The sequence below is a fragment of the Miniopterus natalensis genome, chromosome 8 (genome assembly GCF_054644295.1).
Source record: "Miniopterus natalensis isolate mMinNat1 chromosome 8, mMinNat1.hap1, whole genome shotgun sequence".
Taxonomy (NCBI): domain Eukaryota; kingdom Metazoa; phylum Chordata; class Mammalia; order Chiroptera; family Miniopteridae; genus Miniopterus; species Miniopterus natalensis.
The window spans coordinates 41,774,966-42,044,497 of NC_142088.1; the positions used below are offsets into that span (position 1 = coordinate 41,774,966).

At 38.4% G+C, this 269,532-nt stretch overlaps 2 protein-coding genes, 3 non-coding genes and 2 pseudogenes across 5 annotated transcripts; 4 read left to right on the forward strand and 3 right to left on the reverse strand.

Annotated features, from left to right (window-relative positions):
* Positions 1 to 18,608: 18,608 nt before the first annotated feature.
* LOC148092608 (U6 spliceosomal RNA) lies at positions 18,609 to 18,715 on the forward strand. Its single transcript, XR_015714956.1, has one exon. It is a non-coding gene; the product is annotated as a U6 spliceosomal RNA (small nuclear RNA).
* Positions 18,716 to 22,995: 4,280 nt separating this feature from the next.
* LOC148092609 (small nucleolar RNA SNORA57) lies at positions 22,996 to 23,143 on the forward strand. Its single transcript, XR_015714932.1, has one exon. It is a non-coding gene; the product is annotated as a small nucleolar RNA SNORA57 (small nucleolar RNA).
* Positions 23,144 to 25,755: 2,612 nt separating this feature from the next.
* Positions 25,756 to 26,377, forward strand: LOC107546551 (ubiquitin-conjugating enzyme E2 E1 pseudogene; annotated as a pseudogene).
* Positions 26,378 to 71,599: 45,222 nt separating this feature from the next.
* On the forward strand, positions 71,600 to 190,018 carry TLK1 (tousled like kinase 1). The gene is made up of 21 exons (XM_016203243.2): positions 71,600 to 71,894; positions 107,498 to 107,616; positions 122,590 to 122,661; positions 140,345 to 140,420; positions 143,143 to 143,189; positions 144,872 to 144,967; positions 146,479 to 146,568; positions 147,584 to 147,676; positions 149,751 to 149,861; positions 149,976 to 150,112; positions 153,790 to 153,978; positions 162,111 to 162,177; positions 174,222 to 174,319; positions 175,720 to 175,801; positions 179,848 to 179,939; positions 180,022 to 180,111; positions 180,267 to 180,436; positions 180,679 to 180,814; positions 182,712 to 182,823; positions 183,728 to 183,835; positions 188,214 to 190,018. Exons 1-21 carry the CDS (start codon positions 71,756 to 71,758, stop codon positions 188,388 to 188,390), a joined length of 2,301 nt encoding a protein of 766 aa, XP_016058729.1. The 5' UTR covers positions 71,600 to 71,755; the 3' UTR covers positions 188,391 to 190,018.
* On the reverse strand, positions 137,489 to 137,597 carry LOC148092610 (U6 spliceosomal RNA). Its single transcript, XR_015714963.1, has one exon. It is a non-coding gene; the product is annotated as a U6 spliceosomal RNA (small nuclear RNA).
* Positions 151,263 to 151,741, reverse strand: LOC107544681 (large ribosomal subunit protein eL24 pseudogene; annotated as a pseudogene).
* Positions 190,019 to 208,963: 18,945 nt separating the features above from the next.
* On the reverse strand, positions 208,964 to 236,660 carry GORASP2 (golgi reassembly stacking protein 2). Its single transcript, XM_016203140.2, has 10 exons — positions 236,475 to 236,660; positions 223,796 to 223,876; positions 222,516 to 222,719; positions 222,013 to 222,099; positions 220,726 to 220,856; positions 217,667 to 217,799; positions 216,005 to 216,128; positions 213,279 to 213,365; positions 211,878 to 211,988; positions 208,964 to 210,325 (listed from the first exon to the last, which is right to left on the reverse strand). The coding sequence occupies exons 1-10, from the start codon at positions 236,535 to 236,537 to the stop codon at positions 209,985 to 209,987; spliced, it is 1,362 nt and encodes a 453-aa protein (XP_016058626.1). The 5' UTR covers positions 236,538 to 236,660; the 3' UTR covers positions 208,964 to 209,984.
* Positions 236,661 to 269,532: the final 32,872 nt, after the last annotated feature.

A 269,532-nucleotide genomic window follows, 5' to 3' on the forward strand; every position in this document is an offset into this window, starting at 1 on the left:
TAGTCTTTGTCTCTAGAAATTTGATTTTTCCCCCACATGTCTCTGCTTAACTTTTTGAACATCTGGAATATAATAACAACTGTTTTAGTGCCCTCATCACTAGTTCCTATATCTATGTCAGTTTTGTATCAGTTTCAGTTGGTTGATTTTTCTTTTCATTCTAGGTTGTATTTTCCTGCTTCTTTATATGCCTGATAAGTTTTTACTGGATGCAAATATTGTGCATTTTAGTCGATTGGGTGCTAGATATTTCTGCATTCTTATAAATATTTTTTATCTTTGTTCTGGGATGCAGCTAAATTACTTGGAAACAGATTGAACATTTTGTATCTTGCTTTGAAGATTTGTTAGGTGAGACCAATTTCCCACTAAGATCTTACTTAGTACTCTCCTAAATGCCATGTGAATTTTGAGGTTTACCAGTCTCGCTGGTGGGAACAGTCAATATTCTGGTCTCGTGTTACCCCGGGCACTGTCCTTTCAGATCTTAAGATTACTTTTTCTCCAGCCTGGGACAGTTTCCTTGCTCATGTGGGCTGATGAATACTCTGCTCAGTGCTCAAGTGGGACTTTCTGCAGGTTTCCCGCGTTCTCTCTGTGTGGAGCTCTAACCTCCCTGGAACTCTAGCCTTCTTGATGGCTCTGGATTCTCAGCTTGCTCTCCTCAACACAGACAGTCTGCCATACTCCTCCCAGGTTCACCCCCCTGCACTCTCGCCTAGAAACTCTCACAAGGTAATACGCTAGGTTAGCCATGGGCTCATCTTGTATTTTTCAATGCCTGATGTACAGGTTTTTTTGAAACCCATTGTTTTCTATATTCTGTGTGGGTTTTTGTGGGTTTGGGGGTTTTAGTTTGGTTTTTTTGGGGGGGAAGGGGTAAGATTTGGTTGTTTTGGCAGGAAAGCAAATTTGTCTCTTGTTACCCCATCTTGGCTAAAAGTAGAAGTTCCCTCTCACATGGAATTTTAAAGAGAATAAAGGGATTGTGAAACCCTTTGACTTTTTTCTCTCTAGTAGTCCCCAAATTTCCCCATTGTTGTGCTCAAAGGAATCAAAGTAAATTCTGGCCTGGAGAGAAAAGGCAAATCCTGAATCCAAATTGGGAAAGACTGATAGCAGCTCACCTTCGGTGCAGAGAATGTAGCAAGGGAAAGAGGGAGAAACTGAGCATGTCATGCCACTGTAGGAAGGTTCCTAATCACTGAGCCCCATTTTTTTCCCATTTCCCTTTTTGTCAAAATCAATACCTGGATCCCGCAAGGCACGTCAAATAGTGGAATGCCACCCGGGATGCTTCCCATAGAGAAAAGTAGTTTATTCAAGAGGTAACAATTCTCAGGGGAAATGATAGAGGAGAAACAATGCAGGAGTGAATAATTTTAACACTATGCCTGGCTATTAGATAGTACATTAGATATTTAGGGAATTCCCCACATTACGGGTTTTACATCCCCATGACTGCAGAAGCCAGACGCCTGTCTCAGACTCCCTTATAGCTGTAGGTAACACGGACGTGTGACCCACCAATCATATCTACCTATACCAGACTTCGAATCAAAAACTTGTGTGCAAGCAGCAAGTAATAGCTGAGTCCATCCTGACCATATGCAAAGTGCAACATTTTACAGAGGCAGCCAGGCCAATGCTCCTAGCAGCCCATCCAGTGCCTGGTGTCGGGAATATTAGTAACTCGTTGGGGTGGAAGAAGAGTCTCCCTGAACCAGTTGACAATGCGATTCGGTGAATTTCCTGGCCATGTTGCCTCCAACACAATGTGTTGCATGGTCGTCTAGCCCTCTTGGAAACTCTGTGTGTGTTCTAATATCCTTTAATACAGGGATTAGCAAACCTTTTCTGTAAAGGCATAGTTAATTACTGTGGACTGAACTGTGTTCCTTCAAAGTTCATATGCTGAAGCCCTAACCCCAGGGTGATGCTATTTGGAGATGGGGCTTTGGGAGATAATTAGGTTTAGATGAGGTCATGAGGGTGGAGACTAAACTAAGGCCCTTGTAAGAAGAGATACAAGAGAGCTCCCTATTCCTCTTTTTCTGCCATGTGAGGTCACAGCAAGAAGGCCGCTGTCTGCAACCCAAGGAGAGAGCGCTTAGCAGAAACTGGCGATGCTGGCAACCTTGATCTAGGACTCTTAGTCTCCAGAAGTGTAAAAAAACAAATTTCTGTTGCTTAAGCCACTCAGTCAATGGAATTTTGTTATGCCAGCCCAAGCTGACTAAGACATTAGTAAATATTTTAGGCTGTGTGGGCTATATAGTCTTTGTCACAGCTATTCAGTTCTGCCACTGTACCATGAAAGCAGCTAAACAAGTGAGCGTTTTATTTATGGACACTGAAATTTGAATTTCATATAATTCTCATGGGTCAGGAAATATCATGTCATTCTTTTTTATCTTTTTTGTCCAACTATCTTAAAATGTAACAATTATTCTTAGCTTGCATGCCATGCAAAACTAAGTGGCAGGTCACATTTGCTGACCTCTGCAAAAGCATTCCTCTGTGCTCAGACGACCTACTGTTGGTTTCTGATTTGCAACTAAAAATCCTGACTAATACATTTAGTCTATGCCTGCTTCAAGAGACACTGGTTCTTAAGCTTCTAAGATAGACAAACATCCATTCTGCTTTTCTTCAACTGCCAGAAAGGAATTTTCTACATAAACCTCCATGGGTCACCTGCTGCAATTTTTAGCAACTCCTTGCACTGTGTATTATATCCCCGGAGTCTCCTCATGAGGAAGGATTTTAAATAGTGTTTTTTTTATTTTCTTCTCCTATAGATTACCCTGCTCTGGAGAGCTCTTGCTCACCTGAGTGAGCTATTTGTTTTGTCACCTGAACCACATGACTGTGGATAGACACAGCTCAGCAGCCATAGCCGTAGCTCAGCCTTCCTCTAGCTGACAGGAAAGATATGTGAAATGAGACACACAGAGATGGCCGTAAAATAAAGTAGGCCACAAGATGAAAGCAGGTCATTCCCTGGACTCATTTGTGAGGTAGATTTAGGAAACTATCACACCATTCTGGAAGCTCGAACTGACCAGCCTCATTGACATTTACAGCCTGTCCCTTTTTCCCAGGTACTTCCCTACAAGACCCAGACTCTGTCTGCATTTTCAGATAGAGTACATTGCCTAATAAAAATATGACGCTTAGTGACATAAATGGATTACAACTAGATTTAGCCAAACCAAAGCTGTATGAAAATGTACTGGACAATATGATTGACACAAGAGGCAACTCCTCTTGTCCTTTACTGACGGTATCACCTGGCTTATATTCTGCCATGAGAGGAGTCTCATCAGTCCGAGGTGATTTGGTTTGTCAGGGGAACAGTGAGAAAGCAGAGGCTTAGGAAAGAGGGCCTCTCTCTGCCTTCTCCTCGGTCACAAGTCTGGAATGTATAGAATCCCTGCCTGCACTAGGGACTCCGTCTACCTTTGAATATTAGACCTTCAGCTTTACTTTTGAAGTTATAATAATTAAGTCATAAGAAGAAAAAGCAATTCCGTGTTTTGGAAGAAGGTCTAAGAGTGAGAGAAAAAGTGGACTTTCCAAACACGGATGGTGGTAAGTCGTGTTGGTGGTGTGTACCCTTGAGGTGAGGGAAGAGAATGGCTCTTTCCCTCTGTGGTCTTCCTCCCCAAGCCCATACCCCCTGTCTGCTCATGAGAAAACATCAGGTAAAGCTCATTTGAGGAACAGCCTACAAAATACCTGACCAGTACTTCCCAAAAGGTCATCAGAAACAAGGAAAGGCTGAGGAACTATCAGAGCCAAGAAAAGCCTAAGGAGACATGACAATTCAATATAATGTGGTGTCCTGGATGGGACCCTCAAACAGAAAGGACATTGGGGGTAAACTGAGGAAATATGAATAAGTTATGGACTTTGGTTTTTAAGACTATACCAATATTAGTTCATTAATTGTAACAAATGTACTAATGTAAGATGTTAGATAGGGGAAACTGGTATGGGTGTATGGGAACTCTCTATACTACACAATAATTCTGCAAATCTAAAACTGTTTTGAAGTAAAAAGCTTATTAAAAAGAAAAAACTAGGCCTTTCGCTAGACTTATTCCCCAGCCTCCCCCACCACACCCCCGTCACCCCCAGACAGACAGCCATCGCCGTCTGCACCGAGCCCAATCTGCACTTCATTGTCTGAGGCTGGGTAATAGAGGATGCAAATGATCCGCCAAACATTTTTTAACTGGATCTAGACAAAAACCGGAATTAAAGCCGTGCGCACAAAAGAATAACTTCCCAAAGCATTTTGTTATTTGTCAGTGTGAACAGACTATAATCTGTGATACACTCCAAGATGGAATCTGACCTTTATTTTTAACACAACAGATGAACTCTCAGTGGTTGCCTGCAATAACCACAATCACTGCCTATAGACGGCACCTCTTCCAAATTAAGGATCGTTCCTTGAAGTTCTCATTAAACGCACATTACTGTTTGGGGGCTGATACCCTGGGAGCTATGATTGTTCATGTTACTCTTTACAGAGTAGAGTTCTTATATGAAGCAGAAGCATTATGCGGCAACCGAAATGGATTCTGCAGAGTAGGTTTGCTAGTCAGTACAAACGTCTCCTTCGGGAATCGTACTAGAGAAAGTCGCTCTGATCACTGCTCCATGGCTGAGTTTTTAGCAGTAATCACTCCCCTTAAGATAACCTTACAGAGGTCATTCTTAAACTCAGAGAACTGATGATTGATTGTCTTGTCGATGCCTTCACAGTCAGTCACCCTCTAAGCCGGCCATAGAAAAGGGAGGAATCTCTTCATTTGCTTTTTTTAGCTGTAAAACAAGTGAGGCTCTTGAAAGCCCCTTTCTGCCACCTTCAGGTCCTGTTTGCAGGGTCTGGGGCTGCCTTGACAGAAGCAGCTGCCTCACATCATTTTAATGCTGGTCTTGACCTTTCTGCTCTTTATATGATTTGACTTATGATTCTGCACCTTTGTCTCTGCTTTGCTTTCATGATATAGATTTATTAAAAAAAGAAAAAGACCTAGGACTGGATTCCAGCATTCTCAACTTTGCCATTACGTCGCTTTGTTACTTGGGCAGAGTGCTTTGGCTCTCTGTGCCTCAGTTTCCTAAGCTATAAAATTGGATTTATATTATGGACCCCAATTATTTCAGTGGTACTATGAGGGTCAATGATCATAACAGATGTCACCATTTTTTTAAGTTTAAAATGCTAGACAAAATTATGTTTAAATACTAAAAAGAACTACTTAAAATTTCAAAGTGCCTGTCAAGCCCCCTAAAATAGCAATTTACTTGTGGCCAAGGTGTCAGAGCTACAATTTGGTCACAAGTTTCACACAGCAGAAACTAATTCTGGCTAATTAAAGGGAGGAAAAAAGTATATACCTATATCTATATGTTAAAGGGAGCATGAGAGAATTACTAGGCTTGAAAATGGGTAAGAATGCCCGGCCGGGTGTGGCTCAGCGGTTGAGCGTCGACCTAGGATCCAGGTGATCAGGGTTCGATTCCCGGTCAGGGCACATGCCCGGGTTGCGGGCTCGATCAATGACTCTCTCATCATTGATGTTTCTATCTCTCTCCCCCTCCTTTCTTCTCTCTGAAATCAATAAAGATATGTGTAAAAAAAAAAAAAGAAAAGAAAATGGGTAAGAATAAGGAGAGCTGGAAGCACCTAGGACCATGACCAAAACCATGTCATCACCAACACTGATAGTGCTGCTGACGCCACCTACCCCATCCCTGCCCCTGCAACAACAAAAAAAGTGTTCTCTGTAATATACAGTTGACCATTAAACGATGTGGGGTATAGGGTCACCTTCCCACCCCATGCAGTCAAAGATCCATGCATAACTTTTCATTCCCCAAACACTTAAATAGCCTACTTTTGGCCAGAAGCCTTACCAGTAACATATACAGTCGATTAGCACATACTTTATATATTATATACATTATATACTGTATTCTTACAATAAAGTAAGCTAGAGAAAAGAAAGTATTATTAAGAACATCATAAGCAAGAGAAAATACATCTACAGTGTTTATTGAAAAAATTCATATATAAGTGAATCCATACATTTCCAACCTGTATTGTTCAAGAGTCAACTGTAGATTTCTTTGAGTCACTGATTCAATGGCTAAAACAGGTATTTCTCATTGGCTTTGCCCACATTGTGACCCAACTTTCCATTAAGGAACCTGGGAAAGAAGACTCTAACATTTTCAGCTTTGAAAGTGAGAAGTAGACACTACCTCCCACTAAGGCTTATAAAGTAGCATTCATTTCTCAAAAATGGGAGAGAGGCTCAGGAGCTGAGTAGCACCTCAATATGTTCTTGGAAAGCTCATGGTAATTTCAGATTTATCTAAGGGAAGTTAAGTTAGGAATACATTTTGTTTGGGTTGAGTAGTATAAATTTATGTGGTCAGTAGTCATTTCTGTGAATAGTTAAGTTATTGCTGGCCATTCCATCCTTCAATGGGCCAGTTTACCTGATGCTGTGCTGATAGTGCAGGACCACTGATGATACACCGGTTAAGATGAGCATGGTCAATTAAAAAAATATTTAAGATTAGTCACTGTACAATATAACTTGAAATGCCCTGAAATGTTGCAGACACATATGACATAAGATAATATGCCTAGAAATTTATATGGCTTATCAATGAGTTGGGAAACTGAAAGAAGCAGTTTTTTGAAATTATCAATAATATAAAACATTTTGCTCAACCATGCTAGAGAAAAAAGGATCTTTCTAATCAGTACAGAAAATGATCTTAGAAATTGTCAGAAGAAAGAGATAATAAAAGAGTATGAGTCAAAAAAATAGAAAAAAAAATATACAGGGTGGGGCAAAAGTGGATTTACAGTTATTTGTATGGAAAATAATACAATAATAATAAATAATAGTATAAGAATAAATTCTGTTTCACATACTCACAACTGTAAACCTACTTTTGCCCCACCTGTGTTATGAAGATATATCAGGCAGTTAATAAATAAAAATATTTCATTTTTATAGATTTTGTGGTACTTATTAGCTTTTTATATTTGTAATATGTTGTAATTTCTTCATACCTAATTTTGTATTTTTTTAAAGAATCTTGCCCTCCCCAAATTGTGTAAGCTTCAGGCCCATATAACCTAAAGTTGCAACCTTTGGAATACAGATGCATTGAAGCCCATCTCAACCTTCCAAGTGCTTACAGTCTAGTAGGTCAGACAGACTTGGAAACAAGCTGTTCCACGTAGTGTTAACAAATGCAACAATATGGAATCAACTGACCAATTAGGGGAAAATGGATCTTAATCAGTTCTATATCAAAGTAATATAGACTGGGTGGTTTATAAACAACAGAAATTTATTTCTCGCAGTTCTGGAGGCTGAAGTATGAGATCAGGGTGCTAGCATGGTTGGGTTTTGATGGGGACCCTCTTCAGAGTTGCAGACTGTTGACTTCTTGTAGTATCCTCACATGTTAAAAACAGAAAGCTCTGGTCCCTTCATTCTCTTTAAGGCACTAATCCCATTCATGAAGGCTGCACCCTCATGACCTAATTACCTCCCAAAGGCCCTGCCTCCTAATAGCATCACATTACAGGTTCTGATTTCAACATATGAATTTTGGGGGAGACAAAAACATTTAGTCCATGTGGTAATTTTTTTCTAACACCAAATGTGTAGTTTCTTTCCAACAACAAGTATATTGTCCCAAAACCAATTCTCCATACCAGCTGAGTGTCTTACAATTCCATTCAACTTTGATACTAACTACCCAGAGTTTGTACAAACCCCATAGCTTAAGAACTCAGTCCAGCAAGAGTATCCCCACTTCAGGTGCCATTTGCAAGTCCCAGGTCCCCAGGCTACCTGCACTTCTGCCTTACTTGGTTATAATATTGAGCAAACTCAAAAAGTGTTTGGAGGCTTTGCAAAAAATAAATGATAAAGGTCTTAAGTTTTGCAAATAGGAAACACAGTTAGGCAATACCCAGAGTGTTTTTAAACAGAAAGAAAAACTGAGGGTTCTTATAGTAAAAAGCGAATTCTTGAGAAGAATAATCAGTCCTGCTTTCTTAACCTCTGGATTGGTCCGAGATGGTAATTCCCTAGATGACCAGTGGTCTGCGCATTGGATGTCAGGTGGTTTCAATAATGGATGTCGGGTGGCTGGATAGATGAATATTCTTTTCTTAGTCCTTCAAAAGTAACCAAAGGGTTTATCCGGAGGTTTGATGTATATCCAAGCATTGACACAGGACTGGAAAGTTAAGAAGTTTAAGTTCCCAGGCTAGTTAAAACAAGAATAGAATTGTTTCCTCATGTATCAACATACTTGATTTTAGTAATTTAGCAGCTTGACTATAGTGACTTCATTTTATTTCTTCAATCTATTCCTCAATTACAAATTCAGGGGTTCCCATGACCTTCCTCAGGTGTGATGATTTGCTAGCACAATTCACAGAACTTAGAAAAGTGCTTTACTTATGATGACCAGTTTATTGTTGTTGAAAAAATTTGTAGGCCCAAGATGGCCCCACTCCTCTCTAGGGTGCCACGTCAGCAAACCAAAACTTAGATAACTTACTTGCTCCTGTAGGTGCTCCACTTGACCTGAAATGCATTATATTCAGTCAGCCAATCCCCAAATGCCAAGCTAACTCTAAACGCTACACTTCCTTCCTTAATCTTTATTCATTTTCTATTTTTCTCTTCCGGGTTCCTGTTCTTTATCCTGTAATAGCTTCCTGCCTCCCCTCCCCCATTTTGTAGTTCTCTGGACCCACGGAGACAGACTGCCCACTTCACAAAGTGTTAAATGAAGTTTGTTTGCATCACCTACATGGTCTTCTTTAATCATCTTCTTTAGTCCCAAACAAGTCACCCCACGATGTGCCTCTGTGGTATGCAGGTTGTTTTGAGCTAAAGGCAACTTTAGCCACAGGCTTGAGAGAAACTCTGCCCTGCCCCACAAATTTGAATTAGAAGCCTTGCCCATAAGAGATTATTGAAGATAATTTCTGCTAATTTGTCAACATAAGAAACATCCAAACCTGTAGAGAATTTCTATGAGTTTATTCAAGCCAAAGTGATTACGATTGGCTGGACAGCAAAATCTCAACAGATTGAGAAAATGCTCCAGAGGATGGAAGTTTTACTGTTTTTTTTTATACATTCAAATCAAAGGAGGAGACATGGGGTGGGGTTACATAAAATCCATTAGTGATAGATTAGGGAGGTGGGGGAAAGCAAAATGGGATCTCTGGGATTGGATAAAAAGTAAACCAGATAGATACATACTTTTTTTGCATTGGTGGGTATAGGACAGTTAACATTTACAGCACATAGAGATGGTATTTGGACAAGAAAACACCTGGGGTTCTGTGGTCTCCTGGTGGGAAATTGTGCCCTGAGGGGTCTGGAAAAAAGAGAATTCCTCTGATATTCCAAACGTATGTTGTCATAGATGCAAAAGGACAATAGCCAGGCTCAGTTAAGGTAAAGATTGACCGTTGTCAAGGAAGATACCAGCCTAGGACGTGACTACCCGCCATGACTCACTTTCAGTTAGGAAGTTTTATGTTGAGACCATTGTATGTGGTTATTTTAGGTGAGTTTGTAAGGCCCACCACACAGGCCTCCCCAAGCTATGTGGCCCCTTTTCTGTCCACAGTCTTATCTATAGGGCAGTGCAAACTTCTACTTACTAAGAGTCTCTCCTCTCATCATCCTGAAATGACCTTGAGAGGCCCACAAGCCTCCTTACCTCATCCCTAGCTCATGAGTCTTATACACCCATATTTCCTATCTCTGAAGCTCATGCATGTGGGGCCTATGACTCTCTCATGTATGTGGGGTTCCCATACATATGTATGTATTATATTTGGTTATTTTCTCTTGCTAATCTGTCTCATGTCTATTTGATTATTAGACCAACTAGAAAGAACCCTGAGGGTAGAGGAATGTTTGTCCCTCCTCCACAATCATGTTTAGCATTATAGAGGATGCAACTCAGGAACAACCAAATATAAGATACATAGGAAAAGATTTTGGAGGTGGAGGTGAGGGTTGGTGTAGAGCTTCCATGCCCTTGTCAAAGTTAATTTGAACCAAAATGACAATATTTTCCAGGAAGCAAAATCTCAACGAATTGAGATTATACTCCGGAAAATGGCAGTTTTGTACCCTGCTTTATACATTACAATCAAAGGAGAAGATGTTAAGTGGGTTGCATAAAATCCATCGGTGATAGATTAGGGAGGTGGGAGAAAACAAAGTGGGAGGGGGAGGAACCTCTGGGATTTGATAAAAAGTAAAATGACAGGTTTCTTTTACATAGGTAGGTTCAGGATAGCTAACAGTCAACAATTAACATGATAACAATAACAATGAGGGGGTTTGCGGTCTCTGCTGTGATGATGCCTGTGCTTTGAGGGATCTGGAAAAAGGAAAATTACTTTGTTACTGCAAAGGCATGTTTATCAGGTATGTTATCCTAGATGCAAAAAGACAACAGACTTATTTATGTGAAGATTGACCTTTGCTAGGGAAAATTACTGCCTTAGGACATTACTAACTGCCATGAACTGACATTAAAGTTTTCATTTCAGACCATCCTAAGTGGTTGCTTTAGGTATCTAAGTTTGTAAGGCCACCATGCAGGCCTCCCCTGAGCTTTTCAGGTTTATTGTGTGGCCCTTTTCATCCTCACCACCTTCCCAGCACACCAATGTCACCAACCCAGAAGCTTCCTGGATTTCATTGTTTAAGAATTTTTATTGAATTTTCATTACATGAATAATTAAATCATTGGCCACTGGTGATGGAATTCATTCTCCAGTCCCCCTTACTACCTTGGGGGAGGGTGCTAAAAGTCCCAACCTTCTAAACACTTGAAACTATCTAGGGGTCCCATTCTGAGTCACTCCATTAGCATAAATTCTAATCGGTTTGAAAGTGGCTCCTTAGGAATAACTACAGACACTCCTATCACTCAGGAAATCCATAAGGTTTTTAGGAGCTCTGTGCCAGGAATGGAGGGGGGACGACAAATATATATTTTTATTATATCACAATCCAATACCATTAATTGGAAGTTAGACAATGAAACAAACTTTTCTGAGCCATGTGCCCAAAACTCTCCCCAAAATATCCCCCAGAGTTACTTTCCCAAATTTCCTTTAGAAATTATTTTCAGTTCCTTGGCCCAAGATGTAAAGACCCTTCAATTTTTTGCTTTCTACAGTAAATAGTATAAGGAACAAATTATGAAGAATATTAAAAAGACTTTTTATAGTGTGTTTATATGTCATTATCAAGAAAATGGAAGTTGTGTGTGATGAATTGCTATTTGGATTATACATATTTTTAAAAACTATACACTATTCAGCATTAAATATATAATTTATTGACTGTGGAGTGTGAAGTTGCTATTCCATATTTGTAAAACAGAACAGTCTCTGGATGATTGTTAAGGTTCCTTCCAGTTTGTCACTTCTTTCGTTTTAATGAATTCCTAGTATTCATCAAATCATTGGCTTCAGGCCCTCAGTGGATGCTTCATCTCCTTTCTATGGCTTCTGTTATCAGAGAAATTGGGGTGTCCTCTTCCACACTGGGTGCTGAGGGCGGGGTCCTTACGATATCTCGAGAACAAGAATTTTCTGAGACTCGCACAGGAGGATGAGTGATTTTTACTTGTGTGGAATTACATCCCTGGGTTCCAGAGTCCCAACCCCGTCATGGAAGTGTGGCTGGGGTTCCAGTAGAGCCAGAAGCAAAGCCGGCGCCAGAGCTTCCGTCCCACGTTGCAGCCGGTCCGCTCAGCATCGGGGGGCTGTGGTCCGTCAGCCCACTGAGTGTGGGGCCCACATGGCCCTGGGCCGGGCGGGCGAATGCAGGACACGGCCCCTGAGCAATGACAGTCCCGAGAGCGCAAGAGGAACCAAGAGCACGAGAGCACAAGAGAGCAAACTTCTTTGTTTAGGGGATTAAATATTCCAAAACTTGGAGCCCTCGCCGTGGCCACTCCCATTCCGGCCAATGACCTGTTCCCAGGTGTGACTGACAGACAAGTACCTTCCCCGGGCACCCAGCTTACTGCACACGCACCCAGCTTACTGCACACGCACCCAGCTTACTGCACACGCACCCACCCTCCACTCCTCCAGCCCCTCCCCCGGGATCTGTGGGGAATAAACCCGCGGCTCCCTGGGGAGTGTAAAGCTTTAGCTTCCTGGTAAAGCTGCCCAAGTGACATGCCTGTCACATTTGGCCTTCCCGTTGCTCCTTTCCTGGCATTAATAACTAGTTTAATTACAATGGTATCACTTCCAAGGGAAATCAGTTTCAACTGATATCAGTGTTACTAATGGCACCAAGTTTGAAAATATACACCAAATGAGGGGTAGAGACTACCTATACCTATCATTTTATCTTGCTATAACTTCTTTTTAAATGGTTCTGCCCTGGTAAGAAGTGTTTAAAGTGTTTTGATTAAACAGAAAGTTTCCTTGAAGGCATAGGTGGGCCAGAGCCAATTGTAAAACGGCAGGGTTTAGCAATGAAGCCACTTAAGTTAATTGAGAAGCGATGAAGGTGGAAGTTAACTGAGTGAATTGGTAACTTGGTTGCTAGAGTAAATTTTTTCTGGTTGAAAGAAAACAAAGTAATGAGTCACAGACTTTGGATAGATAGTGGATAGACTTTGGATAGGAAAAAAGAAGCGGAGAATGAAGGGGTTTGGAACACTCCACCCCAAAATGTGTGGCACTGTGGCATGCGGATTATTTTGAGCTGAAGGCCATCAAGGCCCGGCAGACTCAGGAAAAGCCCTTTACTACCCCCTTAACTGCCTAAAAGAAAGTACAAGTTTCCCCAGCTGTAGGGGAAATCTACATTTATAAAGGAAATTCCCATTCTTGGATTAGGAAGAGAGTTACCACTGGAGATGACTTTTTTTAACCTGAGAGACATATCTGCATAACAAGGTGTCCTTTATTTACCGTGCATTTCCCCCTCTCACCTTCCCATAACTTACTTTCCCACCACCACCACCTCCTAGAAACCCCAACCCCTTATCGCTTTCCTTAGCTCAGGACGGTATAAATCTCGATAGTCTGGCTGCCTTTTGAGTTTCATTATCTTTATGTGGCTCCCATGTAGGTGTGGATGTAATTAAAATTAGGTCTCCCCCCTCCTGTTAATCTATTTTATATCAATTTCATTCTTAGACCAGCCACAGAACCTAGAAGGGTAGAAGAGACAATTTTTCCTTACCTAGAAGAACATGATTTTTTTTTTTCTGAACAGGAAGAAGGAAAAGCAAGGAAAGGAGATATTAGAGAAAGACTGATGCCATTAAATACATGGAAGTCATACTATTCAAAATTCTGAATGAACATACCCAAAAGGAGAAGCCCTATAATATCTACTATGACTTTTAAAGAGTGGTTTATTCATAGCATGCCATAGGTCTGACAGCTTTAAAACTTCTGAGAGTAGAAGAGAGAGAAAAAATCAAGATATTGTTAAGGACTGGCTGTTAACTACCTCTAAAGCTTGTGTGACTTTATATATAGATTTTGTTTACACATTTGTTTTTTTTGTTGTTGTTTTGTGTGTGTGTTTTTAAAAATATATATATCTTTATTAATTTCAGAGAGAGGAAGGGAGAGGGGGAGAGAGAGATAGAAATATCAATGATGAGTCATTGATCGGCTGCCTCCTGGATGCCCCCGACTGGGGACCGAGCCCGCAACCCAGGCATGTGTCCCGACCTGGAATCGAACCGTGATCTCCTAGATCCTAAGTTGATGCTCAACTGCTGAACAATGCCCAGTCGGACTGTTTACACATTTGTAATCAATGTTGCAGCTTAGTAAAATGGTTAAGAACATAGTCTTTAAAGACAGATAAGACTGGATTCTAACTAAGACTGGCGAGTTAAATTCTCTGAACCTCAGTTTCTTCCTTTGCAAAAGCAGAATAATAATTGGCAGTGGCTTGCTAAGATTCAATAATGGAAAGCCTTGACAATGTCTGGTGAGTCATGATACCCAAAGAAGAATAGGTTTATGCCTGAGCCTTTGAACAAGTAACCATTATCAAGCAGCTCTCTATAACATTGTCTGAGTATAGCTGTCCCTTTGTCCCTCAAGTGCCATGGAATCATAGAAAGCCTAGGGGTCACCTCATCCATTCTCTCCATCAATGGAGACATCAACTCTACAATATCCATTACCTGCCCCTGAACATGTCTTCTTTGGAGAAATCACTACTTAGCATAGTCCCTAGCTTATTTTAGAATGGTTCTATTAGGAAATTTTACCTTATATTCAGCCAAAATCTTCCTTTCACTTCTACTCTTGGGTCTTTGTTCTACCACCTGGAACTCAGTCTCTTCCTTATTTCAAGTCTGTGAATGGGCCCTGTCCCCACTGCCACAGGCCTTCCTTTTCCCAGGCTCTTTCCCCCAGTCCCTTTTCTGCATTTTGGGGTCCATGAATAGAAGGAAAAGCCTCATGGGGCGGGTCCTTCTACGCACAGCAATTTGAAGAGAGGATCTTTTGCAAATTTTTGTTCAGGGTCAGGATAGACACAATGACTGTTCACATTATCAATCATTCGCTACATAATAAAATCAGAACAGAGCTGTTCTCTCCTCTGAGAAAATGTCGGCGGAAGACGATGGAGACTCCTCTTGCCGCAGGCCCGGCCTTCACTATAGAAATCAAAGAATGTTGGGCCTTCAGCTAAGTGGAGCCTGATCAGGAGCATGGGAAAATAGAGCAGAAATCGGCCACTCGGTTCCCTCTCTTTCTCTCTCCCCTCTCTCCCCTACTCTCTCTCTCTTTTTTTTTTACATCTGCAGAAGAGGTCTTTCGGAAAAGAAAAGTACATGAGGGTTTGTGGGTTTCCAAATAATTTAACCTTGTCTCCCTTTATAGCCCTCTGGTGGTCGTACTTTCCAGGGTCTGATTTTAATAATAATAGCTACCATTTATCAACCACTTACTATGAAAAATGGAATTGTTCCAAGCAATTGAGCATATTAACTCACTCAATTCTCAAAGCAACCTTGGGGAAGAGACTATTATTATCATGAGTTTATAGATGAAATAAATAGGGAAGGGAATGGTTAAGTATCCTGCACAAACACACATAGCTAACAAGGAGGCAACTGAAGCTTCAAACTGAGGCAGTCCAACTCCAAAACCTGCGCTCTGTCTGTTACACAGAATTCTCTTCCTTGTAAAATAGAATGTATTTTTTCCAGGCTCTAGCCTAACAGAGTTACCAAATGGCTGTTACCAATGACAAGCTGTACAACTTTTCATGGCAAGGGAAAGGATAGCCAACATGAGCTTCACTATGGCAAAATCTTCTATCCGAGTTCAGTTCGTTTATACAACAACCATAAAGTGAGCTGAATAATCCTGGGTCAAGTTTTTTAATTGCTATAAAGAAATTGCTTGGGGAGCAGTTATCTTGAAACACTACTAAGGTTGCATGTTTCTTCAAGGTCAAGTAAGGCAATCTTTTTCTTTTCCTTCCTTTCTTCCTTTCTTCCTTTCTTCCTTTCTTCCTTTCTTCCTTTCTTCCTTCCTTCCTTCCTTCCTTCCTTCCTTCCTTCCTTCCTTCCTTCCTTCCTTCCTTCCTTCCTTCCTTCCTTTCTTTTTCTCTTTCTTTCTTTCTTTCTTTCTTTCTTTCTTTCTTTCTTTCTTTCTTTCTTTCTTTCTTTCTTTCTTCCTTTCTTCCTTTCTTCCTTTCTTCCTTTCTTCCTTTCTTCCTTTCTTCCTTTCTCCCTTTCTTCCCTTTCTTCCCTTTCTTCCCTTTCTTTTCCTTTCTTTTCCTTTCTTTCCTTTCTTTTCCTTCCTTCCTTCCTTCCTCCTTCCCTCCCTCCCTCCCTCCCTCCTTCCCTCCCTCCCTCCCTCCCTCCCTCCCTCCCTTCTTTCTTTCTTTCTTTCTTTCTTTCTTTCTTTCTTTCTTTCTTTCTTTCTTTCTTTCTTTCTTTCTTTCTTTCTTCTTTCTTTCTTCTTCTTCTTTTTTGACTAATGAATCCCTGTAACTTTTGCATAGAAGGTTATTTCTTTTTTTCATCCATGCCCCACCTCCCTTCCCTTTAACAACCATCATTTTTTTATCTATGGGCCTGTCTCTGTTTGGTTTATTCATTTTTTTAAGATTTGACATATAAGTGAAAACATACAGTATTTGTCCTGTGAAGTCTGATTTATTTCACTTAGCATAATGCATTATGGGTCCATCCATGTTGTCACAAATGGCAAGATTTTATTTTATTTTTTTATAGCTGAGTAATATGCCATTGAATGTACATTCCACAGTTTCTTTATCCATTCATCTTTAGATGTGATGGACACCTAGGTTGCTTCTGTATCTTGGCTATTGTAAGTAATGATATAATTAATGGTGCAATAAACATAGGGTGCATATATATTTTCAAATTAGTTTTTTTGTTTTCTTTGGATAAATATCCAGAAGTGAAATTGCTGGGTCATATGACAGCTCTGTTTTTAATTTCTTGGGGAATCTCCATACTGTTTTCCATACTGGCGGAACCAATTTACAATCTCACCTACAGTGTATAAGTGCTCCCTTTTCTCCACATCCTCATCAGCGCTTGTTATTTGCTGATTTTTTGATGATGCCATTCTGACAGGTATGAAATAATACCTCATTGTGGTTTTGATTTGTACTTCCCTGACTAGAGATGTTGAGCAGCTTTTCATGCCTATTGGCCATCTGTATATCCTCTTTGGAGAAATGTCTGTTCCTGTCCTCTGCCAATTTTTTAATTGGATTTTTGTTTTGTTTTGTTTTGATGTTAAGTTGTATGAGTTCCTTATATTTTTTTGGATATGAAACCCTTATCAGATGTGTCATTTGTGAATATCTTCTTCCATTCAATATGTTGTCTTTTTGGTTTGTTGATGATTTCCTTCACTGTACAAACCTTTTTAGTTTGATGTAATCCCATTTGTTTATTTTTGTTGTTGCTGCCCTTGCCCAAGGAGACATACCCAAAAAGGCATTACTAAGAGTGATGTCAAAGAGTTTACTGCTTTTGTTTTCTTCCAGGAGTTTTATGGTTTCAGGTCTTACATTTAAGTCTTTAATCCATTTTGAATTTATTTTTATATATAGTATAAGAAAGTGATACAATTTCTTTTTCTTTCTTTCTTTCTTTTTTTTTTTTTTTTTTTGCATGTATCTGTCCAGTTTTCCCAGCACCATTTATTGAAGAGACTGTCTTTACTCCATTGCATATCTTTACCAACTTTGTCATAAATTAACTAACCATATAAGCAAGGATTTCTTTCTGGGCTCTCTATTCTATCCCATTTATCTATATATCTCTTTTATTCCAGTACCATACTGTTTTCATTATTGTAGGTTGGTAGTATAGCTTGAAATCCAGGCACATGATACCTCCCACTTTCTTCTTTCTCAAGATTGCTGTGGCTATTTAAAATTAGTTGTTCTAGTTCTGGGAATGACATTGGTATTTTAATAGGAATGGCACTGAATCTGTATATTGCTTTAGGTAGTGAGGACATTTAAACAATATTAACCTTCCCAATTCATGATCATGGTATAGCCTTCCATTTATTTGTATTCTCTTCAATTTCTTTCTTAAATGTCTTATAGTTTTCAGAGTATGTCTTTGGCCTCATTGGTTAAATTTATTCCTAGATATTTTATGCTTTTTGATGCATCTGTAAATGGGATTATTTTCTTAATTTCTCTTTCTGATACTTTATTATTGGTATCTAAAAGTGCAACCACTTTCTGAATATTAATTTTGTAACCTGCTACTTTACTGAATTCATTTATTAGTTCTAATAGCTTTTTTATGACATCGTTAGGGTTATCTATATATAATATCATGTCATCTGCAAATAATGAGAGTTTTACTTCTTCCTGTCCCATTTAGATGCCTTTTATTTATTTTTCTTGTCTAATTGCTGTGACTAGGACTTCCAATACTATGCTGAATAGAAGTGGTGAGAATGGGCATCCTTGTCTTTTTCCTGGTCTTAGAGGAAAAGCTTTTAGCTTTTCACTATTGAGTATGATATTAGCTATGGGTCTGTCATATACAGCCTTTATTATGTTGAACTATGTCCTTTCTATACCTACTTTGTTGAAAATTTTTATCATAAAAGGATGTTGAATTTTCTCAAATGGTTTTTTGCATCTATTGAAATAATAATATGATTTTTATTTCTCATTTTGTTAATGTCATATGTCACACTGGTTGATCTACAGAGGTTGAACTACCCTTGCATCCCTGGGATAAACCCCACTTGGTTATGTTACATAATCTTTTTAATGCATTGCTAAATTCAGTTTGTTAATATTTTGTTGAGAATTTTTGCACCTATATTCATCAAGCATATCATCAAGTAAGCCATGTTTATTCTTGGACCCCTGACTCAACACATTATGAGGTATCCAGATATTCCAGTATCTCAACTTATTGTCAGTTATCAACTTATTGCCTCTCAGCTCCAAATTCACTGTTCATTGTCTGTACTGCAAAAATGAATGTGGTTGCTCATTTTGGCAGCACATATACTAAAATTGGAACAATACAGAGAAGATAAGCATGGACCCTGTGCAAGGATGACACACAAATTTGTGAAGCATTCCATATTTTAAAAAAAGAAGATGGGCCCTTTAAGTGTTTTTCCTTTGTCAATTGACAAAATGTTAAGCCTTTTTAGTAGGGTTTGCTGGAGAGACGTTGAAGGAAGAAGTTGTTTCCCTTCCTGGTTCCTTTGTGTCTTGCAGCAGGCTCCTGTAGTACAGGTAGCTTCTCTGGCCACCAGAAAGTCATGAGTTTTCTCCAAAACTGTGCTACTACAGCACATGGTGGTCAGCAGTACTCAGTAGCCAGCAGCTCCCCTTGCCACCCCACTTAGGTGGATTTGTAGTGGAATGCTTCCAGGAAGACACCTCCCCCCTGTTTCTTAAGCAAGGCAAATTTCCAGTAAGTTCCCCTAACATAGCACCAGAGACTTCTCTGCCATTCAGTGACTCACATCTCATACCCACTTCAACAAGGTCAGGTTCAGCCTACAGGGACTTGGGGACTCTTCTGTGATTACCTTATCTCAGCATAAGGGTAGTGGCTGTTCCTTACAGCTGTTAGTCCTACGTTACTTAGAGTTCTCTTTATTTCTTACTACACTTTCCCTCATTACTCCAATCCTCTGTTATAGTTAATAATTTTTTTAAAAAATATATCTTTATTGATTTCAGAGAGAAGAAAGGAGAGGGGAAAGAGAGATAGAAACATCAATGATAAGAGAGTCACTGATCGGCTGCCTCCTGCACGCCCCCAACTGGGGATCAAGCCCACAACCTGGGCACATGCCCTGATCAGGAATCAAACCCCAATCGCCTGGATCCCAGGTCGATGCTCAACCGCTGAGCCACACTCAGCCGGGCGTTAATAATTCTTTATATTAAACTTCCTCTGTTCAGATTACTGTATAGTTTCTGCCTCCTGATTGGACCCTAACTGATATGGTGCCTCCATTGTATAATTTGAATGTTAATCCTCCTCAACTACATAGTTTAGACTCTCTTTAGTCAGGACTCTTATTGTGGCAATTAAGAGAAATCTAATTCAAATTAGCTTAAACAACAACAACAAAATTATTGGTTCAAAATATCAAGCCTCAAAGAGGGCAGAAATGAGGGGTTTAGGGAATCGAACCCTACCAAGTTTCTGTCTCTGTCCTTTCTTTCTCTCCCTCCACCCCATATCTTGCTTGTGTTTTTTTCTGCACACGGCCTCATTGTTTCAGGCCAGCTATAAGTATGCATCAAGAATCATGGCTACATTTGTGTACAGGCTTTATATGCCTATGTTTGAATCCCATCCTAATACTCAAATTATTTTTTCATGTCCAATTAGAAAAATCTTGAGAAAGTCTCTTGAATTAGCTTGGGCCATGGGCCCATCTTGAACAATCACTATGGCCACAGAGGTAGAATATGTTTGGCCCCTCCTGAGTCATGTGCTCAACTCTGTGGCCAGGAGAATGGGTATTGTGATTAGCAGTGCCCAAAAGAATCACTTGTTTGGAATGGTGAAAAGTTTTATTTTCAAAGAAAAAGGGATGCTGTTCTAAGCAGATAAAACTATAGTGTTTTAAGATACAGGCTCAAGCCCTGGCCAGGTGGCTCAGTTGGTTGGAGCCTCAACCTGTGCACCAAAAGGTTGTGTGTTTGATTCCTGGTCAGGCACATACCTAGGTTGCAGGCCCACTCCCTCGTCAAGGTGCATATGTGAGAACCAATCTCCCTCTCTCTTTCCCCCTCTTTTACTAAGAATCAATTTAAAAAGCATATTCTCAAGTAAGGATTTTAAAAAAAAGATATAGGCTCAAACTTCATGAACTAATAAAGTATTTCTGGTCCCAAATGGAGGCTAAATAACAATAGTCCTTATTCAACTAATTGACCGAGGTAATAATTGTTAGCAGATTTCCCAAGTCCAACAGGACTTAAGTGTGGCACATATTGTTGGTTTCCTTTCAACAGACACAGTCCCTCTCATATTGCTTACCAATGAAACCCTGATTTTGTTCACCTTATCATGGCCATGTGCCCAGCCCCAGCCCCAAAGAGTAAGTCTCTGTTAGCAAAATCCATTGTGGAAATTCCATTTTTCTTGCCATTGATTGTTTAGAAATGGATATCTAAGGAAATTCTGGCAAATGAGACTTGAAAGAAACTTTTCTGGGGTGAGTGGTAGCTTCGAGAAGTTTTCCTCCAATTGGGAGGAAAAAACTGTACTTTTTTGAAGTCTCAACATTGCTGCCTGAGGGGAAGATGCCTGGAGATGGAACAGCCATATTGAAACCATGATGAGACAAGTGAGGGGACAAAAACCAAAGCTTTAGGGATAGGAACAAGAAAACATGGGAAGAGCCAGAGTCTTTGATGACACTGCTGAACTCTTAAGTTAACCAATCTGGAAATCACTCTATTTCAGAATTCCTATGAGGAAAAAGAAATTCCTTCCTGTTTAAGCCACTTTCAGTTGGATTTTCTGTTATATACAGACAGCCAAGAGCATTAGAATTAAAACCCACAACCTTGCTTCTCATCAGCTTTCCATCAGGAAATAGCATATTCCCTTGGAAAATCAGGTCTTTTTATCTTGTGAAGAAATAAGTGGGAATATTAGGGGTAATAAAATCAACTAGAGTATCACTAACCTGAGAATTACCCAATATCATTGGGTTAACTATGACACACAATCTGATGTCCACACAGATTTTGATCCAATCCATGGAAGGCAGATATGTCTCACTTTATAAGTGAATACAGCTCAGATAAAAAAAAAAAAAAAAAAATCCACTTTGTCACAGCAATGTCATTTGCCAGAGAGATAGACATAGGCGTTTGAAATCCATTATAGCCTTCACAGCTCATGTGGGCATCTCTAATTTGGAAGCCATCTGCTGAGCTCTTCCAAAACTGTGCTCGACAGGTAATTCTTTCTGTGAGGAGTGCATTCAGCTGATGCACAGCTGTTTGGTTTCTCTCAACAGGAATGAAGGGAGATACATTACCCGGCATTGATATCTTCCCTTTACAGCTTTTTCTGTACTACACAACTTAGCCCTTACATATATCTATTCTGATTCTTTAACTTTTATCTTTTGAAATATCTCTTCTTGTTATAAAGATTACAATTTCCTAAGAGGCAACACAGTAGGGAGAGTTTGTTCTCTGGTCTCAGAGCCTTAGCTTAAAGCCTTGGTTCTCCCACTTACTGTCATCATAACTTTGGGCAAGTTATTGAACTTCTGAGCCTCAGTTCCATCTCTATAAAAGTAAACAATTGCATGTCCTTTCACAATGGCATCGTTCACTCTTATAAAACATTTTTTATCTATAAGTTGTCACATTTTAGTTACACTGATCTTAAGTCACTGAGTTTAGCTGGAAGAGAATATTACTCTTTGGTTCTCAATGCTAGGTTCTCAGCAGAAAGCAGTTAACTCTTCATTCCTTCTTCACAATCTCACAGAAGAGTAAAGAGGATTCTGGACCCTTCCAGTTCATCAATGTTGACAATAGAGTGACAGAGAACCTCTTCCCACTATAAACACATGGAAATGATGGATAAAATATTACTAAATCACATTTTTAATAGAAGAAACGAATAAAGAAAAAAGTAAGATAAATAAAACAATCAATTCTGGAAAGGAAGCCAAAACTCAAAGTCAGAGTAATAAGATCAAGTTGCCAATAGCTCAGGGTAAGACCAAACCAGGATATTGGCCCTGGGGTATGGGTGCCGAGTGGTACCCGTTTGTTCTTAGAATTGAAGTCCAATAGCTTATCAGGGTCAACTGAAGTGGCCCTACCCTCTGGCAGAACAGAGCACTGCAGTTTCCAAAAGGGATGGCACCAAAAGGGAAGGGTGAGTTCAACGTGGAGACCAGGAGACTAAACACAAAATTCTGACAGCTGGATTCTCTGTGAAACCCACATCTCCTGCCATTGTGTTGAATAAGTGAACGAAAGTCAAGAAAGCTCTGATCTCAGAGGCTGAGCATGAGACTCTGGGCTAATGGAGACAGATAAGTATCCATCAGCCTGCACAAAACCAGCATTGAGGTGTGATGCTGTGTGGCAGGGATCACACTAATACTGCAAGTGAAGTTAATCAGATTTCCAGCTCTTTCTTTTGCAGTTTGACAGGATGGATTCTTTTGCACCAAGAAAGCCCCCAAGAGTCTTGGACAATTCTGTGGAAAGACTTCACAGGGAGATCCTGGAAAAGAACATGTGAGAACTTCAGTAAATAAGTGGAAAAAATGAAAGATATAAGACCATATGGTTCTTTAAGCTGGAAAAGTGTGCCTTACAGATAACATATATGCCTTGTCAGCTTAAGAATCTACTATTGAACCCTCCTCTTCTTGGGAGGGGTCTGGTGTGAGGTCTGGTCTCAGTAATGTACGAAGGCAGATGGAAAGGGCTCCTGCCCCCTCAGCATCATGTCTTCAGTGCTGACAGTTTCCAGTCCACTGGTTCTATCGTCAAGCGCCGGGACACAGGGAAAATAAATAAATAAATAAATGAATAAATAAATAAATAAATAAATATCTGCCACGGAGTGAAACTTCCTTCCATGTTTCATACTTAAATTCCCAAGTGGATCTAATGCCCAGATCAGGTGTCCATTTCTGGTCTATGCAGCTAGGACCCCAGGAGGAGGGAGACCAAACAGTTGGGGTGAGTAAGCAGGCATTGACAGAAAGGTCAATGTTGACACAATTTGACGTAAGAAAAAAGACAGGCAATGTTGCTTAGAAGAGCACGGATTTTGAGCCAGAAAGACAGGAGTTTAACGGCTGGAGCAATCACCTATGACCTGAATCACCTCAGGAAAATTAATGTATCTGAGCCTCAACTCCCCCATTGGTAAATTGGGCATAATAATACCAACCAAATAAATAAGTTGTGAATATTAAATAAGATAAAGCTATAAAATGCCTTGTACAGTCCTTGGCACACAGCCTATTCTCAAGAAAAGGTCAATGATATTTTTAACTCTATTAACAAGAGTTAGGTGTTCTTCCAAGGTGCCTCATAGCCTAGACGTTCTCTGAGGTTTGTAAATGCTTTGCAGTTCTTTGGGAAAATGTACTAGTATACTGGGAAGAAATTTTATTTGTGTTGCATTTCTGGCTCAATGACTAAGTCATAGAGATAAGACCAGGGAGGACTGTAATATTTTTCTGGCTGTTTGTCCTATCAGAATGAGTGCATTAGTCAGAACTCTTATGGTTGCAAATAAAAGAAATCCAACAGCTAAAAAAAAAAAAAGGAAATTTGCTGATTCATGTAAATGAAAAAGCCTACTATATGGTGGCTTATTTGGACTAGGTACACAAAAGGTGAGGTCAGGAATCTCTTGGTTTTGCTTTCTTCTGGATTGTCAGCCAGGTTCTCCTAAAATGGTAGCAAAGATTCCAAAAGCGACTCCAGGCTTACATTCCATCCATTGGCAGGAGACTATCTCTTTCTTAATAGTTCTAGTGCAAAACTGGAGGAAAACTCTCATTGGCCCAAGTTGGGCCACATGCCCATCTCTGAACCAGTCATGAGGGCAGGAGAGTCAGTATTCTGCTTGCCCAGGTTTGGGCCATGTCCTCATCACTAGAGCTTGGGGATGGATGTGGGTACAGCCACATGGCACATTATCCTGAAGCACATGGATAATGGCAGGGAGGCTCAAAATGTTATTGGGACATTTTTACTAAAAGAAAAAGGTTGGGGATAGGATACTGGAAAGAAAAACAGATAAAAAGTTGTGAGAGGGAAGTTAAAATAAAATGACTACCCTTTTTTTTTGCTGCTCCAAAATAATTATATATCTACCTCATGGTGGCCACTGAAATATATTTGGCAATCTTATTTGAAAGAAATTATGTAAATCTGACTGATAATGTATTCTTGGGTGACAAAAATGAGGTCAACCACGCGAAGATTAATTTATCAGAAGCTGCAAATAAATTACTTTCCATAAGAGCAGTTTCACTCTTATCTGGATGAGTTTTGTGTGCCTGACCACTACCCTGACCAGCTCATCCTATAACAAAGGAAACTGCCATCTGTCACTTTGCTTGTATGAAATATTTCTGGAGGTGGCTTGCCAACTTCAGCCAGAATTACAGAACTAATGAGTTTTTAGCTACCATATGCACAGAGTATAATAATAGCAGGTTCTAGGCAAATGTTGTCTACTTGCTTCTGGGGGTGCTTTCCCTCCATGATAGGAGCAGATGCCCGAGGCTCTGTTAAGAATTCTGTTTTCTCCATAAATCTGTACAGTGACATGGAGTCCTCAGATTCTAGTGAAGTGATTTTTATATGGAAAACATGACCCTTGTTAATCCGTTTCTCTTGAGTTTTCAACCTCTGTTATATAGAAACTGGCCCTTATTATGTCAGACATGAGTACCAGGTGCCTTTTAGGAAATTTGGCCAGGTTGAAATTTCTGATAGGTCTTTTGCTCTTTTGATGCCTTACTGATTTATGAGAAAACAAACAAGATTTTAATTTCCTAATACTTCTTGCTATTTTATATTAAAGTGACTATTTGTACATAGGCCAGTGGTTTGTGCCTAATTACTCTAACAGTCAGAATAGGTTAGATTATGTAGTTATAACAAATGACCCCAAATTTCAATGGCCTATAACAAAAGCTTATTTCTCATTCTTACTACATGTTCCCCCGTTTTCTATATATTACCACGCAATTTGTTTCTCTGAAGTTCTAGCATGTGGGATTCCACCATTGGAAATTTATAAATATTCACCGGAGACTATAGAGGGTGAATGGGTATCTTAAAAGTTTACAAGTTAGGATGCTTTTTAAAAAAAAAAAAACTAGTACTGGAAAACCTAGCCCTGTCCACTGACAGTGCCTAGAAGCAACTAAAGCCCAGTAGCAACAAACACACCAGGTGCCCAGATTTTGGTTTCTAAATTCCATTCCTCAATGATGAAAGAAGTCAGGACTCCTTGGAGAAATGGCTGATTCTAGATTTGGGTCAGAGAAAGATCTTTTCAGAAAATAAGGAAGCATTTAGAACATGTGTATCCACTGAGCAATTGAGGGACATTTGGATTGTTTCCACTCTCTGGCTATTGTAAATAAGAATGTACGAGAGTAGCTGCCACAGCGTCACGGAGGAGCCAGACACAAGGAGGGGGGCTGTTTGCAGGTTGGGGAGTTTCCTGTCGAATGAGGATTCGAGGACCAGCACCAGCTCTTCCTCATCTTTTTCCTCCAGCCAGCAAACTGAGAAAGAAAGAAACACCCCCCAAGAAGAAGGAGAGTAAAGTCAGCAAGAGGATTCAGAAGGCACTGGCCGATACCGCTTTCGACCCTGCACCTAACTGCAGCGCTGGTCCCAAAGGCAGCAACGTCTGTGGGTGGAGATCAGCCATTCCAGGCCGCCAGGGTCGTGTCTGAGGGTGGCGTAGTCTTCCACGATACTACTTTTACACCGCAATACCCCGGCAAGCCTCCAAAGGTTACATTTCAGACAAGAATCTATCAGTGCAATATTAATAGTCAAGGCGCTACTTGCTTGCACATATTGAAAGATAACTGGAGTCCAGCACTACCATTTCTAAAGCCTGTCTTTCTACCGGCTCACTTCCTACAGACTGGAATTCTGCTGACCCTTTGGCTGGAAGTATTGCCGCTCAGTAAAGGACCAACAGAACAGAACATGACAGAATGGCCAGACAGCAGGCCAAGAGAGCCGCTACATAAATTGGGTGTTCACAATTCTTACATTATTTATCACAGAGAGTGCTACCTTGAAGAGATATTTTGAAGGGGTGGGGGAGGGTGGGAGTTAGTAAAGAGGAGGGTACTTCTATAACATATATTATCCAGTCTTATTTCCTAAGATTTGTTGTAACTTAAGGTATCTTGCTACAGTGGGCAGAATTGGTAATAGCAACATTTAAGATTGTCATTAGTTCCGCAATATGAGCTGAAATGTAGTACAGAGAATAGACATTTGAATTCAGTTGCTTGTAGTCTATAAATTTAAAACAGCTTAATTTTGTGCAGGTTACACACATGGCCTTTTATGTGAAGTCCTTCCAAGACTACATACTTTTTTGTTTGAAAAAATTGAAACCTGTTTTCTCTTCTTAGAAGGGAACATTGATCCTTAACAGTTTTTAGAGACTGTCATCTCATATATATTAAGTGGACACATGGCTATAAGATACCATATAGGAAATTAGTAGTTACATATTTTGTTTTATATGCCAATATACGTTGTTGTGAAAAGATTACAGGTTTGAATCAGGATTCATGAAAACCTGTAGTAAAATACCTTAAGCTGTTAACAGTAAGGCTTGGAATAGGAGTTACTCAGTGCATTGGTTACATGCTGTGGGCTACTTAAGTCTGCATTTGTTACTGTGCTAATAAACAATATTAAAACAAACAAAAAAGAATGTATGAATATCCATGTACAAGTTTCTTTGTGGCTATTTGTTTTCAGTTCTCTTGGGAATATAACTAAGAGTGGAAAGTCTGGGTCATAGTAACTAACTTTTTAAGGAACTGCCAGGTTGTTTTCCAAACCAGCTGCATCATTTTCCATTTCCAGTAGCAATGTACAAAGGTTCCAATTTCTCTACATCCTCTCCAACACTTGTTATTTTTCTCTCTTTTTTTCTTTTAGCCATCCTAGTGTTATCTCATTATGGCTTTGATTGGCATTTCCCTAATGATTAGTGATGCTAAGTTAAGCATCTTTAATGTGCTTTCCGGCCTTTTGTATGTCTTCTTTGGAGAAATGTCTGTTCAGATCCTTTGCCCATTTTTACGTTGGACTAGTATTCTTTTCATTGTTGAGTTGTAAGAGTTTTTTTGGTATATTCTGCATACAAGACCCTTATTAGGTATATGGTTTGCAAATATTTTTTCCCAATCTGTGGGTTGTTGCTCACTTCCTTAATGGTGTCCTTTGAAGCATGAATGTTTTGAATTTTGAGGAAGTCTAATTTACCTTTTAATTTTTTCTTTTGTCACTTGTGCTTTTGGTGTCATGTTCAGCTCTTGCACTTAGGCCTTTGATTCATTTTGAGCTGACTTTTGTACACAGTGTGAATCAGGAATTCAACTTCATTCTTTTGCATGTGCATACTCAGTTAACCCAGAACCACCTGTTGAAAAGACCAAACTTTGCTGAAAATCAATTGACTGTAAATGTTTATTTCTGGAATCTCAATTCTATTCCCTTGATATATACATCTATATTTACGCCAGTACCACACTGTCTTTACTGTAGCTTTGTACTAAGTTTTGAAATTGAGAAATGTGAATCTTCAGATTTTGTTCTTCTTTCAAGGTTGTTTTGGCTATTCTGGATCCCTTGCATTTCCATATAAACTTTAGGATTGTCTTATCACATTTGGAAAAAAAAAAAGTGGAATTTTAATAGGGCTTGTATTACATTCATAAATCTATTTGGGGAAGGCTTCAAATTCATGAACATGGGATATCTTTCCATTTACTTAGTAGTTCACTATGGTTGAAGAATAAGATTTAACAATTAGTCAGGAACTGCAAAGTTTTGCTTAATTACACTTGATATCACAAAGATTTATTTCTAATTTGTGATACATGTCCAGCAAGTTGACTGGAGGTAAGGCTCCAACATAGTCATTCAAGGACCAAGGCTACATCATTTAGAATATGTGGCTTCTAGGTCATGGAAAGAAGAGTAGAGAGACATGAAGGACCATGCGCAAGCTTTTAAAAGCTTTCACCAGAAGTGATGCATGTATCTTTTGCTAACAACAATTGGCCAGACTAGCCACCTGACCCTGACTGACTACAGACCTGGGAAAGTCAGGGAGCACATGGATATTTAGTGAGTGCTAAATGTCTGTTATGAACTGACTCATCTCCCCTCCAAATTCATATGTTGAGGCTATAAGTCCCCAATGTGATTGTATTTAGAGATACTGCCTTTAAGGAGATAATTAAGGCAGTAAAAACGGCGGGGCCCTAAACAGATTGGGCTGATGTCCTTATAAGAAGAAGAGGAGATACCAGATCTCCCTCCCTCTCTCTCTCTCTCTCTCTCTCTCTCTCTCTGTGTGTGTGTGTGTGTGTGTGTGTGTGTGTGTGTGTGTGTTTACAGAGGAAAGTCCATGTGAAGACACGGTGAGAAGGTTACAAGCCAGGAAAAGAGGCCTCACCAGACACTAACCATGTTGAGACCTTGATCTTGGACTTCCAGCCTCCGAAACTATTAGAAAATAATTTCTATTGTTTAAGCTGCTCTGTCTAAGGCATCTTGTTATAGCAGCCTGAGCTGACTAATGTCTCAGCTATGTAGAAGGAGAAAAGAATAGAAAAATAGATTGGGCCATATTGCAGAATGTTTTACATTAATCTATACTTAATTGTTAAGTAATAGAAATCTTTGGATGTTTTTAACAGCTTATACAGCAATACATAGTCTTTCCTCTAAGGGGTTTGTAAGGTTTAGGAGACGAGTGGATTGTCATAACACACACATAACTAGGTACTTTAATGTTTGATTTACACAGATTATAGAAGTCATAAGCAGAACACCCAGAGGCATTTTTTCTTTTTCAGCCAGTTCTGCCTTCAAATCTGGCTCTTTTTTCATTCTCTTATTCCTTTATGTCCTTCTAGGGTAGTTTCCTAGAGGAAAAGTGGGACACTATTACTAGAGGAAAGGACGATGACTACTGGGCAAGCAATAACAACAGACATTAATTATATTCCTTAGTATGAAAAGATGCAAGGTAACTATAGCAAAACTACACCTATTTCCTCTCTGCTCCCAGGAATGTAGAAAGCTGTGTGCCATTCAAATCCATTTCCTATTCCCAGAGATGAACATCGCATAAGCCCCAGATAGTCTCTGTAAAATTGTAAAATATATATATAAAATTTTACTTAAATGCATGGGTAGAAAGAGAGGGTTTTTTTTTTTAAGTGTAGTGTTTTTTGGGGGGGTTTGATTTCTCCTCCCATAACCCCTATGTTACAAATTGCCCCACAATTGAATGACTTAAAACAATAATAAACATTTATTATCTTTCATAATTTTTGTGGGCCAGGAGAAGCTTGGCTGGGTACCTGGGCAGTTCTGAGAATGCAGTCGTTATTCAAGACTTCTCTGGGGCTCAAGGATCTGCTTCCAGGGTGGCACACTTACCTGGTTGGCAAGTTGGTGCTGGTTGTTGGTGGGAGACCTGTTTGTCTGCATGCGGGCCTCTCCACGGGGCTGCGTGAATGTCCTCACATGATGGCGGGTTTCCCTCAGAGCAATCTGTCCAAGAGAACAGAGCAGAAGCTACAATGCCCTTTATGACTTAGCCTGGAAATCACGCACTCTAACTTCTGCCACATGACGTTGGTTACACAGACAGCCCTCAATCAGTGTAGGAAAAGGTGTGATTATCAGAGGCAAGGCTCACTGGGGCCCGTCTGGAAGGCTGGCTGCCATGCTGTCCCTCTCCACGGTGACGATGTAGCATATATGTGTGTAGGCTGAATTATGGATCCCTCAAAATAGCAGGTCCTAATTCTTGGGACCTATAAGTATCATCTTATATAGAAAAGGGGTCTTTACAGATGTGACTAAATTAAGGAGATTGAAATGGGAAGATTATCCTGTATTATCCAGGGTTGCCCTAAGTGCAATCACATCGTCCTTATAAGAGAGAAGCGGAGGGAGGGCTGATACTCACAGAAGGGAAGAAGGCCATGTGACCACAGGGACAGAGATTGGAGTGTGAGCCACAAACCGAGGAATGCCAGAATCTGGAATAGGTGAGGAACAGATTCTCCCTAGAGACTCCAGGGAGTGCAGCCCTGCCAGCGCCTTGATTTTAGCTCAGGGAAGCCAATGTCAGACTTCTGCCCTTCAGAACCAGACCAGAATAACTTTATTTGGGGTATCTTTTTTCTCTGTTTGTTTTTTAAAAAAATAATTAGAGGCTATTAATTTTACCTTTTATATGTCCTAGCGATTAGGAGGAAGGCCTTTAGAGTCAAGTTGTTCTGCATTTGAATCCCAGCTCTTTCATCTACCGTCATCGTGCTCTTGGGCAAGGCACAGTGTCTCATTTTCCTCCAAAGTAAGGCTAATGATAACACCTACCTCAAGAGTTTAGCTTTAAAAAAATTGTGGTAAGATACACATAACATAAAATTTACCACCTTAAGCATTTTTGTGTGCATTTAGTGTTAAGTACATTTACATTGCTGTGCAATCAATCTCCAGAATGCTTCATCTTGCTGAACTGAAATTCTGTATATACCGATTCACTAACAACCTCCCATTCCCCTTTCTTCAGCTCCTGGAAACCACCATTCTACTTTCTATCTCTATGAATTTAACTGCTCTCTGTTGTTTGTGGCAATTTGTTATAGTAACCATAGGAAACTGACAGTATCCTTCAGTATCCATCTTCATACAATCTTGAAGTTACATAAATGTACATAACATAAACAGTTTTATACACACATAGATACACAGGATTTTGCCACCGTTTTATAAAAATGAGAGCATATTGCATTTAATTTTCTTTGCTCTTTTCACCCAACATGTTTAATAAATTTATTTTCAGATAATCATTTCATTCTTTGAATTTGGGCAAACCTTTTTCTAAAGTACTATTATAAGCTTCATTAGATACTAATGTCTCAAACATGTTCAGAGTGCTTTTTCTACAGTTTGACATAGGGCCCCTCAGTGATCCAAGCCCTCACGATCAGGTTTGGAGTTTGTATTTCTCCATCCTGACAACTGTTTTTCATACCTTCCTCCATTCATTAGCACCTCCACCAGACAGGGACAAGAAAATGAAAAAGAGGTGAAGCATTACTCAAAAATAGATCAATGGAATAGGAGGGCCCAGAAACCAGTTCTTAACACAGTCATTTACTTGTGTTAGGGATGCTGAAAGAAAGCCTGGTGGCTAATATTTATCAAGTCATCTGTAGATTTACAACAGGGAATGTTACCCTCTACACTTGATTTTTAAGACTTTTTGTCCCATTTTTAGATAATCCTGGCAAAGAGTAGTCCTTAATAAATACTGGAAGAATTTATTCAATCAACAAACATTTTTTTTAAGCACCTACAATGTGCTGGGAGTCAGGTAGGCTCTGATTGAATGAACAACTCAGATTTTTGCTTCTTGCCCTACCAAGTAGGGCTGCTATTCTATAGCACTGCCATTGAACGTTAGGAGGGAGAGAAAATGAGGAATAAATGTATCAGTTCCATGCTGGTTTCCTAGGGCTGCCATACCAAAGTGCCACAAACAGGGTGGCTTAAAATAACAGAAGTTTATGGTCTCATAGTTCCGATGGCTAGGAGTCTGAAACCTAGGTGTTGGCAAGGCCCCCTTCCCTCTGAGCCCTGGAAGGGAACCCTTCCTTGCCGTTTCCTAGCTTCGGATGCTCTGCGGACAATCTTTGACATTCCTTGGCTTGCAGATGCATATCTATACACGGCCTTATCTCTGTGTCTGTCTCCACGTGGCCGTCTTCTCATAAGGACACCAGTCATACTGGATCAAGGGCCCACCCGACCCCAGTATGACCTCACCTTAACTAAGTACATCTGCAACAACCCTGTTTCTTAAAAAGGTCACATTCTGGAGCACTGGGGATTATCTTTTGGGGCGGGGGGACACTCAATCCATAACAGGGTTCTGATTGTCAAGTGGTTTAATAAGACGTCTGAATTATGTATTTAATTAATCTAGAAGGCTGTTATCCATTAAAAAAAGAAAGAAAGAAAAAGTAGCATAGAACGCACTCTGGAACCAGAGATGGTCTGAATCCTATCTTTCTTTACTTCTTAATAATTAGTGCGACCCTGGGCAAGTTAATTCTTTGTGCCTCAGTCTGTCCGTCTATAAAATGGAGCTCATCATAGCATTTCCGGGGCTGTTGTAAGAATGAAATGCATTAATACAGGAAAGTCCTCATCACAATGCCTGACACACGGAGAACTCCGATGTGTGAACAGCTCCTTCTATTGAACAGCGAGCAGCGGGTTCCAGGTCCCCCGCGCGCGGCCCGGCTCCGCTGCGGGCGGCCTGGGGCGCGGACGCGGGATCTGCGGCACCGCGGAGCCGAGACGGGCGCGCCCCGACCGCGCGTGGACGGCGGGGCCGCGGGGAGACGTGGGCCTCGGGGCACACACGCCGCGGTCCCCGCACCTGCCGGCTCCGTCTCGGGCCTCGGCTCCCCCTCCCCCTTCCCCTCCCCCCTTCCCCTCCCCCCCTTCCCCCCCCCCTCCAGCAGAACCGGCCGGGGGCGCCGAGCGCAGCACCCGCAGAGCGAGACCGCCGGGCCCGTCCCCTCCCGGCCGTCGGGGTTCGCCGGGCGAAGGGAGGGTAGCCGTGGTCTCCGGTCCTCGCTTACCCTCATCGTTCACACCGATCGTTTCTGGGTCAGGAAGAGATAAAGAGCTGGTGTTCTTTGTTTAAAAAAATTAAATAAAAGAAATAAATAGTAGATTAAAAGTGAGTAGCCATGAGCGGATGATTCCTGTGAATCAGTTCCCGTTCGCGAGGCGGGTGGTGGGGGTGCTGTGAAAGAGCGGGGGGCGGCGGGGGGGCGGGATACGGGGCTCCCGGTGCGAGCGCCCCAGTGAGAGGCTCGTGCAGGGGACGCGGGGCCGAGGGGGGCGCTGCCCGGGGCCTCCCCGCTGCTGCCCTGACGATGCCTCTCCTGGCACCTGGGACCCTAAAGCCAACAGACTTCCAGAGCCCCAGAGGACGATTTCTTCTGTCTTTCGGACAAACAGCCTCCGAAAACAATCGGTTGACATGTTTTCACGGAAAACACATCACTATTAGGAAAGTCTATGTTATGTAATCTCAATTTTGGGGGGGGTTCTTTTTGAATTTCACCTTAAAATGACCGGTAAGCTCTATCAGAGAAAAGCCAGTACACCAGCGTGGTGCCTGTCTTGGACAATTTTAAAAGCAAATTTCAGCATTTGCTGGGCCTGGAAGGCTCTCCCTCCAGCCTCGGCGGAGCCCGAATGTGATTTCCTTAGAGAGATCTCCAAGGCAAAGAGAAGATTCTCATCCGTGTGTCAAGACGTGGAGGAGCGCACCGCCTTCTGTACTCACGCAGGAAATGAAAACACCCTACGCCATCCTTGGTTCCTGATACTGAGTGTTAGCATCATTGTCTTGCCTCACTCAAACACAGAATTTTTTAGCTGAATGGCCCTTGAAGGGTTGCTAATTCAGTAGCTAAACCAAAGTGCAGAAAGTAATTTACTACAAATAATAGAAGTGCAGTTTGTGAATGATTGATTGATTGGTTGGTTGATTACGAAATTCTAGTGGATTCAAAGTTCTTATCCTACAAGGGTTGTCAAAGTGTGGCTCCAGGACCACCACCAGCAGCAGCAACATCATTTGAGAACTTACCAGAAATGCAAATGTTCAAGTCCTACCCCAGGGTGGGGCCTGGTAACCTGTGATTAATAACCACTGGCAGTTCTTCTGATGCCCACCCCAGGTTGAGAACCACTAAATAGCATTAATGTAACCTACCTGGCATTCAGGTGTGCTTGATCGGGGAGGGTGGAAAGGGTGAAGCGGTGTGCAACTAGCGCCCAGGGAACAGGGAGCAGAGAGCTGTGCGTGTGTACATGTCATTCTCCGTGTTCCATGTTTAAAAAAAAAATAAATCATGACACTTGTTCCAAGAAGACTTAATTCACTGAGTCTATTAGAATGGGATTTTAAATAGGGGAGAGAGGTCCAGGCGTACAAGGACCAGAGGAGATTTATAGCCAAAGAGCAGGGTGGGGATCAGTGTAAGGCAAGTTACCAAGATAAAACATCAAGGCTAAAGAGATTCTTGCTAGACTGACTCAACCGCATTCTTGCAGAAGGCAAACCAGGGTGATAAGATATTGAGGGCAGGGAATGAGGAATTTGATCAGATATCATGGGTTGGCGATTTTCTGCTAAACCAACCTAGCAGGGTTATTGCTAAAACTGAACTAATGGCTTAAGGACAGAGCCCAAGGTTAGGGCGTTTCCGGTTTTAGAGGAACAGGATTAGAGGTATGTCAAGGAGAAAGTCTTTGTCACCTTTTAGGATAAGAGGTGAAGGAGTGATCTCTCTTAACACCATTTTACGGAGCAGGAACCTGAGGTATGGAGGGGTTATACGACTTACCCACCTGCCATGGACACTAAAAGGCAGCATGGACGCTAGGTCCCAGCTTGCCCAGAGATCATCAGCTCAGCATGTTCTAACACTAGACACCAGAGTCCAGAAGAGGAGGATGGCTGCTAGAGGTGGGATCCAAGCTTCTTCTCAAGAGAGATATGGCCTAGTGTAGAACTCTGTAGTCTTGTAGAGCACAGACTTGGAATTCACCTGTTAGCAAAACCTTTTAAAGATTAAAATTTTTTAAAAAGCAAAATTAAAAAAAAAAAAAAAGTGGTAAGGACAAGTTTAGAAAGTAACATCTACTAGGGCCATAATTTCATAAAAGAAATGACATTTTTTACACCAAAAAGAAAAATCTTAAGTTAAAGGACCGATTTTTACTGGGTATTTTCTTATTTCCCCACAGAGTAGTAAAACTTTGCGAACAAATGCTCATATGAGGTTTATATGAACAAAGCCTCATAAGAGGCTCAAATGCTCTGCTTTAGACCTCTGACCGACTAACAGGGGTCCTGATTGCCTCCCTCACCCTGCAATGGGCCATCACCGAGTAGGCATTTGATGAATTCTTTTTGATGAAAAAAAATGATGAGAATAGAATGGATTTATAATATTTATTACAGTTAGAAAACGACATGCTAGAGGTACTGAGGACCTAAATTGCTTTTCCAAGGTCACATAACCAGTTATGAAAGGAGCTGGTGCTGGAATTTAAATCTTCTATCTCCTTGCACAGAATCCTTCCCCCTTAGGCCAAACTGACGTTGATAAAGGAAGTCTAATAAGATGTCTCCTATTTGCTTGGGGGGAATTTATTAACCAGGCAAGAAAGATGATGAAATCAAACGTCAGGTACTTATTATTAGATATAAAGATAGTATCAACCCAAGAGATCTCAGGAAATTCAAGAATGTTAGGTTCAAGTGGCAAAAAGACAGCGTAAGGAGGAATGGAGTTTGGGAGGAGGGAAGCAGGAATGTTTCTCTGTGATAAGCCATAACTGCTGGAGCGGCCGGGCTGCACTTATGCAGATGCTAATCAATTTCTTGAGTTCCAAACTGGCAAGGCTTGTTAGACTGGCTTTAACCCGGGAGAACAGATAGAAGGAGCAGCCACTTAATTCAGATATCCCCTGATCTATGTATTTATGATGTAGAATGCTGGACTGAGAGGGGCCAGTGGAAAAGAGCATTACAAAACTAAACTTTGGTGTGTCCATCAGTGAAGTACCTTTGTATATTATATTTCTGGTGTATTAAAATATGGGGTAACCATACTATGGCATCTTAGATGAGTTTAATTATACAAGAAAAGGAAGAGGAAGTTAGTTTACTATGACAAATGGTTTGAAATTACTTGTGGTAAAAATCGAAAGGCTTCCTACAACCAAAATCTATTATAGAAAGTGAGCCAGGTAAGTAATAAAAGTATAGTTGTTGAAAATTTTTGTTGCATGAAAGTACAGCACTATGTCTCTGTTGCGAACACTGACAACTGAGTAGGATTCAAGTTCTCTGAACTGTTGAGCATCTGTCTTCAGAGCACTTTTTGGTTTCTAAAAGGCAACATGGGCAGGAAGTAGAGAAATGAGGCATAAGTAAAAGTTTTCATGTGCCCAAAGGAGGCCACCGCAAAGATCAGATGAGATTAAGTAGCCATGTCTTTAGAAGTGCCTTCTGGGCCGGCTGCTCAGCACTGGTCTCCCTGGTACACCCAGCTGTGTATCCCTGCTGGGTAAAGTCACTCAGCTTCTGGGATGTATTCAGATTCAAATGCAGCTTTCTTGTTTGTGCTGGTGACAGTCAAGTAAGCCTATTTCCTCTTAGTTCCTAGCTTCCTTCTTCACGTTTCTTGGCATTCTTAATAAATTAGCTTTGCCCTAATTTAATGAGCCAACAAGTTCTCCCTTGTAAAGCATCCTACTTTATAGTCATTAGATGGTTCAGATATAAGGATGTTGCAATACAATGCGAAAACAGTCAGAGTTCAAAGTGTTCCTGAACTTTAAGACTAGGTGCTTGTTTCTGTGTTCATTTGTTTTCGTTTGTTTTGCACAGAGAAATTGTTTTCATTTACTGTGGTGCTCAGCTCCTCAGATGTGCTTCTTATGGAGATTTTTCTGATCGTTTCTGGAATTGAAATACTTGCCCGTCCCACATACTTGCCTAGGTGTGGTCTCTGGGAGAACTGGTGTTCAAGCTGGGAAAAGAGCAGCAAAGGTGAGGCCTGAGAGGTGGCAAGAGAAGGACTGTGGGGAGTAGCCCGGCCAGGGTGCAATACTGGCCATGAGGGTGTGGGTGGCCTTATAACCTTATTCCTCCTTCAGGGGGCGCTGTAAATACACACTGTAGTCACCGCCCTCCAGCTCGGCTTCATTCATCTAAGAATAATCAGTCACTGGTCATGGCAGTGTAATGACACTCAAATTCAGAACAACAATACAACTTTTAACATAGGGAAAGTATAAAGAAATGCAGATCAGGTTATGGTAATCTTTTCATTTTTACTTACCTAATTAGCTAGTAGGTATGAAACAGGCATTCTCATACATCACTGGCGGGTAAGCTACTAAAATCTTTCAGAATGTAGGTCTGTAGGTGTTAGTTTGTTAGGGTTGTCATAACAAAGTACCACAGACCGGGTGGCTTAGAAAACAGACATTTATTTCTCACAATTCTGGAGGCCTCTCTCCATGGCTTGTCGGTGACCATCCTCTTTCTATCTTCACGTGGTCTTCCCTCTGTACAAATCTGTTCAAATTTTCTCATCTTATATGGACACCAGTCATAGAGGATTAGAGCTCGCTCTAATGGCCTTGTTTTAACTTAATTACATTTTTAAAGACCCTCTCTCCAAATACAGTAATATTTTGTGGCATGGGGGATTAGGGCTAAAAAAATATAGTTAAAAACGAAGACTTTATTGAGCTATTTTACTTTTAGGAAGCTATGCTAAAGAAGTAAATACAATTCCTCAAATTATAGGATCATACATTACTTTCTTATATAATGCTTTTCTTATTCATTATATATTTTGAACACTTATCTATGTATTTAAACACCTACAACACCAATTTTATTTACTATCTAGTATTCTGTCATGCAGACACATCATAATTTAAGAATGCTCCTATTTTAAATTTAATTTTTGAATAAGAAATATATTCATACAGTTCAAAAATCAAAAGTTTATAAAGGTAAACACAGAAGTCTTGCTTCCATCCTCCCCCTTTCCTTTTATTAGTATGCTTTTAGTGCTTCCTTATGCAAATACAAGCAAATGCAAATATACATTCTTATTTCCCCTGCTTTCTTAAACAAAAGGGGACACACTATTTACACTACTCTGTATCTTACTTTTTTTTCTTAGTGTGTTTCTGGAGCTCCTCCATTATCAACCACAAGAGTGCCCTCATTCCTCCCAGTCACAAAATATACCATTGTGTGGATGAAGCATAGTTTATTTAACCAATGTCCTCTATATAAGGTTGTTTCTCATCTTTTTCTACTACAAACAGAGGGGCAAAGAATAAACTTATACATAAGTCATTTCCTATGAGTACAGGTGCATTGCTAAGATAAACTCCTAGGATTGGGATTGCTGAGTCAAAATGCATTTGTAATTTTGATAGACGCTGCCAAGCTGGCCTGCGTAGGGGCTGAGCTGTTTTGTAGTCCACCCAGCAATGGACGGTGACTCACTCCTTACAGCTTCCCCCGTAGGATGAGTTGCAAAGTTTTAGATGTTTATCAATATCAAGTGCCTCATTTTTGAACATTTAAGTTGTTCCTGCTTTTGCTACGCTTAGCAACACTAAGATTAATATCCTCATAGCTACACCTTCGCTCATGTTTTAATTATTTTCTTAAAATGAATTTCTCAAAGTTGATTATGCTATTCTAGCAGTACTTGCATTTCTAGGGCTTTTGACCTGTTCTCTCTATTTGGGGCTTCTAGGCACGGAGAGGAGGACTCTCCACTCCAGTCTTGTAATTAATGCTCTAAGCTTGTATGGCTAATTCACAAAACTGAGAAAAGCAGTTTTCCTTAAGCATTTAAACATTCATTCTAAACTTATTAATTAAAATCCTTTCGGTGATTTAAAATTCAATTACAAATTTAATATAACGTGAAGGATTATTTAGAATATTTAATGTCAAATAGCACAATAGGAACTTACATTTACTATTTTAAAATAGGAACTTTATGAGTTCAATTCATTGAAAAAATTATCTAGAGCGACGACACACAAACAGAGGGGCAAAGAATAAACTTATACATAAGTCATTTTCTACAGGTACAAGTTTGAGCCCAACACACGAGAACCTCACCTACATGCAGCTGATCCAGAAGGTACTGTTGGCCTGAAACCGCCCTCTTAATTCTTTCTCTCTCTTGAAAGTGAATGGGCTTTTTTAAATGGTATTATGTCAACTCACAAAAATATCTTACTCCATTCTTCAACATTTTAAAATTTTCTTTAAAATGAGATTTCATTTACTTGTTTTGTGCATCTGGTAGTATTGTTTCTTTTCCATTCTCCTTCCAATTGCCTGTTTTCCTTTTGCACTAAAATAAGGCCATGCGCCTTCTGAATGTTCATACTGACTTATCCTGGTGCTCTCCCTGGTGAGTTTTCAATTTGTTTTTATTTCACGGAAAATTGGCAGGTGACCATCCCTGATAAACTCTGCTGCACTTAGAACAAAGAACCCTTTTTCTTGGCCCCTCAGCCTATCATACTGAAGTACATACATAGCTTTGTGTGTTCCGATTTGTATTACCTTTCAAAAAAATTATCTGTATACTTTTTCTTATACCTTCCTGTGGTTGCAATAATATTAATTTGTGTACTTTCCCAGGATTACACTTTTTGGTAATTTTATGAGAGCCAAAAGTTAAAATAAGAAAAGAAAAAGAAAGAAGACTGCCTCAGACCAGGTTAGAGAGCCTGGGCTGTCAATTTAGTTGACCTGTAGTGCCATCTTTCCAAGGGATCCAAAACTAAATCTTCGGTCATCAGAATACTTCTTTCTCTACCAGGCCCCCTTTTTAAAAATAGACTTTTTTAAGAGCAGTTTTAGGTTCATGGCAAAATTGAGAAGAAAGTACAGAGAATTCCCATCTACCCTCTGTCCCCCGCATTTGCATAGCTTCCCCCGCTACCAACATCCCCTCCACCAGAGTGGCACATTTGTTACAACTGATGAATCTACATTGACACATCTCTGTCACCCAAACCCTTAGCTTACATCAGGGTTCACTCTTGCTGTTGTACATTCTGTGGGTGTGGACAAATTTCAAATGACATGTATCCACCATTTTAGTGTCATACAGAGCAGTTTCACTGCCCTAAAAATCCTGTGTTCTATCCATTTCTCCCTCCCACCTAACAGCTGGCAACCACTGCTCTTTTTAGTCTCCACAGTTTCTTTTCCAGAATGTCATGAGTTGGAATCATACAATATGTAGCCTTTCAGACTGACTTTTTTCACATAGTAACATGCATTTAAGGCTCCTCCATGTCTTTTAATGGCTTGAGGGCTCATTTCTTTTTAGCACCGAATAATTTTCTATTGTCTGGGTGTACCACAGTTTACTTATTCAGTCACCTACTGAAGGACTTCTTGGTTGCTTCCAAGTTTTGGAAATTATAAATAAAGCTGGTTTAACATCTGTGTGCTGATTTTTGTGTGGACATATATTTTTAATTTATCTGGACAACTACCAAGGAGCATAATTGCTGGATCATATGGTAAGAGTATGTTTAATTTTGTAAGGAACTGCCAAACTGTGTTTAAAGTGGCTGTGCATTTTGTATTTTCATCAGCAATAAATGACAGTCCTTGTTGCTCTGCATCTCTGTCAGTACTTGGAGTTGTCAGTGTTCCGGATTTGACCATTTTAATGGATGTGCGGTGATATTAGGGATTTCTTACTTGATTGTTGTATATGTGGCCCAGTTGTCCTCTCAAATGCTCCAGAGTGAGGCCAGGCAGGGTTAGTGTAAATAATGTGGCGCTTACCAAATAGTGGCTCTCTAGTAGTGATTTCAAAGAATGTTCAATAATGATTGATGGCGAAATATTGTGTGTGTATATCAGTAAACAATGAGATGGCAATTAAATCATAATTAATTAACAAGCGTTGATAAAGTGAATTTAAAATTAACCACAAGCCCTGGCTGGTGTGGCTCAGTTGGTTGAGCGTCATCCCATGCATCGAAGAGTCACAGGTTCGATTCCCAGTCAGGACACATACCCAGGCTGTGGATTGGATCCCTGGTTGGGGTGTGTACAGGAGGCAACTGATCGATGTTTCTTGCTCACATCAATGTTTCTCTCTCTCTCCCCCTTCCTCTCTCTCTAAAACTAAAAAAAATAAAATAAAATAAAAATACATATTTAAAATTAACCACAAACTTACACTGTGAATGTAAAGGCCTTTGTGATGGAATTAGGGTGAGGAAGACAGATAGTGTGAATGGGGCTGAGTGACCCTGGCATGATTTTGTGGGCTAGCCTAGAAAACTTATATAAAAGACACACATGCATGTTCCTAATATAATACTACTTCTAAGAGAAATTCTTCCAAATAGCAAATAGCTTAGTTATAGATGACCTTTTGGAAAACAATCTTTTCATTATTTTGAAAAATGAATTTTGAGTACATGGCCCTTTCATTAAAAACCTACTGGATGGGTTGCTGGTTCTCTCCCCACCCCTGGTCAGGGTGGGTATGTGTGTCTCTCACATCAATGTTTCTCTCTCTTCCCCCTCTCTCCCTCCCACTCTCTCTCTGAAAAGCAATGGAAAAAATATCCTCTGATGAGGATTTAAAACAAAACAACAAAAAGCTACTGGACTTGAATTTTAAAAATAATTTATATTACATATTACCAAAAAAAGTTGATTCTGGTTATGTCAGAGCCATGTTTTGTTCATTTTAATCTGTTAATTAAAGTACTTAAATGCAGAAACATACTATAAATTTAAAGTTGATCAATAGGTAAATAAACAGGAGAGACCTTAAGTTATAATCAGTAAAGAACTGAAAGAAGCAAACATTTTCTTTTGCAGATTGAAAGATAAGTTGATTAGAGTAAGATTTTTCTGGTCATGCAGGGTTTTGAAGGCCATTTGCAATCATTCCTCATTTTCACTCTTTAGTCAGTCAGCCCTGTTTTCTAGTGCATCTTGGGACACTGGTCTAACTTCCCATTCTCAACACTGCCAACCCACCAACCAGCTCTACCCAGCCCAGCTGCTCTCGCAGCCTGCTGTTTGAATAGTTACAAGGACCCATTTATACATCCTATCCAAACTCACTCCAGTCCTCTACTTTGGCATATTCATTCTAGAATTTTTCCATTGTAGTTTTAAAAGTGCTATTTTTTATACTGAAAATTATTCCACTCATCCATAAGATGCAAATATTTTACATAATTTTTGCAGTTGAGATATTGGAGCTATATTGATCCATTGCTATTTCTTAAATGGTGCCTCTGAGCAGAAAATTTCATGTTTTAATTAATTGAGCTGACACATTTATAGCACATTAATTGAGCTTATGCATTTATATCACACATTAAATATACACATCAAATACATTTATAATGTATTTTCAGTTGGCCAGTCCATGTCCTTTATTTTTCCCTTTTTTCTCTGTGCTTATTTTCCCTGGAAACTATAGAACATAGGTGAATGCTTTTCTTTCTTTTTTTAAAAAAAATATGTTTTTATTTATTTTTTTAGGGAAAGAGGAAAGGAGAGGGAGAAAGAAACATTGATGTGAGAGAGAAACATCAGTCGGCTGCCTCCCACATGCACCCTCCCACCTGGGATTGAGCCCCCAACCTGGGCTTGTGCCCTGACCGGGAATCAAACTGGTGACCTTTGGTGGATAAGATGACGCTCAACCAATTGAGCCACATCGGCCAGGGCATGAATACTTTTCTTAAGTAAATGCTTGGATTTAAGCTGTAGTTAAGAGGAGAAAGACCATCTCCTCTACTTACAAGTCTTACATAAACATTTATTGAACATCTGCTCTGGGTCAGGCAGCATGCTAGTACTGAGGATACAAAAATGAGCACATCATGTCTAGTCTATCCGCAAGGAGCTTTGGTACAGTGCTTCTCAGATCTTCGTGTTCGTGGGAGTCATGTAGGGTATTAACTGAAATGGGGATTCTGGAGTTTTCAGCTACCCCAATTTAAAAAGTTTGGGGTGGGGCCCAGGAATCTGCACTTGAGCAAGTCCTCCCAGTGGTTCTGATGCTGGTAGTCCATTGATAACTTTCAAAACACTACATTAAATTCTATTCAGTGTTTTATATTTGTGCCTGTTGTTCTGTACTATTATTATGAAGTGGGTTTTTTGGGGGGGTTTTTGTTTTTTTATTTAAAATATTATAAATGTCCCTTTGTCTCCCCAATGACCCATTCCACCCAATCATAAAGTTTTTAAAAAGTGCTATTTAAAGAAAAATGTTATTGCCCGGCCAGCATGATTGAGCATCGACCTATAATCCAGGAGATTGCAGCTCAATTCTGGTCAGGGCACATGCCCGGGTTGCGGGCTCGATCTCCAGCTGGGGACATGCAGGAGGCAGCCGATCAATGACTCTCTCGTCATTGTTGTTTCTATCTCTCTCTCTCTCTCTCTCCCTTCCTCTCTCTGAAATCAATAAAGGGATATATTTTTAAAAATAAATAAATAAAATAAAGACATTTTTAAAAAGGAAAGAAAAGAGAAAAGAAAAAAATGTTATTTAACCAGTCCCCTTTTCTACAATTTTTTTTTCTCACTCTACCGTTTTAAAATAAACACAGTGGTACCTCGATTTTCGAATGTCATCCATTCTGGAAACCCGTTCGAGTTCTGAAATGTTGGAAAACCGAGGGATCAGCAGCCGACAGCTGGGCCTCAGGACCCTGCGCTCGGCGGAAGCCGGGTGACAGGTTCGACTTCCGAGGCGAGTCTGAAAACTGAGGCGTTTCCTTCCCAGTTTATGGCGTTCGTAACCCAAAATGTTCATCAACAGAGACGTTCGAAAACCGAGGTACCACTGTAATCTTCGCTATTCACAAATTGCTAGTTAAGTATAAGAAGAGTTAGAGCATGAGTACTTTGTTAAAAAGCTAGAAATTTATCATATACCTTCCTTAATTTTTTTCTACCATTAAACCATAAATTCAAACACCTTATAACACTGTTACAACAATGTTACCACTTTGTAAAAGTTCAGATTTTAAAGTTTACTGCTCTGAGTCCATTTTTTCTTCATAGATACTTTTCCTGCAAGTAGAGTTTCCTGCTTCCAAGAGAAAAGGAACATTTAGTTTTTCTAGTCCAACTAAAGGCCCAAATTATGATTTACTTGAGATGCAGAGTTTAGTCATATGCCCACTTCTTTGAAAAAGACTATGAAAATAGGTTTTAACAAAGCAAAACATTAAATAACCTCACCAAGTAAGTTTTTAGAGCCCTAATCATACAGGTAACATTTGGTATTTTTCTCACTGATACTTATGTTTGATCCGGCAGCGTCCCCCACCCAGTCCCAGTCTCCAACTTTCCTTTCTGACTCACAGTGAAGTCCCTCTTAGGGCCAGGCTGAGAATGGCCTCCTGACCCCTTCCTCCATTGCTTACCTTTCTTATGCATTTCAACTGCAAGCTTGCTGAGCCTTTTTAAAGAGATGCCCTAGCTCACCCTACAGAGAGGAAATCCATTCCCCATTTTCTCTACAGCCTCTGTCAACGCAGCGGAGGGGAGGGACACACACAGTCATCACACTCATGCTCGCGTGTGCATGCACACACACACACACACACACACAGAGTGACAGGTACTTGGCTGCCATATATGATATATGATCATATCTACCCATTTATCTATGGCATATGTATATCAATATTTTGAGAGCATTTTAAAAATTCCCTGTGGATTTGCTGTTTTCTAAAAAGCAGGAGACAAAAAGGAAAAAAAGAAAATAAAGAGCAGAGACAATTATCTACATTACAGTTAAATAAAATGAAACAGCCCCATCACATCTCTCTTAAAGCAGCTATGATGCCTGTGAGCTCACTGAGATCTCGGCAGAAAATCTTACAATCGCAATCATTTTTAGGTGTTTATCCAACCAGAAAGAGATCTAAGAAGACAGTATCTTACAAAATGAGCAGTGTTCATCATCCAGGGACAATATACATAATTTCAGGAGCAAAGATGAGGATATTTGTAATTATTGTCCCCTGGAAAATAGTATATATTTAACTATAGATCATGCCCAGGTACTGTTTTCTTCTTAGTGTCTGACATCTTGGGAAAAGGGCATTTGGGGTTGTGAAGAATATTTCATGTCTTTAACGCTGAGAGCTAGAAGAATTTTACTGGTGCAGTCTCTACTGACAGCAAATACATGAAAATGCATCTCAGGGAAATTTTGCTGCTGACTCCTACTTGCCAGATGCAGACAGTCTGCATTTTGAACGGATTGAGGAAAGAGATGTGTTAGGAAAGGCGCCGAGAATGAGCAGGCTAATGATTCATGTAGTGGTTGCCAAGCACCTTGAGTTTCAATACCCCGTTTTATTTTCTAACATTTAAAGGAAGGTGTTTTTTCTCTTAATGGAAAGTAAGCACGATGGCTTTTACTTCTAATTTTATTTCACTTTATTCTATAATAAACAACATGGAACTTAAAGTTACATAATAAATTGTCAATTTTGCTCCATATGTGGGGAAAAAAATCACAGGACTTCTTCAGAATCCTTTACACACCCCTCTTCTCCAGTCAACTTACTTCTGCAAGTATGATTGGAGCCCAGTGCCCCAATGAAGACTGCAGCACAGGCCTGTTGTGTATAGTTGTGCAGGTTGGCTGTACAAACTGCACAACCATACATGGTGTTCCTAATGGCAGAGGCTTACTTTCCAGGGCCTCCTGAGCGTTGTGTTTGCAGGTTAACATGAACAGAGACTAAAGAAATACATTTAGAGAGCTCCAACATAACCTCCATGCACTGGCATGTAAGTCATTTGCTTTTAGCACAAGAGGGAAAAATGATCCAGATATGCCAAGACCAGGGCAGTTGCTTTAGTAGAGCAATAAATAAACAATAAACCTAAACAAAAAATTAAATGTCACCATGGAGGTATTTCATGCCATTTAAGACGCAAGGGTTTTGGAAAGGTTTATAAAGTCCTGGTGGTTGTGGTTCCACTCTTCCTAAAGTGGGCCTTTCATTCACCCCTAGCATTGATATGTCTAAGCATGGCTACTGATCTCATGCACTTGATTTATCTTAGCATATGGTTGAGCTCACAGATTTTTTTTTTGAACCAAATGTGTGGTTACCAATACTATACAAGTTTATACCTGAGCAGAATGTTTTAAAGAGCACATTTAAACAAGATTTCTTATAGCAATCTAAACCGGATTTATTGTTAACCACAGAAAATTAGCAGGCTTTACACCTTAATCATTTCACAGATTCTGTAACTAAAAACTACACAGTGCATGTGCTAAAGTATTATTGATCTATTAGGCAACTGATTCCAAATCAGAATAATATCATTGAAACATAATCAAGTAACAAATAATCTTCCATTATAATCCTCTCTTTAATAAAAAGGCTCAAAATCCACCTTATGCATGGCTAGAATAAATCATCAAGATGTTGGAATTTGAAGAGTGTACAGGTGGTCCCCTAACATTGTCTTAAACTATCTTTGACCTTTTGGCCATGACCTTAAATTCCAGTGTTACAGATTGGTTGCTTTTGTTTCCAAGAGCTCTTTAAAATCCAAATGCCCTTGAAGGTTTGCACTTGTTTATAATAATAATAATAATAATAATAATAATAATAATAAATGTTTGTACATCTGTTTAAAACAAATATTCTCAAGATGTATTGTGGGGGAAAATGATTCTATGGTCAAATTAGAGTGGGAAATGCACGATCAAAGTCAACAAACTGGTGCATTTCTCGAAGCTTTGAAGATGCTAGTGTGCATTGGGAATCTCTGGAGGAGATTCCAGCGGGCAGCATTCCCCCAATGTATTATACCAAAGGAGCAGAGATTTGTGAGACTGATGTTTCACAGGACACCCTTAGGGAAGGGTGCTGGCCATGCTGGGTAAACCTCTTCCCATGTCCAGGTAAAAAGACTGCTAATGTGGGTCAATGACAAGATGGAGTTGTTAAAGATTCAGCCGATCAGTGACTCTCATCATTGATATTTCACGGGGTTTTCTTCAGTGGGAAAACTAAGAGAGTTTGAAGCTCAATCTGTTTTTCTTCTTCCTGTGGCCCTCTCCTGGCTGGTGTGGGATGGCTATTACCCTCTTCTAGGATGGCTGAATGACTTCAGGGTGTGACTCACTGGAAAAGACACTTCAAATGGGCATCTCTGGTCCACTCTAATTCTGGCTTGAAAGGAGAGCAGCACTCTCCTTACACTTTCTTCTCCTAATAGATATAGAGGTAAATCTGGAAGGCCTTAGAGATTGCTTCTTGTTAGGAAACTCACTGGGTTTCCAAAGCCTAAGGGCAGATCCAGGGGGTGTGGGTGGGGCTTGAAAGTCGCCCAATTTGGAAGTAGGGGGAAACTTGTTAATAGAACTTGCTAAGAGGAACAAAAGTGACTATTGAAAATGAGAAAAAGAATAACAAAAGATTAGATTTTAAAAATGGACATGTGCCACAAACATCACAAAAAACAACTTAAGTTTGAGCACCTGTCTGACACACCTCTATATTTTGAAAATATTTTTTGCTGCAATCTTGTCTGCTTCTTTCTACGAAGGTTTCAGATTTTGAAATAACATTTCCTCTAACAAGTTTGAATTTTTCTATTGACAGTTTAGAAAAGTACTTCCAGCATGTTAACTTACTGGAAATGTCATGTAAATTTTTAAGATTATTGTCAAATTTGAGGACATTTTTACCTATTTTATTTCATATGCGAGATTTCAGAGTATTTCAAGTTTCTTTGTCTGTAACTAACATAAAGTAACTATTCTGAGTTGAAGACACACATTGAACAATTGGTCACCAATGTTGCTATTATAGCTTATGAACGAATGAAGTTTATTTTGACCCTGTGCCTTCACATCATGGTGCCAGATGAGTTATGACAGTTGGCAGCAGGAATATTTTGATGGCTTACAATAATTCCACTGCGAACCTCTGTAATGTATTCCACTAAATCTGAACTGAATGTATCCTCAAAACTCAGCTTCCACTTAGCTTGAGCTCCCAAAACTCATGGCCACACCAACAATGTTCACCTTGTGTCATGAAGGTGGGAAAGTCAGAATGGAAAAGAACAGTGGCATTATTAATTGCAATTAAAATCTTTAAAAAAATAAAATATATATATATATATCTTTATTGATTTCAGAGAGAGGAAGGGAGAGGGAGAGAGATAGAAACATCAATGATGAGAGAGTCATTGATCGGCTGCCTCCTGCACGCCCCCGATTGGGGATCGAGCCGCAACCCCGGGCATGTGCCCTGACCAGGAATTGAACCTCGATCTCCTGGATCCTAGGTCGATGCTCAACCATTGAGCCACGCCCGGCTGGACAACAATTAAAATATCTTAAGTGTGCAAGTTTTACAAAAATATATGACCTTGTGAACATATTTCCAGGACCTCTCCCAGGGCCTTGGAGGGGGTCCATATAAGTCAGGGAAGCTGAAGTTTAAGCTTGTTTAGCAACAGGATAAATTTGCCTCAAGGCTCACACCCATTTATATGCAGCTCTTCCAAGTTGGTTGTTTAATACTGCATCAACATGGAACAGTCTACTATGCATATATCCTACAGAAACCCAAAGGGTGGTAAAGTGCTGGAATAAAGAGTATCTTTCACAGCTCACCTTGCAGCTTAGGGTAGCCATGTGAGACAAGTTCTAGTCAATGAGACCTGAGAGAAAAGTCAATGAATGAAGGCTTCTGATAAAGCTCTTACCAAGTTTTCGCTGGCACATGCCTTTTGCCCTTTATTTGCCATTTTCTTCCTGCTTGGAACTCATGTGCAATGCTGGAGGTAGAGCAGCCATATTGTGACACAAATGAGAACATGAGGTTCAGAAAGATAGAAGGATCCTGGCTTGATGTCACTACCTTCAGATTTCTTGGTATATGAAAAAAAGAAAGGTTATTTTTTTGTTTTTTGCTGCTGAATGCAATCACAAATTGAAACATTTCCCATGATAGTAATTTTGAATTAAGGACCCAGGAGACAGAATTTCTTTTGCAACCCCCTGTGGGACTTTGCAATAAAGAATGCAAGTTGTTTTCACGAGTCTTTCCCATATTTCTCACTGACATTTTAAAATCAGGAAATATGTCATATCTTAAAATCATACTATCAATGTTTGAGTTGATTTTTCAGTTTTATTTAAATTCCCTCAGTAATGTGGTTGCATGGAAATTTCATTTAGAATGTGGTCTTGATTTAAGATGAGTTTCCCAATTGACTTATTGTCTTTTGAAAAATGGAGATAATTACTGGTTCCTATTAAACACAAGTGATGTAAATGAGTTTGTTTTAAGTTCTTTGTGTGTCATTAGTATGTCATTACTCCTATAAGATACTTTGCTTGGGCCTTAATTGCATGTTAGGATTCTGTAAAATAAGATTTTAAGTGTGTCTAGGTTTATTGCTTAAGTTAATGAACTTTGGACTTTTCAGGGTAATACTTCAGAATTGATCTTATTTTTCCTGAGAGCCTATCCTATATTCTTCACCTAGACCAGACATAAGGGATAAATGAGTTTCTCTTGACCTTTGCACCATGCTTAAGTGCTCCTAATAATTCAGTGATATGTTTTTATATTTCATGTTATGCATATGTTTTCCTGCTCCTTACTCTTCCATCACTTTGCAGTTCAGTCCAGAGTCCAGGCAATATGTCATACAATCTCCCCTTGACATGAAGTTTCTTTTTGTTGTAGAATATATCACTGTATTCTTTTATTGGTAAATGATTAGATCTCTACTTATAGTAAGTTACGTATTATTCATTTATTCAACAAATATTTAATGAGTGCCTGTGTAGAACAGATATAGTTATATACACTGGGGATGCAGTACAAATAAAGCTGACAAGGTTCTTGCTCTTAGAAAATTGACATTCTAGCGGACGCAGATAACACACAATGTTGTTTTAAAACTAGAAATGGACCTAGGGAATGGTGGAGAGCTAGTTTCCTAAAAATCATGATTAGAGGAATCCAAAATTCAGCAGCTCAAAAATTATCTCCTATTTGAATGAAATGGTCTTGTGCTCTCTTCTTAAAATTCTCTCTTGCTCTTCAACTCATGGCACTGGCACGAACGGTAAATGCTCATTAATAGCTTAGAGTCATGAGTACGTTTAGGAAGGACTTGTGCAAATATTCTAGACTTTTAATGACTTTGAATTACAGAATGTTAAAACTGGAAGGGAAATTAGAGATAAGGTAGAAACCATATTATCCGGGAACCACCTGGATTATCAGTTTGAACAATTAAGAACTTGGACCCTGAAAGAAGTGTACATATTCCGGGCCAGAATGTCTATTTCCTAGGGGGTGCCAAATTGGAGAGGTTCCTGGGAGTAGATCCAAAATATGAAGGAGACTCCTGGAGATTGGTGGATGGATGGAAGAAAGAGTTGAAGGGAAACCTTTTTGTTGTTGTTGTTATTTTTATTAGGATTAGCCTTACCTGGAACAACCAAAAAAAGAGAAAGAAAAATCTTAATTCAATGACTTTATTCTCTTATTATTCATGTTTCATCAATTATATCAAAATAAATATAGACATAACTATGAAACATGGTTACAAAGAAATGGCCTGATCATTGAAGCCCACTTAATCTGCCAACTATGACTAGGTGTTCCTGCCCCCATTCCTGCCCCCATTCCTTTGCAGTTTCAGTTAGAGTGACTTTTAGTGCTGAGATTCTCCTAGCCAACTGAAAATTAAAGATAAATAAAGTCAGCCTCTTAATGGCGTCATTATGGGCATTTGGGGCAAGATCATTCTTCGCTGTATAGAACTTACCTGCTCATTGTAGGATATTTAGCATCTCTACCTCCTAACCACTAAATGACAGGGGCACCTCCCCATTCATCATATGACAACCAAAAATTTCCTAAACACCCCTTCAAGGGAGGGGGGCCCATGTTATCCCCCTGTTGAAAACCACTGATAATGAAAAGAGATACTTACATATCTCCATATGACATAATATGTTTGGGTTCATTGCTGTGGGAACACAGAGGAAGGGCACCTAAGCAAGCCTAGTGGTTCTCACAGATATTTAAGTAAGGATTATGCCTATCAAAATAATCAAACAATATCATTCCTACTCAAAATATTTTAGAAATTCTCTCTGGATTACTTTTAGAGCCTGAGTCATGTTCTTTTGAAAACTTTCTTCCTTTGGAAACATCCCAAAGTTGCTTGTAGCCAAGCCCTGTGAATACGATGAGTGAACAAGCTGGGCAATATTATTTTTAGTTAAAAGCAGTTTCACAGAACACAAAGTGATGAGCTGACACTTAGTAGTTACCGAATTATGAAAAGCACTTCGCCCAGGCTTTAGTAAGAGGTGCCACTGATTTTATTGTTTTTTGTATTTTTTTTTATTATTACAAGGTTGTTAGCACTCTGTTAAGTATTGTGAATACAGAAATGAAAGACTATTCCTGCCTTTAAGGAGTTCACGCTCTAGTGAGAGAGGGAGGCAAGTAAACCAACAATTGCAATGAAAACGTCTCAGTGCATGCAGGAAGAGGTGCATCTGTGCTGCTGTGGGAGTGGGAAGGAAGGGCACTAGCTCAGGCTAAAGGTGAGGAATGTGTGGTGTTTGCCAAGGTAAGCTGATACTGCAAAGGACTTTTGAATGTACAGTGCTAATTGGCTTGGAGAAAGAATGGAAGGCATCCTAGACAGACAAGCAACATATCCAAAGGTGCAAAAGAGCCTGGCCGGCGTGGCTCATGGGTTGAGCATCGACCTATGAACCAGGAGGTCACGGTTCTATTCCCGGTTGGTGCACAAGCCCAGGTTTCGGGCTTGATCCCCAATAGGGGGTGTGCAGGAGGCAACCAATCAATGACTCTCATCATTGATGCTTCTTTCTCTTTCCCTCTCCCTTCTTCTCTCTGAAATCAATAAAAACATATTTTAAAAATTAAAAAAAATAATACAAAAGATTGGAAGTGTGGTGCTCTCCATGAGCTTCAAGGTCTACGGTGTCTGGGGCAGACAGTAGCAGGAGGAGCAGGAGATGATACCAGTGAGATAAGCAGTGTCATCTGTCAAACTACTTTCAGGTACCATACCAAGGAATCTGGACTTTGTATTGAAGATGAAGGATGGCCATGAAGGACTTATGGCATAAATCTGAGTATACTTGCATTTTATTTTATTTTTTATTTTCATGTTTTAAAAAATATATCTTTATTGATTTCAGAGAGAGAGAGGGAGAGGGAGAGAGATAGAAACATCAATGATGAGAGAGTCATTGATCGGCTGCCTCTTGCATGCCCCCAACTGGGGATCAAGCCCGCAACCTGAGCATGTGCCCCAACTGGGAAACGAAACTTGATCTCCTGGATCCGAGGTGGATGCTCAATCACTGAGCAACACCTGGCCAGGCTATACTTGAATTTTAAATCATTCTAGCAGTAGAGTAGAAAATGAACTGAGGGAGTATGCTCTGGAGACAGAGTGCTTAAGATGCTAGGCAAGAGGAGATAAATAATGAAGTCGTAAATAAAGAGGCAGGAGTGGGGATTCAAAGGATAAGAAGAATGCAAGACATTTAAAAAAATTATAAAGTAACAGTAATTAAAACAAAATAGTTATAGATCAGGAAAAGAATTCCATGCTGATCAACACATGGATCAGAATAGAGAGTTCAGAAACTAGTATGTGCATGGGAATTACATCTACAGTAAAGATGGCACTTTAATTTAGTAGGAACAGGATGGAGTATTTATTTATTTATTTTTTATATATCTTTATTGATTTCAGAGAGAGGAAAGGAGAGGGAGAGAGAGAGAGAAACATCAATGATGCGAGAGTCATTGATCAAGCCTGCAGCCCAGGCATGTGCCCTGACCGGGAATTGAACCCCAATCGCCTGGATCCCAGGTCGATGATCAACTGCTGAGCCACACCCGGCCGGGCAGGATGGAGTATTTATTAAAAGTGCTTATTATGGGGGTATATTAGTTTTCTAATGGACAAATTACCCAAAGCCTGGTGACTTAATACAAATTTGTTATCTTACAATCCTGCAGTCAGAAGTCTGATGTGGATCTCAGTGAGCTAAAATCAAGGTGTCAGCAGGACTGCATTTCTTCCTGGAGCCTGGAGGCAAGAATCTATTTCCTTACCTTTTCCAGTTTTAGAAGCCACCCTCATACCTTGTTTCTTGGCCCCCTCTTCCATCCCTGAAGCCAGCAACATTGCATTTCTCTAACCATTCTTTTATAGTCACATTTCCCTCTGACCACAGCCAGGAACAGTTCTCCACTTTTAAGGACTCATGTGATTACACTGAGCCCACTCAGATAATCCAGGATAATCTCCTCATTTCAAATTCATAATCTTATATGTGCAAAGTCTCTTTTGCCATGTAAGGTAATATATATGTAATATATGTAGGTCCTGGGGGTTTAGGGTAGAACACCTCTGCCGGGCCGTTATTAAAATTATCACAGATGAAAAATGTTGGTTTAGATTCTTACCTCACACCATAAACAATAAATCAACTACTTATGGATTTAAGATCTGTGGATGAAAGAGGGGTTCTGTGGACAGTAACGTCATGGGGTGATTTGATCATAAATTCCTGATTGCGCAGATGGGTAGGCATGCCGCAGGCCTATAACTTCTTTAGGGAAAGGTTTTCCAGCCAGCCCCGCCCATTGTTCTGCCCATCTTGGTTAACCTGCCTTTGAAATGCCAGAAGTAATCCTCTTTGTCAGACCCCTCGGAGGCCTCCGAACCACCCTTAAAGAGCACCTAATCTTGTTAACCCTCCTGCAGCCCAATCCAGTCACCACTTTGCTTTCTCCCACCCTCCGGTAATCTTCCTTATACTCCCTCCTCAATTCCAAATGCATAAAAGAAACTGCAAATGGTCATTCTCTGGGGCGTTTGAGATCTTGCTTCCTGGCAATTGTCATCAGTTTGGCTCAAATAAACTCATAAACATCCTCTATAGTTTGGATGTTTCTTACATCAACAGATGGTATCTGCCAGGTTCTTGACTAAAAAATTACTCTCCCATTCTCTTGTCATGGATTAGTATCTGAAGGAAGTGCTCTGAAGACTATGTACATCCTGTTCCTCATTCCATTTTGACCCTTTAGGACTCAGCATCCATCCCTGCCTCTTTCCTGAATTATTACTTCGCTCATTGCCAAAGCGATTTTCTAATTCCATCATTTCTTCTACCTTTATCAGAACAGAGAGTGAAATTTCCCCGTAGCTTTACCCCTTGAGATATCTATTACTAAGATTAATTTTTGATAGTCTGATGATTTTTTTTCTCTCCAGGTGTTCGTGTATAAGAGAAGCCAGTGGCTGGATTGATCAGAGCGAGTTTAGTTACTGATCTTTCAATTAAGGGAATTAATTGTCTTGGCGACAGTGGGATTGGAGGGATGAATGGTGGAGTCTGGCTGAATAAATTAAGAAGTAAAGCCAGAGGCAGCTGACAGATTCCAAGGAGATGGAGAGGGTGAGGCTTTAGAACCTTGAGGATGTTAACACTGTGGAGGGGCAGCTCCGGAGATGCACAAAGACACGAGAGCACTTGGGGTTAGGTGTTGGCTCAGTTCTTCACCTCGGATTTCTCAGACGCGCACTAATGTATCAGAGTCTTTATATGTACACCTCGTTTCTTACACCAACAGATGTAAGCACATGGAATGGTTCATTCTAATTGAAGATGGGAATCAAAATCAACCTTGCCTTCAGCTGTGAGTCTGACAACTTTGGGGTCTTGGTGATGTGAGAGTTGTACACCACCAACTTTGATGTTTTATTTCCAGTTTATAAAAGAGACACCATGTTTGGTTTGAGCTACTATTTTCTTTAATGAGACATTAATTCTTCCAGCTTCTGTTGAAAGATCAGAACAAATGCAGACCTTTATTGTCTTTGTTCATTATCCAAATAGAAACTTTCTTGTGCTCAAGGTATCCCACAGCATGAATCTGTTCCTTTATCTAAATATAACTCCTCAATCATCATTTTCAGTTATCTCTGAATTTGTCAACATTTTCGTTAGGCTTATAGTTTTCTGTCTCATGAGGGGCATCTTCTCTCACTTTGGAACTTTATGTTAAAGTAAAAAATACTTCCTCTTACCATTGTTTTTATGCTCACGTACTCCTAACATGTCAAGTGACTCGTTTGCAGAATTTACATGACTGGAAATTTGGTTTCAAATCTTTGTCTAAATAACAGTCATACATTTTAAGCCAATGTAGAAAAACCCTGTGTGACACTGAAGCAACAAGTTAAAACATGTTGCAATCTTCTCAGCACAGACAGTTCCTCCTCTGTTTCCAGGAATCCTGGGAGAAAAGCCTTCCTCTCCCTAGTCTGCAGCACCACTGTGTTGCTAACTTGTGATTTCAAGTATCCGTACCCTAGAAGAAAGATACTAACATGCATAAGACAACTAATAAGACGCTGAGGCTTTCTTTCTCATTAGCTAAGCGCCTGGATTTCTATGACGAACGCTGCCCATGGCCGCTGGGGCTGGAGAGGAGCATGTGTCCTGCCTTCTCAGGTGACTGTGCTCTAACGGCTCCTTTGAAAACCCCTCACTGGTGAATAATGAAATTGATGTACAGAGCAAATACAATCTGCTTGATTGCTGAACCAAAAAATACTTCCTCTTCTCCTCTTCTCCCTCCTTTTTTTCATAAAAGGATGAAAGAAACGAGCTGCTTAAATATTAGACTCACGGCAACAAAGAGCCTGGCCATGTTTCAAAGCCTCTGAAAGACGTCTAGAGGACAAGCTGAGGGCAGTGGGGGGACCCACGCCTTCTCTAATGTTTTCTTCCTCTCAGCCAGGATTCCAACTCACATCTGTCTGATTCTTTTAACTATTGGATTATAAAAAAGCAGGCCTTTGAAATGAGAATGAGAAAGAAAAAGATGTGAACATGTATATTCATTTGGTTGGGGGAATAAAAGGTGCCCTATAATTTAGAGTAAGAAACAGGGATGACTCATTATGACTACCAGGGCCATTAAAGAAATGAGTAAGTCGGTCACACCGTTACAACTGTGCTTGCCGTCACAGTAGCGGTGCCCATTTCCCTACGCAGTTGGCGATGGCTATTCCATATCTTCTTACATGGACCATAAGACCCATTCTGGCGTAACAATAAATATTAGAATAGTCTTCAAATCCATCATTAGATGCGGCTGTAAAAAGCTGTAACTGGAGCAGGTGCAAGCTGCCTCAGAACCTTGGAAAGAGTCATTCAAAATTACAGCACTGGAAATGCACTGAATTATCCAATACAATAAAAAGTATGTATAAAATTTAATAGTCATTGGCATAAAAGGCCATAATACTTGAAATTTAAGACTGTTTTGATAGTGTTGAGTTAAATTGATACCCCTCCAACCAGGAGAGTGGTACAAAACCTGAACTCGCACTTCCATTTCTTCAGTTTAATAAGCCTATAAAATATTTAACAAAAAGGATTAAAGCAACATACATTACAGCAGCTTTGTTTGACTCTGTTTGGACAAGTAAAATCTTAAGCTTCCCTGCAGTTTTCCTTGTAAAGCTGACTGATTCTCAATCCACTTCAGCTACTGCTTTGCTGACATGTGTCTGGGTTGCTTTGACGGTCAGTCTTGGAGTAACCTTTCCACTGCTGTTCTGTGGCTTCTGTTACCACTGTTGTCACAGGTATGTCCGAACTAAGCCTGTTTCTTTCACATTGACCGTCGAAGAAGAGGAGCGACGGTCAGGAAGTAGGAAAGGGTGAGAAGCTGAGGAGCACACTCCCCTTCTGCTCTGGCCTGTAACCTAAAGCTCCATGGCATTCCATCCAGAAATCAGAAAGCATAGTGTGTGGAGACAGAAATATCGTGACCCCTCGGCATCTGCCAGGAATTGGCTCCGGGACCCCCGCAGACACCAAAATCCACAGATGTGCAAGTCCCTTATATAAAATGGTGCAGTGTTAGCATATAGCCTACACGCATCGGCATACTTTAAATCATCTGTACATTACTTATAGTACCTAATACAATGTGAATGTTATGTCAACAGCTGTTACCCTGTATTTAGGGAATAATGGAATAATGACAGGGAAAAAGTCTGTACATGTTCAACACAGACACAGCCATCATAGGGTTAACTACACAGCACATGTCAGCAACAACGTGGCCTTTTTCTTTCTATTTTTTTTTTTTATATTGTCCATCCGAGTTTGGTTGAATCTGCAGATGCAGAACCCACATAATACGAAGGACTGGCTGTAAATAAAAGGCATCATGCAGAGCAGTTGAAGGACTTTGGCCTCAAGCAGACCTGGATTCCAATTCTGGTTTCTTTCCTTAAGATCTACATGGCTTTGGACAAGCTGTCTGATCCTTCTACGCCTCAGCTTTCTCGTTTGTGAAATAAGGGTAACAGTAGTGCCTAGCTCATAGAGTTCACTGTTAGGATCAAGTTAGATAATGCATGTGAACACTGAAAGTGATGCCTGGCACATATATGGTAAACACTACAGAATGCTTGCTGATAAAACATCCGTGCTATTAGTATAAAAATGTTTTTGTTGGAAACATTCACTATACCCTTGGTAGGAGATGCTCCCATATCCTTTCGGGGGCCTTATTCGGCAATGACTGAGCCTAAAAATTGCTGTATTTGCATCGCTTTGTTAGTTGAGAAGAGGCAGGTTCTAGATAAATCTTTGTCCAATATCTTTGATACCTGTTTTTCTTTGATGACCAGTCATGTTTCAAATTTTGTTTCTTATTCCAGTGACTCCCTCTCTACCTTCATGACATGTAGGGCTCTGTATGCCAGGGACCCCATAGCAGGATGTGAGGTATGGCTCAGGGCTTTCTGCACCCATCACACCAATGAAATCTCCTGTTTCTATAGTGTACCTCCTCTACATACGTGGTACCCAGGATATGATTTCTTATTTATTTTTTGGCTCAGCTTTAATAACATTTATTCTAATTACTTACATGTTTGTCCAATGCCTCCGGCCCATTATATTATTTACAGAGTGCTTACTACCATATTTTATACAGTCTAAAATACATTGATTATTGGTGGGGGTTAGGGGGTAGGGAAATTGGATGAAGAATGTCAAAAGGTACATACTTCGAGTTATGAAGTAAATAAGTACTGGGGATTAATGTACAACATGATGACTATAGTTCACGCTGCTGTATGATATATATGAAAGTTGCTAAGAGAGTAGATCATAAAAGTTCTCGTCATAAGGAAAACACTTTTTTTCTTCCTTTCTTTTTCTTTTTTTTTTTTTTTTGGTAACTATATGAGGTGATAGATGTTACCTCAGCTTATTGTGGTACTCTGCATGGAGATGTGGCCCATGACACTGGTCCCACACTGGAATCATTTAGGGTGCTTTAAAACCTATGAAACCCTGGCTCCACACCCAGAGGCTCTGATTTGCACCAATCCACTGGCCTGGATTTGGTACTTCATTTTTAAAGCTTCTCAGGTGATTCTAATGTGTATCCAGTCTTGCGAACCAGGGTGAAATGGGACTGGGCAGCTGGTTGTAGGAAGACAAGAGAAGGGAATCAAGAACTGAACCTTGGGGGGCTCCAATATTTAGGGGATCAGAAGAGGAGCCAGAGGGTCCAGCAATAGGACTCATCAGTAAAAGCCATAAAGGTAGGAGGGGAAACCAGGATAGTGTCCCAGAGGTCAAATAAAGACAGGGGCTCAAGGAAGAGGGAGCAATCAGCTGAGTCAAGACTGTTAGAAGAGCCATTAAGATGAGCACTGAGCATGAACTGTTAATCAGGTGTGATGAAGCGCGTTACACACAGAACAGGAGATGACGAACGCTCTTTCTGTCTTCCTCATTGTACGTGTACATATTAAGCAAAATTGGGAGTCATAAGACATTTGATAAATAAAAAAATAATTCAAAATATAAAGGTAATATTACTGAAAATTGTATTCTTTTTTAAAAATTAAAAAAAAAAGTCTTTATTGATTTCAGAGAGAGGAAGGGTGAGGGAGACAGAGATGGAAACATTAATGATGAGAGAGTCATTGATCGGCTGCCTCCTGCACAGCCCCACATTGGGGATCGAGCCCACACCCTGGGCCTCTGCCCTGATCAGAAATCTGAGATTGATGCTCAACCGCTGAGCCACGCCGGCCAGGCTGTGTTGTAAATCCCTCCCTTTATTTGTTTCTTTGTTTTGTTAAGATAATGAATCTAAATGCATAAATAAGTAGCCACAGAAAGTTTGGACAATTGAGAAAAGCAAAAAAAAAATTACCCATATTCTCCTGAGCTAACACAACCACCATTATCGTAGTCATTCATTCACTTTCATTTAGTGGATTCCTATTTTGTAGCAGACTTTGTGCTAGGGATATAGAAATAAATACAACAAAAATCTCTGCCCTCTAGTAATCCAGGGTCTAATTGGGGAGATGAACACTTAACAAACATTAAAACAAGTGATAAGTGATGTAATAAAGTTATATGCAGCATACTGTGGGATCAGAGAAGATAGAGAACTTAATATTGCATGTTAAGTGATAATTATGAAGAACACCTTAGCTAACTAGAAAATTACTCATGTTTTTAATGTCAGTGATAAAAACAAGACAGAAAATTGGGTGTTCCTCATGATCATCATGATGTAAAAACACGATCCCCGAAGGTTTCTCAATCAAGGAAAGGCTTGAGCTGAGCCTCGGAGGATGGGCCAGGGGAAAGAAGGCAGTTCTGAGCTGGAAGAAGGCAGGGGTAGTGAAACAGAATGTATAACCTGTTTGGCCACTGTGATAACTTTGGTGTGGCTTCAGTGTGGGATTCCCATGAGGGAGTAACCAGGCATAAAACCGGAAAGACGGGAGGGCGATAAGATAAAGAAGATGGAAAGAGAATCACATAGGCTGTGCTAGAGAATTTGAAAATGCTCCAGTCACCTATGAGTAGCCACAGGTGCCTACTAAAGCGGAAGGGGCTGAAACCGAACGCAGGAAGACTAGTTAGTAAGCTTTTTCAATATTCTAGGCAGGAAATGATAAAGGCAAGGACGGAAGGAAGGAAGGAAGGAAGGAAGGAAGGAAGGAAGGAAGGAAGGAAGGAAGGAAGGAAGGAAGGAAGGAAGGAAGGAAGGAAGGAAGGAAGGAAGGAAGGAAGGAAGGAAGGAAGGAATTAAGGAAGGGTAGCTGGATGGAGATGAATTCAAAAAGCTCTTTAGGAGACAGTGTGGATTTAGGGAATGGTGGGTGGTGAGGGTTGGAGAATGAGGAATGGGGGAAAGTAAGAGTGACTCTCAGATCCCTGGTTTGGATAACTGAATTCCTATTCCTGTTCTTACCCCTGGCCACCTTTCTACCCAATAAAAGAAGAAATTGAGGGACTCATGGAACATCCAAGTTTGAATATCCTGGAGCTCAGGAGAGATGTGTAGACTGGAGATACAGATTTCAGAGTCATCATTACATGTGAGATTCTTGGAGTCACGCAAATGGAAGAGTCTGGGCAGAACATTACCAGCATCTCAGAAGCCTCCCTCATATACCCCCAAGGGTAACCACTTTCCTGATTTTTAACACCATAGATACCATAGAATGGTTTTTTTTATGAACTTTACATAAAAGGAATTACATACTACATTATCTTTTGTGTCTATCTTCTTTTGTTCAACGTTACGTTTGCATAATTCATCCATGTTACTATGTGTAGTTGTGATTCATTAATTCTCATTTCTGTGTAGTATTCCATTGTGTGAATGTTCCACAGTGCATTTATTCTGGTGGGCATTTGGGTAGGTCCTGGTCTGGGATATTGTGAACAGTGCTGCTTTATGGGCATTATGGTACATGTCCTTTGATAAGTATAAGTATACATTTCTGTTGGGAATATACCTAAAAATGGAATTGATGGATCGTAAGATATGTGTATGTTCAGCTTTGGTAGTTGCTGCCCTCAGTTTTTCAAAAGTATCCCTTATACAGGTGGGAGTGAAACCCTAGTCACTTACCCATGCACTGGAGTTCCAGATGCTCCACGTGATTACTGACATGTTGTCTTTTTCATTTTAGCCTTTCTGATCAGTGGTATCTCGTTTGGCTTCAGCTTACATCTTGTTAACTAAAGATGTTTAACATCTTTTCACATGTTTTTTTGGTCATTTGGATATTTTCCTTTGTGAAGTAACTTCACTTTTTTGTCCACTTTTCTACTGTAGTGTCATTTCATTATTGAGTTGTAGGAGGTTTTTATTGTTGTTGTTTTACATATTCTGAATAGAAATCTCTTATCAGCTATACATATTGCAAAAACCACTCTGTTTGCTTTCACAATCTTAAATCAAGTCTTTTGGGGATCAGAAATTTTTAATCTTAATACAGTTCAATCTGTCAAATGTGTTCCTTATAGTCAGTGTCTTATTTAAGAAAACTTTATCTACCTGTACATCATGAAGATATTTCTTGTTTCCTTTTAAGAGCTTTATTTTTTATATTTAAGATTTCTTGCTTTACTCTACTTTACGTTTATAATGCTATCTTAATTTATTGCAAGCTTGCTTATTACATTTTGGCCTATTTTTTTCTTTCTAGCCTTTTTGCGTTATTTTATTTAGATGTATTTCTAATAAGCAGCAAAGTACTGGATTTTAATTTTTAACACAATCTGAGAGACATTTTCTATGAATAGGAAATCTAAATTTAATAACTAAACTTACCATGCTTAGTCTCACTACTGCCATATTCTTGTCTCTTTGTTTTCATGGGTGCATGCTATTTCTTTTCAGTTTTGTCATTTGCTCTGCAGACTTGGTTTTGTTTGCTTTTATTTTCTACTGTGGTTTTTGAAGGTGGACATTCCTCTAACTCTACTAGTGAGTTTCTGAGAGTGTTCCACAAAGAGTCTTAAAATCTACATTTGTTTAATTTTACCAACAAAAAGCCAAACAAGCCCTGGCTGGGTAGCTCAGTTGGTTGGGGCATCGTCCTGTACACTAAAAGGTTGTGGGTTCAATTACCAGTCAGGGCACATGCCTAGGTTGTGGGTTCAATCCCCAGTCAGGAGGCAACCAATCCATGTTTCTCACATCCATGTTTCTCTTTCTCTCTCCTTCCCTCTCTCTCTAAAATCAATAAAAACATATCATGGGCGGGAATTAAAAAAAAAAGTCAAACAATAACCTATGTAAAATCTATGAAAAAGGAGCCACCAAACATTCTTTCTCTTCCTATCTCCTGTAATTCCTTCCTTTTATTGGTCTTCATTAATCTAATCTGAGATTTAAAAACCCAAACATTTGAAAAACTAGATTTTTCTTTCTCATAAAGTAATTACTATTCTTGTAGAACATTTGAATAATACCACAAATTATAAAGGCCAGAAAGAAAAATCTGACATATTACCACACTGTTAATATTTTAGTATATTTCATTTTAATCTTTTTACTATACACATTTTATATAATTCAGATTATACTGTATATATAATTTTTATATGCTGCTTGATTCACTGAAATGCTCTTATGAGCAAACCAGTTGTTTTTGGTTACAATAAAATCTTCACAATCACTTAATGACCTTATATTCTATAAAGCAGATGAGCCATAAAATGTTACCATATCCTTATTATTTTACAGTCAGGTTATTTTTGTTTTTTTATCATAAATAATGTTGAATAGAATTATCTTTGTGTAAAGGAACCCCCCCTTTTTTTTTTCTAATTTAGGATTACTTCCTTAGGATAGATTCCCAGGATGAAATTAGTGGGTCAAAAGGAACACAGTTTTTTAAAGGATTCTTGATCCATATTGCTAAATTGCTTTTAAAAAGAAATCACATCATTATAAATAAAATCTCAAAATAACTTTATTGTTATGATAGTTCTATTAGCGTTTTAGACTTAGTATCATTTCATCTCTCATTATTAGTGTTTATTTTAACTTGTATCTATAGCTAAAGTCTGTTTTAGACATCTCCACCAGCTCTTTCCAACTCTTGTCCTCCAAATCACAAGTTTTGGGGCTTTTTTGATTCAGTGATTTATGATTTTATGATTCATCAAACTGTATCAAATCCATGGGAGAGTGTTTCTGAGATAATTTTTTTGCTGGTTATCAATAACATTAATATGTTCTTTGACTTAATTAGAAAGTTTCTTTTCTGCATGGTGAGTAGTAGGTGACTGAGTTTTACTGAGAAAAACTATTTTTTGTTGCTAGTGTCCTTGTCTTCTTCCAACCCATAGAGCAAGAAGAAGAAGCCTGTGGTAAATTAAAAGATGCTGTTTTAGCCTGGCTGGTATGGCTCAGTGGTTGAGTGTCATCCCATGCACCAAGAGGTTGCAGGTTCAATTCCTGGTCAGGCACATGCCAAGGGTTTTGGGCTTGATACCCAGTAGGGGGCGTACAGGAGGCAACCAATCAATGTTCTCTCTCATTGATGTTTCTCTGTCTCTCTCCATCTCCCTTCCTTTCTCTGAAATCAATAAAGATAAATATATATTTTAAACTTAAAAAAAATGTTGTTTTAGGAGCGTTAGAAAGTGAGTTGAGGCTTCCAAAAAAAGGGAAAAAGGGGGGGGAAAGTAAAGATTGATTTAGACTACATGAAACTGAAGATATAAAAAAAATAGGAGTCTTAAGTTGATACATGGAATAGATCCAGACTCCAATGAATAAGTTTTGAATCTTGAAAAGGTAATAATAATTTAGATGACTTTTTTCCTTTTCTTTCTTTTTTCAAAAATTTATTTTAGAGATAGAGGAAGGGAGAAGGTGAGAGAGAGAGAAACATTAGTTCTTTGCTCCCCACACACGCCCCAACCGGGGATCAAACCCAAAACCTGGGTATGTGTCCTGACCAGGAATAGATCCTGCGAGACTTCTGTGCACAGGACAGTGCTCCAATGAATGAACCACATCAGCCAGGGCTGGATCACTTTTTGATGCATTTCAAGGCCCAGCTAAAATTACTCCTCATTTAGGAAGCCTCAAATGTGATCTCTCTTGCTTTTATATTCTCCCATTTATCTACTTCACTTCTAGCATGGATCATTTTCTGCTTTGGACGGCAGTCACTTTCCTTACTGCTCTTTGCTCACCCCCTCTAAGCTCCACGCCTGACTCACCTCTGCACTCCCACAGCTCCTAGTAAATTGCTGTACCCCAGGTAGGTGCTCACCAAGGATTTCCTGAAACAAACATTTATCAGTTCATAACTGTTTCCAAACTGATGGATCTATTGATTACAAACCACCCTTAAACAACTTTCTCCTCTAAGTTCCCCAGATGAACAACAGTTAAGTAGGTAACTATTTACTTGACTTTCTCATAGTGGCAGTTTTAGAAATTTCATTGTAAGTCTTAAGACATTGCTTTCTTCCCTTAAGAAATCACCATTGATTTCCCCTTATATTAACAGCATTTTCCTTAAAAAAGAAAAATACTCTTTCTCATTTTCTTATAAAATAACAAATTTATTTCCCCTTAAGTGTGTGTATATAAATACTTAGAATCACAAAGGGCAGTTTCTTTTTTCTAAAAAATTTTTTTTAACTTTTTATTGTTAAGTGTACAGTTTGATGAATTTTCACAAACTAAACACACACTTCTAACCAGCATCTGCATTAAGAAACACATTATTATTTGCATCTCAGAAACTCCCCTCTGGCTTTATAGTGGCATTTTGATTTCTCTTTGGGAAGAAAGGAGAAGAAATGCTCATCAATATCTGACATTTTTGTATTGTTTTAAACTTTCTAAATATGTATGAGGTTATATATGTCTCTACTTATTTTTACCATGTATCTACTTAAGACATTTTAGCACTTATGTTATATTTGCTGGGAAGGCATTAAGTAATTTTGTAAGTCTTTAAGCTATGCAGTTGGAAAGATATTGTCAAAAACCAAGGATGTTTGATATTAATTTTTGTGAAAAGGAACTTCAATTTCTTTGTCTACCAAAAAAAAAAATCCTATTACAAAAACAAAGTCCAGCCTAAGGTTTTGGGAATCTTTGTTCTTCCCTGTAATGTGACTGAATTTATATTTTTGGTTTGATTTCATCAGTAAAATTTAGGATGAGTGAAGTAGAACACTAGATTACAATTGTTTTTTGTGTTTTCTTAGTCACTTTTCTAAGTAGATTGCTTTGTTAAGAGATACATTGTTGATTTTTAAGTCTACTATATGAGCACTATTTCCTTGCTGTACTTTGTTTTTGTAAACATTTCGTAATATGCATGTCTTTGGAGGACAGCTTCTAGTGGACTTTGGGGGAGGTAATATTGTTCTAAAGTTAATTATAATTTTTTTAACCTCAGGCAAAATGAATCAGTTTTGAGAATCTAGTAATTCCAGTTTTTGTTATATATAGACCAAGTCTTCCCCCATCCCCAAATGAGTTGATAAACCTGAAGGAAACCATTTCCATTGAAAGAGAGCAGTCGAAGTGTCATCTAGCCTAATATACACAAAACTCTGGAACTATCTCTGCAGGGATTTGGAAACCTAAATCTTTAAGCAGTGGTTTGTGAATTGGGCAGGGCAGGTAGAGCGAACTAAGTGAGATGAGAATTCTTCACAATCCAATACAATGAAGTCAGTTGTCTAAGCATTTATCAAAAAAACTGTTGAGGTACCCTAGCCCCTGTAGCTCAGTTGGCTGAGCATTGTCCTATGCACCTATAGATCACAGGTTTGATTCCCGGTCAGGCCACATGCCTGAGTTTTGGACTCAATCCCCAGTAGGGGGCATGCAGGAGGCAGCTGACTGATGGTTCTCTCTCATCAATGTTTCTCTCTCTCCCTCTCACTTCCTTTCTCTCTTTCTCTCTCACCAATAAAAATATATTTAAAAAACAACTATTGAGGTGACATGTTATATTGGCAGGGTAGGCATCTCGAGAGCCCCTATCTCTGTGAATACATTTGGGCAAAGAAGGAAATCAAACCTGGGGGTGAATCCAGGCAGAGGCACCAGGGTGGGCATCTTAGTTGACTCTGATAAAAAGGCCCAGAACTCCTCATTTCCTAAATATTTGTAATGTAATATTACGTACATATAAGAATAGATTTAATATACTCATATAGTTTAAAGAAAAATAATAAGACAAACATACTCGACCCCACTTAACAAGTAGCGAGCATGTTTGTTGATGCTTTGGAAGCCCCTGTGGGTTCTCCATGATCACATCCCCCCTTTCCCTGATGGAAGTAACTAACCACTCTGATTTCCGCTTCTCATTCCCTCGCCTTTTTTCTTTCCAGCTTTGCCACATACATATTCCCAATATATTATTTAGTTTTGAATGTTTCTGAATGTGTATAAATGGAACCAAACTGATTTCACCCTTTTTTAACTTGTTCTTTTAAATTAGCATTATGCTTGTGAGCATTTTAATCGTTGCGTAGCATCCTATCGTGTGAATATACCTAACTGTATCCATTCTCTTGTGGATGGACATTTGGGGGTTTCGTTTGGGGCTGCTACAAACAGGGGCGCTATGGCTTTTCTTGTTCTTACCTCCTGGCGCACATGAGAATTCCTCCAGGATACAGTCTTTGGAAGGAATTGCCAGGTTATAATATCTTCAACTTTACTAGGTAATACCTCATTAATTATTTTTTGCTTAGTTCAAAAGGGCTGGGGTTGCCAGATTTAGCAAATAAAATCATAGGATGCTCAGTCAAATTTGAATTTCACATAACAACAGATAATTTTTTTAGTACAAGTATAATCCATACAAAATTTATATTTCATCTGACAACTCTAACAAGGTCGATAAACTTTGCCAAATCACAAACACTAGGCAGTGAAGGGTAAGCGTGGGGGTGGGGTGGAGTATTTGGCCCTTTCTTCCTCTGCTAGAGTGGCCCACCCAGTTGTTTGCCAGCAGGTTAGCTCAGGGGGCTCCAGTGCTTGCTAACTAGCTGCATGGTTAATTGACTGGCTCATAACACTTGGGTTCGGCACTGACTGTATCCAGGGAGGTGCTAGATGTTGGGAATACAACTGAAAACATGACGGACAACGTCCTTGCCCTCCTTAGGTTTTAGCCAAGGCGGAGAAATGGAGGACAGTAAGGCAATGATCTGTGTACCACGGGAACAATGGTGTGCTGGTGAGGAGGCCTGGATTTGTAGCTTTTGCTGACTCTGGAGTCATAAATACTTTTACTATGGCCAATTTCAAGCTACCAATGTGACATCATTGAACTGAGTTGGGCTAGATGTACACAGTCTGCTCTCTGGGCAGTAGGAACTGGCTCTGGCATTCCACTGTATAGAGAGTCCTTAGAAGGGCCACTTCATCCAGTCTCTGCCCTCGTTTCTGATTGGTCTGGGGAGAAGGGGCCTAGACATTATTTCCTTAAATGTAGAAGGAATAAAATGTTAAATGGTTTAAAATATATTTATTATATTTATAATATTGGATGCTTTGTAAATATTTTTCCTATGGTATATAAATAGAAGTCTAATAAACATAGCTGTAAATTATGATGATTTGTCTACAGATCACAGTTCATAGCTCCCCTTCTGTATATGACCTTCTAGCTGGAGACCCTTGAAGACCTCTCCTGCATTACTCCCTTACCTGTATCCCAGCTCATTAATCCTCACCATTCATTCATTCCACAAATACTGACAGAGTGAGCCCTTGGTCTGTTCCACACACTGTCCTGGGGGCTTGAGTTCCTGTCATCATAGAGCACTCAATTCACAGAAAGAACATTTTCCTGTCTCTTCCAAATTCTTCCTAGGCAGATTTACTGCACTCTCCTTCCACTTGCACAGTTCACATCTGTGTTTTTATGCTGACTTTCTTTCTGGGAATATTTCCGCAAGAAAGCTTGCCACAACCCTTTCCAATCATCTTTTCTTTCCTTTCCTGAGATTTCTGTTTCATCGCAGAGTCACAGTTGTTCCTTTCTATCTGAATCAGGACTCTCCTGACTTTTCTGTATCTTTTCCTTTTGTGCAAGCTATCACTCTAGCAAACATTTTTTTGAATGCCTATATACTAACCAATGTGTGGGGGAACCTCTACTTACCACTTACTAGTTTTCATTAATCATAATCATTTTATAGAATTACGTATTTGCACAGTTTATGTTCAGGCCCTTTGAAAAGTTAAATTACTTAAGAAATACATGAGCCGCCCTGGCTGGTGTGGTTCAGTTGGTTGGGCATCACCCCTTGCACCGAAAGGTTGCTGGCCAGTCAGTGCACATACACAGGTTTCAGATCCCTGGTAGGGGGTATGCAGGAGGCACCTGATTGATGTTTCTCTTTCTCCCTCTCTTCCCTCCTCTCTCTCTAAAAAATCAATTAAAAAAATTTTTAAAGCCTGGTCGGGCGTGGCTCAGCAGTTGAACATCCACCTGGGATCCAGGAGATCACGGTTTGATTTCAGTTCAGGGCACATGCCTGGGTTGTGGGCTTGATCCCCAGTCGGGGTCGTGCAGGAAGAAGCCAATCAATGACTCTCTCATCATTGCTGTTTCTCTCTCTCTCTCTCTCCCTCTCCCTTCCTCTCTCTGAAATCAATAAAGATGTTTAAAAAAAACTTTAAAAAGGACTCATTGTACAAAATTTTAAAAAGAAGAGGAAATAATGATGTCATTTCACAACCTACAGCTAGGCATTATTAACTTTTTGGGGGGCATCCATGCAGTTATTTGTTAAGTATACTTACAAACTGGCATCATACCCACTTTTTCATTTACTGTACTGTGAAAATTTTATCTTTTTCAGTGTTCTTTAAAGACATGATTTTAAATGATGGCATGACATTTCATTTTCAGGCTAAGCCACGCATGGTTTATTTAATTAGTTCCCTGTTGCTGGCAGTAGCCTCTTTATAAGTACGTTAGTGTGGACTATCTTTAAGAAAGCAAGAATCAATCATTTAATTGTCCTTCCTCAGCAGCATTCATAACAAACGTGTAGCTAAAGTAATTGGATTAAGTATGTGCTGTGACTCCCCTAGTTACCGTTTAAAATGAAAGGAGTCAGTCTGCAAGCAATAAAACCCAGATTGGTATAAAGGTAACCAGAAGCTCTGGAGAGAGTTGGAAGATAACCTCTCACCTCTTTGGTGAGAGGAGCTGAGCTCTGTATTAAGTCTTGGAATTGTTAGGAGCTCTAGAGGTCACCTCGTGACTAACTTCTTTTTTGTAGATGAGGAAATTGAATCACGGATTGTTACCTGCTGGGACTAATACCCAGATCTCTAGACTTCCTTCCTGTCCTGTGCTCTTTTCACCACAACCAGCTGACTAAGCTAACTCTTAAAATACAGAGAGCATATTTACATACATTTACTTACATGTTGTCATAGAAACTGTTTCCCCGTCTAGTACATGTACTTTGGTTAAAAAAAAAAAAAGTAATGGTAAGGTCTTAGGTATGTATGTATTCAAGAAAAGAAAACCACTTAATAGCAAAAAACAAAAAATTGTAAACAATGCAAAAGTTCATCAGCAGGTGAATGGGTAAGTCAAGTGTGGGATATTCACACAATGGAATACTCCGCAATAAAAAGAAATGAACTATTGATAAATATAGCAATGTAGGATAATCTCAAAATAATTCTGTTGAGTAAAAGAAGCCAGACAAAAGAGTACAAGCTGTATGATTCCATTTATCTGAATTTCTGGAAAATGCAAACTAACCTAAGTGACAGAAAGCAGTCTGTGGTTCCTTGGGGATGGGGGTGGGGTGGAAGAGGGACCTCAAAAGGGTAGAGGAAACTTTGGAGGCTGGTGGATACACTCATTATCTGGACTGCAGAAGTAGTTTCAGGAGTGTAGGCACGTCAAAACTCATCAAACTGCCCATTTTAAATATGTGCAGTTTATTGCATGTCAGTTATCTCTCACTAAAGTTGTTTAATTTGTGAGATCTACCTACTAAGCTTGAAAAACAGCATAAGACTGGAAACTCACTGAGGAGTCTGAAGCATAAGAAAACTAAAATTACTTCTGCAGATAACTGACAACCACGGTTCTATCAGAGTAAGATAGTTTATCTGAACAGAAAATTACTGTAAGAAATGCAAAGTCATAAAAATAAAAGCGACACTTTGTCCCCCTGGCAATCATGCCATTTCCTCACGCCTCTACAGTTGCTCTGTATCATAATCTCCTGTGTTCTATTCAATTTGGGGCTTTTAAAGAGAGCAATAACCTTGTTGTATTTTTCCTAAAGGATTAGACTGCTCTATTATGTACAAGATGCCCAGTCCCTGGTATCTTGTACATATGTGGGTGTGTAAAAAGCTACACTGTATCTATAAATGTAAGCAAATGCTGTTATTTCGCTTTGAGGTTTTGTAGTCGGGACTCAGCAGCAGCACTGGAAACAAATTGGAACTTTCTAGAAACCATACTTTCTTCTACAAGATGAACATTGGACAGCTTCCCTAAATATGTGAATTCAGTAATCAAACTTGTCTTTTTAGATTTTTCATTTATCGTTTTAAAATAGAGAAGTGCTATACAACACATGCGGTGCACAACATCGGTAAAGATTCAGTTTTAGAAAACATTCATAAAGTTTCATTTCCACACTCTACCCCCAACTTATTTTCTTAGCTTTTATTCGGTAATCACTCCCATTCTGCGGACGGGGAGACGCACAGTAGTGCTCGTGGGTTTTCTGTGTGGTTTTTTTGCACAGCAGAGATGGGTAAGAGGAGCAACGCTCAACTTTTCAGTTCCATTTTGAGAAACGATCACAGCGAACTCCTGACGAACGACAGCCCGGCGCGAGCAGAAGCAATTCTCCCCAGGCAGGGTGTGGGTCGGGATCCGGGCGCGCTTCCGCGGCGGCGGGGAGTCAGGTGGCAGCCGAGCGGGAGCCGGAGCCAGAGCAGCGCGGCGGGGGCGCGTGCGGGGCGCGCCTCCCTCCGGCCGGCGCGGGGAGGTGGCTCCGGCGCACGGGAGTCCGCCGGCCCGGGGCTCCCGCGCCCGGCCGCGATCCGCGGGTGCGCCAGGGGCGCCCGCATCTCCTCCCTCGCGCGCTCCCTCCCTCCCCACCCCCCCGCCCCCAACCCCTGGCAGGTCCCTCCCCCAAGCCTGCTCCCGCGGCCGCCGCCGCCGCCACCGGAGGCTCAGGAGCCTCGCGATAGTGTTTGCACAGGCGGCGCGTGACGCCGCCGCCGCCGCCGCCTGTAACTGATGCAGAGGTTACCCTGCCGCCTCAGCCGCCACCCACCGCCCGCCGCTGCCGCCACCCGGGCGACGCCGGGGGCCGACGCACTGCAGAGGTGCCGGCAGGTTCCGCCCGCGGAAGTCTCCTCGTCCGGCGCAGCCCGCGCTCCGCCCGCGCTCGGACGCCGGCACCGGCGGACGCCCCCTCGACGCCTCCGCCGCCGCGCTCTTTCCCTCCGCCTCTTCTCCGGCGCGCCCGCCTGCTCCCTGGCGTCTCCCCCCTCTCCTCCTCCCCGTCCCCTCTCCTCCCCTCACCTCTTCCCTCTCCACCTCCCCCCTTCTCGGCTTCCTTCCCCCATCCCCTTGGCTCTCCCCTCCCTGCCCTCGCTCTCTAGCTCGCCCTCAGCGCGGCCCCCGCCATGACGGAGGCGGGTGCCGGTGCCGTTGCCGCCGCTGCCGTCGCAGGGGGGGAGTCGGGTTCCCAGAAAGTAGCTTGATGAGTGTCCAAAGTAGCAGTGGAAGTTTGGAGGGGCCGCCATCTTGGTCCCAGCTCTCCACGTCTCCAACCCCGGGCTCGGCGGCGGCGGCCAGGTCCCTGCTGAATCACACGCCGCCATCCGGGAGGCCCAGGGAAGGTAAGCACCGTCGCGCCCGCGCCCGCTCGAGGGCCTCCCCTCCCGTGCCGGGGTCCCCGCGCCCCCTCTGTCTCCTCCCCTCGACCTCGGGGTGGGGGATGGTGGCGAGGTGGACGCGAGGCCGCCCGGCTCCGGGGAGGTAGTGCGCTGGCTGTGGGTGGTGGTTCGCGGGTGGCGGAGGAGACCGGCGAGGGGCTGCGCGGTGGCTGGAGGGGACGGGGCGAGGCGCGGCGCACACACTCGTCTGGGGTTCTTAGGAGTCGGTCCTCCTAGGGTGGGAAGCCTCCCCCCGGACGCGAGCCCCTTTCTGCTCCATTTGCTAGTACACTCAGTACTCTTAACCTCCTGGCCTCCGGTCTCTGGTGGGTTTTCCCTCCCGTTGAAGCATTCATCCTCGAGCCCCCTCCCCTTCCCTCGCGCACTCCTCCCATAGAGGCGGTCCTCGCTCCGCGAGCTTTGCTGCTCAGGACCTGGAGGATGTCCCTCGTTTGCAGGGTCTCTGCCCTTTCGGGAGAGCCGCTGAAATTATCAAAGCCGACTTTGATCCCTTGCCTGGCTCCCTAGAGCAATTTAGAGGATAGACTGACTGTCTGGTGGGCAGGCTTTGAAAACCACCGCTTCAGATGGTTGCAACTTTCCTTCGCTATCACCTCCTGTGTGTTTAGTACGTTATCTCGTTACAGCAAGTCGGCTACTGTTCTTCTCTGACAGGGTCGTGGGTTTTGTGGGAAATATCTGCGTAAAGGTTACTGCAACACGCACCAGATCGGTTACAATTGTTTTCTAAGTTTTTGGCTTCTTGCATGTAAGTGTGCTGCCACCAGATGTAGCAGTTACACAGCTAGTAAGACACCGGAGTGCTTTTGACTAAAATTTCAACTTGCTGTATTTAACTTTAAGTGTACCACATAAAATGAAATTTGGGAGAACACGCATTTATGGGGAAAGAATAAATGTGCATGGAATCGCGTTTAACGCTCTTTTGTCTGGAAAACATTGAGCGGTATTCATCAGCAATTGGGAAATGGGTTGTTCATTCCCAGTTGTGTCACACAAGGAGATTGTAGCCACCTTTTCAAAAAAAAAAAAAGCTGTCTGGCAGTCCAGTAGTCCAGCGAATCATTTAAAGAAACCAGAAGCTTTGATTTGTGTAGAATCGGTGGGATTAATTTATTTAGAAAATATTTGTCAGTTTTTACTAAGAGCCTTGACGATTGTTAATCAAGTGTTTTGTGCCCTGAATTCACTGGTTCCGGCATAGCATTCTTTGTCATTTTGTTCCTGTGAGCATGTGTGAAAGTGACAATAGGCTCAAAGATTGGCATGAATTTGCTCTAGAAAATTCATGGGAAGGTTTGATTTATGGCATCCATTAAACATGCTGAATACATTGACAGACATTTTCCCCTTTCCATCTCACCCCCGACACTGAGTTGTGATTATTAGAAGATAAAAGTTTATTTGGTGATTTTTTTTTTTTTTTTGCGTTTGAAGATTTGTAAACGAATGTTTTAAAATCTAATTTGTAAATAGAGCAGTTGGCACTTTCAGCTTTTACGTTTGTCTGTAGTTTCATTAATAATGCTTAATGAAAGTGTTATGAATGATAGTATAATGAGTGAGAGTAAATGATGGTTTTGGGAAAGACTCCTTTTTTCAAGGCTATCCCTTTTTTCATGCGTTCATTCATTTCTTAAATATTGAGCCATTTTTGTAAGCTTGGTGCTGTACTGGATACTGAGGATATAGTGTTGAATTGTTCATCTGTAACACCTGTTACTAGTATTAGTAATGTGGGGGCTGCAAAATATAGATTGTGAGTTTCTGAGGTTCAACTTTAGTTTAAAAAACTTCTCTACTGTTCTGCACTTTTCCTGATGTTTGAAACATTTGAGGGATTGGAATAATTTAGCTTGAACTTCCAAATAACCAGAATTTTCCCAGCAGTTTAAATTATCATAGATTTTTATGTTATTTAAACCAGTGAGCCTTTGTTAATTAATGAAATATCAGGACATGCTTTTACGAAAGTTATACTTCACCCCAATTTACCTGTATGACCACAGTGGTATATTTCTTTTTGACCAACTGACATGTAAGTTAAAATTGTGTTATCCCTTCTAGGGTTATATATTAATCTTGAAGCTATAGTCTCAGCTTTCACTAATGCTAACAGGAATTGCATATATTAAGCCGCAGGTATCAAGGTGGAGACATTTTTTATTGCGTGGAATTTCAGTTTTTACTTTAACGAGTGTTTAGCATCTTTTCCAGGTATATATTTAGTATGTTGTATACATTGATGTTAATTGAGAGAACTTTTGACTTCTGGTGACTGCTAGTAAGAATTGTTACTGTAAATGAACTTGAATGTATCTATCAAGGAGAGAACAAACCCTGTTTCTTGAAAAACTGAGCCAATTTAATGTAATATAAATAGGAAATTTTAAACTTAAAAGAGATACACATGAATAGTCACACATATGAAGGTTATATATGTGTTGAACTTTTAAGCAAACTTAACTTTGAAAATGGGTTATTTTTAAAGATGTGACATAAGTAGCTGTAAAAATTATTTTGAAATTTTGATATATTTGAAACCCAGATATTCTAAGCTGATTATTTTTAATGCTTCATATTTTGGCTTTCTTCCTCCCTTTCTCACCCAACTCTCATTATCATATTAATGCAGTTTTACTTAATTACAAGTAAAATACACTCTTAAATATTCTAAGATTTAGGAATTGATTAGAATTTAGGGATTTGTATAATATAGTATAGACTACTTTTTTTCTTGGGAGTCCCAAACTTTTCCTTTATTAATCTTGGAAGTTCTCTGAGAGATTCTCAGGACGTAGTTACTAATTTCATGTTGGATCTTTTAAACCTATGATCTCTATCCTATTTTGTCTTTTAATAATCCTTTTAAGGAGGTGGGAAGTTAGGAAATTGAGTACATTTTCAAATAAAGGTCACTTTTGCTTTGTTGAGGCCTCAAAACTTATAGCTTCTTACTGGCTAGATGAGCAGTTGGGGTTTTATTTTTGTTTTAGCGTATCAGTACGTGGGTACTTTTGAATGGGTTATTGCTAAGAGTCAAATTAATGATTATACAAAAGACTTGTATTTTTGTTTGTTTGTTTCATATTACCAGATATGAATAATATGCTTTACTTTTATGTAAATAGTGAAAGTAGTTTGGTTAAAAAGATAATATCACAGCATAATTAAACTGTTGCTTTCTGTTTCCATATTTACAGACTGCATCCCTTAAATAGAAGAATTAAAATATTTGACTCGAGATGACTGAGTAATAATACTTGTAGGGAGATGTTAAAAATAAAGGTGTACCAGATGGCCCTTTAATTTCTTGAAGTCACTAACTGAAAGATGATAGGGATTTAAGGATTCTAGCTCATGAATAGATATGCTGTAGGGTAGGTATATTTCTTTTTGACCAACTAGCATTTAAGTTAAAATGATGTTAGTCCTCTCTAAGGCTTTATATGCATCCTGAAGTTGTAGTCTCACATTTCACTCATGCTAACAGGAATTGCATATGTGAATTCCCAGCTATCAATATGGAGATGGTTCAGAGGCACATTTACATGTTAGAGGAGGGAAAGAGAAAAGAGAGAAACCCAGGATAGTTAGAGGTCTGGGAATCTGCCCCTGAGAAATAGGCTTGCTTTAGCCTATTTGGTGTCAGGACCTCTTGACTCTCAAAAAAATTATTGAGGATTCCAAAGAGATTTTGTTTATGTGGGTTATGTCTATTAATATTTACTATATTAGAAATGAAATCATTTAAAAGTATTTATTAATTTATCTAAAAATAACATATTAACAAATTTTTTAACTTATGATAAATATTCTAAAACAAAAACTTTAGTGAAATTAGTGGCATTGTTTTATATTTTTACAAATCAATTTAATTTCTGACTTAGTAGAAGACAGCTGGATTTTGCTTCTGCTTTCAAAAGTCTGTTGTGATTGTTTTGATTGAAGTATGTGAAGAGAATCCAGCTTCACATAGGTATGTAGTTGGAAAAAGTAAGCTTTTAATAGTTTTTTGAGAAGTTGTATATATTAATTTTTAATATTACACCCAAATTCGACAAGTGCCGGTTTATTTAAAGGATTACTTGCACTGTGGAGATACATTGTATTCCAGAAGTGTCTACAGGGCCCAGAAGATATCTATGGACCATACATTTAGCCTAAAGAAGAGACTACTTAAAAGATGGGAAACGTGATGGCTGTTTTCATTCAGGTATTTCAAACACAAATAGAAGAGAGAATAAATTTATTCTGTTATTTTAAAAGGCAGACCAGCAGATGGAAGTAAGGAAGGCATAGATGGAATTCACTATAATTTTTTGACAAGAATGTAAGAACTGTATAGCAGCTAGACTTACCCAACAACGTTAAAGAACTGCCTCTTGAAGCATTTCGCTGTAAGAATTTAAAAGCAGACTACAGGGACATTTTAGGGGGAGACAGAGATAAATTCTGTAGATTCTTATTTTGGGTACTATTGGATTAAGTTACTTAAGGTCCCATCCAATTTAAAAATGTAAGCATTCTCTGATTCTTTGAAAATCCCTAAATATAGTTAAACTGTACTTATATATCCATGAATGTTTTTGAATATTCTCCTAAGTCAGTAGTATGAAGCTATTGTTGACTTTATTACTATTTTGCATTTTTATTATGCTTTCCTCTGAGGTTTTTCCTGTATTTTTTGGAATCAATCCTATCAGTCTTCCTGAAATCTCTCTAAGTTCCCTGTGAAATATAATAAGCTTTGAAGACATTTTAGGGAATCAGATGCTGCTAATGATACAGTATAGTAGAGTTGTAATATATTTGGGCACAGAACTTTAGAATACTGCTGGGGGGCTAATTTTCAATTTTGATATAAACTATCAACAGTCTGTATAGTCTTTTACTTGTAATTGTTTATGTGATTGCAGAAGTAATATGCTTAATCTGTTCTAATGGTTTTAAAGCTAGAGACTCTGAAAAGAGGACATATGAAGGAAAAGTATTTAAATTGATCTCTCTTGAATTTAAAATGTATGTTAAAGACATAAATAAAATAATTCTAATTTTCATCTTATTCAGAGCATTATTCATGTAATATTTATCATTACCTATAACAATTCACATTTTTTTGTTTTTAATCCTCACGTGAGGATATGTTTATTGATTTTAGAGAGAGAGGAAGGGAGAGAGAGAAAAAGAAACATCGGTTGCCTCCTGTATGCACCCCTACCAGGGATTGAACCTGAAACCTAGGTATGTGTCCTGACGGAGAATCCAACTGCAACCTTCTTGGTGTACCGGATGACGCTCCAGCCAATTGAGCCACCCAGCTGAGGCAACAATTCACATTTTAATTTTATATGGAACATAATCTCTTCTGTGAGTTGTATTGAAAGGTTAGATTTTAGGTGGTGGGAAGTTGGGCATAAATTCTATAGCTTTCTTGAGGTCAACTTAATAAATGTAAGTGACATACAGCTGGAGACTTTTTGTACTTGTTCCATTTCGATTTAAAGCTCATTTTCTGTAGAAGAGACATAGGAATAAGTCACTTAATTTTATGAAATCCTTTATGCATGTTAATAATTTCCAAAAATCTTAGAATAATTTAGAGGAGCAGTGTTCTAACAGAGAAGCAGCAGTATGGTACAGATGAGAAAGTGCATCATTGATTGTAGTTGGAATCCAAGTGTATGGTACAGATGAGAAAGTGCATCATTGATTGTAGTTGGAATCCAAGTGTAATCTCTGCTTTGCCATTAACTGGCTGTGTAACCTTGGGCAAGTTGCTTCTCTTTGCTTCAGTTTCATAAAATGAAAATTATAGAACAGAATGGGGCCTTGGAAGCAAGCAAGTCTAAACCTCTCATTTTATTGATGAGGAAACTTAGATAATTTTTCCAGGCTTTTACTATGAGAGAGTTGGGAGCAAAATTCAGGTGTCTGACCCTCTCAACTTAGTGCTTTTTCCATTATATTTTGTAGCTTCTTTTCATTTGTAAAGTGAAGGGATTGGATTTGAGACTCTCAAACCTCTACCAGCTGAAAAGTGTTATTCTTTTAACATTAGTCCCAATATAATTAACTAGAGGGAAGTTTGTGTAGTGGGGAAACATTTTTGAACAAGCAGTGTGACCTTTTCAGGGTTATGATTTGGTTTGTTAGGAGAAGATAGTCATCTTTGTTATTACCAAAAGGTTTTTACGTTTAGGAGCATGATAAATAGCATGGTGGGCCCAGCCCAGCGTGGCTCAGCGGTTGAGCATCTATCTACCTAGGATCCAGGAGATCGCCGTGCGATTCCCAGTCAGGGGACATTCCCGGGTTGCGGGCTCAATCCCCAGTCAGGAGGCAGCCGATCAATGACGACTCTCTCACCATTGATGTTTCTATCTATCTCTCTTTCTCTCTCTGAAAATCAATAAAGATATATTTAAAAAAAAAATAGTGTGGTGGGTGATCTTGTTTTTTTAATGTTCTATATTCTAAAACACTGTTTTGAATATATCAATAACTATGTAAATTACATAAACAACAGTGTGGTGCTCTGAAGTTAATTTTGGTGATTGCTCCTCAGAAATTATTTCTGGACTATTTGCCCCCCTGAGTTAGGTGCCTCTGTTTCTTAGTGTCTTATAGGATTGTTTATTTCATAGCACCTCCATCATGCTCCTTTTGATTATAGTTTTATTTATGTTGCCTACTAGACAGAAAGGTCTTGAATTCAGAGACTGTTTTGTTCATTTCTACGTTCTCAGTATGTAGTAGGTAGGATGTCCTCTATAGACTTGGCATCCAACAGAAAATTTTGTTGAAGACCGTTAAGTTTTCTTTAAAATGGAGTGATTTCTGTATTTTAATATGTACATATTTGACATTCAGGAAGATGCTTATTTTAGTAATTCTCAGGTAAATTAGGTTTTAGAGAGGAATATAGCAGTAACAGTAATAGCTGAAATTTGTTGTTTGCACATGTTAATTCATTTAATTCTCATAACTCTGAGATATATTCAGTTATTCTCATTTTACAGGTGAGGAAGCTGAAGCACAGAGATGTGAAGAAGTTTGCCCAGTGTGACACAATATAGTAAATGTTAGTGCTGAGATTTGAACCAAGTGTGCATTTTAATTACTAGAATATATTGCCTAAAGTACAGAAATTTGGTTTTGGTTAATTTCTTGTTTTTCCTTAGCAAATTTAATTTACTAACCAGTCTCTTAGGCTCATTCAGTTTACCTTTAAACTTTCATTATTTTTTTTTACATGAGTTTTACACATGTGTGAAGATAAGATTAAAAAGCACACACATTAAAAATCTAAAACCAAACAACCCAATTTAGAAAGTTATACCAGCTGTGCAAACCTTACTTACATTTCATATTTTCAGATATGGTTAGTGGGAAATGTTAGAGGTACACTAATGAAAAATCTTATTTTCATGTTCAATCTGAATTGGAATGTCATTTTACCTTAATATTTTGGCCTCATAAGCCCACCACAGCCATAACAAACATCAGGAGTAGTCCAGTTACTGTGGAGGCTTTCTAACCTGGTACAGAAGGCTCAAATGCGTTAGTTGGGATCTTTGACTTAGTGTTCAATATGGGCAGGGAAAGGAGGCTTGAAGCTCAATTTACAAGCTCATCTATAAGCAATATTTTTTAAACACTTAGTTTTAGTTACTTCATTGCATACAAAACAAATCCCTTGGTAACATTTATTATTTAGTAAATATAACGAGAATCAGAATTTGAATGGGTTGATAGAAATTCAAAGCATAGTGTGGAAAGATGTGTAGAGCTGACCCAGGTGGTTAGGATGTGAAACATCTTCTCAGTGTCTTCATTATTAGGTTTGAAACTGTGAATTTCAAAAAGACATTATACCTATATTTAAGTAAAAATGCTTATATTCTACAAAACTGCATTAAAAAACCAATTGTGAGTGGTTTGAGGAGGTAGCTTATAATACTGGTTCTTCACTTACGTGGACTATTAAGAATTGGTTGTACTCATAAATTTGTGCCTTATCTGGAGAGAATGACAAACGTCTAGATTTATATTTTTAAGCTTTAACCTCGTACATGCTGATATTGTTAAATGTGGTATATTGTGTGATTTCATGATTTTTTAACACTATGTATGTGCTTTCTATCTGAGATGAATATAGTGCCACTGGGGAAGGTCGGTCATAGCTGTTTTCATGAAGCCAGTTCATTTTGTTTTTTGGTAAACTCTGTGTGCTTGCTTCTTTAAAAAATATAGTTTTTCCTTTTTCTGTTCATGGGTCTTTAAAAACATCACAGTAATTATATGGTTTAGTCAACTTTGTTACTTTTAAAATTTATTTATTTATCTCATTTATTTTAAAAATGCACATTTGGCCCGGCCAGGATTGCTTAGTGGTTGAGCATCGACCTAGGATCCAGGAGATTGAGGTTCGATTCCCAGTCAGGGCACATGCCCAGGTTGTGGGCTTAATCCCCAGTATGGAGTATGCAAGAGGCAACCAATCAGTGACTCTCATCATTGATGTCTCTCTCTCTCTTTCCTTCTCCCTTCCACTCTGAAATCAGTAAAGACATATTAAAAAAACAAAACAGAACAAAAAATATGTGTCTGGTTCGAGGCACTTTGTAAATCGTAACTCATTTACTCGTAACAATCATATGAAATAAGTACTACTATATCCCTATTTTACAGATAAGGAAATTGAGGCACATGGAGATTGACATACCCAAGGACATATAGAGAATATGTAGCAGAGCTAGGATTCAGACTAGGTACCTGAGAACATTTTAAGTAACAGTTACTATTGATTCTGTCAGCATTATAACATTGAATGGATGTACTGTAATTTACTTAGTTAACCATTTTTCTTTAGGTAGAGTTTTAGTCATGATTCTTTTGCTTACCTGTGATAAAAACTTAACACAGCTTTGGTAAATTAAAAAAGTAATTTATTGGTTCACATAACGGAGTTGTCTGTATGGAAGAACATGAAATGGCTTTGAAACAGCTTAGATCCAAAATTTCAAATAATGTCATTGAGCCTGTTTGTCTCCATTTTTGGGTTCTTCTAGCCTCTTGCTTGTGTAGTCTCAGACACATACCATTGTAGCTTAGCAATTACATTTGAAAGACAACTTCTCTTTTCTGGTGTCCACATGTCAGTTCTGGGTTGATGCTAATGTATTCTAATTGTCAGTTCCTTAACCAGTCATTGGGACCTGGGTGATGAAGTATGTGTATGGCAAGGTAGCCATTATGGCTGTCAGTAGGGTGAGTGAGGGAACCCACAAAAGCCATGGTTGACAGTCCCCTTAAAATCACAGAGACTAGGTGAGTGGTAGTTTTCCTGAGAAAGGGGATCTTGTTGAACAAAAACAACTACTTCTATAGGTAGTTAGGTTATCTCTTTCTTAAAATTTCTTTTTAATTTTAATATTATATTTTGTCTATTATAGGTGATGATATAATGAATATCTTTGAGTAAAAGTGTGGGGTTTTTTTAAGGCAATTTCCACTGATAGAATTTACAGGGCAAAAAGTATAAATCAATTTTAGGACTTCTGATAAATGTTGCCAGGTTATTATTGAAGGATTGTACTCATTTCATCAGTGCATGAAATGGGCATGTGTTTTTTTGACCTAGGTAGAGTTCAACTCATCCTAGGAATTACTGGGCTTGAATATTAACACAGTGCCTTGCATTTAACCAAAGGGTTGCAAACCTGATACTGAATATGTATCCGATCTAAATTACCAAATGCTTTATTATAATTTCTCTGGGCATTTCTCACTCTCGCTATTTAAATTTTTTTATTTTATTGTTTTAAACAACAACAGAACCAAAAGGCTAATAAGTTGCAGCACCCTGCAAGACCATGGCCCCTACCCCTCTTGCCTTCCAGTGTCTCCCTACTCTGACCTAGTTGACAGCATTATACTTAGTTTTTGGATATTGATACCGTATTTTAAAAGCATTAGAAGGTTTGTGTAACGTATCAATGTAAGTAATAGTTACAAGCACATATTTGTTAGACCTGGGTTCCAGTTTGGGTTTTTGACACTTACTATGTAGTAACTTAACCTCAATGCCTCATCCATAGGTTTTCTTGATTGTAGGATAGGATAGTAATAGTAACTACTTCACAAGGTTGGGAGAACTAGATAGGAAATTGGTGGCGTATTAACCAGTGAGTATGTGTTAACTATAACTATTATACGTAGATATAATGGTGCTTTACAGTGTAAATTTTTTCTTGTTTGTTTAAATTACAAGACTAGGGAACAAGTACTATGTGGATAAAGATCCCAGTGACCAGAGCAAACTTGACTTACGTGGATTGTCTCCCTGACCTGTTGAAGAATTCTAACACAGTTGTGTCTGACAGATTTCAAATGGTGTTCTGAATGGATGCTGTCATCATTTTAGTTTTTGTAATTTTTTTATGGCTTAAGAATTGATCAAATTTATGAGACACACTTATAACATTTAAGCAAGCGCCAGGCACTTAGATTTGGATTAGCAGTGTTTGTGCTTTATCTGTGATATGCAGAAGTAGGCTTTAAAGTGCTACATTGAAAATTATAAAAGGGTCCTGCATTGTGTCTGTTTGTGTTCTTATTTGTACCAAGGAGAATGCTTTTTATTTTTTTAAATTGATTTGAGAGAGAGAGAGGTTGATGTGAGAGAGAAACATCTATCAGTTGTCTTTATGCCAACTGGGGATAAAGACCAGGGATCAAACCTATGACCTTTCAATGTAGGGGATGATGCTCCAACCAACTGAGCCACACTGGCCAGGGCCTTATTTCTTTTCACTGTATAATATTGTGGCATTTATTTTATGCATATAATAATTTTTCTTCCTTTGAATTACTTCAGTGTAGATTATAATGACTTGGTTAACTGGGCAAAAAGAGATGAATATATATATTTTTAAAATATATTTTTATTGATTTCAGAGAGAGGAAGGGAGATGGAGAAACAGAAACATCAGTGATGAGAGAGAGTCATTGATTGGCTGCCTCCTGCATGTCCCCTGCTGGGGATCAAGCCCTGCAATCGGGCATGTGCCCTGACCGGGAATTGAACCGAGATCTGGATCACAGGTCAATGCTCAACTGCTGAGCCACACTGGCTGGGCAGGAGATGAATATTTTGATGTTATTTAATGTGTATTGTCATTACTGTTTTTCCAGTAGGTAAACTAGGATTTTAAAGTCTATTATTGACTCTCAGAGATGAATCAGTTCTCAGAGTGTTAAGAGTTTTGTAGAAACTTTATTGGCATAGTTGATTCATTCAGCAAGTATTTCTGGACCTGGAGCCTAGCACTGGGAAACAAACATGTATAAGATATATTCCCTGCCTTCTGGGAGCTTGTTCAGAGTCTAGTGAGGAAGATTGTAATTTGTAATATGTAATTTATACTTTTAAAAAATACCTTGTGGATCAGATACAACAATATGAATTGCCAGCTTTCAACTTCTGGTATAAACAGAAGCACTGCAATATAGTTGCAGCATATACTAGATCAAGATGCTGCTTATTGGTCATTTGGTTGCTGGAAACAAACTTAAGAAAAACAAATTTATGATTAGAAGGATATAGGGCTGGGTATTCCTTAGAATCCAGTTAGACCTCAAGGGCACTGAACTAGAAACTGGAAATTCAGGAACCTTGGTAGCACTGTTCCCTTGTGGATCATAGAGCAACCCTTTCCAGTGCTGTGAAGTAAAGTTCTCTAAAAATGAAAAGGGGGAAGGGAGGAAATTGTATTTCTATCATAGAGGTGTGAACAAAGCACTCCCTAGAGAAGGGAATTAGGCAGTTTTCCTCCAGTTTATTAAATGGCATCGTCTTGTTTCAGTTGGTATGTCTTGATTGCAAGTGAGCTTCAACTTAATATTTGTATTAAAAATTTATTGCCAGATTTTCTTGAAGTCTGTATCTTAGGGATTAGAATATGTGATTGTGATAGCAATCCTTGCTATAGTTAATGGAACCATTTTCTCCATTATGGTTCTTCTTTTTTAAATACTGTATATTTTCCATTGCAGAAAGTTTTATACTTTGATTAAATTTAATACCAATTTTTCCTTGTGATATTTTAAAGTACATGTCTTTAAAAGTCATTACCCTCTAAAGTTTTAAATACTCTAATTTTAGTGTGATTCAGTTTATTTTATTTTTAAAATTTTACATGGTACTGTACCTTTCATTATTGAAGCATAACACATACAGTAAAACCACACAAATAAATTAACACTCAGTGAATTACTATGAACCACAAGCTGGATAACTGTTGCTAAGTAGAGAACATTGCCATCACTTGAGAAGCCCCCTTTCTGCCCCATCAGCCACTCATTACCTTCTCTCCAAAGCAGTCACTATGCTGACTTAATGGTGCCTGTTTTTAAACTTTATATAAATGGACTCACACAGTGTATGTTTTGTTTCTAGCTGCTCCACATAATGTTTTTGAGATTCATCCGTGTTAATTCCTGTAACTGTAGTTCATTTTTATTGTTTTAGAATATTACTTTGCATATACCGCAGTTTATTTATAAAATCTCTTGGTGGATGTTTGGATTGTTCCCACTTCTTAACTATTAATAATAATGCTCTGTGAACATATTTATACCTGCCTTTTTAGTACTGTTTGTTGAGCGTATACCTAACGGTAAATTTACTGGATTATAGGGCATGGGTGTATTTGCCTTTAGTAGATACTGCTAGTTTCCCAAAGTGGTTGTAATACTTTACTTTCCCATGGACAGTGTGAGAGTTTCCATTGCTCCATATCCTCAACAACAATTGGAATTGTTAGTATTTATTTTTACTGTTTTAATGGATGTGAAGTGGTGTTAGTGGTTTTAATTTTTATTTCCCCGATGAGTTAAGATGTTTACCATTTTTTTATGTTTATTGGCTTTTGGATATCTGTTGTGAAGTGCCTTTTGAAATCTTTTGGTGAGTTTTTGTGTTGTTTGTCTTTACAAAAGAAAATTACTTGAAGGAATTCTTTTTGTATTTTGCATAATAAGCACTCTTTATTTCTTATTATAAACATTTCCCCCCTATTCTGTGGTTTGCTTTTTCCTTCTTTTTTTGGCAGTTGAGAAGTACCTCAGGTGATTGCTCTAGGGCAGCATTTTTCAACTGGTGTACTGTAAGAATTTTTTAAACATGCAATACCTAACTATTTAGACTGGGGCACTGACCTCTGTTTCCCTTAGATTGTCAAATAAAAAGATGACAACAGCCAACACAACAACAGCCGCTCCATGTGAATGAATCAATATCATCCCCCCCCCCCTTTTAGTCAGATCGGCAAAAAATATATTTTTTGGTGTGGCACAGAATTTTAGTAATTAGCTTATGTGTGTCATAAGATGAAAAAGGTTGAAAATTGCTACTCTAGGGTTTACATTATGCTTCTTCTTACCAGACTCTATGTAGAAACTGCTCTTGTGTAGCTCTACCCCGTCCTCTTCTTTGTTGCATAGGTTGCCACTATAGGTTACAAACACCAAATATATTGTTATAATTATTTATATAGTGTTACGTCTTTTAAAGAAATTGAGATAAGAAAGGAAAACATGTATTTATAATTTTTGTACTGACCTTATCATTGCTGGTTCTCATTTAATCCTGTAGATTTGATTTACCATTTGATATCATTTCCTTACTCCAATTAAGTTTGGCAGGTTTGTCCCCACCTGCCTCCTTTGTGCTATTATTGTCAGATATATTACATTTAATTCAATTATATGCAGTTGTGTGTGTTTTTTTAATCAGTTAAGAGAAGAAAGGAGGAGAAATACACAATTATGCTGTCTTGATCGGCACTGATGTTTTCTCATGTAGATTGGAATTACTTTCTGGTGTAGACAGAAGGACTAATTCTGAGTCTTCTGCCAGCTCCAGTCTACTGTTTTGCTCCTTTGGTAAATTTTCTTTTCAGTTATTGTACATATCAACTTGAAAATTTTCATTTGACGATTTTGTACAATTTCTGTCTTTTCATTGCCATCCTCTCTTTCAAGAGACATTGTCATAGTACCTTCCTTTAATTCTTTAAACATGGTTTCCTTCTGTTCTTTGAGCATATTTATAATAGCTGTTTTGAACTCTGCTGAATTCAACATCTGATGCTCAGTTGCCCTGACCATCAGAGATGACTTTGGTCTTGTCCCCTTCTCTTTGTGTCTTTCCCTTATCTCCCCATTAAACTTTTGGTCATCTCTATTGCTGTCACACACAGCTGTCACCTTTCACTAATTGCTAGCTGATTGCTCTGTTGTTTTCATCACTCCTGGGGCATAAATTGCTCCACAATTCTGATTGCATTGAGTTAGGTCTCTGCAGAAGCCAGGTGTTTCCAGTCTTTGAGACTTGTGCTTTCCCTCTAGTTCTCTCTGTTAAACTTCTAGCTGGTCTTTGCCTTAGCTTGTTGCTACTACTATCATGGAACTACCAGCCTTATTTTAGTTGTTCACCCCCAGGATCTCCCTAGTTTTGGACAATGCCCTTAGGAATGAGCTTCCTGTTCCAAATAAAGTCAGTTCCTTAGTTGGAGAACAGAGCTTCCTGTTCTAACAGCCTACATTTTTCCCTGGGAAGAACCTCTGCCTTCTTCAGTGGAGTTAGGGGCAGAGGCAGGAGATCACTTGTCTTGCAGTGATACCCCATTCTTAGGAGTAGGGTACTGGGTAAGGATGGTAACCCCTCTGGTCAGGAACCTATGCTTTATGGATGGACAGTTGGGACTTAGTATTTTTAGTGTACAAGTACCTGAAATAGAGCTTCCTTATATGTGGGGGCTGGTTGGAGGGGAGGGACTCCTGGTTTCTCATTCATGCCTTCCTGGCTTAGAGTTTCTGCAAAATGGAGCAGAGGCTGGGGCAGGAGGTAAGAGATGCCAGCAGCCTTGTGTTCCTATACAGGGTAGTGTAGCTCCTGTGGTGCCCGTCTGGCATAGGACTTCTGTCACCCTGAGTTGTCCGGTGAGAATGGGAGTGGCTTGTGGCTCCTATGTTACAGATGCTTGCTGTTCTCACCTCCACTTAGTATATTTTCTTGAAAAAATGTTTTTCCATTTGCTGTATGCCCTTAGGACAATTTCAAAAGACATTAAATGGTTTCTTGTTTAAAAAAAATTTTTTCACAGTTAAATGGTTGTTTCATTGGAGAGATGGTCTGCTGAGCTTCTCAATGCCACTGTTCCTGAAGTCCCACTCTCCCATATTGACTCTCAGAAACTTTCTTATTATGATTATGCCTTTTATATTTAGATCTATAATCCTCTTGAAGTGATTTTGTCTGTGTGGTGTGAGGTAGGAGTAAGTCTCAAGAATCGTTCTTTCCTGCTGTTTTTCAGTGCCGCCTTTTCTTTGTGGGTCAAATATTTGTGCCCAGAAACAGGTCTGTTTCTCGGCACTCTATTCCGTATTGTCTGTGTGTCTGTTCTCGTGCCATACCATACTATCGTGATTACTTTGCTTTAAAATTAGCTTGGTACCCAGTAAAGCAAGATTTCCTGCGTTTTGATGGGTGGCCTTGTAGAGATGCTCTCGAGAGATTTCTGTCACCTGGTTATGCAGTTGAGCACTGAACTGGGTCGTGCTATGAAGGGATTTTACAGATGTAACCAATGATACTGATGGACAGGCCTTAAAATAGTGAGATTATCTTGGGTTGTTTGGATGGGCCCAGTGTAATCACAGAAGCCCTTAAAAACAGAATTGGCAGAAAAGAAGGCAGAAGAAGGAATTAGGAGAGAGATGGGGGCACAGGGAGAGGTCAGAGGGGCTTGACTCAACAAGCATGGAAAAGACGAGGCCTGTTGCTGCCTTTGAAAAGGGCCGTGAACCAGGGTGTAAGTGACCTCTAGAAGCTGAGGCCAACCCCCGTTTGACAGACATTAAGGAAATGGGGACCTCTGCCCTGCAATTGCTTGGAACTGAATTTCGCCAACATCCGAAATGAACCTAGAAACAGATTGTCTCCTAGAGCGTCTAGACAGGAACACAACCCGGCCGACACCTTTATTTCAGCGTTGTGAGACTCTAAGCAGAGAGCCAGCCGAGCCATGCTGCGCTAAGGTGTCTGACCCACAGAAGCGGAATAATGGGTTCTTTAAGCTGCCAAGTGTTTGGTAACTTGTTAGGACAGCAGTGGAAGAAGAATACACATTCTATTGATTTTCTTCAAATTCTTCAAACAAACAAACAAAACCCCCCCTAAAACCAACAAATCAGTCTTTTAGGGGTTTGATTGAGATTGCGTTGAATCTATTGGTCCTATCTTTACAATAATGAGTGTATATAGTGTATTCCCCTCATCATTTCAGTAATATTTATAGTTTTGTAATAATCTTGCAAAATTATTACTACACTTCTAGATGTTTTATTTTCGATGTTATAAATGGTATGTCTTTTAAACTTTTTTTGTATTTTTTTCTGATATGTAGAAATTCAGTTAATTTTTGCATATTGACTTGGTAACTAGAAGACTTGCTTGTAATTCTGATAATTCATCTCAACTAGATTTTCTATAAACAAGGCCTATGAGTGATAGTTTTATTTATCTTTCTCAGTCCTTATATTTTTGTTTTTCTAGCCTTATTGCAGTGACTATGACCTCCAGTACAGTTTTGAATAGATTGGTTATACACATAGTTCCAACCCTGGTGTTGTTACTAATTTTAGAAGTTGGGGAGAATTTTTCAGTATTTCACAGTTCAGTACAAAGTGGCGAATTAGTTTATTGCTCTTTAAGTATTAAGCCAATCTATGTTCCTGGACAAAACCCAATTTGTGAGCTATTGTTTTTGTACAAACTACTTGCTGACCTTTCCTTTAGTATTTTTGTACCTTTAGTACTTTTTGTGACCTTTCCATTAGTATTTGTGAATGAGATAGGTCTCTAACTTTCGTTTTTGTCAGGTTTTTTTATCAAGGTAACACTGGCTTCATGAAAAGAGTTGGGAAGTGCTTTTTCTTTTACCATTATCTCAAAGAATCTATGTAAGAAGGGTGTTTGAATATTTGGTGGAATTCACTGAGGAAGCTTTTTAGGCCTGGAGTTTTCTCTGCAGAGAAGTTTTAAGTAATGGCTTCAATTTCTGTATCATAGTGTTCTTTAGAGTTTCAATTTTCATACCAGTTTTGGTAAATTGTGTTTTCTGGGAATTCCTCCATTTTGTCTTAAAATTTCAAATGTGTCTGCATAAAATTGTAAATAATATTCCCTTAAAATCGTTCTATGTCTAGGACCTGTAGTGATGTCCTCTTTTTCATTCCAGATAGTTACTATCTGTGTCTTGTCTCTTTTTTTGCCTTGATCAATCTTACCAGTTTGTAGTCTTTTCATGGACTTTTAGCTGTGTTCATTCTTTCTGCTTGATTAATTTTTGTGCAGATTTTTATTGTTTCCCTTTTTGACTGTTCCGGGCTTTAATTTGCTATTCTTTGTCTAGATTTTTGTGACAAATACTTTGGATTTTCAGCCCCCTCCACACCCCCACATGTATTTGAGGTTATAAAGTTGCCTAAGCATGGGCTTGCTTTCCTTTTTCAATTTTTTTTTTTTTTTTGCTTTTTTGAAAAAAAAAAGTATAACATAAAATTAACCATTTTTAAAGTGTATGTAATTCAACCCCCCCCCCGAGGTTTTGATATGTGCATGTCCATGTATATATGTGTATGTTTGCATATTTCATTCAGTTTAAAACATTCTGTAATTTCCATGATTTCTCTTTGATCCATGGATTATTCGGAAGTATATTGTTTACTTTTTAAACATAAGGATTTTCTAAATGACTTTTTGTTACTGATTTCTAACTTAGTAATAAGAACTGTAATAAGAACTAAATCTATAAGATTTCGTTCTTTAAAATATGAGACTTGTTTTATGACCCAACTATGGTCTTTCTTGGTAAATATTCCTTGTATAGGATAAAAAAATTTATAGGCACAGTTGTTAGATATGGTATATATGTGTATCAGTTGTGTCGTTTGTTTCTTTTTAAAGTTATTACTGTTTTTGTTTTTTCTCTTTAGAGAAAAGTTTGTTAAAATGTTCTGAAGTGATTCTAGATTTATCTGTTTCTTTATAGTTTCTATCATTTTGTGTTTTATATATTTCGAATATGTTATAGGTGTTTTAAAGTTAAGAATTTTTGTTTCTACTTGGTAAATCAAACTTTTTATCACTTGGTAAATCAAACTTTTTATCACCATGAAATGTCCTTCTTCATCTTTAGTAATGCATTTTGCCTTACAGCGTACATTCATGTTAAGAGAGACAACACTAGCTTTCATTTGTAAGCGTTTGCATGGTATATCTTTCTCCATTCTTTTACTTTTTTAAAATAAAATTTATTTGGGTGACATTGGTTAATGCGATTATATAGGTTTCACCTGGCCAGTGTGGCTCAATTAGTTGAGCATTGTCCTGTGCACCAAAGGGGGTCGCCAGTTCAATTCCTGGTCAGGGCATGTGCCCAGGTTGCAGATTCAGTCCCCTGTTGGGGTGCGTGCTGGAGGCAACTGATCGATGTTTCTCTCTCACATCAGTGTTTCTTTCCCTCTCTCCCCCTCTTCTCTCTCTAAAAAAAAATAATAAAAAAAAATCAATAAAAATATATCTTCTCGTGAGGATTAAAAAAAACCTCAACTATTATTAGTTCATGGGTAGTACAAAAACACAGGCAGTGCTACCCATCCCTGGTATAGAGTCACCTTCCCTGAGGAAGTTGAGCCTTTCTAATAAACAGTCACCCAAGTGGTCTGGTAAGTTTTAAGTTAAAGAGCAGATGTTTCTCTTCTTTTAATAGATGGAGAAAAGTCGTTACCTCTGTATGTTATTGAAAAAATTTTTACATATGTATATAGTTTTTTTGTTTTGTTTTATTGTTTCATCCTCAGCTGAGGATATTTTTTTCATTGCTTTTTAGAGAGAGTGGAAGGGAGAGAGAGAAGGGTGGAGAGAGAGGGAGAGACTGAGAAACATCGATATGAGAGAGACACATCGATTGGTTGCCTCCCACACAGGCCCTGGCCAGGGTTCAGACCTGCAACCCAGGTATGTGCCCTTGACTGGGAATCAGACCTGCGACCCTTTGGTGCATGGGCTTATGCTCTAACTGCTGAGCTACACCGGCCAGGGCTGTATATAGTCTTAATTGTGGTAAAAGACACATAAAAATTACCATCTTAACCATTTCTAAGTGTCCAGTAGTGTTAAATATACTCACATTATTATACAACTGACCTCCAGAACTGTTTCACCTTATAAAACTGAAACTCGTTTTAAAAAACAGCTTCCCATTCCCCAGTGTCTCCAGACCCTGAAAACCACCATTTTATTTTGTCTCTATTAATTTGACTATTCTAGATACATCATAGGAGTGTAGGCTACATGTTTGTCTTTTTTGACTGGCTTATTCCACTTAGCATGCTCAAGGTTCATCCATATTGTAATGTATGTCAGAACTTCCTATTTAACTTCCATTTTATATATATATAATATACCACATTTTGTGTATCCATTCATCCATTGGTACTCACTTGATTTGCTTCCAGGTCTTGGCTATTGTGAATAATGTTGCTATAAACATGGGTGTGCAGATATCTCTTTGAGATCCTGCTTTCAGTTCTTTTGAATGTATACCCAGAAGTGGGATTGCTGGATCATATGGTAATTTTATTTTTAATTTTTTGAGGAACTGCCATCCTGTTTTCTATAGCAGTTGTACCCTTTTATAGTCCCACCAACTGTGCACAGGCATTCCAATTTCTCCACATCCTTGCCAACACACACACGTTTTTAAATATATATATATATATATTTTATTGATTTCAGAGAGAGGAAGGGAGAGGGAGAGAGAGAGAGAAACACCAGTGAGAGAGAGTCATTGATCGGCTCTCTCCTGCCCGCCCCCTACTGGGGATCGAGCCTGCAGCTCGAGCATGTGCCCTGACTGGGAATTGAATCTAGATCTCCTGGATCATAGGTCGATGCTCAACCGCTGAACCATGCTGGCCGTGTGCGCACACACATTTTTTATGGTAGCCCTTCTAATGGGTATGAAGCAATATCTCATTGTGGCTTTTATTTGCATTTCCTTAATTAGTGATGTTGCGCATCTTTTTATATGCATGTTGATCATTTGTGTATCGTTTCTGGAGAAAGGTTTATTGAAGTCCTTTGCCTGTTTTAAATTCAGGCTATTTGTTAGCCAACCATATTACTTTGAATACTACTATTTCTTTCCTCTTTTTCCAGTGTGTCTAAAAGTACAAATAAGTACATTAATATAATTTGCCCTTATTTATAAAGATTGTAAGAATGAGGAGCACAGTAAGTAGAAGTTCTGATTTGCTGAAAGCCAGTCTAGTAGAGAAGTTAAACATTCCATAATTGTTTTCAAAGTACATGAGCAGCAACCTGGGAACATGAAGTATATATAATATAACTAAAAAAGAAATAAGATTGGTTTTTATGTGTCATATAGAATTATTCAATCACACCTTGCCCCCGTATGTTGTAATCAAGTAGTATGTTAAAGCAGATAAGTTTAGAGAGTTGTAATGGTGTGTATATTTAGGTATACATGGTGACTAGTTAAATTTTGTGTGTTACCAAGTCCTATTGTGTGTGTGTATGTGTCTTCTAGATACCTTTCTGATCTGCTAGTGCTCTAGTTCAAGCTACTATCTTCTCTTACCTAGATCACTGTAGTGGCTTCCTCACTGGTGTCCATGAATCCACTCTTGAATTTATAATTAGGCAGAAATGCAGAAGCTATAATTTTTCCCAGGTAACTAAAGTAGCTCAGCTTGTATCTTTTAAAAATGTTTTATTATGTAGGTTTACATATTGAGCGATAGGTAATTATAGTTCCTTGGTTTTCCAAATAAGGTTTATCATGTTATTACTGAGTGTCTATCAGGAGGTTACCCATACATATAGTATTGTATTCATCTTCATGCCAGTAAATTAGATGGTTATTTTTATTTTATGAATGAGGAAACTGAGATTGACAATTACTAAGTAGTGGAGCTGAGATACCAGTTTAGTTACATTTTTTAGACTGAGCTTTCCAATTTGAGAATTTGTGGATGCCTGAGAATAACCATTTATTCATTCAGCAAATACTTGAGAGTCTTCTATGTGTTGGGTGAACAAATAACCACACCCCCTAAACCCCCAATTCCTGTTATTTTGGAACTTGTAGTGAGAGGAGATGTACTGTTTCATTTACACAGCTGTAGATTCAGAATGACTGCATCTGCCAGGGAGTTTCAGAATTAGGAAGCATTCTCCTGAGTTGGCAGGGGAATGAGATATGTGAAATGAACTTATGGGGTCCTCCATAACCTGGAATAGCAAGGTAAACGCTAGTTCTTGCCTAGGCTATATAACATGGTGCCTCACTAGTGACCAGGTGTTCTGTCAGCCTTTCTTACAGTAGTCTAGCATGTCAGGTGTCCCCAAGGCAACCCCCACATTCAGAGATTTGCTAGAAAGACTAGTGGGCTCAGCATATAGTTGTGTTCATGGTTGAGATATATTACAGTGACATAGTCAAGATACACAGCCACATCGGATAGGAAAAAGGCATAGCCATAGTCTGGAGGAATCCCTCTGTAGGCTTCCTTATGTTCTCTCCCTCATGAGACGGGGCACATGGAGCACATACTCTTCCCTCAGCTGTGAAAATGCAGCAACAAGTACGCAGTATGTTTGTCCAGGGAAGTCCACTAGAGACTCTGCACTCAAGGTTTTTATTGAGGTATCTTTTTCCTAGCCATGGGCTTCTATAAAGTGTAACCTTAATTGTTGAATAAAAAGTATACAGAAAACAGCCCAGCTGGCATGGCTCAGTGGTTGAGCATCGACCTGTGATCCAGGAGATGGAGGTTTGAGTCCCGATCAGGGCACATGCTCTGGTTGCAGGCTCGATCCACAGCTGGGAGTGTGCAGAAGGCAGTTGATCAATGACTCTTATCATTGATGTTTCTATCTCTCTCTCTCCCTTCCTCTCTCTGCAATCAATAAAAACATACTTTTAAAAAAATATATACAGCCCTGTAGGGCGTGGCTCAGCGGTTGAGCGTCGACCTAGGATCCAGGCGATCAGGGTTCAATTCCCGGTCAGGGCACATGCCCGGGTTGCGGGCTCGATCCCTAGTCGGGGGCATGCAGGAGGCAGCCGATCAGTGACTCTCTCATCATTGATGTTTCTCTCTCTCTCTCTCCCTCTCCTTTCCTCTCTCTGAAATCAATAAAGACATATATCTAAAAAAATAATAATAAAAAATATATATATACAGAAAACAAGCTGGAAGAAAATAAACTTGAATTTTTTAAAATCTTTTTTTAATATATCTTTATTGATTTCAGAGAGAGGAAAGGAGAGGGAGAGACAGAGATAGAAACAGCAATGATGAGAGACTCATTGATCGAGCCAGCAACCCAGGCATGTGCCCTGACCAGGAATCAAACTGCGATCTCCTGGATCTTAGGTCGATGCTCAACTGCTGAGCCACGCCCGCCCGGGCTAAACTTGAATTTTTGACATTGGTTATCTTTGGATAGTAGGACTATGTATGAGTGGGACATTTTAGGCTCTAATGTTTTGCATTTTTGCATTTTTCTTTACTTTTGGCAATTTTGGATTTATAACCAAGGGTAAAAAGGGAAAGAAACAAAATTGCTTTTTTCTTGTCACTGTTTTATAAAAAATACATGTTCCTTTTTCTTTCTTTTTTTTTTACATAAGATAAATAAATTGGCATTGGGAAAGAAATAAGTCAGGAAATAACTATAATTGAAAGAAAATTTGGAATAAATCAGACTTCTCAAATCATTGTATAGATTTGCTGGAATACTAGGGTGTAAATTTGAGGGCCAGCCTTATAAGTTATAAACTTAATAAGACTTTGCATCTGTCACTCTGTTTTGGCAGCTTTGAGATTAATATACAAGTAAAAAATGTATGAGACCGATGTGACCCACAATTTCTTTAAGTAACTGAATACTGTAAAAAATGTCAATCATAACCATTTGTAAAGATACTAGGGGATTGATGATTATACCATAGGCCATTCTGGTCATTGAATATTAGGTTAAACCATATGAACTTATTTAGCAGATTAAAAATAGTTGAATATCTGTAACTTCATATGGTCCAACCTGGTAAAAATAATAGCTTCTTGTCCTATGTTCAAATTGATTTACTTAGCTTATGTTATATATTTATCTAAAGGTAAAGATTGGCGTTTCTGTTATGGTTGCAGGTAATAGTATTACTAAAATTTAAAAATTTTTTTTGGGTGGCTTGGTAATTGGAAATGTGTCTTTCTAAAGCTGTGGTGGGGAACATCCACCAAATGGGAACGTGCAAATGGGAAATCATTTGGTCTGGCCCTGCCAAGGCAACCGCAGGTGGGACTCAAAATTCAGTAAACCTAGGAGCTTTTTTCATAGCTAATTTTTAAGTTGATAATTTTGTGTGGCCTTCGAATGATGTTTTAAATATCTAAATGTCCCTTGGCAGAAAAAGGTTCCCCACCCCTGTTCTAAAGGAACATTATCTTAATGGGTATATGTGTTAGTTCATGTATCAAGAACCTAAACTTTCTGCGCCTGGAGTTTTAAAGCAATTTAGAATTGGGAGTGATGGGTCAAGATTGTTTTTATTTTTATCAAGCAGGATAATTTGTGTTAAACATGTGGGTATTTAGAGTAGACTGGGACCCTAAGCAGAGTAGTCTGTTTTGTTGGAAATCTTGTGGATTTATTAATTTAAAAACTATTTTTTCTTCCTCATTTGAAGGCTTAGGCTAGAGAAATTGAAAGTGGGTACAGTGGAATGCTCTGCTGTCTGCTAATAACCTCTTCTTGCTTTCTCTTCTCCTATTACTTACTTGGCATGTGATTTGGGGCAAGTGCTTTTTTGGGGGGGGGGGGGGGGCTCAATAGCAGTAAGTAATGATAAAGGCTTTATATTCCAGGAACCTGCCATGGCTTTACAAGTATTAATCTCATTTAATTCATATAACAGTCCTTTTAGGCTGTGTTACTACCAGGATTTTATGGATGAGGAGGTCATTAAGTGGCAGGTCTGGGATTTGAACTCAGTCTAGCATCAGAGCTCATGTTCTTAACCCTAAAGTGCTATTGCTACAGTAAAGGTCCACAGAAATCCACTTTAGGATTCTCATTGAAGATATGATAGAGATGATGTTGGTGAAATAATACTTATGTTGATGTCACTATAAATATTTAGAATATTTTACCCTTTTTTATTATAATGTGTTGTTTTAGGTGGTATTTTAATAGGTACATAATACCTAACTTGGACTTCTTACATACAGTACATGCAGCTCTCTTTCTGGCCAGAGACTTACTTCCCTGCTGCCAATGGACTATAACAAATAAAGACTGTTCTGTAGCCCCTCTTTCACACTGCACTATTAATACAGAAGAATAGACCATGAAGGAATACTGTGGGGCAGTAAATCATCACTGTTCTTTTTAAGGTCTATCAAATGGTACTCTGAGGAGTGGGATTTTGGGAGACAGGAGAGTATTGGGACTTTGCACTTGTGTTTCTGTATTGCCTATTTCAGCAAGCATGCATTACATTAATAATGAGGAAAGGCATGAAACTAAAAGATTCTTAAGTAATTAGTACTTTTGTTAGGGATAGGGATATCAGTGACTTTCTGTTTAGTGAGGAGAAGATAATTACCAGGTCAGGTTTTACCCAAATTCCTATTTTGGAGCTTTCCTGGAGAACATTTCTTCTTATATGTTAAAGCACACGTACCCTCAGGTGCTTTCTCACCCGCCCCCCTCCCCCTCTTCTTTAGGACTGTTCTTTTGGGACTGGGATGTTTAGTTGAGTGACTATTAAGTTATAACAAAAAACAATATAACTTAACCTCTTAGTGTCTTAATTTCTTATCTTTAAAATGAGAATTATATGCTAAATAGAAAAACAACTTAGTATAAAAATACATATATATGTGTGCATCTGAATATACACATGCGTATACACATGTACATATGTATATGTGTATATATACAGAGAGAGGTTGATTTTAAAAATAGCAAATTATTCTATGCCTGTAGCTAGAGGAAGTCGAGTTATGTTACTACTACATTAACATAAAGAAATTAGGCATTAAAGTATATGCTATTCTACCTACCAGGAACTTCTTTTTAACCTCAGGGAGAAAGCAGGAAGGAAGCTTATATTATGTATATTAATTTGCCCGTGTTTGATGAGCACTTGAAGTTTAGCATACACACAGTATATGCTCACATTTGTTGTGACCGGTTTAGTTCAGAACTTTTTATATAAACTTACTCTTAACAACTATAAGGTTTGTACTTTTATCTCATATATAAGGAAGCTGAAACATGAGGAGATTAAGAAACTTGGCAATGCTTATACAACTTACCTGTGTATATATTTATTTTTGATGAAAGCAAAATTAGCTGCCGAGCATTATTTTTTATTCATAAGAGTAAAATTGAAATTAAGTTACTCTCATCTCTATGGTGATGACAGTATAGAGAAGCAAAAACCAGACTCTCTATGCTTTACCTCTGATGCAAGCTCTATTTACTTATATGAATACTTTGGTCTTAGTATGTCTGAATCTTTTGCTATAAGGGTTATAACAGAGGTGTTTAAAATGACCATCTTAAAGATAAGGTCAGGTAATTAATCTGATGTGGAGTGATTATAGATCAGACCTGTCATAGGCTTATGTAAAGGAATTGTATAGACTAGATTGAGGAACTTAGCTTTCTATACTTATTATTCTTTTCAGTCATTGTAGGTGAAATATTTGATGTGTATGTGTGTGTGAGTATATTTATGTGTATATTACAATACATATATATTTGTATGTGTACAAAGATAGGTGGATAGAGATATATGGCTCCATCATAGTTTAGCAAAACAGTTTACATAGGAATGTAATAGATGACCAGAGAGAAAGGTTGAATTTATGAGAAATTGTATGACATTTTCCTTTGGAAAAAATTCTAGATGTATATAGTTAAATTCTATATGGATTAAATTTCCAGATGTTAATATTTAAATCATTAGGGAAAAAATGTTGGAAATGTTTTTATTTGATTCGTGGGGGGGGAAAAGGTTATTAGAAAATAGAGATCTTGAGCTGCTTTTGTGATAGCTTATTTAACATGTTCATTTATGCAAAAAATTAGAATACGTGGTTTTAAATAGGATATCAAACTGTGTCATAAAGGATGGAATGTAATGTAGTCAACATAAATGATACGTTCACTAAATACATGATACAAAATACTGTACATGAAAATAGATTATGTTCTACTTATTAACCATGTTAACATGGATGTTTAAAGGCAAGAGTCAGAAGTAATTTTGGAATGTTAAACAATGTAGACTTCTTGAATTCTTCTTGTTTCGTATACTTTCAAATGCACTAAACTAATGAAAAGGAATGATTTAAATGGAATTTATTTTTGTTGAAATAATTTTTTTTTTTTTAATATATCTTTATTGATTTCAGAGAGAGGAAAGGAGAGGGAGAGAGAGAGCTAGAAACATCAATGATGAGAGAGTCATTGATTGGCTGCAGCCCGCAACCCGGGCATGTGCCCTGACCAGGAATCGAACCCTGATCGCCTGGATCCTAGGTCGACGCTTAACCCCTGAGCCACGCCCGGCCGGGCCTGTTGAAATAATTTCTAACTTTACCATAGTATTTGCTTTTAATCAGAGTTTGCTGCCTTTTCAGGCATAAAGTGAAAAGTATTAATAGAAGGAAGACCCTAACCAGTTTGGATAAGTCAGCTTATCAGATTTAATATGAAAAGTACAATTAAAAACGAATGAATTAAAATATTTTCAGACTTCAGGAAGTTTTAAATTTAAAAATAGGTGATAGCCTAACAGTAGTTGAATCTACTGTTAGGCCTTAGTGAACAAACTCATTTCTGTTACTTTTTGGTAACTGGTGTAATCCATTCAAACACATGCTTTCTAGATATTTTGATTTTGTTTTCACTCTCTGCCAAAGATGAAGAGTTGCCCAGCTGGGCATGGCTCAGCAGTTGAGCATCGACCTAGGGTCCAGGAGATCGCTGGTCAGTTTGATTCCTGGTCGGGCACAGGCCCGGGTTGCGGGCTTGATCCCCAGTCCGGGGCATGCAGGAGGCAGTTGATCAATGATGACTCTCTCATCATTGATGTTTCTACCTCTCTCTTTCTCCCTCTCCCTTCTTCTCTTTGAAATCACTAAAGATATATTTTAAAAAAACACACACACAAAGATGAAGAGTTAAGGTAATTTATGAGATAATGAAAATGGATTTCTTGTCATAAAGAAGGTGATATAGTTATGTAGTAATGTTGACTAATCAGAACTAGTAATATCCAAGTACTTGCATTTTTTAAACTCACCACTTTAGGAGGCCATACTTTTATAATTAATATTTATTGAGTTACTTTTTGAGTCTGTGTATAAGAGAGGGAGAGAGAAAGTGTTTATTAAAAGGGGCCATGATATACTGCTGTCATGTTTCAAATCGGGGCCTTCATTTATGTTGTTTCCCTGAAATTTTTCTTCATAGAATAGGATGTGATTGATCTCTAATTTGAGTAGTGACATCTCTTGTTTTACATATTTATGAAGTTTTGGATTTACTGTAAATTTTAGGAAGCACTTCCGGAAGAATAGTAGCATAATTAGGAGGCAGGTGGTTTTATTTTGAGATGGAGTATCCTTTAAGGGTGGTATGTATAGTCTTCATATTGCCTTTATAATTTATCAGAAGTATAAACATTTATTGTATAATAACTTAATGGATTATGGTGAAATTGCATATCCTTCAGGAAATCTCACCTCTAGTAATTGAGGACCAAATTTTTGGTGTCAGAAATGACCGTTTATTTCCATAAAAGATTAAAATCTTTGAGGTGTATTTACTACAGAAGGAGTCAGGAAACTACCTATTTTTGCATGGTTAAAAAATTTGAAAGAAGAATAATACTTTGTGACATGTGAAATTCAAATTGTAGTGCCCATAAATAAAGTTTTATTGGAACACAGCTGCTTTTGCATTGTAATGGCAGAGCTGAGTAGTTGTGGCAAAGACCCTATATGGCATCCTTATCACTTTGTACTGCCTTTGGTTCACTACAAATTTTATTGCTGCTGTTATAACTCGGTAGTGTTTTGAGTGATATGTATATTGCCAGTCTGCAGTATTTACTTTATTTTTTTTATACCAGTGCATGTCCATTATGTCAAAACAAGAAAAGAAAAAAAATGGACTCTGAGCGACATGGTTTTAAGGCATAGCAGAGTATTATTTTGTTGTTGAATTACATAAGCAAAACATTAGCCTTATTATGCAATGATACTGTAGCTGTGATGGAATACTTTATAAGCTGACATTACTGTAAGACTAAGCATACACTACAGTACTACTCTCAGCTCTCAATTTGCATAAAATAACAGTCAATTTAAAAAGACATATCTCATCAAAGCATAAGTTCATGAAAGTAAACATAGAAAATGAGGCTGCCACCAAAATAAGTTTCTGAGTGGCTCATTTATTAGCTAAGCAAGAAAAGCCATTTACTGATGGTGAATTAATTAAATTCTGGTTGATTGCAACAACAAAAAAAGTGTCCAGAGAAAATAAACTTGTTTTAGACTATTAACTTTTTAATCAAGAACAGTTGATTTAAGAGTCGAGGATATTTGAAATCAATTAAAAAACAAAATGATATAGTGTGGTTTTCCTTGTCTCTTGGTAAGTTGAAAGATGTTATTAATACTACTCAGTTATTGCTTATGCAAGGTGTCAATGCCAAGTTTGAATTGGCAGGCAAAATTAACCTCTGTCAATAATTTGTATAGAACAACTACAGGTGAGAATATTTTCAAAGTTGAGAAAACACTAAGTACAATCTGAAGTGGAATCTGCTAAGATGTGCTACAGCTGATGGTGGTAAAAATATATGTGGAACAAAAAAAGGCCTATTTGGACAAATTTACAAAGCTTGTAAAAATGGGAGGCGTTCAAAGCCTATAGGTTATTCATTGTAATATTCATCAGCACATACTTTGCAGAAAATATTTTAATTGATCATGTTATTTAATAAGTATTGTGAATGGTGAATTTCGTTTGCTCTCATGGACTTAACCAGTATCAGCTCCACGAATTTTTGGTAGACACTGAATATCCTGTCTGGCTTAGCAGTGGTAAAATATTACTGCAATTTTTTGAGCTCAGGGCTGAGATTGGAATTTTCCTGAGCAAAGAGGATGGTTCTCACCATTATTACCAAATACTAATTGGCTTTGGAACTTAGTTTTTTCTGCAGACTTGGAAATGTTTTTAAATGAATTTAACCTAAAATTACATGGCAGAATAGTGCTTCATGTAAAATTTAGCTGCAGTAAAGTCATTTTAGTGGCAACTGATGCTTGAATCACAAATAACATTAAGCTGCTTTATACATTTCTCATGCTGTCAAAGTGAGATCTTCATTCCCACATGAATTTGCATGAATATATTTTTCCAACCTCAAACTACAGTTCCAGCAGCATTTTTCCAGACATTGATGCAAATGCAAAAAGTTTCCATATTTCAAATTCCATTTAATTGTGCACTTGAGGAACTTCTACCTAACCTTCAATTGAAAGTGATTAATCTGCAATGTAATGATATACTGAAGGGCATGAATATGCTTAATTAAAATCATGTGCTTGTGGATTGATACCAGTGTTTGACAGGACCTGCCTGTCAGAAAAGACATTTTCAAAGATAAATACATAAAATCTGATCAGCCTTAACAGATGAGTATTTGCAATAGATTTTGATGATAGGAAGCTTGAATTAAGTGAAATACTAATCCCCCCCAATTTTATTCTTTTAATTAGCAGACTTACATGTTGTAAAATATTATACTCAGTTATTATGTCTTGAATTTATTCAATATAAAATGTTTTTCTCTTGTTATGTACACATCTACATGATTTTGCCTATTGCTTGCAAAGACAAAGACTAAAATACTTAGGATCTGTCCACTTATAGAAAAAGTTTATGGACTCCTATAGCAGTGCTTCTCAAACATGAATGCACATGATAATTACATGAGGATGTGATTAAAATGCAGATTCTGATTTGGTACGGCTGGGGTGCGACCCAGGATTTTATATTTCTTATAAGCATCCAAGATGATAACAGATGCTACTGGTCAATGGACTGTGTTTAGAGAAGCAAGGCTTTAGTATATTCAATGTTAGATTTTTTAGACAGATACACTAATACTTGTTAAGCATCTGTTATGTGCCAGGAGTAATGCTACGGGCTCTTGGCATAAATTGCCTCTTCAGAATGTCATAAAAGTTTGTTGGAAGGTATTATTAAGAACTACAGTGAGATTGGAACTCCTAATAAGAATTTTCAGTTAGAAACGTTGTGGTGGTGGTATTTTTTGCCTTGAGTATCTAGCTTCCTCTAGGACCTCATGGGAAAGGGGGAAGTCCTAGAGGAAGCTATACATCTAAGAAACAAACAATGGGAAGCAAAATACCACATTATGAGTTGGTCCAGGGCAAAGTAGAGACTCATGTTCTCATCTTCTGTACTAAATTTCATTGGACCATCACTGGGTTACCGAGCCAAAGAGTAGACATGGTATATAGCACAAAATGTTTTGCAAACATTTTCCCCCCGTCTCTTGTATTTTCATTTTTATAACCGTGTCTTTTGAAAACTCACAAAGTTAAAATTTTGATGAAGTCCAATTTATTTTTTTTCTTTTTTAGAAATTATTTTTAAGAATTGTGGCAGCCCAGCCGGTGTTGCTCAGTGGTTGAGCATAACCTATGCACCAAGAGGTTATGGGTTTCATCAGGGCACATGCCGGGGTTGCAGGCTCGATCCCCAGTAGGGGGTGTGCAGGAGGCAGCCGATTGATATTGATGTTTTTCTCTCATCGATGCTTCTCTTCTTCTTCTTCTCTCTCTAAAATCAATAAAAACATTTTAAAAAGAATTGTGGTAAAATATACATAATATAAAGTCTACCATTTTAACCATTTTTAAATGTACTGTGCAGTTGTACTACCATCACCAACATCCATCTCCAGAACTTTTGTCTTCCCCAACTGAAACTCTATATCCATTCAGTACTAACTGTCCATTCTACCGTGCTCCTCAACCTCTAGCAGCCACCATTGTATTTTCAGTCTCAATTTGAGTACTCTAGGAACCTCACATAAGTGGAATTAAACAGTACTTATTTATGTTTTTTTGTGTCTGGCTTATCTCGCTTATCTCACGTAGTATAGTATCTTCACAGTTTATCTATGTTGCAGCCTCTGTCAGAATTTCCTTCATTTTAAACATTGTTTAATATTCCACTTTATGTATATATCACATTTTATTTATTTATTCATTGGTGGACACTTAAGTTGCTTTCACCTTTTGGCTGTTGTAAGGCTGCTATCAGCATGGATGTACAAATGTCTCTTCTAGTCCTTGCTTTCACTTCTATTGGATTTATATTCAGAAGTGGATTTTCTGGATCATATGGTAATTCTAACGTTTAATTTTTTGAGGAACTGCCATACTGTTTTCCACAGTGGCTGCACCAGTTTACATTCCAGCAGTGGACAAGGGTTCAAATTTCTCCACATCCTAGCTAACACTCATTTTTTGTTTTGTTTTGGTTTTTGATAGTAGCCATCCTGATGGGTATGAAGTGGTATTTCATTGTAGTTTTGATTTGCCTTTCCCTAATGATTAATGATGTTGAGCCTCTTTTTATGTGCTTATTGGTCAGTTGTATATCTTTTTTGGAGAAATGTCTACTCAAGTCCTTTGCCCATTTTTAAATTGGGATTTCGTGGGGGTTTTTGTTGTTGAGTTGTAGGATTTCATTATATATTCTGGATATCAATCCCTTGTGAGATAAATGATTTGCCGATATTTTTACCCATCCTTTGGGCTGTTTTTTCATTCTCATGATGATGTTCTTTGATGCACAGGAGTTTTTCATTTTGATGAAGTCCAGCTTGTCTGTTTTTTCTTTTATTGCTTGTGCTTTTGGTTTCAAAACCAAGAAATCATTGCCAATTCCTGTGACATAAAGCTTTTCCCCTATGTTTTCTTACAAAAGTTTTATAGTTTTGGGTCTTATGATTAGATATTTGATCCATTTTGAATTAATTTTTATATATGGTGTTAAAGTAAGGGTCCAGCTTAATATTTTTGCATGTGGATATCCAGTTTTCCCAACAATATTTGTTGAAAAGACTTTCCTTCCCCCATTGAATGGTCTTGGCCACTCGTTAAAAAATCATTTGATCATATATGCGGAAGTTTGTTTCTGGGCTCTCTGTTTTATTCCATTGGTTTATATGTCTGTCTTTATACCAGTAGCATATACTTATTATTATTTTTGACTTGACAGAGTCACCAAGACTATTTAGTGGTGTAGTAGACTTTTCCTTTTTTTGTTTTGTAATGAATGATGGTAGTAAAGTAGGGAAAATATATGGGGGGAAAATCCTTGACCTCATACCATACACAAATATTAATTTAGGATGAATCATGGACCTCAATAGAAAAATAAAACTTATAAAGACATTTTTTTCCCTTTGGGGCATGCAAAATTATCTTAGGATAGAAAAATAATAATCAATAGAAAAATTAGATCATTTTTATTTCACCAAAATTAAACACTTCTTGTCAAAACAGAATAAAGAAAATGGAAAAATATTAGAGACTTAGAGAAATTGTATTGTCTATTTGTCCTCCATTATCTGACAGTGACTTATGTCTAGAATACATAAATAATTCCTACATATTAATAACAGCCTAATAAAAAATTGAGCAGTGGACTTGAAAATATTCTTGACATCAATAATAAAGATTTATGCAAATTGCCACTTAGCTCATGAAAAGGCAAATGCAAATCAAAATCAAAGCTGAGTAGCACTTCACTGCTATAATAAAGATTTTAAAAAGTCAACATCAAATGTTGGTAAGCACGTAGGAGTGTAAAGTAGTACAACCACTTTGGAGACTTTTAGCAGTTTTTTAAATAGTTCATATGCAACATTCTCACAACCCATCCCACTCAGGTATCAAGAAAAATAAAACATTTTTGTTTACAGAAGTAATTGTGCAGGAATATTTATAGTGACTATATACATATTTTAAAAATGTGATTTAATGTTTTCAAAATAATCCTGTGGCAAGGTAGAATTGATAGTTTTTTAAAATACAGCAAAATCTCAATGAGTTGTGAGCCCTTTGAGGCCAGTCTGTCTTATTGCTGCTTTATTTCCAATGCCAACCTTAAGACTTGACTGACTTGGCATTTACTCATTTGAGAATCATCAGTTTGAAGTGAGAGGGAGTATGAAAGGAGAGCAGAGGGCCATGCATTTACCCTTGGGAGTATTCATAGGTAACAAGAAGCAGAAAAGACATGGTTGAATTCTGAAAACTACAACTGTGTATTTTAAAAACCAAGGATTGAGAGGTGTTTTGTGTTTTTGTTTGTTTGTTTTAATCCTCACCCCAGGATGTTTTCCCCATTGCTTTCGAGAGAGTGTGGAAGGGAGATGGGGTGGGGGGAGGATGTGAGAGAGACACATCAATTGGTTGCCTCGAGCACTCCCTGACTGGGGCCCAGAATTGAGCTTGCAACTGAGGTATGTGCCCTAGTCTGGAATGGAGCCGGGGCCCTTCCGTCCACAGGCCCACAGGCCAATGCTCTAACCTCTGAGCCAAATCGGCTAGGGCATGGTTTTTCGTTTGCTTATTTTTATCGTTCCCCCACCCCCACCCCAAGACAGGAATAGTACACAATTTCTGATATAATAGCAGGATGAGAAAAAAGTGGAAGCATTGGTGGTACATGAAAGTACATTGTCAGGAGTATACTTATAATAGAGACCAGATTCTAGGCATCAAGTGGATATGGTTATAAATCACCAGCTTAAGGAAAGACTTATATGATAATATTAATAGCATGGAATTCAGGAGAAAGTTGTTTTATAAAAATGAAGGCAGGAGGAGGCAAGGAGGGAAAAGATGAATGAGAGAGATGGGATCAGGCAAATGCAAGATCCCTTGGATATCAAGAACAAATGGGATCAGAAGCAAAAATGGAAGGCTTTAGCTTTTTAAAGGCAGTTATCTCTTTGAGATGGAAAAAGGAGGAGAGCACAAGGAAGACATACTCAGACACAGGAATGCAAATAAACATGGAAGCGTGGTCATTATCCATCTAGTCCTCTGTCCAGATGAAGATGAAAGGAATGAAGGGAACTTTAATTTAAATAAGGTTTATAGGAATAGTTTTTAACTTTGCGGAGAGGATTGTCAGGGTGTGTGGAAGGGCCCTAGTGTCATTTGAAAATGTTCCACATATGATTCAGGATTCTGATAGTACTCTTCTTGTTCCCTTGAGAATCACTCGTTTATGTCAGCAGGGAATTAGTAGACATGGATAAAAGAATTTTTAAGAGTTTAATTGAAATTTAGCTAGAATTTGTGGTGCTTTAGTCTGTATAGTAGCAATTTTATGAGGGTGCTAATTTTCTCCCCTTAATCCTCAGGTGATTGTTTAATAACAGATGTTACCTTATTAATCTGTTTGATATATGTGTGTGTTTCATCTACCTGATAGAAATTAAAAACAGTCAAAACTATCAACTGCACAAAAATCTTTGGGATGTGATAGTAATAAAACAATCCTCAATTTAAAGTATAGTCAGTCAGTTAAGGTGTATATATAAGCAAAAATAATTAAATAGTAATCTCACTTAGTGCCAGAATTCTGTATAAGCTTAGAATAGGGAAAGTATGCTATTAAAGAGGTATTTTTAAAACTGTGGACCTGTGATCCATTAATGTTTCATGAAATCAATTTAATAGCTCACAACTAGCATTTTTCTTTGGGGGGGGGGATGTATACATATTTATTAATTATATGTATAAATAAAAATATTTAATATAAGGAATTGGCTCAGGCAACTATGAAGGCTGAGAAGTCTCAAGATTTGCATTTGGCAAGCTGGAGACCAGGAAAGCTGATGTATAGTTTTAGTCTGAGTCTGAAGGCTTCAGAACCCAAATTGTTAATATTTTGTTGTTATGGTTGTTTTTCTTTTTTAATAGACTAAAAAATACTGGCGTGCACTGCATGCAGTAAGAAGTATTTGTGGAACTTTTTAATATATGTATGTATGTATCTGTGTACTGAGTTAGGTGGAAAATATATTTCTTAATGTGGATTGCAGTCATAAGTGTTGGAAATCCACTGTAGGTTGTTTTGATACAAGAGCGTGGACGTTATAAATATCTTAAAGTCTCTTTCACCTCTTTGTAGAATTCATTCATTAAGTTTATTGACATCTCAACTAAACACATGTATGTATTTTGTGTTTGTATTTAAAGATATATTGTGTGTGTATTTTTTTTCTTCTTCTTATTAGGTGCAATGGATGAGCTTCATAGTCTGGATCCAAGAAGGCAAGAATTATTGGAAGCTAGATTTACAGGAGTTGCAACTGGAAGCACTGGGAGCACCGGCAGTTGCAGTGTTGGGGCTAAAGTAAGTAAAATTATAATCTTTATTTGACATTCTTTACTTGTATTAAATGACCTAAAATATATTTTGTGCTTAACAACAAAATATTACTGTAATTTTCATAATGTACAGAAAGAAATTCAATGTTATGAACTTGATTTCTAATATAGCATAACATATTCCAGGGGCATTAAGATATAATACAGCATATTAGGTTTCAGGGGTAAAGAGGAGTGTCTTTCTCCCATTACATAATTTTTAACTTTCTTGTCCTCTGCCTCTTTCTTGCCCCGTCATGCATGTTCCTATCTGTACGTTAATCTGCTCCTTCTAACTGCTGCATAAAGCTTAATAGTGTATCTGTTATCCTTTCCACTGATAGACATCAGGTTGTCTTCAACTTCCCACTGCCTCATAGTGCACTGCATATCTTGTGCTTGTTCTCTTATGGACCTTTGTGAGTAATTATTTAGGATATATTACCAAAAGCAGAATTGCTAGGACATAGGGTATGTGTAGACTTAAGTGGAATAAATAGTAAAAGATTGCTGTTCAAAACAGTTGTACAAAACCAATCTGCACTTTCAGCCGCGTGCATGAGTATTTTTATATAACCACATCCCAGAAACACCTAGCATCATCCAGATTCATCATTCTTGGTAGTCTTATAGGTATAAAATATCTCATTATTTTACTTATACCACCAGTTATTTTGAGAATGCATTTTATTCTATTTAAAATAAATTTTATTTTTATTCTTTGGATGATCTCTAAGAAAGAATAAAAGTCCTGAAATATCAATCTTCACAAATAGTTCGAACCACTTGACAAAGAAGCTCGAAAACTAAAATTGGGTCCAGTGGATCCTGATGGCATTCTAAAAGTTAAAATGTCTTCCCCAGCCCTGGTCCACAAAGATATTCTACAGTTTCTTCTATTAACTTTATAGTTTTATTGTCGTATTTGCTCTTTAGTTCATCTAGGTCACACCTTTTATATAGTATTGATAGGGATCCAGTTTTATTTCTCTCCATCTAGGAAACCAGTTTTCTCAATAATGCTTCTTGAATCATTTGTTTTTCCACTGATTATATTAAGTTGCCATGTATATATATGGACATGTCTCTGAAATTTCTCTTATGTTCCAGTGATCTGTCTGTATTCACATTTAAAAGAAAAGCAAAAAACATTTTGGATTCTTTTTACGTGTTAGAACAAGTCTCTTCAAACTTCTTTTGTAAAGTTGATTTAGTTACTGTTTCTTCTATGGAGTTCTTAGGAACTTTTGTCTAGTTTTTGTGAATTTGGGGGCAAATTCCTGGATACTTTAAAGTTTTTGTGGCTGAAGTATTATTATATTTTCTAGTTAGTTATTGCTGACCTAGGAGACTTTTGATTTTTATAGGTTGGTCTTGTTTTGTATGTAACAGTCTTGCTGTTGGTCTCTTTTATTGGTTGTAATAGTTTGTTGATTCTCCCTCTAGGTTTCTCTAAAAAAATAGTAATTATCTTCCAAAAATGAGTTTCATTTCTTGCACTTCAGTATATTTATTTATCCCTTAGAGTGGTCATCAACTTCAGTACTTTGTCTTGTTCAAGAAGAATTCATCTAATGTTTCTCCATTAAGTGTAATGTGTGCTATAGATTTAGTGGATGTAACCATGCCTAAATTAAAGGAGAGCTTTTCTATTCCTGGTTAGTAAAGAAGTCTGTTTGTTTTTGTTTGTTTAAAAATCATAAATATTGTTGAGCTATATGAAATTCTTTTTCAGTTCTTGGTTGAAACACTCAAAAAATTTTTCTCCTTTGAACTATTAATGTGAATTATATTAATATATATATTTTTAAATGTTGAACCTGTTTGCATTTCTGGTATAAACCCTACTAGGCTATGATACACTATTTTTTTAAATATGTTTTATTGATTTTAGAGAGACAAAGGGGGAGGGAGAGATAGATAGAAGCATCAATGATGAGATTGATTGATGGGCTGCCTCCTGCACGCCCCCTACTGGGGATTGAGAGCCTACAGTCCCTGCATGCACCCTGACCAGAAATTGAACCGGTGACCTCCTGGTTCATAGGTTGATACTCAGCCACTGAGCCACGCCAGCTGGGCTGATACACTATTTTTAAATATATATTTATTGGATTTAAAAATATATTTATTGGATTTAATGCATGATTAACTATTTTATTTTGGATTTTTGCATTATGTGGTTACAGAAGAAATAGATGTATAGACCTGAAGAGTTCAGTGAATTTTCACAAATGTGTATGCTCGGAGTAATCCACACCCCTCTCAAGATACAGAACATTTTCATTATCCTACCTTACCTGTTTTATAAATCATTATCACACTAGCCTCATAAAATGAACTGCTTCCCCTTCACTATTTTCAGTTTTTTTTAAAACATTCTGTATATGATAGGAAATGTACAGTGGAAGATGAGGAGGCGTTTACCTGTAAAACTGTCTTGGCCTGGGGTTTATTGGGAGTAGAGGTCTTTTACTATCATTTTAAGTTTTTAATATTATTTAGTTTTTATTAAGGTATAATTTTACATGTAGTAAAGTTAACCCTTTTTATTATATAATTCTGCTATCAGTTTTGACAAATGTATACAAATGTATACAATTGTGTAACCCCACCACAAGTTAAGATACAATTCCCAAAGTAGCCCCCATGGCCTTTTGTTGTCAGCCACTCTAGATTGCCCTGGCAAACACTGATCTCTTTTCTGTTCCTGTAGTTTTGCTTTTGCAAGAATGTTATATAAGTGTAGTAAGTATTGTAATATGCAGCCTTCTGAGTCTGACTTTTAACTTTGCATAATGCATTCATTTGAGATTCGTCCTTGTTGTATGTTATCAATAGTTTATTGCTTTTTATTGCCGAATAGTATTTCATTGTACCACACTTCTTTTTACACTTGATCTTAGCCAAAAGGCCGAGAAGCGATCACACTTCTTTTTAATAATTAGGAACCACGTTAGGTTATGCTTGTTATGTGGTTGTCTTTTAGAATGTCAGTCAGCTAATGTAGAAGGAATGTAGAATCAGAAAATTAACATTTAATACTCTCCATTATAATTATTAATTAAGGCAGAAGTCATCAGTGAATGCTAAAAACAGCAAAATGTTATGAAGAACAAGGTCTCAAAGTTTTACCTTATAGATTAGTAATGAATTATAGAAGAGAAAATGTGCTTTTAAAATGGAGAGATTTTGTTGGTCACCATTTCTCCTAGATGAGGAACATTTGGGTGGTTTCCAGTATTTTGAGAATTGTAAATAAAACTATAAACTTTGCATATTCCCCTCTCTTTGGATTTGGCAGTTGTTTATGTGACGTAAATATCTCACAAGACAAAATATAGAACATTTCCATTCCTCCGAAAAGTTTTCTTCTGCCCCTTTCCCACTTGCCAAACTCTTTCCCCAAACCCCTTGTCTGACTTCTATCACTAATAGATTAGTTTTGCCTGTATTTTAACTCCATGTAAATGGAATCTTGCAGTATACTCTTTTATAGCTAGCTTCTTCCATTTAACATATTTTTGAGGTTTATTCATGTTGTTGCTGTTCAGTAGTTCATTCTTTTTGTTGTTATGTGGATATGCCACAGTTCTCTGTTTGTAGAGTGATATTTGGATGTTTTCAGTATTTGCCTGTTATGAATAAGGTTGCTCTAAATAATCTTGTACAAATCTTTTTGTGGACGTATATTTTCATTTCTCTTGAAAAAATACTTAGGCGTTGGAATAGGGTAGGAGTATGTTTTAACTTTGATAATTAACTTACACAGTTTTCCAAGGTGCTTATACCATTTTCTACTCTAATCAGCAATATATATACACGAATTTTAATTGTTCCACATCCTTACCAACATTCAGTGTTACGATTCTTCCTCGTTTCAGCCATTCTAGTGGGTGTGAAGTGGTATCAGCTCAGTTATTTATTTTTTTTAATATATCTTTATTGATTTCAGAGAGAGGAAAGGAGAGGCAGAGAGAGAGAGATAGAAACATCAAAGATGAGAGAGTCATTGATCGAGCCCACAACCCGGGCATGTGCCCTGACTGGGAATCGAACCCTGATCACCTGGATCCTAGGTCAATCAAGGCTCAACTGCTGAGCCACACCCAGCCAAGCAGCTCAGTTATTTTTAGTTTTTCTTATTTCTTGGTTAATGCTCTCTCCCTAAAAACTGCTTTATCTGTGTTTCACAAATTTTGATAGGTGCCGTTTTTCTTATTTAGACATATATTTCATAATTTACTTCCTTTTTAACACAAGAGTTGTCATTGTGGGATATTTTGAGCTGTTTTTTTATGGATTTTAATTTGCATTACATTTTGATATGGGGTCATTTCAGTATGACCCCAATACTGAAATATACCCTGTTTTATAAACATTTCATATCTAATATCTGTTAATTGTATTTGTTCAGATCTTAGATATCTCCTTGTAGTTTCAGTTTGGTCTTTTTTTCTGAGAGAGGTATATTAAAATCTTTAGCTGTGGTTATTAACTTACATAGTTTAGCTTGAAGTTTATCAGTTTTTGCTTTGTATATTTTAAGGCTATTTTTTTTTTTTTTACATGCATATATCTTCTTATTTTGTTGCTTTTATGACTATAGTTATTTTCCCTTAAATATTTGGTTTTCAGATTTTAAGATTACTATTCTAAGCTTTCTTTTGGTTTATTTTTGTCTTAGGTATGTATTTTTCTATTATATTTTTACTTTTTGTTTTAAGTGTGTTTCTTATAGACTGTGTCTTTTTGATGGAATGTGAGCTTTTTACCTCTTAAATGGTGGACTTGTCCATTACATTTATTATTACTGTTATTTTTTTACGTAGTTCTGCCATTGTCAGATGTCTTTTATTTGTACTATTATTCCCCTTCACTCCTTGCTTTCCATTGGACAAATGGAGTTTTTCCTGATGTTTTAAAGTTACATATTCTATTTTTAGTATATGATAATACACTATACTCATTTATGTATTCCTGTCTTCTCAAATTGATATTTATGTATTTCTACAGGTTTTTTTCTCCTCCTCTCCCCCTTCTTTACAACTTTTTACTTTGAAAAAAAATATTATACTTTCAAAAAGTATATGTTATCACAATAAATGAGAATCTATCTATAGGCTATTGACAAGAAACATTCACCCCAAATGACAAAGATTGGAAAGAAAATATTTCAGGTAATCATAAAGAAAAAGAAAGTGGAATTAAATATAAATTTGAGATTAGTTTCTCCTCAACTCAGAACCTTCCAAAGACTTTCCATGACATTTAAAGTAAAATTCAATGTCTTCACCGTGTCCTAACAAGACATTCTGATCTAGCTCTAGATTAACTTCCGTATTTAACTAATAACTATCTCACTATTGCACCCACACTGGTTTATTTGCCTGTTGCCTCCAACACACTTCTCCCTCACTTAATTAAAATTTCTATTCAAATGTCACCTCTTCAGAGAGGTTTTGATACCTGTATCATACTGTCCTTTGCCCCACTTGATTTTTTAAAAAGTATTGTTGATTCCTTACATAATGCTAAATATTTATATGTTTGTTTATTGTCCGTTTCCCTTCTTGTAAAGTAAATCCCATGAACACTTGGGCATAAGCCTTCTTTTTTTACTGCTATACTCCAGCATCAACAATAGTACTAAAGCCCTCAGTAAATATTTTTGAATGCATGAATGAATATCAAAACATTTCTCAAAACTGAAAGCCTGAATGGTACATAGATATTTTTTAAGGACTAAGAATTCATGGAAAAGATATGACAGTTATAAACTTTTATATGTCAAACAGTCCTAAAAATACATTGTGAATTGATTAAAGTACAGTTATAGTGAGGGTTTTACTATACTTCTTTTCGATTTTGACTGTTCAAATATGTATAAAAGGCTATAAAGACAGAATTTGCACAACATATTTTATAAGCTTGATTTGATTAGATACACATACATAATAGTCAATCCTCTTTATTCAAGGATTCTGTAATTGCAAATTTGCCTACTCACTAAAATTTATTTGTAACCTTAATATCGGTTCTTGCATTGGTTTTGCTGGTCATTCAAGGGCCTATGCATGTGGGGAGAGGTGAAAGTTTTGAGTTGCCTGAGGCTGAACAAAGTGACATTCTGCCTATCTGTTTCAGTTCTCATATGGTAAACAAGTGTTATTTTCTGTTTACTTAGTGCCATGTTTTTCACATTTTTGTACCTTTTATTGGTAGTTTCACTGTTCAAAATGGCCCCCATGGGTGGTAGTGCTGTAGTGCTGTCTAGTGTTCTAAACACAAACTGAAGTGCCTGAGGGAGAAAATTCTAGGTGATAAACTTCATTCAGGCATGAGTTATAGTGTTGCTGGTCATGAATTCACTGTGAATGAATTGAGATTATATATTAAAAAGGTGTCTTTAAACAGAAACCCACCTTTATATAAAACAAGATTATGTATTGTTTGGTTGCGTAAAATGTTGAAGCAGCTTGCAGGAACTTAACCGTGTATTTCCCTTAGTGGCAATGATTTAGCATTGGCTAATTCATTGTTCACAGCTAATAACAAAAATTGACTGGAGAGACAGAGAACTTTTATTCCATCATATGCCACTTCTTTAATCTTACGCCAGGTCTGCTTCACCTGTTAACTTGCCTCAGATCCTTATGGCCTGAGTTTGTGGCTCTGTGTTAGGATTACTGGTAGAAGGTAAAGGTAAATGTTATAAATTGTACTGATGTAAAGTTATTGTGTAGCTGTAATGTTTAGAGAAGGAGCTAAATGTAAAGACTTACTTTCTTATTTTACATAATGAGTAGTTACACACAATTTAAACTGAAAGAATAAAAAATATACAAAAGCATATTTTTAAGTTAAGGTAACATTTGAAGAATTAAAAATAAAAATATAAATGCATTTATCAGGAAGAAGGGGAAGCTGATACCAGTGAAACTCAATTCTTCATCTTTCTTGGCAGGGTCAATGAAGGACTTACTGAACTTTATTACATAGAGTGGAATACTCTACACTGGTTTGAAACAAAGGAAGTAGCAAAGGGGAAAAAAGAATGGAGAAGCTATCTATGTGTAGATTTGGAAGTTTCTCCAAGGTATATTAAGAGAAAAGAAAGTAGTCTAGGACAGTCTACATAATGTTATCTTTTGAGTAAGAAGGGTGGAAACAAAGAATGTATATTTAATTTCCTAGTGTAGACATAAAGCCTTCTGTTCTAGAAAGGGAAGAAACAAACGGAAAATAGTAGCCTGTTTGCATTACCTATTCAAAAATTTAATTAAAAACAATTTTTTTAAATGGTTGCCTTTGAATAGTGGAACTGGTGTGGGAGGGAGAAATTTGTATTTCTGTAATGAAATTTTTTCCATTTGTCTGTGTGTTGCTTTTATATTTTAAAAACTGTCCTTTGAATGTACAAAAAATCTGAATGCTTCAGATGTCTGTCAGTGTGTGCTTACATGTGCGTGTACTATATTTCAGAGTGTTTAAGTGATTATGTCCTGGACTTTGTCAAGCCTCTCCCTTCTGTCATCCTTTCTTCTCAATAATTTGAAACTTTTATAATTTTTTATGTTGAGATATAGTTTAAATACCCTAAAATTGCCCCCTTTATAGTGTACATTTTGGTGGTTTTTAGTATATCACAGAATTGTGCAGCCATCACCACTAATTCAGAATATTTTTATCACCCCATGAAGAAACTCCATGCACATTAGCAGCAACTCACCATTTCCCTCCTGCCCTACCCCATGCACCAGCCCCTGGCAACCACTATTCTACTTTTTGTCCGTATGGATTTGCCTCTTCTGAACGTTTCATATAAGTAGAATCATACAATATGTGACATTTTGTGTCTGGCATTTTTCACCTAGCATAATGTTTTCACAGCTTATGAATGTCGGATATTTTAGTGCTTTATTCCTTTTTATGACCGAATATTCTATTGTATTGTTGTGTCACATTTTGTTTATTCATTCATCAGTTGGTGGACATTTGTGTTGTTTCCATTTCTTTTAATGTGAATAATGCTGCTACGAACACTCTGGAACAGGTTTTTGTGTGGACATATGATTTTAGTTCTCTTAGGGAGTAGAATTAAGTCACTGATATTGACACAGCAAAGAAAAATAGACCAATGGAACAGAAGAGAGTCTAGCAGTAGATACATCCACGTATAGTAACTGGATATATGACAAAGGTGACACTGCAGTGCAGTGGAGAAAGGATGGCCTTTTATAATAGATGATGTTGGATCAATCGCATACCCATATGGGAGAAAAGATGACTCTTGATTCTCAACTCTTGCCATCATACAAAAATCAGTTCCAGGTGACACTTATAGATCTAAATACAAAACCTAAAAACAATAAAGCTTTCATCAGTATAATGATAGCAAGTTCATAAATGGGTCACAAAAGGCACTAACTATAAAGGAAAATATTTGGTAAATGTAACTATGTTGAAATGACACCAAAATATGAATGAAAAGTTAAGTCATAGAGGATTCACACCCAGAATATGTAAAGAATTCCTACAAATCAAGAAGTAAAAGACACACAGTCCGTGGTCAGAGTTTCAAAGGTCACATTGTTCTACCAGGCTTATAATGAAAACTAGTAGAACCCTGTTCCATTCTTCCAACCCTGCATTCATTCTTCACAGAGGCACTCCTCACCTTAACAGCTTTTTCTTATATTATATATATTACATATCTTTGTTTTATCTATGTGTGTATTTCTAAATAAGATTATTATAGGTCTTTGTCTTTTTCAGTTTTAGATACTTATTGACTTCCTGTTACAGATGATGAGTTAACTGTTAAATGATCCAACCTTCCACCCCTATAGAAATACTCATACTTCCCTGACCTCATCTTAATTTATATATACTTCAGTTTTTAGTTTGATCATTATTTCATTATTTATATTATGACCCTGTAAATTTTATTTACAGCCATGAGATTCCATAATTACATTTCTTCTTTTATACAACTGGTTGTTTTCCCTAGAGTTATAGTTGATTTATTTCTTTCGTTTTTTTAGTATTCAATATAAGCATTCACAAAGTCTCCAGCAGACGTGTGAATCTCTCATTATTTTCAGATACAAATTATTCTTATTTTTCTTTAGATATTCCCTCCCCCCTGACACTTTCATTGTTTTGCTCTTATCCAGGCTAGTTGCTCTCTGTTTCTCCTGAATGCCTGCCTGGAGTTCCTTCCATCCTGTAATCTTTTTTCTTGATCAGCATGGGAATTCCTATTGTATCTGCCCTGTGTTTGAGCTCTTTCCTTTCCCCCATATCTTCCTCTTTCTCAGTTTATTCTTTTGTTTTGGCAGAGCAGATTCCCTAGTAATTTCCAGAGAATAGGTACATTGGTAGTCAAATTTTTGAGACCTTGCATACTGTTTTTCATAGTGGCTGTCCTAATTTATAATCCCTCCAAAAACAATGCACAAAGGTTTTCTTTTCTCTAATCCTTATCAGTACATGTTATTTCTTGTCTTTTTTATAATAACCATTTTGAGAGGTACAAGGTGATATTTCATTTTTTTCTTTATCTTAAGATTATTTTTCTTTATCTTTGGTTTTCAATAGTTTGGCTATGATGTTACCTAGGTATGGAACTTTCTTTTATATAAACCCTAATGGTAATCCCACAAAAAATCTAGAACTGAGACACACAACAAAAAAAAGAGGAAACAGGAAAAAAATCATAGAATACTACCAAACTAAAATAACAGATGGAAACACAAGGGAAAAGAAACAGTGGCAACACAGAGCTACCAGAAAACAAAAGGTAAAATGGCCGTAGGAAATCCTCATATGTCACTAGTTACTTTACATGTAAATGGACTGAACTCACCAATAAAAAGACACAGAGGAGTGATTGGATCAAAAGAACAAAACCCAACCATAAGGTGCCTTCAAGAGACACATCTCAGCTGCAAGGACATACATATATAGACTCAATGAAAGGGTGGAAAATGATACTCCAATATAGACTCAATGAAAGGGTGGAAAATGATACTCCAATCAAATGGTATCTGGACAAAAGTGGGTGTAGTATACTTATTATATCAGACAAAATAGATTTAAAGATAAAAAAGGTAATGAGACAGAGATGGACATTTTATTATAATAAAAGGGATAATACATCAAGAAGATGGAACACTTATCAGCATTAAAGTATATAAAGCTACTACTAACAGAACTAAAGAGGAAAGGGAGAAACTGACAAAAGCAATTCTAGTAGGGAACCTAGATACCCCATTGACAGCTATGGATAAATCTTCCAAACAGAAAATCAATAAGGCATTAAATGATACATTAGACCAAATAGATATAATTGACACTTAGAGAGCCTTTCATCTCACAACATCAGATTATATATTCTTCTCTGGTGCACATGGAACCTTCTCAAGGATAGACCATATGTTGGGACACAAAGCTAGCCTCAACAAATTTAAGAGTGAAATCGTCCTAAGCATATTTTCTAGCCACAACGCTTTGAAATTGGAAATCATCTGCAAAAAGAAAACACACAGGATATTAAACAATGACTGGGTCAAAGAAGAACTAAGAAAACATCAGGAGATACATAGAGGCAAATGAGAATGACAGTATGACATATCAGAACTTCTGGGATGCAGCAAAAGTAGTAATAAGACAGAAGTTTATATCATTACAGGTCTATCTCAAGAAAACAAGAAAAATCTCAAATAAAAAAACCTGATGTTTCACCTTTAAAAACTAGAAAAAGAAGAACAAATGAACACCAGAGTCAGTAGAAGGAAGGAGATAATAAAAACTAGAGCAGAATTAAACACAATAGAAAACAAATATAATAGAAAATTTAATGAAACAAAGTTGGTTCTTTGAGAGGATTAATGTGTACGGTTTTCTTTGTACTTACTCTGCTTGGAGTAATACGTAAGCTGCTTGAATTTGTAAATTTACACCTTCCACCAAATTTTGGGACTTTCTAGCTATTCAATTACTTTCTCTGCTCCTTTTTCTCTCCTCCTGTGACTCCAAATCCATGTATAGTGTCCAACTACTATTTTTCAATAATTTTTCTCTCTAGTTTGAATAATATCTTCTGATCTTCAGTACCTTTTTCCATTCTGATGTCAAGCCCATCCAGTGAATTTTTTTATTTTAGACTAAACTTTTTAGTTTTGGAATTTGCACTTGGTTCTTTTTTTATATTTTAATTTCTTCTGCTGAAATTTCTAATTTGTTCAACTCTTACAAGTATGTTTTCCTTTGTCATCTGAGCATACTTACAGCAGCTGCTTTTAGATCTTTGCTAATTCTGATACCCGAGTTACCTTGTGGTTGTCTCTGCTGGTTGTCTTTTCTCTTGCGTATGGGTCATATTTTCTTGTTTCTTCATAAGTTTAGAAATTTTATTTATATCCTGCACACTGTAAATGATACACTATATGACTTTGGGATTTGGTATAGTATTCTTCTGTTGAGTGTTGACTTTTTGGTGGTTATTTGTATTAGGAAAGAATCAACTTCGCTGGGCTGAAATCTAAAGCATGTCTCCCTACAGGGGATGGCAGCTAACGTCTCTGTTTAGTTGTAGCCTTACCTGGACTGCTTAGAGTCTGTTCCACACTTGCATAGATCAGTGACCAGCCAGAGACATGGATAGAGGTAATTTGCAGAATTTGCAACTCTGTCTTTGCTTTTTTTTCCTAGCATATGCCTGTCTTTCCAGCTGCTGTGGTAGTTCCAATCTGGTTTTTCAAGGCATTAAGACTGCACGTGATGATCCAAGTTTCAGCTGCTCTGTGCAGCTCACACTAGTGGCCTTCCCTCTGGCTAAAGCTGTAAAAACAGGAAACCCACCTAGTTCTGTTCCCTTCTTCCGTATGTTGCCTCTTATCCAGACTCTGCTTGCTTTTGGTTGTTCAAGTGCTTTCAGGTAGTTGTCTTTTATATATTTTTCCAGAATTTATAGTTGTCTGCAGGAACATTGGTCTCATAAGAGATATTCTGTTACTGTTTGTGGCAGAATCTGTATTTTTGAATTATTTGTTTTAAAAGGTAAAAATATGTCATGAATTTATATTGATACTTCCAATTCAAATCAGAAAGACAAGGGTTTTATTTATATCTGCATATTTTTTCTTCTGTATCAAGAATTGTTCTCAAGGACATAAAAAAATGATAGAATTAGAATATCATGTAATTGTTTACTTTTTTCCCTACATACACAGCAGTCTCAAAACAACTATATTTGTGCTATTACAATGACCAAAGTGATTACTGAAAACAGTTAAAGAATATTTCACTCGTGCTTTCCATAAAATTCCATCCCCCAATTTTTAAAATATTGTGTTATTAACTTTGTATGTATGCATTTAGCCATTAAATTTCATAGTTTCTTCCTTGTATTTCTTATTTAACCTTTATCAGTAAGTAATATTATTGATTGCATCAGTTCTTAGGATGAAATTTCATTTTGGTTATCTGAAGCTTGTTCTCTGGAATCTTTTGGAAGGCTCATGGGAGCAGTATTTCCCGATTTCTGGAATTTTGATAAGTTTATCTATGCCTTTTATATGTTAAAAATAAATTTTACTGGATATAAAACACTTTATTCATATTGTCTTGATTATCTTGATATGTTACTTCATTCTCTTTTGGCATAAAGTGTTGCCTTTGAAAAATTTAATATTCTTAGGTGCATATTGTGTTCTTTCAGGCAGTAGTTTCAGTTTTTAAAAAAATTTCAAGGAGGATTTCTTGAACTATAGTTTCTGCTATTTGTTTTCTTCTGGTAGTGCTCTTTAAAGACTCCTGTTATCTGAATGTTGGATCTCTGTTGCTTCAATAATTGTTGCTTTCTTATTCTTTTTATCTTTTCATTTCTTTTGATTTCAAAAGTGTTCTTCCTTTTTGCCTTCTGTTTCTCTTAAAACATCATCTGTTGTATGTATTTTCTCTTGGTTTCATTCAGGCTTAATCTTCATTATTAAACCTATTTTCCCCCCCAAATTTTTGATGCTTTCCTGAGCTCTGTTACCTTATTTCTGAGTTTTTTTGAAATCTGATTTATGTTCTTTCATGTCTTGAGTCATTTTAGTAATGTCTTTTAGCTCATTTTGAAATACTAGGTTACAGTTTCACCTATTTTGTGAAATGTGTATGTGTGTCTGGTAGGCTTTTACTATCAGGGTATTATTCTGTATCTTACTCGCTTTTTTCTTATAATAACTTCGTGGGATGACTTGGATGACCTGCATCAGTTTCTGTTACTTACCTTTTGTTGTTTTTTGGTGTGTTTTTTCCTGTTTAGAATGGCCTTTCTCAGAGAGCTCCCTCTGCTGTTGTTTTTGGGCACTCTTCAAAAGTATGGCATTTGCTTTCTGAGATTTCCAGGCTTTGCTCCCTTCTCCACTTTTATTTTGATATTCTTGTTTCTTTATCTTCATTGTACCTGTTGTGCTCAATTTTGTTTCTGTACCCAGTAGTTTATCCTTATTGTGACACCCTTAGTGAAGGATTCGTTTCAAGAGCTCATAGGGCCTAGCGAGATTGCTCTAACTTCTTCAGCCTTCACTATGGACACCGTGCACTTAGTCACTATTGGAAAGGGCAGAGACCCTTCCTTCAGGTATAGCTTCTGTCCTCAAGTTGACTTATTGGTCAGTTGCATTTGCCTTTTTGGGAGTCTCTGTCATCAAATCTTTCAGACACCCTATTTCCTTCTGCTTCCTCTCGTACCATGCAGGCTCTGCAGCTGTTGGTGATCTGTTCCCATCTGCTATTTTGGGGAGATTCCTAGTCACCCAGTTTTGTTGTAAATGTTTTGTGTGGGTTTGGGGTTTATATTTTTATGTGGAGATTTAGAGATGATGAAAAACGCTGCCACTGCCTCCATTGTCCCTGAATCTTTATAGTTTATCACTTCTTAATTGCTATTTATGGTGTTCTTTGTTTCAAGTTTGATCATTTTACTCTAATTAGATTATAACTTCCTCTAAATAGTGCTTGAATCTTAATTAGTTTGAATGCTGTTTGTATTGAAAACAGCCTTTACAGTGTCCCACGTAGTACTGGACATATGGGCAATAGCTTGGAGTCATCAGTTTGGAAATTAGCCTAAAGGTAATTATAGCCCAACTTTTGTAACCTTTTAATAGGATTAACAGCTACACTTACAAATTGAAGGGCAGTAGGGATATCAGCTGGTCTGCCTGCACATAAAGTTTATTCGTGCATTGTCTTTGACATATATGCCATAGCTTGTCATCACTTATTCTAAACATTCCTGGAAGACATTAATCTGATGTACTGTTGGTTCAAACAAGTCCACAAAATAGTAAGCATCATAGGAACATATTGGAAACATAGCAAACATCATCCTGCAAAATAATAACTCATTTCTATTTGTCACAATTTAAAAATATTGTAAAGGAAATGTAGGAATTCTTGAGTGAAGCAATTAAAATGGTCAGGATGATAAATTTTCTTAAAACCCTAAGCCAAGACAAACCAAAGATTGTCCAGTTTGTTAATATGAAGAGAGGCAAATGGGTGTGGATGGGATGTCATGGAATTTGATAAGGTTGTGAAGAGAATTAAGGAACACAAACAATACTTTTAGTTAAAGGAAGCATTAGATTTTATATGTTGAATAGTAGTTTTAGGGTTCTTGATTTCCTAACGATAGCCCACTTCCTTTGCTCCGGAATTTGGTATTCTAAAAACTCCACTAGTAAGCTTGTTCCTAAAATACAGAAGAACTTTATTGACTTGATAAAACTTTCTAAAATGTTTATAGTGTTAAGAGGTTGGTAATTCTTATATTTACTTCATTTGTCTTCCTTCCTTTAAAGGAATCATACTTTAATTTTTGAAGATAGATTATTTATGTAATATATTTTGTTTAAAATTACTCCTAAATTTTACCTTTTTAAAAATCTTTTAACAGGCCTCAACAAATAATGAAAGCTCTAATCACAGTTTTGGAAGCTTGGGATCTTTAAGTGACAAAGAATCAGAGGTAAGTAACTTCATCTTAAATATGGTGCTATTAAAGTAAAAGCTGGAATCACCTTTTAAAAAAATTGAATAGATTATTTTTTTCATCAGTTCTTATGCTAAATGTTAATGCTTTTTAAGTTTTTATAGGAGCATTTTATTCTGCCTTATGAAACACAGCATTCAGACTGAAGACTATATTTGGCATTAGAAAGAAAATATAGTTTCTTTGGTTATGGAGCTGAACCTGTGGTATAGGTGTTCTTAATGGAATACACTTACTAGCCATTCATAATTGTAGGAGATGAAGGTGGTTTTTGAAATATATTGTTTCACGGTTTTCCTTTATTTCTCGTTATATTTCCTCTTATTTTGGCTTTGAAGTAAGGGTTTGTTTACTTTCTGAAATACAAGATATAAGGATTTTTTCTCTCATTTTGAAATTTCTTATGGAATCTCATACTGTTGGTTTTCACTTTTCTTACTTAAAAATATCTGAAAACTCTCCTCCCCTCCCACCCACTTATTGACCCCACTGAGAAAATACATTGGATTTTGTAAGTAGTCATTTGTATCCATGGTATAGTTCACTCTGAGCATGATATACTTGATGGCATGCTTTTTAAATGTGTAGACCGGAATTTTTTGAGTTGTAGCATTTACTGGTTGATCTGCAACTTCACTTTTTGTGGACATAGCCTGTAATATTGTCTCTTCTCAGATTATAGAGTTCTGTCACTTACTTTTCAGTGTATGTGTGTGTATGTGTCTGTGTGTGTTGTTTTCCCTGTCAGTGTTAATTTATTTCTACTTGAACCATTTTAGTCTTTTTTCCTATTTGGTATATCACTTTGATAATACCAAAAGGTTGTTAACACTCAGTAACTCTTAGCCATTCCGTGGAAAGGGAATATCAAAGGTGGCATCTTTTTAAGTCCTCTGTTATAGAAAGCATCTAGGGATCTCTAGGTAGACAGTTTTGTGCAGTTCTGTGCAGGCACCCTGACACTCCAAAGGAGTGTGGCATAGGGCTCTCACTCATCAGGCTTTCCCTTCCACAGAGACAACTGGCAGGCAGCTGAAAGGACTGTGCAAGTGACGGGACTTTATCTGCAGTAGGTTCCCTTGAGGTAAGCGTTAGTAGCCCCTATGTAGCACCAGATTGTCACAGTTTAGTGTTTTTTTTTCCTCTTTAATTAACACACTTATAATGAGTCTTTAAAAATTGTAGGTTTAGAGCGAGACAAAGTACAGTTTTTCAAAAACTATATCAAGAATGTTTTCACTTTATATTTCCTAGACTTTGAAATGTTTCTTGACATTTCCAGATTTGGGTCTTAGTAATTTCACATGCCTCCTCTTTTATAGGCTTTTAAGTTATAAAGAGCAATAAAATAATTTTAGATATTTCCCTTTCTATTCACCAAATCTGGTGTTTTTGATTTTTTTAAATAGCAAAACATAGTAAAAAGTTAGGTCACCTATAACATATATTTCCATGTTCTTAATAGATGTAGTGTTTGATTCCTTCTAAAGAATCAGTCTATAAGAAAATACCACGTCTCTTTAAGAATTCCAAGGGTCACTTTTGTCTATATTTTTAATTTAAAATGTTGGGTTTTTGTTTTGTTTTGTGTTTTGTTTTTTTAAGACCATAGTGGTATTTGCAGTGAAACAGAATTTGATTCACCATTGGATATACTTAGCTTTATTTGTATAGAAATTTTGACATTAGGGGCAGCAATAGAAAATCTTAAAATCTTTTGACTTTTGCTGTTCTGTGTTCTATATCTGGAAGTTTTAGAACTTAATAGTTAAGTCAGGTGGCACAGTATTTTGGAAATAACTACAGATTACACATTTTCCTTAAGATTTGAAAAAGCAAAACAAATTTTTTTTGTCTTGACATTCTAAGAAGATACATATCTGGAAAGTGATTCCCAGGTTTTATTATACTACATACCTTAATTAATGAATTCCCTTGGGGTAAAATTTCATACAAATCAAGGTGCAGATATTCATAGGCCATTAAGTTAATTTGTTGGGAGTAAACAATGAATTGCAGACATACCTCCCCCCTGCAGTACACCTATTAATAGAGTTTATGTAGTATTCCATTGTCTTATGATGTCATTTCATTCTTTTGGTAATCCATTCCCTGATCATTACTTTTTTAAAAATAATAGTTTTTGTTTTTATGAACAAGTAGTACTAAAAGATTTATTTATTTTTAAAAACTGTTTTCTACCACCCACCCTTTTCACATCCCTCTTTTTGATTTTTAGCTTTTCTTCCTGGTATTCATTTTCATGTTTTATAATGTAAATAATGTGCATATCTTGCTATTTTCTTTCATCAATTAGACATTATCTGTTGAGTCCCTGTTAGTATTTATGAAGATTTTAGCTTCCCCTACTCTCTGTCCTGCCCAGGACTCTTCAGATACCCAGAACCCTCCTGTTTTCTTCTGTCCTTTTACTGTTAAAGCTGAAAAGCTTCTGATATTTACTGTTAGGTTCATTGAATCTACTTCAATTGAAATTTCTCATTTCAGTTAATATATGAATTACTTCATATATGAATTTGCCTTTTATTTCTAAATATAGAATTTTACACCAGAAACAGTTTTTCCTTTTGTTAGTGCAATCGCCTGGTAGGTAGGAAGGTGTTGATCTTGCTTTGCTTTATTTTACATCAGTTTAGGTTTATTCAACAGGCTCCAAAAATTTACTGTATTTTCATTGAGCAATCATTACTTACCTATTACCTCCTGACCTCTGTGCCAAGATGAATAGGGTATTATCTGTGCCTTCACAAGAGGTCAGTGTCAGGTAGGACAGACTACTGTATAAACTGTGTGGGCTGTTGTAATAGATGTAAGCACAAGGTGCTATGGGATCAAAGAGCAGGAAACCTGTAATTCCACCTGCCTGCAAGGGAGAGGAGGGAGAGAAGGATCGGTAAGAAGAGAGGTCTTCCTTCAGAGAAGAAGTGATAGTTATTAAGAAAGGCTGTGAATTTATTCCAGAGGTCAAGGGCAAAGTATGAGAAGACTGACAGAGAGACTAGGATATGCTTTTGCTTTTGCATGGAAGCTTGGCAAGTAATTTTGTTCAAGACATAGGGCGGTGATTCTCGACCCTAGCTGGACTTTAGATCCCCTGAGGAGCCTGGAGAAAATACCACGCTGCTGAGGTGGCTCAGCTGTTTTGCAAACTTCTGGTATAGGGAGGATATGTAAGAAGGGTGAAAGACAGGCAGGGGTCAGGGTTTGAATGCCCTTTTATTTCATAGTAAGGAATTTGGGCTTTTATCTGGGTGATGGAGAGTCAGCGTCATTGAAGTGGGGGAGGCAAAGTAGAGATGGAGAACAGCTTCCCAGATGGCAATGGGGACAAGATTGGAGGGAAGCAGAACCTTAGTTGGAAGATCATTTACTTCAGGAATACCATTCCTTTACAAAACTTCAAACCTCCAAGGTGTAATATTAGGAGGAAAAGCTTCCAGTGGAAGGGGTTCTAATTTAGTGTTCTCAAGTTTGCATTTTGGATATGCATTCTCCTTCATTCTCTAACTTTGGTTATTGGTGCTATCACCTCCCAGGCCTATGTTTCTCACAGTTTAATGTGTGAGTGAATTAATTATCAATCACCTAGTAGGTAGGATGGTATTAATTACCAAGAGTTTTTATGTCTATAGGTCTGGGGTGGGGGTTTTCATTTCTCTAACAAGCTGTCAAATTCCAGCTAGGTTTTAAAAGTAGAATCTGTAGGGTTTGATGACTGAGTGAGTGTAAAGAAGGAAAGGGAAGAGCCGAGGATTATTTAAAGGTACATAACTTTAGGTGATAACTCAGGAAAGAAAGATGTCAGGCTAGGAGGAAGACTTCGGAGTTTCTACATAGGTGCAAAACGACTGGGTGGTCTGAGGATTCCTGGGGGTCCCTGAGACACTTTCAGGGGGTCTACAAGGTCACTTTTTATAACAGTACTAAGACAGTATTTGCCTTTTAAAAAATAACGCTAAGACATTTAGCTTTTTAAAACTTTCATTTTCTCCTGAGTTTACAGTGAAAGTTTCTAGAGGCTGTGTAACATGTGATGATATCATCACTGACAATTTATGGATCGTGTACTTGTGTATTCTGGTGTTTAAAAGCTTTTTAGTTTTAAATTCTAATATGGTAAATATTGATAGTTATAAACCACATAAATAAAAGCTCTTTGGGGTTCTCAACAGGTTTTTAAGAGTTTGTAGAGGAGTGCTGAGATCCAAAAGTTTAAAAACTGCTTTTGTAAATGAACTCATCCTTATAGTTTGTTTAACTCTAGGAAATGTGACCAGGCAAGATGGGTGTGCTGGAGAAAGTGAAGAAGAATTAGTAGAATTAAATGTCACAGAAGTCACATAAGATAATGACAGTAAAAAGTGACTAAGAATTTGTCACTTAGGCTGAGTTTTAGTAGATTAATGGGAGCAAGATGCCAGAAGAGAGTTGGTTAAGGAAGCATAGGAAAGTGGGGAAATAGAGCAAATATTGACAGCTCTTGTCAGACTCTTGACTGTGAAGGAAAGGAGACAGTATCGAGAGCCTTAACAGGCTTGACATATTATGTGCTAAGGAAGGGGTCATAGCAGAGCTGTGATAGGACAAGGAAAGGAAAGAGAGAAGAGAAAGTAGAACCAAAACGCAACACCTTTCCTCCAGGCAGTATGAATGGTGAGATCCAGACCTAATGGGCAGGGTTAGTTGTAGGCAGAAATGACAAGGAACAGCCTTTCTTCTAATGGATGAACTTCCAAACCTAATAACCTTTCTCTTCACAGTGAAAATAGAGGATATCAGCTGAAGGAAAGAATCATGAATGGGTTGTGGGTGTGAGGAGAAAGATACAAATTTTATAGGAGGGACAGGGAAGGGAGTTTGAGAGAGAGGAGTCACTCATCCTGTTTAAAAAATTTTTTAGAATGTCTCAGGAGTTAGAAACATGGTCTGTGTGGATTTATCTGCTAGCTAAACACTAATGTGGTGAAGACTTGGGGGTGGGGGCGGGATGGAGGGGGTCAGTGGGGAAAAAAGGGAGACATCTGTAATACTTTGAACAATAAAGATAAATAAAAAATAAAAGTCCAGATTATTTTATGAGGCAAGAGATGCCCAGTGTTATCAGTGTTTTCCAAGTTTTAGAACCTGTCTTGATCCACCTGTTTGCAGTTCTTGCAGGACCCTTCCCTCTCTAAACACAAAGACCTCTACTTTCTCTAAGTTCTGCACAATTGCTGTTCTCTCTCTACCTTACCCCAAGATGCTGAGATAAATTATGTATTTTACAGCTCATTTGGAATTCATAATGAGTATTTATACCATAGCCATTCCTCCTCCCTACCTCTCTTTTGGGGAGTTCTAGAATATAGCAGTTCTCTGCTTTATTATATTCCTTACTGAGGTGGGATATTTGTGACTGAATATAAATATCATTGAATTACATCATGTTTAATAAGGCTGGAGAAGCACATTTAAGTGTATTTGTGCATGTGTGCTTGCGTGCAGTATACTACATAATAATGTTTGTGAAGCAGACACACATGCCAAATTATTTTATTTTTGCTTCAATTTAATCTTTAATATTTATCTCCTGTAATACTTCTATATAACTTGAGTCAGAGTAGAACAATTTAAAATATACCCTATCTCTGTTTCCCCTTCCTCCTGGATAATTATCAGTTCTTTAACTCCTTAGCACCATTGGAATTGAATTAGTTTATTTTTTATTCAGGTACATCTGAGGATTTTTTGAGTTACTTAGGATTAAGAATATTTTAAATTATAGATACAAAGAAACTGGGACAGTTGTTGCATCTAGACATTTAAACTTAGATCCACTTTCAGAATTGTAATAATTGTAATGAAAGAATATATAGCTATGATGCCTTGATTGTCTTAATTTACCTCTAACAATGATTAATGAAGGTCATTTTATGAAAGAAGATCCGATTGGCTTTATCATTTGAATTAGAAGATCGAATTAGTTTGTATCATATGAATTAAGTTTTTGGAAGTAATCTTAGAACTTATATTTTTTCCTCATTTGAGTTAAAGTTCTGGTATTGAAGACATTTTGAAGCATTAATGCTTTTGTTTTGTTCTTTTTTTAAGACTTTAAAGGGCCACATTATGTGTGATTTTTTTATTTTATTTTTTTTGCATATTTTAGAGGAAGTAGAAATTTAGAATACTAGGGAATTAGACCTAAAACTAACTTGGACCTGGCTTCAGGAGGGCATTATTTCCATTTCTAGAACTAGTGATAGTGTTTATAGAGTTATTTAATAGGTTTTAAAATGTAAATTCTCCTTTTTTGAAGAAGGTATTTTAAAATTACACATAAATGTGTAAATTGATTAAATGGGTTGTCTTGGTTCTTAATAAATTAGCTAGATTAGGAGAGCGATAAGAGCATTTTCTGTTTTTAACAGAACTCATCTCTTGTTTTTATATACACAACCCATCTCTACTTTTTCCTTTTTGCCCTTTTAATAGTATTTAGCTTGAATGTTTTCTTAGTGAACACTTAGGTACCCAGGATTGATTGGAAGTTATGATTATATTTGAAAATAGAGGTAATACTGGCCTTAAATTTTAGGTTTTAGATTGATTTTTTAAAATTTTGTTAAAGTTTTATATATATTTGTTATACTCTGGACAAATCTTTTCTTTAATGTCTAGTTTGAGCACCCAGTAAGAAAAAGGAAAACTTGTAAAATGAATTTAATGATCTATAGTCTAAGTATCACTGAAAGTTACATTTTTATGCCTGTTCCCCTGAATGAATTACCTTGTTTTTGACTTTATTCTGTTTAAATCTGTTCAGCTTCTCAAGATTGTTAGACATCTAGTCATTTTTAAGAAATATTCTTTGTATTCTGCTGCCTGCATTATTTTCTAAAGTGTTTTAGCCTGAGAAATGATCTTTGTGGTGTTCTGTTTGGTGGGTTCTGCTGTTTTCTCTTTTACTTATCTTCCTGCTGGTAGTATTTTCTCACTTCTTACTGTGTTAGGTGGGCCAAACCATAAATCTTACTAAGTATTACTATGTCATTTGTTTATTAAGACATTGTATATAACAGTGTTGCTATATACAATGTATAATATCAATGTTGTCTTGAAGGAGAGTGCTCTGTGTGTGCATCCAAAATTGTCTATTTTGTAACACTAATAAATGCATTATCTCAGTGGAGGAATAAACTTGTTTTTTCTCTCCCTTATTAAAACTAATAATCAGTTTTATAAATTATAAAATTTAAAAATTCCTGTGAAAATCCTGGAATTACTTTGTAAATTTTTCTTTTATTTAAAAAGAGAAAACTGTACTTACTTCTACCACTGTACGTGAAAGGACATGCCCTTACAGGAACTATATTCAGCTGTAAGAGTGTCTTACCCTAAAATACGCTATATGATAGGGTTCACAGCAAAGGAAGTGGGTCTATCCTGGTTGAATATACATGTCCTTAGTCTACTGGAAGGAAAAGTGAGCTGGAAACCAAATATGGGTCCAATACCTGGCTCTGTGGCTTTGTGGCTCTGTTTTTATAAAGGTGGAGGGCTGGAAGCTTTTTCGAAGTAAAAGTACCCAGGCTCCCTGCTTGGTTATTCTGATATACTCTGTCTAGATAATCTTGCAGTTTCTTATAAATCATGAAATCTTGAAATAATAATTTAGTAAGTCATTTATTTATCAAGCAGATACATAGCTGTTAAATGTTTACTTTTATAAAAGTGCATTTAGTGTGGGTGGGTGGTTGTTTTTAGAGCAAGAAAGTTCTAAGCTGATTGATGAAAACAAGATTAGAAGGAAGGAAGGAAAAAAAAAAGGCCAGGTCATTTTAAGAATGAAGACATACTGCCCTGGCCAGTGTGGCTCAGTTGATTGGAGGGTCGTTCTGTGCACCAAAAGGTTGCAGGTTTGATTCCCAATCAGGGCACATACCTAGGTTGCTGGTTTGGTCCCTGGTTGGGGCATGTACAAGAGGCAACCAGTCATTGTTTTTTTCTCTCTCTCCCTCTTTCCCCCCTCCTCTCTCTAAAATCTGTAAACATATGCTCAGGTGAGGAATTTAAACAATAAATTTTAAAAATAAATTTTAAAAATGAATGGCGATATACTTTAAAGTGGAACTTATATAGTGCTCAATTATAGTAGGTGGTCAGTAAATATTTGTTGAACAAATGTATTTTAACATCACTTTAGTTGTAGCATGGTAGTTTTGCATCAACGACAAATGATTCTTACGTATTTATCAAAACAAGGTTTTTAAACCTTAAAGTTATTGACATTTGGGGCCAGATCATTCTTGGGGTGGGTTGGGGGTGGGATTGTCTTGAGCAGTATAGGATGTTTAGCAGCATCTCTGACTAACACATTCATTATTTGTAGCCTGCAGTTTTGGCAACCAAAAATGTCTCTAGATATTCCCAAATATCCTCTGTGGGTCTGGGCATATCTCCTCTGGGAGAACCATTAGTGAAGGAGACAAAATAAATTTTTAACACATTACCTGTGGAGATATAAGTTAAATTCTGTAAGTTCAATATCTCTAAGTATGGAAACAGTAGCCCAAAGGATTTATATTAATTTACCCACAGATTCTAAGTCAGCAGAGTCAAAATTCTAATTCCAAAGTGTCTCTTATTTCAGAGTGACACTGTCGGCCAATATGCTGCAACCCTCTGTGTATCTTAGTGTGTGATTTGTAAGCAAGATAAATGACCCTAGTTGTAGTTAGTCTTTTGAAAAAATGGTATTCTTTTTGGAAATATTTAGATTTAAGATGATTCATAGTAGTCATCAAATTTGCCAATCCAAGATATGCCTGGACTGACAGCACTTCACAGATGTTTTATCTGGAAAATATTGCTTTTGGACTGAATTTTAAGGGCATTCAGCACAAGTTGACATTACATGACAATTTGGTTTCAATATCTTATAATGTAGTAGAGTTTTAAAAATATTAGATGTATTTTTATGTAGTATTTTTATGCAGAACGTAGTAATTATTTTACTAATTTTTTTAAAGATTCTCATTTTCTAAAATAACTGAGTAACCATGAATGACAACCAGTTGGACTTCTCATATCCTAATGAGTTTTCTGGTATATGTCACAATTTTCGTCTTTTTTTTTTTTCTTTTTTGAATCCTCACTCGAGGACAGTTTTTCCATTGCCTTTCGGAGAGAGTAGAAGGGGGGCAGAGAGAGACAGACAGAGAGAGAGAGAAACATTGATGTGAGAGAGGCACAGTGATTGGCTGCCCCCTGCACGTGCCGCAGTTGGGGATCAAGCCTGCAGCCTAGGTACGTACCCTTGGCCGGAATAGAATCTGGGACCCTTCAGTCTGAGGGCTGATGCTGCTCTAACCACCATGCCAAACCGGCTAGGGCTGGTCTTTAATTCTTTTTTTTTCCCCCCCAAATTTTTTTATATCTCTTTATTGATTTCAGAGAGAGGGCAGCAGAGGGAGAGAGAGATAGAAACACCAATGATGGAGAGTCATTGGGGATGGAGCCCGCAACCCGGGCATGTGCCCTGACCGGGAATCGAACCTCGATCTCCTGGATCCTACGTCGATGCTCAACCGCTGAGCCACGCCCTGCCGGGCAAGGTCTTTAATTCTTAATGGAAGATTATATAAAGAATAACTTCCAAATTTTAGAGATTCTCTAAAATGGAATATGCAGAAAATATATACGTTAGATGGACTTGCTAATCCTGATTATACATCAGCATCACTTTTGGAGGTTTTTAAAAATAAGGATTTCTTTGGTCTCTTTCCAGAAATGGTTGAATTTGGAATGGCTACTTAGCATGAACTTTAAAGAAAAGTTTTGTAAGTGATTTTGATGTATACTGAACATTGAGAATCAGTGCTAGTAGGTAAATGATAGAACAGTTTCTTTTCAAAAGTAAAGCAAATTTCTCTTTTCTGATTATAAATGTAGTATTGCCATAGAGAAAACAACAATGGAATATCTCCCCCCCCCCCAAAAAAAAAAAAAAAACACACATCTGGTAGACAGGGCTTAGATTGGTAGGTAATCTTACATAGTGTTAGTGTAAGTATAGGCTGATAATGCCTTTGAAAGTGCAATTTGACAATATCTTTAAAATTTTAAACATGTATATTCTGTGACACAGCCTTTACACTTAAGAGTGCCTTTCCCAAAGAAATAATTGATATGGATCTTTAGGGACTCATGTTCAAGGAAAATGCCTATAGGGATATTATATAGGAGCATGCTACTCCATCATGAGTGTCACAGTGAACAAAAAGTTACGAAATCACTGTCCTGAATGTTACTATTATAAGTATTCTCAAAATGCCAACATTTCTAGAATAAGTTATCTTGAAATTTTCTTTTCCCCCACAGTGGTTGCTCTGTATGATCGTTTTATTTGATTATATGATTTGAAAACAACTTACAAGATTATTATGAATAGAGGAGAAAGTCCTTTATTTTAACTTTATAGTTTATACTATTTGACAAAGCCTTAAAGGGAATGTCAGAGAAGGGAAAACATCAAGAAATAGTTATGCTACGTAAATGAAAAGAAAATGGCAAACAGTACTACATTTCATCAGTGTTGAAGATTTGCTACACATGCTCCTTTTAAATAAATGTGGATGCAAATTAAAATGGGTCCAGGTGATAGGAGCTTACGAAGTCAGACTGTGAGGATGGAAAGTTAGGTAGTTTTTTTTAAATTGAGAGTAAGATTGTTTTGGTATTATATTTCCCTTATGAACTCATATGGTTGTGGATGCTGTATATTTGTGAAGGGAGTAGAAATCTTCCAGGCTTTTAAAAATATCAACTAGGCCCTAGTTGATGTGTCTCGGTTGGAGCCACTGTACACTGAATGGTTGCGGGTTTGATCTACAGTCAGGTCATGTACAGGAGGCAATCAATTAATGTTTCTCACATCGATATTTCTCCTTTTCCCTTCTACTTTCTCTAAAATTAAAAAAAAAAAAAAAAAAAAAAAAGAACTAGCACACTTGAAGTTATATCTAATACAGTACACATTTTAGTTGGGTGGCTACCCAGTTTTGTCTTATTAGCTCTCTACCATCTTGGATGTTACATATTATTAAATAATAAAGGCAATACAGCAGGAAATAGGCCACACTCAAGATTACTGATACATTAATTGAATTTACTTTAAATAGCACAAGGAAATGCTCTTATTTAGTGATAGGATCCCAAAAGGTTGCATACATACACTTTTTATACTAAATATTGAAATCAGCAATATAGCAGTGATCTTCTTTTAGGTGTTAAAGATTGAAGCAAACATTTCCAGATAATAGTACTCGCTATTCAAGTTTTGACTCTTAGGCAGAGACAGGCTCTGTGAATTTCAGGTCATGCCAGCTTAAAGTCATCCTTGATTTAGAATGTGTATGTATTTCATGATAGTTTTTATCTAAATTTAAATTGGATACAAAACAGCAAGGAAATGTTTACAACAGAATTTCAGTGTTCTTATAATGCATTATTCTAACCTAGTATTTATAGCAAAAGGTTGGAAGAAACAGTATCTTGTACATTTGATATTCTTGACTAGAACATCTATTTTACATTGACTATTTTTATAAGGCTCCAGATTTTCCTTTCTTGTTCACTGCTGTTTTGATATGTGTTATTAAAATAACAAAGATTTCGCTAGCATTTTCCTGTCTTACATCTAGTTTAATAAATTTTGCCTAGAAATATAGATAAAAATTGAATATTATTATTACCAGGTGCAGGCAAAAAGACTTGTCATGCCATTTGTTCAAAGTATAGTGACCTTGAATTTGATACCTGAGTAAACTATATGAATTATTGAAATGGCCAATGAGAGGTATTTTTGAAACCAATCTTTAGCTAAGTGAATTGATCAGAAAAATTCATTCTGATAAGTTTGAAGATTGAATTTTTTTTAGGGATATTATTTAATTTTAAATTAACTTCCTAATTTAAAGTATTTTCTCACTTAAAGAAATTAACTGTGTATCTATTAACTATAGCCACTGTATTAGAGATGATATCATCTGACTTTTCTTTTTTTCTGCTCAGTCAGGGCTAACGTAAGGTAGAGGTGAAGAATAAATTTTAATATTCACTCCATTCTCTTTTCATGATGTTGTAATATCTTTTCTCATACTGTTATAATTTTCTATAATGCATTTATGCCGGTAATTTTAAATATCTCTGTAGTTGGAGGCTTATAGAGGTAATAACCTGTTTTCATGGAACAATCCATGTTGATTTATCTCCCTCATTCTGTAACAAGCTTAAGGTTTTTGTTTTGTTTCTTTTCTTATATTTGGTCTTATTTGCATTGAAGAAAGACATTGATTTTTAAGATAAACCAAGAAGCCACATGATTAGAAATGAAAACCTTGTTTTTAATAAGCACTGACTTAAATTCCAAATGAAATTGGAGCATTTAATTGTATAACTGTTATCTCTTAAGACTTGTCTTTGTTTTTTGAGCATACCTTCAGCTGCTAAAAAATATTGTGTAAATTCACACTCTAATATCTTGGAACACTTAAGTACCAAAAATAATCGTTCAGGTTTGGGTATGATTACAAATAAGCATTTACAGAGCTAAATTGATTTGAGTACCAGTCTCATGATTTTTCTCCTAACCACGGTTCTACTTGTATGTAGGAATTCTTTTGACTTTTTATAATTATTGTAGTCTTTCCATCTTTACTTTAAAGCCAGCATATTATTTTGCCTTCCATATTAATCCTTCCTTCCTTATTGTGGTCGGTTATAGTGCAATAGTTGAGAAAAAAAATAGAGACGAAAAGAAAGAAATGACAGTATTAACAACAGCAATAATAAGCTCAAAAGCATTCTATATAAAATGCTAAACATGTTCAAATTTTATACTTTATGCTGATACAAAGGTGACCTGATTGGTATCACTTGGATTTTGTAGGTAATCATTAGTCAAGATCAGGGGGTTTTCAGACTTTTTAAAGCCATTGAACTCTTTTTTTCAAAGTTAAGTCTGTAATATAGATTCTCTGTATTAAAACGAGACATCCTGTGTTTGCAGGGACAGGGGTGGAAGTGTAGGACCAGATGTGTCTCTGATAGACTAGAGCCTTAGCTCAGTCACCTGTTCCTTCCCTCCTTCCTCCCCTTTAATAACTTTTGAGGCACAGCCTTCTCTTCACCACGTATCTCTATAGTTTGAAAATCACAGATATCTGAGCTTTTCCTTAGTGATGAGCCATTTTAGAGATTAAATGTTTAGTAAGATTCTGCATATCCTAAAATCCCCAAGGTCCTAAATCCCCCAAATAAGTACATAGATAGATGAGTGACAAGAGAATTGGCAGCAGTAGGCTTCATTGAGAGTTTTTGTATTGTTTAATATAGGTGTTGCTCAGATTATTTAAATTCACAATAAAAATACTAATGCACATTTGCCTGAGGGCTAGTATTGTAATAATACTTAGGGCCTTAGACCACAGGTTCTGTGGCTTATAGTTGAGAAAAGAGTTGAATGAGACCTTAAAGAGGAAATGTGCTTATTTTGCAAGCCCTTCAAGTTATTTTATTTGTAAGTTATTAGTGTAAAAGCTCCCGATCATTTATAGGTGACACATGATTGAAGTTTTGAAAAACATGAAAGTACATGGATATTTATAGTAACAGAAGGATAGCCAGTCAGATAAGAATTTGAGTGCTCACTAGCATTTATAGAGTATACTCTGTTACATATGCTGTACTAGGTATGTTTGTGGTATGTTTCTCATTTCATATCTATAGTCCTCCTGTGCCCGTATTACCACATTTAAAATTGATGAGAGCCCGGCCAGGCGTGGCTCAGCGGTTGAGCATCGACCTGGGATCCAGGCGATTGGGGTTCGATTCCCAGTCAGGGCACATGCCCTGGTTGCGGGCTCAATCAATAACTCTCTCATCATTGATGTTTCTGTCTCTCTCTCCCCCTCTCCTTTCCTCTCTCTGAAATCAATAAAGATATATTTTTAAAAATTTTAAAAAAATAAAATTGATGAGAAAATCAAGTCTTGAGTTAAAATAAATGACATGCTGAGATGTACAGTGAATAAGGGACCTAGAGTTTGATTTCTTAGTCTGTGTTTCTTCAGAGGCCCATGGTACTTGCTCTTTAGGAAGTTATGGTCCATATGGGCTGACAGAACAATCCTAAAATAATCTGTGAGGTAAGTGAGGTTAAAGGTCAATACCAGGTAGTCATGCTAAGACATAGGTGAAAAAGATAAAGGTTCACAGGAAGAGACAAAATGCTGTGTTTGTAAAGGAGACATACTTTATCAGCTAATTTAAGTATATCTAAGCTTCCCTTTCTTATCTTTTACTTTATTAAGCTTTTCAGTGTCTTATTACCTTATTTCCAACTTCTTCCCACATTATTCATACATTACAGTCTTAAAATTAATTTTAGTCCTGTCATATTCTCCTCTGGTTTAAAGAAGGTAAACCTGTTGCCTTTTTTTTCTTTACTGTAGTCATTATGCATTGGGTGGTTTTTTTTTTTTATGTTTTCATTTTTGTTTTTAAGCTAACCGGCATTTCCCCCAAACCACTGTCCCACTTCTCTATTCCAGAAGATTTTAAATTTAGGGGAAATTTTGCCTTTGAGAAAAAGTTTTTACCAAGAAATCTATGTCTTTTTTTATTATTTATTTTAAAATTAAGTTGATATACTAGTCCAGTAATCATCTGTCACTATATGTAGTTATTACAGTATTATTGACTGTATTCCCTGTGCTGTACATTGCATTCCCATGACTTAAAATATATGGAATGCTTCACAAATTTGCATGTCATTCTTGTACAGGGGCCATGTCATACTAATCTCTGTATCGTTCCAATTTTAGTATATGTGCTGCCAAAGTGAGCACTATACATCTTTTAAAAAAAGACCTTAAGTATCAGTGAAGTATATAGTGAATGTTATCCCAAATAAGTTTGAGAATTTCTACATATATTGTATCTTTCCATCTCATCCCCCTTTTGGAAATAGCCAGTAAATGTTAGCATTTTAATGGTTCTTAGAAGCCTGGCAGTAAATAAATCTGACTGTTCATGCCAGTGGAGCCACCTCATTACCCCCTTCTTTTAAAATGAGCCTCTCAATCTACCACCCATCCAGTTTTCCTTGTAATACGCTTTAGAAAATAATGTATAGCCATTAAGGACATTATATATATTTTCTTTAGTTTTCTAGATAGGAATTGTTTCCAGTGTAACTTCCAGAATTGTGTTATTTTGTGTGGTTTCTTTGTTTATTTATTCAGAAGTAGTCAAGATTTAAGATACAGAGTTCAAGGAGGATCCTGCCATGTTTAAAAATTAGTATAAATCTGTTCTGAAAAACCATACCTTCTTAACCTTAAATTTTATGTGTGTGTGTGTGTATGTATGTGTATATATATACGTATATATATACATATATATATAATTAAAGGTGAAGATGTATTTATATTTTATTCAATTTATTTATATTTTAAATTAATTATATCTACCTATATATATATATTGATGTTTCATGTTATTATTTGGGAATCTTTTTGTTTTAAGATAGACTTTAGGGTTCTTTATAAAACTGTTAAAATTTTAAATTTGGTGATATTTTTATTCTGAGGAAAATAGAACATTGGTAATTGTTTAAGTTTGAGTTTTAATTTTAACAGTGAAACCAAACTAATGAACTATTTACCCTAAATTTCTGGTACATCAGTCTACCTCCTGAGTAGATTGCAAGTTACTGTGGATTTAAGTTCTCTGGTTTGTCATGTGAAAACGTATAGGCAAATCACAGACATAATGAATTTTACTTACAAACTTAATAAAAATTTGAAATATTTTTGTATAGTTGATTGATTCGGTTCTTGTTGTAGGGCATAATACATGTCACGTAGAGAAAAAAATGCATTTAGGCCTTGGAAATATACAGAATTGGATTTGACTCCTGATTCCCTTGACACCTGAATAAGTGATTTAATATTCATGCTTTTATAAAGTAATAATTATGTGCTAGGCATGTGGGTGGGAGCTGTGACGTGGGGAGAAGATATGACTCCTGTCTTTAAAGAATTGAAAGACTGGTACCATTGACTTCAGCCTCTCTGAATCTGTTATTGTGTTGGCAAAATGGAGGAGAACTTAAAATCCCCAAAATAATACTTAGAGGAATCCTAGATGTTCAGTATGAGTTAGGTTATGTATTGTCATTCATAGAACTACTCAGAGAGGTATGGATTAGGTCCCTTCCCTGTTTTGGTACCGCATTGCCTTTAGAGATTCATTTAAGCCGTTTTGATGTTTCATTCATTCACATATTTGTTCTGGCACTACACATACTTGCCAAGCTTCTAGAATTTGAAGGCCCTGTGCCATTGCCTTGGTTTTCATTCTATCTAAGCACAACAGTCTGTCATACTCCACAAAAATTACTTGTTATTTTGGCCTGATGAAAATACTTGCTGTCAGTTAAAAGAACAAATCTGTCATTTGAAAACAAGCCATTATATAGGGCAGGGGTCTGCTAACTTTTTCTGTAAAGGGCCAGCTATTTTAGGCTTTGTGGGCCACGTAGTCTCTGTTGGAACTACTAAACACTAATGTTGTAATATGAAAGCAACCATATAAAATATATAAATGAATGAGAGTGGCTGTGTTCCAATAAAACTTTATTTATGGACACTGAAATTTAAATTTCTTATAATTTTCATATCACAAAATATTCTTGTTTTGACTTTAAAAAGACTTTTTTAAAAATATATCTTTATTGCTCTCAGAGAGAAGAAAGGAGAGGGGGAGAGAGAGATAGAAACATCATTGATGAGAGAGTCATTGATCGGCTGCCTCCTGCACGCCCCCGACTGGGGATAGAGCTCGCAACACGGGAATGCGCCCTGACCAGGAATCGAACCCCGACCGCCTGGATCCTAGGTTGATGCTGGCCAGGCTGACTTTTAAAATTAAAAAATAAATAAATAAAATAAAATTTTTAGTCATTTAAGAATGTGTAAGTCATGCTTAGATAATGGACTCTACAAAAACAGATATCCAGCCAGATTTGGTCAGTAGGCTGTAGTTTGCTGACCCTTGTTCTAGAGTATAATCTTCAATTTACTCTAATAGTTACTGGATAATAATTGTTGGCATTTAGGTGAATGCTCCTTTTAGTAGAGATTGTATATATCAGGATTTGAGTTATGCTTTTTTTTTCCCCCTTATCCAAATTTACTTTTATAAACAAACTTATGTATGAATAGTAGAAAATAAATAGGAAAAACTTAAGGTTTTATTGTTGTTTTTGTTGTTATTTTGCCCTATCCAGTTAAGAATTTAAAGGGCATCTTTTAATGGCTAATTATGCTCAGATCTTTCATTTGTCTCAAGTCAAATTCTGTAATTGTGACTTTCAAGTAATGTGTACAAGGTCTTCTATACTGCAAATTTTAGAAATTTGCACAGCAAGAATATTTTTTTAAAAAATTCTGTGTACGTACACATTTTGTTGTGTGAGCACTATTGAGCAAAACAATACTATTTTACTTTAAAAATAAAAATCTTTTTATACTATAATAATTTTACATGTTAAAACTGTGATTTAAAATTCTGTTAACTTTGCTTTCTGTAGACACCAGAGAAGAAACAATCGGAATCCTCCAGAGGACGAAAGAGAAAAGCAGAAAACCAGAATGAAAGTAGTCAGGGTAAGTGAAGCAAAAATCTTCCATCAGAGCCAAATAGGCATTTATAGTTATTCTGATTTTTAATCAGTTAATAGTTTAATTGTAAAATAAGTAATTTCATGTTTTTGTGATTTTTATAGCTATTATGTAATTTCTGCATTTAATAATAGTTTAGTAATGTACTTTGCAGAAGAAATAATATGAAATTGGAATCTTTTTGTAGCATAGATAGTGTGTGGTTACTGTTTCGGCTTTTTGACATTTCCCCGGTTTTTTGGCTCACTTACCTAACTTATTTTACACCTCTTGCACTTTAAACCCTAATGGCCTTGGGCCAAATGAAGATCTGCTAATACTAAGTGTCAAGCATCTGGCTAGCATTACCTTGACACCTTTCATTTTTCTCTTTTTACATGAATTATGGATTGAATAAGAACTTTAGATCTCACTTTAAAACGAGTACCCAAACATACTAAATCCTTTTATTTTATTTTATTTTTTTAAAAAGACTATATAAAAATAATTGGGAGACTTTTATTAAAGCACCATCTTTTTTTCATATCTGTTATCACTTTTTGCATACCTACATTTTGTGATGTGAGCTAAGAAAATTATTTTCATTAGACTTCAAAATTTCTTGTAATGGACAACAAAATAGTATTGTCATTTAATTTGGCCACTCACTATTAAATATAATAAAGTGGGCTGTTAAAACCTATATAATGACGATTTTATACATATGTTACATGATTACTCTTTAAGGTCTAGGGCCATTAACCTGTGACTTACTATTATTTTTACGTGTGGCATGGGCATCAAGGAATGTGCTTGTAGCAACTGTCTTTGCAGAAGGAAGGAGTGAAGTCATTATAGCACCTTTCTCTAGGTGTGTGGTATTTTTTATCTCAGTCTGTCCTGAGCTCCTTTTTGGTCTTAGTGTAGTTCCCCACATTTTGGTTAACTTGGAACTTAATAATGTAAAGATAAATTAATTATGTTAGTTTCAACTTTAGATTTAAAAACTCAATTAAAAACAGGTCCCAAAATAGGGTAGGACTTCTGTGTTGGTTAATCCAACCTACGTCTTTTAAGAACCCACTTTTTTTTTTTTTTTTTTTTAATGGCCTGCCATATGTAGAACTGTCTGATTTTCTTATGGTTGCCAGTTTTAATTGGATTTACTCATATAGGTTTCCCCACTCGAATTTACTTTAAGAAAAGGACTGGATTAAGGGGCCTCTGGGACAATAGCAAGTGTACGAACATGTGTATAGAGGGGTATCAGAAGAGAATAACAGAGCAAGGATTGAAAACCTATTCAAAGACATAATGACAGAAAACTTTCCTAACCTGGTGCAGGAAATAGGCACACAAGTCCAGGAAGCACAGAGCGACCCAAACAAGATGAACCCAAAGAGGCCTACACTCAGACAAAAAAGTAAAGGGCTGGTTTTCTGTTTGTTTTTTTCCCCTTTTTCTTTGAAGTGACTTCTTCCAGTCTAGAGCAACCTCTCCAGTCTTTCTATTGACCAGAGTTGGGTCATGTGTCCATTCCAAAACCAGTTATGTCCAACAAAGGTATTATTGCCCTTAAAAATATCAGGCCCATCTCTGAAACTAAAAGTGGGTTAAAGTTCCCCTTAGAAATACAGGCTTTATGGAAAAGGGATGATACCTGAACAAAATTGGATTTCTAACCAGAAGAGGAACTAGGAATCGAGGCTGGAAAAGAGTCAACTTCCCCCAAAGTTGCATGTGCTGTATAGGGGAAGGAATGATAACAGAACAATTGGGGTTCAATTGGGCAAACAGCTTGTGGGATAGGTAACCAAAAACGTCTGTGTTCATTTAAAAATAGCACTTCTTCAGAATCCAGGAAAGTTGTTAGAAGCAAAGGGGAATTCCTTTCATATAAAACATTTACAGTCTTTTCCGACCTCTAAATAAACCGTACAAAATTATTCTTCAAATTTTCTAGGTAGCATTTATAGTCCTGAGTTCATTCTTAGTTTTTGTGTTTTTTTAAATTTTCCTACCTTGTTCCAAGTATGAATTTAAGGTTGTTGAACTTCTAAATATATTGTTTGTTCACCTCAGTAATGCCTGGCACATAGTAACCACTCAAGAAATACTTGTTGAATAAAATAGATGAATAGATGAATATGTCAGTATTGAATTGATAAATCTATTTTATACAAAACTTTTGTTTCTGTGGTGTCATTATTATTTCTTTTGTAACTTGAAGAAATCATGTATTCTATATAGTTCCAGAGAAGGGTGGATAACTCCCATCCAAAAAAGTATCTCTAAACTCCATATTTCTTAGCAACTTCCTAATTCAATTTTTATAAAACTGAGTCCATTGTAGAGCAAAACTTTTAATTAAAGAGCTGTGACCTGTAATGATTTGAATCATTGTATCAATATATGGTCATGTAAGTACAATATTTAAAATCTAGTTATTAAAAAACAGCCTATAAATTTGGAAATAACTTTTTAGAGAATGAAAACATTTTTAGAAATAGCATTCATATTAAAGAAAGTTATTGTCAATTTGTTATAGTTTGTGTTAACCAAAGCTTTCTGATTATTATTTACAGGTATGAATCAGTTTGTCAATTATGCAGCTGCCTCTTAGCTTTTTAAAAAAATTCATGTGATTTGCTTTAATGAGATTAGGAGACATTAAGTAATATTAATGACTGACTTTAATACTATAAAACTTTTCACTTTTATATTTTAGGAAAAAGTATTGGGGGACGTGGCCACAAAATTAGCGACTATTTTGAAGTAAGTTCATTGAGGAACATCTCTAGTTCTTAATATAATTCTGTTATGGGCTGAGATAATTTCTTTGGAATACAAAGTCAACTTTTGATTATCTATTTGATTAGAGCAAAACTTCAGTCTGTGTGATGTCCTGTCTTCCTAGGAACATTAAAATTCCACATTGGGATGGCATAATTTTCAAAGTACTTTCTCACATATTTGCTTATAACAACTTGGGAGATCTGCAAAATAGGTATTTACAGGTGAGGAAACTAAAGACCAGAAATGTAAAGTAGCCTACTAAATGGCACATTGTAAATGGAAGAGCAAAGAGTAGAACTTAAAGTCTAATATCCTCCAGTTCAGAATTCTTTCTACTGTCAACATAGGATTTACTACACCACAGCAACATTTGAGCCCTATGGATGGAGATTAAATAATGTCAATCTAAGAGTCCCTGAAAATAATAAACATTGGTAAATTTAGATTCCTAGCCAATTTGTAATGTTTCTTTGCTCCTACACAGAAACACTTTTATAAAGCATTAATATGATTATTAAAACAACAATGATCTACTCAGTTGAAAATATTTATATTTACTTGAGAATGAGAACAGGATTTGCTAATTAGGGGAAGGGCTGCATTAAAAAATTGTTTTCTACCCTCCATTGTTTTTTGGGTTTACAGAATCTAAGGTAAAACTGATGCTAAGCACAAGATACCTAATGCTCTTCAGTGGAGGTCAGTCCCTCGCTGTTAATATCATTAAGACTCTTTGCCAAAGGTGGGATCAGTTGAAATAAAATCTCAAGTCTCTTGAATGCCTACTATGTTCTGGGTGTTATGCTGGGCACTATAGATTAAAAAATTTACACAAAGTCCCTAGGTTGCAGAAAGTTGTTTAAGGAACACACTAGGAATCTGCTGCTCATGCTGAATACCCTGAGAGGAAGCCAGTAACAGCAGGTTTTCTCCTCCCTCTTGTACAGAAACATGAGAAATGAGTAAGGTAGCTATGGAACAGATAAGGTGCCTTCCCTTCCTGTATAACTAAGTCATGCACTGTTACACATCATACATGTAAGAAAGAATGGATTTTTGTTACATTGTGTGCTGTTCAAGGGAAAGGATGTGGTCTGTAGAATTCTTTTATATAGTGCTACAAACATTCAGATATTTAACAGATCTTGAAAATGACAATTCTGTTTTAAGATGGTTGATTATGTTCACTAACATCTGCATGTAAACATGTTAAAGTTTTTTGGGATTAGGGGTTATAATGATTCAACAAACATTTATAATGTAATAACATCATGTCATAGCTATCACTACAACGCTTAAAGTTATTGTTGAGTCTTAGACTTTAGTTTTGTGCTAAAATTTTAAAGAAAAATGAGTTATGTTCATTGCTTTGGGGGAATTAATTTGTCTTTGAGTCTGCCACAGTAACAAGTTACATATAGTCAGAATGTTCAAGAAATAGGGTCTGTACCAGATGTAGTCTCGTCATGTTCTTATGATCAGTATTCTCTCTCGTCTTTTAGGACTAAGCTGTGACTAACATTAGTTTTGCTTTTTCTTGATCTATTTAAATGACTCCTGGATTTAATTTAAAATAAGATATATTTAAATTAATTCTTAATGCTATGTCTAAAATAACATTTATCTAAGCCTGTTTTAATAGTGTTTCCTTTTTCCCTCAGTACCAAGGTGGAAATGGCTCAAGTCCAGTAAGAGGCATACCTCCCGCAATCCGTTCTCCTCAGAATTCACACTCACATTCCACCCCTTCCTCATCTGTAAGCTTCTGCGTGCATAGTCTTATGTCTAGGGAGTTATGTATACTGAACCACTTTTATAATTTGCTGTCTTAATTGAGAACTTCTATATATATTAATGTTTATTTTTTTTTAATCCTCCTGTGAGCTGAATTGAGTCCTTTTTAGTAATCCAGTGTTATTAGAACTTTATTTCCGAAAGTGAAATTCTTAAGTTAAAGTTTTCCTGAATTAATTATACCCAAGAAGAAATGTTGGTGTAAAAGAATGTTGCTGAGCCTGTGGGACTAATATGAATACTCTTGTATCAGTTCATATTCAGTAACTCTAATTTTTAACTTTCTTATGAATTAAATTTCTTGACCACTAAAATGATAGCATAATTCCTTTCTGGGTATCTTTAAGAAAAAGATTGCTAGCCATCAGCCTCAGATTATTTGATTCAGTATAGGAGGAGGATTTTGGACCTGAAAATTATAACTTTTTGGTTTGTTGCTAATGTTTTAAGACATAGTATTTCTTTTATCTGCATTGTTTTACATGTTGGATTTCATTTTTTTCTTTACTTTCATCATGTGAAAGTTCAGTGGCTAACCAGAAAAACAATATTGGCTTTCAGTAACTTAAAGATGAATTAAAGATTTTTGAAAATCAGAGTATCTCTTATTTAAGTACCCTGATTGTACGTCCAGTGTACCACCTACTGGTCCTTGTCTGTAGACATATACTTAGGTGTTTCTTAATCATTTTGTGCCTAAGGCACATCATATTGCCATATACAAAGTAAAGCATAATATTCAACAATAAATGTTAAGAATTTTAGTGTTAGTATTGATACAGTAATGTAGTCTTCTGTTTTCAATGAATGTGTTTAAAACTAGTACTAATACTAGATAAACCATAAGTTGATATTATACTATATATGAGCATGCATTATTGTCCCTAGTACCAAGAGTTCTGTATTAAGTTCTTCAGTTTTATTTTTTGAACTGTAATAATCTGTTTTTAACATTTTTGTTTTAACATGATATATTGGCCTTGTTTTATTTAACTGATTGAAAGCATTACAGTTTCTTTTATGGCACTAGAATATAAGCTTGAGGGCAGGGAATATATAGTTATCGCTCACTGCACCTTATGTGATGGAGGTACTCAATAAATGTTTACTGAATAAATGGTAATTAAAAGTTTTATAGTCAGTTATGTTTTAATTAAGTTTATTATCCTGACAAAAACTTAAGAAATGTTGCCCTGGCCAGGTTACTCAGTTAGTTGAAGCATTGTCCTGTATACCAAAAGGTGGTGGGATGATTTCCAGTCAACTGATGGATGTTTCTCTCTCACATCTGTGGTGCCGTCCATCCCCCCCACTCCCTGCCCATCATCCCCGCCCCCCCCCAAATCAATAGACATATCCTTGGGTGAGGATTTAAAAAAAAAAATTAAGTAGTTGTTGCTAAATAGAAGCCTATTTTTTTTTTCCTTGCTAATGTAAAAATTTAAATTTTTTTTTTTTTTTTTTTTTTTTTAAGGTTCGACCTAATAGCCCTTCTCCTACTGCAATAGCTTTTGTGGACCACCCTATTGTACAACCAAAGCAGTTATCCTTTAAAATTACTCAGGTAAATAGTTATTGGAATTTATTCCAACTTGGTACAAACAACTCATGTTTTCTCTTTGTTTCGGACATAGTCATTATTATTAAACAAAACAAAACAATTTGTAAGGGGCAGGAAATTGAAATACCCAATTGACTCTCATCTTGTCTTTTATTACACACTGTTTAAATATATAGGTGTTTAAAACAAATTAAACAGAATAACCATAACATGTCAGTTCTGTTTTCTGATTCTTTTTGAACTTAACATCCAAATACATACAATCAGTGTCTTCATGAAGCTGTTACATTTATTATAAGTGGACCTCAAAGCCTTTCATTTTGGGTGTCTATATTTATATATATTCATATATGCTACACACTTAGAAAAATCATTTAGAAATTTAATCAGATACCTTTTACACTTACTTAGTTTTATTAATTTTGAGAACTAAGTTTTTTATTTCAACTTTTTACATATGACAGTTTTAGGGTGGCACTGTCTCAGACCAAGGATTGGGAGAGTTGAGGTTTTTGCTTGGCCACCTCAGTTGCCCGATTTATTGCCATGAGACTTTTTCTGTTAGGTCATGTCTAAACTGTTGTACATGCATCAAAACTACTTTTTTTGGATGATCTTTAGGCTAAGATAATAAGTACATTACTTTAAGTCAGTGAACAGCTCATGAAAGTTTTTGCCATTTAAAAAAACCAGAGTTGATAGCGTAAAGCATTGGTTATATTGAATTGTAATGATGAATTACATCAATATTCTAAATTTTTAAATACTTAATCTTTAAATGTTCCTTTGTAAGTTTGTAGCACTTCTGATTAAAACTTAAAACTTCACTCAGGCTTTTTGGGATACTTCCTGCATACACACACAAAATCAAATATTTGCTTAGCTTTTTAGAATCAGAGTAAAATCTAATTTTATGTTTACATGCAATGATAAAAAAAGGCACATCAAAAGTGTACTTATAATGTGAGTTAATTATATATATGTAATGGAGATAATAAAATAGCTTTCTTTCATTTAGACTGATCTCACAATGCTGAAATTAGCAGCATTAGAAAGTAATAAAAACCAGGACCTGGAAAAGAAGGAAGGTCGTATAGATGACTTGCTCAGGGTAAGTAGTAAGTCATGGAGAGGGAGAGAAAAGACTATTTGGCAATAGTAAAACTGTTGAGAAAATACTTAGCATTGTAAAAAATTGTATACCTGGAAAAAAAATAAGCCTTTTCTGGTTGTATAAGTACCTGATGAAAATATCAACTTTAAAGTGAAAATTATTTTATTAGCTCTTTAAAATGTGAATTGAGAAACAGTTGGAGAAATAGAAGGAAGTTAATAAAATTTATTTGATCAACTACCATAAGACAAAGATATCCATTTCATGTTAGTTTTAAAGTTAATTGATTTTGTTATAAACGTGACATTTGCTGTTACACAAGATGAAGTAACTGCTGCAATCCTGAGATTTTTAGTGGAAACTTTATAAAAAGACACATCAGAAAGTGAACTTATAATGTGAGTAAATTATAAAGCAGTGATTCTTACGGCTCTTGGAATCACTGGAGGATGGGAGGCACTATATAAAAGTACTATCAGAGCTCCACCCTGAGGGGTTCTGATTAAATTGATGTGATATAGGGCTTATACACTGGTAGTTTTAAAAGCTCCTCAGGTAATTCTAATTTCAGCCAGCTTTGAGAACCACCGGTATAGAAACTCAGTAAAACCAACATCCATGAACCTACCATAGTGATCACTACTTTGAGGCATCCAGTGGGCCTTTCCCGATCCCATCACATTTAGTGCCTCCCATCCCTTTACCGTTCACGACCATTCTGAGTTTTGTGTTCACTGTGCCTTTGCGTTTCTTTGTGGTTTATTACATGTATCTGTACATTCTTAGTAGATAAGAGGAAGGTAATAGCAACAGACAGCTCTGTGTATTCCATTCCTTAGCTGTGGGGAAGCTGGGAGTGTGTCTTCTAGCTACCCGTCCAGAGTAAAATACTGGTTTTTCATTATTGAGGAAGGAGAAAATACATTCAGCTCATCATAACTGCTATAGCTTCCTCTTTTTTAAATCTATCTTTATTGTTGAAAGTATTACAAATGTCCCCTTATGTGGCCCTCTGTTTAAATCTTGCTATGTGTTTGAACAAATGTCATCCTCTTTTTGGCGATATTTGGCCCTTCGCAGCTTAGAGAAATGTGAGAATCAGTTTTTCAAGTTATACACGAACACACAGTTGTTGGGGTTTTGTTTGAATTGCTTCTGATGTAATGATGAGGAACTGTTGGTGCCAAATTCCATTTATGTTCTTCATAAAGTATCTTTATTTTACCCTTTTTCTTGGGGGAAAAAATATTATTAGGTATATAATTTTAGGTTGGTAGCTGTTATCTCCCAGCATTTTTGATTTATTATGCCACTGTCTTTTGGCTTCCACCATGATTGACCTAGACCTGTGGTTCTCAAAGTATGATTCCCCAGGTCAGAAGCATCAGCATTACTGGGGAACTTAATAGAAATAAATTTTCAGACCCTACCTCTCATGTACTGATTCAGAAACTCTGGGGATGGGCACCAGCAATCTGTGTTCCAATGAGCCCTCCAAGTTATTCTCTTGTCACTATACTAGACTAATCACACTCATCTCCTGAGTTTAGAGAGAGGTCCCTTCCCTGAGCATGTGGCTGCCTACAAAGTCGACAAAATTGGTATATTTTTGCCAAGAAAGGTGGGGTGGTGGGAATGTTTAGCTATTGGATAGGCATCTACAGTGTCATCCACAAGTTGAATGGAGAAAGTTTTTTAGTAATTACAAAAGATGGAAAAGAACTACATTCATTTTTAAGTGTTAGACACTTTATATACTATATTTCAGTCATTTTTAACTAACTTAAGTAGATGTCATTGCCTCAATTTTAAAAATAAGACAACTAAGATTCAAATAACTTAGAGTGGATTTGAACCCATGTAGTATGGATACAAATTCCATGAACTTTCCACTACATAAGCAGCATTTAACAGTATTACCCCATGGTAAGCAGATGTTTTTTAAAAAATTTTTAGTATCATTCTGAAATATTTAATATTATTAATCCTTTTTTCTTTATGTAACTTATTATTTGTAAGTGTCTCACATGTACAACTTATAGGACTTTTCCGTTTTCTACTTACGTTGTAGGCTAACTGTGATCTCAGACGGCAAATAGATGAACAACAAAAATTACTTGAAAAATACAAAGAACGATTAAATAAGTGCATATCAATGAGCAAGAAACTGCTTATTGAAAAGGTATGTTAAAAGTTCGATGCAGTTTTCCTTTCCTTTTACTAGCCCCTTTTGCCTTGTATGCTTTTAAAATTTAAATGAACATAATTGAGTGATGATTTTTCCTCCTTTTTTCAGAGTAATCAAGAAAAACTGTCAAGCCGGGAGAAGAGTATGCAGGACAGATTACGCCTTGGACACTTCACAACAGTTAGACATGGTGCTTCATTCACTGAACAATGGACGGATGGTTTTGCATTTCAGAATCTTGTGAAGTTAGTCATTCTTACTACATTTTTAAAAATTTAGTATTCCCTTGGATTTTCATTACTTTCAGTGATTATAGATTTGGAATTATGTTCTACATCTATTCCTCCTACTCTTTGAGATCACAGAATTTAGTACATTTGAAAGGAACCTAAAACAAAGGTAACATTTTAGCAGACTTCTTGCCTAGTTAGCAGTCATCTGTATGGTATGATGTATTATTCTAAACACGACTTTCCAAAATGCAAACTGACCTTCTAGCTTTATAGATGATTTAAGAGTAAAATTGTTGAACATTTAATTTTCATTGGGAGATTTATATTCATGTGTATATATATCTTGGGATTTTTCTGCTTAGGTTTTTTTCTTATTCTCCAATTCTTAAGTGTTGATATTTAGTACTTGCCTACTCTCTATTTCTACAAAAAAGACAGTAACAGCTTTTTTTCTGCCTCAGATACAGTAACTCATAAATCAGTTGAACATGTGGCTTTAGTGTTTTTGAGGTAAACTTTAAAACAAAAAAATCATTGTTACTATGTTTCCTTGAGTTCAGATGGTGGAAAGGATAAGTTAGAACTGGTTATATGCTGAGGAACCAGGATCTATATTGCTCCTCCTTTGCTGGGAAATTTTTTTTAAACCGTGAAAAGCAGGAGTAGTGTCAGCATCTAAATCAGAGTCAATCCCGTTAAATGGAAAATGGAGGCAAAGCGTTATTTCACAAAGCATTGCTCATCATGTAAAAATGGCTGTTTCAGACACGTGCCCACGACTCATCACAGCATGGCCTTCTCTGCATCACAGTGGACTTAGGCAGCCTCTGTTCAGCCCTGCTGTGCTGGACGTTAGGTGTACCAGGGGAGTGAAAGACAGTGTCTTGTGATGCTGGGGAGTTAAGGTTTTAATTCTGTGGGTAGTGGGCTGTTCTGGAAAGAGGGTAAAATGTGAGGTCAGATGGAGAGGTGGCCTGTGCATTTCTTCTTGAGGCTATTCCTGCATTATATCCTTTTATAATAAACTGGCAATCTAGAGTTTTAAAAAATTGTCACATTTCTTATCACTAATAAGTATTATTGAGGGTCTACGGTGTGTTGTTACATACACATCTTTTTTAACTTTTTTTTTTTTTTTTAGTCAGGTCTTTATTTAAAAATCTCACCTGCCAACTTGGCGTTTTCCGCCAGCACGGGGAGCAGCAACCTTTACAGGCTTCAGATTTTTGCTTAGGTGGTGCCTTTGTGGGAGCCTTAGCAGCAGCCACTGCTGTCTTTTTAGATGCTTGTTTAGCTTTTTTTGCTTCCTTGGCAGCCCCGATAGCTTGTTCCCTTTGAGCTTTCCTAACTTCAGGTTTCTGGTTCCTCTTCGTTGTTACCTAAGCAAGAGATGCACCAGTGATGGCCCTCTGGAATTTGACTGTGCGGCGGGTTCTTTTCTTTTGAATTTCTTCTGACTGTCCCTTTTTGTGCTTCTGTAGAGGACAGTCCAGTTTTTCTGTCAAAGATTCCTCTTGAAAAGTAATGCTGACTCACATTTTGCATTAAGAAATTGGAAAACCTTCCATCGGTCCTGGCGTAGCACCTACCTTGTCTAGGGTAGATCTTGTAGCCACTGAAACTGCACAGCTCGACCTTCATGGCTGCAGCTTCCGGAAAGGATGAAAGATGGTGAAGAGGGCTTTTTTTAACTATTTAAAATTTAATTTACTGATGAGAGAAAGAGCAATTTGTTTCACTTATTTATGCACTCATTGGTCGATTCTTGTATGTGCCCTGACCTGGCTGGGGTTCAAACCTGCATCCTTGGCATATCAGGACAACGCTCTGACCAACTGAATCAAGCTGTTTCTCATTGTGTATCAGTGATATAACCCAAAGTAGTTGGAGAATGAGAAGTAAATAAAAATTAGAAATATTAAATCAGTAGGCTCTAAATTGTATGGCCATTCCTAAATAATCAGGTATTAGCTATCCATTCCAGTTGTTTTTTTACTTTCCATTAGAATTTTAATCATTAGGGTTATTGAAGTTCAGTTTCATTTATAACATCTTGTTTATTCTCCAAACTGTCTTTAAAAATTAACTTTTTAAATAAGTTGAAATGATTTATTTCCACTTTCACTTGAACACTGGATTAGAGTCTTGTTCAGGCTTTGCTGTTCTTGAGATTTTCCTCAACTCTTTTACTCTTCTGCCTAGGTGATTATTGATTCTTTTACTCCTACCATGTTTTACTGCTACCTGGCTAGAACCACAGGAAAAGGAAATGTTTGTAAAGCCAACTCAGCATCACCAGAGTAGAAGTTCTGTAGTTCTGATTTGAATGTGGGTGGGGGAGCAAGGAATTGAAATACTTGTTCTAAAACTAAGTTGCATTATCATGTATAGTTGTAAAATTTTTTGTTAGCATGGTGAGGTGACCCAAAAGGCAACATGGTTAACCATTAGAATAAGCTTAATGTGTTGTATGATGGGATGTTTTAAAAAAGCCTCACTGTTACCTGCTTAATACTCTGGTCAAATTGCTAAAATCTCCAACCTGTATTTTTATAAACCTGATATTAGTTTCTAGAATTAGTAAGCTTTAGATTCCTGAATGGGTAGCAGTAATGTTTTTACTTTTATTAATTGCCCATTTTTGAAAGCCATACTAATTTATTTTTTTCTGTTTCCTTTAAATTGTGAGAATGTCGTCTTTCTAAATTTCTTATATTGAGGTCAATTTTTGTTTCATTTCAAAATATCACTTGCCCGTAATACTTAAGTTCATATTTGTCTTCTATAAGTTTTCTACAAACACTGAGTGATGAAACGCATGTATAAAATCTACCCCATACTTTGTTAGGTTTGTGTGTGTGTGTGTGTGTGTGTGTGTGTGTGTGTATGTGTTTAATATGTTTTTATTGATTTGAGAGAGGAAGGGAAGGGAATAGAGAGATAGAAACATCGTTGAGAAACAGCTGTGGGCTGCCTCCTGCACACCCCCTACTGGGGATCAAGCTGGAAACCCTGGTGTGTGCCCTGACTGGGAATCGAACCAATAACCTCTTGGTTCATGGTTTGACACTCAACCACTAAGCCACACCAGCTAGGCTAGTTCTTTTTTAATAGCAGGTATAGTTCATTCAACAAATTCACACGTGGGCAAAAGGAGGTTTACAGTTGTGAGTATGTGAAACACAGAGTTAATAAAGCTGTTGTAATAACCATAACCTGCATATCTTTATCCATACAAACAACTGAAAACATACTTTTGCCAATCCCTGTATTTTTTTAATACCTAGTATGTATCAGTTTCTGTGTTGGACACTAGGAATGCAATAGGATATAAAATAGATGTGTAGGGTCTGTTCTCATGGAGTGATGTAGTCCAGTCAGACCATTCTGATAGAGTATCTACAGGAAAGGTATTAGAAAGGAGACGATGTGGGGAGCTACAAGGCACCATGAGAATATATATGGCAACACATCTTTCCCTAGACTAGGGAGTTTAAGGGCTACCTCATTTAGAAAGGAGGTCTCGTTCAGATGAGACCTAGAATGTGAGTACCAGCTGGCTCACAAGGGAGGGACGAAAAAGGTACAAATCTGTATTATGACTTCTCACGTTTATTAATGTGTTTTCGTGTTTTCACTATGAAAGTAATGGAATGTTAATATGCTTTTTCAAATTCATTTTTATACAGGCAACAAGAATGGGTGAATCAACAAAGGGAAGATATTGAAAGGCAAAGGAAACTTCTAGCCAAACGAAAACCTCCCACAGCAAATAATTCTCAGGCACCCTCTACCAATTCTGAACCAAAACAGAGGAAAAACAAAGCAGTCAACGGGGCAGAAAATGATCCCTTTGTTAGACCAAATTTACCACAACTGTAAGCCTCCATTTTAATTTTCCTTTTTGTAAACTGTAACCAGTGAGCATGAATGTTAGTAATGGATGTTATTTATAATTAAACTAATACTTAAGTAGTAATAATAGTTATAACCAGGAGGGAAGGCAGTATTGAAAATTTCTCTTTAAATTAATAAGCCACAAATACCTGATTTTTACTTTTGTAAGTGGAGATACATTAATCCTCTTTTACAAACAGATTTAGGTAGCTAAGAGGAGACTGGAGCCCCCTCTTTCATGTCTGAGTGTTTCAGTTATTAATGTTCCTTTTTCTTTTTTCTAAATTTATTGTTGAAAGAATTACAGATGTCCCCTTTTTTCCCCATTGACTCCCCTCCACCTGGCACCCACTCCCCACTCCCCCCTCCCCTCCCCAGGCCTTCACCACACTATTTTCTGTGTCCATGGGTTATGCACATAAGCATATAAGTTCTTTGGTTAATCTCTTCCCACCCACCCCACTGCTCCCCTCTGAGATTCGTCAGCCTGATCCATGCTTCTGTGTCACTCAGCCGGCTTTGTTCATCAGTTTATTGTGTTCTTTAGATCCCACATATAAGTGAGATCATGTGGTTTGTGTTTCTCTGCCTGGCTTATTTCGCTTAGCATAATATTCTCTAATGTTCTTTTTTCTAAGAGAATGCTAGCTTAAGTAATATAGCTGCCATATATTTTTCTCAACCTATGGAAGCAATACATTGATAGATTATAGATATTGTTTTTCTCCTTTCTGCTTTCCTTTGTTTTCTAAATTTTTAGCTTTAATGCTGAATTACTCTTTATAATTCAAGGGACAAAGATATTTTTAAAAGATAGTTACACACTTATAGAAAATTTGGAAAATATGGAAGAACATATTAAAACAACATAAAATAAAACAATATAGATCATGATTCAATCCCATTGATAAAATTTTGATACACAGTATCCTTCCTTATTCATGTTTTGCTTTTCACAGTTTAAGTTACTCATGGTCAACCATGGTCCAAATTACTAAAGGGAAAATTCCAGAAATAAACAGTTTATAAGTTTGAAGTTGCATATTATTCTGAGTAGTAGTGTGATGAAACCTCATATCACCCACTTTGTCCCACTGGGGACGTGCATCTTCCCTTTGTCCAGTGAGGGCAGCCATGCTCTGTACACCGCCTGCTCATTAGTCATTTACTGGCCATCTTGGTTATTAGGTCGACTGTCGTGGTACCGCAGTGCTTGTGTTCAAGTAACTCTTATTTTACTTAATAATGGCCCCAAACCGTAAGAGTAGTGATGTTGGCAATTCAGATATGCCAAAGAGAAGCCTAAAGTGTTTCTTTTAAGTGAAAAGGTGAGTACAGTACAAAAGGTATTTTGAGAGAGAGGGAGAGGGAGCACGGGCACACATTCACATAACCTTTCTTACAGTGTATTGTTAATAAATTTTTTTTTTTTTTTCAAAATATATCTTTATTGATTTCAGAGAGAGGAAAGGAGGGGGAGAGAGAGAGAGAGAAACATCAGTGATGAGAGAGTCATTGATCGGCTGCCTCCTGCACGCCCCGACTGGGGATCGAGCCCGCAACCCGGGCATGTGCCCTGACTGGGAATCGAACCCCGATCTCCTGGATCCTAGGTCGACGCTCAACTGCTGAGCCACACCCTGCTGCGCAATAATTGTCTTATTTTATTGTTGTTACTCTCCTGCTGTGCCTAATTTATAAATTAAACTTTATCATAGGTGTGTATGTATAGGAAAAGCATAGTATGCATAGGGTTCGTTATTTATCCATGGTTTTGGGCGTGCACCGGGGGTCTTGGAATGTATTCCTTCTGGATAAGGGGAGATACTATACAGATGTGCCTGAACTTTTCTATTCTACAAGAACTTACATAAGTTCGTGAGAGTAGAAAACACACACACACACACACCCTGTTTGATGTTTTATATGGATATGTTCTTTTTCTCCTTTCTTGAAAGATGTTTTACCTCTGCTTTGAACCCCACTCCCTGCTGTCAGGGACCTCTTCTGTTGGTTTCTTCATCTTTGTATTACGTTGTAGACAGAGTCATTTTCCCCCAAATAAAATTATGATCCTTTTGTTCTGTCCTTAGAACCCTAACTTGCTTAAATGATAGCATCAAAGTCTTAAGATAGTTTATAAAGTACTTTTGATCTGGCACCTTCTGACCTCTAGCCTCGATTAGTTTTCTTATGTGTCTCATCATGTAACTTTTATGTTCCCTTCACTAGCCATCTGGATAAAATTCACTCTCTCGAAGACCCTTTACAGGCCTCCTTATTTCTCTCTATCCTTATGCCCTATGTATCCGATATTAAACTCTTTCAGTTTTCTAAATGGACTGACTAGCTTTCTGTGCCTTTGTACATCTTGTTCCTTGCCTTTCTTCCCCTCATTTCCTATTCATCCTTGAAAATTTGGCTCAGATACCAATTTCAATAGAAAGTCCTCTAACCTTTTTTCTTCCTAGGTTCACCCCCCCTCAAGTGAGGTGCCCATAGCCTTTTGTACATTCCTGCCTATGTTGGCAACAATACAGCCAATTATCTCACTATTTTATCTTTATATGTATTCTTACTATCTAGCACAGCTCCTGGCATATGAAAAATGGTAGGTAAATACTAAATTACAATACATAGGCATTTGATTTTCATTTTCTCTTACTCAACAGACCATTTTTCTAGTTACAGGTGTTTAGCTTCCTGCTTGCTTCCAAGACGCTAACAGCTGTAACTATAGTTTAATAATCATAGACCTGTCTCATTTCCATCCCATTTTATTGTGTATGTTGACTAAGGACTAACCCTGAAGTTATGCTGCTTTGTGTTCTTGGAGTGGCAAATGAGGTGATACTACACGGCAGTTTGATTACATCCTTATGCAGATGCAGATTTAAATAGGGGGAAAGCCACAAAAGCACTTTGATTCATGTTTATTATAGTTTGATTTTAGCAGCCATACTCTGCAACTGTCTTCTAAAAACTCCTTTTGAATCATTGTTTGGTGGGAGGTAGGCTTTGCCGTGTGTGCAGAATATCTAGTATAATTAGAGTAGAGATCATGAATCTTTAATTATTTTTCTATGAAGAAATTAACATAGAAAATGAAGTTACTGCTATGTAGTGGCTAGAACTTCACGCCCTGTGCTCAGACAGATGTGGAGTCCAACCTTGCCTTTGTCAGGGTATTTTGGTAAGCTGTTTGACCTCTCAGAGCCTGTTTCCGCATGTACATCATGGAGCTGAAGGATGTATGTGGTGACGCATGGAAAGCGCTTGCGCATCGTTACTGTTCTTAACAAATTTTTAGCTCTCAGCAACATTCAGTCAAGTTTTTAAGGTAGTTGTTTCTAATTTTAGTCACAAACACTTTTATTATATAGTTCACATAGCTAATATTACCTACAGATAATGTCTAAGTGATCCTTGCATTAATTGTACATTATGAATATATTTTAATTGTGGTTTGGACTTTAGCCCTGGCCGGGTGGCTCTGTTGGTTGGAATGTCCTCCCACACACCGGAAGGGCTACAGGTGCTATCCCTGCTGGATGCATACAGGAGGCAACCCAGTGTTTCTCTTTCATATCAGTGTTCCTCTGTCTCTCTCCCCCTTCCTCTCTCTCAAATCAGTTTTGTTTTTGTTTTTTAATTTCGTTTTTTTTAAATCCTCACCTGAGGATATTTCTCCATTGCTTTTCAGAGAGAGTAGAATGGAGAGAGAGAAAAAGAGAAACATCGACGTGAGAGAGACACATCAATTGGTTGCCTTCCATACACACCCCAACTGGGGCCAGGGATCAAGCCTGCAACCGAGGTCGGTGCCCTTGGCTGGAGTCGAACCCGGGACCCTTCAGTCCGCAGGCTGACACTCTAACCACTGAGCCAAACTGGCTAGGGCTAAAATCAGTATTTTTTTTAATATTTTTTTATTTCTTTCTTTTTTAAAATATGTCTTTATTGATTTCAGAGAGGGGAAGGGAGAGGGAGGGAAGAAACATCAATGACGAGAGAGGCAGTGATTGGCTGCCTCCTGCACTTCCTACACTGGGGATCGAGCCTGCAACCTGGGCATGTGCCCTGACCTGAAATCAAGCTGCAGTCACCTGGATCATAGGTCATTCATTGCTCACCTGCTGAGCCTTGCCGGCTAGGACTAAAATCAATTTTTAAAAAAATCCTGTTGAGGATTTAAGAGGAAAAAAAAAAATTTTGACTTCATGTTAAATATATTTTAAGTTGTTTTCATTTTATCTATATGTTCATGAGAAATAAAGTGGTTATTTCATAGCTATGAAAGGTTCAAATCACCAGGAACATGTAATAATTCTAAATTTGTATGCACATAATATCATGGCTTTAAGATAAATTAAAAATTGATAGTGCTTTAAGGAGATATTGACAGATCCACAAATTGTAATGGGAGATTTCAACACATATATTTCTTAGTAGTAGAACATGTAGATCTGATACAAACAACAAACAATATGGGTCTAGAAAATTTCACAGGGATTGGTAAACTTAACCTAATCGACACATCCCCTAACATCTGCGGAATATATATATTTTTAAAATATATATGTATTTTATATTTTAAAAATATATATGTATTTTTATAAAAATCGACCATGTCAGGTCACAAATTTCAAAGGATTCCAAGAGTTTGTGTAAGATGGATTATTTTGTCCTTAAATATTTGGTAGACTCATGGGTGAAACTTAAAGGATTAGAATCATATAGAATATGTTCTGTGACTACAGTGGAATTAGACTAGAAGTCAGTAACAAAAAGAATTGTGGAAAAGTCTAGATGGAAATAAGAAAATATTTTTAGATGAATGATAGAGTGCTGCATAGCAAAATTTGTGAGATAAATCTGAAACAGTATCTAAAGAGATATTTATAGCCTTGTATACACTTATAGGAAAAGAAGAAAAACTAAAACTTTATACACTAAACACCTATTTCATTAAGTTAGGAGGTGAGCAGCAGAATTAGCCAAAGAAGGAAGAGGGAAAACATAAGAACAGTAATTCATGATACAGTAAGCAAACATTCAATACAGAGAAACAATCAATCTCAAAAAAGGAATGTGTGTTTAAAAAAACCCCAACACTAATGAAACTGAAAAAAAGAAGACAACCATAATCAGAAACGAAAAAAGGAATATTACTACAGAGTCTACAGATATTTAAATGAAAAAATACAGGGTGGGCAAAAGTAGGTTTACAATTCTTCATATGGAAAACAATACAATAATTAATAATATAAGAATAAATTGCGTTTTATGTACTCACAACTATAAACCGACTTTTGCCAACCCTGAATTATAAATGGCTTAAATTTGAAATTTTTGTGAAATGAATAAATTTCTAGAAAAATCAAACTTAACAAAGTTGACATTAGAAAAAATAAAATCCAAATAGTTCTGTAACTATTAAAGAAATTGAATCTCTCATTAAAATCTTTGATCAAAGACAACAGATACAGATGACTTCATCTATGTAGCCTACCAACCATTTAAGGAAGAAATAGTGTCAGTCTTTTAAAAACTTTTTTGAAGAACATCTAAGGCAGAAATATTTCCAGTTTATTTTATGAAGCCAACAAAATCTTGGTATCAAAATCAACAAAGTCTGTACAAGGAAGGAACATTAGTAGTTAATCTCACAAAAATGCAAAAGCCTTAAATAATTAGCAACCTAAAATATATATTGCCCACCCGGGCGTGGCTCAGCAATTGAGCATCGACCTAGGATCCAGGAGATCAAGGTTCAGTTCCTGATTAGGGAACATGCCTGGGTTTCAGGCTCGATACCCAGTAGGGGGCGTGCAGGAGGCAGCCGATCAACGACTCCCTCTCATCATTGATGTTTCTCTCGCTTCCTCTCCCTTCCTCTCTCTGAAATCAATAAAGATATATCAAAATACATATATATGTTTAAAATAAAATATATCTTATAAAAATGATAATCTGTCAAGACCAAGTTGATTTGGCCTTGATCTCCTGATTTGTTTTAGGTATGCAAGGTTGATTTAACATTAGAAATACTAAAGTAATTTTCCACATAAAGGGAAAGATTATATGGTCATCTTAACAGATGCCAAAATAAGAAACATTAGATAATATTTAACACTGATCTTTGGTTAAAACTCTTAGCAAAAAATCAGGAGTAGATAACTTCCTTAGTCCGCAGTATGTATTCATTTTTCTATTTGCTTGCATCTCTGCATCTATTTGCTATGTTCTTGGGTTACTGTGGCCCTATATCTGCTGTTTCTTCTTACTGGCTTCCTTCTGCTTTTCTTTAACCAAGTTCAGATGTTACCGCTTCTGTGCTTTTTTTTTTGCTTTTTTTTTTTTTCCGGTTTCCTTCCGATAAAATTTTTTTTGCTTTGTTTACTCATAGCTGTATTATCCAGGATAATCATCTTATTTCAAGGTCAGCTGATTGGCAGCCTTTAATCCCATTTAATCCTTTTTCAGTAAGGTAACATTCACAAGTTCCAAAGGTTGGGACATAGCATCTTTGGGAAGCCATTATTCTGCCTACCATAGTCTGCCCTCTGACCCAAGATTCACATCCTTCCCACATGCAAAATATATTCATCCTATCCCAACAGACTCAAAACCTCACCCAAAATACAGTATCCAAAGTCTTATCTAAAATCTCTTCAGCTCAGACGGTCTAAATCTGGTATGGGTGAGTCTCTGTATAATTAGCCTTGAGACACAATTCCTCTTATTCTGTGAACCTCAAGAAACAAGCTAACCTTTTTCCAAAATACAGTGATGAGGATAGACATGGGATAACTGTTTCCAGTTCAAACAGCAAAATAAAGGAGTCACTGATCCCAAGCAGCTTCAAATCCATCAGACAAACTCAAACTCTATTTGGTTTCAAGGTCTGCTAATAATTATTTGTGGCTTGAGGCTCTGCCTTCTGGACCCAGGGTTTTGTCAGCAGAGTCTTCCATGAAGGTTATCATGTATTTGTAGCTGAGTGGCTTTATCAGCCTGTTTCTCGTTTGTAGAATTTGGTGGGGGACAGGTGACAGACTTTCATTTTATACTCTCTGTCCTTTAAATCCAAGCTGGTAGTGTTTTCTGCTGTATAAAGTTCTTAAGAATCTTACAGATTTCCCTTGTATGAAATAAGCATTCATCCCATTAGGCAAGGGGATCTTCCAGAGTTCCAAATAATCCTTTCGATATTTTTGGGTTCTTCTGAAAAGACTGAGGGGATCTATGAGTCACACTATTCTTCATCTTACTAAAGACTACTTATGTGACTGAATATTCTGGCCTCTTTGGGGTATTAGCAAAAGGTGTCCAGCTACACAGTCCTTTTTTCTTCCTTTTTTACTTTTTTTAAGAGCAACTTTTCTGACAGTGAACCTCAATTTTAGTGTATTTCATATTCTAGATAGGATGAGAATTTCTTAAGCCATTAAGTCTTGATTCCTTGTTGTTGAATATTTCCTCCCTTAATTTATCTCTCATCTCACATTTTAATTTAAAAAAAAAAAAGAAACTTTACCTTCAACACTTCGGAAATTATTTTTTTTTAAAAAATTTATTGGATTTATTGGGGTGACATTGGTTAATGAAATGATATAGATTTCAGGTGTACAATTCTATAATACATCATCTGTATATTGTGTGTTCACCACCCCAAATCAAGTCTCCTTCCGTCACCATTTATTCCCTCTTTACCCTCTTCTTCCTCCCACCCCACTTTCCCTCTGGTAATCGCCACAGTGTTGTGTCTATGAGCTGTGGTTTTTTCCTTAAATCCCTTCACCTTTTTCACCCAGCACCCCAAGCCTTTCCCCTCTGACAGCTATCAGTCTGTTCTGTATCTGTGAGTCTGTTTATATTTTGTCTGTTTGTTTACTTGGTTTATTAGATTCCACATATATATTAGTTCATTGTTCCATCTATATGTATTCTGAAGAGTATTTTAAAGGACATTTGCCTTATATATTTTGGACTGAAAGTTGTCAATATTTTGTTATTTCCATTGGATTAATTTTACTTTTACATAGCTGGTTGTTAATAAGAAATAATAAGTATTATTCTTAATATCTAGAACCAATTTTATTTTTGACAGGTTGACTTTGGCAGAATATCACGAACAGGAAGAAATTTTCAAACTTAGACTAGGACATCTCAAAAAGGTATGTGAAGCATATGTTGGATTTTGTTTGTTACCAGAGGTTGTGGAGAGTTGTGTTGTAAGTCTCTCATTGAAGAAATAAAAACTTAAGAGAGAAAGTCTCCAAATTAAAAACTTTAAGACCAAAAAAAAAAGCAGCATTAAATTTGCATATGTCGAGTATATTAAAATAATATTCCATTGCCTTGTGTCAACTTACAAACATTGATATACTGTCCCTGTAGTGACGTAGTGATTCCTGGCCAGACCCCAGTGTCTTAACACTACTCTGTTTAAATACTACCTTTGTTGTTGTTTTTTAAAAAAAAAAAAACTTCACTTTTAAGATGCAATGTAGAATTCCATATTGTTTCTCTCCATTTTATAATAAATTGAAATATTATAAATTAATAACATTAATTAATTAATTAAGATTGTTTCCTTGGCCTAACTTTTAAGCTGTGGAATTCTTGATTAAATGCTTCAATTAAAATAGTTACATTGGCAAATTTAGAAAAGCCTAGTCATCAGTAATAATATAAAGTGATATAATTTAGAAAAATGTTGCTATGTGTTATTATAGAAAATTTTATAATGTATAGCTTTGTACTTGTACATAAATTCTAACATTCTAATCAATTCATTGTTTTTACAGTTATTTTTAGTTCAAACCATTTCAAAAAAACATTAATAGAGTAGATTTTCCCCCTCAATTTTACTGACAGAAGTAAAATTCTTTTTCTTTGACCCAGTTTTTTAATTACGTTTTCTGCTTGTCAGATTACTGAGGGGCTTTTTGTTTTTGTTTTTTAATCCTTCCCTGAGGATATGTTTTTTTTAATTGATTTTAGAGAGAGAAACATTGATCAGTTTGCCTCCCATTCTCTCCTCAACTGGGGATGGAACCCAAAACCTGGGTATGTGCCCTGACTGGGAATCAAACCCACAACCTTTTGGTGTATGGGACAATGCTCCAACCCACTGAGCCACCCAGCCATGGTGGGTTACTGAAAGTTTTTTAATAGGCTGGATAATAGCTGAAATTGAGTTAGTGAGCTAATTGAAGATAGTATCTCTGAAGTTGTCTCCCTAGGGCAGGGTGAGGTAGGGCAGAGAAACCCATTCTGGTGGCAGCTACTATCACACTATGCTATTTTGTTTTTGCAATACTATCAGCATGCTTCAGACCCCTGCCATTTAATTACAGAAAACATAAAAAGGTTATAAATAGAGCTTGTGTATGTATATGTAGATAATTTGCATTAGTGTTCTTTTACTATGCTTCTGCTCAGAAAAGTCCCCACCTAAACTACTTGAACAGTAAATTTATTCTGAGTTTTTGTTTTGTTCTTTAGTTCTTCTGTTCTCTTCTGTTGTAGTTATTTACTATTTCTCCTGCTTTTGGAGATACAATAGACAACTTCAGTCTATTCTCTGTAACAGATGGAGTTGTAATGGGACTATAAAAGAAAGAGGGGATTTTGTAGTACAGCATGAGTACAAGTATTTGAGTGCCCACCTAAGCCTTTTTGAGAATGAATTCACAGAGACCTACGGTTGATTAAAGATTTATCCATTATTTTCTGACCAGCCTTTCATGATAATGGGACGTTAAGTATATACTTAAGAACTTTACGGGGGGGGGGGGGGGTTCATATATAATGGTAAACTTTATTCTTTCTAATGATGAGATTTTACATCTTATTTTATAAAAACCTATTATATAAAATCTGAAATTATGAAACAGTTAAATTAGGAATCACTTTGTATTAGGAAGAATATCTCACTTTTTAAAGGCTTCAGAGGAGGGTTTGGTTTTGGTTGGGTGATGGTTGGTTGATTTTTAAAGCTTTCCTGGGACTTTTAAAATATTCGGTTTCTTTGAAGTACTTCTGTTTTCTAAAGTGAGGTGTGTCCAGATGTTCCATAAACAGTTGTAAACTGTTGTAGAATATTACACCTTTCTTCTAACTTTCATGTTACTCTTTCCCAGTATTTGACTTCTCCATTTTCTTATATACTCTTTCTTTATAATAATTGTCCCCTTCATAATTTTTTTCCTGTTTTTTTTTTCCCCCCCAGCTTTAATCAAATTTACTGAGTAGTTCTAGATTTCTAACTTGATCTTCTTCTTAACCAATTTACAACATTACTTTTCTTTGACATCCGTCGTGGAATATTTTGGGAGATTGAATGAACTACTAATGCTGAAACATACACTCATGTCTTGAATTCTTACATTTTCTTCTGAGAGACTATTTTGGGTGAGAAACATTGAATCCATTATAAAGAAAATTGCTAATAGTACAAAGAAACAAAATTGAATAGGTAGTGTCACCTTAAAAGGCAAGTAAAAATGCCCTGCTTACCACTGAGTATTAATTTTTGAGTTGTATAATTAAAAAATAATAAGCATTAAGTTACACATTTTAAAAATAAGTTATCTGGCATTCTAAACCACAGCTGAAAAATGGGTCATTAAAATAGGTCATTCTGTTTTCTAAAAAAGAAGTTGATGGTACACATTTAACAGAGAGAACAAGCTTGGCTTAAGAAAAATGTTATCACCTCTGTCTTATCAGTTTCCTATGCTCCTGGGTTTATTAAGCTGACATTAACTGTACCTCAACTTGTAACTATATAGCTTCTACCATAGGCTGGATCTGATCTGTGAATATTTGGTGTCCATGTACGGGAATTAACTTGAGCAATGTCAGCTTAGGGTTCAGATTTGGAGCCCAGCATACTCACATTAGCCAGGGTAGCTCTTGCTTTAACTCTCTCCCTTTAATAAACACTCTTAAAGTTAAAGCAAAATTATTGGATTAAATTTGTTGGCACAGAAGGAGAAAACCTCCTTTGAGGAAGCTTGTGCCATTTGGACATACGAGACTAGAAGGACCTTGTCTTGAAATGAATAATTTATGATGTGCATTGTATATCATAAAGATAATAATAATTGAATAAGTAAACTGAAATATGAAAATGTATTTGTCATTGAATAAGTCATAAAGTTTAGTTCACATTTTGAAATATAAATTCAAAGCTGTTAGTGTGATAGAATAATGGAGTGTTAAGCAGAAACCTCCGAAAGTAAGTCTATGGCTAAAATAAATAGATAGCTCTGGTTACCACCAAATGGTAAATTTAAACTTATTTATTGTTGGTTATTGTCAGTTTATGAAATCATTGCTCACTCATTCACAAGGGACTTATTTTCACACTCTGCCTGACACAGGCATGATTCAAGTTCCCATTTCAGGAAAATTACATATCACATTTATGGACTTTGAAGTTTTAACCATCCTAGAGTGACCATAAATGTTAACTCTTTGAATGCCAAGATCTGTATTTGCTTTGTCTAAGCTGATGTAAGTAGCAACCAGCAAAGCCTCCCTTTTCCCTTGAGTCTCTTCTCCTGTTCCAGTGGCGATACCCACAGGCTTTATCCCTACCTTCTTTTTGTTGTAGATGGACAGCAAGTTATTCTTTATATTCAGAAGAATTAATTCACTTTAGCTTTCTTCTCATCTCTCCTAGACTAGTGGGGATGTTTGCTTTTTTTTCCTTCTAGAAACATGCTGTTTCATTTTCATTGCAGATAACGGAGAGCAGTTAGGTTTTTCACAAACACATACACTCTTTTTCTCTCACATATTACTTTCCTTGGGTATTCTATTAGTGATTGTTGTATCAGCTAGAATGTTTTATTATTAGCTGGTATATTTTCATTCTAAGTTTATTTTTAAAGGTCAACAGAAAAACACCTTTTTTCTTTTTAAATTAATTTATTTTTTGGTAAAAAGTTTACATATCCTGACATAATTTTACCTTTTATATAGCTTAAGGATTTACAGAACAGAAAAAACTGATCTAATAAAATATATGGAGCCCGGCCGGGCCTGGCTCAGCAGTTGAGCGTCGGATCTAGGATCCAGGCGATCGGGGTTCGATTCCCGGTCAGGGCACATGCCCAGGTTGCAAGCTCGATCAGTGATTCTCTCTCATCATTGATGTTTCTGTCTGTCTCTCTCCCTCTCCCTTCCTCTCTCTGAAATCAATAAAGATATATTTTTTAAAAATATACATATATATATGGAGACCACACAAATTACTCCTAAAACTTTTTTGTTGTTAATTCTCGCCCAAGGATATTTTTTCCATTGATTTTTATAGAGAGTGGGAGGGAAGGAGAGGGAGAGAGAGAGAGAGAAACATTGATGTGAAAGAGACATATTGATTGGTTGCCTCCTGCATGCCCTGACTAGAACCCAGGAGTGAACCTGCACCCCAGGTACGTGCCCTGAAACCAGCAACCCTCTGGGGCATGGGCCAACGCTCTAACCATTGAGCACACCGACCAGGGCATTCCTAAAACTGTTTTCAAAAATAACTTGTGCTACTAGTAATTATGTACACGTTTTTCCAATTATCACTTATTAAAAGCTTATAGTTCTAATGGGAGTAATTTCCTATCTTTCGAAAGTTGTTCCTTTAAGGCAAAGCTACTGACTGTTCTCTTGATCCTGTGCCTCATCTGGAGTCTGTGGATTTAAGGAAACTAACAAACCATATACCAGTTAGCTTATATGATTGATTCTGTCTTAATTCCAGTCTTTAATAAATTCCAGTTATGGGAAAGCAGTTTGTCTTTGTGATTTGAGGAGTTCTTCTAGGTTGTTATTTGTCTATTTCAGAACATTATTCTGGAATTCAAGAAACTACGTGGACGTGCTTTCCAAGGATTATTAATAAATTAACACAAATAAGTTTTTTTATTCCTAAAAAACCATCTTCCTTGTCATAGATTCTCTACAAATTACCAGTCATAAAACCCCAAAATGAGGAAGTAAGAACTTGAAAGTTATTAGGCCCAATAACTATGCCTTGCCACTGCCATTTGTTCGGATTTGTGATGTGAACAGCATGTGGTATGTGTTGCTCTTTATTTTCCAGTTTTGTCATCATCTAGATTTTAAACTTTGGTTAGTTGGAGAAATTGCATGTAGGAGATTTGACATCTCAGGATGGAATATTGAATAGTGTAGTAGGGATTGGCTTTACTCTATGTGTTTTGGTGGGTGTACATGAGAGAGAGAGAGATTTGTAAGCCCTGCATGTAAGTGCCAGAAGTTTTCTGGAAAAACATAACCAATTTGTAATTGAAACAGGATTAGTCAAGAATCATCAGCACCCAACACAAATGTGTCTTTGCAGACCGAAGGAATCAGCTAAACAGTTTGCAGTCATCTCAATCTCTACTAAAACAAAAATCGCATCCAACATGCCACCTGACACCATTTCTTTCTCTCTCTCTCCTTTGCTCCTTGCGATGTGGCATTCATCTCTCCTTGTGCCTTCGTTCTGAAGAGATAACAGTATAGCAACAACTCTGCCACTGAAATCCTGTTCTCTGACCGATATTGGCACCTGCAAAGAGAAACAACCAGTGACAGGCAGCAGCAGCATCAGTATTAATCTTCCATGATGAAATCTTTACAGGCCAAGAACAAGCACACAGCTCTTTTCTCACTCCTTCACAGTGGACCATGCAACTAGTTGAAATGGAAGACAATGGATTGTCTACAAGCCTTTTGAACAGTGGAGAATACAGGGCATTGTTTTTAGGTGAATTGATCCCCAAGTATTCTTGAAGTTTGATATCTCCTTTGGTCTTTCCTTCTAGAATACCATTGTCATCTTATTTATCAAATCCTAAGTATGACCATAGGTGACATTTCTTGTCACTCTAGGTTTGAATAAATATACTAAAATAATGAACAGTAATATAATGCTAGAGGGCTTAATCTTCAAATCTGTGTGTACACCTTTATGTTCACAACCATGACTAGAAGAAATCTTTGGAGAATTCTTCTGTCAGTTAAAGCCACCACCACATTGTGCATTATGTTTCTCTAGAACATAACACGAGATGCTACCGTGTAGGCATAGGTTTCAGTGCAAGTGCAGAAATGCACCTTACTGGGAAGAGTCATGGTGAAGCCATGAAGAGGGTCCTGACTTGCTGGCATGCGTGGGCAAGAAAAGCACCAAGAAGAGTGTTGGAGTTCTAAACGACATTTTGTTCTTACTATTGCTTCCCATTTAAAAATTAGTACTCTGTAAAAGATGACTGTGCCGAGAGAACGTGGAACTAGCTGTAGATAGGAAAAACCCTAGTGTTTATATTCTCCCCATTACTGCAACTGTGGACCTGCAAACACATTCCTGGCTCTGTTTCTTTCTTTATAATTATACGTCTTAATTTGGTAGTAGATGATGTTCAGTTACCAAAATGAAAATTTAAAGGCAAAATGTGTTTTACTACCATGGTGTTCAGTATTAATCCAGTTGTACAGGCAATGGAAATTTGGAAAGAATCTTAAAAATCATGTTAGCCATTAGTTAGAGCTGGGTTTAATTAATTTAGGTTTGTGAGTTCCGTCTAGAGATCACTTTTTCACAAAGAAAGGAAAACAGGTGCTTGGCCACTGGCCCTTCCCAATCAGAACTGTAGCTTCATGTCATTTATGTGCACAGTCATAGAGTCCAAAAGACTAGGCTTTTTCCATTATTGTGTAAAATGTTAAATCTTTTCAGGTTTAAAAAAGACATGGAATCCACAAAAATTTTTTAAAAAGGTTAAATAATTAACAGTAATATAATGCTGGAGGGTTTAATCTCCAAATCTGTGTGTACACCTTTATGTTTACAACCGTGACTAGAAGAAATCTTTTGGGAATTCTTCTGTCAGTTAAAGCCACCACCACATTGTGCATTATGTTTCTCTAGAACATAACACAAGATGCTACGAAAGCTGTGAGAAGGGCTACAATATACTCTCATTAGGCACTGTACCTGTATGTGCTGGGGCTTGGTGTTAGCACCCCCGTTAGAGTTTACATCAGGGAATTCCCCCACCTCCACACAGCCACTCTGATTTCTGTTTCAAAAAGTGTACTGAATATCCCAAACCTTTATAATTTCACAGTCAGTTGAATTGTTATATTTATATGCTGTTGCTAAGGTAGGATTTTGTTTGGTTTCATTTAAGTAGAATGGGGGAATTGACAGAATCACTGCCCATTTTAACAGTTATTCCCAATTAGTGGTTTTAATATAAGTATTTATGCATTTAAAGAGAGAATAAAACACCACCCCCACCACTACACTCCCCCCCCCCCCCCCCCCGAGGAAGAAAACATTAAGGCTCTAAAATAATTATCTGAGGCAGTAAAACATACCTGAGAGAGATACAGTAGCTCCTGTGATTAATTTAGGATGGGAGTAGAGGGAACATTTTTATAGTTAAGAAAGAATCCCTCTACCCCCCAATAATTTCACTATTTTGTCCATTCTCCCCCTACTCCACTTTTCAGTCTACACAGTCATGCTCAACAGAAATAGGACTATGGGCAAGTAGTTTCAAATCTGATTTCTACAAATTTAGACCTGCTGTTCAGGTGGGTTTTGGTTGGCTCATTTGTATTTCCAGTGGTTCCTATATCTTGTATCCATATTTAAGATACATGAAAGCATGTAACAGAAATGATGGAGAGACATATATAAGGATAAGTTTGAAGTAAATTGGTAGTTAATGTTCTGCTTAATTCTTTTCTGCACTGCCTTTTCCATTAGCTCTTAAATAGTGCCTTTCGTTAATTTTACCTTTCACTTTTCTGGTGATAAACTTTTAGAATGACATAAATAGTTTATGTAATAAAACTTAATTTGAAGACCTAGAAATGGTGACTTTTGAGGGATTACTAATGGCCATTACTAAATGAATTTGGTGTTAAACTTTCTGAAACCTCATTCTGAACGAGTTTTCCTGCACCGAGTAATGTTACGGTATTGGATAGACTATTCAAACGAAGCGACATGCATTTCTCTGCTTCTACCATTTTTGTAATATACCACACATTTCTTTTGTTTTACCAACTTCATTGATTATAGGCAAGCTGAGAATGTTATATCAAAATATGTTCCATCTTATCTTGGCTTTGTAGAAAGGCACCTCTTCAAAACTGAGTTTTGGTTTTTTGTGTGGCGGGGGGATGACTTGGAATATAGATTCAAAATTTGCTAAGAAAGTTTAAACTAGTATGTTTAATTTCTTCAGGAAATGTATCAGTTTTATACATGTGAAAATGCCATTATGGGAAATGTTCAGAAATACCCCAAATTCACCTAGCAGTTCTAACCTGGCTTTCAGAGATTCTACATTATTGTAACTTACTTTTGGCTTAGAATGTTGAGCTAAGGGGATATTAAGTTGCCAGAAGAGACTTTGATTACAAATAGAAAGCATTCCTGTGCTAACCATCTGGCAAAGGACAAGCCTTTCTGGTTAAGTTGCTGTGAAATGTACCTTCCATATAAACTTTTTTAAGTTAAAAATTTTGGAAGGTGGTGTGTTTTGCAATTTACTTAAATAATGAGTTTAATATTGGGATCTGTTGTATACTTGTATGACTTGGTTTTTAAAATATAATTTAGAATATTAAAGCTTATTTTAAAATCCTGTTAAAATAGCTGTAGTGTATACCGTTAAATTGTCCGTTCTCTGTCTTTTTGTTGAAACAGAAAAGAACCATGTCCTTTTACTATATGGGATCACCAAACTTTTGTGTCTCTTTAATACAATCGTTCTCACTCATGTCCCTTTGACACCAGAATTTCCTACAAAGACCAGCTCCTTTCCAGAGATGTTGTTTGTTTCTTTGTTTCTTCTAGACCTTCTCTGCTTTAACTGCTCAGCTAGTCGATAACTGGAGGATTGAAATTTGGTATTCTTACTAAACACAACCTCTCTGGTTGGATTATTTCTCTTTTATTTTAGAAATCTGGCCTAGTTTTGCCATGCGTTTGAGGATTTCATTTTATAATGAACTTAGATCAATTGTGAGCCCAGGTCATCCTTGCTTCTCCTTAACCCTCTGAAAACTATTCATTCTGAGGATGGCCCATAGGTTTATATCGATTTCACCCAAAGAGAGTATAGCCTACGGGATAGATCTTTGAAAATGATCTTCAGTAAAGATGAATTAGTTGCCGAGACTACTCTGTTCTAGACTATTGTACCCAGAGGCCAGATCAAAACTGGGCCTTGCCCCTTTTCTTTAAGGAAGAGGGTACTAGGCAGTATTGGCCCTAGGGCTGCCATAACAAAGGAGCATAGGCTGGGTGGCTTAAACAACAGAGACTTATTTTCTCACAGTTCTGGCTGCTAGCAGTTCAAGATCAAGGTACGGCAGGGTTCAGTTTCTGGTGAGACTTTTCCTGGTTTGTAGAAAGTTGCTTTCTCAAGTCCTCAACGTGGCCTTTTCCCTGTGTTCCCCAAAAGAAGGGATGAGTATGGAGGGGAGATCGTTCTCTTCCTTCTTATAAACCCACTGATCCCATCATGAGGGTCCCAACTTCAGGACCTAATCTAACTCTAGTTACCTCCCAAAGGCCCCATCCCCAAATAGTATGCATACTTTTTTTTAGTGGGATTTGAGAGAAATTACAGTTGCAGAATTATCTTTCTTCTAGAGTATGTCATTTTGTTTTAAGGTCCAAGATATTGTGGGATAAATATTAAATTACAATATGGAATTTTTAAATATATTTTACTGACTTTGGAGAATTTATGTCTATATGTAAGACTTTGATTATAGTTCATTCCCTTGACATTTTCCCTTAAATACCTAGGATCCAGCTTTTTTTCCTTATGACATTTTGGTTTTACTTGTAAACTTTACAGTTCAAACTGAAATGAAGCTTGCCTATGCATTTGTATTGTAAGATTTTATGGGACATACTTGTCATGTTTTATAGAGGAGAAAAAAAGCTTAACTGATGCAGACATACATTTACTTTTTAAAATAAGTATTTATTTTGTGATGTTGGTTACTTCCATTGTATAGACATCTGAAGATTACCAAAAATTATAAAACAAATATAATTATGTGTATCAACAATCTAGTTGAATCTCATAATTACATGTTTATATATGACTCAATAAAATTTCAGTAAATTCACTTTTCAAATAGTATCCCCATACCACAATTTCAAATAAAGTTAAAACAAGTATTTCAGCTGGTGTCCTAATAGGCATTTCACTATTTTATCAGATTATTGAAAAATCTACCAAGCGTTTAGTAGCTTCCTGCATGTGTAAGTATCAAATTAAGTTTTAAGGCAGCAAACATTAGTAATATGAAGAGGAAAAATTACGTTTTTGTGCTCTGTGGTGTAAATGAATGTGAATTTTTTCATACTCATGGGCATTCCTATGTGGCCGTTTCTTATTCTTCTATTTTATAACCAAGACAACTAAGCTGTGGCTTGAGTTTATTGTTCCAAAGCTTTTTAATCCATTTCCTGTTCCTATAATTAATCTTTCATTTAATCTCCTGGGATATTACCCTTACTTTTTTTCTTTTTTTCTTTTTTCATTAAAATTAGAAATATATGTGGCTGAAGCTACATTAAATGAGGAAATTTCAGTTAAATATCTATTTAGTATACCTATTGTAGAAAAACCTCCCCCAAATTCTAGAAAGGTTTATCTTCATTTAAGTTTATTTTGAAAGTTTCTGTTTAATCTACATTAAATATCTACAACAAGTAGTGGTTGAGTTTCACTGTAGAATAATTAAAATAACTTTAAGGGCCAGATGGGATACAAGTATACCTAGATTTAGTTTTTTAACCTGTGAACATTTGTTTTTCTTTGTAATACTTAGGACATCCCTTTCAGAGTAAGCCTTAGATATAGGTTATAATCTGCTTTGGAATGAAATGGTATTTGTATTTTCCAAGTAAACTTCAGAATTACTAATTTTTTTAGATAAATGATTTTTTAAAAATATCGCAAGATAAATCATTAAAAGAGGAGGAGCTAATGAAATACCGGAATATTTAAGCACAATATTTAGAAAATCACCTCTATTCCATGTGGTACAGATTTATAATGGTAGTAGGTACTCTTTTAGGCCAAGGCAATCTGTATTTGTAAGTATTAAAAAGTATTATAGGCCCAGCCGGGCGTGGCTCAGCGGTTAAGCGTCTACCTAGGATCCAGGCGATCGAGGTTCGATTCCCGGTCAGGGCACATGCCCGGGTTGTGGGCTCGATCAATGACTCTCTCATCATTGATGTTTCTATCTCTCTCTCCCTGAAATCAATAAAGATATATTTAAAAATAAATAAATAAATAAATGTATTATAAAGTTTGGCATTTTTAGAACTCTCCAGTGAAATTTGATATATTCTTATTTGTCCTTTAAATAGTATTCAATTTTATATTGACAGATCAGGGGTGTGTGGTGGTTGATTATGTTGATTTGTCTAGTGTTGTTTTTTAATGTTCTTAAAATTATATATTTTGAGACATGAACATATCAAAATTTTTATATTAAATGAATATTAATGTAAATTTCTTTAGGATTTACCTAGACCTGCTCTGTTGATAACTAAGGATCTGTTACAGCTATTCATAAAATGTTTGTCTTAGAGTCTCTTTAAGATTACAGCGGGATTTATCCAAAGTGAGTGGTCAGAGTGTGTGTGTGTGTGTGTGCGCGCGCGCGCGCCAGATGTTGTAAGCTCTAAGAATAACCAGTGGCTCTGTCTTCTTCCTTTCTTCCTCTTTTAACTTTTGTAATATATCTTCATTTCATTTGTTTTATACTAGTAGATTATTCCCTCGTAAATTAAAATTTGGATGCACCAGAATTAAAGCTTTCAGCTCATTTTGTGTTACAAGTCAGTTTCAGACTACCTTGCAGTAATTTTCAGTTTAGACATTACAAAAGTAGATTTCTTGTTTTACAGAGAGTAAAACTCAGCATCTCATTAGGTGTAGATTTTTATGTGGAGGATGGTTTCTTGAAATAGGCTTTCCTGATCTTTTTCCATCTTTCAGGCATTGAAAAGAGCACTTCAGTCTTTTAACTCAGTGGTACTTTATAATAACTATTCTTCCTGTCACTGTAAAAAATTGATGCATGGGTAAAAATATCTTTTTTATATCAAAAATAAATTGAGCTTGTTATAGTCCCCTCTCTTCATTTTCAGGAAGAGGCAGAAATCCAGGCAGAACTTGAACGTTTGGAAAGAGTCAGAAATCTCCACATTCGAGAGCTCAAAAGGATAAATAATGAAGATAATTCACAGTAAGTCATTATTTATATTTCAGTTTTACATGATAAAAGTGTTTCTCCTCTGTGTGGAGCATAAACACAATGTTTCCTTGTTGGGGGCTTCTCGTCATACTGGGGAAAACCCGCAGTCCTTCCCGTGGCTCAGAAGGTCTTGTAAACTGGTCTTTGGGCCACCTCCCCAACATTTCTGTCATCCTCCCCTCACAGGTTGTAGCCATGCCGGCCCATTCCCATCGCAGGGCTTTGTGCTTGTCCCTTTCTCACCTGAAATGTTCCTCTAAATACCTGAGTGGCTTGGTTTTGATTTCACTCCAAATGGTCATTGGAGAGGCATCTCTAGGAGACACTATCTGAAATACCAGTTCTTACATCACTCCATTCTCTCTCCTACTATCTTTACCTTGGTTTATTTTTTTGTAGCACTTATGATTACTTGGAATTATACATTTATATTTCAGTTATTATCTGTCTCCTCCCACTAGAATATAACCTACCTGAGAGGTGGGACTTAGTTTTGTTCTTGCTGTATCCCTAAATCCTAGACCAGTGCCTGGCACATGGTAGGCATGCAGTAAATCTTTGTTAACTGAATACCAAAATTAATACTACAGTAGGAGGAGGAGAAGTTATTTCAACTAAAGGGATTTTGGTAAGCCTTATGTGCAGTATTATGCAGAACTTGAGAAAAAAATAGAAAAGTAGTTTAAGTCTCTGTCCTTAATCCCTGTTTATAAAACTGAAGAGAAAAAATACCTGTGGGCTGGTGGGAACTTTGTGAAGAACATGGAAATTAAGCCGAGCACTCCTTGGATTTAATCGATGTGGAGGAGAGGAAGCATGTCTTTTTATACTTAAGACTTGTCATGTAATTTAAAACATCGTGACCTAATGAGTGTCAGAATTGGAAGTGGCCAGTTTCTGCTGTGAAATATAAATATCTTGCTTAAAATTAAGAAGGCCTGTTTGTGATCACCTATGTATGTGTGACTCACACGTACACAGGCCATTCCAGGGTATGAGTGAAATAATAATATAGTTATGGAATAACCTAAATTGTACAGATGAAAATTCCAATAAAACAGAACAAAACCAATTAACAATTGGCTGTTCTGGAAATTATGTTCAACTTTGTTTGTGGATATGTAATAGTAAAAATAGTGATTTTTTTTTTTAACGTTTTTAAACAAGTTTTTCTTTTTTAATTGGGAATTAAAATTTTACTTATAGAAATCTAAAGACAGTACAATTTAATCATGAGTGAAGGCCAATTTATAAGTATAATTATTTTTAATATGTCAATACTATAAAATCTTGATTAACCATAACCCGCAGTATAAAAGTATTTTTTCCAAGGGAAGTAATTCCTGCTGAGTAGATTCATGTTACTGAGTGTTTTTTCCTCCCCCCTTAAGGTTCAAAGATCACCCAACGTTAAATGAAAGATATTTATTACTTCATCTGCTTGGTAGAGGTGGCTTTAGTGAAGTGTATAAGGTAATGTAAATTTTTTCTTCTGTCCTTCACACTAATAGAGCCAAGATACAGGAGTACAGTTTTCCCCTACTATCCAAAAGTAGAGCGTTCCTATGAAACCTTACAGAAGTGAAAATAGCGTAAAGTGAAGAAGCAGTTAGCATTAATTTATATGGCAAATTTTTTGAGTATTCCCAGACCCCTAAAGTATAACCTACCAGATCATACCAAATACACTCAGTTATGTCGTTTTTTGGTAAGCACAACACCCTTACAAGCTCTCTCAAGCTTTTCTGAAAGCTTACGACACATCTTACCAATCGATGCACAGAGTAAATCCAGATAAAGCACACATGCTCCCAGACACAGTTCAAAGCTATGTGGCTTCATGCTTAGAGTGGTTCCACGGGGAGGAGCTTGGGCTGCCATTCTCACTGCAGGGTGTGCACTGTTTCTATGATGACTCACTGCAAAATGAACACTGAAAGCTATTTTTGCTTCTTTCCTTTTCTCACAAAATCAAAAATCCTCTTTGTATTTCTTGCAGTTACCCAAAGCAGGTACAAATGTAAGCTTTCTGTAAAAGAAAAGTGGCCTAACGTGAACTCTCAAAAAGTGGGGGATAACTGTATGTGATTAAGAAGTACTTGTCTTTGTTTACTGATTTTATGATTTTTTTGACATATTTTATGTCCTGACTCTAGTAACAAAAAGAATCTGGTGGCTTATGTTGTATCTTAAGAGTCTAAAGACTATGTTTGCACCTGCAAGGTCCCTCTGGTATTTGCTACCTAGTTACCATTAGCCAGTTTGATACAAATAATAGCCCTTAGAATCAAGATAGGCAAGTAGCCATATAATAAAGTACATTTATGGACAGATTGTACCCCTATATTTAAACGTGTCTCAGAGGTCTTGCATGTCCTGAAGTTACAGAAAGTTCTATCTCTTTTAACGCCTGTGTTTTTCAAATGCATATGTATAAATGTAGAAAATTTTATTCACCATGTTCAATGTTTTATACCTTATTTTTTCACTTTGTTTTATCTTTCTGCCCAACCTTTAAATATTGTAGTTCCTAAGTCTCTTATTCTGTATTCTCCTTTTCAAATATATCCCCGCCCTTTCACTAAGTTATCCGTCTGATTTCACCCTCAGGTGTGTGTGTGTCCATGCCCCACACTTTCTTTCCAAGCTCCATACCTGTTGATGTAGGAGACTTTGTCTCTTCACTTGGTGTGGATGCTGCATAGGCATTGCAAGCTCATGTCTGGATTAGAAATTATATTTTAACTTTCTTCTAACAAACACTGCTCCCTACTTCAGTACATAGCATTGCTATTCAGCTGACTAGTTCCTCAAGTGAAAAACATAAAAGCCATTCTTCACTCCACTTTCCCTTAATTCCCTTCCCTCAGCATACAACCGGTCCCTGGTGCCACTGTTATTGTTGTCCAACTCTCCTAAATCCAGCAATGACCTTAGCTCAGCTCAAGGCTACATTGTCTCTTGTTTGTATTGCTGCCCAGGCCTCCTAGCTGATCACCTTTTGGGCGTTAAGTTTCTCCAGGGTATTTATGCTGCAGCTAGGGTAGCCTTTTTATAAAATGCAACATGACTATCGCACTCCCTTGCTTATAAGCCCAGTGGCTTCCCATTTGCTCCTAGTTGAGGTGAAGGTCATACTCTCACCTTAAACTTCAGTTGCTATAGAAGCACTCTTTGTCGGTCTGTCTCTCAGAAGCAGATGCTTAGTGCTTTTGTGATACTTCGTGCTTCATTATGTATCAGTATAGTTAGTGGTTACGAGTTTAGATTCAAAAGCCATACTGGCTGAGTTTGAATCCTAATTCTGACCGCCATGAACTAACTGTATAATCTTGAGCTTATTACTTAATCATCCTCTGTCTCACTGTCTTCATCTGGGAATAATAATACCTACATCATAGGATTGTGGTAATGATTAAATGAGCTATCACAGGAAAATCACATAGAACACTGGTGCTTAGAAAATGAAAGCTCATCATTAGAAATCTCCATTCAGTGAGACAAGGACTCTGCCTTGTTGTCTTACTAAAGACCTCCTGGATTGTTCTGACTCTGGGAAAATTTATGGAATTTGAATTCTGAGAACTTCGATTCTGGTCTTGGTTCAACCATTACCTAGTTTTTGTTTTGTTAACTTGGACAAGCAGTTAGCATTATGGGCCTCACCTTCCTCACCCATCTGGAGTGATCTATGAGCTCTCTTCTAATCCCTGTATCTTTGATTCTATTGATAGTTCATCCTCTGGCACTAGAATGGTTGAAGTAGGCTTACCCAGGCCACAAGATAAAAAAGATAATAGCTCAGCCTGGACCTAAAAATCACCAAAAGTGTACAGTTAGCTAACACTAGCTCAGCCTAAAAGTTGCCCAGCTTTTGAGCTTACTAATCACAACCACCCTCTGCCACTGCCCAGTAGTATTGCCACTGTTTTTAGCCCCACAGATAGGGCCAAAGGGGCTTTTCTTTTTGAAGAAAAGCTTATATAGAAATTAGGAAATGCAGATGGGGCCTAGTGACTTGCACCTTCAGTACTGACCTAAATACTAACAACTCATGCCAACCTCTACAAAGCCCTCTCATGGTTTGCCAGGTCCATTGGGAAACAAAGCAACGCATTGTAAATCAAACTTTACAGACTTTTATCTGTACCAAGTTGGAAGAGATTCCTGTGTTCGCTTATGGGAAGGTACACTTTACTCATCTAATTTGGGGAGAAAGGTGTGTCATATATAACTACCATATTCAGTATACCCTGATGCTTTTTATCGGTGCACACGTCATTTTATTTTCATTTATCACGACTGCCTCTGGGTTTTATCCTTTTTGCGCCTTTGCTTTCACATGAATCTTTCAAAATTCTATTCTTTAAACCCAACTTTTAATAATATAGTTAGCTAATGTTTATTAGATATTCACTATGAATCATACTTTTCTAAATACTTTGTTTCACCCCATTTAACCCTCTGAACAACCCAGACTTTTATCAGTGAGGTTGAGGGTGAGAGAGGGTATTAGCCCCGAGTCCTGCCGCTCAGGAGGTTATGACGCCATGAGCATTCCGAGTTACCCCGTCCTGTGTTGTTTCTGATCTCATGCTTCTAAATTTTCGTGACACACAGTTTACCAGTACTGCTTATTTTTAAATTAAATTGATGGGGAGAGTGTAGATTAAGGACCTTCTTTCTAATATGTAAGCTTTTAAGTTTTTTCTTAAAGGGGCACCTTTGTATATAAATCACAGTGGAACCTAAATTACTAAATCTTTCTTTTAATGACAGTGTTTGTAAAAAAAAAAAAAAAAATTTTTTTTAATCACCTGAAGCCTTAGAAGAGTCCTGATCATTTATTTTGTTACTTAAGAAATAGGTTGTTGATTTAAACAAACCACCTTTTTTTTTGAGACAACCAGGGAGAATTGAAGACAAGTTGGGTAGTAGATGAGGTTAGGGTTTATTTATTGATATAGTTGGGTGTGATAATGATAGATAGTTAAGGGTTATGGTTCTGTTTGAACAGTTTCTTAATGAAAGTTAAGAATTTTTTTAAGACAGTTGGAAAATTGTTAGGAACTTGTTAATTTTCAAAGAAGTGGGGGAAAAGGTAGGGAGTTGCTAAGAGAAGCTAGAGAAAAAAGGTTTGCTTTATCCAACCCACAGAAAAAGCATTAGAGCCATCTGCTTTCCTGGCTGCTTACTGCTGCTGCCAGGAGAGAGGAGCAGGTTCATATTAAAAACAAAAAATAGCTTTATTGTTTTATTCTGATTCAGTATATATTGGCATTTATAATAAAACTTGAATGTGAAAATTAACATTAACGTTCTCTGACTCAGCACCATGGAATTTGTACCTTGTTTCTTACATGTCGTTGAACTGTATATAATCTTAGCAAAGATGGACACAAGAATTGTGTATATTTTTATTTCATATTATGCAAAAATTATCACCAAATTTTTTTTTAAAAAATCTCTTCAGCTATTCACTTGGTCTTTGGTCCTAATTCTTGTGACTTGAATCCTAGGCTTTTGACCTTTATGAACAAAGATACGCTGCTGTGAAGATCCATCAGCTTAATAAGAGCTGGAGGGATGAGAAGAAGGAGAACTATTACAAGTAACTATAATACTTCATTCCCTTGCCCATTGGAAATGCTCTTGGTGGTTATGGAGACTTAACATGCCGTCTCTCCCTGCAGACACGCCTGCAGAGAGTACAGGATACATAAGGAGCTGGATCACCCCAGGATCGTGAAGCTCTATGATTACTTCTCCTTGGATACAGACACGTGAGTGAATGTAGGGGTTTCGTTTTCAAGTCACGATACGTGTGCGCTTGCTTTCCCTGGTCTGTGGTGGTGGTGATATGTCTTCACTTCTCCATTGTGATTCTGAGTTATTGGATAGTATTTTGTGTCTAATTTTTGTCTCTTCTCCATTGTAGGTTTTGTACAGTGTTAGAATACTGTGAAGGCAATGACTTGGATTTCTATCTGAAGCAACATAAATTAATGTCAGAGAAAGAAGCTAGGTCTATTATAATGCAGATTGTAAATGCACTAAGATATCTCAATGAAATCAAACCCCCTATTATACATTATGATCTTAAGCCAGGTAATTAAAAAGTGTCTAAATAAATTTTTAAGCTCTAAAGAGTATAAATCATATTTATTAATTTACCTGAAAACATGGTGGTTGGTTTAGTTTTTAAATATCAATGGAATACTAGTAAAATTTAAAGTATTTTTGTCATGTCACTTTTTAAAATTATATTTTACATATACATTTACTTCCCAAAAGTTAGCATTAAGTTGTAAAGGTAATGTTTTTCACCTATGTATCTATTTTGCTCCTAGGAAATATCCTTCTGGTAGATGGAACAGCATGTGGAGAAATCAAAATCACCGATTTTGGTCTATCCAAGATCATGGATGATGATAGCTATGGTGTAGACGGAATGGACCTAACTTCCCAAGGGGCAGGCACTTACTGGTAAATGTATTACTAAAAACATCAAAATTGTCTAGATTAGTCACAAGCCTTTTTATGAGAGTTTAGGTGTTTTTTTTCATGTACCTTTGAGATTACTGTGCTGAGGGTGCTGATATGAAGTCTCTGAGTCTAGAGGGAGACCATGCTTGTCAGTCGTTTTTACTCATCTGATCTTATCTGTAATATCAGCAAACTAGAGAAAGACTTGGCATCAGCAGGTGACTTCAGTACCTACCCAGAAACTCCTAACATGGAGAATTTGTGGGTTTTCTTCTATAACGTTAGAATGATGTTTATCATGAAAAAATACTTATATAAATGTACCATCTTAACTGTTATAAGTCGTAAGCATTAAGCCCTCTCTATAGAGGATTTGTGGTTACAGTTTTGTGGGAGATGGAGGTTTTGTTGATCACGGATCGGGTAGGTGTTTGTTTTGCATATTCTTGACCTTTGGACTTGACTCTCAAAAATACTTTGTATTGACTTCATACGTGTAAGTCTATAGATAGAACCATAGATTCACAGTCTAAATGAATGTCATTCCCTTCAGAGTTACCTAGGTGTTGACAAAAACTACATCCGTGTGAATTGCCAAATTCACCACAGTGAAGAACATAGACTATAAAATTTCAAAACAAACTCAAAGGGAGTGAAATTTTCATTGGAAAAGAGAGGCCTGAATTTAACTTCCTTGAACAGGATGGTGACTACGAACATAAATTGATGTTAGGGTTTCCAGCACATTCTTCCCACAGTTAGCGTGGGCACATAGTGGCCAGTCCCATGATACCACAGGTCTATTCATGAACAGCTTAGTCATGGTCATGTATTCTCTTAAAGCCATTTTAACATTTTAAATTCTGCTTGTGGCATTTTCTAGGAATGTGAGTAAGATAAGTCTTGGGGATTTTTTTTTCATACTTAAAGAAAATTACCATTCAAGCATAGCCCCCCAAAAGTCGGCATCCTCAATTACGTAGTAATCTTCAGATGTTTTTTTCTTTTAGCAACAGGCTTGCTTTTTCACAGCAAAATCTTAGGATCCTAATAAAAAAAAATTAGTAAAAGCAAGGCTTCTTGGTAGAACCCTGGACTCTGTGGAAGACAGTTCAGAAACCCTGTTCTAAATTATAGATCTTTCTTCTTAGAGCTTCCCACTACATGCTTCCCTCCCACTCTGGCTTCGCTCGTGTAGGCAGACAAGGAAATTTACCTCTGCCCGGAGGACATAGGACCGGGAAGCTTATATTTAGGGGCTGTGCAGGAAGGAGATAGTCATGGCATTTTCCATAGAAACAGTGTCCCAAAAATGGTTAATTTTCTAGTTATTATTTGGTGAAGTGGGATGTCCTATATAAACTTATAGAATGCATGTATACGGTGATTTTACAGATTACCTTGCATCCCCAGAAGCTTAAACTATTTGTCAATATCACTTAGAAGAAAATCAGTTTTGTTCCTCTCAGGTCTCAAATACAGTCGTCCACTAAATTCTAATGGTCGTTACCCCCACATACACACCACCAAATAGCTTTGGTATCTATTCTTACAATCCCTCTCCTTATATCCTTTTGCCTCAAGAAACTGTGTAGCCTAGTGTTAAAAAGCTATTCTTGTTTCAATTGCATACACCTACACAACACATTTTTACTTCTGTAGATAAAGTATGCTATACACACACATTAAAGTGTACATTATCACAAAGTTGTATATTTTAGCACTGGAGTCAAATGATACAAGGATGCAAATGCTTCATAAGGTTGGTGATTTTCATTCATGAAGGTCCTGAGATTTTATGTGGATAAAATTAGTGTTCTGAGATTTTACACTTAGAAGGTTTTAAATTATAGATTGTTAATAGTATCCTTTCCCATTTTCTCACCAAAAACTATAGGTATTTACCTCCTGAGTGTTTTGTAGTTGGAAAAGAACCACCAAAAATTTCCAACAAGGTTGATGTGTGGTCAGTTGGAGTCATTTTCTTTCAGTGTCTTTATGGTAGAAAGGTAAGTAAAATATACCAGATTCAGCTGCACTGTGTAGATAAATGGAATTTCCCCTTTAAATACAAAGTTCATTAACTTGAAGTCAAAAGTCAATTTAGATCCTTCCAAGGAAAGCTGGACTTCTCTATTTCTTCCTAAAATTTCCATGGATCAGAATTATTTTAATGCCATAACAGTCTACTTGGCCTGCATTTTGCCTTAAGGAAAAGAAGTAACTGTGTGTTAACAGTGCTAACATTCTCTACGGTTAACAAGTACTGGAGTCAGAACTCCTTCGTTGCCCCCCACTTCCTGACATTCTCTTCCTCATGGCATGCAGTTTGGCCTGGTCATAGTTTCCTCGGAAATTCCACCAAACTTAAGCCATAACATTTCCTACACTTCTTTTTCTATTGAAGTCCGAACTACAAGCTGCTGGAGATAGTATTTGAACCCCATCCCATCTAGTCCCTTCATCAGCGTGGAAAGAGAGCTTATGAAACTTGTCTGGGAATTGACTGCAAGTTAGGACCAAACCCAGAGCTATTTCATTTAAGTTGGTGTATCATGGCCTGAGTATTTTATTCTGTGGCTTTCTCACAGGCATTTCCACTACTTCATCTCTTCTCTAATCAAACTTAATTTTGTAAATATTCAGAATATGTTTTTATTTCGTTTTAATTACTTACATTGCAACAGCATTAGTTTTTCTGCTGCTTCAGTGTTTCGGTTATGTTGATGAGATCGGCTTTCTCCTGCTGCTGCCAGTTGTAACTTTGTTGCTGTGATAGTGCATCTCAACCCCCATGTAACTTAGGACAAGAATTTTTTAGAACACAAGTCATTTGCATTTTGAATATTCACTGATAATACCTTGTTTAAATTTTTGTGAGATAAATTTTTCAACATTTTGTTTTTTATTTAGCCATTTGGTCACAATCAATCTCAACAAGACATTCTTCAAGAAAATACAATATTAAAAGCCACAGAAGTTCAGTTCCCTGTAAAACCGGTTGTAAGCACTGAAGCAAAGGTATTAAATTTATGTAAATAAGTTTTGTGAAATAAATTTCATTTCATAAATTGAGCTTAAAACAAAGTAATTACTTGTTAGTAAGTAAAATAAAAGGGATTGCTGCCATAGGAATATCTGTCCAGAAGGGGTTGGTGATTTGTTCTAGAAACAAGAGTTAGTTAGGCCTTTGCTTGTAAGTTTTCATCTTTTAAGGACCCAAATGTAATAATTAGGGAAAAATCACAAAGGTCTGCGCCCATCATTACCTTTATGCTTTATATATCAGATTATGTTAATACAGAGATATTTAAATATACAGTTGAACTGTATGGGTTTGAACTGCACAGGTCCACTTATACGTGGATTATTTTTGATAAATATATTGGAAAATGTTTTTGGAAATTTGCAACAATTTAAAAAAATTTGCAGGTGAATCACATAGCCTAGAAATACCAAAAAATTAAGAAAACATTAGGTATACCTGTCATGAGTGATTAAAATATATGTACATGTTTAATGGAACTGTTTGACCCAGCAACCCCACTTCTAGGAATATATCCCAAGAATCCCAATCAGAAAGAATATATGCCACCCCTATGTTCATAGCATTGTTTACAATAGCTAAGATTTGGAAACAGCCCAAGTGCCCATCAGTAGATGAATGAATAAAAAAGCTGTGGTACATTTACACAATGGAATACTATGCAGTCTTAAAAAAAAAAAAAAAAAGGATCTCTTACCCTTTCTGGGGAGTATTATGCTAAGCAAAATAAGCCAGTCAGAGAAAGACAAATATCACATGATCTCACTTATTTGTGGAATCTAATGAACAAAATAAATTGACCAACAAAAAATAAACCCAGAAGCATGGGACAGACTGACATATCTCAGAGGAAATGAGGGAGTGACAGGAGTTGATAAACCAAAGAACTTATATGCATAGCCCATGGACACAGACAATAGTGTGGTGAAGGCCTAGGGGAGCAGGGAGGGAAAGTGGGGGACATCTGTAATACTGTCAACAATAAAATATATAAATAAGTTTTTTAAAAAATCTTGACAGTGTTAGCATCGAGGTATCTTGATCTGTTTCTACAGAATCAGTGAGAATAGAAACTAAATGGATTTTGTCAATGCAAGATCCATTTATTTATATTTTTAATAGAGACAAAAATGACCGGGAATGAGTGTGTGTGGTGTACCAAAAAGAAGTCCCATTGACTGCCTCTGGCTCTTTATAGGTTCCCCAGTCACCATTTTGGTACCTGAGGAGGGTCACATTATTTTGTATTTGTTTTATAACCTTCTGTCCCTACAGAATACACCTTTGCCAAGTACCTCCACTGACATGGTTTGAGCATCTGAAGCATATTTACTCTTTGTATACTCTTAACCTTGTTGTTGGTAGCTTTACATTCTTTTAAACTCTGCCTTCAACATAATCACTCTTGATTTTTTTTTTTTTTTTCTGTAACTTAATCATTTTCAGAGTCTCTGAAGCTTTATTTGTAGACCTAAGGGATCAGAAAGACTTTTGATAAATATTAGTAAGCTAACCATGATATAATGAATGGTACAATGATGACAAGAACTAGATTTGGTTTTAGAGAAAAAATTACTTCTGATGCATGTCAAAGCAAAGAACATGCAAAACAGTTCACTTTAAATTGAAGTTTACACACATTAAAAAGTATTTATGTTATAGTTTTCCTGCAAATGGTTTAATTCATGATTTTATGTGGCAGTTAGGAATTTTAGGTGAAGCTATAGATTATGTGTAGTGTCAGCAGTAAGAAAGGGAAAGAATTATCCATTATCACTTAAGAATGTTTTATCTGTTACAAAAATAGATGAGTCTCTCAAATATAATATTGAGTGAAAGAAAGAAGCCAGGTAACAGAGAGCATAATCTGTGAATCCATTTACATAAAGGTCAAAACAAGTAAAACTCTCAACTGTAGTGTTAAAAGTTAGGAAAGAGCTTACCCGGCTGGGTTGTAGGCAGAGTCCATGCCTAGAAAGGGGCATGAAGAGACTTAGGAAGTTCTGGTAAAATTTACTGTACACTTAAATTGTATTTATAAAAATACACAAGTCATAACAGATTTTTTAAAAAAGAAGCTATTCTCAAGGATAGGACACATAAAATCAGTCTGAGAAAGAAAAAAGAGTGATTATATTCCACTTTTAGCTTTTCAAAAGTGTGCTGATGCTCAGTGTTAACCTAGGAAACAAAAACCCCAATACCGCTGTCCCTTCATCTTCATCTAAAGGAAAGTCTTTATGCTTAATAGAAAAATAAATATTATGGCATGTGCTCTAGCCAAACTAAACTGATAGAGAATGAGAGGGTATTCTAGCACAAGATAAATTCTAGAAATACGTGTCCAGCATTTCTAATTATAAATGCAGCTTTCCATACCCAACACAATACTGGAAGTCCTAGCCAGAGCAACTAGGCAGGAAAAGAAAGAAAAGGCATCCAAATAAAAAAGAAATAAAAATGTTACTAATTTACAGATGATATATACAGTTAACCCTTGAATAACACAGGTTCAAACTGCACCAGTCTACTTGTACCCAGATTTTTTGGTTGACTTGCACAAATCCACATTGTTCAAGGGTCAACTGGCTGTTGGGAATTGCATATGCAGGGGGCTGACTTAAGTTATATGTGGATTTTGACTGCTGCCCGTTGGCACCCCTGTGTTGTTCGAGGATCAACTGTATATAGAAAACCCTAAAAACATCACCAAAAACTGTTAGAACTAATCAACAAATTTAGTAAAGTTGCAGGATGCAAAATCAATATACAAAAATCTGTTGCATTTCTATACATTAATAACAAACTACGAGAAAGAGAAATTAAGAAAACAATCCCATTTACAGTTGCATCAGAAAGAGTAAAATACCTTGGAGTGAATTTAACCAAGGAGATGACAGACCTGTACACTGAAAACTATAAGATGTTAATGAGAGAAATTAAAGAAACACAAATATATGGAAAGATATTCCATGCTCATGGATTAGAAGAATTGGCATTGTTTAAATGTCTACTACCCAAAGCAATCTTCAGATTCAGTGTAATCCCTGCCGAAATTACAATGGCATTGTTCACAGAACTAGAACAGACAATCCTAAAATTTGTATGGAACCACAAAAGACCTGGAATAGCCAAAGCAGTCTTGAGACAGAACAAAGCTGGAGGCATCATGCTCCCTGATTTCAAACTATCTTACAACTACAGTAATCAAAACAGTATGGTATTACAACTACAGTAATCAAAACAGTATGGTATTGACATAAAAACAGACATACATCAGTGAAACAGAATTGAGAGCCCAGAAATAAATCTACACATATATGGTCAATTATTTTATGAAAAAAAGGAGCCAAAAAATACACAATGTGTAAAGACAGTCTCTTCAATAAATAGTGCCAGGAAAACTGAACCACTTATCTTATACCATGCACAAAAATTTACTTTAAAATGGATGAAACACTTGAAGCTGTAATGATCTGAAACCATAAAACTCCTAGAAGAAAATACAGTGGTCCCTCGGTTTTCAAATGTAACCCGTTCCAAAAGACTGTTCGAGTTCTGAAATGTTCAGAAGCTGAGGGATCCACAGCCAACAGCTGGGCCTCAGGATCTTGCCCTCAGCCGAAGCCGTGGGGCAGGTTCAACTTCCGAGGCATGTTGGAAACTGAAGCGTTTCCTTCCCGGTTTACAGCGTTCATAACCTGAAATGTTTGTCAGCGGAGACATTCGAAAACTGAGGTACCACTGTATAGGTGGTAAACTTTTGACCTCGGTCTTGGTGAGGGATTTTTGGATTTGACACCAAAAGCAAAGAACAAAAACAAGTATGGTACTACATCAAATGAAAAAGCTACACAGCAAAGGAAACCATCCACAAGTTGAAAAGGCAGAGACTCAAACAGATCTTTATACCAGTGTTCATAATAGCAGTGTCACAGTATCCAAAAGGTGGAAACAACCCAGCATCAGTCAACAGGTGAATGGGTAAACTATTATATATATACATGCAGTTGCATATAAGCCTTAAAAAGGGACAAGATTCTGATGCTGCAACGTGGATGACTCTCACGTGTGCTAGATGAAATAAGTCAGATACAAAAGCACAAATACTGTATGACTCCACTTATATTCTAGGCGCCTTACATAGGTATTTAGAATAGCCAAGTTGTAAAGAGCACAGAACAGTGGTTTCCAAGGGTTGGAGGAGGAAGGGATTAGGAGTTACTACTTAATGGGTGTAGTTTCTGTTTGGGATGATGGAAAAAGTTGTCTTAAATGTGCCCACTCTTCTATAGGATTTAGTTGGTTACTATTAAGAAGGGAAAATGTTTTAATTGCTTTTTTTTTTTTAAGGCCTTTATAAGACGCTGTCTGGCATACCGAAAAGAAGATCGATTTGATGTGCACCAACTGGCAAATGACCCATACCTTCTCCCACACATGAGAAGATCAAATTCTTCAGGAAACTTACACATGGCTGGGCTGACAGCATCCCCTACGCCCCCTTCTTCAAGCATAATTACTTACTGACTTTCCTCCAAAATTGGCATGATACCTTTGAATTGCTTCCAGATGCACACTTGAGTTTGAGAGCATTTGAGTGTTTTTTTGTTACTTTCTTTTTTACACAGGACATGGTTGAGGACTGTTTGTGAGCTAAAGTTCCTTGTGGCATCATTTGTGTGAGTGAGGATCATGGACAGTGAATAAATGTACACTTCTGACTATAACCTTGAGCAGTGAAGGATGACTGCCTGTTGCACAGAAACAGGAATACCATGTTAAGACAGAAGAAAAATGATTTGTTTGGGGGAACACTGTAAATAACGTTTATAATACTTAAATACATTTGGTTGTTACTAGAGAGTTCTAATATGAAGGGTGGTTTTTCATTATTTAAAAACACTTGGAAAAAAATGAGACATATTTCTAACACAAGAACTATATAGTGCCTGGATACATGCTTCAGCATTCGGCAGTTAATCTGCCGAAACCAAAGTAAGAACTGAATGACGGTGACAGTTGTGTTTTATAGATAGAATGTGAGAGTTAGAATCTTTGGACAAAGTTAGACTTTGTCATTTGCCTATTCTGGCTTTTACCACATTGTACCTCGAAATCACATGTCCTTTTTTTCCCACTGGTTATGTTAAAGGGAGAGATGATTCCTAGATACTTTACACCTTTGACAAAATGAGCTGCTCATTTTGAAATCAGTTGAATTCACTAAATTGTAATATCTCCAGTGTTTTCAACATGTTAGAATTAACAGATATTTTTGTTTTGATACCAGGCCTTGTTCATTAAAACAAATGACAGTATGTAACCAAATGCAGACCAGTTCTATGCAGGATAATGATAAATTCCCTTCTAGCTCTACTGTAAATTGTTGTATATATGTCATATTTCAATTACCAAGTTTCAGCAGCTTATTCTTGTACAAATGTTTAAAAATATGGCTTTTCTAATTGGATATTGTATTTTTTTTAAGTCTTGAAGGCGCTTTAATTGCTGCTAAATAATGTTGCTTCTTTGCTAAAAAAAAAAAAAAAATCGAATGACCTCCTTAAAAAGGTGCGAATTGACTGTACATCATCGGGGCATATTAAAAAGCAGGCATTCATTAATAATCAAGGCATGTAAAAACGATCCACGTTGGACATAGAGCATTCTCTAAATCAGTTTCTTGGGTTCTAGGGCTGTGGAACACATAGATACTAGATTTATAAATTGTTCATGGTTACTGTACATTTCTAGAAGGTTCTTATCAGCAAGGTGGGATGATGGTCCCATAAACAAGTTTCTTGTGGTTTGTACAGATTTGTTAAAATGTGAACATTTTCTAACTGCCTTGTATGGTAGAAACCATTATTTTTCAGGATGTTGTATTTTACTCCTGTAAAAATTATTCCTTTATTGTTACATTCATAATGCTGATACTTACATGTACGTTGTCCATGTTGCCGAAAAAGGAGGCTCTACTTATTTTACCACAGATTCTCCTTAATGTTGTACAGTTAAACTGTGGCTCTTATTTCTGACGTTGCAGGCCATTTTGTTTTTCCATTGTACATACACACATTGTCTCTTTAAAATGCTGCTGAAATTGTAGAGAATGTAGCCAAAATGGTAATAAACAATGACAGTTAAAATTTAAAGTCTATGAAAATTACATTTGAAGGGAGCTTTCAAGATTTAGGATATTGGCTCTGACTTGGCTCCTTAAGAATCAGCTGAGTAAGTTCTTTAAGTGTACTTCAGGACAAGTGTAAAGTGTTTCAAGCTGTTAAAGTGAACCTAATAACCATTATCAAGGTTAATCCTGGGTAAGTAACAGCACTATCAGGAGTGGCTTAAGGGCTATACCTGCTCCTCTGTAGATTAAGATAGAAATCCTATAAAAAAATATTGGCATGGTAATGAAATGTTAGCACTGACTATTTGAGGTGCTCCCCGCACATTTTTCAGTTTTGTTTTCATCTTTCTGAATCATGAAGTACTATGTTCATATAACTACTTATTTGAAATTCTGAGTTAAAAGGAAATGCCCAGTTCTGTTTAAAATTTTGTTGATATATTAAGGGGACAAAAAATCTAACATGAGGTTGATTTGAGTAAGTAGTGCAGACCTAGATCACTGTTTCACCATCATTTTCAAATGAATAAAAGTGACTGCCAGTACCAAACTGCAGAAGAGGAAAGTGAGCCATGCAACGAACTGGCTTCCCTGACCTGGCTTTAGAGAATCATTTAGAAGCAAAGGTGTACAGGAGGTGAGTCATCTCACAGACCATGTCCTCCTCAAGTTTCTCCAAACATGCTACAGATTTCAGGTTATATGCCAGTAACCCAGCAGGTACAGGGTGGCTAATTGAGCCAAACTGAATACTGTTATCTTCACATAGGAAATTGGTTATCTATCGCTAAGTAATTGCGGGCACTCTGGCAATCTTTGGCTCTAATACCTTCTGAAGCTTAAATTGTTTTCTGCTTTCCTGAATTCACTCAGAATTAAAGCATGTCTTCTACCCCTAAGACAGCAGCAAGGATTCCTCACTTAGCTTTCCTATTGGTCTGTTGTTCCCTGTGAGAGTCAGCACTGTTGCCAGGTAAGATGCACAGCTTTTGCAGATAATTTTAAAATCTTTCTCCGATGTGAAGTAATTTTAGTGTGCGCACCTTGAGAGGAAGTAAGTGTAGTAACCACCCTATTAATTTGTTAAGTCAGGAGTTGGGTAGATACTGGGTTGTCTTTAAAAAAAAAAAAAAGTCTTTTTTCCCTCCTTACCAGCCATCATCCCCTTCTAAAGAAAAAAAAGAAACTCTTCCATTTAAATGGTACATAAAATGTGAAATACTTCTACAAATACCTCATTACATGAAACTAAAGTGGTGGGGAGTATCAGTGAAAATTTTAAGGAGGATATTGTGTGTTTTGCTGTTCACTGTTATTTAATACAATAATGTTACCATCAGATATTATTAGCTATGTTTAATGGTGATGCAGACTGCCCAGTCCTTTAAGTTGTTACTTTTAGAATTTAAAACTACATTGCTGTTTGATTTGTGTGTGAAAAAGCTTTATACCTTTAAAGTCACATTTGCAGGTCTTTCTCTAATCCCACCTTAAATTTTGACATGTTATCTGATAAGATTTCCTCCCAAATATACCAAAATTTGATGATCTGAAGGCATTTCAGAAAGTGCTTTATCAGCTAGTTTATAAATCAAATTTTTAGAATTCTTGTTCCTAGGTTTTAGGAATACAGTTCTAGGATTTATATAATTTGTCTATTTGAATTAGCCTTTTCCCCCTAGAACATATACATCTATATTTGCCTTTCCCCAATTTCCCTTCCCTCCCAATTTTTGAGGAACACCCCCCCCCAAATTCTTTAGTGTTTGAATAGGAAAAATTTGAGTAAATGTGTGTAAACCAACTTCAAAAATTTACACAGAGCCAGAGAAGAAATTAATAGAATTATTTTTAGTTAGAAATCCTCACTTAACATGTTGGGAATGTAGATTACCTATGATTGTTTTAAGAAAGGCAACACAATATACTGGTTAAAAACTCCTATTTTGGAACCAGATTCTTTGGGTTCAGATGTCCACTATCACTTAACCTGTGTTTCCTGTCCCTCACCTGAAAACGAAGGTAAGAGCACCTACCATGCAGAATGGCTGTGAGGAGTAAATGAGTCCACACACACGGAGCGCTTGGAACTGTGCGCAGCACATTGTATTACCATGTAGAATAGCTGCTATTATCACTTAAGGCTCAATGATTAGCCTGTTAATCACTGAGTCTTTAAAAATGACTCATACAAGATGCAGCCTGCTTTGCTTCCTGTGATAAGTTAACTTTTTAAGAGTTTTATAACTCTAATCAAATTTCAAACAATAATTAAATTACCTGAAAACGGAAGGTGAGAAAGTGCAGCAATTTTAAACAATTTGTATAAACTAATCAAAGGGATCGCCCTAAGCATTTACACTGTTTCATCAGAGCCAATTCCACCATATTTTTTCTTGCTGGTAGCAAACATTGAGGTCGAAGAGGCAGTATTATCCCAGTTTTGCAGAGGAAGAAACATTTGGGAGGAAATAGCTGGGTAAGGCCACATAACACAAAAGCAGTGGTGTCAGAACCAAAGCACTGCCCTGGAGCCCCGGGCAGGGTTCTCCACATGCTGACGTCGTGCCTCTTTAGTATAAAACTTAGTCGGTGTGTTAAACCATGATTTTTTGAAGGTCACAAAACTGAGTAGATACAGATAATGATCACCATTAAAAGAGCAAATCTAAAGAATTCTTCACCTGTTAGATTAGGGACATCCTCTGAGCCATGCTTTGGCTGAGTCATTTGAGGCTCCTGTCTGACTCCGGGTAGGGTAGGGAATGGGCCACCTTTCCCCATGTCACACTTGTTTGTCGCTGTGTTTTTAGGTCGGAGATCAGCTCTGGCTCTCCCTAGCTGGAGACTGGCTCACCTTCCTCACCCTTGCCCACTTCCATGAGCACAGGAGGTGTTTCCTGTCTCCTCTTGCTGTGGTGGTACCTGTGGGCTAGTAAACATTTGTAAAACTATTAAGTAAGTAACTTTCTCAGAAGGAGGCCCTGGAACTTAAGGGAAACTTTACTAGTGTCCATATATGGCCCTAAACTTTGTTTCTAAAAGCCTCCCAAGTCTGATGAAACACCACGTGTGGGCCTCCAGCGCAAGGTCACAGTGAGTAACCATGACTATCACGTGACTCCTCCCTTGGTTTAAAAAATCTCCAGGTGATTAAAATTTTCTTTTTTAAAATACGAGGTTCAGCCCGGCTGGGCGTGGCTCAGAGGTTGAGCATCGACCTAGGATCCAGGAGATCGGGTTTCGATTCCCAGCCAGGGCACATGCCCAGGTTGTGGGTTGCAGCCCATCAATGACCAACACCTACCTCACTGTTCTTAGTGGAGTATGAGGTATGTTTGGATTAAATACTGATGTCAGAAAGACACAGATTTTATTTCTAGTATGTGACAGACATACTTAGGTACCAAAATGACCTATTCCAAAGAACGAGTATGATTAATCTTAATATTAGTCACTTTTGGTGTTTCGAATTGTTATTCACACTGCATTCTAGAACATCTTTCTGTCTGCTAATGACCAAATTCCTAATTTCCTTTTAAGGAGGTATTCAGAAGAAGGGTGAAAAGTGGGGAAAGCATGCGATTTGAAGTCAGACCTGATTTTGCATCCCCGCTTTGTTACTTAATTGTGTGACCTTAGAGAAGTCACTACTTCTCTAGGCTTTCCCTCCATATCTATAAACTGTTTCTACTAGTAGCACCTGTCTTGCAGGCACCTAGGACCAGGAGTGGGTTCAGAAGTTTCTCCAACTAATAACGGCCTGGGCTACGATATGTCAGGACAAATGTTGGCTGTCATGCAGAAGAGAGTGTCAAGATGCCCCATCTTGGACTCTGTGGGACACCCTGTGGAAGGGATAGGAAGAGTTGGCATAAGGAGCTCAGGAGACTTCAGAAAGCAGCATTTATTAACCACTGTGGAAGAGATTCTGTACTTCAGCTCATATCTGTGCATAACTACTTTACTATGAGCTGTGCCTGTCACCAATGACGGGCTCCATGGATATTTTTCCCTTCTCCAATGCACGTGCTTTCTGTGACAATGCACATAACTTGTGGATTGGAGGCCTAATGTCTCTCTTAACGGTCTAGTCTTTCTTTTAGAGATGCTATGTTTTAAAACAAGTTTTATTGACTTATTTTTTTTTTTAGAGGAAGGGAGAGGGAGAGAGAAAAACATCCATTGGCCGCCTCCTGCACGCCCCCTACTGGTGGTGAAGCCTGCGACCCTGGCATGTGGCCTGGTTGGAAATTGAACTGTCCACCTCTGGTTGCTGGGACGACGCTTAACCAACTGAGCCACACCTCTGGGCTAGGGATGCTATTTTGATCCCAAGAATGTTTATGTTCAAGCCACCATGAATATTAAATAACAATGTGGTCTGTGGACTAATGTAACTATTTTATAACAGTCTTTATGATCATTTTAACTTTTTAAAAAGTTTTCCCCTCACCATTTATCCCCTCTATATTCATGAGTAGGATATAATATCTTTAAATCTTATTCCTGTGCGCTTCCTTCCCAGACATATAGATCAAATACATAGTTATTAGTCAAATGAGCTTTATAAGAAATTGAGCTTCCTTCATAGTAACCACAGCAAAAACCTATAGTTGAGACAAAAGATAAAGAAAGTAAGCATATCACTACAGAAAATCATCAATTTACAAAGGAAGAGAGCAAGAGGAAAGAACTACAAAATAGAAAACAAAATGGTAAGTACATGCCTATCAATAATTTAAATGGGCTAAGTTCTCCAGTCAGAAGACTGAATTTTTTTTAAAGACATTTATACTGCCTACGAGAGACTGACTTCAGATGTAAGGTCACACACAAAGAGTGAGGGATGGAAAGAGATTCTATTCAAATGGAGGAGAGATGCTAGTGGAGCTATCTATACTCAAATCGACTTTAAAACAAAGGCTGTAATAAAAGAAAGAAGGGCATTACATTGTGATAAGTGGGTCAATCCAACAAGAAGGTATAACATTTGTAAATATGCTCCCAACATTGGAGCACCTAAATATAGAAAGCAAATATTAAAAAGACCTAAAAGGGAGAATTAGCAATATGGTAATAGGGGATTTCACTACACCACTCTTGTAAACAGATCATCCAGACAGAAAATATGGAAATCTGCCTTACATCACACATTAAACCAAATGGACTCATAGACAGAACATTCTATCCGTAAGTAACAACACATTCCCAAGTGCACATGGAATTCTCCAGTATAGATCATATATTAGGCCGCAAAACAAGTCAATAAATTTAAGAAAACTGAAATAATATCAAGCATCTTTTTTGACCAAAATGTATGAAACAAAATAAAAAATGAAAATTCATAAGTATGTGCAGATTAAAAAACATGCTACTGAACAGCCAATGGGTCAGGAGAAATCAGAAGAGAAATTAAAAATACCCTGAGATAAGTGATAACTGAAACACAACATTCCAAAACTAATGTGATGTAGCAAAAGCAGTTCTGAAAAGGACGTGCAGAGCAATAACTGCGTGTATATATATATATATATATATATATATATATATATATATATATATATATATATATATAAAAGAAAACTATCAAACCTAACTTTACACCCCAAGAAACAAAAAAGAACAAACGAAGCCCAAGTAGTAGAAGGAAGGAAATAAAGATCAGAGTTGGAATAAAATAGAGATGAAAAAGACAACAGAAAAGATGAAAGTAAGACCTGGTTCTTTGAAAAGATAATTGACAGCTCTTCAGACTCACCCAAAAAATGAGGGACCAAATAAAATCAAATAACAAAGGAGATATTACAAACTGATATTACAGAGACTACTATGAACAATTATATGCCAACAAATTTGACGACCTACAAGGAATTGTAAAGTTTCTAGAAACATAACCTGCCAAAACTGAATCATGAAGAAATAAAAAATCTGACCAAGTGAATTACTAGTAAGGAGACTGAGAATCAGTAATCAGATACCTTCCAATAAGCAAAAGTCCAGAACAAGACTGCTTCACCGGTGAACTCTACCAAACATTTAAAGAGGAATTGATACCAATTCTTAAACTCTTCTAAAAAATAGAAGGGAACACTTTCAAACTCATTATACAAGGTCAGCATCACCCTGATCCTCAAAACCAGACAAGGACGACACAAGAAAAGAAAATTACAGGCCAATATTCCTAGTAAACACAGATGCAACAACTCAGCAAAATATTAGCAAACCAAATTTAACAATATATTAACAGGGTCACACACCATGATCAAGTGGGACTTACCCAGGGATATATAAGGATGGTTCAGAATCCACAAGTCGGGGTGATACACTGCGTTAACCAAATGCAGGAAAAAAACAGCATCTCAATAGATGCAAAACAAGCATTTGACAAAATTTAACATCCACTTATGATAAAAATAAATTCTCAAAGTAGATGTAGAGGGTACACACCTCAATGTAATAAAAGCCATCTATGACAAGCCCACAGCTAACATACTAAATAGTGAAAAGCTAAAAGATTTTCCTCAAAAATCAGGAACAAGACAAAGATGCCCACTCACCATTTTTATTCAGCGTAGTATTGCAAGTCCTAGTTGGAACAATCAGGCACGAAAAAAATAAAAGGCATCCAAATAAGAATGAAGAAATAAAACTGTCATTATTTGCAGATGACATAATATTATATGTAGAAAACCCTAAAGACACCACCAAAAATTGTTAGAACTAATCAACAAATTCAAGTCACAAGATACAAATCAATACACACAAATGTGTTGAATTTCTATATACTAACAACAAACTATGAGAGAGAAATTAAGAAAACTCATTTACAATTGCATGAAAAAGAGTAAAATACCTTGGAGTGAATTTAACCAAGGAGATGACACACCTGCATGCTGAAAACTATAAGACATTAGTGAAAGGAATTGAACACAAATATATGGAAAGATATTCCATGCTCATGGATCAGAATTGATATTGTTTAAATGTCTATACTACCCAGAGCAATCTTCAGATTCAGTGTAATCCCTGCCAAAATTCCAATGGCATTGTTCACAGAACTAGAACAGACAATCCTAAAATTTGTATGGAACCACAAAAGACCCGGAAGAGCCAAAATAATCTTGAGAAAGAAGAACTGGAGGCATCATGCTCCTTGATTTCAAACTATATTACAAACTATAGTAATCAAAACAGTATAGTACTGACATAAAACCAGACACACAGATCAATAGAAAGAATTGAGAGCCCAGAAATAAACCCACACATACGGGGTGTCCCAAAAGTATACACACTTTAACAGCTGATAGCTCAATTTTGAAAATGAAATGTATTTTAATAAACACTGCCTTTATAATTATTCAAAGTGTGTGTATACATTTTTTGGGACAGCCTATATAGGGTCAATTAAGTTATGACAAAGGAGTCAAGAATATACAATGGGGAAAAGACAGTATCTTCAATAAATGGTGCTGGGAAAACTGGGCAGCCACATTCAAAAGAACAAAACTGAACCACTCTTTCATACCCCACACAAAAATTACCTTCAAGTGAACGAAAGACTTGAACTTAAAATCTGAAACAGGTAGTTAACTTCTTGGCATCAGTCTTGGTGAGAATTTTTTGGATTTAACACCAAAAGCAAAGGCAACAAATGCAAAAAATAACTGGGACTATATCAAATGAAAAAGTTGCACAGCAATGGGAACCATCAGCAAAATAAAAAGGCAACCTTCCAAATGAGAGAAAACATCTGCAAATCATGCTTGATAAGGGGTTAAAATCCAAAATATTTAAAGAACTTACACAACTCAGTAGCAACAAACAAACAATTTAGTGACTAAATGGACAGGCGATCTGAATAGACATTTTTTTCCAAAAAAGACACCTATATAGCCAACAGGTTTATGAAAAGATGCTCAGCATCACTAATCATCATGGAAACGAAAATGAAAACCGCAATGAGATATCACCCCACATCTGTCAGAATGGCCTTTTTCGAAAAGACAAGACATAACAAGTGTTGACAAGGACATGGAGAAAGGGCGCCCTGTGCGCGCTCAGTGGGATCGTGAACTGGTGCAGCCTCGACGGAAAACAGTGTGGAGGGTCCTCAGTTAAAAACTATCACAGGGCCCAGCAGCTTTACTCTGGGTGGGGCTTTTTAAAATCCTCACCTGAGAACATGCTTATTGATTTGAGAGAGAAAGAGGGGGGAGGGGGGAGAGGAGAGAGGGAGAGAGGGAGAGGAGGAGAGAGGGAAAGGGGGAGAGGGAAAGGGGGAGAGGGGGAGGGGGAAGGGGGGAGGGGAGGGGGAGGGGGAGAGGGGAGGAGGGGGGAGGGGGAGGGGGAGGAGGGAGAGGGGGGAGGAGGAGGGGGAGAGGGGGAGGGGGAAAGGGGGAGGGGGGGAGGGGGGAGAGGGGAGGAGGGGGAGGGGGAGGAGGGAGAGGGGGGAGGAGGAGGGGGAGGGGGAGAGGGGAGGAGGGGGAGGGGGAGGAGGGGGAGGGGGAGAGGGGGAGGGGGAGGGGGAGGGGGAGGAGGGGGAGGGGGAGAGGGGGAGAGGGGGAGAGGGGGAGAGGGGGAGGGGAGGGGGAGGGGGAGGGGGGAGGGGGGAGGGGGGGAGGGGGGAGAGGGGGAGAAACAAACATCAGTCGGTCGCCTTCCCATAAGCACCTTGACCAGGGATGGAACCGCAAACTTTCGGCGTATGGGAGGAAGCTCTAATCAACTGAGCCACACCGGCCAGGGCCACTTCTGGGTATTTAGTTGAAGAAAATGAAAACGTTAACTTGAAAAGATATATGCACGCCCCCCGTTCGCCGCATCATTATTTACAACAGCCAGGACACGGGAGCAACGGGAGCGTCGCCTGCTAGATGAACGGGGAAAGGGAAGGCGATGTAACACGTGTGAGCGCACACATACACCAGGGAATTGTATTCACTCATCAAGGAAAAGGAAATCTTGCCATTCGTGACAACAGGGATGGCAACAGGCATTATGTTAAGTGAAATATGTCAGACGTAGAAAGACACACACTGTGTGATCTCACTTATGTGTGGAATTAAAGAACAACTGACAGACAAAATGAGCTCCGGTGGTTGCCAGAGGCAGGGGACGGTAGGTTGGGGGTGGGCAAAATGGGTGAAAGGGGTTCAAAAGGTACAAACATCCAGCTATAAAACAAGTCCCGGGGGTGTAATGTACAGCATGGTGACTTGCATATTTGAAAGTTGCTAAGAGCATAGATCTTAAAAGTTCTTATCACTAGAAAAAAGCATTTTGTATAATGTATCATGACAAATGTTAACTAGACTTATTGTGATGATTTTGCAATATATACAAATATTATACCATTATGTTGTACACCTGAAACTAATATAATGTATGTCAATTATATCTCAATAATAGATTACTTCACCTCAATTTACTCATCGGCAAATATACACAAAAGTGTCTAATATATATCATGTTATTTTCTTCAAGGAAAAAAATGTTACTGGGAAAATCAGACAAGAAGTCAACATAAGTGCTTTTAGTTTTGAATAAACTCAAGTAACTCAAGAAGGATTTTCAAAATGGGAAAAGGCATTTAAAATCTATAGGCTGCTAAATAACAATTCCATCTCCTACAAGTGCTTTTTGAGAATTTACATAATGATGCAGTCAGGGATGCGGTAAGAGAGGTTATACAGTCTAGTCTAAAAATCCCTCAATGATCCTTTGAGTCACCCAAGAAGAATTTACAGAGCATATATTCTATGCCAGACACTCTTCTAGGCTCTACAGATACAGAAGCAAGCAGGAAAGTGTCCTTTTTGGGCAGAGTCCCACAGACGAGACAGACATCTATTAGAGAATCACACCAAAAAATGTGAAATTACACTCTGGTAAGACAATAATTTGATATGTGCTACTACAAAAAAAACTACATAGAAAATGTCAAAGGTCTATGCTACTCAGACAAAAATAGCTAAGATCATTTCCCTATAGAAACCTTGGAGATGAAATATGACGTAGCCCTCAAATTATCAGAAGCATAAACATATGCCCTGGGCATACTGAGAATATTGGTAATAAGAGCTGGCAATACTCCAGGTATTTAGGGAATTCTAATCTGAAGAAACTCATAGATATACTACTCTAATCCTGTCCATTTTCCTTGACTCTCCAAAAGAGAAATTTTGGACAAATGTTAGTCCTGAGAAACAGGAACTCACTTAAGCTAAAAATCCTTCCTGGGCAATTCTCTAACAAGGTCCTCAAATAATTGGTACCATTTTTTTTTCCACGTGTGAACTTTTAAATCCCTATATGGTTATATTATTGATACTACCATAGTATTCTTCTAATTCTTTTATAAAATCCTCACCCAAGGATATGTTTGATTGATTGATTGATTGATTGATTGATTGATTGACTGAGAGAGAGAGAGAGAGGGAGGAACATGGATTGGTTGCCTCCAGCAGGCCCCGATGGGGGATCTAACCTGAAGCCTAGGTACCCGCCGCCCTTTCGGTGCAGGAGCCACGCTGCAAGCACCTGAGGCACCTGGGCACCTGGGCACCTGGCCACCTGGCCACCTGGCCGGGGCTCTTCCAACACTCTTGCCGATGTTTTATCAAACGCAGTTCTCCCCAGACACTGTTCTGTTTTCCTAGGACAAAGCACGGCTGCTAGTTTCTGACATGCTCAGATATTTCAAATATGTTTTTTTTTCTCAGTGTTGAGAACTTTTAATTGTCCCAATTTGTTATAAAAGAATAAATCTCTGAACAGCGTCTTTTGAAAGTGAGAAGCTAATCAAATAAAGACTCTCTTTAGACTCAATTAATGCCCTTAACTTACTAATTGTTTACTGTTGAGCAAGACAGCTAAGCGCCACCCCACCCCCAGTCAGGTGGGGAAAGGGGCTACAAAGCCTGGGTGACAGAGGCCTGTTGGCCACCCTGGCTCACAGCACACCTCCTGGGGACACCACTCTTGTCCCCACCAACAACTCTGCCCCCGGGGTTGAGGGTCCCTGGGCTAGAGAGGGACACGGTGGGGCAGGGGCGGCAACTGTGCACCGGGCATGTAGTGCTCCAACCCGGCCCCCGGCCCCCGGCCCCCCGGCCCCCGGCCCCCGGCCCCGGCCCCAGGCACCCAGCTCCCAGCCCCGGCCCCCGGCCCCCGGCCCCCAGCCCCGGCCCCAGGCACCCAGCCCCCAGCCCCGGCCCCCGGCCCCCGGCCCCAGGCACCCAGCCCCCAGCCCCGGCCCCCGGCCCCGGCCCCAGGCACCCAGCCCCCCAGCCCCGGCCCCCGGCCCCCCCGGCCCCAGGCACCCAGCCCCCAGCCCCGGCCCCCGGCCCCGGCCCCAGGCACCCAGCTCCCAGCCCCGGCCCCCGGCCCCCGGCCCCCAGCCCCGGCCCCAGGCACCCAGCCCCCAGCCCCGGCCCCCGGCCCCCGGCCCCCGGCCCCCAGCCCCGGCCCCCGGCCCCCAGCCCCGGCCCCCAGCCCCGGCCCCCGGCCCCCGGCCCCCAGCCCCGGCCCCCAGCCCCCAGCCCCGGCCCCCGGCCCCCGGCCCCCCGGCCCCCAGCCCCGGCCCCCGGCCCCCAGCCCCGGCCCCCAGCCCCGGCCCCCGGCCCCCGGCCCCCAGCCCCGGCCCCCAGCCCCCAGCCCCGGCCCCCGGCCCCCGGCCCCGGCCCCAGGCACCCAGCCCCCGGCCCCGGCCCCCGGCCCCCGGCCCCCGGCCCCCAGCCCCAGCCCCAGGCACCCAGCCCCCAGCCCCCAGCCCCGGCCCCCGGCCCCCGGCCCCCGGCCCCCAGCCCCAGCCCCAGGCACCCAGCCCCCAGCCCCGGCCCCCGGCCCCCGGCCCCCAGCCCCGGCCCCCAGCCCCCAGCCCCGGCCCCCGGCCCCCGGCCCCCGGCCCCCAGCCCCGGCCCCAGGCACCCAGCCCCCGGCCCGTGGCCTCACCCTCTGGTCCCACCGCGGGGCTCCCGCTAGATGCGGACAGGCCCTGGCGGTCGGCCGCCCAGCAGGTGGGAGGTGCCCGCTGTGAGCCAGGGATGTGCCGGGGCTACAGGCCCTTAAGCCAGGTCCCGGCCACCAAGGTGTGAAGCAGCGGGTGCGCCCACGTGGCAGCGCCGTCTCACCTGCGCCGCGCGCTCGCCGCGCTCGGAGGCCGCGTCCCCGCTGTCCGCGGGGGGTGGACGCGCCGCCCGAGGGCCGCAGCCCAGGCGACGGGGCTCCCTCCCCGCGGGGCGACCCCCGCCGCCGGCCACGGAACGGCCAGCGCGGGACCGGCCGGCCCGCAGCCGGGCTCCCACCGCACGCGAAGCGCCCGACGCCGCCGCCTCACCGCTGAAAAGGAAACAGCGGCGCCCGAAGTTCTGACGAGACGCGGGCGCTTCTGGCTCCGCCTCGCGCTCCGGGCGCCTCCCGCGCGCTCCCGCCGCCCACGTGCCGCCCCGTCCACGCGCCCGCGTGGCGGCCGGGCCCCGGTGCACCTGGTGCCGGGCCGGCCCCACCCCAGCTGTGGGCCCGAGGGGCGCCCTGCAGTGGACCCCACGTTCTTCCTCTAGAAGATGGTTAGCTGAGGGAGACCTCCCGAGCGGCTTTCCCTGGTTCATAGGAATTGGTATTTTTAAAAATATATCTATATCTATGAGGACAGAAACATCAGTGATGAGAGTCCTGGATCGGCCGCCTCCTGCACCCCCACTGGGGATCGAGCCCGCAGCCCGGGCCTGTGCCCGGCGGGGAGTCGAATGCACATCTCCTGGTTCCCGGGTCCGTGCTCAACCACTGAGCCACACCGGCCAGGCGGAATTGGTATTTTTTTAAAAAGCAACCAGGGTTGAGAAGCACCGGCCCTGGGTTGCTTCTCCGAGCCCAGTGGAAAGGGTTGCCTCGGCCGGAGAGGGGCTGGAGAAGAGGCCGGGGCCTCACCCCGCCTGGCATGGGGCTCTTCCCAGGCCTCTAAAGAGAGAAATTGAAGGGGCTCCCCAGCCACGTCTAGAGCAGGACCTTCAGGTGGGCAACGAGGTGGATTGGGAAGCAGGAGACCTGGGCACCACAGCGCTTTCTCTGGGCTTCAGTTTCTTTGGGGATAAGATGAGATCCTAAAGGTTGCCCCCAGGGTCCGCTCTGGGGTGACACTGGCTGCCTTCCTCAGGGATGCCACACCTTTTGACTGCCTGAGAGAGCCTCTATCCACCCTTCAAAGCCCTGATGTCACCTCCTCTGGAGAGCCTTCCCTGACCTCAGATGGAGCTGTCCTGCTTCTCTGCTCTTCTGTCCCTATACGCATCACACTGGCTACTAAAGTGCGAATTTTAAGCTGTGTGGTGGGAATGCCTTTGATTCAGACACCTGGGGCCAAACCCAGCTGCCCCACTTAGGTGAGCCTGGACGGTCTGTGAAGCAGGGACACCTGCTTTGCGGGTTAGTGAGGGTGGAAGCCCCAGCCCAGGGCCAGGTGGGAGGTTGTGGGGCTCACAGCCAGGCTCTAACCTCGGCAAGCCCGGCGTTGAGGAGACAGGGAAGGGGGTAGGGCGGGTGTGGGCTGGGAATGGTGGGAAGCAAGACCCCTGCGCCTCCTCCACCAGGTACTGATTCCTGATGCTTCTTGAACTATCTGAGGGGTTCAAAGACACCAGAAGGACTTCTCCTCTCTATCTTAGCAACCCTCAGGTTGATGATATATTTACTTTAAAATGGTGTTGAAATTGGAGTCCTTTTGGTGAATGCACCGAGGCTTTTCTGCATCCCCCGCCCAGCTACAGGTGCAGTAGAAGGGAAGCAGGGGACTAAATCCGGAGACCTTTTCCAAAGAACAAAAAGCGCCTCCAACCTTGGGGCTGCTCCTGCGACGCCCCAGCCCCGCCCAGGGGCCCTGCGAGGCCGGCCCGGAGACCCCGCGGCCTCCGACGGGGCGCGGCTTTCCCGGGCTCGGGGTGCCACCTGGTGGCCGCGGCGCGCACTGCAGGCCCCGCTGGAAAGCCCGCCCAGGCAGGGCTCCCTTCCCTCTCCGCGTGGGCCTTGGAGGGAAGAGGCGGCTCTGGGTGAGTCATTGCTGGGCACCGAGCATCCCCCGGGTAGAGGCAGAACTGAGGCCTGGGACCCGACAGGCCTGCCCGGAGTCGGCTCCTGGCCCGAAGCTCCCCTCTCTGTGAACTGGAGGAGGTTTCTTCTCTAAATGGAGATACCAGTGCCACCTGCTAGGGCGCCCGCGAGGATTGACAGGAGAACTCGTCCAGCTCCGTGCCCGGCACCTGCTGTCAACTAAGACTTTTCTTTAAATGTACTCCTTTCTCTCACTGCAGTTTCCTTGTAAAGGAAGATACTCATCCGAAGTAACTCTGTGGGGTTTTTTTTCCAATACATGTCAAAATAAATACATAGGCATTGAAATTAGAAAACAAAATTTTCTTCCGCGTACATTTGGCAACATGAGACCCACAATGGCATCAAATCTAGAACCTATGCCTGCCCAAGGGTCTGAGTCAGTCTGTCTGTCTCTCTGCCTCCTTCTATATTCCAACCACAGTGGATCCTCACCTGTCCCCTCCAGGAACACAGCAACGCCAGGGTGCCAAAGACCCCAGTGGGGTTTTTCTTCCCTCAGGTTATGCTATTTGTGTAATAGAGATCTGAATTTGGAAAAATGAATTTCATTGTCTCTTAAGGTTCCATGCCCTTTTCATTTATGATCATTTCAAGAAAAGAAAAAATTTGACAGAGACCAAGGTGGGTAAATGCCTTGTTTATGAAAATCAGAATGAGCTCTGAGTCCCTGGACTCATACAACAGGAGCCTGTTTCTTGCTTTTATTCGGCTCGCTAACAAGACAGATGGTTTGCTCTCACAGTCATGTTCCCCATTGCCCAAAAGCACACGGGTTGTTCAGCTGCTGATCTTAAAATGAAATAATGTTAGAACTGTGCAGAGCTCACCTACCTGACAGCTAACATTATTTTTGAAGATCTGAACGCCAGAACAATGTCTAGAGACAATATGGACTCTTTCCATCATGTCTCTGGGCCTCTCCCCTCAGCATCGCTGTCTGAGCCACGAAGGGACATTTCTGGCCAATGTGATTTACAGACAAAACACAGACTGGCAGTGTTGTGATCTGCAGTTTATTAAGGCAAGTATCAGTGATAATTCTAGTCTAGGACCATTGATAGGGATTTTCTTAGTAGAGAGCTCCCTGTGTATATGACCAGTCATATGCTTACCTTTAACGGCTGCAGAGATCACTGGCCCACGCTCCCCTCCAGGCTAGGCAGTCCTGGCTCTCTGTCTCCCATTTGTCACCTACATGAAAATAACCCTATTGTTCTTGTTGACTAAAAAGTAATTTAAATCTGTTTTTTAAAATTCTGGCAATACACAAGTGTGTAAGAGGAGAAATGAGAAGTCTCCATAGCCTCATCCCAACCGCCCTAATTCAAGTGCTTCCTCAGGCAGACTTAGTTCCAGTGTCAAACTAGGCCAGCCTGGCCAGAGCTGGGCAAATGTGAGCCACCTCAAGTCACGCGGAGGTGGGGAACGTCCAGCCCGCAGGCGGTATATGGCCCTCAAAATCATCTGGTCTGGCTCTGCCAAGGCAACCACAGGCAGGAGTCCCAAGGCAATCTAGTTTTTTTTCATAGCTAATTTATAAGTTGATAATTTGTATGGCCCATGAACGATGCTACAATATCCAAATGGCCCTCGGCAGAAAAGTTTCCCCACCCTGCTACTGGGATGTGAGGTAATATTGAGTGGAGGGCAGAAAGCCTTTCAGGTATTCAGGACCTCTTACCTGCTTCTTGATCCCTAAAAAGGAGGACTGATGGCAAATTCCAACAGAGTTGGTTGCTAAGGAAAATAATGGGCTTGGGCCCCCAGAATTGGCTATAGGAAGAGGCTGGTAAAACCCAAATTCCTGTCACTGTCCCAGTCGTCTAGAGAACTATTTCTCTCCCAGGTTTATAGCTTACATGGCTGCTTCAAATTTTGTTAACCTTAGACCCCATCCCACCAGGATTCATGGACCCAAATTAAGGAAGCCCAGGAAGGACCTTGTTTTCTGATCCTGGATTCCCTGGGCTCTGGACCCTCTGACTTCTTGAAGTCCCAGTTTCCCACCCTTCCCTACCAGGGTAATACTCCAGACACTGCAAATTGAGATGCCCATGGGCTGAGAGGTGGCAGAAGCCAGTGGGCCAGGTAGGGACTGTGGCAGATTGGAGAGTGTAGGCTCAAGGGGGCACTTGTTTCCTTCTGGACTTAGGATCCAGTGTTGCCCAATCTTGGGACTTTTTAAAAGAGAAACTGTAAATCTGGATTATGTGAAACTTTGACTTTTGATTCTCATTTTACTATATACAGGGCTGTTCAAAAGAGCCACATCTGGGGGGAGCCAGTTTGCTACCTCTTGTTCATTGGGCAGATGTCCTGCAAAGGACTTTACAAGAGCTGGCTCGGCTACTCACTTCATTGCTCACCAGGAGCGGTGAGCACTGACTGAACATCGGCTGTTACTAAGGCCTAGTGGCCTTTGAGGAGCAGAGGCCTTTCCATTGCCAGGAAATAAGGTGCAACCTCCAACCTGGTAACAATGAAAGTCCCTGGAGCTCACCAATACCAGCGGATGGAGTGTTTTACTTGAATGGGAGGAGAGTGTCCAGAGGGCACACATGTTCACTGAACTCCCTGGAGAAGCAGCATTTTCTGCACTTCTCAGCCCTCAGCTGCTCTTCAACAGATGTTAACGCTGTGCCTGCAAGGCTCTGCCACCGAACATCGTGTTCTCTCCACCCCTCCCCCCAGCCCCCAGGGTGACGCCGGCCTGGAGTGGTCCCAGAGGGCCTATGAAGGAATGTGTGGGTTAGCCATATCGGAAATTGTTCTTCCTAGGTCACATGCAGAAAGTATCAGCGGTAAAAGGCGCTCTTCTAACATAATGCACTTTGCTAAGTGCTGAAAGTGTCTTAGTAAACAGTGACTTTCTTATTGCCTTATCACCTCCCCAAGTTATCACCCAGGAGGAGGTGCTGAGCCTGCTGCTAATTGTAGCCTGGGAGGGGACAGGCTCAATGAGGGAGAGAGATGTCCCTGTTTAGTGGCTCTCATCCCCTGGGAAGCTTTTGAAAACTCTCATCAATCCATATTCTAATTGGGGCGATTCTAAATAACAGCCAGGGTTGAAAGGCTTGCTGGGTGGTCAGGCCAAGGAAGGCATCCTTGAACATTAGTTGGTGTCTCACAAATGAGGTCTTTTTTTTTCAGTTTTTAGGAAATGAGTTAAATTAGGCTGTTCAAAGGTAAGCATTTAGTAAAACAGGAATAAAATCAAAGGGGAAAGGTCATCATCAGACTGTCTTAGCTACCAGTGGCCTTTGGGTGACGGCTGCCACTTCCCGTCTTTCACCAGTCCTGAAGCTCTACCCCCCTTTTTGCCCTTTTCAGGGCTGCTGCCCCCTCCACACAGCTAGGTTGGTTGGCTTTCTCAAATGCAAATCTGAGCCTGTCCCCCATGGAAATCCTCCTCCAGTGACTCCACTCAGAGCCCTGCAGGTCACATTAGTGGCTCCTTCCTTGTCAGCAATGGCAGGGCACATGGTGAGATAAAGACTTCATGTCTCAGTCTCTTCAGCTAGAAGTGGTCTCGGGACTCCACACTGGCCAGAAAGATGTAAGCCAAAGTGCTGTGTGAACCTGTTCTGAATTGTCCCCAAAGGAAGGGGGACATGAGTTTCTCTTCTGGCTGGAATGAAAATGGCATGGCTGGTGCTCCAGCTGCCATCTCCATGATAACCTTGGAAGCAAACACTCGTAGAACTACAAGATGAGAGCTGAGGTCTGTGACACCGCAGTGGCCAGGCCTGCCCAGCTGGACTGCCTCCAACTATCTGATCATGGGAGAGAAATAAACGTTCTTGTTTAAGCCACTATTATTTTGAGAACTGTTATGAAAACAGCGGATTCCAACTAATGTCCTCCCCCATCACTGCCTTGTGCCTCTCTTGTGTGAACTTGGGCACAAGCTGAGTGATACAGAGGGTTCAAAGGCAACTCTGCCTTTGTGATTCTCACCTCCGGGATGGCGTGGAACTCTTCTCCACGGTTACAGCACTTACCCTGGAGTGCCTGGACGACTGACCCCCAGGCAGTTCCCCCTACAAGGCCACGGTGGGTGGCTTCTTGGTAGGGACACTAACTTTCTACATCACATTTCTGGCCCCTGGTACAGAATCTACTGCTATCCGTAAACACCAAAACTGTTTTTCCTGAAAGAAGCAGGGAATACCTAAATAAGATCCAATGAGCCAATCTAGGCCAAGTCTGTGCCTACCTTCCAAGTGAGTGCTAAGAAGCCTCTCTCCCCAGAGCTCAGTGCTGTATATGTACTTATGGACATTTTCCTGGGAAGGTGGTACAGGGATGCTGTTATTTTCAAATGAGAACTGTGATCACTGCATTGAGTTAAGATCACTGTATTGGAGGAGCTGTTTTAAAAAATCATTTTGTAAATCTTAAAACTTACTTGCTTTCCACTAAGGTATCTTATACACACACACACACACACACAAAAACACTCACACACACACAGACATTTAATATGAGAATCTTTTAGAAAGTAACAACTTGTTCAACTTTTCCTGTCTTGGAAAGTAAAAAATTATAACATTTAAATATACTTGTAAATATTTTTCCTACTTGTTATAAGCTCCTTTTCAAAACTCGAATGAAGAGAACTAATCTAGAAATATTTATAATAAAAACAGAAGATGCTATGATTGGACCTGGAGCTTTCTTTGATCATTTTAAATATTAAACCTGGCTCCAGAAATGGATATATTCTAAGGAGTGGCGGTGCTGGCTCCTGTTGGAGGCTCTGGGCTGGTGCTAATGACTCTAGTTTCCAGCTGAGTGGTTGCAGTTCTATGTGCTGCTCTCTTAGCAACGTTCATGCCAGTACCAGATCAATAACCGATGAACTTCTTTTGTCTTATTTAAAAAACAGAGATATAATATGCATTTAATTTCATTCAATAAATCAGTTCCACTTAACTTATCATCTCTTAGAAAACTTAGGAGAAAGCAAACATTAAGACATGAAAAATTACATTAAAGATGTGAGACATACTGGAGTAACGCGTGCACATGTGGCAGTTAGGACCTGTAATTTAAATGTACAAGAAGAAAAGCCAAATTTCTGTAATTTATTGCTATATCTATGCTTTCTCAATATAGCTATAGTATCTGAAGTTGCCACAAAGTGCCACCTTCTGGTTTAAAACTGTGCAACACCAACACCTCCTTTATTTCTTTTTAAATGTATTTTATGGTTGGACGTATAAAGCAACAGCAGCAGTTACAAAATGTTGTCTGAGTAATTTTGAGAGCTCAACACAAGGATCTGTGTATAGGCTGAATAAAAAGATGTTCAATTAATTAATAGTGCACATTGTGTAACTTTAACAAACATCTTTAGTTGGAATTTTTGTGTAAACCTTAACAGAGACGTGACTCACGGGGACCAAAAGTAAAATATCTTTTCCTTTCAAGGTTTAGTGACTTGGTCTGCATTTTTGCAAATGATTTACAACTACAAGAAATGTTGCATGTGAGTATTAGGCATAAAATGTTTCATTTTCTTACAAAGGAGCAGCAGGGGGACAGGGACACTAGTAGACACCCCGTCACCACCTTTCCCAAAGATGCACACCCTCAAGAATGGCAGTGGAAACCTGGCAGCAAGCCACCCTTACAATTCTTTTTGGTTGGTTTAAAATACAAGCACTTTCTGACATTTCCCTTCCCAGCCCATAAACCCACCCTGATTTGGCAGGATACAATCCCAGATCCTCTTGCTTAGCTTTCCCCTTAGAATTATTTACAGGATGCCTACAGATACGGTACAAACTAGCATGAAATTAGTGATAGTTTGCGTTTCCAGACTCGTTTCTGTGGTTAAATCAGCACACTGTGCCAACTCCAAAGATGGTTCGAAGTTAAGGTGACTCAGAGGCATTTGCATCCATTACGGCAGAAACAGGCTTCTCACTGGCTGGGGCGGATTCGCTGACTCTGTCCTCAACAGTGATGGGGGCCTTGGAAGTTGGGAGGGTCATATCCAGAGTGAGTGCTGAGGCAGCGTCTGGCCTTGCAGTGGTTGTGACAGGGTCGGAAGGTGGGCTGCTGGTGGGTGCGAGGGAGGACAGCAGCTCCCCTGAGCCTGCTGCAGAAGACACCTCTGGAACCAAAGGGAATGATGGGAGGAACTCGGATGGCAAGGGGAGAGCTGCAATGCCAGGTAAGTTTCGGGAAGACAAGGAAGGTAGAGGTGGCAAACCTAGAACAAAAATGGCACAGATCATACATCCTCCCACCAGTCATCATCATATGACTACTTTTATTTGCATTTCACTAAGGAAATTGAAGCCAAGGAGAAACAACACAAATCACAACCTCCGCTTATCTTCAGCTGGAGGCCAGGACAGAGTTAAATGCAGGGTGGGGCAAAAGTAGGGTTACGGTTGTTTGTATGGAAAATAATACAATTAATAAATAATAATATAAGAGTGAACTCTGTGTTTCACATACTCACAACTGTAAACCTAATGTTGCCCCATCCTATATTCACTGTAAGACCAGCTGGCTAGGGGGAAAGGCTCCCGGCTTCTAGACTCCTAGATACCTAGGCTCCCTGTGACTCAGCCCAGCTCAGGGAAGAAATGACTCTCCCAGTGGGGACAAACAGCAGCCCACCCAGCAGAAAATAGTTACACTGAGTGCCAGACAGGAGAATCCCACTCCCCCAGGAAGCTGCAAGCGAGCTGCAGACAACAGGAAGAGACACAGAAACCAGCCCTCTGGGAAAGGTATGGAGGGAGGGGCTTGCAGTGGAGCCCCTGCGTTAGCCTCACCTTAAGTACCCAGCCTCTGCTCAAGCCCCAAGATTGATGGATAACTATTTATACTTGGTGGGTTTATTGTGATGATTTAAAAATGCACAATGAAGGAAAAAGAGTTTTACTTTTTTAAGAAACAAAAGAAAGGCAGGTTGTACAACAGGTTCAGGGCAACCACTGGGCTGGTCAATTTGGGGAAAGGGCAGAGGAAAAAGCTAAGAACCCAGGGCACAGAAGACAAGACAAAGGCAGCACTAAGAGAGCAAGCATTAGCGTTTACAGCAATGAGAAGTCAGCCCTGACATGTGGCCATCTCAAAGTCAAAGGTAACCCAGGTGACCATCAACTGGAAGAGCAGACTTGTGGGATACCCTGCTGCTTCATTTTCATCAGTGCATAAAATCTGAGTGTAAACACTGAATATCTGCTGTTAACTATTTGCAGCTAAAATATCTCACAGCTTTTATTATAAAAACATTTGTTAATAATGAAGAATATTAAATAACAAGTATTTATTAAATAACAAGCCAGCCAGCTGAGCAAGGGCAATAGTTTCACGGTCTGTTTCTGGGCCTGGGCTATGCAAGATAGGCACCACCAGTGGCAGCCGCTCCAAACACAAGGGGAATCACAGGATGTTCATTCACCTCCATTGGGCAAACTGTACACCTTCCATCCAATTTTGTTACAGCAGCATGATGCCACACAGCTGTTCTTTATTTCTACAACTGGCCTTTATGGTGCGTGAGCTGTCAGGGTGCAGGGAGAGGAGAAAGGAGGAAGAGAGGTAGCCAGGCAGAGAATTACAAAGACACGTTTTCCTCTTTTTTTAAAAAGCTTTTTAAATAAAAAAAAGATTAACGTTTATTTGAAGCAGTAGAAATTTACTAAACTGATCTGCCTTTTCCAGAAAAAAATGAAATAGAGGATTGGCTTTCCTGGGTAAAGCATTTTTTTAGACAGAGTCCTAGGAAGGCAAGAAGGGCAACATACCTGGGTTCATGAGTTCTGGAAGGCTGACTCCGGGCATGACGTGTGGTGTGGGGAGGTTGAGGTTGGGAAGGGGGGGCAGGTTAGGTAGTCCTGCTGGTAAAGGCATCAGACCTGAAGGCGAGGACAAAAGGTAAACCAGTTCCCCTGGGGAAAACATTGAATCTTTGTGTGTTGAAGTGAGAAAACCGAAGTCTGCTTATTATGTGGCAGTTTTGTATCACAACAACAAAATCTCACTGAAGTAAAGTGTCTTTCTATGTCTAAGTGATTAGATGGCTAAGCGTGTAAGGGTTAAAACAAATATGAATACTTCTAAACCCGAGAGCCAGAATGATGAGGCCTGAGTATCTGGAGAAAGGGCTGATTTATCCCAGCAAGAATGGTAGTAAAATGGAACGGAAGTTTTCTTTGTGGTTGAGGTTTACAGTCTCTCTGGCTTTTTTTTCTTTTTTAAACTATGAAATAATTTCAGATTTAGAGTTACAAAAAGCAGTTGATATAAAGAATCCCCATCCTGGCTGGCTTTGCTCAGTGGTTACAGCATCGGCCCGAGGACTGAAGGGTCCCGGATTCGATTCCAGCCAAAGGCATGTCGTACCTTGGTTGCAGGCTCAATCCCGGCCCCAGTCGAGGTGTGCGCAGGAGGCAACCAATCGATGTGTCTCTCTCACATCGATGTTTCCCTTTCTCTTTCTCTCTCTCCCCCCTTCCACTCTCTCTGAAAAGCAATGGAAAAAAATATCCTTGGGTGAGGGGAAAAAAAAAAATCCCCATATATACCTTTCACTCAAATTCCCCAAATGCTATTAACATTTTATCACACTTGCTTTATCATTCTGTTTGTGTGTATATACACTTGGTTAATAGGTTAATAATGGCTTAATGTCTGTGTAACATCTTTATCCATACACGTAGGACCGTCACAATGCAAATACATTGGATCAGTGAAATAGTACTTGTTATTTGCAGGCCTTCACTGGGAACAGTAAGGGAAATAAACCAAAACTGAATCTAATGTTTGAGCTACTAAAGAGGCAGATAAGGAGAGCTCTCTTCCAGGGCACAGTGCGCATTCACATCAACGAGAAAGCCCAATGAAGGAAGCGCTGACGCAGGCAACTTGCGCATATTCCTTATTCCTGCCTCCTGCTGCAAGGGGCGTGTGTGTGTGTGTGGGGGGGGTGAGTTGGCTGGGGGTAAGGAGCGCAAGGCTCAGCAGCTAACTAGCTAGAGACTAACAGCTAGTTGCCTCCTGCTCCCATCACAAAGTCAGAGAGGTAAAATGAGATTAAAAGACATAAAAAGTTACCACATAGCTGTAAGATTTTTTTCATTGTATATGATGATGTAAAGTGTTAGTAATGCTCTTATTACACACATCTCTAGTCTCCTGCTGCTTACCTGGTAACGTAGTAGCTGGACTCATTGATGGCACAGAAGTGAGGGACTGGTTTACTTGTGGTGGCAATAATGGTACTGTTGGTACACCTAAAATAAAAGCACAATCTTTTAAAAATGTGTTAACAAATTCAGTTGACAAAGAATAGACTATATTCAGACATTCTTCTGTCCTCCTCCCTGCCTCAGTGGCCAGGTCTTCATTCAGTGGGACTTCATTTAGTTGGTTTTTGGCTGTGTCACCGGGTTTCACAGCTGGCCTATCTACTCTGCCCATGGCCCCTAATAACTGTTAACAGAACCTGGGCCAAAAGGACGGGAGTACTGTTAATGTACTGCCTAATAAAGATTATCTACTAATGTTTACCACCTATACATGTGGGAGGTTTTGCTGATGTCAAAACAATAGTAATATTGCACATGGATTCTAGATTTTGTCTTATAGAGATCTGCTTAAATACAGTAGCAGAAATGAATTGTGCCTAAAAGTATGAAGCAACCATCTTCAGAAATTTATTTATTTAGGATTTTACTTTACTGCAGAAATTGGAGGCATACAAAAGTAGAGGAGGATTCTTTACTTTTATCAGACTCTTAAAGGGGTTGTTGGATGGTTGGTTGGTGTGTTCATTCACTCAAGTTTTTGAGGGGCACCTGTTATATGTTAGACATTGTTCTAGACCCTGAGGCACTTTAAAGCATGAAAAAAATAGGGATCACTACTTTCAGGAAATTTACATTCTAATGAAGTCCAGAAAAGGAAGGGAGACAAATATCATACAAGCAAAATACACAGCATGTAAAGTGGTGTAAGTTCTCTGCTGAAAAACTGAGCAAAAAGGGGGCTCAGGAAGAGTGTGTGTGTGTGGAGGGATACCAAAAAGGCCACAGCTGCCTTGAGAAGAACCCCAACCCACCTTTACTAAGTCTATTCAGAAATAAACTAGAGGGACATCTGATGGGATATAAGAAAAAAAATCATAATATAAAAAGGACTCAAACACTACTTTAATGAAACAAACTTTAAAATCCCTTCCAAATGTATCTAAGATTTTATACTGATTACATTAATATTTAATGTAACCTAGGAAATGTTCTGAAACTAGATTGTGGTGATGGCTGTACAACTCCATAAATTTACTGAAAGCCCTTAAATTGTATACTTACAGTGAGTTAATTTTATGGTATGCACATTACAGCTCAAAAAAGCTGGGAAAAATTTAACAAAGGGGGGGTGGGGAGGTATGTCATCATATTGATAACCAATGAAGCTGGATAGTGGGGATTCATTATACTACTCTACCCACTTCTGAATATGCCAAAAAATTTTAATTATAAAAAATTAAAATTAAAAATTTCATCTTAAAAAAACATCTTTGGGAAATAAAACAAAGACTCTGAAAAGAGCTGGGATTTGAACCTATGGGACCAACTCGAGATTATGCTGTTGACCATAAGTGTATCTTAGTGGGTGTTTTAAGTCCATTCCAGAACAAAGTAGCATATAAGCAAATTCTGAATATAAATATTAAAAAGACTTAAGAATAAAAGGTGTTAATGAAATAAAACTAAACCATGTCAGTATTTAATTCACTTACTCAATATTTGTGTACATAATATACTCTAGGTGTATTATGAAGGAAGAAACCAGAAAACAGATTTAAAAAAAAGAAAGAGAAAAATAAACTCTACCAATATACCAAGTTAAGAACTATATCATGTGACCAAGCAATTCCACTCCTAGGTATATAATTAAGAAAAATGGTAACACATGTCCACAAAAAACTTGAACGCAAATGTTCATAACAGCACTATTAATAATAGACAAAAAGTAGAAACAATTCAAAAAGTCCCTCAACTAATGAATAGATAAACAAAATGTGGAATATTCAACCAAAGGGACACTATTTAGCCATACAAAGGAATGAAGTATTAATATATGCTATGACATGAACTTTGAAAACATTATTTGAAGTGAAAGAAGTCAGTCACAGAAGGCTACACATATTATACAAAAGGCCTAGATTAGGCAAATCCATAGAAAGTAGATCAGTAATTGCCTAGGCCTGGGGTGTTGGGGAAAAATAAGGAGTGACTGATAATGGGCACAGGGTTTCTTTTGGGGTAATAAAATGTTCTAAAATTGACTGAGGTGATGGTTACACAACTCTGCAAATATACTAAAAAACCCCACTGAACTGTATACTTTAAATGGGTGAATTGTATGGTATGTGAATTAGATCTTGATAAAGCTGTTAAAAAAAACACCTAAAACAAATAGGGACTGTATGTATTAGGTAGAACAAGGAATAAAGAAAAGTAGACATGTTTCCTGAGCAAGACTGAGCCCCTAGGAAAGGAATACACAGGATCTTGCTCACTTTTGTATCCCCAGTGTCTATTGCCTAGTGGATATGCAAACATCTGTTGAGTACACAGAGCAATTAAACAGAATTTAAAGGTAGAGTCCTGACTCTACAACTTGTACAATATAATATTAAGAGAAAGCCAAAGTGAAATATGTTGAGAAGAGGTTTAAATGCTGGCCCTGTGTGTAAAGTGCATGGTAATTTAGTACTAACTTTCAGAGGTAGGGCCTGTCAATGCGGAGCATATTTACAGTTTGCAAAGTATACTGGTATTGATTTTTCAACTGTATAGCTTGAGAAAGAAAAGAGTATCATGTAAAACAAAGTAGTCTGAAAAACAGAGTACATTTTTCTGTATACCTGTGCTGAGAACATTACTGACAGCTGGTGCAGTTGAGCTAATAGAAAGTCCAGACAGACCCTGTTCAATTTCTGTAGTTCCTGGCGGTGACAAAGACGGGGGATTAACTGAGGACAGCTGGACCTTCCAAAAAAAGAAAGAAAGAAAGACTCATTTACTTACAAGAAAATATAAATATTGACTATCATCGGTCCTACAGATTTTTTGATCATATAATGTCAAAAGTTTTCACCTGGCACTTCCGCCTTCAGACACTCCTTCCTAATGTTGATACATGCCAAGGACCATGCACTATGAACATCTCCCCATTCTGTCACTTCCAGTCCCTCAATACATGGCACCTATCCTGTCACACACACTGTTCTAGCTACTTCCACACTAGGAGGAAATTCTACTCCTCCTTCCTGTCCATCCCCAAATCACTTTACTCAACCCTTATAAAGCCACTGCTTTCTTCTTCTCGGAATTCTCAGCCAGTTAACTATCATTGCTCATGGAAGAAATCAGCTGGAAGTCTTGATACCATGATAAATTCCTTAGAAGTTTCTCAAGATGTCTAACCTCATAAGTCCATCTTATCTTTTCTCATCAATGAATGAACGTGGCAGCGAGATCTCTACCTTCCAACAAGAGAAAATGAGTGAGTCTATATGGATTCTATACAGGTGGGTGGATGGGTGGTTTCACCTCTGAATACTCTAATTTCTGCCAGCTCTACCGCCCTCTGGCATACTTCAACACAACTTACACAATGGCCCTTTTCTCTAGCTGCCATTTCACCCTCTGGTCTTCTGACTGCCCACAGAGGCCAATCTGGTTAGGGGCAGCAGATAAGTCATAGGAGTCTGAACATATAACTATGCTGGCTCTGGCCATGAGACAATGGTGGGATGATGTGGGAGCAGAGGTTATACTTCTTCATAGGTCCTCTTCACTTGCTCTAGAATCAGGGATGGTCAAACTGTGTACCATAAAATGACAGTGCTAGTAGCAGCCCTTTCTTTACAACTGTAGCTTTTTCTTTTCGGATGTTTGGCTTTGATTTAGTCATGTAGAAAAGAGTTAACCGTCCTGTGAGGCCTCCTTAGGAAACATTTTAAAAGCCTTTAGTCCTGTGCAAATATCTCCTATTCCTTAAAAAGCTTCATTTTGATCCTATAACAGTCCCCACACATTTAGCATTCTTTGCTTTCCCAGTCAAGTTTCTTGAAGTAGTAAGCACCAGCTATCATCACTTTATCATTCACCATTCACCCTCCACCTCCCTTTTTCTTGAAGCTTTGTTCTCCCCTTGGACTTCTCCTGAGCTTCCTTTGCTGGGTCCCCTTTCTCTGCCCATCCATTTAAATACTAGAAATGTTTAAGATTCTGACCTCAATCCTTTGACCCACCCAGGGCCAATCCCTTGACAATTTTTATCAATGCTCATTGGGTTAAATTATCCCCTCTTCGCTGATGATTCCCAAATCTGTATCTCTAGCCTTGTCCTCTTTCTAAAAATCCAGACATGTAGGGTATCCAAATAGATATTCAAATTCAACATGGTCAATACTTCACTCACCATCTGCCCTATCTCAATTAGTACTACCATCCCACACATCAACATTCAACTCATTTTGGTGGAAACTTTATGATATAATCAGGTAGTAAAGCTATCTTACCTCCGTAAACCCATCTTTAAGAGGAGTAATAGGTGTACCAGTCATCTGTCCTGGAAGAGAAATTTTCTTTCCTTCTTCAAAGGGGCGTGTAGGTATTCGATGCAAATAACCATATCCAATGCCACACCCTAGGCTATGAAAATATATATTTTTTAAAGTTACTATTAGTCATAGCTTGCATTTCATTGAGGTTTTGAAATATAAAACCCAATTTCCATTCTTTTACATAATGTCATCTTATCAGAAGAGACGCCTCCTCTGACCACCCTTTTATGAAACAGCACCCTTTTCGCCACCATGGACATTATCCTCACTCTCCTTTATTTTTCTTTAAGTATTTATCACCATCTAACACACTGCATACTTATTTATTTTCTGTCTTCCCTAATAAAATGTTAAGGTTCTTGAGGGCAGAGTCCTTGTTTTGTTTAATGCCTTGAACAGTTCCTGATACATGGCAGATATTTTATAATTATTTGCTGAATGAATGACATAGTCTTTCCATGGAAGAGCTCCAAGCACTTCTGTAATGATGATGTCATTTACACACCTCATAGTTCTATTTTAGAACCGGACACAAATCAATCCAAATTAACCCAGATTCCTTCTAATTCTTCCTCCTACTGTCACCTGAGGCCATCTTTTTAATGATATGATCAAACAGTTTCTTTCCATAGTCTGTTGGCCTCCCAATATTTCTTTTTCCTTTTTCCCTTTGGAGAATTATTTCTCTGCCGTGGTGTGCAACTGGCATGACTATCAATCAGAAGGCCTCTTCTGCCCAAACCAAGGATCGGCCAATGACCAAAGCCAGGCCAATCCACCTCTTTTGCCCATGGCTACAAATCTTGGGAGTGACCGAAAACCAAAAACAGCTCATCCCTTCAGTAGAATACTGATGAAATTGCCAATTAGTCCTTCCTCTCTAAATCCCTAGAGGTGTTCTGAGTCCTGTCCTTTCCAAGTCTAATTCTTTAAACTGTTTCTCTGATTATATATGAGTGATTACACAGCAATAAACTCACATCTGCTTACAACAATGACAGTTGGTTTCTACTGTTTGGAACCAAGGATCCCCACTGATACAATATCATAGTCCCACTGCCCAAAGTATATGAAAATTCCTGAGCATAGTACTTAAGGCCCATCACAATCAGGTTCCAACTATGTTTCTATCATGATTGTTTTTATTTCCAAAACTACTTGATACTTTCTGAGTAGGCCATGGAGATATATCTGTGCCTCTCCCCTGCCAAGGCATTTATTATTTCCATGTGTACTACCACCAACAAAGGCTGGGACCCCAGGCAGTGTCCAACTTCAGCTGTTCCTTATCCAAATCTGATTTCACAATGATGCCTCACATTACAAAATTACTTTTCTTTCTTCTCTCACTTTTCCTCCCTTCTACCATCAAAACTACAATTCTTACTGAACTGGATCTCAGATAAATTTGAAGGAAGTAAGATTAATCAATACTGATCAATGATAGACTTTCACAGGTAGCTGCATTTTAAAACAAGGTGCTTCTTAATCAAAATAACTAAGTGGTGGTAGAGAGGCACTTAAGGCAACACTTAGACCTTCTGCAAACTTAAAGCTAGCCCAAGAATGAAACTAAGAAAAATATGCTGTAATGAATGAAATGTGGTCAGCCTCAGAGGAAGGAATAAAAACCAGAAGCAGACAACATGCCAAATGAGAGTAGACTCAGAAAAATGGTCTGTATGGACCTGTCTAGAGCAATGGCTCATCAATGGTACTAAACCATGTCAAAAGGAAAAACGTCTTCCTAAGGAAAGGAATAGAAAAGAAGGGCTCCAAGAACAGGAATGTAGCAGTGTAATTAAAAATTAAAGAACTAGTGATGACTTCACTATCTGCAGAACCTCTTCCTTGCATGTTGATTCCATGCTCACCAAACACTCCTGTGGTACTAATCTGACCCGAGTGTTCTAACTGGAGAAACTATGAGTTTCTTTTCAAAACTGAAAATTTGTCATTCTAATAAATACAGCAGCTTCTTTGCAAATTTAGCTTATATGCGGCAGTCCTTCTGAAATTAGCTGACTTTGAATGTCTTGAGATCGTATTTCTGTAGTTATAAACCTGGACAATGGACAATGATAACTTGATCAAGTATTGCCTCAGACAGGCCAGGTTCTTAAAATGATACCTCTATCTCATTTTCTCAGATTGCAACAACTTAGCATTCTGGTGGCAACTTATGTTAAGCTGTAGAACCTCAGATAGTGTGGGTAAAGGTATTGTGAGCAAATAGAGAATTTTCTTGCCTGCATAACTAAGTCATCCCTTTCCCAGCAAATGCCAGAACTTTTACAGAACACTTGGAAGTTTCCAAATTGTAGGCTTTCCTATAATAATGACTTATGCTCAATAATTCCTCAAATTAAAAAGGGCTCTTAGGACTTTCAAAACAGTGAAAAATTTGTACAATTTAAACAACAGCTAAAAGACCTAAAGGGTCAATGTAAATCAGCATACTTTGCTTTGGTTTAGCTTTTTGAAACTGGGGAACTGACTCGATAAACAGTCCAAGAAAAGTGATTTTATAAAATCTGTTTACCTGACTGGCTTGATCCTCTTTCTAAATGCACTTTATGGTTATTGCAATTTTGTCTAACTCTTGGTTGAAATAAGCCCGTCTATTTCTGAAAGCCACCTGTTTCCACAAAGTCTAAGGAATTTCCCCAGCAGCTAGAGAAAATTATACTGTATTGTCCCATTGTTGGAGAGGGGAATTAGGAAAATAAAATAAAAATGAACTATTTTATTAAAACAACAAAACAAAACAAACAATCAAAAAAGCTGTTAGCTCTTAGGCCAGTAAAGAAAAGGACTATATAGTATATACACCAGTCTTCCTAAATTTGTGCTTTAATAAAATGAATTACTGGGTTCAAATTCCAGGTTAACACTTTCCTTTTCTCAAGAGAAGTCTTACAATAAACCGACAACTTGTTTCAAAATAAAAACAATCAATTTTTACAACACATCTAAGTTTAAGCAGTCATAACTTAGTCTAAAAATGATCTTACCTGCCTTCTCCACCCCATGCAGAATTTGGTGTAATAATCACTTCTCGACAGTTATCAGTGTCTGTATTATACACATATAGTTTCAATGGTTTTGCTTCGTGTGTTTCAATAAGACTGAACAGATCTTCAGACTGCAAAAGCATCATAGAAAAAAATATTTTTATGCTATAGAACTTTAGAACAGTGGGTCTCAAACCTGGCTAATATCAGAATCTGGAAACTTTTTTTTTTTTTTTAATATATCTTTATTGATTTCAGAGAGAGGAAAGGAGAGGGAGAGAGAGAGATAGAAACATCAGTGATGAGAGAGCCACAGATCGAGCCCACAACCTGGGCATGTGTCCTGACCGGGAATCGAACCCGGATCGCCTGGATCCCAACCGCTGAGCCACGCCCGGCCGGGCAAGAATCTGGAAACTTAAAAACACACAGATACACACAGCCCTGCCCAGTGGCTCAGTTGGTTGAAGCACCGTCCTGTACACCAAAAGGTTGTGGGTTGGATTCCCGGGTCAGGGTACATACCTAGGTTTCTGGTTCAATCCCAGGTCAGGGTGCATACAGGGGGCAACTGATTAACGTTTCTCACACTGATGTCTTTCTCTCTCTCTCCTTTCCTCTCTACCTAAAATCAATAAACATATCCTCAGGCGAGTATAAAAAAACAAAACACACACAAATACAGACTGTGGGCCCTGCCCCAGACATAAAAATCACTTCTTAAAACTGATACTCAAACAAGGTTTAATTTATTACCTATTTACTATGTGCATGGCCTTATGTCCAGTTCCATAAGACCTAGTAAGCAATTTTAGTAAAACTCCTACACAAAAATTCTACATATTCTGTTTTTGTTCTCTATGATTAAGACTGGTTATCTGGGCACCTTATTTTTCTCTCATTTTTGATTTAACAATGTGTACTTTCATTAGCTAACAGAAAAAGGATCTGACTAATACAGCTGAACCAATTTTGTTACCTTAAAAAGAGGAAGAGAAAGTGAAATCAATAACCAAAATGAAGATTGATTTAGTCTTGAGGTACATAAGAGGTTTCTGTATGCCATACACAAAATCTGTGCAACTGCTACACAGTGTTTTTCCCCACAGCTATACTTAATAAGACACCTCCCAGATGTTCTATATAACACCCTGGCATAAAGCTAACTTGACCAGCAAAGACCTAAAATTTCAACTCTAAATGCAAAGTATGCAAATGTACTTCTGAACTTAAACATTAATAAGAAAATGTTACATAATTTTTATTATTAATAAACACACTAATTACCTCATTCATGACAGAATCTGCTCCAATGATATAATCACTGTGAGGTCTAAGACCTGCCAGTGCTGCGGGAGAATTTGATTCTACTTCCTGCGATGACACAAAAACACACCCCAAAATTAATGTACATAAAATAATCTTTCAAATTTTATAGTTCACAATCCTTAATTATAGTGATTAAAAGCCCCTATATTTGTAATTGTCTTGTTAGGGATAATGTCACATAATCTTTAATAAATGTTTAAAATATTCCTGTAGCTATCTGCTTTAATATTTCTCATAATGGATAAATCATTAGAAAAACAGTTCTCAGGCATCTATATTTCTCTTCCTCATGCATTTTAAAAAATAATCCATATTTTAACAGCAATGAATTCTGATTTTCAAGAACTGAAAGTAATCTAATAATATAATGACCCTATAACCTAAAACTGGAGATGACCACTATTAGAACACCTTTCTACAGTTTCTTAAACTGTAAGTAACAGCTTACAGTTGATACCTACCAACACATGCCAAACGTTTTCATTTGCCCCATCAAAGCTGCAGAAACGAATGCTCACTCCCAACAAGCCCTGGCCACCCCACATGTTACTTGGTGTGACTGAGGTCTCTCGAAGCTCCAGTGTTTTACTACTGTAGATAAGCATTTTTACAGGCTTTTCAACATTTGCTTTCAGTAGATCCTTAAGAGTATCATTGTCTTTATTCTGTGAACACATAAAATTATTTTTCTTAAATAAAAATGTAAAGTTAACTATCTTAGCTTAAGCATCCTATGGCCCTACTGGAGTAATATTAACAATCAACATAAAGCATTCAGTGGGCAAAGATTTTATTAACATTCAAATGTTCTTCCAAGTAAAAGAATGTTAAGAAGTTAAGAACAACTCTGATGTTAGCAACAACTTCTGACTTTTTTCTAATAGCTGACTAGAGATTATGGAATTTACAACCCAACATAGATTGAAGTGATCTAGGGCTTCAGTGATAAAAAAATAAAATATTCCATAAGAAGTTATATCACTAACAGGACTAGTATGACTTTGGTTTTAAAATCTAAAAACGTTTGCTGGCATTGAAACTTAATTTTGGATTCTACTCCTAAATATACACTTTATTTCTTAGGAACTGGCAGGAAAAGAAAATGGAAGCAGTATGTTAAATATTTCATTACATAAATGAATAAAAGCCATTATATAGATGTTGATAATAAAAACTTACCACTGCTGTGAAAAAAATAAGCCAACCAAGTAGCCACTGTCATAAGAATTTCCTTTGCTGAAATTATATAATTTCCTTCCTATAGGGCTTTAATATAGGTAAACTGAAAGCAACTTATAAAAAGTGGTTTTAATTCTGTACTTTTGGAACATCTCTCTGTCTGGTTCTAGTAACATTACTTACATATACAAGAAAACTGATAAGTTATTTGAGAGTCTTTACTAACGCATTTGTCAATAACCTATAAAAGTCTGACATCTTTAAAAAAAAGCAAAGGTTTTCATCTTAATTCCTTCTTTCTGCTTAAAAAATTTAAATATTTAATATATAAAGTAAAAGTCCCCAGTGATTTTATTCCCCTAAAATAATCGCTGGAGTGTAAGATATAGAATTTTATATTTGACATTTTCACATGTTTATTAATACATAATTATTTTTACAAATTGGTACATACTTTATGTTTGTAACTAATAAATAAACATCCATCCCAGATAACCTGAAAAATTCCATTTTCAAAAGATTACAAAACACTATAGATGAAAGTACAAAAAGCTGAACTTACCAATCTCGAACCATTAATAGAAACAATAAAATCAAAGAATGGCTCCAGTCCAGCTCTATGTCCTGGGGAATTTTCTTGTACCTGTAAAAAACAAAAATGCCAATATGAAAATTACAAAGCTTACCTTAAAATTGTAAGTAAAATTTTATCCCTTCTGTAAAAGTAAATCAATTGTATTGCTAAGGAATTATAAATACACACTAGTTCTCTCACTTCTCTTCATCTCTCCCAGAAAATAAATACTCTTACACCTTCCTAAATTCTACCCATTCTTTAAGTTCACCTCCTATATGAGGTTTTTCCTCTATGAGTAATATATTTCACACCACTTTCTACTTTTTGGAGGCAGGGATGCAGGGCAATCCTCCCAGCATTTAGCACATGACACAGCAGATAATTATTACAACTAAGTGGCAAATTCAAATTAATTTAGTGAGCATTTATTCCATGATTACTAGCAAGGAACAATTCAATTACAAAACTAATATAGGAACATAGCGGTTACAAAACTAATATAGGAACATAGCGGCTGATGTCAAAACATTTATAATCTGTTGAGCAACAGGCAAGAAGAGAAAAGGGAGACAGGGGACATACAGCCCTCTAATAACTGCACAAGACCAAACAAGTAAGGGCTAAATGTAGGTACAAAGTTCTAAGGGAAAGATTAACTCTAGTTAAAGAAGCTTCTCACACAGACACACACACAGACACACACACAGACACACAGACACACACACACACAGACACACACAGACACACACACACACAGACACACACACAGACACACACAGACACACACACAGACACACAGACACACACACACACACACACACCCTCAATTGTGCTTCACAAAGGAGGTAGAACTTTCAAAGGTGAATATAGACAAGGGGATAAGGAATTCTTAAAGTTGAAGAAGTGATATGAGGAAAAACCCAAAAGGAGGAGTCTGAAAAATGAGGATGGTAATATAGTATAGCTAGACAACAGGGGGCTGTGGGATAGAAATACAGAATTATAGGTTTTGAAAATCAGAAGTCTTCTCAAATAGAAGAGGTCCGTGGGTAGCTTCAGGGAACACTGCATATATGCAACATTTTCTATGAATCAGCAGTTTTCAGCAGCCTTCATCAGATTCTCAAAGGGTTTCTCCATGACACAAAAAAAGTGTTAAAAGCACTTAAAAAGATTTTGTGCAATTCCCTTATTTTACAGGTGAAGAAATCATTTTGTGACTTGCCTATGGTCCCATAGCTGGCTAGTGGTAGAGGTTAAACTCAAAAGTACCTTTTACAACTATCAGTCCAGTAAGGCTGCTGGAAAGAGTGGAGCCAGATTTACAGAGGACTTTAAATGAAAGACTAAGATTATTTAGCTTCTCAACAACTCAATCATTTAGCATCCCAATTTTGAAATGGATTAAAACTAACTACTAAATTTTCTAAAACTGAAATCATAAAATTAGTAGCTGGTAATAGTGGTAATATGACAAAAAAGCAAAAAGTTAATGCAATCCACTTTGCATTTCTCTAAAATATTTTCATAATGTTTTAAGGAATTTTTATTCTGCTCGATGTTATTAAATACTATAAAAACTATCCTGTGAAAACAAAGTTTGCAGATATTTGTAGGTTGATTTTCTCTAACAGTCTAAAGAGTTCTAATAGTCAGTTCTGAGGCTATGCAAATAATAGATACACACATTCATCCAAATGTAAATCTGTAGCTACTTACACAGTAACAAATAATTTTAATGCTTTCAAAATGGAACCCAGATTGTTCCCAAAATATGTCCCTCTAATACCTGACTTCTTGGATTAATGTTACCTTTATTTAAAGCCAAATTATACTATCATCACCTCTGAAGAAGTAAAACTAAATTTTTTCAATTTGTCACAATAAGGAATAGTTGTCCATTATAATAATATGTCAATATTTAACTTAGTAAAACTGATTTTGCTTTATGCAAATTTCCCTGCAAATGTGGGACTTAATCACTTCGTAAATTAAATTATCAAAGGGATTTAAAACTGTTACCTCTAATAAAAATAATATATACTTTAGTTTCTGTATACTCAAATTTTCTTAAGTGGGGCTATTATATTCTACATACAGGATGGGCAACAGTAGGTTTACAGTTGTGAGTACATGAGTTTATTCCTCTGTTATTACTTATTATTGTATTCTTTTCCATACAAACAACTGTAAACCCTTTGCCCCACCCTGTATTATCAAGCAAAATGTCTAGAACCCAAAATGGCAGATAGATTTCTCCTCAAATGGCAACTCTGAAAGGAAAATTTTGGCAGCTGGGAGCTATGGTGAGGAGAAAAGTGAAGGTCAAGTCACAGCTAGCTGGGAAAAAGAGTCAGGGATCTACTAGGTGTGAAATGTGGGTCTATTAGGATCCTATCAGTTAGGTGCAAAATGCTTCAGGTGTGAAAAAGATAATTAGCATAAGCCCTAGAAGCTCCCTCAGAGTAGTTTCTCATTTAATAGGATCCTCACTAATTCTATTTTATCTAGAAGCCAACTTGTCCATTGATCCATTTCACACTTCTCTCCTGAGGCTGCCAAAAGTTTACCTTTTAGTTAAAAAGGGCTTAAGACAATGCTTTTTGTAATGTCATCACCAACTTAGAAAGTTGATCTCACACACAGCAGCTTTCATGCTACCCTCCAAGTATAAAGTTTTACCACTATTTGTTTGAAATGCAAAGTCTTTAATACCAGTAGCAGTATTATTCCCCATAACTCGAAAAAGATTCAATAACTAACTTTGAATTTGAAAATAAATAAAATTTCTCAAACTCTATTTTTCCATTTTCATTTGCTACGAACAACGATCTCCTCTCTGTTTCTAATGGACCATGAAATTAATTTCTTTCCTAAATTTATTTACATATTAGTACCAGCACAATTCTGGCAATTAGGTACCTTAACTGCTGCTAGGAAGCCAGCAGAGGGAGCCCTAGAAAATGCTCTCTTGGACCCTAATACACTTAAAGGAAATTTTCTACATTTCATAGCATGGAAAATAAGATCCACAACACAGCAAATGAAACATCCACACAGGTAAGTTTCTCTGGCAATGTTATCTGTTGATAAGAATCTCTTAGGCATCTAACCTCGCAAGCAAGCATCAGATTCCCACTTCAATACTTTCTGTCCCCTATGAGATCTGATTGTTGGTTTATCATGTTTCCTTCAAACCTATCTTAATTAAATACATACACATACATAAATACACACGGCTACGTAAGCCACTTAGCACTTATTATTGGGTCAAATATCATAGAAATTTAAGATGAAAAGGTTAAATCTGAAAGTTAAATAAGATTTTATAAAACTTTAAAAAATGTACAGTGAAAAGATAACAGAGTTTTAGAGCTAGACTGCCTTAGTTTTGAGTCCTGGTTCTGCCCACTTATTAGCAGTGTGAGATTGAGAAAGCTTACTTATCTTTATGGGCTTCAGTTTTCTCATCTGCAAGTAAGGGATAATGTCATCTACTTTACAAGAATATTGTAGCGACTGAATGAGTTTATGAAATGATGAGCTAAGTCTTCTGACATATGATAGGAGTCCTACAAATCTTAAGCTCATCTTCCTAACTTTGCAATCATCACCTGAGGGTAAATCTTTATAACCAACTAATTTCTGGACACTACATTACTTTCCTAACCATGTATTAATTATCTCTCACCTATTTAAAAAAAACAACCACATACAATGTTAGCCAGCTAGGAAGATCAGAGAAATAATTTTTTAAATGTCTCTAAAAAATCAATTCCAAATGGATGACAGATCTAAAGATCAAAGGCAAAACAATAAAGCTATTAGAGAAAAACAAAGAGTATCTCTGAGATCTTCAAGTATGAAAAGACTTCTTAAATGGAACACAAAGTACTAATCATAAACTAAAAAAAGTTTTGAAACTAAATTTGTAGTAACTTCTACTCATCAAAAGACAATTAAGAGAGTAAAAAAATACAATACATATTGAACAAAGGACCTATATTCAGAACAAATTTAGAATACTGCAAATCATTAAGAAAGATAAACAGGAAAACCACAATGAGATACCACTTCATATCCACAAGAATGGCTACATAAAAAGATAGTAAGAAGGGTTAACAATAACGTGGAGAAACTGGAACCCTCCTACATTGATGGTAGAAATGTAAAATGGTATAGCCACTGTGGAAAGTTTGGCAGTTCCTCAAAATGCTAAACAGTTATTTTATGACCCAGCAATTCCACTCCTAGATATATAACGAAGGGAAACAAAAACATCCTTAAAAACTTGTATACAAATTTCATAGCTGCATTATTCATAAAAGTCAGAAAATGGAAACTCAACTGATATTCCTCAGCTGAAGAACGGATTAACAAATTGTGGAACACCCACAGAATGGAAAGTTTATTATTTGGCAATAAAAAGGAACCAAGTATTGATAGACACTAAAACATGAATAAACCTTGAAAACATTATACAAAGTGAAAGAAGCCAGTCCCAAAGCCCACATATTACATGGTTCCACTTAAATATCCAGAAAAGGCAAATCCACAGAAAAAGGAAGTAGATTAGTGGTTGCCAGGGGCTGAGGGTAGGGAGGATGGACAGTAGCGGCTAATGGGTACAAAGTTTCTTTCTGGGGTGATAAAAAAGTTCTGGAATTAGATATTAGTGATAGTTGTACAATTCTGTTAATATACTAAAAAACCCCACTGAACTGTAAACTTTAAGAGGTTGGATTTAATAGCATGTAAATTGTATCTCAATAAAGCTGCTAAAAAAAAGATAATCTAATGGAAAAATGGGGAAAACGTTTTAGCAGACACTAAACAAAAGAGGATACTGAAGTGGTCAATAAATATGAAAATGTGCTCAACTTCAATAGTCATCAAGGACATGCAAATGAAAACTGCAAGGCAATACCAATACACCTATCAGAATGGTCAAAATAAAAAAAGATGGGAAATACTAAGTATTAATGAGGATATGGAACAATCAGAAACTTGCTGGTGGGAATGTAAATTAGTAAACTATTTGGCAATATCTATTAATATTAAAATATGCACACCTTTGACCAAATATTCTATACTCTTTAGTATACCCAATAGAAATGGGTTTACATGTTCTCCAAAACACATATGCGGTATGTTCACAGCAGCACTATTTGTAATAGATCCAAACAAAATAGCAGAATAGTTAAGTTTTGATAAATGCAGTAGCAGAATTAAGCTTTTGACTTTCCCTTCACCTTCTAATCCTGAATCATTAGAAAGTTTTACCAGATTTAGCCTGAATTTGTATACAGACTTAATAGTTTCACTGGTTGCTTTCCAGTGAAACACCCATCTCTTCTTCTGGGATTAAAAGTATAATAGCACTTTATACTAGATTTGAGTCATTTTGCATGAACCCCTCTCTTTTACATCTTGACTTGAGGGAGAGAGGGACAACAGGGCGGGTGGAGTAGAGGGTGGGGGAAAGCATTCTCCCAACTGCATTGGTCCATTTACTTATATACTTCCAGCTGAGGAATACAGAACTGCTACCTTAAGATAACAATGGAAACCACAAGGTTACTTTCAGAACATGGGTATTATCAGACTAGGTATTTTATAAGGTGACACATTTGCCCAAGTTTCTGGCTGGTATGTGAGTTATCTTCCTGAAGTTTTCTAACCATGGAGATGTTACCATAAAACTGACTCAGTGGATTTTGTCTCCTTTTTATTAATGCACCACCAATTCCTTCTTCACACATAAAAGATAGGTAAGTCCCTCTGAAGGACTTTCTGTCTATACCATCATTTCCTTTAGCTCTCAATTTAATATTAACACTCTTACTTTTTTGTAAAAAAAGAAAAGTTTTTATTGATTTCAGAAAGAGGAAGGGAGTGGGAAGAGGAAGGGAGTGGGATAGACAGAAACATCAATGATGAAAGAGAGTCATTGATCGGCTGCCTCCTTCATACCCCCTACTGGGGATCGAGCCCTCAACCTGGACATATGCCCTGACCTGGAATCAACTGCGATCTCCTGGATCATAGGTCAATGCTTAGCTGCTGAGCCACACTGGCCATGCAACATTCTCACTTTTGTACTGTTTTTAAAAAATAGTAGAGATGTTAAATAACACTAAAATAAATTCAACCCAAGTAACACCTAAATGAGGATTCATTTCAACTATACACATAAAGCCTCAAGTTATATGTGTGTACTTAAGTAATCAAATGATAGGAAAAGATCTGGAAATGTGATGTAGTAAAAATAAACTCTAAATCCTTCAGTTACAAAAAAAGGCACTTTTGGAGTCAGTGAGCTCTTCCACATCTGAAAACCGCCAGTTTCCCCAATTTGGGACTTGACACAAATGTGTGATAAATAATTTTGCAGTAGGCTACAAGAGTTCAAGCCTCCCTGATAAAACATTCTCCTCAATGTTCTACCAAAGTAATTCAAAGAGCACATTCTCTTGACACTGAACCCATGATGTAACTTGTAACATACGAAGCAATCTGAAATAAAATTCTAATGGTAACTAAAAGGAAATAAAAACCCATCATTACATAGCGGCTTCCTAGAAAAGATATGTATACTAGTAAAATGATATTGAATGTGAAGTCTGCTCCAAAAGAATCAAAACCTCTGACAACCTGTCACCTCATTTTATACTATTCAAATACCAAGTTAGGTGTTTCTTAGGAAAAGAAAACCAGTATTGCCATTGCTATGTGACCTTGGGCAATAATCACTTTTCTTTAGCTATAAAGTGAGGAGGCCTACTACATAGTCTCTAAAATTTAATGACTCACCATGAAGTAAATCTAACTGTTGCTAAGTTACCTACAGATTTTACGGTGTAGATTGAACCCAACAAGATTTAATTAATATGTTTAGTCACACTAGCAAAACAATGAAAAGGACACTGGTACTCACATACTTATTTATTCCTCACCCCAGGACATGCTTAGAGAGAGGAAGGGAGAGAGGGAGACACAGAGAGAGACACTGATGTGAGAGACATCGTACATGTCCCAACCAGGGACTGAACCCACAACCCAGGTACGTACCCTGACCAGGAATAGAACCATGGCAACCTTTTGGTGCACAGGATGACTCTCAACCAACTGAACTATTCTGGCAGGGCTTGCATACTTTTTAAAAAACAGCCCGGCCAGGCGTGGCTCAGCAGTTGAGTGTCAACCTAGGATCCAGGAGATTTCAGTTCAATTCCCAGTCAGGGCACATGTCCGGGGTTGCGGGCTCCATCCCCAGTTGGGGGTGTGCAGGAGGCAGGCGATCAATGACAAATCTCTCATTGTTGATGTTTCTCTCCCCCCCCCGAAGTCAATAAAGATATATTTTTTAAAAATAAAAAACAGATGTAAGATTCCTTAAAAATGAGGATCCTTAAAAATTAGAAGGCACATTTGTAAAATTAATGGGTCAGAGTTGATCCAAAACTTGTGTTTTAAACAGCAGTAAAATACAGGGTTAGATACATGGACAAAAAATAGCTACTGAATGACTGATTTAATAGAAATACTACTTAAAATGTTTACAAGAATATTTTAACCAGTATTGCCATTACACTAGTGGTTCAAGAATATTTTAACCAGTATTGCTACTACACTAGTGGTTCTCAATGGGTGACACAATAATGCAAATGTTAATAAAGGCATCAGCTAAAACTCATTGAGTCTTTATCACATTCCAGATCCTATGCTAAGTGCTTTATATGGAATATCTCATTTAATACTCAGGATAACCAATGGAGTGGACAATGCTGTTTTAATAAGCACTTAATGTGTACAATTGTTTTCCAAAATATTTTCATATACAATATCTAATGTGGTTTTCAGTTAAAAGAAAAAAAAGGTGGAGGAAGCACTACTATCTTCCCCACTTTTCAGATAAAAAGAACGAAGCTCAAAGACGTTCAAAGGTTTGCCCAAAGAAACACAATGAAGTGATGGAGCTGAGACTAGAATCTAGTGATGCCAAGAGTGGTCTCCTGTAGTCTACTATGATTAGCTTCTCAATGTATTCATGTCCACAAAATGACAAAGTTCTTTATTGCTGATAATGTGCTTGAATGATCTCTCATTGGTGCTTAAAACAACACAAAACAAAACAAAAAAACAAAACAAAAACAAAACACCCCATCATCATTCTCATGCTGCAATATCAAGAGAGATGTGTAGTCCTCCAAAGTAACAACTTGGGTTCTACATATGTTTGTTGAAAAAAAGAAAAAAAAAAGTTATCTTGCTTGATAATCACAAATCCCAAGGCAATCCACAGAATCTAAAGTACATATCAAACCTTTATGAATAAGAATTTTAATATAATCCTTTCAGTAGACTATTAAAGCCAGCAAAATAAATGTACTGATATGAGCAGTTATTTGAAGTTCAAGTCTATGAATATTTCAGAGGAATTATTTAAAAACCCTGTCACTATCTGACCCAGAGGCACTAGAGCCAGTGCTGTACGCTCTACTACTTACTGACCAGAGACAGGAACCAAAATTCTGGCTCTGGTCAGTAAAAGCAGATATCCCCAAATGAGGATACTGAGGTGACAGTCTATATATTGAAACACACTTTATCACAAAAATATGAAAGCTACAAAAACAACATGACACTACCAATTTGTTCAAGGGAATCATTTATTTCCAATGGTACAATAGCTAAAAGTATCCTAAGGTTCAAATACATTGTATTCCATGGCATTAATAAACTGAAATATTCTGATTCCTACATTTAAAAACAATTTCAAAGAATGTTTATTAGTTAAACTTTGCAGCCTTTTTAAAAAAGATTAATTTTGAGAACAGGTCAGAATTTTTATGTATTTGTAAAGCTTTTTCTTATTTCTAAAAAAATGTTTTTATTGATTTTAGAGGGGGAGGGAGAGGGATAGAGAGATAGAAACATCGAGCTGCTGCCTCCTGCATGCCCCCCACTAGGGACTGAGCCTACAATCTGGGCATGTGCCCTGACTGGGAACTGAACCAGGGACCTCTTGGTTCATGGGTCGATGCTCAACCACTGAGCAACCCCAACCGGGCTTGTAAAGCTTTTTCAATTATAACTTTATATTTGGAAAATGACATTAAATAATCTGGTTTCTTTTATACCCATTGTTTTCAGAAGAGTGAGAAGGGGATAGTGAAATTCTTGTTTTTCAAATAAGAGCATGAGTTTAAAAAGTTTGAGAAACACTGTTAGTAGAATTAAAAAAATTATGACTATCAAATATTGGGAATTGACTTTCTTAAGATAAGTACTAAGTTGAAATGTAGTAGCATTTCATATAGATTATTGAGGCATTTTAAAAGAGCAGATCCATACAATAGTAGATATGATTTAGGTATTCCATTTTCTATAGAAATAATTCTACTTACTGTGTATAGGCCCTGATTTATTTAACAATTCCTCAGCTGTTGGATATTTAGACTGGAAAGCCAACATCTTATGATAACTTCTGACTGCAATGTACATAAATATATCCTATCATTCAAAATCTTTGTGAAACATGGCTAATGGACAATGTTAGGGACAAGAAAAAAAGACCAGGAAAAATACTTCTGGAACTAATCCAAATGATAACTAATAAATACATGCTGATTATCAGAAAACAATGTAGTAATTTACTAAAAATGAAGATAGAAGTTTATATAATTAGACAATATTAAAATTCAATAATTTGGGAAAATGTACATTTTAAGGAAATAAAAAGGCAGGATTTAAGGTTGTAAATGTACTTATAACAGTAAAAGAATAGAAAAATTAAATGTTCAACATCAGAAGGTGCTGCTTAACCAAACTATGGTACAACAGATTCCTATGAAGCTAAGTGAAACAAGAGACAGATCTATGTGCTGCGATGGAAAGACTGCCAAGATGGGTTATCAAATGAGAAGACCAAGGTGTGTAACAGTCTATATCATATGATTCTAACAGTTAAAAAAGGAAACAAAAATAAAGTAAAAGGGGGAAGGGTGTTATCACACACTGTAGAAAGGATACATAAGAAATTACCTATGGGGGTTACTTCCAAGATGGGGAGTCTGGTATAAAACAGGATCACAACATGAAAATGTGCATGAATACATAAATACATAAAACATAAAGAGCAAAGTATACTGCTCATCGCAAAAAATTTGGAAACATTTCAAGGTTGTCCCAAAAGATTTTTTTAAAGCAGAATCTAACAATGAATATGGAAAAATGGAAAACTGGTAAAGTTCCATCTGAATTGAAGGGACTCTGAAGAAACAATAAAAAAACAGCAGTCAATGTGGATGTCACTATAATAAGTATTTCAAAACCCAGTCATACAAGTTTTTATTACTAACAAGAAGATGGCCTGGGAATTGATTATTAATGAAAACTTCTAATTTAATCATTCTAGAACTTGTTAAACATTGGCAATTTTATTACAAGGTTATTCTGCCATATTTACTATGGTTTATAAGCTCAGTAATCCACTGGTGGAATAGACCTCTGTACATTTAGGCAGTAACAAATGAAAGGAAGTTATTTTTATATGTTGAGATTTAACATAGTAGTTTCCCCTGTGAAAACAAAGATAAGAAAACCAATTATAGAATCAGGGACAGTGTGGGTTACATACTCAAATACATTTAAAAAACTCTGGCCAGTAAGAGTGGCTCAGTTGGTTGAGTGTGGTCCCATACACCAAAAGGTTGCCAGTTCGATTCCCAGTGGGGGTTAGTAGAGAAGGAAACCGATCAGTCAGTGTTTCTCTCATATCGGTTTGTTTCTCTCTCCTTTACTCTTTCTAAGCATGTCCTTGAGTGAGGATTAAAAAAAATTTCTCCTAAACTGGATGCTCATTACTATTTTAAAGCTCTAATAAAACTCGAACAAAGTAAGAATTATCTCATCTTTTGCAACATTTATGCTCCAGATGCAGACTGAAAACAAAGGTCCCTAGTGCTTCTAAAAAATCAGATTTATATGTTAGTAACACATCTGAACAATAGAATATGTATGAGTACTTATTTACTGAGGTGGACCTATATAAAAAAAAATACACTTCATCTTGTTTTATGGCAAATGAAATCATTAACAGAAATCACTGAATTGGAATCCTTTTGATGTGTACGGCTTTCTAGGAGACTTTTTAAATTCATTAACAGTGTTTTACTGATTGCAAAAATATCACAAAAATATCACGAATCCCCAAAGATTCATGGCTACAGTCAGTCACTGTAAGAATTAGCTGGTAATACTGATAACAGTCCTGAGCAGAGAACTCAAAATCAAACCAGATAATAGAGAAAAGTGCTGCTACTAACTAGCACTTCCTATCTGGAATCTGACACTTCTTCCCTTTCCCCCATCCCTGTGGTCCTTGGGGGTTGGCTTAACTGAAGTGAAAAGGAAGGTAATAATGGTTTATTTATACATTCCCTTTATATTCTGGGAAAATCCTTTCCAACCAAAATTGTGTCTTCAAGAGAGATGTTTAGTACAGTGGAGAGACAACTGGACATAATAATCCTTAAGATCAGAAAGGTGATAACCCTGGACATGATAATCCTGACGATCACAGCTCTATCGCAGATATATGGGTACTTTAGTTTAACAGTGTGTTGCACCTAAAACATGGGACCTAAGCCAGAAAGTGACTGTAGCACCAGGAAGTGCCCCTTTCTCACTTTCAATGAAAATGCTCTTTGCCTGTGAGGAGCTAGTATCCAGCGGCACTCTACTGCATCCTGAAATAGCGCTAGGACTGGGGCCACTCTGTGGGCAGGTATCACAGTACACAACCACCAATGCTACTTTTAAAGACTAGTTCCTTGAGTAAAGGACCACAGGCTTTATTCAACCCAGGTTGTCCGTAAGTAGGGGCTTAGCTAATGCCTTCTGAGGTACTATGTTTCTCTGCATCCTGGTGACCGAGGTTGCTTTCCTTTATTTACCTGGATTATATTTTTAAATGCTCCTCTCTCTTTTACCTGTTTCATACCAGCGGCTCTAAACCTTAAGCTCCACGCCCTGAGCGGAAGTCCCCCCGGCCAGGAAATGTGGAAGAGGGCTGGAAAGGTCAGGAGTGACACGAGAGAGGAAAAACTGTCAAATCCAAGTAAATTTAAGTCAGTCAAACCTACTTCTAGGCCATTTCTTTGCCTAATTGGCCTTTCCGGGCATTCAGACAGCGCCGAGGTAAATTAACACCTGCCGTCGCATCCTCCGCCTCTCGTTGGCAGGTTCCAGGCTTCCTTTTTTCGGAAAACTCAAAAAAGACCTTCGCCATCACCGCTTCGCTGACTTTGCCCTCAAGCCTTAACTAACTTTGGAAGCTAAGAATTAAGGAGGAGGGGACAGAGATTGCTGTGAAGAGGAAAAGGTGCCAGGCTTGTCCCGCGGCGAAGTCGCCGGATTCCGTCTCCGGCTCCAGCCTGTCCTCCCAAAGCGGGGGACCCCGGCCCGGGGCGCTCCGGGGAGGCGGAATGCGAGTGCCCCCTAGAACCGGCCTCGGCCAAGGCAGCGGCCGCGGTCGCCGCTCCTTCGTGGGGGTCCGGCCTGGCTGCCTCGGGAAAGGGCCCCGTCGGGGCCTCCGCCTCCCAGAGGCCAGGCCCCGCCTCCCGCTCGCCGCTCCGAGGGCCGCCGTCGGAGCTCTTACCCGCAGGACGTGGTAGCCTTCCGTGCCCCCGCCTGGAATCTCGACGCTCTGCGAAGAGCCCATGGCGGCGGGCAATCAGTGTGGCCGGGTCCGGCTCCGGGCTGTTCCCCGCCCCCAGCCAACCGCCCGCTCCGCTCCTCAGCTTAGCACTTGGGACGTGGCACTCGCTGCCGCCGGAGAGCCGGGCCGCACTGCCCGCCGGGAGATCGTCTCCGCGGCAGCCAGGGCCCTTGCGACGCCGCAGACAGCGCCACCTGCCGCGAGGCACCGGAACCCGTCTGAGCGTGCGCGGGTGGGGTGGCAGGGCGGGAGGAGGAGCGCGCGGAGCGGCCGACTGGCGCTCGCGAGAGCGCGGAAGCAAGGTTCGTCCAGCCTCGGCACCTTGCTACGGGACGCTGGGTGGGACAAGATTCATCTCCCGAAAGGTTCTCGCCCGAAAGCAAGCTTGTTTGGTTGTAGCTCCTCTGGTGGCCAGAGGCAGGGAAAAGGCTGCTGCTGAAAAAGAATTAGGGGCGGATGCGAACACGCCGCGCTTCCTGTCCCAGGTAGTGAGAGGAGAGTGACAGTGGCTCTCCTTGGACTGAAGACCGGGTCGGCTCAGCTCAGCTCAGTTTTATAAAGGGAAACGTTCCATAGAGTCATGGAGGACCCACCAAGTACTTTTTTGAAAAAGATTTTTAAATGGATTTTTAGAGAGAGAGGAAGGGAGAGGGAGAGAGATGAGAATGATACGTGGATTGGCTGCCTCTTGCCCGCCCGACTGGGGATGATCCCACAACCTGGGCACGTGGTCCGACCGGGAGTCAACCCGGATACGGCGCCGGGGAGGCGCCGCACCGGCCAGGCCCAGCTCCTTCTTTTGGTTTTTTTGTGTTTTGCTTTCCCTAGTTGTGAGAACAAGATCAGCGTAATTGGATGTGCCTGCTGCTGGGTGCCCCGTCCCACTTCCCTTAGGAAGGCAAGTTGTACCCACACTTCCTACCCCATTGCTGCCTCCTTTGGCCCCTTCCCTCTAGTTATGGCCATTGCCCGGGGGTCAGCTTGACCATCACCAACGGCGGATCAAACAGACATCAGAATGGGTGTATTCGGGTGTGCAGCAACGTGAAGTACATATTCTAGCCCAAAATGTTTGACTTGCTTGTGTATATCAATAGAGAGGATAGAGCCAACGAGTAAAATAACTTCACAAGCAACCAGGCAAAAGCTGGTGGACTGTTCTTAGGAACAGCTGGCCAGTTCTTTTTATCAAGTTAGAATAACAAAAAAGGGACTATATTGGATTAAAAGATATATGAAGGAGCCCTGGCAGGGTGGCTCAGTTGGTTGGAACATTGTCCTGTACACCGAAAGGTTGCAGATTTAATTCCTGGTCAGGGCACATACCTAGGTTGCCGGTTTGATTCCAGTCCTGGGGTGCATACGGGAGGCAACCCATGGATGTTTCTCTTTCTCCCTTTTTCTCTCTCTAAAAACCAATAAAAAATATATCCTCGGGTGAGGATTTAAAAAAAAAAAAAAAGATATACAGAGGACATAACTGGGAGATGCAATGTAAAATCTTGTGTCAGGAGCTGATTTGTAAAAATTAGCTATAAAGGGAAATTTTGGCTTAATTGGGAAAATTTGAATATGTACTGAGTATTGGGGAAAAAAGCACTTATTGACATGGAAAAGTAGCAATTATTGACTGAAAAAAACAGGTTATAAGACAGAATGTCTCTAAACAATATAAAAGCATTTTTGCAAACAAAATACATATAAATACATATGTATGTACATGAAAACGTGGGAGGATATGAACCAAGGGGTACAGTGGTGATCTCTGGGTGGTGACAGAGGTATTTTATATTTTGTTTTGGCTGGTTCTATATTCTATAACTCCCATGGACTGCTTCTGTAATAATAAAAGAGTATTTAAAATTTAAACAAAAAATTATCTTTTTTTGCTGTCAATAAACCAATACCAGTTTTTTAGGAAGCCTACTAAATACATAAATACACAAGTGAAATCTCTGGTTATTAGGCTTCTTAAGGACAGGGACTGCAGTGGAGTCAGCTTTGTGTTCCTAATGCTTAACAGAGTGCCTGGCAGCTAATTCAACAAATTAATTAATTCAGTGCAAAGGAATAAATATAAAAACTAGATTTGATGATAATGTTTTGTTCTGCTTGGCAATTGTAATCCTCTTTATGGTTCTGTAATAAGCTGTTGCTATGTTCAGTCATCAAAATTTTTGTTTCCCAGAAGTCTGACACTAGCCATGGTTTGCAGAACCCAGGCTGTGGAACATTGGTAGTCCATGAGCAAACCCAGTTCTTCCTTAGAGCTGTATCATGTTTCTGCCACACATGTGACCAACTGCTATTCCCCATACAGACCATTTCATTTCATACCTTCTTGCCATTATTTATGCTAATCCATACATTTGGAGTGCTCTTTCCTACATTTTTTTTTACTTAGAAAACTTCTAACTATCCCTTAATGCCCATCTCAAATGTTACTTATTTATCCTTAAATTCAGAATGATTCTCTTCACTCTGAGTTCCTGAAATAATTAGTTCCATCATTTCTGGTAACATCATCATCATTATAGGACTGTCTTCCACCATTTATGGTCCATCATTCAGGGTGAGGATTATATTTTTTCTTCTTTCGCTCCCCATTTCCTGGTTGAGTGTTGGGAACATGGTAGTAATGTTTGTTAATTTGAATTCAATGTGTGTAATAAATAGCTTCAAAGCCTTTTCTTTTTCAGGATCAGTTAATAAGTTACTTATGCTGCTCCTATTTGGGCCTCATCATAATCTGTGTTATCCCTTTATTGACAATTGTAGTGGGTGAGGTACAAGGCTCACCTTATTTGAAACTGAAAAGCTGTGACAATCGTTGCTGCAGCTTTCCTGGTGCCAGCTGTTTTCCTCTTTTAGTTAGGGAAAGTGCTCAGAGGGCAGAGAATAAAATCCCAAGGACGTTACCGAAGCTAATATAAATAAATATAACATGATGTATGGGAAGACATGGGAGATTATTGTCCAAGTCAGTGTCAATTCAAATAGGAATCTGCTGTAGGCAAGTTGGTATTTTGAAACACCACAGGCAGCAGAAAGCAAAGCCCAGCAAAAACAAATACCTAAAGACTAAAAAAAAAAAATCAAACCAAAAGAAATCTCTTTTTCTCAAAGAAGCATCTGAGACACAATTCTGTGCGTCTATTCTGGATTTCATTAACACCGAGTTCCCATAAATGAGCATATATGGTAGGGTCATTTGTATCACATTGGCTATTGCAGCCTAATGTTTTTGCCTTCAGACTGCCCTGGGAAAGTCTGGCTCATGCTGTGTTTGGATGACAGCCACTCTGCATAGTCAGCGAGCAGGGCCTCCTTTATCCATGGGCCCTTCATGACCTAGCTTGTTTTGCTGAGGGAGCAAACCTCAGGAGGGGTCATATTATGTGCCATTGAACCCCAGCCATAGCTGCCTGAAGTAGAGGGGAACCCCTGACCTACCAACAAACCACACTTACACTATCCAATAACCCATGATATGGTCTGTTAAGAAGACCTCTGCTCCCACTCCCCAAAAAACAATTATAAGATGGTGGTGTCTAGGTAGGCCAATCAGATGTTCTCTTTGGGGACTTGAAAATGGGAAATACAAGAGAGTCAGTCAGTGTATATTTATTTGCATATTAGAATGTAAGCTCCATGAGGTCTTTGCCTGTGTGTCTACTATTGCATACTTAGTATTAACAATGGGCTGACATGAAATAGTTGCTCAGTAAATAGTTATTGAATAAATAAATGAATGAATGGTAATATTAACAGTCATGTTAATAGGAAAGCACTAGAGCAGTGGTTCTCAAGCTTGGATATGTTTCAGAATCATCAGGATACTTTGTGAAATACTGAAGTATAATGCTAGTAGTTTACTTCAATGAGCCTGGGTCCCGGTAGTCTATATTAATCTCCAGGTGATTCTGATACGCACAAAATTTGAGAACTACCACACCAGAGAGATGTTCAGCAAGTTCCTACTGCTTGTGAGCAATTAGCTAACCAATGAGAATCTAGAGCTGAGAGGGGTCCTCTCAGCAATCATTCCCGGCCAAACAGAGTATTCCATCCCCTGAGCCACAGGGATGGACTCTTGACACTGAACAGGCTGATGAGATTCCTGAGGTGGGGTGATTTGGAAGCAGCCCAAGTATCCATCAGTAGATGAGTGAATAAAAAAGCTGTGATACATTTACACAATGGAATACTACTCTGCCTTAAAAAGGAAGAAAATTTTACCCTTTGAGACAGCATGGATGGACCTGGAGAACATTATTCTAAGTGAAAGAAGCCAATCAGAGAAAAACAAGTAGCATGTGATTTCACTCATATGTGGAATTTAATGAATAAACTGAACTACCAAGCAAAATAGAGACAGACTCATAGATAGAGAGCAGGCAGACAGCTTTGGTTGGGGTGGGGTAGAGGGACTGAGAAAAAAAGAAGAGAGAGAACTCATGAACATGGACAACAGTGTGGGATGGGGGGGTGGAGGTGGAAGAGGGCATAGAGGGCATAAATAGTGATAGAAAAAAATAAAAATTAAAAAATTTTTTAAAAACTTGCGTCCGAAACATGATCATTACTAGGGGTATCTTATTCCTGCTTTAATAGAAATGCATTTAACAATTTATTTAATATGATGTTTATTTTTAGTTTTTGCTAACTAATCTTTATCATGTGAAGATGGAATCCTGCTAATCCTACTTCAATTTTTTTTTTTTTTTTAACTTTCAGTGGTCGATTTCAATATTTACCAACTTTGTTTTTTTTAAATGTTTTTATTGATTCCAGAGAGAGGAAGGGAGAGGAAGAGAGAGATAGAAACATCAATGATGAGAGTAATTGATCAGCTGCCTCGTGCCTGCCCCCTACAGGGGATGGAGCCTGAAACCCTGGCATGTGCCCTGACCGAGAATCGAACCTTGATCTCCTGGATCCTAGGTCGACACTCAACTGCTGAGCAATGCCGCCTGGGCTTATTTCAAAATTTTATTTAGGAAAAGCCGCTGATTTTTAAAAAATGACTTTTTGATATATTTTTATGACTTTTCTCATTTAACTTGTTATGTTTATAAGTTTTTAAAAATGTTGAAGCATTTTGCATTTTTGAAATAAGCCTTTTTTGGTCATGATGATATTTTTTTCACTAAACTGTTGGATTCCTTTGCAATACGGTATTTTATTTATTTAGAAATGTTAAATCTATATAACTGAAATTGCCTTGTAGTTTCTTTTTTCTGTTTGTCAAGCTCTGTGCCTCTATAGCACCTAGTCATAACTGTCAAGTACTTATTACTCTGATGGAAATTGTATATCTAATTATCTATGTGTCAGCAACTGGAGAGCAGGGACCAGATTATATTTGATTTTCTGTCCTTTGTGTCCAGCACAATGCCTAGAACATGGTAGGAGCTCAATGAATCTGTGGTGAGTGAAAGAATGAAGAGCTTTTAGAAATATTTTCCTGTAATCTAATTTTACCTACTGTTGGTAGTTTGCCATATATGATCTTTATACTTCTTTTGTTCCAATGCCTGTAACATCCATGTTTCTGTCTTCACTAGTTCCCTTGTAGAAATACCATTATTTAATACAACATTGCAGTTAAAATGAATTAGCTGGAGCCACGTGTATCAACATGGATAGATCTCATTTCAAAAGTATAACGTTAAACTAAAAAGCGAGGAAAGGTATAGTATGACATTATCTATATATAGGTTTAAAAATGCAAATAATACTATGCACTTTAGCAAGTTATGTGCTGTTGGCTCTCAACCCCACTCCAGCCTTCCTGTGCCCTCTTCTGTATCTCAAGGGGCTGGAAACCTGTGAACTACATGTCTCAGGCTCCCTTGGTTTTGCCAGTGCTTTGCACTGACAAAGAGATTGGAAGACAGTAGGAAAGGAGAGGCCATTTCCCTTTCTGTCCCTGGCGGTGCTTCCACCAGTGGCGGCAACAGCAATGGTAGGAAGTGACTGGAAATGAGCATTTCAGCAGTGTCAGTGCCAATGAGTAGCAACTCAACAGGGAAGAAAGCAAGTGAACAGATACTCTGATCTCACTCTCCCTTCCCCCTCGACCTCCTGCCAGCACTTCCCACTGGCCAAAACCAACTGGAAGTCAGAGGTCATGGGAGTCCAGTGGGGCAGTCTTTGCCACTCAGTCTTCTGAGCACAAAAAAGGTGGGGACTTGATTTGGAGGGGCCAGTGGATGATATTGAACATAGCCCCCTTATCCTGTTTGCTCCTCTAGCCCCTTCTTATACCTTTGTAACCAATTCTCAGTATTAAATCTCCCTTTGTGTGAAATACATAACATGGTTTCTGTTTTCCCGACTGGACAGTGACTGATTCAGTATAGTTTATGGATAAAAAGGAAGGGAATAATAACTTGCATGGAAACAATAAACTCCAGATTCAAGATAATGGTTATCCCTGGATGGAAGAAAACAGAATGGAATTGGAGGTAAGTGCACAGGCAACATCCTCTGTATGTGAAACATTTAATTTCTTCAGATGGAAGGTGAATGTATGGATACTTTAAATGTTGCTCTGTATATTTTCGTATGCCAGAACCAGTCATCCTCATAATTACATATGTTTTTATCTATCTATCTATCTATCTATCTATCTATCTATCTATCTATCTATCATCTATCATCTATCTATCATCTATCTATCATTATCTATCTATCTATCTATCTATCTATCTATCTATCTATCTATCTATCTATCATCTATCTATCATCTATCTGTCACCTATCATCTATCTGTCATCCATCAATCATCTATCTATCTATAATCTATCAATCATCTATCATCTATCATCATCTACCTATCAATTAATCATCTATCATCTATCATCTATCATCATCTATCATCTATCTATCATCTATTAAACACTTATCATCTATCTATCATCTATCAATTATTTATCATCTATGTATCATCACCTATCATCTATCAATCTATCCATCATCTATCTGTCTGTCTATCTATCTATCTATCTATCTATCTATCTATCTATCTATCTATCTAATCTATCATCTATCATCATCGATCTTTATCATCTATCTATGAATAAATCAAGGAATGAACAAATGACCGAGACCTGACTTTGCATTCCGACATTTTGACTTGTGATTTATAGTTTTTTGAACTGAGGGAAGCTACGCTCCTTAAGTCCCTTTAGTCTTTGCATCCTTGCCCACAAGGATAAGGGTAGCAGGATCTACCTTTCAGGACTATTGTGATGGTTAAGTGGGATAATATATGAAAAAGGTCCTAGTATAGTGCCTAGCATATGGCAAGCCCTCAATAAGTCAGTTTTCTTCTTCCTGAACTTTCAGGAATAATAAGGGCTTGATTTTGATAAACTTTCAGTTTCAACAATTATTTTATGCCTAAAGGAGGTGCTTTGTTTTCGTTCGTTTTTAAAGCCTTTAACTTTCCTTCTCTGATTACAAGAGTGATAGCTGTTTAGTGTAGAAAATTAAAAAAATACAGGAACAGGGATTAAAATAAAAATATACTGTAATTCTAGCCCTTTTAACTGCTATAAATGTATACAAATTAAAAATTAGAATAACAGTATATAGTTCTGTGACATGGTTCTTTAATTTCACAATATAAGGTAATTATTTTCCCATGTAAAATATTCTATTACATCACTTTTTCTGGTTGTGTAATAGTCAAGTATTTGGGATGTTTAGGTTTTTCTAATATTTTACTACTCTAATCAACGCTGCAGTAAATTTCCTTGTTGATAAATCTTTGTCCAAGTTCTTATTATTTCCTTACAAAATACTTGCCGAAATCTTGGTCAAACTGTATGTGCATTTGATGACATCGTATGCCTATGGCTACCTTGCTTTTAAAAAAGATTGTATAGAAAGAAAGGAAGAAAGGAAAGAAGAAAGGAAAGAAGGAAGGAAGATTGTCTCTAGCAGTTGGAAAGTACTACTTTTCCATATCAGTAAGGCACTTAAAAAGAGAAATTGAACAGACATGGACTTAATAGTGGAATCTACAACAATAGATTCTAAATGGCTCAAAGTTTAAAGAATATCAGCAAAGTGCACATCTTCACAGAGCAGAGGACTTCCATGGGGTATTGAAATCTAATTTTAACAGTTGCCATGCAGAGGGATTCCAGTCAAGCTTTTTAAGTGCCAGCTTCTATCTGGAATAAACTAAATATAGATACCAGTTGGAGGTGATTTGGGAATCAACTGATCTATGAGTTTTCTAAATCCAGACCGGATAGTGGTACAGTTGGAAAATGATGGAAAACGAGCCAAGTGCTCTTCTCTTGGCCAAGTCCTAATACTTGGATTTCTTGTGTCTTGAACATTCGGTTCTTACTTTTTCCCTGCCTCCAGTTTGAAGGGTCTTAGACCCACTCTTGAACTGGTGAAATGAGAAAAAGAAAGATAACAAAAGTATCAGCTAATAGGAGCTATTATTCTTTGTTAATTAATTTCTGCAACTTTAACCCTCTGGCACCTGCCAGCTTCACTCTGTATTGGAGCCAATGAATTTCAAAAGTAATTAAAGTTAATGAGCTGCTCTTTGTGATAGGACCTTGAAACCTAAGCCATAATTAGTAGGAAGTGCAAAGTGGGGAAGTGTCACTTGCTGATAGAATTTCCACATCTTGTTGATAGAGGAATCCTGGCCATATGTGAAAGTGATGCTCTATTGAGTCAAAGAAGATGTATGACTGGGTTTACAAATTGAAAGTAAATTGAAGGACAAGTACCAATCTTGAGAATGATTATCCTAGGCTAAAATCAGACCCCTCCCCCAAAGCTCCAAAATTATTGTGTCAGAATGTTGGTAAGAATTCATGGCAAAATGTCCAGCAACCTCAGAGTGTCAGTCATCACAGCCAAAATAAGGCATCGAACTTCCCATCCCTTAGTAACAAAATGAACATGGGAATTGCAGATTTCTGAAGAGTCAAACAATAAATTGGTGGCAGCTCTCTGTGAGTTCAGTTCGGGCAGAATTTTTCCTTGTGAATTTCTTGAAAACAAATGCAAATAAAGAGTCTGGAAATGGTAGAAATGGTTCAGTGGATCTGAATAGGTGAAACCTCATTTAATGGGTGGTTTCCCTAAGGGATCTGCACATGTCTGCATTCTATTGCCAAATAATTTTAGGTGGTAAATGGTCAAGAGTGTTTTTCCATTTTAATGGTTATGGGTTTATTGTAATTTGTATTTAAACTATTAGACTAGCACATCAAAACATTTGTTCTTTAAGTATAATATACTTCTTTCAAGGTAATGTAACTAGGTTTAAAAATGAGATGAATTTAAAAATTAATTAAATATGGATGTAAGTAGAATTTGGTTCTACCAAAAATTAAAAATTTGGAGTGCTGGGGAAAATGTGAACATAAGTGTTTTAGTATCTTCTAATTATCTCTCAAGCTTTAAAATGTACTATATTTCATCGAATCTAAGAAGCTTTTAACTGTAAAATAAACCATTATTTTATGAACCACAAAGACACAACATACTGCCAACCGAACTATGGCCCATGCTTTCTTGGCACTTAGAATTTTGTTTTATGTTTAATGAAAGCGCTCTCTTTTAGACTTACTAAGCATAATTTTTAAATCATATATTGCAGGGCCCTGTTTCTGTGCCTTCCTCTATGTACAGTAGCTTTTCATTTCAATCTAAATCATAGCGTAATCTTTTCGGAGACATTTTGACGATAAATTTCAAGCCCTGTGGTACTGACAATGCACATAACTCAGCTAAGTGACAGCTGAGTGGCTCTGACCACATTAGCGCTGCCTGGGCAATGGCAATGCTTTCTCACTGCATCCGATTTCAAAGGAGTCAAAAGGTGAAAAAAATGTGCATCTTAGAGTCAGTGACAGACAATAACACCTTCTTCAAGGTTCTTTTTCAAGGTCACTGGGAATTGTTTCCTTTCCTGAGTCCTGTGCTTTTTCTAGGAGCACAGATCACTGACAAAGGTGAGGTCATTTAGAAAGCTTTAAAGGAAATAATGAACTGAATATCAGGGCGCTGTGACACTGCAGATTACCCTGTGATGTACAGGGTCCTGACTCAGTCATAGCCAGGCTGGTGCAACTGGGTGACTTCTTCATGCATCAACTCATCACACAACTGTGATATACATGCAAAATTCCCAACCAGCTCCAGAGCAGTTTATGTAGGATTCACCTCTGTGGCTCCATCACCTGAGACGCCTTGCACAAAACAGGTGATAGAAAAAGTGAGAGTTGACAGGACAACTAGTTGTAGAAAATTTCTAATCTCACTCAATGAAATAAAGATCTTTCAGCAACGATGTTCTTTAATAAATGCTCACTGTGAGTGAACATTATGGGAACTTACTCTGGGTCCAACCACTGTTCTAACTGATTTACATTTGTTAATTAGCTTACTACTTAAAAATGCCAAGGTCAATACTGTTGTTATCCTGATTTTACATACGAGGAAACTGAGGCACAAAGAGGTCCATCACCTTGCCCAGGATCACATGTTATGAAATGTGAGAGCTAGGTTTGAACTCAGGCAACCCGGCTTAGCATTCATGTGCTTAACCAATATACTTTACTGCCTTTCCCATATCATGCTGAAGAGCTGTAATAAAAGAATAAAAAAGCATATGATTGTCTAAATCTACAGCTATTTAGTAAACATAGGAAGTAAACCATGCTCTCTGGATTCTCAATAAACATTTGTTTGTTAATTGTTCAAGGAATGAGGCAGAAAGAAGTACTCCACAGTGTATTAAAATGAACAAAAATAAAACCCATGCTGGCACTTGGACCATGAAGTCAAGGCCAAATGTCAAACCAAGGCAAAAAGTTTCAGGCTCTCCAAAGGTCATGCCCACTGGATGCCCTGCTCGGGAGTCAGGAGTCCTCCCATGTGCCAGCCAAGGGTTAAGTCCAGGCCAGCCTTTGACCACGCAAACCCTGAGTCTCAAATCTCAAGTCACTGTCCGGGTTCAGGCAGGCTGTGGTCAATACTGAGCTAGGGGAGTTAATTAAACCGAGGAACTGAATTTTTCTTTCTTAAAGAAATGGTTATTGGGTGTTAATCAGCTGTAAAGAAGAAAGGGGAGAGCCAAGTGAATCCATGAGAGAGCTTCGCCCTGTCAGCACAGTTGCCTCACCTCTGACCTCCGTAAGGGAGAAAGGACTTGGCTCTGGCAATATTCTCTGGGAAGTTAGCAGCTTGAATCACTGCCACCAGCAAATGAGTTTTCTCTACTGAGAATGAATTCTCCTGAACCGCTGAAACAAAGGCCCACGCTCCCACATGGCTATCATTTATGTGGAAGGTCGCTGGAGTCACTGCCAGGCCCGGCCGCTGCGAGCCGCGGTCCGGGGCCTCTGGTCCTAATGGAACAAAACTCAGAAAGGAAAGACCTGCCTGGCAAGTGGTCGCCCGGGGTGACATGTGGGAACTGCCTGCAAACGCAGAGACCACGTAAAATACGCGAGTGGAAATGAAGGAGGGGCTTCTTTCTGCACTGTCTCATACCTGCGAGGTAACCCGCATGACTGAAGTTTTGATCTCTGGTTGCGCCAGAAAGCAGCATTTGGGGGCAGGCAAGGAAGACGGGCGGACTCCACCGATTCTGAAATCTCTGAGTCAGCCACAGCGAGTTGCTGAGCAGCGGCACAGGTCAGAGTCACAAGTTTCCATTTCCCTCATGTCAACGGTCTGGAGACCTTCAGTCTAAAATGTTATAATATATGTCACTGAAAACTGAGAGATGGTCCACTGCCATTGCTGGAAGTGCCACTTCTATCACTACTCAGTACAAACTCGCTAAGTTTGCCTTTTGCGAAACGTGTTCCCATGTGGTGAGTGGGCTGGGAATAGCTTTATATCACTTCCTCCAGCCCCAAGGAAACCATTTAGGGCACTGTTGCAAATCCTAATGTCATTTCCAGGTTCTGTCTAGTCACATGGTTCTATAAAAACAGTATATCATTTGGAACAGTGTTCTATGTTCTATGCCATATTCTATGCCAGTTAGTATCCTGACTATGCATTCTAACTATTTCAAGTGAAACACTCCTAGTCGGCCGAATGCTGAAAATGGAATCCTTTTGAAGAAACAAAAACCAAGCGTTTATATAAATAACAATATTACTACAATCTATTTACTTTGGCAAGTGCAGTTCCTGGCTTATAGTAGGTACTCAATAACTAGTTGTCAAATAACTAAAGCATAGATGTGTGGTGGTGTCAGATGCTGCTGGACACTTTGGAGACACCCCCACCCCCATCCCATCAACTCATTGTCTTCTAGTCACTTTTTTCTAAATGATGGCTCCTGGACTGCTCTTGATCTCCCTGTGCCCTGACCCTGCTATGGCAGCCAAGATTCAGGTAGGCACCTGGAGAGCCGCTTCAGCTCCCGCACACCTCAGGGGCACAGGTTCCACGTGCCCCTCCTCTCTGTGTTCTGGAGTGGGCTACCCAGGGGCTAGGAGTGCAGGCTGTGGGGAGCACATGGGCTTATGTTAGCTCCAGGTACCTCTGGAGGCCTTCCTTGGGGTCTCTTTCCCTCTTCGTCCTTTCACCTGTCATGTCTCCTCCATCTGTCACATTTAAGGTAGCAACAACTATGCCTACAGAAGAGAGCCCAGAGATAGTCCCAACCAAAAAAGGACACGGGACATGGACAGTTTTCTAGGGAAAATACACAAATCTCAAAAAATATATATACAAAAAGAACAAATTCCATTGGTTGTCAAATAATGCAAAAATAAAAGTAATATAATATGCCCGGCAGAAAGACAAAGAGTAAAAGGAATGAAGGAGAGGATGGGGAAAGGCATTCTTATAGTTTGGGGGACGTCAATTCATATGACTTACTGGAGGACAATTTAGAATATGTATAAAATCCTTAAAAGAAGGTTACTGTTAAATTCAGAGGGTTCACTTGTAAGAATTTTTCCAAAGGAAAAATAACTGAGACTATATATATAAATTTTCAATAGAGTAGGTTTTACAATAGCAAAAAATATACATATATATACACACACACACACACACATATATATTAGGATATTTTTAATATTGTGTTCAGTGAAAAAGCAGACCAACAGAACAGTTGATCAGATGGGATCATATTTTTGCAAAAGGATTTTCTAGCATGTTTATGCTAAGACAAAAGTCTGGAAGAATATATACAAAATATTAATGATGGTGAGAGTATGGAAGATTTACATTTTAATCTTTCTGCTAATATGTATTTGTACTTTCTGGCAAAGTGTGTGTGCTATCTGAATAAAAAAAATTGTTCATGTGCAGTGAAAAAATATATAGATGTTTTCATTTTTTTTATTCCTAATAAGAAAACCCACAATATTATTGTATTTTAAAGCTGAAAACTTTCTTCAAAAATATGTTAAGCTCTTATTTTACAAATAAGTAGACTGAGGCCCTGGGAAGTTAACTGACTTGTCCAAAGCTGTCACCCAGGCCACAGAGTGAGGGGCTGACAAGAAAAACCTACCCAGTTTCCCCTCCACTCCCCGCCAACTTGTGTGTCCCTTCTTCACTCTCACACAGAACACTTCAATTCCGGCCACCAAATGTGTGGAGGTTTTTCTCCACACCAAGCAATTCTCTGCAACACCAGCAGGGTGTCCTACATCTTAACTCAATTCTGACACTATCTACCCAGAGACAGCGTCAGGTCCCACAGGCTAAGGGCTCAGTCTCACAAGACCACCTTTCCCCCACCTCAGATGTTAATTACAAGTAGCAGGTCCTCAGATGACCCACAACTTTGTCCGACTTGGCTACACATTGGAGATTCCCAAGATCCCCTCCTCAGGTTCAATTACAGAATTTGCTAGTATGGCTCACAGAACTCAGGAAAACACATTTGCTGGCTTAGTAAAGGATGTGATAAAGGATACAGATGAACAGTCAGATGAAGAGACACAAAGGGTGAGGTCTGGGAGGGTCCCTAGCACCGCAGCTTCTGTCCCGTGGAGCTGGGGTCCGCCACTCTCCCAGCGTGGATGTGTTCGCCAGCCTGGAAGCTCTCTGAACCCCGTACTTTGGGGATTTTATGGAGGCTTCATTAGTTAGGTGTGACTGATCATTAACTTCATTTTCAGCCCTTCTCCCTTCTCAAGAGAATGGGGGAGAGGGGCAGGGAGGAAAGTTCTAAGCTTCTAATCATGAGTTGGTCTTCCTAGTCACCAGCCCTCATCCAGGAGCCATCCGGGAGCCCACCCAGAGTCACTTACTACAACAAAAGACACTCCTATCACCTGGGAAATTACAAGGGTTTCAGGAGCTCTGTGTCAGGAACCAGGGCAGAGGCCTACATGTAGTTCTTATTATAAGTCACAATATCACGGGGCAGAATCAGAATCTGAACCCAGAGCAGTATCTCATTGCTTTTTCTGAAGTGACATGGTAGCTCCAAAGGGGGCCAAGCACAGAAGTGTTGCTGGGAGGGCATGTGGCTTATGTGGACAAAGCCATTCACTGGCTCAGTAATCCTGAAAATGGCCCAGACCATGGCCGGCTGAACAGCTGAAAGAAAACTCTCGGAGCATAAAAAATGCTCCACCAGTCTTGCTGATAAACCGTATTTTCCCATTTGGCAGGTGAAATCCTCTCCAGAAAAAATGCTCTATTACAAAGAACTCCCTTCTCCGAGGTGTCAATGACATCTTATGTGAGGAAGGCTCTAAGGTGATAAACTAGGTGCCAAGCATAACAAAGCAAGCCCCGCAGCCAGGGGGAGACTAAATGGACCAGCTCTGTTCAGTGTAGTTTGGACCAAACGAACAGATCAGCTGAGATCAATAAAAGAAAAAAGCAATTAGAGATTCTTATTCATGTATGCTGCCCTTGCCATAAGGCTAATTCTCAAGGTGACATTGGGAGGCCGCACAAATTCAGCTTTGGGGTCTGGGTGACACTCTGGATTGATTTCTGCATCCTTACATCTATATAGGGGGCAATTAGCCTGCATACGGTAGAGCTCTCAGACAGTGTACCTCCACCTTCCTGAATATGCCCAGCCTCCCTTAGCCTTCCTCCAGAAACTTGGACCAAAATCTAGTAAGATTTAACATCATTTTTGTCTGGCAGGCGAAGGGCGACTTAAACATCGTTGCGCTGGGTAAAGGAATCTTTTCAGTTCAATAATAGTAACACTTTCAGTTACTAAGCTGATCTTACAGCTGTATACTTTTCCTGAACTGTTTTTTTGTACTTTTTCCTTGAATTGATCTTTTCTTGCTTTCCAGGGGTCCTGGGGCTGGGAGGGCTTGAGTATGTGTGGGGGGCTTACCCGAGTGGTGAACCCTACCTGCGTTAGCTTGGCTCAGGTTGGACTGCGGGTAACAGAAGCATGCGTAGCATCTGGCTTAAACTGAGATCAGTTTCTCATCCATGGTTCTCATCCAGGCTGCATGGGGAGCAGGTAGGGGAGTGTGTGGGGGGGTTAAACTATTGATGCTTGAACCTTAACCACAGAGATTCGGAATCTGTGGGCATTCGATTTAAAACACCAACAACTAAAAACCAAAACAAAACACCTCTGTTCAATGGTTTTTAACTCTGGTGGTACATTAGAATCACCTGGGGGTGCTAAAAGAAGCAATGCCCTGCTGGGGCTCCACCTCGAGATTTCAATTCAATTGGCCAGCTGAGAGGCCCAAACAATGGCAGTTCCAAGCTGCCTCAGGCGATTCTAACATGCATCCAGGGTTGAAATCCACTGACCTAGATGCTCTAAATGAGCTTGAGGGACCTGACCTGGATGAGTTCCAGAGTACTGAAAACGCTTGCAAATGAAACCATTGCACTCCTTCGATCATCTTTAGGAATGGGTTGGAAGAATATTAGGGCTGGTTTCGGAAAGACTTGAGATGGGCAAATATGATCCCAATTTTCAAAATGTCTAAAAAAGGAAGGTGCTCTACTATGTAGTTCTGGCCACGAGGCATTAAGCCCAGGCAATATTTCTTTTTATTAAAATTATGCTTTATGCCGGGCCGGGTGTGGCTCAGCGGTTGATTGTCGACCTAGGATCCAGGAGATCGGGTTCAATTCCGGTTTAGGGCACATGCCCGCGTTGTGGGCTCGATCAATGACTCTCTCATCATTGATGTTTCTATCTCTCTCTCTCCCTCTCCTTTCCTCTCTCTGAAATCAATAAAGATATATTTTAAAAAAATAAAATAAAATAAAATTATGCTTTATCAGCAGTGACCAATATGAGCTTGCCCAGGTTCAGCAAGAAAAACATACATCAAACTAACTATATTCCTTATTTCAATAGGGTTACCCAACTTTTAGATAAGGAACATGTGTATATGTTTATTAAATTTCAGAAAGAATATGGCAATATTGTGTGTGTGTATGTGCATGCGTGTGTGTGTGTGTGTGTAAGGTAGGGAATGAAGTCCATGCTTCTCAATTTTATTGGGCAGCAAATCCCCTGAAGATCTTGTTACAATACAGAGTCTGAAGGTGTGGCATGGGGCCTGAGAATCTGCATTTTAAAAGCTCCAAGGTGTTGCACAAGTCCACACGACATACTTTGAGCAACATGGGTGTGGATTGCATAATAGTACAGTTAGGCGGGTTGGTAAGCAGCTGAACAGCTATATCAAAAGATTAGTCAATGGGTGAGTGTCATTCTGGGGGGAGGTTTCTGTGGTTGGGATCTAGCTTTGTTTTGTTTAAGAATATTGATAGTGGCTTAGACATTTATGGGATGCTTATTAAATTGTCAGAGGACATGGAACTGGAAGAAAGAGCCAATGACAGAATCAGCATCCAAACAGCTTTCAACAGGGCCTTCTTCTCTGACCCAGCAAAGATACATGGCTCATGTCACAGTCTAGAACCTGCTTTCCAACTGGCCATGTAACTAACTAGATGAGTGGTCTTAGGCAAATCAGTTAATGTCTTGGACTCCCTGTCTCCTCATCTGTAAACTGAATGGGATTATTAGTTTAATTTCTATTAGTAGCATGTGACAGAAAATGCAAACTTTTTTAAGAAAAAAAGGAATGTATTGACTTCTTTGGGCATAGTTGGATCCAATAGGTCAAATGATAGGCCTTCCCCTGTCTTCAGGCTGCCTGTTGGCTTTCTCATGTCATAGGGAACAGGGCACCTGGCAGCCTCAGAGCCTGTTATTTTAACAAGTATGTGTCACAGAAAAGACTCTAAATGGTCCTGTAGGGTCACATATCCACCTCTGTACCAATCACCAAGGCTGGAGGGATGGTGTACTATATCACTGGGTCAGCCTAGATTATGTGCCCACCACTGAGGATGGAAGGGATGGGAGAACATAAAGGATGCCCATCCCATCCCACTGACTGGGAAAGGTGGTTCCTCTGAAGAAATGGTGCTGAACAACCCAACATGTTTGAACAAATATCTCACAAATCCTCACACCCAGGATAATCAGGGCACAATTCTTTATAGTACAATTCTGTAGGCAGGCGGGGTTGGCATGAGATGAGTTGGGTTTGCTATTCCTGGACTAGATAGCCTCTGAAGTCTCATCTCATAAGACTCCAAGATGTAATTGCATGTAACATATTGTCCAGTAGCAGGATTTTTCTGGAGAAAATTTCTTCAACTCCAAGGGTTGATAAAATAGATATTTAGGGTGTTGGGTAACCCTCAAATCACTTATCCTCCTAAGAGGCAGGTCTCACTGGAGGAGTGGCAAATAAAGAGGCCTGCCCAGCCTGCATCCTTCTGGAAGAGTGCCTGCCCACAGTGTGCTGAGAACCTGTTCCCAGCCCCTTCCAGCTCCAGAAGATGGTCAGGGGATTCCATGCAGAAGCAGAAGCAGAAGCAGCAGAAGGAGGCTACTACCCAGATTGGCACAGCTTGGGTGAAAAGATGATTTGAACTTCTCACAAGTTATCTTGGGAATTAGAACTAAAAGATATAGAGGGAAACCCCAGTGACTTGTGGGTGCTGTGGTGTTCAGTCCTGTAGAAATGAAGCACAGGGTGGGCCTTGTGTAAGATAAGCAAGCGGAGGAAGCTGGTTTGAGACTGGAAAGAAAAAAACAGAGCAGATGCACAGATAGAAACAAAGACAGACCGGCTGAGGCCAGTGGTCTTGGTTGGGGGGTGGGGGCACAAAGGGGGGGGGAGAGAATGAACTATAGCTGTGGTTATCTATTTGACCGCATAAGCCATGGGCTCTGCCCATGAAACAGCTGCTCTCTGGGAGCTTATCTGTGCCCTCCCCAGGCTTAGGCCCTGCTTTCTATCCTGGCTAGTTGTGCGGAAAAGTCAGCTTCCTGTGGGTGACCGTAGAGATGGGGGTCACCAAGGCTATAAATATCCTAAGAGGTAAATTTCAGACTTGAGATGGGAGTTGGGGGGCAGCGTTGTTGGCACCAGACTGAGCCGGAGAACACAGAGGAGAAAGGCCCTTGGCAAGGAGGGGAGCTGTGTGTCCTGCGCACGGTCGGGTTGGAGTGAGAGGGAGGAGAGAACTCTCTCTTGTGGCATCAGAGAGGAGAGCAGGAGAGTAAAGAGCTCCTGGCACAGGTAGAAAGGACCTTAGGGTCACCAGTTCCATTCCCAATCAGGGCACATTACCCGGGTTGCTGGTTCGATCCTCAGACGGGACCCTTATGGGAGGCAGTCGATCAATATTTTTCTCTCTCCATCTCCTTTCCTTTCTCTAAAATCAATTAAACAAAAATCTTAATAGATTTTAATTAAAGTGGTTCCCAGGGCAACTTACCAGTGAAAGGTGGGAGGTTTTACTTTGGAATAGCTGCTGCAGAGAACGAGGGCATTAAAGCGAAGTCTCCATGCTGTCACTGGGGCTGTTTTCGGGCAGGGACTGCCGTTCTCCCAGCTGGGAGGTCAGGACGGTGGGCAGTTTCAGCCACCGCTGCAGGAAGGTAACCTGACAAGGCGCAGCCTGTGGCATCAGATTTCAGAAGCCACCGGACCTCCCCTTGGCTGAGGTACTTTCACGTGGGGAGAAAATCTTTTATTCACTCCCTACAGGTAGTGTTACAGAGCAGTTATCACCGGGAAAGATAACACAAGGGCTGTCACAGCTTGGCTCTGGCTTGCACTGAACCCTTCGAGATGAGAGGAGCGAAAGGCAGGAAGGGAGGTTAATGGGACTGAAACCAAACTTTGAATCCCTAACACTTGAGTCTGGGGTCAATTCTAAATGAGAAGTACTCTTCCCTGTATAAAAAAAATGTCTGGGTAAAGTCTATGGTGACCTAGTTTAAGAAGTAGAGGAGAAATACTGCTTTCAAGTACTTAAATGTAAGAAATCTTTTAACGGGCTTCATCTATAGAAAAGAAAAAGTTTTCTGACAGGTGGGCCATAGTAATAGGTTCTAGGCCAGGGTCAGGTCACTGAAGGGAACCGCTGGTGGTGGATGTGTACCACGGTCAGGGAGCTTTGGATAGAGCTGGCTAGGTTTGTTTCAGAAACCTAGCTTGAGTCTTCTTTGTGGCCTATTGTGCTTTCAAGTAATGAACAAAATCTCAGAAATCTTCCCTTTAATTTCACTTATCGTCCTGTTAATGCCATTCACGAGGCAAGGCAATCCATCTCGTTAAGTGTGCTTGTATAGGCAGGTGCTCACAATAAAGAAATAAAAATCAATGGAAGACTTAATTTTCACAGCGAACAATATTGGCCCACATTATTGGGCTATTATAGTTAGTTTGCTGTCTGTTTATCTGTTGGTACCTTTTTTTAAAAAAATGATAGCATCAAGTGCAATTATCAAGTAATCTTCAGGGCACAAAAAGGAGCTTCATTCAATTCCTCAGTAATAACAGTCATTACTGTACTCTCTAAAAACAATTGGCTAGTTACTTGCAGCTTCCAAAGAGCTCCCCAATCCGGAAAACTGCAAATTACATAGTAATGATTATTGAGGTTCACTGTTAACTCCAGTCATAATTTCAGTGTAATTGGTACAGCATGAATAGCTATGAATTATGTCATAGATACAACCTTTCTACAGGGAACTCACAGTTATTTATGGTATGCATAATAAAGCAAAACTTAAATTGAATGTTAATTTTAATAAAAATCAGTTATATACCTCATTTTCATTTGAATGGATACCATCCGTTTCAGGGTGCTAGCAGGGAGTAAAATAAAAGTAAACTTTGAAAATACAATTATTTGTTGTTTTCCACCTTTTCAAATCTAATGTCGAAAGCCCATGAATGAAACAAGCAGCTTTGATATAGTATTGTTTTCCAGTTGTCAAAGATATTAACAGATGTTAATTAAGAATATTAGGTCCTGGCCAGGTATCTTGGTTGGAGCGTTGTCCCAGTGTGCCAGGGTTGCAGGTCTGGTCCCTGGTCAGGGCACATACAAGAATCAACCAATGAATGCATAAGTAGTTGGAACAACGAATTGATGTTTCTCTCTCTTCCCCCTATTACTCTGTCTCTAAAATCAATCAATAAATTAAAATTTTTAAAAAAGATTATTAGGATTTTTTCCCCCTAAGCATATTAAGCTAAGAAAGCTCTTAGATTCCAGTTTAAGATTTCAGATTTTTGGTCATTGTCTAAGTTTGGGATCATCCAGTAGCAAACCCTCAAACTAGAGTGTGATCACAAGTAGTTTACTTGGGAGGTTCAACAATATCTGGGTCCCCTCCCTGAGGAAGGATTATACTTTCCTACCCCCTTGATTCCAGGCTTGGCCATGCGACTTGCTTTGGCCAGTGCAATGTGAGTAGAAGGGATCTGCTTAATTTCCAGATAGAAGCCTTTAGGAGCCAAAGCATGATTCACCATCAGACAGGAAGAGGTTAGCAGCTGGTGTATAACCTGTTCTCCTTCTCCTGGAGATGCAGATGGGCAGTAAGGGAGGATTACAAGAAAGAACTTATTTCTTATAAATGTGCTAAGCACATCTTGTGAAGATAATGGAGAGTCTTCACCTACAGAATGCTTTTAGCTGGAGGTAATTTGGCCTAAGTTGCTTATGGTAAACAAATCTGGAATTTGGGCATTTATGGGGCATGGTCCACTCGAAAACTGTCAATAAGCTATGTATTGATTAGAATATAAACTGGAGATATTTCATAACTGAAAGGCTTCCTTTTAACAAGTGAAGCCCTCCTTAAAACCTACCATTTCAAATCTGAACAAGAATGTGTCCTAAGAAAGAAAGGGAGAATTGTATTGACAATCCCAAATTTCTATGTTTCACTTGTTTCTTGGGATGGCCTATATCCTTTGAATTATTAATACATTTTAGTATGAAGTAAGATCTATGATCCCTGTGAGACTGACAATTCAATCCATTGCATTGTCAACCTTTTTTTTCTGCGGTTAGTGACTAGCAATCCTCCAGGAGGTGGCTGCCCCTTCAACCTGTCCTGGATCGAGGATAATCTGGAGAGGAGCCCCCAGCTGACATCTTATAGACATGGAATGTGATCAGGAAATAAACCCATGTTTTTTCTTTTCCTCCTTATGTTTTTTAAGCCACTAATATTGTGGGTGTTATTTGTTGAGGCAGTATAACCTAACCTACCCTGGCTGTCCTGGGGTCAAACACCGGCTCCTGGTCTGGTGCTAGGCTGGAGTAACATGTGCATGCCCATACCTCCATCAAGGTGCTCCAGGCAGGAAAGTCCTCTAGAAGGGGCTCCAGGAAGGGAGGTAGAGCGCTTGTGTTTACTGCGTTGCTGTTACTTTATTTCTAGCAACTGGCACTCTCCAAAGTCCTTTGCAATAGGACTGAACAGCTATAGCATTTAGGATTGTTTTGATTGTAAGCGTCAAACTCAATTTAAATGAAACTAGACCACTATCTTACACCATGCAGAAAAATTAACTCAAAATGTATGAACAATTTGAATGTAAGACCTGAAACCATAAACCTCCAAAAGAAAATACAGGTGGTAAGCTCCTTGACATTGGTCTTGGTGAGGATTTTTTTGGATCTGGCACCAAAAGCAGAGGCAACAAAAGCAAAAACAAACACATGGGACTAGGTCAAACTAAATGAAAAGCTTCTGCAGAGCATAGGAAACCAGCAACAAGATGAAAAAGCAACCTATTGAATGATAGAAAATATTTGCAAATCATGTATCTGATAAAGGGTTAATATCCAAAATATATAAGGAACTCATACAACTCAACAGCAAACAAACGAAAACCCCCACAAAAAAACAAACTAAAACAAAAAAACCCATACACCCAAAGAATCCAATTAAAATGGGTAGAAGATCTGAACAGACATTTTTCCAAAGAAGACATACATATGGCCAACAGGTACATGAAAAGATGCTCAACATCACTAATCACCAGGGAAAAGCAAATAAAAAATGCAATGAAATATCATCCCACATCTGTTAGAATGGCTATCACCAAAAAAACAAGCAATAGTAAGTGTTGATGAGGTTGTGGAGAAAAGGGAACCCTGTGAACTGTTAGTAGGATTATAAATTGATGCAGCCTCTATAAACAACAGTATGAAGGTTCCTCAAAAAATTAAAAATAGAACTAACGTATGATCCAGCAATTCAACTTCTGGGTAATTATCCAAAGCAAACGAAAACACTAATTTGAAGATATAAATGCACCCCCATATTCACTGCATCATTATTTACAATAGCCAAGACATGGAAGCAACCTGTTTCCATTATGAATGAATGGGTAAAGAAAATGTGATATATAAAAATATATATTTACTTATATAATATATATGTAAATACTCTATACACACACACACACCCCTGTAAAAGAAGGAAACCTTGCCATTTGTGAAAACATGAGTGGACCTTGAGGGCATTATGCTAGATGAAATAAATCAGACAAAGACAAATTTTGTATAATCTTACTTACATGTGGACTCTGAAAACAAAAACAAAACCCCAAGCTCATAGATACAGAAGACAGACTGGGTGGTTGCCAGGGTTGGGGGTGGGGAAAATTGGTAGAGTGGGTCAAAAGGTACAAACTTGCAGTTATAAAATAATAAGTAGTAATGGGGATGGTACAGCATGGTGACGATAGTTATCAATACTCTATTAATATATTTGAAATTTGCAAAGAGCGATCTTAAAAGTTCTTATCACAAGAAAAAACGTAACTATATAAGGTAACTATGCTAACTAGACTTATTATTTTGCAATATATAAAATATTGTTGAATCATTACATTGCACACCTGAAACTAATATAATGTTATATGTCCATTATACCTCAATAAAATAAAGCTCAATTCAGACTAGCTGAAATGTTCCTTATTCCAAGACTCCTATAGGCCCTAGAATGCACACACAATGGTATAAAATACAAAGTGGTCCCTGCCTAGAGTGAATCTCAGCACTGTTGCTGCTGGCTAGTGCTACTGTCTGAATGACAGTGGCCTTCTAAATGTCAGACTTCTGCCTGGAGGACCACTGAGTTCCCACCTGCTTCCTCAGGCACCCCAGATTCCAGCCCCTTGGCTTGCTGCCGACCCCCGACAGCTGGAGGCCCGGGGCCAGCCTCCTGCCTCTCTGCTTCCACGCCCTGCCCTCAGTCTACACCGGCTCTCGGGGCTCCCCGGCTCTCCTGGGCCACCTTCCACCAGCCCGGATCAGCTGCCGCCTCTACCCCAATGTGGTGAGCAGCCTCTGAGAAGCTAAAACACCACTTCCACCCCTCATTTGGCAGGTGAAACGAGGTAAACAGGCAATGTCCAAACTGCGCGTGAGACGGTTGTTTGCCCGCTAGGTGGCGTCTATCGAGCCGTAGGAGAGAATAAAAGCTTTCCTGTTAAAAGGCACAAAGGAAATGTTCTTTTGCTTTCTTTTGTTTTCTTTTCTATTTATTCCACCCACCACCATCACCGCCCCCACCACCTCCAACCCTGAAAATTACAGTAAAACAAGGCACCTTTCTACTGCTCCCTCCCGGGAGGATTCTGGCTTCTTTCAGGCTCCCCAACTTGAGCAAGGAAGAAGGCTGATGTCCTGTCTCAAGCCTGAAATGATTGCCTGACCAGTTCCATTTGCTTTCTATTAGGTCGTAATCGGAGCCCACTGAGCACCAGTAACCCTCATCTCGTTCTGTTCCTTCCTTTCAGCCCATTTTCTCCAAGGCCCATGACTAAGTTTAGCCACAGGTGTCATTCTCCCCTCCCCTCCCCTCCCCTCCCCTCCCCAGGAGTTTTTTTCTTCTAGGAAAGGGTAGGGCAGCTTGCTTACTGTCAGGAGAAAATAAGATCCTTGGTGCTGGTGCTTACTCTGCCATCATTGTAAGTTCACTGCAAACATTTGTGAGGAACCCTGAGCAGGGGGGTAAAGCAGGAACCTGTGTGTCTTCCAGGCTCTGGTCCCAGTTGTTGAACCTCTCTTTCTCACTATGTAGGGGCCCCTTGGCAACAGCTTAGATCTCGAAACTTCCTTTTTGCTCTTGTTTATTAAAAGATGGCCCAGCTTCTCAAAGCCGGCCGCGTCCCTACTTTACCAGGGGAAGTGCAGGGCTCAGGGGACCTGAGTGGGAGGGACAGGACCACAGGCTGCTAGGTCGCTTCCCTCCCTCCTCAGCTGAGAAGGGAGGGGCTTCTACCTGCTCCGGGGGCCTCCCCCCTCTGCTTTGACCTCCAGGCTCCAGCTGCTAGGGTTGAACCCGCTCACACCCCTGACAAATCCTTTCCTGGTACCGAGGGTTGGAGGGCTGGTCTGAGGCCCTGGCTGGTGCTAGGAAGGCCTGGTTTGCCCCCCCCCCCCCCCCCCCCCCCCCCCCCCCCCCCCCCGCAAGCTGAGAACAAGGTGAGCGGCCCAGGGGCTGCCAGTTCTCTTTGGAATGTGAGGCACTTACCACTGTTTGTTTACTAATTGGATCTTAAGCATCAATTTTGGGACAAAGAGGCAATCTCCACTCAAGCCGCCTGCTACAGAGTGTAAAACCATCCCTCACACCCTGTTCCCTTTCCCCCACACACGCTTCCAGGACCAGCAGCGCAGGCAGATCCCCGCACGGCTCAGGACGCCCCGTCCTCCTGCACCGGGTCTGCCTGCTGGCCCTCTTAGCACCGCTGCAGTGACCCGGGACACCGCGAGGGCCACATCGCCCGGCAGGCCCTGTCCTTTTCACCCTTTTCCCTCCCTGTGAGGCCTTGAAATGGACTTTGGGTGGAAAAAATACCCTCAGAACTTAACCACTTCAAAGCCGTCATCCTTAGTCTTTGTTCCAGCTCAACTGAACCTAATAACTTGAGTCCAGCCAGAAGGCATGGCCCCTTCCACAGAGCCACTGGACTCTATTCCTCAAACTGCCCCCACGTGGACTCCACTCTATTTTGTGACTAAAAGTCATGCCAGCTTGTGATCTAAACCCCCCAGTTTGTAGTGAAATGACCTCTTCTTACAACCGCCGCTTCACAGATTTCTGGTGCTAGTTCTTAGGAATAACCCAAGGTCTCCCTCTTCAAAAACTAGTATCAATAAGACATTCTCTGCTCAACTGAGCAGATTCCTGTTCACACCAACTCATTGTTCTTGGACCATCAACTGTCTCTTTTCCTCAGGTGAGGTTTTTGCCAGGTTACCTTGGCTCCTAAGCACATTTAACTCATGGTGGCTCCTACCCATTGGTCCCCCAAATATGTCCATGCCCTTATCTCTGGAACCTATGAACATGTTACACGGTAACAGGAAGTTTACAGATATCATTCAGTTATGGATTCTGAGGTAGGGAGATTAGCCTGGATTACTCAGGTGGGCCCAATGTAATCACAGGGTTCCTACAATGGAAAGAGAGAGGCAGGTGAGTCAAAGGTGGAGATGTGAATGCAGCAGAGCCATGAGCCAAGGAATTCAGACAACCTGTAGGAACCGGAAAGGGCAAGGAATCAGTTTCCCTTAGAGCCTCCAGAAGAAATGCAGCTCTACCTCCACAACTGTCAGAAAGCAAACCTATTTTGTTTTAAGTCACTACATTTGTGCTAATTATTTACAGTAGCAATAGGAAACTAAGATAGCCCTCCAGACAAACTCAGCCATTGTTAAAGAATCTTGAGTTGAACATAGTCTAGGCTCTCAAGATGGGCCTGTTCCATCTATTGTGTCAAGGCCAAGATTCCTTAGGCTTCTCACCTGTTGCTTTGCTCATGGAATCCTTACTGTCTAGGGCTTCATCATCCCACCTCAGGAATCTCATCAGCTTTTTCAGGGTCAAGGATCCATTCCTGTGGCCCAGGGGATGGAATACCCTGATTGGCTATACAAGAGTCAGATGACCATCTCTGGAATCAGAGACTGGGCTCATCTCTCCAAATTACATTGGAAAAGAATGAAGAAAGGGTATTTTCTTTAGGGAAAATTAGAGTGATGTGATCAGAAGAGAGAATAGGTGCTGGGCAGGCCTAATACACAGAGTTTTGAAGTAGTTTTATCGGAATATTAAAGCAACCTTGTATCATAAAAAATTCCATTCTTCAGCCCCAAATATAATGAGTTCCCCTTTATTAAATTGTTTTACATCACCATTTGGTCAGATTAAGGGATTTTAAGATCCTTGCAGGTAAATTCAATGCATGTATCTGGTTTCCTTTATCTGTAAGAGATAACAATTCCCACAATGCCTAAGAGCAGGGCCCTTGATGTGACTGGAGCGTTTCCTGTTTCACCGTCTGCCTTATCTAACAGTTAGCTTTTCCAGCTTCAAGGCAGCAAGTCACCTGAATCACTGTGCTTTCAAAGCAGCCTCACAAAGGATGCCCAGGAAGCAGACAAAGTTTGAGAGCCAGTTCTCAGAGAGGGGCTATTAATAGGCTTTAATAAAGAAAGTTCAAATGCAGGCAGATCAAGGAAAAAGAAAATGCCCCAAATGGAAGGGCTGAGATATAAGAAGAAATTATGCACAAATGAAGCAGCACATATATAGGTATATCTAAGCAAAAGTCAATGGAATAAAACTATTAATAGTGTACAAATTGTAGAGTTAAAAAAGAGAGACCTAAAATACTGGGTAACAATGAAATATATATTGCAGGGAGGATTATCAGAGTAAAAATATTCTAAGGTTAAAATATGATTTATGAGGAGAGTAAAATTATTAACTTGTGAAATGAAAAATATTCATGCTAATATATTTAGGGTAAGCAATGAAAAACGAACTGAGGGTATAAGTTATGAGTAGTTACACCCATAAGCTAACACTGAAGAATAATAGGAACTGAAAACAAACCTCATTTAATCCAAATCTTTCACAAGAAAGGAGAAAAAAGGAACAGAGAGGTCAAATAAGATGGTACAGTTAAATCCAAATATATCCGAATCATAATAAATGAAATCCTTCAGTTCAAATACGAAGATGGTTAGATGGAAAAGATAATACAACCCAGCTATTTATATGAAACACATTTAAAACATAAGGATTCAGAAATATTATAATTCAAAGAGGAAAAAACATATACTAGGCAAAAACTAAAGAAGTGCGGCACAGCCATATTAATATCAGAGAAAAGGGGCAAGAAGGCAAAAAAAGGTATTTACTACATAACGATAAAGTTTTAAAACACCAGAAAAATATGGTAATTACAACGTGTTTATACTCAATAACAAAGCAAAAACTACAAGAAAAAAACTCAACAAATCCACCATATTTAGAATTGAATTAAATATTGTGTGTGAAAACTTGTAGCATACAGCTTAAGTGTCTCCTTAGATGCTCCCATTAGAAAAGACAGAAAGCTCAAAATTAATGACCTAAGCACAGAAAACTGTGCAGTTAGAAACAAAGACTAAAAAAGAGGTAGATGAAAGGAGAGAATAAATGTAGAAGCAGAAATTAATGAGGCAAAAAGCAATCATACAATTGAGAGTATTGACCAAGGCAAACACTTTCTGAATAGCTCAATGAAACGGACAAACCTCTGCTAAGATTAATCAATAAAGGCCCTGGCCGGGTGGCCCAGTCAGTTGGAGCGTTGTCCCCTACCCCAGAAGGTTGCGGGTTCAATCCCTGGTCAGGGCGCGTACGGGAGGAAACAATCGATGCTCTTCTCTCACATTCATGTTTCTCTCGCTCTCTCTCTCTGTCCCTTTCTCTCTCTCTAAACTCAATAAAAACATATCCTAGAGTGAGGATTAAAAAAAAAAGATTAATCAATAAGAAAGAAGACACAAATGATCGCTATTATGGAAAAATATGGAGAATATAAATACAGATGCAACAGATTTTTTAAAAATAAGAGGATATTATGTTCAACTTTATGCCAATGAACCTGAAAACTTAAAAATATGTACAAATTCCTAGAAGAATATGCCACTTGCAAAAACTGACTCAAGAAGACATGGAAAACTCAGTTTGTGAGTTATACAGTACTACATTAATGAAGCATCCTCATTTATGATAGAAACTCTGAGCAAACTAGGAATAAAAAGAAATTTCTTTAACCCAATAAATGGCATCTATGAAAAACCCTAAAGGGAAGATAAAACTAAGTGGTAACTGGTGAAAGCATTTCCTCTAGTATCAGGAACAAGGCAAGGATGTGTGACAAACACTTCATTTCTGCCTTGCACTGGGATCCCGGCCAGTGCAGTATGTTGAGGAAGAGAAAAAAAATGTATAAGGAACAGAAATGTGTAAGGAACAGATATGGATAAGCTGTCATTATCCGTAGATGGTATATTTCTCTATTTGGAAAACACTAAAGAATCAAAATTATTTGAGTTTTAACAAGTTTTCTGAATACAAAATCTTTACCCAAAAGGCAACTACATTTCTATACAACAGTCAGGAAACATCATTCAAAACATATATAATTTAAATAACAATATTAAGCACTGAGGAATGTATCTATCCAAAGTTGTGCGTGTCTATTATGAAACTTTATTGAAAGAAGTTAAAGATGGCCTAGTTGAATGAGATATATACTGTATGCTTCTGGTTACTATATTTAATATTGAAAATATGTTAATGTTCTTCAAACTAGCCCACAGATTCAATGAAATTCCAATAAGGAATTTTTTGGTAGAACTTGATGAATAGATTCTAAAATTTATGTGGAAGAGTAAAGGGCTAATAATGGCCCTTTCACTCTTGAGGAACAACCACATAGAAAAATCAATTCAAGGTGGATTAAAGACTTAAATGTAAAAAAAAAAAAAGAAACCTACATATATGAGATTATCTTTGTGACTTTGGAGTAGGAAAGACTCCAAAGTATCAATAAATTCTAAATTTAAGAATGTATGTTTTTAAAAAAGATGATTAATCAAATAAAAAGGCAAGCCCTAGATTAGAAGAGATTCCCCAAACATGTAATAAAAAAGAATTAGTAATAAGAAAAAGGCAAACAACTCAATTGAAAGTTGGACAAAGGGCATGATTTAGGCATTTCATAGAAGAGAGAACACAAATGGTTCCTAAAAATGTGAAAAGATGCCTCATTTGTAATCAGGGAAAGACAAATGAAAACCCCAGTGAGATACTCTTCCCTATTCATCAGATTGGCAAAAATCTTAGACCAGGTGATGATGAGGTCACAGAACAACGTTCACCGCTGGCTGGAGCGTGACTTGGTATGACCTCTCTGCTTCACTCAATAAAGTTCAACGAGCACACTAATTTCACTTCTAGGTATAAACCTGAGGAAAGTTTTTGCACCTGTACACAAGAAAACAAGCACAAGAATGCTCATAGCATTTCCCTAAAGGCAAAATATTTGACAAAACTTATACATTCACCTCCAATAGAATGGATAAACCAACTGAAATACATTCATACAGTAAAACATCCTGACACCTATAAAAATGAATGAGTTACAGTTGGAACTATCATCAAAGGGGAATCTCAAAAGCATAAGGCTGTGCTTGCAGGTTGTGGAGTGGGTTCAGTAGGTACCAAAACCGATCACATGCCCCGCCTGCCAAGCTGTACGCACTGGCAATGAGGCGGAGGGCCCCTGATGGAATCCTTCCAGAGTGCTCCATGAAAAGGCAAAGTAAAACAAAAACTTGTACACACATGTTCACAGCAGCGTTATTTACAATAGTCAAACAGTGGGAACAACTCTAATGCCCAATAACGAATGAATGGATAAATAAAATACGGTATATTCAAAAAATGGAATATTTAGTCAGCAATAAAGGGAATGAAGTTCTGATACATGGTACAGCATGGATGAACCTTGAAAACATGCTAAGTGAATGAAGCCAGTCACGAAAGACCATATATTATGCAACTCCATTTATATAAAGTGGCTAGAAAAGGCAAATCTATAGACTGAAAGTGGACTAGTGGTTTCCAGAGGCAAGAGGGTATGTGTCTGTGGGAATGAGGAATGACTGTTAATGGGTGTGAGGTTTCTTTTTGGGGTGATGGAACACAGCTGATTGTGGTAATAGATGTACAGCTCTGTGAATACACCACACACCAGGGAACTATACACTTTAAATGGGTGAGTTACATGGTATGTGAATTATACCTTAATACAACCGTAACAAAAAGAAATGGCTGAAAGAAAAAATGTCAACACAAGTGTTACCAAGAATTCAGAGCAACTGGGAAATTTGTACATTGCCAGTGAGAACGCAAAACGATACGGCCGCTTTGGAAAACAGTCTCTTACAAGTGAAACATACTCTTACCATACAGTCTAGCAATCCTACACATAGGCATTTACGCAGGCTGAACGACAACCCATCTTCACACAGAAATCTGCAGGCTAAAGTTTACTTGCCCCAAACTGCAGCCAACTGAAATGTCTCTCTGCCGGGGAATGGACGAGCCAAGTGGGACAGCTGCACAAACGGGATGCGAGGCGGCGTGCGCGGACCCAGCGGCCGACACAGACACCGCTCATGAATTTCCAGTGCACTGTGTTAAGTCAAAAAAGCGAGACTCCAAGGCTACATACGATATGATTCCACATACATGATGGGACAGGCAAAACTCCAGGGGCAGAAAACAAATCAGAGGTTTCCAGGAATTGGGGACTGGGAGAGGTGTTCCATACAAAGGGATGCGGGGGTATTTACTGGTGTGAAGGAACTGTTCTAAATCTTGATTGTGGTGGTAGTTACATGACTGACTGGGTTTGCCAAAACTCAGAACACTATACATGGGACACTCTAATGAGTAAATTTTACTGTTATCTTAATTAAAAACATCCCCAATCCCTCCAAAAAATTCTCCCATAAAAAAAAATTTCATGGACCATGGGCCCAGACGCCAGATGACGATTTAACAGCTATCTAAAATTGTGCCTTTGTTACTTTAACCCCTTCCCCCCTGGGCCCTACCCTGGTTAAGGGAATACAGTTGGTAGGGAGTAGAGATGAGATGAAAAGTGAAAAAAGAACCTGACTCTGCCCCACCAGCAGCCTTGCTCTCCCTGCCAATGTGGGATTACCGTCGGAAACAGAACCGAGGAAGGAAGAGCAGAAACTCTATATTGTATAAGAATGTGAAGAATTGCTTATTACACTGAGCTGGATATTTAGTTGCTAAAATGAGACTGTGTCTGTGACTGAGAGGCCAGAAAAGCTATGAGATGGGCCTGAATTCAAATAGGGGCATGGAAAGAATTAGCCCACAGAGGGGATCTGAAGGAACAGTGAGAGAAAAAATAAAGTGACTTTTTATGATCACCTCCCTATAGAGCCCTGTTTGTTTAATACAGTGGTTACATACGCAATCAGTACACTAAGTACTAATGACTTATCCAATCCCTACATATGCTAAGTAGGGATCTCCTTGTGTTCCAAACAAGTGAGACAGTCTTATTACAGCTTAATAGAATATCAGAAAACGGGCCCTATTTCCTAATGAGCCAGCACCAAAACATATTTCCCAGGGAAGTGGATTGGGACCACTGCACAAGCATAGTTAGCGGGGAGGCATGGTTCTACGATCGCAGAGGTATTCAGACACCACAGACACCAAATGATATAAGATCCCACCCGAAGGAAATTTTGTCCTAGAACAGTACCTGGTACAGAGGAAGAAACAGTTGTTGAGAGACTGAACGAATGGAACTCCAAGGTGCAAATAGAAAAATGAGAAAAGATGGCTTTTCTTTCTCCAGGCTTAAACTATAAATTTTTAAAAAAATTACAATTATAATGATTTTACAGATACAGGGCTTGGGAACCTATGACAGTGGGTCGAGGTCCAGCTTAATAAGGTACTGAGTACACCACCTAAAGTCAGCTGGTGAAAGTGAACGGGCCGCGGTGATCCAAGTAACTATGATTGGAAATCTCTCTTTCTGCATGAAACACAAACTGGAAGAAAGTTTTGTTTCGATTCTCCATGGAGAGTATTTTTATTTATTTATATTCTTCTTGCATACTCTAAAACGCACAGTGTGAGTTTCCTTTCTTCAGAAACAGTGGTGAGCCTGGTCAATTTATCTGAGATCTTCAGAAGGTCTCCGGAAACGTTGCCTTAGGTTTGAGCTAAGCGAGTCACAGGGATTGGTCATGAACTACTACAAAAGTACAGGAGATCTAGTTCTTACCCAACAGTTACTAGAAAAGCATTGAAAACACTGACATACAGCCAGACAGAGAGGGCAATTAAAGAGCAGAGGCTGTTTAAGTAATGGGATGTCCATATATATGACTCTATGTACAGTATCAGAATTCTCTTACAGACAGTAAACTTATGCTTAGATCATTTTAAGGGCACTCTAATATAAATACAAGTCTCACTAAGTTTAATCTTTTCTCTTTGGCTCACAAATGCACGAAAATACCATAAACAGTTTTCAGAACTTACTGCATTAATATATAAATAAGATACATTACGAATGGGAAGAAAATACAAGACACCTCTTTAACACGGTAAATCTCTGAGTATAAATAAGCAAATATTTCATTTACCCACAATTAAACAGTCATTTAAATCAGTACATGTGTTTTTCCCTCCCGCCCAAAGGTCAGACAACAAAGATGTGCACAATCTACACAAAGTAATCTCTAAAAATACAGCAACAATACACCTATAACAAGG

What these genes read in the sequence shown, in the direction of transcription:
- TLK1 (XM_016203243.2), top strand. Translation starts at nt 71,756, where the DNA reads ATGAGTGTCCAAAGTAGCAGTGGAAGTTTGGAGGGGCCGCCATCTTGG. An exon ending in TATCCTTTAAAATTACTCAG is followed by an intron (nt 146,569 to 147,583) that starts GTAAATAGTTAT and finishes TCTTTCATTTAG; the next exon opens with ACTGATCTCACAATGCTGAA. An exon ending in AAGAAGGAGAACTATTACAA is followed by an intron (nt 179,940 to 180,021) that starts GTAACTATAATA and finishes CTCTCCCTGCAG; the next exon opens with ACACGCCTGCAGAGAGTACA.
- GORASP2 (XM_016203140.2), bottom strand. Translation starts at nt 236,537, where the DNA reads ATGGGCTCTTCGCAGAGCGTCGAGATTCCAGGCGGGGGCACGGAAGGC. An exon ending in AAAACGTTTGGCATGTGTTG is followed by an intron (nt 222,100 to 222,515) that starts GTAGGTATCAAC and finishes GTGTCATCGCAG; the next exon opens with GAAGTAGAATCAAATTCTCC. An exon ending in TCCAGCTACTACGTTACCAG is followed by an intron (nt 211,989 to 213,278) that starts GTAAGCAGCAGG and finishes CCTCGCCTTCAG; the next exon opens with GTCTGATGCCTTTACCAGCA.